Genomic DNA, 288,358 nt, shown 5'->3' on the forward strand with positions numbered 1-288,358 from the left:
TTCCTGGCTATTGAGGGACACCTCTAGAGTCCATGGTTTTCCTTCCACAGGTGCCAGCCCTATAGCGTCAGCTCTAGTAAGGGCCTCCGGCATTACGCACACTCGCGCCACCTCTTGTCGGGGCAACAACTGTAAACTGGTGCCACTTAAATTGATGCAGCGCACGGGTACTCGACCGTGCCGCACGGTGGCCAGAGTTCGAGCAATCAGGAGTCCAGAGGGCGCTTCTTCTCCCTCCATTGGTTCAACTTGAATGTCCACGCCCTCTAAGGACACATGTGCCAGCACCGGCAAAGTGAGTACAGTCTGTCCCACCGGCAGTGTCATTGTGGCTTCGGGCGGTATCGATACCTTACCAAGGTACTGGGAGGTAGTGGGCAACTTTTGAATCTGACTGACCCGCACGAGGTGCTGGAACACTCTCTTGTTAGCTGGGTCTCGAGTGGCGCGGGTCCAGTTGTTTTTGCTACAGCCCTCAGCCAGGAACTGTCCGACTTCTTTCAGCACATTCATGCCCAGGGTTACAATGGGCCCATCGCCTCCGGGCCCGGTGGTCAGTACAATCCCTTTTCGACTGAGGTCCTTTCCACATGCCCGCATGGACATCCATACTACTCCTGCTACTGGGATAGGTAGTTGATTAGCCGCCACCAGTTTGACAGTGGGTTCCCGGCAGGAACGAGCGACTTCAGGAAAGTGACTTTGGAAGTACGTCTCAGGCATATTGGTCACTTGAGACCCGGTGTCCATGAAACAGCGGATACGCTGCCCATTGAATTCAGCCCAGATAATGGGCCTCTCGGAGACAATGTCTTCAGAGCTCCCTCTTCTACTCTCTGAAGCTCGAGACCCCACGGTATGCTCCACAACCGTGGGGCATTTTAGTTTAACGGCTGTCCCCTCCTCCTCCTTTCTCGGTTGGGACAGTCTTTGGAGATATGCCCCCTACCTCCGCAGGTCCAGCACTCCGGTCCTCGTTCTGCCGATAGGTCGGGTACATGTCGTGCTGGGGCCGGATAGGAACGTCTTTCTCGTTCTGGTCTCCGTCCGCGTTGAGCAGTACGGTCCGTCGGCAAGAGGGCAGTAGGAGTCTTCCTAATAGAATTCAGCTCACCCCGAATGTCTCGAATTTCCTGACGTATTTCCCGTACCCAATCAGGCTCTTGGTTGGTGAATCCAGGAGCAATTGCCTCATGACTTCTAACTGTGGCTTTGAGAACAGGAACTTCTCTCTCCAGGACTCTAGCTTCAGCCCCTACCTCCAGGAAGCCCATATCAGGGCTCAATCGCAGCCACTCCTTCAGGATCTGCCTCAGGGAAGGGTCTTTCAAGCCAGAAATCAGTTGGTCACGCAACACCTCATCCAATGGTCCCAGTCCTTAGTTCCCATCTCGAGTGTTCTTAGTGATATGGGCCGTCACTTCCTGTAATGCATTAACATACTGATTTACTGTCTCATTTTCCCCTTGGACCCGCTGAAACAACCGTAAGCGCAAGTGTCCCAAATCTGTAGTGTCACCGTGCATGTCCTCTAGAATTTTTATCACTTTATCCACGGTGTCACGGTCCCCAGGTGGGCGGTACATCACAGTCTGTCGGGCCTCTCCATCAAGGGTTAGGAGGGCCAGCTCCGCCTGGGCTAGAGGGTCAAGGGGATACATACGTAGCATACTTCTCAGTCTTTCTGCCCAGTCCCAAAGTGACATGCCATCCCCTGTAAACTTGGGAAGATGGCTGAGCATAGCCCCCAGGGGTATATGGCTCCGGCCGGACCCAGCCACAGACTGATCCGCCATCTCTGCATCTGAATGTTGCATCCTGCCGACTACGCCAAATGTAATGCAGGTACCGGAATGCAACGCACAGAGACACAAGGCGAGAACAGTCAGAGATGTTTGTAAACAGTTTTATACAACAGGTATACTGAAACAAGGGATTAGCAACAAGGGTAATGAACAGTGGTTTGAAATATCAGAAAAATACGAAAATACTCAAAGTAAGGCGCAGTCTCTTAAAATAAGGCGCAGTCTCTTAAAGTAAGGTGATGCCCTCAAGCATGAGAAGCACCACACAAGTTCTTTAACCATGAATTTGGCCCTAGCGGGGGTCACCGGTTATTCCCACTAGGTCATGAGTCTCTTTCCGGATGAATTCAATTAAATTACGTTGTGCTACTTTAGCCCCAACCGTCCCCCTCCCAACCTGAGTACTTAAACCCAATTGTCCCCGGTACCGTGGGTGAGCAGTGGAAGTGATGGCCCTGCTCACGTATGCAGCTCCTCTCTGCTTGGCTGTTGGGGGCAGTCTCTCGAGCCTTGGATAGGGGGGTCCAGGCCTCGTCTGTCGGCGGCCGACGTCGGGTTCCGCGAACTCACTCAGCACCGCGATCAGGTTCCTAGTGTCCTCAGCAGGCACAGCACTCGAGTCACAACTGTGAGGGATCCGGAGCTCTTTTACCGGTGCCCGGCTGGAGCACCTCTCAGGCCTCTGGATTTGGCCTGTCACGCGGGGTTTCTCAGGACGCAGGGAGCACGTCTTCTCCTCTCTGCTGCTTGGCGCCAAAGACCCCTCAGGTTTGGCACGCTGGCCTCTTATCTCTCTCAACTCCTTCCTGGAAGTCACCTGATCGGGTCCAGCCTCTGAATCTGCCCTCCCTGCAACTTTCTTTGTATATTTTGGTTCCGCTTTACTGTCTCTGGCCAGTAGATGGCAGTCTCGCTCCATCCTTGAAACGTTATGTTGAAGTTCTTTTACAAGCTTTTTTGCTCGTTCTACATAGGGACGTTAGGGGGAGACAGGGTGACGCTAGTCCAGATTAGGAGATCACCTCTTCCCCCTTTCCCTAGTGTCTGGGCTCCCTTTCCCTTTCCCCTATGTGTTGCACTCACACCTGGCGTGACATAAACACTTGAAATAGATCACTCTGTTTGTAATGACTCTTTGTAATATATGAGTTTCACTTTTTGTATTAAAGAACTGAAATAAATTAACTTTTTGATGATATTCTAATTTAGTGAGATGCACCTGTACATACTGAGGTGTTACTCCCTGGCTGCGCTTGTATTAATAAAACACAGTAAAGGGGGACATTTATTAAAACTGGTGAAAGTAAGAGTGAAGCAGTGACCCATAGTAATCAGGAATCAGCCCTGACGAGTACCTGCACTTTACACCTTTGTCTACAAGAATTGGTATTGCTGCACCTACAGAATAACAACCTGAACTATCAAATTTACACATTATTTCTCCTGCACAAATAATTCTTCAAAAACTCAAAAAGTGTACCAAAGAGGCATTTCTTTCTTCATCCCGTCCTTCAAAAACAGAGTTAACAAACTTATACAGATTAAAAATGAACCAAAAAGTCTGATGTGTCCCAAAATGGTACCAATGAAAAGTACATAAAATGTATCCACACATTACATGTACCCTGTGCTCTTAAGGAGTTAAAGGTAAAATACTTATCCATTCAGATATAAAATAAATCTACTACTAGCACATGATGGTGAATGGTCCTGTTTATTGCTGGTAAATGTCCTCTTAGGTTCCTCTCGGCCACTAGTGGTTGGTGTGAGCTCCGCCGAGGGCAGAATACGACAAGCTGCCATTCTCTTGTTGTGTTTATCCATTGGCACTCAGGAGAGGAAAAACCCCCTGTGGGGGAAACCTCTAGGGAACCATGGCCTAAGGATAAGTGCCCTTCCCTGGGAGCACTAGGCAGCATGTCGTCTAGAAGCGCTGGTCCACGGTCATTTTATTGACTCCTGGTAGGATTTTCTTGGTCTCCAGCTTCTTCTTGTATTCGGACACTGCAGATCGCCATAATCCAGCAAAACCCCCAGCCCGGATTACAGCAGGGAGGAGGAATGGGTATGGCTGCACGTTACACTGCAAGTCACGACCCTCAGGATACTCCTAGTGGTGATGGTGGAATATCAACCAGTGAACAGTGGTTTTCAGAGCTGTTTACTTCCAGCGTTTTATTCTCCTCCAGAGATTGTGGAAAGCGTTCTTCACAATACTGCCAAATGTTCTGCCAGGAGAGATAATAGGTTAGAAACAATTCTTATATCCCAATAAGACATATAAAATGGGGTTATCCCAATAGGAAAACGCCTCCAGGTTTTTCCTGTGGGCCCATCAGCAGTCTGTAAGCAGCAGTCAGTAAGAGGTTTCCCACACTACACTCTGCTGACAGATTCAAAGGATAAGAGAGTAACCTTAAAAAGCTCCCTAATTCCTGTCCCATTTACACTGACTCACCTACGAAGGGGTATTACTGGTTTTGGTATCTGTTTTATGACCTTCCATCCGTCACTGGCAAATGTGAATCCACAGAACAGTTTTTGATCTGTTTCGGCCATTGGTGGTTTCATGGCTTTACTGAAGGATAGGACATCTTTCATTATATCTGATGTCATCACTGGTGGCTGCGGAAAGAAAATACAAGAACCAATGGTCATAAAGAAGACACACAATAGAGATGTACAGCTGCCACCATCTTCTCTGGGTGATATACGTACAGGTGGTAGTTGGAATGGTGGACACGATCCAGCCCCCTCTATATCTGTCCAGTTGATCTCCATGAAGAAGGGATGATCCCTGATGTTGTCCACAGCTACTTGCCGACTCTCTGGTGACTTATCCAAGAGCTGGAAACAAATAATGAAGAATTCAGTCTCCAGTTGATTTCCATTTGCATTGTTGTGTTTTTCGTTATATTTACCCCTTTTATTACTTAGATGTGTATTTATACTCACCCCCTCTATGATGGCTTTGATATGGGGGTCTAGTCCTTTTGGAAAGGCAGGATCATCATTGATCAGTGCTTTTATGGTGGTGTCATACACTACACCTATATAAAATGGATATCTGCCAGTAGCCATCTCATATATCACCACACCAGCAGAGAACCAGTCCACTGTCGTGTTGTAGGGCTTCTCTAGAAGAATCTGTGAAGACATGAAGACAATAAGAACTTTGTCCAGACAGCAGAAGACATGGAGATGTCCAGCCTTGTACTCAATGATAAGCCAGGGATGTGTAGATGCTTCCTTACCTCAGGAGCCATGTATAAAAGACTCCCAACCTGATCTGAAGCCTTCGCATCGCCAAAGATGTTCCTCACGGCCAGACCGAAATCAGCAATCTTCAAGTGACCGGTGCTGTCGAGTAAGATGTTCTCTGGTTTTATGTCTCTGATAGAGGAAAGAGTTTATAAAATATCATAATTATTAGATTAGCCGGGATGAGGACCCAATGATGGCCTGAGATACTAAGTGTCTACAGGGAGCATGAGGATAGGGGTATGGGAGGATTTATATCAGGTTTACACAGAATAAGACTGCACTTACCTGTGTATGATGCCTCTGGAGTGGAGAAACTGCAGCCCACAGATTATCTCAGCTGCAATAAATCTGATGGGAAAAAAATAGAAAATCATCAACAACCTACATTTCATCCACTAAACTAAGAGACTAATAACTTAAAGCCAGATGTTCCTGACAACCATCATCTTCATCTAATACATCCATATTCTGTCTTACCTGGTGGTTGGAATGGTAAATGGGGCATTTGTTGCCATGAGGTCTCTAAGGTCTCCTCCACTGAGATATTCCATGACATAGAAGACGTAGTCCTGTGATAAAACAGAGGCGATAATAGGGGTTATTGCCATATTCTAGATATGCGGCACTGGTTATAATCTTACAATACATGTAATACTATGGTAGTGACCTAGAACATTGCACACAGATTGGCACATAGACTGACATTCATAGAACACATAGAAGACTCAGAGCTGTTGGATTATGACCTTCTTACCTGGGACTGGAAGGTGGCAAAAGCCCGAGTAATGAATGGACTATTCCTAGTCATCTCCAGGACCTGTCGCTCTATCAGAACGTTGTCTCTTAAGTTCTCAAGTAGGAGCCTCTTCTTCACCATCTTCACTGCCAGTTGTTGTTGGCAGGCCTGATGTGTGGCCAACATGACCTGTAGGATAGAGAACATTACAAATAGAGGAAAGGCCTGTCCTGCCACGAGACGCGATGAGAAGATGAGGCAGTGATGTTCCTAGAGACATATTACATATATGATGATGACGTCACCGCAATTCCGAATACTTACTTTACCATATCCACCCTCTCCAATCATTTTATGGAAGGTGAAGCTCTCCAGTCCAGTCACAATGATGGAGGATTCAGCTGGGGTTGTCCCTGGTAGAGAGAGGAGAAATAAGATGTAACATTCCTATATAGTGCAATGTGGCCTCCAATAAGAATTACAACACATAGGGGTAGAACAATATTAGAGGGTATCAAATAGAAAAGGCACCAAAATCATAATAAGCGGGATCTTCCAAATGTGGACAATCCTGGCAATGGCTACTTTGGGGAATATTGGCTTTCGGTGTCTTAGATCTGAACTCACCTGACAGCTGCTCAGTGGATCCATCGTCAGTTTTGTCCCCCATTGCTACTCCCCTTTTCCTCTTGTTTATGATACTCTCCTGTATTGGGCTTCCAGGTCTTTTTGAAGCCTTGATAATGCTTTGGTTGGCGCCATTTTTTTCACTCTCAGGTGTTTCTGCTCTCCTCTTTTTTGGCACCTCATCTATTCTCTCTCCCTTTCTCTTCCTCCAAATCTCCATATTCGGCTCCGTAGATGTCTGTTTGGGCTGAAGAAGGTCCTGTTCACCACCGTAGCGCTCCAGGATGGCCCTTGGAACTGCTCCTCTAACAAGCCTTCTATTATACGGTCTTATATTTTATACAAAACCAAAATTTGCCAAGCGCAAGTAAAAGTTGCCTTCACCCACCAAGTGATGAAGACATGTGAACAATATTCAGGCTGCAGTGACATTTTGATGACTATTCCATGACATCACAAAGTCAATTGTGACATCATCATACTCTAAAGGTCACAAGACATGACAGAGGGACCAAAGCCAAAGGTCATGTGACATCACAGAGGGACCAGTGACATCATCAGCCTAGCTGAGAGACATGTGCTCTTCAACTGTTATAAAGTCTCTGTCATTTATCAGTGTCTGTTGAAGCTATTGTAAAAAAAATAAACTTTTTCTATACACGAAATTTATTTGATTTTTTTTTATTGTTTCTTTTTTTGCTCCATTTATCAATCACATTAAATAATCTAAATGATTTGAAGACTTGATTAATACAGTAAAACATCTGTAACGGAAGCTCTTTGTTGCTCATATCAACCAATCATGGAGCAGCTGTAATTTTAGCAGCGCAATTGAAAGTGTAACTGTTATTTCAGTAGAACTTGCAGCAGAATGTCTTTGTCTACTTTTAGCTCCTCCTCTGTCTCCATAGAACTATGTGAGCACCAACTGTCATCTCCTATCTTAGTAATGTGAAAATCTGTACACACTGGACCCTGGTTTATCAAGAACTTTTTGCCAGAATGTCACAAATTTTTAGTGCAACTCAGAGTTGCACAAATGTTTTGCAACTTAAGGGCGTTTTACACCTGGACTACATTTCTGGAGGAGGCGCAGAGCAATTGTAAGATGCGCAAATTCATTAAGATGAATTTTTTTTTTACAAATTCAATGTTTATTGAAATATTTTAATATTTTTATCACAAGCCTAAAATGAATATCAAAGGAAGACATGCATTATTAAAAAAGAAATAATATAACAAATATAATACAATAGGGATATAGGAAAGATATTACATCAACATCAACATTTTGATGAGCTGCTCAATCTTCTAAGTGGGTGAGATTGGACCAGAGCGACTTATAGGTAAATGAAATATGAATATGTCCCGGATTACAACACAAAATAAATCAATTTGGGGCAAGACAGTATGCATCTGATTCTTGGAATTCATTCCAATCTCTCCATTTCGCACAATATTTGTCAACATTGGCAGGTGATTGAGCAACTAAATGTTCCATCATATCAAGAAGCGAAATCTCAGAGAACCACTCCTCCAGGGTGGATCAGGATCTGCTCTTCCAGTGGCAAGGGATAACATTTTTGGCTGCCTGTATAATGTGACCTATCACAGATCTTTTATATTTGGAGAAGTTTATTGATAACATTAGAAGAAATAGTGCCTCAGATGAATTAGGGACGGTTAGGCCAGTTATCCTCTTGAGAAGAAGGACCACTTGTATCCAAAAATTCTTTATTGTTGGACACTCCCACCAAATGTGCGTCATCGTCCCCTCTCCCACTCCACACCTCCAACATCTGGCGACAATGAATGAAATACCGAGCATGCCAAAATATTCGGCGAGCATCCGAGCGTGCTCGCCAAAAGGGTTAATGAGGCATGTGTTAGAACCTTGCTCTTAGGTTTTTTCCTTTGCTGGTCACATGACCTTGTTGGCCTATTTAATCCTGCTCCGCCCTTCTGGCTTTGCTGGACTTCATTGTATAACTACTTTCTAGCTAGCCTGTGCTCTGTATCTAACTCTGTTAGTTTGCTTGGTCTACGGACCTCAGTGTTCTATATATTTTGTTTGTTTGTCTGTCTGCTACTATTTCTGTTAGGAGGTGTCCCATTTTCCTCCCAGTCCTTAGTACTTGTAGGGATTCCTTCCCCACATCTATAGGTCTCCGTACAGACTAGCTTAGGACTTTAGCAGGTCTGATCGCAGAATCAGGTCCCCTGTTACATCGTAGGGATAAAGCTGAGTTCTATCGTAGGGACAGATCTCCTCTCTTTCCTTAGCTCTGGTAGCAGAACATAACAGTAAGTCCAGCCTGCAAATTCTCTAAGGAAAGATTTTTCTGTTCCACCATGGTGTCGGTTCAGGATTTGGCTCATCGCCTGCAGGGACTCTCTCTGGAGGTGGCCGAGCTCCGTCAGCACGTGAGTAACTGTCCTGGAGCACATTTCTTGGAGCCTAAGGTATGTTTGCCGGATTTATTTTTTGGTGAACACCGAGAATTTTTTTCATTTAAAAATGCTTGCTTATTGTATTTTCGTTTGAGACCCAAGTCCTCTGGGGATGAATCCCAGCGCATAGGGTTCATAATGTCACTTTTGCGCAAAGAGCCTCAGGAGTGGGCCTTTTCTTTGCAACCTAGTGATACATGCTTCAGATCAGTGGATAGTTTTTTTTCTGCTTTGGGGCTATTATATGATGATCCTGACCGTGTCGCATCAGCTGAGACTGAGTTAAGACGTTTGAGACAGGGATCAGGTAATGTGGAAAAATATTGTACTCATTTCCGTCGATGGTCTACTCAAACAGGGTGGAACGATTCTGCTCTGAAAAGTCTATTTCTTGCTGGGCTCAATGAAAGGGTTAAAGACCTGCTAATTGCTTATCCTACACCTGAAGATTTGCAACAGGCTATGCAATTAGCTATACGGGTGGATAGGAGACTGCGTGCAAGGGTTAATGAGAGCAAATCCTCTGCTATGTCAGTTTCTGGTTATGAGAATGTGTGTACTAACAGTGGTGAATCGATGGAGATTGGATCGGTGGCACCTCGCTCTCAAGAAAAAGACCGTAGATTTTTTGAAGGCTTGTGTTTCTATTGCGGAAAATCTGGTCATTTGATTAAAGGCTGTGAGCTTCGTATGAAGAAAGAAAAAAAAATGGTCAGTCATGCCCGTATTGCCTGTTTAAATTCCAAGGGTGTATTTTTAGCTGCTTCCACGATTGCTCAGGAAAAATTAATGGAATTTCGGGTGTTTGTCGATTGTGGGTCTACTCTGAATGTAATTGATGGGGGATTCTTGGAAAGACTCAATTTAAAACCCGAACCTTTATCATCCCCCATTGCTGTGGTTTCTGTGGATGGTTCCCCTTTGAAGAATATTACTCTCAAGGTCTGTGAATTTCCTCTCACTATTAATGGTGTTCACCATGAGAAATTGGATTTGGTAGTTTTGAATAACTTGCCTTCTCCAGTAATATTGGGATTGCCCTGGTTAAAATTGCACAATCCTGTACTGGATTGGTCTACCAGTGAAATTAAATCCTGGAGCCATAAATGTTATGACAAGTGTTGTAACGGGCGTATTGCAGCTTTGGATAGGGGAGAATTGCCTGTTCCTATTCAGGATTTTTGGAGAGTTTTTTCTGAGAAGGAATCGCAGGTTTTGCCTCTCCATAGAGACTATGATTGTTCTATTGAATTTGTCCCTGGAGCGACTCTTCCTAAAAGTCGTTTATTTAACCTTACTATTCCTGAGAGGAAGGCTTTGGAGGAATACATACAGACAAGTTTGGCCGCCGGTCACATTAGGCCTTCTAAGTCTCCTGTGGCGGTTGGATTTTTTTTTGTAAAAAAAAAGGACGGCGGTTTACGTCCTTGTCTGGATTTTCGTGAGATTAACAAAATTACTGTACGCAATCCTTACCCACTGCCATTGATTCCTGATTTATTTAACCAGTTAATGGGGGCCAAGTGGTTCTCTAAAATTGACCTTAAGGGGGCATACAATCTGTTGCGCATGAAGGAGGGTGACGAATGGAAGACTGCTTTTAACACTCCTGTGGGTCATTTTGAGAATCTGGTTATGCCTTTTGGTCTTACTAATGCTCCTGCATTTTTTCAGAATCTTATTAATGACATCCTTAGACCTTTGATCGGCTAAAATGTGGTTGTGTATTTGGATGACATTTTGATTTATTCGCCGGATCTGGAGTCTCATTGGCGGAGCGTACGTGAGGTATTACAGTTGTTAATGGACAATTCGCTTTTTGCTAAGCTGGAGAAATGTGAGTTCGCTGTACAGAGAATTAGTTTTTTGGGTTACATTATCTCCAGCGAAGGTTTTGAGATGGACCCGGTTAAAGTTCAAGCTGTACAGGAATGGCCTAGGCCTATTGGTTTGAAATCGATACAGAGGTTTTTAGGTTTCGCCAATTATTACAGAAAATTCATAAAAAATTTTTCTAGTATTGTCAAACCTCTGACCGATCTCACCAGGAAAGGTGCTGATGCGGTTCAGTGGTCTTCTGAGGCTATTGAAGCTTTTGTGTATCTCAAGGAGAGGTTCACCTCTGCTCCCATCCTTATGCAGCCTGATGTGACTAAGCCGTTTTTGGTTGAGGTTGATGCTTCCTCTGTGGGGGTTGGCGCAGTATTGTCTCAGGATAACGGGGATGGATTACATCCCTGTGCCTTTTTTTCAAAAAAATTTTCGGAGACTGAACTGAATTACGATATTGGTAATCGGGAATTATTGGCTATTAAACTCGCATTTGAACACTGGCGCCACTTCTTGGAAGGTGCAGAATTTCCCGTTCAGGTTCTTACGGATCATAAAAATCTGATATATCTTGATGCTGCCAAGCGCCTGAATGCCCGTCAGGCTAGGTGGGCACTGTTTTTCTCGCGGTTTAATTTCTCCGTTACTTACATCCCTGGTACTAAGAATGTTAAGGCGGATGCCTTGTCTCGCAGTTTTTCTCCCATAGTCGGTGCTGAGAAAGAGGAGAACATTTTACAAGAAGGTGTTGTGATAGCTGCTTTGGACTCCGTTTTGGAAGATGAGATTCTTAAAGCACAGGAGAATGCCCCATCTAACACTCCTCATGGGAGGTTGTTTGTGCCTGGGACCTTTAGGAGAGATTTGTTTGTTGAGTGTCACGAATCTCGGTTGGCAGGTCATCCCGGAATCTCTGAGACCAAGAGACTGGTGGGTCGCAGTTTTTGGTGGCCTGGATGGCAGAAGGAAGTCATTAAGTGGGTGCGTCAATGTACTATATGTGCTAGATCTAAGTCCTCACATACTCCTGCTGCGGGGTTGCTTTGTCCTTTGGAGGTTCCCAGTGCTCCTTGGACACATTTGGCTATGGACTTTATAACTGACCTTCCCCCCTCTGAGGGTTTTACTGTCATCTGGGTGGTCGTAGACCGTTTTAGCAAGATGTGTCACTTGGTTCCCTTCGTCAAACTGCCCTGCGCTAAAACTCTCGCTAAGGCCTTTGTCAAGGAAATTGTCAGACTTCATGGCGTTCCTACTGACATTGTTTCTGATAGGGGTCCTCAGTTCGTGGCTCGTTTTTGGCGTGCCTTTTGTGACAGGTTGGGAGTTCATTTATCGTTCTCGTCCGGATATCATCCTGAATCTAATGGCCAGACAGAAAGGAAAAACCAGGATGTTGAGCAGTTCTTGCGTTGTTTTGTGGCAGACAATCAAGAGGGGTGGTCTGAGTTTCTGCCACTTGCTGAATTTGCTCTGAACAATCATACATCTTCTTCTGCTGGTTGTTCGCCTTTTTTTTGTTGTTCTGGGAGACATCCGTCGTTTGGGTCATTCTCCAAGTTGGGATCTGCCGTGCCTGAGGAGGAGAATTTTTCCGGTGATTTGGAGAGAGTTTGGACGGATGTGCGTGGTAATCTTCAGGAGGCCAACAGAAAATCTAAAGACTACTTTGATAGGAAACGACAGGAGGTTTTGTTCGCTGTTGGTGACATGGTTTGGTTGTCCTCTAGGAATCTGCGGTTGAGGATTCCTTCTAAAAAATTGGGTCCCAAGTTTGTAGGGCCCTTTAAGGTGCTTCAAGTTGTCAACCAATCTGCTGTTAGGTTGGAGGTTCCTACCTCCTGGAGAATTAATCCGGTATTTCATGTCTCTCTGTTAAAAAAAGCTGTTGTGTCGGATGGTGACGCCTCTGCCTCTGTTCCTCCGGTGGTGGAGGACGGGGAATATGAAATTTCTCGCATCCTTAACTCTAGACGGTATAGAGGTAGTTTGCAGTATCTTGTGGCCTGGAAAGGTTTCGGACCCGAGGATAACTCTTGGGTGAGGTCAGATGATGTTTCCGCGTCCAGACTTATCAGAGCGTTTCACAGGAGATTTCCTGATAAGCCTGGTCCTAGGGGATCCGGAGGATCCTCTTAGAAGGGGGGGTACTGTTAGAACCTTGCTCTTAGGTTTTTTTCTTTGCTGGTCACATGACCTTGTTGGCCTATTTAATCCTGCTCCGCCCTTCTGGCTTTGCTGGACTTCATTGTATAACTACTTTCTAGCTAGCCTGTGCTCTGTATCTAACTCTGTTAGTTTGCTTGGTCTACGGACCTCAGTGTTCTATATATTTTGTTTGTTTGTCTGTCTGCTACTATTTCTGTTAGGAGGTGTCCCATTTTCCTCCCAGTCCTTAGTACTTGTAGGGATTCCTTCCCCACATCTATAGGTCTCCGTACAGACTAGCTTAGGACTTTAGCAGGTCTGATCGCAGGATCAGGTCCCCTGTTACATAGTAGGGATAAAGCTGAGTTCTATCGTAGGGACAGATCTCCTCTCTTTCCTTAGCTCTGGTAGCAGAACATAACAGCATGCTCGCTCATCACTAATCTCTATTGATTTTTTCCAGTAGGGGTTTAAAGTTGAGCTTGAATTATTGGGAGAGATCTCTATGAATTTGAATTCCCAGATATTTTATTCTCTGAGTTGGCCAGGCAAAGGAAAAATTAGATTGGATAAACGCCTGTGTATCTTTGGAAAAGGAAACGTTTACGCTTCAGATTTGGATGTATTGACCATAAAATTCGACCAGGTGCCAAAGTGATCTATTTCAGCCATAACTGAGGGAATGGATGTGTGCGGTTGAGTAATATATAGCAGAACATCGTCCGCGAACGCCTTGCATTTGTATTCTGTCTGCCCTATGGTGATTCCTTTAATATCAGGGTTTTCATGGATTGATGATAATAGATGATCCATCACAAAAATGTATAAGAGGGGGGAAAAGGGAGCATCCCTGTCTTGTTCCATTAGTCATTACGGGTGGCGACGATATAGTTCCATTTATTTTTAATCTGGCAGATTGGTTACAGTAGAGGGCCAATATCTTAGCTATAATAAGATTTCCAATGTTAATTTTTTTTAAGAGAGTTATATATGGCATGCCAAGATACCCTGACAAACGCTTTTCAGTGTCTAGTGAAAGTATTAATAAGGGGGTGTTCTGAGTCTGGGCGTAAGGAATAATGTTGATAGTCTTTAAAGTTTTGTCGTGAACCTCCCTTCCAGGAAGTAACCACACCTGATCCAAGTGTATATTTTTAGCTAGCAGAGCCTGTAACCTATTCACCAGCATTTTCTGGGAACCGGCCTTTTGGACTAGTTACCTGAGCAGCATGGTCCCTGGATGGCTTTTAAATTTATTGTATATTTCCTCTAAAACACTGCAGCGTTTTAGATGAAAACATACCTGGCTAAAATGATGAAACCAACAACATCTGCAAAGGAGTTTGTATGTTCTCTCCATGTTTGTGTGGGTTTCCTCCGGACACTATGGTTTCTTTCCACACTCCAAAGAAATAGTGAAAGCCAATTTAAATTGTGACTCTCAATGGGAACAGTGATGGGGATGTCTGTAAAGTGCTGTGGAATTAATGGCACCATATAAGTGAGTAAAATAGACTGATTCATATTGCCTGTGGTTTGGGGCAGCATGAATCAGCTGTCAGGTTCACTTTAAGGCTAATTGATGTATTGTTGCTGCCCTTAACATCAAGCATGGTGAGTCTGCTGGGTGACGTCAGTCCCTTTGTGTGTTTCTCACTGTGGCTATATGTCATGAGATGGTATCAGAGCCCACATATACAGTTAGGACCATATATATTTGGACAGAGACAACATTTTTCTAATTTTGGTTCTAGACATTACCACAATGAATTTTAAACAAAACAATTCAGATGCAGTTGAAGTTCAGACTTTCAGCTTTCATTTGAGGGTATCCACATTAAAATTGGATGAAGGGTTTAGGAGTTTCAGCTCCTTAACATGTGCCACCCTGTTTTTAAAGGGACCAAAAGTAATTGGACATATTAAATAATTGTAAATAATATGTTCATTTCTAGTACTTGGTTGAAAACCCTTTGTTGGCAATGACTGCCTGAAGTCTTGAACTCATGGACATCACCAGACACTGTGTTTCCTCCTTTTGATGCTCTGCCAGGCCTTCACTGCGGTGGTTTTCAGTTGCTGTTTGTTTGTGGGCCTTTCTGTCTGAAGTTTAGTCTTTAACAAGTGAAATGCATGCTCAATTGGGTTGAGATCAGGTGACTGACTTGGCCATTCAAGAATATTCCACTTCTTTGCTTTAATAAACTCCTGGGTTGCTTTGGCTTTATGTTTTGGGTCATTGTCCATCTGTAGAATGAAACGACGACCAATCAGTTTGGCTGCATTTGGCTGGATCTGAGCACACAGTATGGCTCTGAATACATCAGAATTCATTTGGCTGCTTCTGTCCTGGTCACATCATCAATAAACACTAGTGACCCAGTGCCACTGACAGCCATGCATGCCCAAGCCATCACACTGCCTCCGCCGTGTTTTACAGATGATGTGGTATGCTTTGGATCATGAGCTGTACCACGCCTTCACCATACTTTTCTCTTTCTATCATTCTGGTAGAGGTTGATCTTGGTTTCTTCTGTCCAAAGAATGTTCTTCCAGAACTGTGCTGGCTTTTTTAGATGTTTTTTAGCAAAGTCCAGTCTAGCCTTTTTCTTCTTGATGCTTATGAGTGTCTTGCACCGTGCAGTGAACCCTCCGTATTTACTTTCATGCAGTCTTCTCTTTATGGTAGATTTGGATATTGATACGCCTACCTCCTGGAGAGTGTTGTTCACTTGGTTGGCTGTTGTTAAGGGGTTTCTCTTCACCATGGAGATGATTCTGCGATCATCCACCACTGTTGTCTTCCATGGGCGCCCAGGTCTTTTTGCATTGATGAGTTCACCAGTGCTTTCTTTCTTTCTCAGGATGTACCAAACTGTAGATTTTGCCACTCCTAATATTGTAGCAATTTCTCGGAGGTTTTTTTTCTGTTTTTGCAGCTTAAGGATAGCTTGTTTCACCTGCATGGAGAGCTCCTTTGACCGCATGTTTACTTCTCAGCAAAACCTTCCAAATGCTCCATGGTCCCATACCCTGCAGCTCTCCCATGGTCACATACCCTGCAACCCCCCCATGGTCACATACCGTGCTTCCCCCCATGGTCCCATACCTTGCTGCCCTCCCCCCATGGTCCAATACCCTGCAGTCCTCCCTTGGTCATATACCCTGCAGCCCCCCCCATGATCCCATACCCTGCAGCCCTCCCTTGGTCACATACCCTGCTGCCCCCCATGGTCCCATACCCTGCTGCCCCCCATGGTCACATACCCTGCAGCCCCCCCATGGTCACATACCCTGTGGCCCCCCATGGTCACATACCTTGTGTCCCCCCCACATGGTCACATACTCTGCAGCCCCCCCATGGTCACCTACCCTGCAGCCCCCCATGGTCACATACCATGCAGGCCCCCCATGGTCACATACCCTGCAGCTCTCCCATGGTCATATACCATGCTGCCCCCTCATAGTCACATAACTTGCGCCTCCCCCCATGGTCATATGTCTTATGGTCCCCCCCATGGTCACATACCCTGCAGCCCACAGGGTGACATGCCCAATTCACTCTCACAGAACAGGAAGCAGTTATTTGTTTCTTACTGTCACCAGGAGCTGCCAGCAGGAGGAAACAGGAAGAAAGGCAGCACTAAGCACAAGAGGAACAGGGGGTGGAGCCCGCACCACAGGGGAATCCCAGGGTCTCCGTGTGTGAGTACAGCAAACGTGGGCACGCAGAGTATGCTGCATGTTCGTGTCTGCTGCATTGTCCTGTGGGCGGCACACCTAATATTATAATGAGGCAGTCTGGCCATGGGCCCCCTCGGAGTTCCGGACCCCGGGCGGTAGCCCAGATTGCCCTCATTATAATCCGCCTATGCATAGAACATATCAGTCCACTTTATGAGCATGAGGTGAACTTTAGTGTTGTATTTGTTCAAACATATGTACAATAGATAGCAGGTACACAATGCATCATTCACATCTACATTTAGCAGAGGCAGAGGCTTTATGATTACAAGTGTTATGGTTAATTTTTTATATCTAGATTCATTATTTATTTAGGAAAACAATCTATTCTATATACAGTAGTGGCCAAAAGTATTGGCACCCCTGCAATTCTGCCAGATAATACTCAGTTTCTTCCTGAACATGATTGCAATTACAAATTCTTTGGTATTATTATCTTCATTTAATTTGTCTTCAATGAAAAAACACAAAAATAATTGTCCTAAAGCCAAATTGGATACAATTCCACACCAAACCACCTAAAAAAGGGGGTGGACAAAAGTATTGGCACTGTTTGAAAAATCATGTGATGCGTCTCTAATTCGTGTAATTAACAGCACCTGTAACTTACCTGTGGCACCTAACAGGTGTTGGCAATAACTAAATCACACTAGCAGCCAGTTATCATGGATTAAAGTTGACTCAACCTCTGTCCTGTGTCCTTGTGTGTACCACATTGAGCATGGAAAAAAGAAAGAAGACCAAAGAACTGTCTGAGGACTTGAGAAACCAAATTGTGAGGAAGCATGAGCAATCTCAAGGCTACAAGTCCATCTCCAAAGACCTGAATGTTCCTGTGTCTTCCGTGCGCAGTGTCATCAAGAAGTTTAAAGCCCATGGCACTGTGGCTAACCTCCCTAGATGTGGATGGAAAAGAAAAATTGACGAGAGATTTCAACGCAAGATTGTGCGGATGGTGGATAAAGAACCTCAACTAACATCCAAACAAGTTCAAGCTGCCCTGCAGTCCGAGGGTACAACAGTGTCAACCCGTACTATCCGTCGGTGTCTGAATGAAAAGGGACTGTATGGTAGGATACCCAGGAAGACCCTACTTCTTTCCCTCGTGAAAAAAAAAAAGCCAGGCTGGAGTTTGCCAAAACTTACCTGAGAAAGCCTAAAACGTTTTGGAAGAATGTTCTCTGGTCAGATGAGACAAAAGTAGAGCTTTTTGGCAAAAAGCATCAACATAGAGTGTACAGGAAAAAAAAAGAGACATTCAAAGAAAAGAACACGGTTCCTACAATCAAACATGGCGGAGGTTCCCTGATGTTTTGGGGTTGCTTTGCTGTCTCTGGCACTGGACTGCTTGACTGTGTGCATGGCATTATGAAGTCTGAAGACAACCAAGAAATTTTGCAGCATAATGTAGGGCCCAGTGTGAGAAAGCTGGGTCTCCCTCAGAGGTCATGGGTCTTCCAGCAGGACAATGACCCAAAACACACTTCCAAAAGCACTATAAAATGGTTTGAGAGAAAGCACTGGAGACTTCTAAGGTGGCCAGCAATGAGTCCAGACCTGAATCCCATAGAACACCTGTGGAGAGATCTCAAAATGGCAGTTTGGAGAAGGCACCCTTCAAATATCAGGGACCTGGAGCAGTTTGCCAAAGAAGAATGGTCTACAATTCCAGCAGAGCATTGTAAGAAACTCATTGATGGTTACCGGAAGCGGTTGTTCTCAGTTATTTTTGCTAAAGCTTGTGCAACCAAGTATTAGGCTGAGGGTGCCAATACTTTTGTCTAGCCCATTTTTGGAGTTTTGTGTGAAATGATCAATGATTTGATTTTTACTTCATTCTCTTTTGTGTTTTTTCCTTGCAAGCAAATGAAATGAAGATAATAATAAAAAAGAATTTGTGATTGCAATCATTTTCAGGAAGAAACTGAGTATTACCTGACAGAATTGCAGGGGTGCCAATACTTTTGGCCAGCACTGTAGTCTCTGCTTAAGACTTGCATCATGGAATGTCTGACTAAGATACTGGTTTGCTGTGAATTCCCTGACAAGAAGGTTTTACGTTGGGCCAAGGGAAGCGTGTTATCACTGATTGTCTATTTTGGTTTCCTGTTCAGTTGTATGCAAGAATTGTAGTTTCCTTTTTGTCTAGCTAATAAATGTGGTGAGTCTTAGTTGCCACACAGAAGACTCTACCTGCTGACAATGCATGTCGCATGTATTTTGTCTCTCTCCCTTCATCGATGAAGTATTTTAATTTGAATCTCACTGGCAATGTGAAGACCCTTTGCTGTCTATTCCAAAGTTCTCCTTAATAACAAAGAGGGTCTCCATAACACAAGTTACGTCAATAAGCTTGCAAGGCATCGTTCCTTAAAGGGAACCTGTCATGTCATTTGTATAATTTAAACTGTCCCCAGGTCACAGTTAGTGATACAATGTGCATCACTAACATGCTTTTTCCATGAAAATCTCTGCTGTACTCATTTGCCCAAACCACTTTATATACTTATAACTTACTTGCTCATTCAGTCATAGGGGTGTTCTTTCCTGTATTCAGTCATGGTAGTCGCCGCCAACTCAAATTTGCATTCTGTCCGAGTGTTTGCGGCGGCTTTCAAATTCCACGCTTGCGCAGTTTTCAGTATTATCCAGCTTGTGTTGTGTGTGTGTGTGTGACATCCGCGCTTGCACAATGTGCAGGTTTAAGCCGCGCTTGCGCATTGTCCAGGGGGTCAAGTACAGCCCAGCATCCACCGCTCGCTTTCCCAATGAATGCAGAGCAGAGGGAAAGCGCGCGGTGGATGCTGGGATTTGACGTGCTGTGAAACCCTGCCCAGAGCCCATCAATCAGCGGGGAGCGCGTCACTGAGTTACGCCCGGCTGCAGCCATTACTAGACATGACATCAGCGGATGCCAGAGCCAGCTGAAGCCGAGTCATGTGATGCCTGGTGAGCGGTCAGCAATAGCGCCACTCACAGGCAAGACGCACAGCAGAAGGTATTTACAAAAAAACTTATTTCTACTGTTTAAATATATTGGAGTATTCTCCATAGTAGTGGATAACCTCTTTAATTAAAACTCCCATGTCCGGTCTGCATGTTGCCTCTTCAGCCCACTTTTCTAGCTGTCCAGGTTACATCTTGTAATATTTTACCTTTAGGGAATAATAATAATCTTTGTTTTTATATAGTACCAACATATTCTGCAGCGCTTTACATACATTAACATCACTGTCCCCATTGGGGCTCACAATCTAAATTCCCTATCAGTATGTCCCCACGAAAACACGGGGAGAACATACAAACTCCTTGCAGATGCCATCTTTGCTTTATTGATAACATTAGAAGAAATAGTGCCTCAGGTGAATTAGGGACGGTTAGGCCAGTTATCCTCTTGAGAAGAAGGACCACTTGTATCCAAAAATTCTTTATTGTAGGACACTCTCACCAAATGTGCGTCATCGTCCCCTCTCCCACTCCACACCTCCAACATCTGGCGACAATGAATGAAATACCGAGCACGCCAAAATACAGCACGCCGAAAGGGTTAATGAGGCATACTCGCTCATCACTAATCTCTACTGATTTTTTCCAGTAGGGGTTTAAAGTTGAGCTTGAATTATTGGGAGAGATCTCTATGAATTTGAATTCCCAGATATTTTATTCCCTGAGTTGGCCAGGCAAAGGAAAAATTAGATTGGATAAACGCCTGTGTATCACTGGAAAAGGAAATGTTTACGCTTCAGATTTGGATGTATTGACCATAAAATTCGACCAGGTGCCAAAGTGATCTATTTCAGCCATAACTGAGGGAATGGATGTGGGTTGGGTAATATATAGCAGAACATCGTCCGCGAACGCCATGCATTTGTATTCTGTCTGCCCTATGGTGATTCCTTTAATATCAGGGCTTTCATGGAGTAACCACACCTGATGCAAGTATATATTTTTAGCTAGCAGAGCCTGTAACCTATTCACCAGCATTTTAGCATATATTTGCAACAGCAAATTTAGAGGGAGCTTCTGTATGCCAATTCTATTAGTTTGTTAGCTTCTTGTTGAGCTGCTACTAGATCTCAAAGTATTGCCGAGGAACGGGCACGTTGGGCCAGCTCAAGGAATTCTACTTTATGGAGAGCGAGGTTAGGATCATGTGACCTATCGAAGTCGATCTCAGCATTTCGGGTGCAAGGGGAGGTGAACGCAATACTCACCTCCTCTCCCGGCCTCCAGCGCTGTCTGCCGCTGCTTCCCGGATGTTGCCATGACAACCCGATGTCGTCATGACAACATCCGAGTCACCAGACAGCAGGAAGATATTTTGATCATGCGCAGTGCATGACCAAAGTATCTTCTGCATCTGCAGTGCTGACAGCCTGTATAGCACAGGGATGGTGCTCCATCCCTATGCTATGTAGGCGATCAGAATTAAAAAGTGAAAGTCCCATAGTGGGACAAAGTATAAAAGTAAAAAAAGTATCAGAAAGTGAAAAAAAAAATAAAAAATTGTAAAAATATAAAAAAATAAAATAAAAAAAATAATCCACCAAATAAAATATAATGTACCCATCAGTAAATATTATTATGAAAAAACAAAACAAAACAATAAAAGTACACATATTTGGTATCGCCGCGTCCTGAACGACCTGACCTATAAAATTGTCCCACTAGTTAGCCCTTTCAGTGAACATGGTAAAAAAATAAATAAAAAACAAAGCAAAAAACAATGCTTTATCACCATACAAAAAATGGAATAACACGCGATCAAAACAACTAATATAAATAAAAATGGTACCGCTGAAAACGTCATCTTGTCCTGCAAAAAACAAGCTGCCATATAGCTCCATCAGCCAAAAAATAAAAAAAGTTCTAGCTCTCAGAATAAAGCTATGCAAAAAAATATTTTTTCTATAAAATAGCTTTTATTGTGTAAAAGCGCCTAAACATAGAAAAATGATATAAATGTGGTATCGCTGTAAACGTACTGACCCGAAAAATTAAGCTACCTTACCAATTTTACCACATGCGGAACAGCATAAAAATTTAAAAAGAAAAAACAGTTCCTGCCTACCAAAATCGGAATAGAAAGCGATCAAAAAATGTCACATGCCTGAAAATGGCACCAATAAAAACGTCAACTCATCCCGCAAAAAACAAGCCATCACATAACTCTGTCGGCCAAAATATGGAAAAATTATAGCGCTCAAAATATGGCGATGCAAAAACTAGATTTTACAAAAAAATGCGTCTTTTAGTGTGTGACAGCTGTCAATCATAAAAACCCCATATGATTCTAGTATCACTGTAATCGCACCGACCCAAAGAATAAAGTCGTCTAATCACTCATACCACACAAGGAACGGTGTAAAAAATAAACTCTAGGGTTAGGGTTGTGCTACGGTTAGGGTTGGGGTTAGGGTTGGGCTAGGGTTAGGGTTGGGGTTAGGGTTGGGGTTAGGGTTGGGCTAGGGTTAGGGTTGGGCTAGAGTTGCACTAGGGTTAAGGTTGGGCTATGGTTAGGGTTGGGCTAGGGTTAGGGTTGGGATTTTTTTCAAAAGTTAAAAAAGAAAAGATGACAATATGGCGACTAGTGTTGAGCGCAAGTGCTTGCTACTTGAGTTTGCATCGGGTGCTCGGGTATGCACTGAGTATTGCGGGTGCTCGAGTGACATGCTCGAGTCTCCACCCCATATGCTTCGTGGCCAAAAAAAACTCGCGGGAATTGCCCACGATGCACGAGCGATCACCGCATGTTTTTTTTGGGTGTCTAATATCCGTGAAACATGCGGCCGGGTACTGGAACAGGTCACTCGAGCACCCGTAATACATGGTGCATACCTGAGTACCCTATGCAAACTCAAGTAGTGAGCACTTGCGCTCAAGACTAATGACAACTTATTCAATGTGATGACCTAATGTTATCAAATTCTGTGTCATACCTCTGGGTTCAAAATGTTCACTACACCCCTTGATAAAATCCTTGAGGGGTGTAGTTTCCAAAATGGGTCACTTGTGTGGGGTTTCCACTATTTAGGCACATCAGGGGCTCTCCAAACGTGACATGGCGTCCGCTCTCGATACCAGCCAATTTTGCGTTCAAAAAGTCACACAGTGCTCCTTCCCTTCTGAACTCTGCCGTGCGCCCAAACACTGTATTTTCCCCACATATGGGATATTGGCGTACTCAGGAGACATTACACAAAAGTTTTTGATTTCCATTTTCTCCTCTTACCCTTGTGAAAATAAAAAATTGGGGCTAAAACATAATTTTTGTGGAAAAAGTTAGATTTTTTTATTTTCATGGCTCCATGTTTTAAAACTCTGTGAACCACCTGGGGGTTAAGGGTGCTCACTACACATCTAGATAAGTTCCCTGTCTAGTTTCCAAAATGGTGTCACTTGTGGGGGGTTTCCACTGTTTAGGCACATCAGAGGCTCATCCGCTAATTATTCAAGCAAATTTTACATTCAAAAAGTCAAATGGGGCTCCTTCCCTTCCGAACCCTGCCGTATGCCCAAGCAGTGTTTTTCCCCCACATATGGGGTATCTGTTTACTCAGGAGAAATTGCACAACAAACTGCGTGGTGCAATTTGTCCTGTTACCATTATGAAAATGCAAAATTGGGGGCTGAAAAACATTTTTGTGGGAAAAATGTGAAAATTTTATTTTTACGGCTCAATGTTATAAACTTCTGTGAAGCACCTGGGGGTTCAAGGTGCTCACCACACATCTAGATAAGTTCCCTGAGGGGTCTAGTTTCCAAGATGGTGTCACTTGTGGGGGGCTTCCACTGTTTAGGCACATCAGGGCTCTCCAAACGCAACATGGCGTCCGCTAATTATTCAAGCAAATTTTACATTCAAAAAGTCAAATGGCGCTTCTTCCTTTCCGAACCCTGCCGTGCGCCCAAACAGTGTTTTTTCCCCACATATGGGGTATCTGTGTGCTCAGGGGAAATTGCACAACAAATTTTGGGGTCCATTTTTTCCTGTTACCCCTGCAAAAATAATGAAAATTGGGTCTAAAATAACATTTTTGTGAAAAAAGTTAAATGTTAATTTTTTTCTTCCACATTCCAAAAATTCCTGTGAAGCACCTGAAGGGTTAATAAAGTTCTTGAATGTGGTTTTGAGCATCTTGAGGGGTGCACTTTTTAGAATGGTGTCACTTTTGGGTATTTTCTGTCATAAAGACCTCTCAAAGTGACTGCAAATGTGATGTGGTCCCTAAAAAAATGGTTTTGTAAATTTTGTTGGAAAAATGAGAAATCGCTGGTCAACTTTTAACCCTTATAGCTCCCTAATAAAAAAAAAAAATTGGTTCCAAGATTGTACTGATATAAAGTAGACATGTGGGAAATGTTATTTATTAACTATTTTGTGTGACATATCTCTTTGATTTAAGGGCATAAAAATTCAAATTTTGAAAATTGAAAAATTTTTGCCAAATTTCTGTTTTTTTCACAAATAAACGCAAGTGATATCGAAGAAATTTTACCACAACCATGAAGTACAATATGTCACGAAAAAACATTCTCAGAATCAGGGGGATCCGTTGAAGCATTCCAGAGTAATCACCTCATAAAATGACAGTGGTCAGAATTGTAAAAATTGGCCTGGTCATTAACGTGCAAACCACCTTGGGTTGTAAAGGGGTTAATATCCCCCCATATAACTATTAAATGCTGTAATGTTCTAAATCCAGCTACATGACTACCAGTGGATATAGAAAAGGGAGGAGAATATCAGGGTGGAGGAGAGGGAGGGACTGATCCAAAACCTGCCCCTTTAAACTAGTAGATGAGGAAGTTCAGTTTGACACTGACACATGATCATGACTGTCCGGCATTGATGGAGGCAGAAACATAGGGCTTGTTAAATATCACTGTTGTACCACTCACTAACCCCTCTACTGAGTATTTTGTAGATGATTCCAGAGCTTGGAACAACGATCAAGGACGGTTCATCACAGGGTATGCAGCAGTCCACAATGGTAAGGCAGTAATACATGAACCACTCTCCTCCAGCTTCTCTACACCAGAGGCTGAGCTGAAGGTACCCACTGCAGCATGCAATCTGGAAAAAGAGATTAATGCATTTTCAGACTCGAGATATGTTTAAAAGCGTTGCACATGACTTTGGCGCCATTTGGCGGAGCTGTAATTTTCTGGCCTCTGCTGGCTAACCTATGAGGCAGTAGAACAGCTACTCACAGCACTCACCCTTCCCTGAAGGGCATCTATCAGCACACACACTGAACAAACTCCCTTTGCAGTAGGGATTGCCTTTGTCAACCAGGCAGCTAAGGAAGCAGCACGACTACCTTTGACTTGAATATTGGCCATAGCAGACACGGCCCTGCTCGGGAACTCAGTGACCAAAAGTGTGGAAAGCACCCTTTTAACAAAGGAGACTGTCACCGCACCAGCCCCAGTGGCCGTTGATCGTGAACTACTGCAGGTCTTTCAGACCCAGGCTCCCCCACACGAACAGAACGCATGGGCCAAAGCGGGTGCTCTACAGTCAGAGTCAGGGGTATGGCAGGTAAACACCTTGATTTGCCTCCCACGCTGCCTGTTCCCCATGATGGCTGCCCTAGCACATTCCCCCTGTGAACAACTCAAAGGGTGTTATGTGTGCAGTGGTGCTACAAAACTGGTGCTCCCCAAGGTTCCCGAATGCGCCTACAAAGTATGTCTCGTTTGTGCGAACCATAACCCCGGTAGACCTATTTGAGTCCCACAAAATGCACACCAAAAGCAGATTACCCGTTTCAGACACTGCAGGTGGACTACATACAGCTACCTAAGGTGGGTACTTATGAATACATCCTGGTATGCATCAATCTCTTCTCTTGGTTACCTGAAGCTTTGGCCGTGACCAAAACGAACACAAAAGAAAAAATGATAAGTGAGGTGGTTTGTAGATATGGGGTGCCCAAACCATAGAGAGTGACAGAGGCACGCACTTCACTGCAGAACTGATGAAACAGATCATGGCCACTCTGGGGATAAAACAGGTTTTCCATGTTCCCTATCACTCACAAAGTAGTGGGAAGGTGGAACGCCTTAATGGCACTCTGAAATTAAAAATCTAGAAGTGCATGGAGGAAGCACACTTGTCCTGGGTAGATTATATGCCCATTGCATTATATTCAGTGAGGACCACCCCAAGGGGTAGAGAGAAGCTGTCACTGTTTGAAATACTAAGACAGGGTTGTATTTCCCTCAGCGGCTGCAGGCCTCCTACAGTTCCCTCACTGAATATGTCTTGGAGTTGCACAAACATTTGACTGTTACTCATAAACGTGTTCTTTCCTCTATCCCAGACCCCAACTGTATAACCGGCACAAACACACATTGGTACCAGGAGACTGGGTCATGGTCAAGAGACATATATGAGGAGACCACTGGAACCCAGATACAGTGAGCCATTTCACATACTACTGACCCCTGCCACTTCTGTCAAGCTCCAAGGCAAAGATGCTTGGATCAACGCCATCCAGTGAAAAAGGTCCTGATCCCCGGCAGCAGCAAAGATGATGACCCTGCCCCTTTGGACCATGCTGATGGCAATTGCATCCCTTGCCCTAACTCTCAATGAAGTACTAAAAGAGGACTGGGACAACAAACTGATAAGTATCACCAAGTCCTGCTGCGAGATATGGACTCTAAAGACTGTCCTAAGAACTGCTGAATATGCACCCATAGCCCAATATCCTGTAATACTATGTCATATCTCGCAGTGACCCTAACCCCATATGAGGCTTTCAACTATAGCTGTTTCCATGAAGAGACTTTTGATACTTCCGGTTACGCTGGAGGAAACCTCACTAGCAGCCATGTGGTATTGGCCAAGATTGTGAGGTGGGTGGAGAGTCCATGGTTACAGATAAATCTTATGGGTAGCTTAAAACATTGATATGAGCTGGACCTAGTACAAGGTAAATTTATAACACACAGGGTTAAGAAGTTTCCAGTAGGTGAGATTCCAGTAAAGCCTGCGATGCCCACACTCCGAGGACTAGGAAAGGTGTGAGAGCACTTCTATGATTCATGATGATAGACTTTTTCAGAAAAATAACCATGGAGTTTTGGACAATAGTGAGTTCTGGCTTACAGATTCTGCCCAGACTTGTGAACGACTTGACCCATTTAATTACCCTTCTGAGTCTAAGACATGCTGAAGGAATGAGGTTGGTTTTCCAAACAACCGAACTTGGTGTGCCAAACCTCCGATGCAAGGACTTTTGACTTATATACATTGTCTTGGGAGACCAATTGATATCATACCCTGCATATTCCCTAAGGATTTATATCTAGTATGTGGTCACCAGGCCTATAAATGGCTTTTCTCAGGTGCAGAGGGAACCCGCACCTTAGCATGCCTTATGCCTGCTGCATTCATACTTCTGCATGGTGACCTAGATATAAATGCTGTCCCCAAATATTCTCTATACAAATGAACTGCAGACAACCACCCCAGACGTAATGGTAGACCTCATATAGTGGAAATGGGGATAGGGAATAAGAGTATATTTATTTACCCTTTCATTACATAAATGTTGGTACTGCTAATGAATATAACAGCTAGATCTGGTATATTTGTTATGACATCACTATATAGAGAGATGTGCAAGATAAGACATCATAGCCCGTCAGTTAACACTTCAGCAAAATATCACAGTGCTCCTCCAGTAAACACATATGATGACATTTAAACAGGGTATCCGTCGGTGAACGGGATCTGTCCCCTCCAGGTTCACATAGCATGGGGAAGTAGCTGATGGATAAATTGTCTGTAAATAATAAAAAGGAAGGAATTGTTATGGTAAATATTTATACCTTAATTTGATTATTATTTTAAACAATTAAATCTACCTATATATATTTGATAATTTAATATTTTAATATTAGCTTTATAAGTGTTATTCATAAAAGCATTAACACGGGGCATTGTATGTTATATAGAGCTGTCTTTCTGTTACAGCTTTCCTCTGTTTTTTTTTTCCATTGTATAGTTAATTGGACAGAGCTAGTTTAATTCAAGGACATCTGCATCAGTTTCCAGAATTTACGACATAGTGATTTCCAATTAAAATACTTTCTGTGTTAGGAAAGGCACGTAGTCATCCCCTTTCTTCTGAGGGTGTAATAAAATACTTGTTGCTTGGGATCTGAGGGCAGACAAGAATTGTACACTCAGACAGTGGCTGTGTGTTATTTTCTTTTCTCCGATGCATCGTATTTATTTTATTTTATTATTTAATTTGTACCAAAGATGGCAGATTTGGAGATAATTTGTATCTCAATCCAAATTAGCTCTTCTTGTAAGGGGCTACCACGACTTTACCTTTGACAGTCGGGTGCGTGAGACGCCATACATAACAGAATTGTAACTGAAGAAAAGCACGTTTTTCTTTTTTGTTAGTTGAGTGGCATAGGGATGCTTTACCTGATAAGTTATCTAAGGTGAGGTCTAATGTTAAATTGAGATCTCCACATAGAATCACTGTACCCTAGACTATGGGAAGTGCTTTGTCTATTAGGTCAAGTAAGAATTGGGCTTGACTTTGATTATCAGCATATGCATTAATAATTGTGAAGAGCCTGTTTTCAATTCTTAACATTAGATCTCAGTGGGTCCAGTGGCCCCTTGTAGAAGGGGGGTACAGTCATGTGTGGCGCCCCTGATGGTTCAGTCGCCACAGAGGTACTGCATCTCACCCAGAGGTGTGGTATCCCACTCTCAGGTAAGGATAGAGTGCTGCCCGGGACCCTAACACCTGCATCCAACACATCCACTTCAGTAGGGCAGGGCGAGATTGCTCCTAAGGGAGAGCACAGTCCCGGGTCCCTGGCTGGACTGGAGGGGAACCAAGTGAGGGGGAACCATGTAGTGGGTGTGGGTGGAGGAAGAAGTTCAGGGGAGCACTTGTTAGGAAGATATAAAAGAGGGAACCATCTTGGAAAGTGAGGAGAGTCCGAGAAGCCAGTCTGAGAAGGAGGAGTAGAGGGAGCAGGGGCTCTGCACGAGCTCTGCACCAGTGCGGGCCTAGCCAGGGAGGCCCAAGACTGAGGAGAGGAAGAAAGAGAGAGGAGCAGGAAGGAAGGCTCCAGGAGGAACGAGGGGATTCTAGGGGTACGGGCAGTGCTGGAGGCCACCCGTACGCCCGAATCTACCTGGTGTGGAAGGATCAAGCCGCAGAGGGGACCGGCTCCTAAACTAGTGGAGAACTACAAGGCTCAGCTAGAAACCGGAGGCTGCTGTACTTGAAAGGTGCAGTGGCCACAACCACAATTACATCGCCGAAAAGGTGGCCACAGAGGGTCCAGGGGACTGCAGGTCGCCCGACAAGACCCGAGGCTACCGGATTGGGACACTGATTGTGAGACGTAGGGCAGGAGGGCGAGAGCCAGCGCAGAAAGATGACTGAGGAAGGCACATAGAAAGGGGTCCTGTCAGGCACTCTTGAACCACCTGAGGGATTTCTGAACCCCATACCTGGTGAACGCAGCGCGACGTGGGAAGTTACACCGGTACCTGTAACTTGGATTGCAACAACTGTGAGTAAAACCTGAAGACTGCACTCCATTGTCTCCATGAATTACTGCTGCACCATCACCCCCTGCACTACACAGCACTACAACGCCCAGAAACATCCATAACATCTCAGTACAGCCCTGGAGCTAAGCTCTACCTGTGGAGAGCTAAACCAACTCTGCTGCATTTACACCAGCTCCAGAGGACCTGCTCCGCAGCGGTGGCTCCATATAGCCGCATACCACAGGTGGCGTCACGAATAATATTGAGCGAGCACTAAAATGCTCGGGTGCTCGAAGCTCGGGCCAAGCTCACCGTGACACTCGGGTGCTCGACCCGAGCAACGAGCCCAATGTTAGTCTATGGGAGACCCGAGCATTTTTGCGGCAGCACCACCCGGCAATCTGTAGAAAGCCTAAAAAGTGCCCAAGACAATAGTGACAGTGCTCAAATGACATGGGGACAGCATGGGGATCGCCCCAGGAAGCATTTCTGACCCCCAGGTCACTGTTGTCAACAACATGGTCAGAGGTATTAAGCCACTTTTACGGGCTCACAATAAAACGTTCAAAAACTAAACTGAAACTGCTTTCCTGTGAAATATGTTAAGGAAGTTCCTTTCCAGGGTAAAGACTTGTGTATAAGGTAAAATAAATAGCCAAAAACAAAAATACTCCTCCACACCTTGGGCTATGTTCACAAGTAGCATTTTTTATGCATTTTTGCACTTTTGTATTGCTTTCAACCGTGACAAATGCATTCACCAGGAAATGTCATTTTAACATTTTACAACCTTATCTGGCCATGTGCTGTGTGACACATGCATACAGTGCTGAAAAGACATGAGAACAGCATGGGGAAGACCCCTGGAAGCATCTCCGACACCCAGGTCACTGCCTAAAAGTGTGCCCATCAAAAGTGATTCTTGCCGCATCAGAAGATGCAGACTTGCAACTATCCCCGTGCAAGTCCTTGTCCCAGGGTAGTGTTCAATTGTACCTCCCCCATTCTCTGCCACCCACCCCCAGGCTGCAATACCATACTGCTTGCTTGCTTGCACTTGAAATTGGGCCTTTTAGGCATGTGGAGGCGGAATCTGGCCACCACGTCATGGCTGCGTTGGCGGCCTGGTATCCATACTCAGTCCCCAGCCGCCTGGCGGCCGGGTGTCCACGCTTGGTCTCCAGCCGCCAGGGGGCGGCCGGGTGTCCATACTTGGTCCCCAGCCGCTCTGCGGCGGGTGCCCACACATGGTCCCCAGCCGCCTGGGGGCGGCCAGGTGTCCATAAGCGGTCCCCAGCCGCCCCTATTTGAAGGACAGCCTAACCACAAACACGTGGACAAGTGAATGTGGCCAGGGATGGTCCATCTCACTGACGCCTTCACACTGGGTTAATATTGTGGAAGCCAGGACACAGTTGGACAATGAGATGCAACACGTCCTTCAGAAATAGAGGATTGCGGGTCCTGGGTCACTCAGGCTTAAACACAAAGTTCAGAAGGTTGACAGCAGCAGTAGTGGGCCTTCTACACAACGAGTAAATTATTCATGATCATGAGGCCATCCATCTCCTTAGCTTTCTGTTCCTTGGAATGCAAGCGCATGTATGTAGTAGCTTCTAGGCCTGAGGTGGTCAGCGTTTTGGCGCATATCCTACCTCCTCCGAGGATTGCTGGATGTTTTCCTGCTACTATCCCAGTTCTATGACTCCCGTTAAAACAAAGCTTCAGGTGATGAATGATGGATGAGGTGGTGGCAAAGAAGAAAGAGCAGGATGAACCCGGACCATTCACATCAATATCAGGCCAGTCAACCACACATGTCTTGTAGGATATGGTTCTGTACCAAAAGGAGCAGTTCGCCTACACAGTTATAGGGCATACAGTGAGTGCAATGCCTACCAAAAATTTCGAGGCACTCCAATGCCCCTTGGAAGTGACATGGAGGTCAGAGGGCCTTAAATAAACCATTTTTTCCATTTATAGCAACTGGGTCTCCTGTACACTGTTGGCCTAAGCAGTGAATGGAAGGCTTTCCAAAAATTATGTGAAACTGTTATGCCCCTTGAAACAGACGCGGATTACAGCGTACTAAAAACCTTCTACCCATTATTGGGGAGTGGGTCTCCCTTAGTGTTCACCTATGCATTGAAAAGCAAAAGCTGACTAAAATTAGGAGGAAATGCATTGCCCGTTGGAAGAGTCGTGGAGGTTAGAGTTAATTAAAAACAACATTTCAATGCTCCTTGGAAGAGCTGTGGAGTTCAGAGTGGTTTAACAAGACGATTTTAATGCCCCTTGGAAGAGACGTGGAGGTCACAGTAGCTTAACAAGACGGTTTTAATGCCCCTTGGAAGAGTGGTGGAGGTTACAATGGAATAAAAAGACAATATCAATGCCCATTGGAAGAGTGGTGGAAGTCGCAGTAGCTTAACAAGACTGTTTTAATGCCCCTTGGAAGAGTGGTGGAGGTCGCAGTGGAATAAAAAGACAATATCAATGATCCTTGGAAGAGTGGTGGAGGTCGCAGTGGAATAAAAAGACAATATCAATGCCCCATGGTAGAGACGTGGAGGTCACAGTAGCTTAACAAGACGGTTTTAATGCCCTTTGGAAGAGACGTGGAGGTCACAGTAGCTTAACAAGACGGTTTTAATGCCCCTTGGAAGAAAGGTGGACGTCACAGTAGCTTAACAAGACGGTTTTAATGCCCTTTGGAAGAGACGTGGAGGTCACAGTAGCTTAACAAGACGGTTTTAATGCCCCTTGGAAGAGTGGTGAAGATCGCAGTGGAATAAAAAGACAATATAATGCCCCATGGAAGAGACGTGGAGGTCTCAGTAGCTTAACAAGACGGTTTTAATGCCCCTTGGAAGAAACATGGAGGTCACAGTAACTTAACAAGACGGTTTTAATGCACTTTGGAAGAGACGTGGAGGTCACAGTAGCTTAACAAGACGGTTTTAATGCCCCTTGGAAGAGTGGTGGAGGTCGCACTGGAATAAAAAGACAATATCAAGGCCCCATGGAAGAGACGTGGAGGTCACAGTAGCTTAACAAGACGGTTTTAATGCCCCTTGGAAGAGACGTGGAGGTCACAGTAGCTTAACAAGACGGTTTTAATGCCCCTTGGAAGAGTGGTGGAGGTCGCAGTGGAATAAAAAGACAATATCAATGCCCCATGGAAGAGACGTGGAGGTCACAGTAGCTTAAGAAGACGGTTTTAATGCCCCTTGGAAGAGACGTGGAGGTCACAGTAGCTTAACAAGATGGTTTTAATTCCCCTTACAAGAGCCATGCAGTACAGGATATTAAAAACATTATTTCCATTATTGGGGAGTGGGTCTCCCACAGTCTATGCCTATGGCTTCCAAACAAAAGCTGCCAAAAATTAGGACAGAGGAACCTGCAATGCTGGCAACACGGACCACAGTCACCCTGGTTGTATAGTGGTCGTGTACGCTGGGGATAAGGAGAAGAGCAAAAAACAGGCGAAATGAGGAAGCGTATACCCATGTGTGGGTGTGAAGCGGTGCATGGGAATACACCTCCTGAAACAACACAGTGGATTTGACTTTATGTTACTCTGCTGTCATTTGGTGGTGATGAAAAGTCTGGCCAATCCAGCCCTTGTTCATTTTGATAAGGGTCAGCTTGTCAGCATTGTCATTTGACAGGCTTATCAGTTATAATTCCCCCAGCGGCACTAAAAACACGCTCCGATAACATAGGCAGGGCAGGCCAGGACCTCCAAGGTGTACAGAGCGAGTTCATTCCAAGTGTCCAGCTTGGATACCCAATAATTAAAAGGCACAGAGGAATCACGGAGGACGCTGGTACGGTCGGCAAGGTACTCCCTCACCATCTTTTGAAACTTTCCACTCCTTGTGAGAGTATCCCGTACCTCAGGGCCTGTAAGATGGGCGGTTCTCAGAAAACTGTCCCAGAACATTGACAGTGTTCCCCTGCCTCTGCTGGATTGGAGTTGCGTCTCTCTCGCCTGTACGCCTTGGTTGGTCAATGAACTGTGACCTCTGCCGCTAGCGTGTTCAGATGGGAATTTTTTTAACAGTTCTGCAGCAAGGGCCTTCTGGTACTGCCCCATTTTTGTAGACCTCTCCACCTCAGGAATAAGAGAGTGAAAGTTCCCCGTGTAGCGGGGGTCTAAAAGTGTCACCAACCAGTAATGACTGTCACCCAACATTTTGACAACGCGAGGGTCATGGTTAAGGCAGCGTAACATAAAGTCAGCCATGCGTGCCAGACTGGTAACGGCCAAGACTTTCGTGTCCTCACCAAGATGACGGCTGACCATGCTCTCCTCCTCCTCCTCCCCCCTGTCCTCAGGCCACCCACGTTGAACCGACGGTATGACAGTTGTACAGGTACTACCGTCTACAGCGCATGATACCAGCTCCTGTTCTTCCTCCTCCTCCTCTCCCTCATTGTCCCCCAATGCACGTTGGGATGAGATGAGGCTGGGCTGTGTGTAATCGCCTGCTATGGGTTCTTGATCCATCTCATCATACTCTGGCTGCAATGCCTCCTCTTTAATTCTCTGCAGAGAGCGTTGCACAAGACAGACAAGTGGGATGCTGACGCTAATGATGGAGTCATCGCCACTCTCCATCTTGGTGGACTCCTCAAAGTTTGTCAGGATGGTACATATGTCAGACATCCAGGTCCACTCCTGAGGGCTTATATGTGGAGTCTGACCTGAATATTGACGGCCTTGTTGCAGCTGGTACTCCACAACTGCTCTCTTCTGCTCACAAATTCTTTGCAACATGTGGAGGGTAGAGTTCCAATGTGTGGGAACATCACACACCAGTCGGTGTGCCGGAAGCTGCAAACGCTGCTGTAACACAGCAAGGGCAGTGGAAGCTGTAGCCGACTTCCAAAAATGAGCTGACAGGCGGCGTACTTTGACGAGCAGATTTGGCAACTCGGGGTACGATTTAAGAAACCGCTGAACCACAAGATTAAGCACATGAGCCAGGCATGGTACGTGTGTGATCTCACCTCGCCTCAGAGCCGCCACCAGGTTACGGCCATTGTACCACACTACCATGCCTGCATGTAGGTTCAGCGGTCTCAGCCACAGATCTGCCTGCTCTTTCACAGCTGTCCACATCTCACAAGCAGTGTGAGGTTTATCACCTAAGCTTATGAGTTTCAGCACAGCCTGTTGCCGCTTGGTTGAGGCAGTACTGCAGTGCTTCCAGCTTGTTGATGATGTGGTGATATCTGAGATGGAGGCTGAACATGAGGAGGAGGAGGATTATATACAGTAGCTGTACACTGTGGGGGAACTCTGACTGACATAGGGCCAGCAATCCTCGGTGTGGGGAGGATGTGTTCCGTCCCAAGATCCAACTGGGTCCTGGCTTCCACTATGTTTACCCAGTGTGCCGTCACGGAGATGTACCGTCCCTGGCCACAAACACCTGTCCACGTGTCCGTTGTCAGGTGGACTCTCCAAGTAACTGCATTGTTGAGGGCGCGGCAGATGTTTTGGGACACGTGCTTGTGTAGTGCGGGGATGGCACACCGGGCAAAATAGTGTCGGCTCGGGACCGAGTACCAAGGGATGGCCACCGCCATAAGGTTGCGGAAGGATTCCGTTTCCACCAGCCTAAAAGGCAGCATTTCCAACGCAAGCAGTCGTGAAATGTGCGAATTTAGGACTGTGGCCTGTGGGGCGTTGGCTGCGAATTTGCACTTTCGTTCAAAGCTCTGGGATAAGGACAATTGAACGCTGCGGTGGGATGTGGACGTGGATGTTGATGCTGTTTCTTGAGAAACTGCCATAACAAGTGAAGACTGAGAGGAGGGGGCATTTTTGCATGCTGAATGGACAGGGGATAGCCTTGCACGCACAACAGGGGGTTCTCTTACAGGCACAACAGCGGAAGAAGCAATGGTGACACCCGCTGACACTGGTCGTGGACCCTGGGGTTCGCCCCACAAAGTCGAGTGCTTTGCTGCCATATGCCTGATCATGCTGGTGGTGGTTAGGCTGATAGTTTTGTCACCCCTGCTGATGCTGGCCTGGCAGGTGGTACTGTAGCGCCCCGAGGGTTCGGCCGCTACAGGGGTATAGCACCTCTGCCAGAGGTGTGGTATTCCACTCCCAGGTAAGGATGGAGTATGGACCCGGTCTCAGTTAGCTGCATATAGCACACTCACCCCATTTCCGAGGGACAGCTCAACGGTACTCCCATTAGACAGAAATGCAGGTACGACAGACCATGTCCCTGGCTGGAGTGGGGAGGGGGGAGGAATACCCAGTGATGTAGGAGCAGATAGGGGTTGGTTCCTGAGCGTAGGTAGGAGCCCATTGGTTGCTGGTCACCTGGGCTCATGGCTAGAGGGAGGTATATAAGGTGGGCACCATCTTAGATCAGGGTTCAGTTCAGTCTGTGCGGAGAGAGGAGAAGACAGGGAGTAGAGGCTCTGTAGGAGCTCTACTCCAGAGTGGGCCTAGTGAGAGGCTGAGGAGGAGAGTGGAGAGAGAGAGGAGGTGAAGGGGAGCTGGGGTTACGTCTCAGCCCAGCTCCACGAGAAAGGAGAAGAAGGAGAAACAGAAAAGAGGAGGAAGAGACAGAGGAACAGAGGGGCTCAGGAACAAGAAGGTGGAAGGGACCCTAAGAACCCACGAGAATACAGGCTGAAGGGTCAGACAGATTAAGGGTGCCGGATCCCAAGTTGGTGGAGGAGAAACTACCCTCAGCCAAAGACCGGACGTCGTGATCATTTATTGGTGCGACACCTCATTAAACCTGCTAGGAAGGCACCATATAGAACAGCAGGGAACGGGATCCACGTTTACCCGCACAAGTTTTCGGCAGCTGGACAAAAGTGGGTCACTGGTGAGGCAGGCTAGAGGAAGGATTGAAGGGGGTCCTGAGCCATACTTCTGAGCTGCCTGGGAGTTGACTGAGCCCCTCACCTGGTGGACGCAGCACGGCTTGGGCAGTCATTGCCAGCTGAAGTGACTTGGATATTAACCGTGAGTAAAGACCCTGGACTGCAGTACGTTGTCTGTGTGCTTTTTCGCTCCTCCGGCACTACCGGTACTGGGACTCTCACCACCATCACCCCCACCATCCACTACACTGCCCTGGGGCCGCACTCTTCCCGTGGGGAGTCACACCATCCCAGCTGCATACATCATCAGCCCCAGCGGACTGCCTTGCAGCGGCAGTTCCTAATAACCGCAATCCACGGGTGGCGTAGTCGGACATTATCAACAGCACATAGCAGACTACCATTGGTCTGACCACCCTGAGCCACGGAGCCGGGTTGCCACTACTACCCCCATCGTCTCCCTATTGCCCGGATCCGAGTGCCCCACGGCCCAGGGGGCGAGTCAGTACAAATGGCCTTTTTGGGGTTATCAGCAGAGTCTTTAAAAAACTCCAGACTCTGGAAGACCTACCGGTTGTACTGGCAACGTCCCTCGTGTTGGTGTTACGGGGAACAGTTGCCCGCCTTCTGTCTGCGGCCACCACACTGCTTCTTCCTGCCTGTTGGGGTACTCTGCCTCCCTCCCCCTGTGTGCTGCTGGCCTCGCTCTGCGTGTCCTCCTGCCACTTCGGGTCAGTTACTAGATCATCCACCACCTCCTCCTCTTCCACTTCCGCACCACGGTCCTCCTCCTCATTTCGTGGCAATTGTGTCTCGTCATCGTCCACCTCTTGTGACAAATTACCAGCGTCGTCTTTCTGTGGCTGTGGCTGTTCAAATATTTGGCCATCGCTACATGAGATCTCCTCTTCCACCACTTCAAGCGGAGCAGGCGAGGGGCACAAATATGGAAATGGACCAGTGAACAGCTCTTCAGACTGTCCAACTGTGGGATCAGTTGCTGTCTGACGACAGGGAGGAAGGAGCATCAGGGTGAGGAGGAGTATGCAGTCGAGACTCACGGCTACTAAGAATTGACCGTGTGGAAGACAGACCGGAGGTGGTGGTGCCCAGGTAACTGGAAGTATTCTGCTATCCAATTAATATCCTGTTCACACTGATCAGTTCGCAATAGTGGTGCTGTTGTGTGCTTCCCTAGTAATTCGGTCAAGAACTGGGAGCGAGAAGATGTGGCTGTTGGTTGTGGCACATTTTCACCTTGGCCACGGCCCCATCCTCTGCACGCACCATCACCAGAACGTCCAGTTCCACGTCCCTTGCCATGCACCTTGCCCATTGTAAATGAAGTAAAATAGCTTACACTCGCACTATCAATGGCAAAAGGGTCATAAAAAGGAGATTTGAACCGTGGAAGAGGAAAACCACAGTTCTAGTTCTCTGGCCTTACACCAGACTCTTTTAAACAGATATATTGGTGTCTGAATAGTCAGCGAGACACTGAAAATGTTTTTTTTATGCAAAAAAGTGGAGAATACAGAGATTTGAACCGTGGAACTGCAAAACCACAGTTATAATTTCCTGGTGTATACCAGACTTGTTAAAATAGATATATTTGTGTCTGAACAGTCAGCGACACACTCAAACTGTTTTTTTTTTATGGAAAAAAAGGCAAGCAGGTTGATAACACCCAGATTTGAACCGTGGAAGAGGAAAAACACAGTTCTATTTCTCTGGCCTACACCAGACTCTTTTAAACAGATATATTGGTGTCTAAACAGTCAGCGAGACACTGAAAATGGTTTTTTTTTATGCAAAAAAAAGACAAAAAAGGGTAGAATACAGAGATTTGAACCGTGGAACTGCAAAACCACAGTTATAATTTCCTGGTGTATACCAGACTTGTTAAAATAGATATGTGGCACCCCAGAGGGTCTGGTTGCCACAGTGGTAGTAATACCATGTCTGGGAGCAAAACAGGAGTTTCTTGGTCAGGGAACACACTATATGCAACACCTCCTGCTCCAGACCAGAAAAGGGGAGGATCCTGCCCTATATAACTGGATCTGGAGGTGGGGTTGAGTCTGAGTCTGTTCAGTGTGAGGAGTCAAGCAGGACACTAAGGAGCAAGTGACGCGCCCCCTGGGCTGTGTGTGTTTTGGGATACCCGGAACCGGACCCATTGTGGATGCTGGGGGGTTGTAGTCCTTGCGTGGCGAGGACCCGGTCCCGTGGCTCAGGGTAGTCAACTCCAATGGTCAATTGGCAGCTTACCAGGTCTTGCTCTCATTAGGTAAGCCGGGGTGCAGTTGGTAGAACCCACTGGGATATGGTTATACAAGTCCATCAGAACCGGCAGTTTCTCAGGCCACAGGCTGCGTTCCTCCAGGGGCAACGTCTTGAGCAGGTCCAGTACTACCTGGTTCATTTTCTCACACATCCCGTTGGTTTGGGGGTGGTAAGTCGTTGTCCTTTTCTTCCTGCAGCCATACAGGTTGCAGAATTCCTGGAAGACTTCAGCCTCGAACGCTGGACCTTGATCAGTCAACACTTGCTCTGGATATCCGTGCGGGCGGCAGAAATGCTGCTGAAAGGCTCTGGTGGCCGTCTGAGCGGTTAAGTCTTTGACAGGGACCACCACTAGGAACCGGGAGTAGTGATCTACGATTGTGAGGGCGTAGACGTATCCCGAACTGCTTGGAGCCAGCTTTACGTGGTCCAGGGCCACCAGCTCAAGGGGTTGCTTTGTGATGATGGGCTGCAGTGGAGTCTTCTGGCTGGCGCGGTCCTTCCTCCTTAGGTTGCACGGGCCACAGTCTCTGCACCATCTCTCTATAGCCCCTCTCATGCCTACCCAGAAGAACCGCTCACGCAACAGGAACTCCAGCTTCTTCCATCCAAATTGCCCTGCTCCGTCATGGTATGCTTCTAGGACCATAGCCGCATCCCGCCTTGGGACCACTACCTGCCAGATCAGCTCATGTGTTCTAGAGTTGATGGTTCTGCGGAACAGCCTCCTCTCGTAGAGAAACAGCTTGCTCCTCTCTTTCCACAGCTGATTGGCCTCTTCTGGAGCATCCGGATCAAGGTGGGCATCAGCCTGGGTCAGCATCTCTTTTACCAGGCGGACTGCGGGGTCACTATCTTGTGTCTCTGCCCAGCCGTGGTGGGGTAAGGGATTTAACGTAGTGGTGGCAGAGCACCTCTCCTTTACGCAGTGGGAACACTGGGTGATCCCATGATGGTGGAATGCAGGGAGTTCAATTTCTTCCAGTTCTTCTGGATCCTCTCCCCCGTCCTGCAAGTGAGGCATTCTGGACAATGCATCTGCGTTGGCATTTGCACGCCCTGTCCGGTATTTGATGGTAAATTCATAATTGGACAGCCGGGCCATCCATCTCTGCTCTAGGGCACCAAGTCTTGCAGTGTCCAGGTGTGTCAACGGGTTGTTGTCCGTGTACACCGTGAACTTAGAAGAAGCCAGGTAATGCTTGAAGCGTTCGGTGACTGCCCACACCACTGCCAGGAACTCTAGCTTGAAGGAGCTATAATTCTCAGGGTTTCTCTCTATGGGTCTCAGCTTTCTGCTAGCATAAGCAATTACCCATTCTCTGCCCTGCTGGATCTGGGACAGTACGGCTCCTAGCCCCACATTACTGGCGTCGGTGTAGAGGATAAAAGGCTGGCCGTAATCAGGGTAGGCCAGGATCTAATCCCCCGTGAGGGCCATCTTCAGCTGGCGGAAAGACTCCTCCTCCAGCTTGTCCCACTTAAAGGGCGGCTTCTGACTTTTAGTCTTTGACTGACCTAACAGGAGGTCCTGCATAGGGCTGCCATTTTGGTGAACCCAGAGATGAATCTTCTGTAGTAGCCTACCAACCCGAGGAACTGCCGCACTTCCTTTATGCTGGAGGGTCTTGGCCAGTCCTTAATCACCGTGATCTTGTCAGGGTCTGGGGCTACTCTGTCAGCACTCACCACGTGTCCCAGGTACTGCACTTTTGGCTTCAGTAGATGACACTTGGAGGGTTTCACTTTTAGGCCGAAGCCTGCCAGGGCATCGAACACCTCTGCCAGGTGCTTTAGATGGTCCTCATAGGTCTTGGAATACACGATGATATCGTCCAGGTAGAGTAGGACCATCTCGAAATTTCTGTGCCCCAGACAGCACTCCATCAGCCTCTGGAAGGTCCCTGGTGCGTTGCAGAGTCCGAATGGCATACAGTTGAATTCACTGAGACCCATCGGGGTGGTGAAGGCGGTCTTCTCCTTGTCCGACTCTGCTACAGGAACCTGCCAGTACCCGCTTGTGAGATCCAAAGTAGAGAAGAAGTTAGCAGATTTTAATGCAGCCAAAGACTCCTCTATCCTAGGTAACGGGTACGCATCTTTGTGTGTTATTCTGTTGACCTTTCTATAATCTACAAACATCCTCATCGTGTCATCCTTCTTTTTTACAAGAACTAGAGGAGCTGCCCTGGTGCTACAGCTATCCCTGATCACCCCAGCCTCCTTCATTTCTCGCAACATACCCTTGGCATTCTTATAGTGTGCAGGGCGTACAGGCCGGTATCTTTCTTTTATGGGTGGATGGTCTCCTGTGGGGATTTGGTGTTCTACCACCTTTACTTGCCCAAAGTCTAGCGGGTGTTTACTAAAGACTCTTTCGTACTCCTGAACCACCAGGTAGACTCCCTGTTTTGCTGTGAGGGAGTGGAGTCGGTGCCCACATGCAGTTTCTGACACCAGTCCTCCATTTGTTTCTTGGAGCCGTTACCCTCCTCTGGTTGAGATGGAGGCAAGGGTTCCACGGCCTTTACAGAGTTCTGGTTAATGGTGAACAATTTGGCTAGAGTGGCATACCGGGACAAGTGTACTTCTCTTTCCCCAATATTTAGGATGCGGACTGGTACCCTCCCATGGCGGACATCAACCACCCCCCATGCTGTCAAAATGGTGGGCCTACTGTCTGAGTAAACGGGTTCTACCATAGCTTGGTAGTCTGGCACCAGATCATCATTTCACTTTTTGGGGGCATGGTGATAGGGAATGGGTCACTCATCCTAACGCTACCAATCTCACCACCAGACAGGTCCACCTGTTGCCGCTTCATCAGGGCTCTGATCTCCTTTTGTAAGACACGCTGCTGGCTGGAGCTGGCATTCATTGCAACCTGCTGTAATATAACAATTATCTCTGAAAGACAATTTTCAATTACGTTAGTACCCAAGGTTATTTTAGGGTGACTTTCACGACGGTCAATGTCCACAATAATCAGTCCTTGCGCCGGCAGTTCAACTTTACCAATTTTGATGGTCACCTCCTTGAACCCCACCTGCGGCACGGGCTGACCATTGCTGGCGATGATGCTCAAGTCATTATCTGGGTAGCGGGTAATATCCGTGTCATCCCAGTACCGCTTGAAAAGCACATAGGGGATGGTGGTTACCTGTGACCCGGTGTCCAACAGTGCACTCATGGGAATGCCATCCAGTACCACAGGCAAGACCGGTCGTACCCCCACATACTTGTCACGCCAGTTCGACGGACCTGATGATCTTACACCTGGTGGTTGGCCCTCTGCCCCAGGTTTCGCCCGTTTAAATTACAGTACCTCGCAATATGTCCTGGCTGGCTGCAGCGGCGGCAGATGGGTTGTCCATCCTGGTCGTAGCGGTCCGTTGGCTTCCCTCTAGACGGCGGGATCCTCTTCTGTCGGCGCCACGGGACGTCCTCCGGACTGGTAGCCAGCTGGATCTTTCCTGGAGAGGATACCTGTAACGACTGCACAGTCCTGGTTAGTGCGGCAACGCTTTTAGTCAGTTCTTGGACCTGATGGTGCAGGTCTGTAGACGGGGTACTATTCTGTGCGTTGGCTCCTGCAGATTCTGTAGACTGGGGCGCCTCCTCTTGGTGATAAGTGATAGCAGGGCGCCTGGAGGCCGCAACACCACCGGGTACGGGTTCTCGGAGTACCCGGATGGCTCTGTCCTTAAACTGTGCAAAGTCTAACCCAGGGTTCTGCAGGGCCATCAGGCGTAATTGAGTTCTGTGGGTGCTGGACAGCAGACCCTCAATGAATTGTTCAGTCAGCAGTTCATCTGCATTCCTCACACTATCAGGGTCTGCCTGCTTGATGGCTCTCAGGGCCTCTTGCAAGTTCAAAGCATAGTCCCTTATACTGTCTTGGGCCCGCTGCTTGCACCCATAAAATCTCATTTTGATCTCTGCTGAGGTGCGGGTATCAAAAGTGTCCTTTAGACGGGCTAAAATCTCCTTCACGGTCCCCTTGTCCCTGACTGACCAGGACTTTACTTCTCGTTGGGCCGCGCCGGTTAACTGGCCTATCAGTATGGTCACTTTTTGTTCCTCCGTCAGGGGGTACACCTTGAATAGGCTCTCCTTAAAGTCGCTCAGGGTATGCGACTCCCCTGAGTACTGGGGCAACCAGGCCGCTCCGGGGATATAAGGCATCGTGAACGGCATTACTGCGGCAGCGGCCGCGCTGGCGGTGACAGTTCCCTCCGCTTCCGTCATCCTCTTCCCCCCTAGTCAACCATGGCCTACGTTCCGTTGCTTTTCTTCTGTAGGCCGCGGCTCCGCAGGGGATCGTCGGGGTTGAGGACCTTGCGCAGCGTCCTGGTGACATCAGGGTCCGCTCGGCTCCTTTCAGGACCTTGCGCAGCGTCCGTGCGTAAGGCGGGGCTCCAGTTCTCGCGCGCCTTCGTCGTCCACGCCCCTCTTCTTCCCGCGCAGCGTCCCAGAGATGGCGCCTGATGGCGAGAAAATGGCCGCGGATGGCGGGAAACTCCACCAAAGTAAGTTTTACAGTCTTTCTTCAGGCACGCAGTACCCGTTGGTGGCGGGCACGAAATCCTGCCGACTACGCCAAAAGTTGACACGCCCCCTGGGCCGTGTGTGTGTGGGGATACCCGGAACCGGACCCGTTGCGGATGCTGGGTGTTGTAGTCCTTGCGTGGCGGGGACCCGGTCCCGTGGCTCAGGGTAGTCAACTCAAATGGTGGTCTATTTGTGTGGTTTTATGATATTTAAATGTCCGACTACGCCACCCGTGGATTGCGGTCAGAGAGTACCGCCGCTGCAGGGCAGACCGCTGAGGCTGATATTGGAAATGCAGCAGAGAATAGTATAACTCCCCACAGGAGGAGTATAGCCTCAGGGCAGAAAGTAGGGATGTTGGTGGTGATGGTGCGCGGGAGCAGCAGTAACCACACGGAGTCTGTCATGCAAGTCAGGGTCTTTACTGTTGGTGGTATTAAAGGACCCATCCGGAATACAGGTTAACAATGGAGGCCTGGTCAGTCTGAGAGCAACTGGGAAATCCCGCTGGTCAGGGGGAGTTTGTAGGCCTACCGTGCTGACTTCACTCTTTCTTGGCTATCCTGCTGTAGTGTAGTCCCTGAGTGTACCGTGTTGTTCTCACCCGTATGACTGGCGACTCGGGCCTTCCGTGCTTCTCACCCCTCCAGGGCAGTAATGGTCCCTCTCGTGTGGCTGAGCCTCCGGGCTTCCTTGGGCCAGAGGACTTGAAGTCCCCTGCGTGGTGGTTTTCTGCTGCTGGGCTTATAACCCTCACAGCCTCGGACTCCAGTGTCCGGCTTAGTAAGTCTCTGGTCAGGACGAACTCTGCTAGTTCCCCTCCTGGCCTCGTGTTCCTCCTCTGCCTACAGGGACTCCTCAGCCTGCTGCTGACCTGTCCCTGTCTCTGGAACTAGACTCTGGCTGGTCTCTGGCTTCACTGACTAACCCCGCCCCAGATCCAGTTTATAAAGGGCCGGTTTCTCTCCTCCCTGGACTGAGGCAGGAGGTGCTGCATGCTAATTGTCCCTAACCAGGGAACCTCCCACCTGCTCTCAGACATGACATTGCTGCCACTGTGGCGACCAGACCTGGGGTGCCACACAAGGAGCTGAGGACTGGAGCTGGCAGAGCTCATCCTGGCCAGTGTACACCGAGAATCGGACACCGGAGTCCAAGGCTGTGGGATCCTTCAAGCCCAGGAGCAGATACCGCAAGGCTGGAGATTGCAGGTCTCCTGGACCCCAGAAGCCCGGAGGCTCAGCCACACGAAAGGACCAGTACCGCCACAGAGGAGCGAAGAATACACGGGATTTGAGTCGCCAGTAGTGTTGAGCGATACCTTCCGATATCAGGAAATATCGTATCGGATTGGATCGGACCGATACCCAAAAAGTATCGGATATCGCCGATTCCGATACCGGAAACCAATGCAAGTCAATGGGACACAAATATCAGAATGAAAATAAACCCTTTCTTTCCTTGTAGGTTAATTCTACATGAAGGAAAACAACTAAGAATAATGTAGAATGTATTACCCGAAAAGCCGACAATTCATCAGCGGCATACACCGGTACCCGACAATTTACAACAGAAAGAATGGAGCTTCACACATAGATTAGATAGATAGAAACATGTCAGTCACATATATATGAAGTACAGTGACAGTGTTGCTTACTGTACTTGTCATTTAGTGTAAAGGATTTATTTAAAAAAATAAGTGTTTTCATGCACCGTCTCTTTAAAAAAGCCGGCCGGCAATTCAGCAGCGGTACCCGACAATTTACAACAGAAAGAATAGAGCATCACACATAGATTAGATAGATAGAAACATGTCAGTCACATATATATCAAGTACAGTGACAGTGTTGATTACTGTACTTGTCATTTAGTGTAAAGGATTTATAAAAAAAAATAATAGTGTTTTCATGCACCGTCTCTTTAAAAAAGCCGGCCGGCAATTCAACAGCGGTACCCGACAATTTAGAATAGAAGGAATAGAGAATCACACATAGATTAGATAGATAGAAACATGCCAGTCACATATATATGAAGTACAGTGACAGTGTTAATTACTGTACTTGTCATTTAGTGTTAAAATAAAGGATTTAAATAAAAAAAAATTGGCGTGGGGGTCCCCGTAATTTTAGGCTCTAGCGGAGGTTAAGCAAACAGCTAGGGCAGATGTTTGAAGCCTGGGAATGGGGTTATTCCCATGGAGCTTCCCAGGCTACTAATATCAGCCCCCAGCTGAATACCTAGCCTTTACTAGCTATTAAAATGGGGGAACCCCCCAAAAAACTGACGTGGGGTCCACCCTAATTTAATAGCTAGCAAAGGCTAGGCAGACAGCTGGGGGCTGATATTAATAGCCCAGGAAGGGTGCCATGAATATTGCCCCCCTCCCAGGCTAGAAACACCAGCCGTCAGCCGCCCCAGAAATGGCGCATCCATAGGATGCGCCAATTCTGGCACTTAGCCTCGCTCTTCCCACTGCCCTGTAGGGGTGGCAGTGGGGTAATAGGGCTGGGGTTGATGTCAGCTTATAATGCCAGCTGACATCAAGCCCAGGTTAGTAATGGAGAGGCGTCTATAAGACACCCCCATTACTAACCCCATAGCCAAAGTTAAAAAAAACACAAACACCCAGAAAAAAGTCCTTTAATTGAAATAAACACACAATTCTTTATTGTTCTAAATTAAACCATACTTACCATTACGCCCATTCCAGCTGAAGCCAACGATCTCCTGCAATAAAAGAAAAATAATAAAGCAACATCATCCTTACCTTTCCATGGTTCCCACGACAGCTTCAGCTCTGCTACATCGAGATGACAGGCTGGACCGCTGCAGAACGCTGCCATCCAGCCTGTCATCCCGCAGACACTGAGAAGCGCAGGCATGCTTGCACTCCTCAGTGTCTCGCTGTGAAGGCATAAAGATGAGCCGAGGTCATGTCCAATGAACTCGGCTCACCTCATGCACGTCACTGACAGCGTGGGAAAATTCTCCTGCACTCAGCGCTTCAGCGTGAGAATTCTCCCACGCTGTCAGTGACGTGCATGAGGTGAGCTGAGATCATTGGACATGACCTCACCTCATGCACGTCACTGACAGCGTGGGAAAATTCTCCTGCACTCAGCGCTTCAGCGTGAGAATTTTCCCACGCTGTCAGTGACGTGCATGAGGTGAGGTCATGTCCAATGATCCCAGCTCACCTCATGCACGTCACTGACAGCGTGGGAGAATTCTCACGCTGAAGCTCTGAGTGCAGGAGAATTTTCCCACGCTGTCAGTGACGTGCATGAGGTGAGCCGAGTTCATTGGACATGACCTCGGTTCATCTTTATGCAGTCACAGCGAGACACTGAGGAGCGCAAGCATGCCTGCTCTTCTCAGTGTCTGCGGGATGACAGGCTGGATGGCAGCGTTCTGCAGCGGTCCAGCCTGTCATCTCGATGTAGCAGAGCTGAAGCTGTCGTGGGAACCATGGAAAGGTAAGGATGAGGTTGCTTTATTATTTTTCTTTTATTGCAGGAGATCGTTGGCTTCAGCTGGAATGGGCATGATGGTAAGTATGGTTTAATTTAGAACAATAAAGAATTGTGTGTTTATTTCAATTAAAGGACTTTATTCTGGGTGTTTGTGTTTTTTTTAAATACTTTACTAGAAATTCATGGTGGTCATGTCTAATATTGGCGTGACCCCATGAATTTCGGGCTTAGGGTCAGCTGATAATGCCAAGCTGGCCCTAACCCCTTTATTACCCAGTGAGCCACCACACCAGGGCCCTGGATGAGTTGGGTACAGCGCCAGAAGATGACGCTTCTATGAAAGCGCCATTTTCCAGGGTGGCTGCGGACTGCAAATTGCAGCGGGGGTGGCCCAGAAAGCTTGGGCCTCCCAGCGCTGCGGATTCCAGCCCCCAGCTGCCTAGTTGTACCTGGCTGGACACAAAAACAGGGCGAAGCCCCACTTCAATTTTTTTTTAATTATTTCATGAAATAATTTTAAAAAAAAGGGCTTCCCTATATTGTTGTGTCCGGCCAGGTACAAATAGGCAGCTGGTGGTTGTAGGCAGCCCGTTCCTGCCTGCTGTACCTGGCTGGACACAAATATAGGGCGAAGCCCCACGTCAATTTTTTTTTAATTATTTCATGAAATAATTTTAAAAAAAAAGGGCTTCCCTATATTGTTGTGTCCGGCCAGGTACAAATAGGCAGCTGGGAGTTGGGGGCAGCCCGTTCCTGGATGCTGTACCTGGCTGGCATACAAAAATATGGCAAAGCCCACGTCAAAATTTTTGGGAAAAATTAATTAAAAAATAAATAATAATTTAGGGACTGCATCTTTATTAACCCCTCAAGTGTCATTTAGTGTTAAAATAAAGGATTTATTAAAAATTAAATTGGCGTGGGATCCTCCATAATTTTAGTCTCTAGCAGAGGTTAAGCAGACGGCTGGGGCAGATGTTTGAAGCCTGGGAAGGGGGTAATACCCACGGAGCTTCCCAGGCTACTAATATCAGCCCCCGGCTGAATACCTAGCCTTTACTAGCTATTAAAATGGGAGACCCCCCAAAAAAATGACGTGGGGTCCCCCCTATTTTAATAGCTAGCAAAGGCTAGGCAGACAGCTGGGAGCTGATATTAATAGCACAGGAAGGGTGCCATGAATATTGGCCCCCTCCCAGGCTAGAAACACCAGCCGTCAGCCGCCCCAGAAATGGCGCATCCATAGGATGTGCCAATTCTGGCACTTAGCCTCGCTCTTCCACGCTGCCCTGGTGCGGTGGCAGGGGGTAATAGTGGTGGGGTTCATGTCAGCGCCAGCTGCCATGAAGCCCAGGTTAGTAATGATGGGCATCTATAAGACACCCCCATTACTAACCTACAAAGTGTTAAAAATAAAAAACACACACTACACCCAGAAAAAAAAAATTTATTTGAAATAAAACACACCATTTTATTTAATTCTTAGTTTACTAAAAAAAAAATAGTTACCTGTCCACGTTCCTGCGCTGATCTCCCATGCACAGCTGTCACATCTGGAGATGTGACAGCTGTCATTGCTGCTGTAAGCTCACGCTGCCGGGAACACGTCCTCTCCCGGCAGCGTGAGCCCTGACTGAGGTCACCGGAGTGCATTCAGTCAGCGCAGCTCCGGAGACCTCCTTTACGGCACTGCTGTACCGTGGGAATTTCTCACGGTACAGCGTGGCCGTAAAGCAGCTAACCGGAGCAGCGCTGCCTGAACTCCGGCGAACCCGCGAGGCTGCTTTACGACCCCATCATTCTAGCCGTGGCGGCGGTTCAGAGCGGTCACATTCTATGTGGCTGCTCTAAACTGGAGATCTTCGTGGGACACTCGTGGACTACTACGAGGGGTAAGGATAAGGTTGTGGTTTATTATTTTATATTTTATTACAGGAGATCGATGGCTTCGGGGAATTAGGTGTCTAGGTGAGTATAGGTGTATTTTTTTATTTTTTATTTTATTTTAGATGACGATCGGCGGGGACAGGTAATGTATGAACTAATTTATTTTAGGTAACCACTCGCCACCAATGACATGCATTTAAAATTTATTGGGGACCAAAAACAAAAAAAAAATATGGGGGCCTAAAAAAATAAAACATGTATAGGGGCAAAAATATAAACCTATGGGGGCCATAATAACATATGGGGCAGTTTAAATAGCAGGATCAGGCTGATGGGAACTACTGCTCCCATCAAGCTGATCCTGCTGGCACGAGTGGACGGGGGACAGACATAGGCCGATGGGAGTAGTAGTGTCACATCGGCCTATGTTTGCCTGCACGCACACACCCGCAGACATCGCACGGACACCGCGCACACCCGCACACACCCGCAGACATCGCACAGACACCGCACACACACACCGTACACATCGCACAGACACCCACACACACCAATCATGACGGGTCTGGGAGGTGAGGCTGACCTGTGCGGCCGTGGGAAAGTTCATGTGAGTTCATGCAATGCAGTCAAGCATGAACTCACATGAACCCTCCGAGGGCACCGCGGCGACTTCAAATGAACAGCTGATCGGCATCACCTGATACCTCAGCTGTTCATTTGAAATAACCGGCGGGAAAGCGCAGCACAGAACGGGAAAGCCGGCGGTGAAGTCTTTTCACTGCCGGCTTCCCCGCCCTGGTTCTTCGCTCCCCGCTTCTTGGTGCTGTGCTCCCCGCCCGGTCCTAACTTATGATCGGGATGGGAGGTGGCGAGGGGAGCGGAGGATCGGGGTGGGAGGCTGCTGGGAAGCAGTATGGGGCTGTGTGATTGTTTAAAAGCCGGCGGCTTTTTACCGCCCGGCGGCTTTTAAACAATCAGGAGAATTCTCTCACGCTGGGATGGGATTCTGATGACAGGCTGGATCGCAGCTGAGCGCTGCCATCCAGCTTGTCATCCTTGAGAGACACTGCAGAGCGCAGGCATTATGGGAACTTCCGATTCCGGTATTCGATATTCTAAAAGTATCGGAATTAAGTATCGGAATTCCGATACCGCGAATATCGGCCGATACCCGATATTTCAGTATCGGAATGCTCAACACTAGTCGCCAGCCATACGGGTGAGCACAGCACGTCACACTCAGGGACGTGGGCTACAACACGACTATAAGTGGGATAGCCAACAGAGTACAGTCAGAACGGCAGGCCTACAACTCCACCTGGCCAGGGGAATTCTAGGATTGCTCCCAGACTGACCAGGCCCTCATCCCTAGCAAGTACTCCCATTGGGGCCTATATAATTACCACCAGTAAAGACCCTAGGACTGCACTGCAACGACTCCGTGTTATCTTTACTGATCCCGGCACTATCACCACCATCATCCATTCATGCTGCCCTGAAGCTACACTCTTTCTGTGGGGAGTCACATCACCTTGCTGCACACACCATCAGCTTCAGTGGACTGCTCCGCAGCAGCGGTTCCCAATAACCGCATTCCACAGGTGGTGTAGTCGGACTATTTAAACCAGATACACATAGACTACCCTGGTTTGACCGCCCTGGGTCACGGACCGGGTCGCCGCCACGGTGACTACTACCCCCAGCATCTACAAGGCCCGGCTCCGGGTATCCCCATGGCCCAGGGGGCGCGTCAGATATATTTGTGTCTGAACAGTCAGCGACACACTCAAACTGTTTTTTGTTTATGGAAAAAAGGCAAGCAGGTTGATAACACCCAGATTTGAACCGTGGAAGAGGAAAACCACAGTTCTAGTTCTCTGGCCTACACCAGACTCTTTTAAACAGATATATTGGTGTCTGAACAGTCAGCGAGACACTGAAAATGTTTTTTTTTTATGTAAAAAAGTGGAGAATACAGAGATTTGAACCGTGGAACTGCAAAACCACAGTTATAATTTCCTGGTGTTTACCAGACTTGTTAAAATAGATATATTTGTGTCTGAACAGTCAGCGACACACTCAAACTGTTTTTGTTTTTTTTTATGGGAAAAAGGCAAGCAGGTTGATAACACCCAGATTTGAACCGTGGAAGAGGAAAAACACAGTTCCAGTTCTATGGCCTACACGAGACTCTTTTAAACAGATATATTGGTGTCTGAACAGTCAGCGAGACACTGAAAATGTTTTTTTTATGCAAAAAAGACAAAAAAGTGGAGAATACAGAGATTTGATCCGTGGAGCTGCAAAACCACAGTTATAATTTCCTGGTGTATACCAGACTTGTTAAAATAGATATATTTGTGTCTGAACAGTCAGCGACACACTCAAACTGTTTTTTTTATGGAAAAAAGGCAAGCAGGTTGATAACACCCAGATTTGAACTGTGGAAGAGGAAAAACACAGTGTTAGTTCTCTGGCCTACACCAGACTCTTTTAAACAGATATATTGGTGTCTGAACAGTCAGCAAGACACTCAATTTTTTTTTTTTTTTGGGGGGGGGGAATACCAAAAGATTAATAAGACAGGCATTTGTACAGTCTGACTGAGGAAAAAAAACAAACAGGATTTAGATGAAAAAAAAAGGATTTTTCCTGGCCCCTGAGACCTGGGGTTAAGTCTAGCAATTTGACCAGCAGGAGCACACAGGACTGTAATGCAGTGTTTGTTGGTATAACCACTGTGTAACCTATACAGCCTGCCTGTCTGATATCTGGGATGGATATTAGTCCTGAGAAGGACTGTTTGTTTGATTTAGCAGGCTTTAGAGACCCTACACTAACTATTTTGCAGTATAAATCTCTCCCTAGCTCTGCAGCACTGACCCTACACTGTCTGATCCGGAGCGACACTAGTCACGAACTGTATGTAAAAACTATAGATCCCCTGTAAATAATCCCCCTTTTGATTGACCGCCCTGGGTCACGGACCGGGTCACCACCACTGTGACATCACCCCTAGCAACGACCGGCCCGGCACCGAGTACCCCACGGCCCAGGGGGCGCGTCACATGCGTCTAGGTTCAAACCCTTGAGCCTGTGCTTTATTGTTAGTTTCTCTGTCCACCAAGCTACAGCAGTTACACCTTTTCTCTGTCTGTTTAGTTTCTGTTATCCTTGCTTCAGTGTTTTTAGGATAACAGGTGTTTTCTTTTACTCATTTGTCTGCCCTATCACCTTTCGGGTGTAGCTTTATATACTTTCCCCCTACTGGTATTTCCTGCTGGTGATAGTCTCATTTGGATGTCTAGCCATACTGCTGTAGTTTTAGCCAGCCAGTGAAAGACCAGCTAGGGTTTATCTCTTTGCTGTTTATGTTCTTTATCCTGCACATATCTTCTGTTTTCTTTTTAGGAAGTAGGCAGCATAATTTCTAACAGTACGTAGTTAATCCTTTATTTTTTATTTCGTGGTTGTTTTACTCCCTTTGGGATCTCTTTCCATTTCAGCACACTTTCCCTTCTATTGTTAATATACATACTACTCTGCCTTCCGGTTCTTTAGGAGTTGTGTGAAGCGCTCAATGACCTTTCAGGCAACCTAGGTCTGAATTTTCATCATCTAGTCTGTGGTTATGGATATCTCAGCTCACATAGTAACCACTAGGGACTGCTGGGTCAGGATCTTCAGTCTGTACAGGAACCGGCAAGGTCAGTTGCAATTTTGAGTGTGTTACCTATTTTCCCGAGTGAGTTGCTACACCATCATAACAAGGAGCAGGGGGACACATGTGAGCCCCCGGACAGTCATGTGGGTGGTGGGCACCGCGGCTGTCTATGTGAGCTACAGGATAAGCTCTATTATTAGTCACATACATTTTTGTGGGGCTGTGACCAAGTGATGTTTTGTTTTTGCGCTTTTATTTCCACTCCCCCTTCTTCCAAGAACTGCAATTTTTTTTATTTTTCCATCTAAATAGCCATATATAGGATTGTTATTTGCATGACAAGTTGTAGTTTTGAATGACATCATTAATTTTACCATATAACAAACTGATCAGTGGGATACAAATCAGCACTAGTCACAAGTCTGCCATTACTTTTTGGGCTTCATTTTTACAGCGTTCATTGTTCAGATAAAATTATCTGATAACTTCTTGGTCTACTGAGGCTGTTGATGCTTTTGCTGCACTCACGACAGCTTTCTCTAAAGTTCCTATCCTCAGTCAAGCCGATGTTGATTTCTCTTTGACATAGCTCCCTGGTACTTAGAACAAGGAGTATGAGTGGGAGCTGTTGTTGGGTTCCAGACGTGTCAGACGTCGACGACAACATCACGTTAAATGGAAAGGTTTTGGCCCGGAGAATATTGCTGGGGTTGATGCAAGAGATTTGCATGCTGGCCGCCTAGTGAGGGAGTTCTGTCTGCAGCATCAGCGGTTGGGGATCTCTTCGGGTCCAATGGAACCTCGTAGAAGGGGGGTACTGTCATACTCCTGGATTTGATCCCTTGAGTTTGTGTTCTGTGGTCGGCTCTATTTTCTGCAGAGCCACAGGAGACACACCTTTTCACTGGGTGTTTAGGTTCTGCTATTCTGGCTGCAGTCTGTTTAGCTTAACACGGATGTTTTCATTTCTCTGCCTATCACCTGTTGGGTGCAGCTTTATATTCTGTCCTCCTACTAGCGTTTTCTGCTGGTGATAGTGACGCGCCCCCTGGGCCGTGGGGTACTCGGCGCAGGGCCGGTCGTTGCTAGGGGAGATGTAACAGTGGCGGTGACCCGGTCCGTGACCCAGGGTGGTCAGTAAAAAGGGGATTATTACAGGGGATTTATATATATAGTTTGTGACACCACCTGTGGTATGCGGCTAAAGGGAGCCGCCGCTGTGGAGCAGGTCCTCTGCAGCGGATGTTAGTGCAGCAAAGCTCAGGTTGCACTGTCCAGCTTACAGCCTCCCTCGTCGTGCTGCGTTCACCAAGCAGGGTTCAGCAATCCCTCAGGTAGTTCAAGAGTGCCTGACAGGACCCCTTTCTATATGCCTTCCTCAGTCGTCTTCCTGCGCTGGCTCTCACCCTCCTGCCCTGCGCCTCACAATCAGTGTCCCAATCCGGTAGACTCAGGTCTTGTCGGGCGACCTGCAGTCCCCTGGACCCTCTGTGGCCACCTTTTCGGCGATGTAATTGTGGTTGTGGCCACTGCACCTTGCAAGTACAGCAGCCTCCGGTTCCTAGCTGAGCCTTGTAATTCTCCACAAGTTTAGGGGCCGGTCCCCTCTGCGGCTTGATCCCTCCACACCAGGTAGATTCGGGCGTAAGGATGGCCTCCAGCACTGCCCGTACCCCTAGGATCCCTTCATTCCTCTTGGAACCTTCCTTCCTGCTCCTCTCCTCAGTCTTGGGCCTCTCTGCTAGGCCCACTCTGGGGCAGAGCTCGTGCAGAGCCCCTGCTCCCCTCACTTTCCTCCTCCAACCAACCTGTCTTTTCAAGTTGGTTCCCTCTTTTATATCACTTCCTTTCCTGTGCTCCTCTCATCTACGTCCTCCACCCACACCCACTACATGGTTCCCTCTCACTTGGTTCCCCTCCACTCCAGCCAGGGACCAGGGACTGTGCTCTCCCTTAGGAGCAATCTCGCCCTGCCCTACTGAAGTGGATGTGTTGGATGCAGGTGTTAGGGTCCCGGGCAGCACTCTATCCTTACCTGAGAGTGGGATACCACACCTCTGGATGAAATGCAGTACCTCTGTGGTGACTCAACCCTTAGGGGCGCCACAATAGATTCTGGTGATCTGACATTCTATTGATGTTTGAGCCAGTCTGTGAGGTTTCAGCTAAGGATTTTCACTTTGTTATACTTTGCACCTATCTTTTGTTTATCTTTAGGAAGTAGACAGTGTATTTGTTAACAGTACTTGCTGTACTCTTTGTTTGGTAATTCATTATTTACTTTACTCACTCCGGGATCTTTCGTTTGTTCAGCACACTTCTCTTGTAGGTAATTCACACTCTGCTCTGTCCTCCATTTCTTTAGGAGGAACCTGAAGTTTAGGAGTTGCCATCTCCTAGTATGTGGTTAGGGTTATCACTGTACCCGCAGGCACCACTAGGGACCGCGGAGTCAGGATATCTAGTGTGTACAGGAACCGCCAGAGTCAGTTGCAGTTTTTTAGTATGTAACCTATTTTCCAGAGTGAGTTGCTACACAGGCATAACAGTAGGAGCACTATAATATACCCTTGTGTATGTGGCTCATTCCAGTTAATGAAAGTTTTTTGGTACACTAAGTTTTTTGTCTGGATATTTGAACATACCATCCTGTGACAGGGTCTGATAGGGCCAGTCAGAGAGAGCCGATGCTGAGTGGGGCCGCCATTTGCGTACTGCGTAGGGTACCAACCTCTGTGGCAAGGCAGGGACACTATAGCTATTTATTAGGGTTGTTATAGCCTTTATGAATTTATCTATTGGGAGCTTCCAGACAAATATATTCGTATTGGCCAGATTTATTTGTTTTTAATTCACTTTAGGAGTTTTTAGAGGTTTAAAATAAAAGTGATGTTTTATCATGACTATTTGACCATAGTGTGTAAGTCGGTGAATATGTTAGAATTGTTCTTGCACTGGTTTGACTATAATTCGGTGAATACTAAATACTGTATTACCCAGTGTGAAATAAAAATAGCATGTACTGAACTCCGTTCCAGCAATGTTGGCGCCGGGTCTCCCAAGGTTTGAATGACATTGTTATGCCATGTGAGTGCTGCAGCCAATCAGCAGCTGCTACTTCGCTCTTACTCCCCTTGCACGAAACTTGCATGTGCAAGTGAAGTGAGAGAATTGTAGCCCTTTAGCAACCTCTGATTGACTGCAGCTTTCATGTGGCATAACAATGTCACGTAAGTCCTGGGAGACCTGGCGCCAAAATCGCTGAAAGGGTGCCAATGAGGGAAGTAACTGTTATTTTTATTTTACATTGAAAAATAAAGTATTTAAGAAGTGGTTGTCCAAGTAGTGCGCAACCCCTTTAATTAGTGCTATAAAATCTTGTCTCCAAGACATTTGTTAAAGTAAAATTGACAACCACTTTCACAGTATAAAAAGAGATTTAAAGATATTGGGTGTGGGGAGGGGGTGAGGAATTAGTATGCCCAAATTCTTATATTTATTATGCGTTTTAGTCATGATCTGTGGCTCGTACTACTAAGGACGTACCTTTGTGTGACTCAGTATACAATACTGTGCACCAAAAAATGCACCATCATTTTTACTCAAATGTCGGACAAAAATTAAGCCTACTAATGGGTGGAGTTAACTTTCAGTAGACAGTCTAGATATGCGCCAATTTCATCAAACAACATGAACCACTGTGATAAATATGTAATAAAGTTTTAAAGGGGGATTTATAATGATGAGCATTTGTGTGCGGGTTATGAACTAACCGCACGCTGCAGTAAGGGGGCAGAAATTAAAAAAGGAAAATGAGAGGTACAGCAGCTACAAGCTTTCACCTATTTCAGCTACAATGAATGACATTTTTCTGGTGTACATTGTAGTATATTTGTCTTGTGGCGGCTGATCCTTTTCCAGTTTTGCTAGCCCCGCTTACATTTTTTTTTTAAAAGGGTCAAAGCTGTTGCAAATATTGCAAAATTTTGAGGCAAAGGCCCCTTGCACTAAATTTGGTAACTTTTTGATGCAAGAAAACTAGCACAAAGGGAATGATAAATTCCCCCACACTGTCTAAAAATAGTTTTAGTAAATTGGCTAAATGATTACTGTTATGGTTAATATTTTATAGCTTGATTTGATCATAAATTAAACAATTTATATATATACAGTACAGACCAAAAGTTTGGACACACCTTCTCATTTAAAGATTTTTTCTGTATTTTCATGACTATGAAAATTGTACATTCACACTGAAGGCATCAAAACTATGAATTAACACATGTGGAATTATATACTTAACAAAAAAGTGTGAAACAACTGAAAATATGTCTTATATTCTAGGTTCTTCAAAGTAGCCACCTTTTGATTTGATGACTGCTGTGCACAGTCTTGGCATTCATAGTTTTGATGCCTTCAGTGTGAATGTACAATCTTCATAGTCATGAAAATTCAGAAAAATCTTTAAATGAGAAAGTGTGTCCAAAGTTTTGGTCTGCACTATATATATATATATATATATATATATATATATATATATATATATGTAGATCTAACCCCCCTAGCTTTGTTTTCACCTTCCTGACGAGGCCACATTTTACAATTCTGACCAGTGTCATTTTATGAGGCAATAACTCTGAAACATTTCAATGTATAACAGTAATTCTGAGAGTTAGTGGTAATTTTAGGCCAATATTTTTTGCGTTTGTTTGTGAAAATATCAGAATCTGGGCGAAAATATTGAAAAGTTTGCAATTTTTAAACTTTTAATTTATATGCCCTTAAACCAGATAGTTATATCAGACAACATAGTTAATAAATAACATTTACCACATGTCTACTTTACATCAGCATCATTTTTAAAATTACATTTTACAACAAAATTTACAAAAACAATTTTTTTTAGGGACAACATCACATTTGAAGTGACTTTGAGAGGCCTATGTGATAGAAATACCCCAAAGTGACACTATTTTTAATAACTGCAACCCTCAAAGTGCTCAAAACCACATTCAATAAGTTTATTAACCCTTCAAATGCTTCACAGGAATTAAAGCAATGTAAAATAAATACATTTAAATTTAAATTTTTCCCACAAAATTTTTGATTTAGCCCCAAATTTTGCATTTTTCAAGTGTTACAGGAGAAAATGGACCATACAATTTCTTCTGAGTGTGCCGATACCCCATATGTGGTGAAAAACTACTTTTTCGGGGCATGGCAGGACTCGGAAGGGAAGGATCATCATTTGACTTCTGGAACGCAAAATTGACTTGAATCGATAGCAGACACGATGTTGTGTTTGCACAGCCTCTGATGTGCCTAAACAGTGAAACCACCCCACAAGTGGCCCCATTTTAAAAACCATATTCCTTGAGGAACTTATCTAGAGGTGTGGTGAGCACCTTAAACCCAGAGGTGCTTCACAGAATTTTATAATGTTGAGCCATGAAAAGGAAAAAAATAATTGTTTCCCTCAAAAATGTTGGTTTTGCTCCAAATTTTTAATTTTCACAAGGTTAACAGGAAAAAATGGACCATACCATTTCTTGTGCAATTTCTTCTGAGTACACTGATACCCCATATGTGGTGGAAAACTACTATTTGGGTGCACGGCAGAGCTCGGAAGGTAAAAGAGCTCCGTATGACTTTTAGAGCGCAAAATTGGCTGGAATCGAGAGCGGATGCCATGTCGCATTTGCAGTGCCCCTGATGTGCCTAAACAATGGAAACCCCACACAAGTGACTCCATTTTTGAGACTACACCCCTCAAGGAACTTACGTAGAGGTGTGATGCGCACCTTGAATCCACAAGTGCTTTAAAGAATTTTATAACATTGAGTTGTGAAAATGAAAAAAATACATGTTTCAAGCAAAAATGTTGGTTTTGCCCCAAATTTTTAATTTTCACAAGGGTAACTGGAGAAAATGGACTGTACAATCTTTTGTACAATTTCTCTTTAGGACATAGATACCCCATATGCGGTGGAAAACTACTGTTTGGGTACATGGCAGGGCTCAGGAGGGAAGGAACGCCAACTGAATACTGGTGCTCAATTTTTGCTGGATACCATGTGACATTTGAAGAGCCCCTAACATGCCAAGACAGCAGACAACCCCAAAAGTGACCCCAATTTAGAAACTACCCCTCTACACATCTAGGGGTGTAGTGAGCATTTTTCACCTTCAGTAGATTCAAAGAATTATATAACATTCGGCTGAATAAATGGAAAATTACCATTTTTTCCACTAAAATGTTGCTTTGCCACCAAGTTTTTAATTTTCCAAAAGGAGAAATAGGAAAAAATGAATGGTACAATTTGTTATGCAATTTCTCCTGAGTACGCCAATACCGCATATGCGGTCAAAAACTTCACAATTGGGCGGTGAAGAATATATAATTGCATTTTTAATTTTTGTAAAGGCTAATAGGAAACATGGACATCACAATTTGTTGTGCAATTTCTCCTGAGTGAGCCAATACCCTACATGTAATCGGGAACTACTTTTTAGGCACAGTGGAAAGCTCAGAAAGGAAGGAGTGCCATATTAACCCCTTAACAACATTAGATGGACTAATACGTGTCTGTGCCCTGGGACTTAAGAGCCAGACCCGTATTAGTACGTCATATCTTTAATGCGGCACCGCGACTTAAGTCGCGGTGACAGCATTAAAGTTACGGTGCCATCTTACCTCTGGGTAGATGGCGTCATCATCCGGGGGGTGTCGCCGCCCCCCCCGCACCAGCGATCGCTGTGATTGGCTGTTCAAATCTGAACAGCCAATCACAGCATTTCTCACTGTTTCTGGCAATGTGATTGCCGGAAACAGTGATCTGCAGCCTAGGATCGGTGCTCCTAAGAGCACCGATCCTAGGCTGTTGCTAGGACACCCCAGCCCTGGCCCCAGACTGCTATGATCGGTGCGATCGCCGATCACATCGATCGCACCGATCGTAGCGCGACCGTGCGGTGACAGGGCGGTCATGGGGCGGTGACCGGCTTGTGACCTGCCTGTCACCGCCCTATGACCCCCTGTAATGTGATTCAAGCCCCCAGACTGCTGTGATTGGAGCGATCGATGATGACATCGATCGCTCCAATCAGAGTACCTGAATACAGGTGACCGGCGATCACAGGGATGTGTCACCTCTCTGTGACCCCCTGTGGTGCGTGCTCTGCTCCAGCTATGTCTGATTGGTGCAATCAGTGTCACCAATCAGATGGCTGGGGCACAGCATGCACCACAGGGGGTCACAGAGAGGTGATACCTCCCTGTGACCGCCTGGTCACCTGTATTCAGGAACTCTGATTGGAGCAATCAATGTCATCAATGATTGCTCCAATCAGATTACCTCCACCTGTCACCACCCCATCATCACCCTGTGACCGCCCTGCAGACCCTCACACTTGGTGAGGATTTCTAAAGAGCGGTCACATCTGATGTGTCTGTGCTGGGCCTTGTAGTGCCGCAGAATATTCTGTGACACCACAAGACCATCTTCTCACCCATTCCAGTCGCTGCTGCTGCTGCCGCTGCTCCTGGATCTTCTGCTCCAGCGTCCTGGATCTTCTGCTCCAGCGTCCTGGATCTTCTGCTCCTGACCTGTTGTGGTTCCTGCTCCAGAGCCTGCTGCTGATCCTGCAGAGAAGACTTTGGTAAGTCTGTTCTCCCCTCATCCACCCCAATCCCCCCTCCCCCCTCTTTTTACCCCCCTTTACCTTTTTTTCTGCTTCCTGCAGCAGTCTCAAGCTCTGGTCCGAGTCTCCAGCTCCGCTCCCGGTCACCAGCTTCGGGTTCCTGGTCACCAGCGCCGGGCTCCCGGTCTCCTGCTCTGGGCTCCCGGCCTCCTGCTCTGGGTCTTCTGTTCCAGTCCTGCTGACCCTTTGGTAAGTCCATCTCTGATCTCCCCTCATCCACCCCAATCCCCCTCTTCCCACTCCCCTGTCTTTTACCCCTCTTCCCACTCCCCTGTCTTTTTACCCCCCTTCCCACCCCAATCCGCCTCACCCCAGTGTCCCTGTTAATTCTTTTGGTTCTGATCTCCAGCTCCAGTACCGGTTTCCTGCTCCGGGCTCCTGGTCTCCTGCTCTGGGCTCCTGGTCTCCTGCTCCGGGCTCCCGGTCTCCTGCTCCGGGCTCCTGCTCCGGGCTCCTGCTCCGGGCTCCTGGTCTCCTGCTCCGGGCTCCTGCTCCGGGCTCCTGGTCTCCTGCTCCGGGCTCCTGCTCCGGGCTCCCGGTCTCCTGTTCCGGGCTCCCGGGCTCCTGCTCCGGGCTCCCGGTCACCAGCGCCGGGCTCCTGCTCCAGGCTCCCGGTCCTGAAAGAAGAACAGAGAGGACTTTGGTAAGTAATCTCTGATCTCCCCTCATCCAACCCAATTCCCCTCTTCCCAATCCCCACACATCTGTGCGCACATCCAGCAGCCGCCGAGTATTGATCGGTGACATAGTTCACCAATCCACACTCGTGCTCGCTGTTTGCACCACATACAGTATTTCCTTTTTCCCCACACTCTAAATAAAGTACTGACACACACACACACTCTCAATAAAGTATTGACACACATGCACCACATACATAACTAACAATGTCCTGCTCATCCCAAACTCGGTATTCAGCGGAGGAGGCATACGCTATTCTTGCCTCCGACACTGACAGCGAGGGTGAGGATCCCACATTTCTTTGTTTTTCCGACTCCTCGTCATCTTCCTCCTTCTCTTCTTCCTCCTCTTCTTCAGGTTCTGCTGGCCCGCCCCGCCGTCGTCGCAGGAGAGATGTTCCAGCGCCCCCCACTACTGAGCCTATATGGACTTCGCCCCCCGAAAATTATGAGCCGCTGATTCCTGATTTCGTGGCGGAATCAGGAATCAAGTTTGACACCACCGGCCTCACAGAAATAGACTTTTTCAAAGTATTTTTCTCTGAGGATTTTATAAACCTCATGGTGGGCCAAACTAATTTATATGCTCATCAATTTTTAGAACAAAACCCCTCTTCATCATTTTCTAACTGGTCTCCTGTAGACGCAGTAGAAATGATGAAGTTTTGGGGCCTGGTCCTTCTTATGGGGATCTTGAAGAAGCCCGAGCTTCGGCAATACTGGAGTGTTGACGTTTTGTATAACACTCCAGTGTTCCGAATGGTCATGCCCCGGACAATCTTTCAGGCCATCTACAAGTTCTTGCATTACCAAGATAATGCAAGGTGTCCTGCACACGATGACCCGAACTTTGATCGTCTTTTCAAAGTTCGGCCGGTCATCGAACACTTCAACAACAAGTTTGGTGAAGTATACGTGCCCCAAAGGGACATCTGTGTGGATGAGTCCTTAATTTCTTTTAAGGGGCGGCTTGGATTCCGGCAGTACCTGCCCAGTAAGAGGGCAAGGTACGGGATCAAGCTGTATAAACTTTGTGAGAGTACCTCAGGATACACTCACAAGTTTAGAGTTTATGAAGGGAAGGACTCCCGGATTGAACCCCCTGAATGCCCCCCTGTTCTGGGAGTGAGTGGGAAAATTGTGTGGGACTTGGTGCACCCACTGCTTGATACAGGTTATCACCTCTACGTGGATAACTTTTATACAAGTATCCTGCTCTTCAAGTCCCTCTCTGCGCGACGTACCGCAGCCTGCGGTACTGTCCGCAAAAATCAGAAAGGCCTCCCAAAGACGCTAATTGGGCAGCTGCTCAGAAGGGGTGAGAGCAGAGCCCAATGTAGCGACCACCTGTTGATGGTCAAGTACAAGGACAAAAGGGATGTCCTTTTCTTGACCACCATACATGGTGATGGCAGCACCCTCAGCACTGTACGAGGTTCCACTACACAGGTCGCCAAACCTGACTGTCTAGTGGGGTACAACAAGTACATGGGGGGAGTTGATCTCTCTGATCAAGTCCTCCAGCCGTACAGTGCTTTGAGAAAGGCCAGAGTGTGGTACAAGAAGCTGGCCGTGTACATTGTACAGATGGCAATGCACAACGCTTTCCTTCTGTCACAATGTGCAGGCCAGACTTCTGCGTCGTATCTTCAGTTTCAGGAAACAGTAATCAAGGCCCTGATATTTGGCAGCGGTGACAGAACAGGCCCCAGTACTTCTGGAATTGAAGGACCGAGAATTGTACCAGGCCAGCATTTCCCAGGGCAGATCCCTCACAGCGGAAAAAAAGGAAAGTCACAAAAGAGGTGCCGAGTGTGTTATAAAAGTGGAATACGCAAGGTCATCATTTATCAATGTAACACCTGCCCTGACAAACCTGGCCAGTGTATGAAAGACTGCTTCAAAAGGTACCATACTTCGATGGACTATTAAATTAATTTCTGACGTATGACAACCTGACGAACACTACACAGCTGACGTACTGTTCGTCAGGTTGTCATACGTCAGTTGTGTAGTGTTCGTCAGGTTGGCCTATACAACTGATGTATAACACTACATTACAAAATTCAAAAATCAACTACCACTACCAAAAAGGGGGCACTTGTTGGGCATTTCACTGTTTAGGCACATCAGGGCTCTGAGAACATGACATGACGCCCGCAGACCATTCCATCAAAGTCTGCGTTCAAAAGCATCACTCCTTCCCTTCCGAGCCCTTACATGCACCCAAACAGTAGTTTTTTCCAACACATGGGGTGTATGCGTACTCAGGAGAAATTGCACAACAACTTATAGGGTGCAATTTCTCCTGGTACCCTTGTGAAAATATTTTTTTTTGCATTTTTGTGGAAAAAATGTTTTTTTTATTTTCACAAGTCAACATTATGATTTTCTGTGAAGCACCTGGGGGTTCAATGGGCTCACCAAACATCTATATAAGTTCCCTGGGGGGTCTAGTTTCCAAAATGGGGTCACTTGTGGGGGAGATCCAATGTTTAGACACACAGGGGCTCTCCAAACGTGACATGGTTCCAATTTGTTAGGGGACACCATGTTGCGTTTGGAGAGCCCCTGTGTGCCCAAACATTGGAGCTCCCCAACAAGTGACCCCATTTTGGAAACTAGACCCCCCAAGGCACCTATCTAGATGCATAATGAGCACTTGGAACCCCCAGGTGCTTCATAAATTGATTCATAAAAATGAAAAAGTGTTTTTTTTTTCACTTTCTCATTTTTACGAATCAATTTGTGAAGCACCTGGGGGTTCCAAGTACTCACTATGCATCTAGATAGGTGCCCTGTGGGGTCTAGTTTCCAAAATGGGGTCACTTGTGGGGGAACTCCAATGTTTGGGCACACAGGGACTCTCCAAATGCAACATTGTGTCCGCTAACAAATTGAATGGAAAATCGGCTCAAATTGTTAGCGGACACCTTTCCCACGATGCAGAAATTGTCCGGATTTTTTCCTCAATGTTTCTGCATCTCCCTGGCAGAAAAAACGCATGCGGATTTTACATGCGTTTTTCCTGCCAGGGACAAGCAGAAGTGAAGCGTTCTTCACATGCATTTCCGCATGCAGGTTGTCAAGCGCTTTCCAAGCGATTTTAGCATCAATTGGAAAGTGCTTGACAACTTGGTCACACTATATAAATCCATGCAAACGGCATGGATTTATATAGTGTGACCGTAAAAGAATGGTAAAATATAAAAAATAAATATTATACTTACCTTCTGATGGCCCCCGGTGTCCTTATCCGATCTGTCCTGGCTTGCCAGCAGCTTGCGGTAGTCTAAAAGGACCTGCCATGACGTCATTTAGTCATGTGACGGGTCACACAACCGCCGACGTCAGCGGTCGCGTGACCCGTCACATGACGAAATGATGTGATGGCAGGACCTTTTAGACGATCGCGAGCTGCCGGCAAGCCAGGACACATCGCTATGGAGACCGGGGGCCATTGACTCGCCCCCTGGGCCGAGCGGCACCCGGAACCGGGCTTCTGGGGTTGTAGTCTCCGTGGCGGCGATCCTGTCCCATGGCTCAGGGTGGTCAGGCCAATGGCGGTCTTTGTGGGGGTTTTAGGGGTTAGTGTCCGACTATGCCACCCGTGGATTGCGGTCAGGGTGTAACGCCGCTGCGAGGCAGTCCGCTGAGGCTGGTGTGGTGTGCGCAGCAAAAGATGGGATAACTCCCCACGGGAAGAGTATAGCCTCAGGGCAGGGAATGTGGATGATGGGAGTGATGGTGCACGGGCGTCCCAGTACTAGTAGTGCTGTATGCGGTGAGAAAGCAGGAACGACTCAGAGTCTTTGCAGTGCAGTTCAGGGTCTTTACTGGTGACAATAAGGCAGACCCTCCCGGGAGTACTGGCTAGCATAAGGGGCCTGGTCAGTCTGTGAGCAAGCAGGAGTTCCCCTGGCCAGGTGGAGTTGTAGGCCTCCCCGTCTATCTGCACTCTTCCTGGCTACCTTGCTGTAAGCGAGTGGAAGTAGCCCACGTTCCTGAGTATACCGTGTGGTGCTCACCCGTATGGCTGGTGACTTGGGGCCTTCTGATAGCCTCCACTCCTCGATGGCGGTGCTGGTCCCTTCCTTGTGACTGAGCCTCCGGGCTTCTATGGCCAGAGGACCTGGAATCCCCTGCCGGCTGGTTTCTTCTGCTGGGTGAATATACGTCCCCACAGCCTCGGACTCCGTTGTCCGGTAGTAGTCTCTTCAGCCAGGACGAGCAATATCTCTGCTTCCAGTCCCTGGCACTCAGCTCCTGCTCCTACAGAGCTCCTGCTGTTTCTCTCCCTGTGTCTGCTTGTTCTCCCTAACCCCGCCCCAGACCCAGTTTATAAGGGCAGATACCTCCCCTCCCAGGACTGGGCAGGAATTGTTGCATGCTTAAGGGCTCCTGACCAGGAAACCTCCCACTTGCTCTCAGACGTAATATTTCTATTACTGTGGCAACCAGACCCCTGGGGTGCCACATTCCCCCCTAGTAAATTTTAGTACTCCGGGACTAAACACATTTTTAAAACATAATAACAGGGTATAAACAATAATACAATAACACATATACAATAAGTTTTCGTTTTTAGAGGTCACGGCGCGTCCGTGACCGGGTGTCCATGTCACCCAACACGGTGAAGTTTTGGCACAGAGTAGGGGACCTGTCCAAAGCAAACCCCAAACGTTGGCCCTGGGCGTGGCTGCAAGGCGAAGCGGACTACTTTGGACCACATGGGGCCATGCCAGACAGCTTTTTCTTCCATGGTCGTCTCCGCAAGAGGCACAAGGTGCAACTATTTTACAATTTAGTTCCGGTTACTCAGCGTCCATAACCTGTCAGTCCAAATAAACCTGCAGGGTAACTAGAGAAACATAATCAGTAAACAGGCAACCAAAACATCAATTTACAGGTAAATTCACTTTACATTTTAGATTCTCCAGCGTGCGGGCATCTGTCCTCTAGTGCTCCTGGTGTACCTACGTAACCCACTATCTGGTTCTGCACTACAGGGTGTAGAAGGTGTTGCGGGCAGGCCTGGCAGCTTTCTGTGTACTCTTTGGCTTACTAGGGGCATGACAGGCTCACTACTAGCAGAGGGTTGATTCTCCTGGGCTGCTGGTATGGATTCTTCTGCCTCCTGGGCCGGCTGCTCTTCTGACACTCCCTGTTCTTCTGTAGGCCCTTGAGTGGCTGGCTGGAGAAAGGTGAGGACGGGTACCACGACTGCATTGTTGATTTGAGTCCAGGACCGGGGAAAGTCTCCGAGTACAGTACTGATCATTTCTTCCCTCTCCTCTGCGGGTTGAGGGTTCTCTTGATCTTCGTCAGGGCTTTGCAGCTGCTCGGGACACTTTTTCAGGTGGTCTCTGGAGACAATGGCTGTGGTCTCTCCTCCATCCTTATTGATGACACCTACTTTTGGGTTCTCATGGCTTGAGGGCAGTATGGTGTATGGGTCCTTCTCCCACTGGTCGTCCAACTTGTGGAGCCGCCTCTTTCTCTTCAAGACCTGCTCTCTAGGTACCAGGGGAACAGCGGGAGCATACTGGTTATAAGCCTTCTCTTGCCTTTCTCTTGCTTGAGACAGACTTCGCTCGACGCTCTCCTGTACTTTCTGATACTGCTGCTGCCGTTCTGTATCCCAGTCTGCCTCTGGCGAGGTGTCCTCAGGTGTCAGGACTCCCATATCCAGGTCAATGGGCAGCTTACCAGGTCTTGCTCTCATTAGGTAAGCCGGGGTACAGTTGGTGGAACCTACGGGGATGTGATTGTACAAGTCCACCAAATCAGGCAGTTTTTCAGGCCACAGATTGCGTTCCTCCAGGGGCAACGATTTTAGCAAGTCTATCACCACCTGGTTCATTTTCTCACATAGTAAGTTGGTCTGAGGGTGATAGGGCGTTGTTCTTATCTTCCTGCAGCCATACAGATTGCAGAACTCTTGGAAGACCTCCGCTTCGAAGGCTGGTCCTTGGTCCATCAGCACTTGCTCCGGATACCCGTGTGGACGGCAGAAGTGCAGCTAGAAGGCTCTGGCTGCTGTCTGAGCCGTTAAGTCTTTGACAGGGACCACCACCAGGAACCGGGAGTATTGATCTATGATGGTGAGGGCGTAGATGTACCCAGATTTGCTTGGAGCCAGTTTCACATGGTCCAGGGATACCAGTTCCAGTGGCTGCCTGGTGATGATGGGCTGCAGGGGAGTCTTCTGGCTGACACGGTCTCTTCTTCTTAGGCTGCACGGGCCACAGTCTCTGCACCACCTCTCGATGGCTCCTCTCATGCCTACCCAGTAGAACCGTTCACGCAACAAGAACCACAGTTTTTTCCATCCGAAGTGTCCTGCTCCGTCGTGGTATGCCTCCAGAACCATAGCCGCGTCTCGTCTTGGGACCACTACCTTCCAGGTCAGCTCATGTGTTCTAGAGTTGACCATTCTCCGGCACAGCTTCTCCTTGTAAAGGAACAGCTTACTTTTCTCCTTCCACAGTTGCTTGGTCTCCTCCGGAGCGTCTGGATCAAGACGGGCATCAGCCTGTGTCAGCATTCCCTTCACCAGACGGACTGCGGGATCACTGTCTTGTGTTTCTGCCCAGCTGTAGTGGGGTAGGGGATTGAACGTAGCAGAGCGCCTGTCCCTCACACGGTGGGAATACAGGGTAATCCCATGACGGTGGAACGCAGGGAGTTCGACTTCTTCTAGTTCTTCTGGATCTACCCCTACGTTCGGTAGGTTTGGCATCCTGGACAGGGCATCCGCGTTGGCATTTGAGCGTCCCGCCCGGTATTTGATGGTGAATTCATAGTTGGACAGGCGGGCCATCCATCTCTGCTCCAGGGCACCTAGTTTTGCAGTGTTCAGGTGTGTCAACGGGTTGTTATCCGTGTACACGGTGAACTTGGAAGAGGCAAGGTAATGCTTGAAACGTTCGGTCACTGCCCACACCACCACCAGAAACTCTACCTTGAATGAGCTATAATTCTCAGGGTTTCTCTCTGTGGGCCGTAGTTTTCGGCTGGCGTAAGCGATTACCCGTTCTTTTCCCTGCTGGATCTGGGACAGTACGGATCCTAGCCCGATGTTGCTCGAGTCCGTGTGGAGGATAAAGGGCTGGCCGTAGTCAGGGTACGCCAGGATTTCATCCCCCGTGAGGGCCATCTTCAGCTGGCGGAAGGACTCCTCTTCCAGCTTTTCCCACCTGAAGGGCAGCTTCTGGTTTTTGGCCTTCCTGGATTGAGCTATCAGGAGGTCCTGCATAGGGGCTGCCATTTTAGTGAAACCGGGAATAAATCTTCGGTAGTAGCCTACCAACCCGAGGAACTGCCGCACTTCCTTTATGCTGGAGGGTCTTGGCCAGTCCTTAATCACGGTGATCTTATCGGGGTCGGGAGCCACTCCGTCAGCACTCACCACGTGTCCCAGGTACTGCACCTTTGGTTTCAGGAGGTGACACTTGGAGGGTTTCACCTTTAGGCCGTAGCTTGCCAGGGCGTCAAACACTTCTGCCAGGTGTTTCAGGTGGTCCTCATAGGTTTTGGAATAAACGATGACATCGTCCAGGTATAACAGGACCGTCTCGAAATTCCGGTGTCCCAGACAGCATTCCATCAACCGCTGGAAGGTTCCTGGTGCGTTGCAGAGCCCGAACGGCATACAGTTGAACTCGCTGAGACCCATCGGGGTGGTGAATGCAGTCTTCTCCTTGTCTGCCTCTGCTACAGGAACCTGCCAGTACTCGCTAGTAAGATCCAAAGTGGAGAAGAAGTTAGCAGATTTGAATGCAGCTAAAGATTCTTCTATTCTAGGTAACGGGTACGCATCTTTGTGTGTGATACGGTTGACCTTTCTGTAGTCTACACACATTCTCATTGTGTTGTCCTTCTTTTTCACTAGAACTAGTGGAGCTGCCCAGGGGCTACAGCAGTCCCTGATTACCCCAGCCTCCTTCATGTCCCGCAACATCCCCTTTGCATGCTGATAGTGTGCAGAGGGTACAGGTCGGTATCTTTCCTTTATGGGTGGATGGTCTCCTGTGGGGATGTGATGTTCTACCCCCTTTACTCGCCCGAAGTCTAGCGGGTGTTTACTAAAGACTCTTTCGTACTCCTGAACCACCCGGTAGACTCCCTGTTTTTGGTGTGAGGGGGTGGAGTCAGTACCCAAATGCAGTTGCTGACACCAGTCCTCCATTTGTTTCTTAGAGCCGTTACCTTCCTCTGGTTGAGATGGAGGCAAGGGTTCCACGGCCCTTACAGAATTTTGGTTTATGGTGAACAATTAGGCTAGCATGGCATACCGGGGCAGGTATACTTCTCTCTCCCCAATATTTATGATGCGGACAGGCACCCTCCCATGGCGTACATCGACCACCCCCCGTGCTGTCAAAATGGTGGGCCTACTGTCTGAGTAAACGGGTTCCACCATTGCTTGGTAGTCTCTACCTCTCAGACCAATAGCTGCCCGGCACCAGATCATCATCTCACTTTTCGAGGGCATGGCAATAGGGAACGGGTCACACATTCTCACGCTACCTATCTCACCACCGGATTTTTCCACTTGTTGCCGCTTCATCAGTGCCCGGATCTCTTTTTGGAGAACACGCTGCTGGCTGGAACTGGCGTTCTTGGCAACCTGCTGTAAAATGAGAATCACCTCTGCAAGACAATTTTCAATCACGTTAGTCCCCAAGGTGATTTTAGGGTGACTCTAATGACGGTCTATGTCCACAATAATTAGTCCTTGTGCCGCCAGTTCGACTTTACCGATCTTAATGGTAACCTCTTTGAATCCCACCTGCGGCACGGGCTGACCATTGCTGGCGATGATACTCAGGTCGTCATCTGGGTAGCGGGTTATGTCCGAGTCATTCCAGTACCGCTTAAAGAGCACGTAGGGGATGGTAGTCACCTGTGACCCAGTGTCCAATAGGGCACTCATAGGAATGCCATCCAGTACCACAGGCAAGACCGGACGTCCCCCTACGTATTTATCACGCCAGTTCGATGGGCCTGATGATCTTATACCTGGGGGTTGGCCTTCTACCCCAGGTTGTGCCCGTTTAAATGACAGTACCTTGCCATGTGTCCGGGTTGATTGCAGCGGCGGCAGATGGGTTGTCCATCCTCGTTGTATCTGTCGCTGGGTCTTCCTCTGGACGTTGGGATCCTCCTCTGTCGGCGCCACGGGACGTCCTCCGGTCCGGATGCCAGCTGGATCTTTCCTGGAGGAGAGACCTGTAAAGACTGCACAGTTCTGGTTAGCGCGGCTACGATTTTGGTTAACTCTTGGACCTGATGGTGCAGGTCTGTAGCCGGGTTGTTATCCAAAGCCTGTGCACCAGCTCCTACAGACTCTGTAGACAAGGGCGCCGCCTCCTGGTGATAGGTAATAGCAGGGCGCCGGTGGGTTACAGCGCTACCCGGTGCCGGTTCTCGGAGCACCCGGATGGCCCTGTCTTTGAACTTTGCAAAGTCTAAACCAGGGTTCTGCAAGGCCATTGCACGTAACTGGGTTCGGTGGGCGTTGGACAGCAGGCCCTCAATGAATTGTTCAGTTAACAGTTCATCTGCATTCCGCACACTGTCAGGGTCTGCCTGTTTAATGGCTCCCAGGGCCTCTTGCAAATTCAAAGCATAGTCTCTTATACTGTCTTGGTCCCGCTGCTTGCACCCATAAAATTTCATTTTGATCTCTGCTGAGGTGCGGGTATCAAAAGTGTCCCTCAGACGGGCTAAGATCTCCTTCACGGTCTCCTTGTCCCTGACTGACCAGGACTTTACTTCACGTTGGGCTGCCCCGGTTAGCTGGCCTACCAATATGCTCACTTTTTGTCCCTCTGTCAGGGGGTGTACTTTAAACAGGCTGTACAGTCTCTCTTTAAAGTCGCTTAGGGAATATAGGGCATCATGAATGGCATTACTGCGGCAGCGGCCGCGCTGGTGGTAGAGGGTCCCTCCATGTCTGTCATCTTCCTCCCCCCTAGTTAAGTGTGGCCTACCTTCTGTTGCTTCTTCTCCGTAGGCCGTGGCTCCGCAGACGATCGTCAGGGTGGAGGACCTTGCGTCGCGCTCTGGTGACGTCAATGTCGCTCCCTCTCCCTTCCAGGACCTTGCGCAGCGTCGGTGCGTAGGGTGGAGCTTCAGGTCTCGCGCGCTTTCGGTGTCCACGCCCCTCTTCTTCCCGCGCAGCGTCCTGAAGATGGCTTCCGATGGCGGGAAAACGACTGCAGATGGCGGGAAAACGGCTGAAGATGGCGGGAACCGACTGAAGATGGCGGGAACCGACTGAAGATGGCGGGGAACGGCTCCGGATGGCGGGGACCTTCACCACGGCAGGTATGACAGTCTTTTGAAGGCGCGCAGTACCCGGTGGTTGCGGGCACGAAATCCTTCTGACTACGCCAAAGCTGACTCGCCCCCTGGGCCGAGGGGCACCCGGAACCGGGCTTCTGGGGTTGTAGTCTCCGTGGCGGCGACCCGGTCCCGTGGCTCAGGGTGGTCAGGCCAATGGCGGTCTTTTGTGGGGGTTTTAGGGGTTAGTGTCCGACTACGCCACCCGTGGATTGCGGTCAGGGTGTAGCGCCGCTGCGAGGCAGTCCGCTGGTGCTGGTGTGGTGTGCGCAGCAAAAGATGGGATAACTCCCCACAGGAAGAGTATAGCCTCAGGGCAGGGAATGTGGATGATGGGAGTGATGGTGCACGGGCGTTCCAGTACTAGTAGTGCTGTATGCGGTGAGAAAGCAGGAACGACTCAGAGTCTTTGCAGTGCAGTTCAGGGTCTTTACTGGTGACGATAAGGCAGACCCTCCCGGGAGTACTGGCTAGCATAAGGGGCCTGGTCAGTCTGTGAACAAACAGGAGTTCCCCTTTCCAGGTGGTGTTGTAGGCCTCCCCGTCTATCTGCACTCTTCCTGGCTACCTTGCTGTAAGCAAGTGGAAGTAGCCCACGTCCCTGAGTATACCGTGTGGTGCTCACCCGTATGGCTGGTGACTTGGGGCCTTCTGATAGCCTCCGCTCCTCGATGGCGGTGCTGGTCCCTTCCTTGTGACTGAGCCTCCGGGCTTCTATGGCCAGAGGACAAGGAATCCCCTGCCGGCTGGTTTCTGCTGCTGGATGAATATACGTCCCCACAGCCTCGGACTCCGTTGTCCGGTAGTAGTCTCTTCAGCCAGGACGAGCAATATCTCTGCTTCCAGTCCCTGGCACTCAGCTCCTGCTCCTACAGAGCTCCTGCTGTTTCTCTCCCTGTGTCTGCTTGTTCTCCCTAACCCCGCCCCAGACCCAGTTTATAAGGGCAGATTCCTCCCCTCCCAGGACTGGGCAGGAGGTGTTGCATGCTTAAGTGCATTACTGTGGCAACCAGACCCCTGGGGTGTCACACCATCAGAAGGTGAGTATAATGTATATTTTTTACTTTATTCTTTTTTTTTACAGGTACTATAGTACCCGGGTTTGGATGAGAGTCTCCTCTTCTCCAAACCCGGGTACCATCCGCACATTGAACCGCTTGAAATCCGCAAGTGCTCATGTAGTGAGGCGGAAGTCATACGGTCCAATGCAAGTCAATGGCGGCGAAAACGCCGCGATTCTGAAAAATAATTGGTAGTGCTGCGTATTTTTCCACAATGATAATCCGCAGCGGAAATTTCCGCAGCATGTGCATAGCACATGCGGATTATCATTGCGGAACATTGCAGACCTTCTACCAAGCATTTTTTATGCATTTCCACAGTGGAATTGACCCTGTGGAAACGCTTAAAAAACGCATCGTGGGCACACAGCCTTAGACACACTGTGGGGCTCAGGAGGGAGGGAGGCATTTGGATTTGGGAGTGGAGAATTCGCTGGATTTCTTTTGGGTGGGGGCGAGGAGCCAATTTGCTTTTCCAGAGCCTTTGTGCTACCAGTAACGTGGAAGTCCCTATATTTCTGTTAACAGATGATGGACCTGAGTGGGGACTTGCTTTTCTTGTGGACTAAGTTGAAGCTTTTATTGGGAACATTTTACATAGCATTTTGGATCACATTTATCCTGTGCTCTATTCTGAACACTTACATTGGGGTTTTCATCTAAATGGCCGAATTGCGTGATTCAGATGAAACCCGCCAGGGATCCATTCACTATAATGAGGCAGCAGAGTTACTCTGGACTCAATCTGGCCTTTGTTCAGCAGTGTCCTGCTTTTCAGAGGTGCTCAAAACTTTGGCCGACCGCCCTTTTATGCACGCTTAAAAAGACGGACACCCCCGGATCATAGGACAGACGGCGTCCACGGTGCCTTCATCTGCCTCATTATAGGGAATCTTCCGTCGTGGGTTCCACCTGAATCACGTCCTTACTGCGATCTTTGGGAGGCAGAATGAACACATGAACATCAGATCAAGACTTGCTTTTTTAAATTTTTTACGCCGTTGCTCGTGCGGTTTAAGATTACACGACTTTATTCTTCGAGTCGGTGCAATTACAGGGATACCAGATTTATGTCAGGTTTTTATGTTAGTCTGCTATCATATACTAAAAGACACTTTTTTGCAAAAAAATGTTTTTGCATCGCCATATTTTGAGACCTATAATTTTTCTATATTTCTGCTGACAGAATCATGTGAGGGCTTGTTTTTTGAGAAGAAGTTGACGTTTTTATAGATACTATTTATACTGAGCTCTCGGCAGCGATCGTATAGGCACTAGAGATGAGCGAATATTTCAATGTTCGGTTCAGATTACAATATTTGCAATATTCACCGAACACCATTGGATTCAATGGGAGGCAAAACCAAACGCATACACAACACCTTCAAACGGGCCTAAAAACTGCCAAAACAGATCAAATTAGGGGCAGACACCAGGAAAGTGGCATCAATTGACCCAGAGTACAAGTAGTATAATTATTATTATTTATTATTTTAGCGCCATTTATTCCATGGCACTTTACATGTGAAAAGGAGTCACCGACTGGTACAAGAAGAGACAGGACCCTGCCCACGAGGGCGTAAAAACAATCTACATGAGATGGGTGAGGATACAGTAGGTGAGGGTACAGCTGGTCGTGCAGCAGTATGGTGTGTTATGCACACGCCCGGACTGACTGGCGTGTGCGGGTGTTGTGGTTCCACTGGACCATGGACCGGAGAATGCCTGGAGGGGCGTGACTAAGTATCTGGCCGATCCGACCAAGGTGGCACGACGGCATACGACGCCAGTGCACCAGGGAGAAACCGGGCAGAGGGACCAGGTGCTACTCCAGGTCAAACTCCGGACACGGGGGTTGACCCACACTGGGATTACTGGAACAGGCAGGTTAGGCTGGCACAGACTGGTGGATGTAAGCAAACACGGCAGGTATGCAGATGGGTGGATACAGGCGAGTATGCAGGCAGGGAGGTACTGGCCGAAAGGACGGGCTGGAGCACAGAGAGGTTAAGACCCAGTACAGACTGGGTCACAGAACCGCAGATGCGGTAGACAACCACAGCAGAGAGGGAACGCCCGAAGCGGTGGGCAAGAACAGAGCAGGACGGGGCTGCAGGAGCAGCGAGCACAAGCAGGGCAGGGCGGAAACCGCAGAAGCAGTAAGCAAGATAAGAGCAGAGCAGAAACCGCAGGAGCGGCAAGCAAGGCAAGAGCAGAGTGAAAACCGCAAGAGCGGCAAGCTAAGCAGGAGCAGAGCGGACACCGCAGAGCGGTAAACAAGGCAGGAGCAGAGTAGAAACCGCAAGAGCGGCAAGCTAAGCAGGAGCAGAGCGGACACCGCAGAGCGGTAAACAAGGCAGGAGCAGAGCGGAAACCGCAAGAGCGGCAAGCTAAGCAGGAGCAGAGCGGACACCGCAGAGCGGTAAACAAGGCAAGGGGATAGGACTCTGTTCACAAAGAACAGACGGAGAAGGAAAGGCAGAACCAGAAGCACGCACAGTACTTACATAGAAGTAGCGAGCGTACACTAAATTCACAACAGAGGTACAGAGACGACGAGAAGGAATTTAGGAGCGGGTTCAGACTCTGCAGAAAGACGCAGAAAACAGACATAGAGGGAAAAGGGAGACAAGGTTAAAGTAGAAACGAGGCACAGACAACAGGGAACAGAGGAACGGGAAGAGAGACAGCAAGGCAGGAACACAAACAGGACTCTGTTCAGACGGGAACAGATACCGCAAGGCAGGAACACAAACAGGACTCTGTTCAGACGGGAACAGATACCGCAAGGCAGAGACACAAACAGGACTCTGTTCAGACGGGAACAGATACCGAAAGGCAGGAACACAAACAGGACTCTGTTCAGACGGGAACAGATACCGCAAGGCAGAGACACAAACAGGACTCTGTTCAGACGGGAACAGATACCGAAAGGCAGGAACACAAACAGGACTCTGTTCAGACGGGAACAGATACCGCAAGGCAGAGACACAAACAGGACTCTGTTCAGACGGGAACAGATACCGCAAGGCACAGACAGGCAGATCTAGGAATACGGCCCCTAGAAGGCGAAAGAACAGGCAAGAAGCGTGTTCACAAGAACAGACCACAGTTCAGACACAGAACTGGAAAACAGGCAGGAAAACAGGATAGGACCTGGCATGTCAGAGACAAAAAGCCAACTGACAAGAAACAATGCTCAGGCGCCAACTTGAGGAAGAAGGTGGTATAAATACCCAAAGATGGACAGCAATAGGCTGAAGGTGCAACAGGGGCACGTCCGCAGCAGGTACAAGAAACAGGAAGTTCAGCGGGCGTCGCCCTATGCAGCCAAAGTGGAGCAGAGCAGAGCACAAGGAAAGAAGCCAGACCAGGAAGCTGGGCGGGAGATGAAGTTTGCGATCTTGCATGATGAGAGATGGAACACCATGCAAGAACGCCGCCAGGTATGCTACAGTACCCCCCCCTTACGCCCCCTCTTCTTCAGGCCTGCAAGGATCTTCCGCAGGGAATTTGGGGGCCAATCCCTCTCTTCAAGGAGATTACTTCTATTGTCCACAGGAGGAGACAAAACTGGTCTCATAATCTGGATGGCTAGGATGCGACTTCCCATCCAGCCATCTTCAGCAACAGATGAAACGGGTGAAGTACCAGAAACAGCACACAAAAAAGTCTCTCTACATTTATTTTTAGGCAGCACCCCAAAAAGTTCAGGAGACAACTGGAGGTCTTCTGCCGGGTTGGAGGGGTGCAGAGACTCGGGGGTAGCCTCTGCTTCGGGGTACATCTTGTCAAGCTCACAGGATGAAATGGGCAAAGTATCAGGTACAAGGTGTAGAGAAGATACTGCCTCTTTGTTATGTGGTGGTACCCCGGAGGATTCAGGAAACAACTGGGGGTCCTCCGCCAGGTTGGAGGGATACCGAGACTCGAGGGTAACCTCTGCTTCGGAGTACACAAGGTCAGACTCACTGGAAGAAGCGGGCGAGGTATCAGGTACCGAGTAAAGGAGAGTCTCTGTCCATTCGCTATCAGGTAGCACCCCGGAGGGTTCAGGAGACGACTGGAGGTCCTCCGCCTGGTCGGAGGGGTGTAGAAACTCGGGGGTAACCTCTGCTTCGGAGTACACTAGGTAGGACTCACTGGAAGAAGCGGGCGAGGTATCAGGTACCGAGTAAAGGAGAATCTCAGTCCATTCGCTATCAGGTAGCACCCCGAAGGGTTCAGGAGACGACTGGAGGTCCTCTGCCTGGTCGGAGGGGTGTAGAGACTCGGGAGTAACTACCACTTTGAGGCACCCATTGTCAGGCCCACAGGACTGAGCGGACGAAGTATCGGGTACCGGGTTTAGGGAAGTCTCTCTCCAATTGTCATCGAGTGGTATCCCGGAGGATTCAGGAGGCAACAAGGGGTCCTCCGCCAGGTAGTAGAGGTATACAGACTCGGAGGTAAACACAGCTTCGGAGCATCCTTGGACATGCACACTGGTTAAAGTGGGTGTAGAATCTGATGCCAGGTGCAGGAAGCTCTCCTGTGTGGACTCTGGATGGGTAGCAGTCTCTTCTGGCTGGAGAACTGGTGCACCACCCACGCACATCACCCGCTGGGGCTTCTCCGGGATACAGGAAGATGAAGCTTCAGTAGGGACTTCAAGGTTGGGGTCAGGGGGTCTCAGGGAGGACAGACCCTGGCGTGACGGCTTGCCTCTGCGTCTAGCACGTCTGGACTGCCTCTTGAGGTTGGGAGCAGTATTCCGGAGAGTGTAGTCATCCTGAGTGGATTCAGGGCAAGCAACAGTCTTTTCGGGCAGGAGAACTTGTGCGCTACCTATGCACATTACCCGTCGGGGCTGCTCCGGGATACAGGGAAGTGAAGCTTCAGCAGGGGCTTCAGGGTTAGGATCATCGAAAGCCAAAAGGAAGGCCACCAGGAAGGCCTGTAGGTCAAGAACGATAGGATCCTGTGCTTCCCATAGGGGGTTGATCCATTCCAAGGCATCACCCGCTAGGTTGGACATTATAAATCCCACCTTAACCCGATCAGAAGAATAAGCATTAGCATAGAACCGGAACTGCAGCAAGCATTGCCACACAAACGCACGGCATTGTTTTGGATCCCCGTAGTACCATGGTGGATCCGCGGGAGCAGGTGCAGCTTCAGCAGGGACTCCAGGGTTGGGGTCATCGAAGACCATTAGGAAGGCCACCAGGAAGGCCTGCAGGTCAAGGACGATAGGATCCCAAGCTTCCCATAGGGGGGGTGACCCACTTCAAGGCATCCCCCGCTAGGTAGTCAATTATAAATGCCACTTTAGACCAATCAGAAGGAAAAGAAAGAGGGTAGAACTTGAAGTGCAGCATGCATTGCTCCATAAATGCACGACTTTGTTTTGGATCCCCATAGTACTGGGGCGGATCCGCAGGAACGGGTGCAGAAAGCTCCATCTGGACGGGTGCGAAATTAGCCTGGAACTCAGCTAGAGAAAAAAAAAATTTATTTATTTATTTTTAATGCACGTATTAGCTGGAAAACGTCTCAGAGAGCGAAGGCCGTGGGGCTCAACGGGAACCATGGCCTGAGCATGCTGTTATGCACACGCCCGGACTGACTGGCGTGTGCGGGTGTTGTGGTTCCACTGGACCATGGACCGGAGAGTGCCTGGAGGGGCGTGACTAAGTATCTGGCCGATCCGACCAAGGTGGCACGACGGCATACGACGCCAGTGCACCAGGGAGAAACCGGGCAGAGGGACCAGGTGCTACTCCAGGTCAAACTCCGGACACGGGGGTTGACCCACACTGGGATTACTGGAACAGGCAGGTTAGGCTGGCACAGACTGGTGGATGTAAGCAAACACAGCAGGTATGCATATGGGTGGATACAGGCGAGTATGCAGGCAGGGAGGTACTGGCCGAAAGGATGGGCTGGAGCACAGAGAGGTTAAGACCCAGTACAGACTGGGTCACAGAACCGCAGATGCGGTAGACAACCACAGCAGAGAGGGAACGCCCGAAGCGGTGGGCAAGAACAGAGCAGGACGGGGCTGCAGGAGCAGCGAGCACAAGCAGGGCAGGGCGGAAACCGCAGAAGCAGTAAGCAAGATAAGAGCAGAGCAGAAACCGCAGGAGCGGCAAGCAAGGCAAGAGCAGAGTGAAAACCGCAAGAGCGGCAAGCTAAGCAGGAGCAGAGCGGACACCGCAGAGCGGTAAACAAGGCAGGAGCAGAGCAGAAACCGCAGGAGCGGCAAGCAAGGCAAGAGCAGAGTGAAAACCGCAAAAGCGGCAAGCTAAGCAGGAGCAGAGCGGACACCGCAGAGCGGTAAACAAGGCAGGAGCAGAGCAGAAACCGCAAGAGCGGCAAGCTAAGCAGGAGCAGAGCGGACACCGCAGAGCGGTAAACAAGGCAGGAGCAGAGTAGAAACCGCAAGAGCGGCAAGCTAAGCAGGAGCAGAGCAGACACCGCAGAGCGGTAAACAAGGCAGGAGCAGAGCGGAAACCGCAAGAGCGGCAAGCTAAGCAGGAGCAGAGCGGACACCGCAGAGCGGTAAACAAGGCAGGAGCAGAGCAGAAACCGCAAGAGCGGCAAGCTAAGCAGGAGCAGAGCGGACACCGCAGAGCGGTAAACAAGGCAAGGGGATAGGACTCTGTTCACAAAGAACAGACGGAGAAGGAAAGGCAGAACCAGAAGCACGCACAGTACTTACATAGAAGTAGCGAGCGTACACTAAATTCACAACAGAGGTACAGAGACGACGAGAAGGAATTTAGGAGCGGGTTCAGACTCTGCAGAAAGACGCAGAAAACAGACATAGAGGGAAAAGGGAGACAAGGTTAAAGTAGAAACGAGGCACAGACAACAGGGAACAGAGGAACGGGAACAGAGACAGCAAGGCAGGAACACAAACAGGACTCTGTTCAGACGGGAACAGATACCGCAAGGCAGGAACACAAACAGGACTCTGTTCAGACGGGAACAGATACCGCAAGGCAGAGACACAAACAGGACTCTGTTCAGACGGGAACAGATACCGAAAGGCAGGAACACAAACAGGACTCTGTTCAGACGGGAACAGATACCGCAAGGCAGAGACACAAACAGGACTCTGTTCAGACGGGAACAGATACCGAAAGGCAGGAACACAAACAGGACTCTGTTCAGACGGGAACAGATACCGCAAGGCAGAGACACAAACGGGACTCTGTTCAGACGGAAACAGATACCGCAAGGCACAGACAGGCAGATCTAGGAATACGGCCCCTAGAAGGCGAAAGAACAGGCAAGAAGCGTGTTCACAAGAACAGACCACAGTTCAGACACAGAACTGGAAAACAGGCAGGAAAACAGGATAGGACCTGGCATGTCAGAGACAAAAAGCCAACTGACAAGAAACAATGCTCAGGCGCCATCTTGAGGAAGAAGGTGGTATAAATACCCAAAGATGGACAGCAATAGGCTGAAGGTGCAACAGGGGCGCGTCCGCAGCAGGTACAAGAAACAGGAAGTTCAGCGGGCGTCGCCCTATGCAGCCAAAGTGGAGCAGAGCAGAGCACAAGGAAAGAAGCCAGACCAGGAAGCTGGGCGGGAGATGAAGTTTGCGATCTTGCATGATGAGAGATGGAACACCATGCAAGAACGCCGCCAGGTATGCTACATGGTGGAGCAAGGGTTACTGCAGGTTGTACGTTTGTCGGAAGAAGTGGGTGCTCAGCTTCCTTTTGAAGGTTTCCACAGTAGGTGAGAGTCTGATATGTTGGGGTAGAGTGTTCCATAGTAGGGGAGATGCACAGGATAAATCTTGTAAGCGATTGTGGCAAGAAGAGATAAGAGGGAAGTAGAGAATTAGATCTTGTAAGGATGTGAGGTTGTGCGCAGGTAAGAACAGGCAGACTAAGTTACAGATGTATGGAGGAGGCAGGTTTTTGATGGCTTTGTATGCCAAAGTTAGGCTTTTCAAATATAGTCTCTGGGCAACGGGGAGTCAGCGCAGGGATTGACAGAGGGGAGACGCCAGGAAATAGTGGGGTGACAGATAAGTTAGTCCACCGGCAGAGTTTAGGATAGATTGGCAGGAGTGGTAGAAAGGAGGCCACAGAAAAGGAGGTTGCAGTAGTCGAGGCGGGAGATAATGATGGCATGCACTGGTGGTTTTGTAGATTCATGGTTGAGGAATGTGTGGATCCCGTAGATATTTTGGAGTTGGAGTCGAGAGCAAGTGGAAAGGGCTTGGATCTGTGATTTGAAAGAGAAATCAGAGTCAAGCTTGCGGGACTAGGGAGAGTAGGCAGCCATTGACTTTGATGGATAGTTCAGTTGGGGGGATGAATAAGATCAGGGCCGCCATCAGGGCATTACTGCCCTTACTGTTGTATGGGGCCCGGTGAACAGCAGTAAAGAGCAGGGCCCGGTCCGGGGCCCCCTTGCTCTTGGGCTTCTGCTAACCAGGCCCGGGGGTATCGTGTGCCATTGCTGTGTGCTTGCATGCCGCCGCCGTCTCCTCCACGCAGGGAACCTTGGAGCTGCACGGCTGTCAAAACTGAACGGCCGTGCAGCTCCAGGGGAGTCCCTCCTCCCCTTCAGTGACACACTGCAGATGGCCGTACGCAATGACGTCATCGCGTACTCTCCGGCATTCAGCGCAAGGATGCTGCCAGCTCAGAAGTGGAGCTACAGAGATCGTATAACACTTAAGTATGAAAACTTTATTTTTTTTATAGAACTAAATGGTCTTGGGGGACAGTACATGATGAACTGGGAGTGAGGGAGAGCTAATGATGAACTGAGAGTGTTAGCTAATGATGAACTGGAAGTGGAGGAGGGGAGCTAATGATGAACTGGGAGTGGGGGGTGGGGAGAGCACATGAGAAACTGGGATTGGTGGATGGTGAGAGCTTATGATGAACTGGGAGTGGGGGTGGGGAGAGCACATGATGAACTGGGAGTGGGGGGTGGGGAGAACAAATGAATAGGGGGTGGGGAGAGCAAATGACGAATTGGGAGTGGGGGTAGTGAGAGCTAATAATGAATTGGGAGTGGGGGTAGTGAGAGCTAATAATGAATTGGGAGTCGGGGTAGGGAAAGCTAATGATGAATTGACAGTGGGGGTGGGGAGAGCACATGATGAACTGAGAGTGGAGGTGGGGAGAGCTAATGATGGATTGGGAGTGGAGGGTGGAAAGAGCAAATGGCGAAGTGGGGGTGGGGAGAGCAAATAATGAATTCTGGGTGGGGGAGCTCAAATAATGATAACTTGGGGGTGGTAGACTTGGGACAGCAAATTATGAATTGAAGGTGTGGGTGGGAAGAGCAAATGATGACTTGACGGTTTAGGGGGAGAGCAAATAATAATGAATTGAGGGTGGGGGCAACAAATGCTGATGAATTGGGGGTGAGGAGAATAAATAATGATGAACTGGGGGTGGGAGAGAGAGAGAGGACATGAAAAAATGAATTAGGGTGGAGGGGGGCATGTAAATATAGTGAATCGGGAGAATGGGGAACGTTAAGGATGCAGGAGTGTGACTGGTAATGAATTGAGTGAAAGAGTACAGGTTCTAATTAATTTATATATCTATTAGGTGGGGAAAGTGGCTTTTTACAGTTAGTGGGGGCACAGTGGTGGATTACAATTTATATTTGGAATGGTGTGTTGTATAATAAATATATATTAATGGTGGGTGCATGTCTGTATTCACCTGTGTAGTGTAGAAGTTGGGGAATGTACTCTAGATAACTGTGTGTTATTTAATGCAGAGATGAGTTCTGGTTGGAAGAAGTGATCGCGGTCTGTGCTGGATGAAGGAGAAAAGCGAAGATGAAGGACTTCAACTAGAGACGTCACTGGTAAGTCACTAATTAATTTATATATTTATTAGTTGGGGAAAGTGGCTTTTTACAGTTAGTGGGGGCACAGTGGTGGATTACAATTTATATTTGGAATGGTGTGTTGTATAATAACTATATATTAATGGTGGGTGCATGTCTGTATTCACCTGTGTAGTGTAGAAGTTGGGGAATGTGCTCTAGATAAATGTGTGTTATTTTATGCAGAGATGAGTTCTGGTTGGAAGAAGTGATTGCGGTCTGTGCTGGATGAAGGAGAAAAGCGAAGATGAAGGACTTCAACTAGAGACGTCACTGGTAAGTCAATGTGTTATCTGTACACTGACACTATACACTATATACTATGTACAGAGCTCCTTTGTATAATGTCACTGGTGATCACTGTATTACCTGTACACAAACACTATATATAGAGCTCCTGGGTATAATATCACTGATGATCTCTGTATTATCTGTACACTGACACTATATACAGAGCCCCTGTGTATGTCATCATTGGTGATCACTGTATTACCTGTACACTGACACTATACACTGGATACTATGTACAGAGCTCCTGTGAATAATGGCACTCATGGTAATATTAGTATTTTGTTCTTTTTTATTAATGTTCGGTATTGTAGTATTCGGCCACTATGTGGTGGCAATATGTGGTCTGGTCACGGTGAGGAGGTATTTGTTTCTTTTATGTGGTATCATTCAGTCACTGTGGTGGTAATATGTGGTCTAGTCCTTTATTCCTTGTATGTGGTATTATTCGGTCACTATATGGTGGCAATATGTGGTCTGGTCATGGTGTGACGGCATTTGTTCCTTGTATGTGGTATTATTCGGTCACTATATGGTGGCAATATGTGGTCTGGTCATGGTGTGATGGCATTTGTTCCTTGTATGTGGTAATATTCGGTCACTATATGGTGGCAATATGTGGTCTGGTCATGGTGTGATGGTATTTGTTCCTTGTATGTGGTAATATTCGGTCACTATGTGGTGGTAATATGTGGTCTGGCCATGGTGTGACGGTATTTGTCCCTTGTATGTGATATTATTGGTCATTTTAAAAAATGTATGTGACACATTCCTTTAAAGAAAAATAAATAAAAATATACCTAAAGAAAGTACTAAATATTTTAAAAAATGTTTAATATGTTAGAGTAGAGTAGGGCCCAGCCAGAACAGTCTCCTTGTTGTGATGGCAGCTTAAAAAATCTTTTAGCCAAAACAAAAGCTGCTGGCTATGTATGTGATATGGTGTTCAATGTGAACTGTTAATGTGTGATTGGTGAGGACATGGTGCAGAAGTGGAGTTTTCCAAGAGTGGGCGGTGGGACTATGGAAGGTTCAAGAATTGGGGGCGGAGCTGGTGTGGAGCCTGGGCGGAGTCTCAAGGGGGCCCAAAAATTTTGCCAGTATGGGGCCCTGAAATTTCTAGTGGCAGCCTTGAATGAGATGGTGGAAAGATGATGAATTCATTTTTATTTGATTTGATTTATCCATGTTAAGTTTTAGAAATCTAGCAGAGAAGAAAGATGAAATAGCGGACACACATTGTGGGATTCTGGTTAGTAGGGAGGTTATATCAGGTTCAGAGAGGTCAATCTGTGTGTCCTCAGCATAGAGGTGATACTGAAAACCGTGAGACTCTATGAGCTGTCTCTGGCCGAAGGTGTAGATGGAGAAGAGTAGGGGTCCTAGAACTGAACCTTGGGGGACACCGACACATAGGGGGCGAGATGAGGAGGTGGTGTGTGAGTGTGAGATACTGAATGTCCTGTCTGTTAGGTACGAGGAGATCCAACAAAGGGCCAAGTCTGTTATGCCAAGAGATCAAAAAGTCTGTAGTAAGAGGGAAAGGTCCACTGTGTCGAAGGCAGATGCCAGGTCCAGGAGGAGGAGGACAAACTAGCATCGCTTGGATTTGGCGGTAAGTAGATCGTTGGTGACTATAGTCAGGGCAGTTTCAGTCGAATGGTGCGGTCGGAAGCCAGATTTTAAGCGGTCAAAGAGGGAGCAGGAGGAGAGGTGGGAGGACAATTAAAAATGGATGTGTTGTTCCAGTAGTTTGGAGGCATAGGGGAGAAGTGAGATGGGGTGATAGCGAGACACAGAGGATGGGTCAAGGGAGGGCTTTTTGAGGATGGGTGTGATCGAGGTATGTTTGAATCATGAGGGGAAGACACAAGTTGTCAGTGACAGGTTGAAGAGGTGGTTTAGGCTTGGGATGAAGACTGTGGTAAGGTTTGGAATGAGGTGGGACAGTATTGGGTCAAGTTCACAGGCAGTGAGATGTGATTTGGAGAGTAAGGCCACGGCCTCACTATCAGTATTTGGTCAGTATTCATTCAATATTTTTTCTCAGGAGTGGGAGCCTATACCACGTGAGGAACAATCAGAGAAAAAGTATAATAGAAACAAGTGCAACAATTCTGTATTTATCACCCCCTCCTGGTTTCGTCTCCCACTCTTGTGACAAAATACTGACTGAATACTGACCAAATACTGATAGTGGGGCTGTGCCCTAAAGATGATCTTCCGTGACAGCGGAGAAGCTGGTTTTGGAGGAGGAGAGTTGAGTAGTTATTGTTACGGATCAGGGTGGTGGAACCTCTGTGCCGCGGTGCAAGGAGGGACCCAGAGGGGCGTGACTAAGTATCAACTCAGACCGACCCTGGTCGTACGGCGGCTAACGACTCCGTGACCAGGGAGGGACCGAGCAGAGGGACCAGGTGCTACTCTGGGGACGACCTTGTAAGAGAGCAGGTGACTCCCACGGGTCAGCAGACTGGGACTGACTGGTATAGCGGATAGACACAACAGGCAGGCAGAAGTCTCTGGATAGTTGACGGGTGGTCACGGCAAGTGACGGCAGGAGTCTCTAGATGGTCTCGGCAAGTGCTCCCAGGTGGGCGGGCTGGCAGGCACGGCAGGTAACAGGCAAGTGCTCCCAGGTTAGCGAGCTGGCAGGCACGGCAGGTAACAGGCAGGTAACAGGCAAGTGCTCCCAGGTGAACGGGCTGGCAGGCACGGCAGGTAACAGGCAAGTGCTCCCAGGTGAGTGGGCTGGCTGGCACAGCAGGTAACAGGCAGGTAACAGGCAGGAAACAGGCAGGAAACAGGCAGGAAACAGGCAGGAAACAGGCAGGAAACAGGCAGGAAACAGGCTGGTGGGCAAGACTGGTAGTCAGGCTAGCAGCGGGACCTGAGGGCTGAAGCTGAGGTCAGAAACACTGTGCAACAACTTTCGTTTGGGCACCTCCATTTTGGAGGAGGTGCCTTATATATGGGAGGACCCTCGGCTGTTGGCCGGGGAGTCCTTAGGACGGCGCGTGCGGCCCCTTTAAGAGAGAGGGAGCGCGCGCCCTAAGCACACTGCCGGGGAAACTGTGCGAGCTGGCAGCAGCAAGAAGAGGAGCGCAGGAGGACGCCACGCGGGGAGGTGAGAAGGACGGCGTCTCTGCCTGGCAGGGGGCAGAGACGCCGATGCTACAGTACCCCCCCCCCCCTTTACGCCCCCTCTTTTTTAGGCCAGAAAGAAATTTTTCAATGAGAAGTGGGGCATGGATGTTCTCCCTGGGTTCCCAAGTTCTCTCCTCTGGGCCAAACCCCTTCCAATCCACCAGAAAAAAGGTTTTTCCTCTTACCCTCTTGGTGGCCAGAATATTCTCTACCTCAAACACGTCCTCAGCAGAAACCGGAGCAGGGGAAGAACCTGGATTATTGGAAAAAGAGTTAAAGACAACTGGTTTGAGGAGAGATACGTGGAAGCAGTGGGGAATCCGTAAGGTGGCTGGGAGTTTTAACTTGTAGGCCACTGGATTGATTTGCCTAAGGACTTCAAATGGACCAATGAACCGGGGGCCCAACTTGTAGGAGGGTATTTTGAGCCGAACATGTTTGGAGGAGAGCCAAACCTTGTTTCCCGGACGGAATTGAGGCGGATCCAGATGTCTCTTGTCAGCATGTCTCTTCATCCGCTCGGAGGACTGAAGAAGTGCGGACCTAGTACTCTCCCAAATGGTGGAAAATTCGCTGACCAGAGACTCTGCGGCAGGGTTGTCCACAGAAGCGGAGACGGGAAACGGAATCCGGGGATGTTGACCATAAACTATAAAGAACGGAGACTTGGAAGATGATTCGCTCTCATGGTTGTTGTAGGAGAATTCGGCCCATGGCAGGAGATCCACCCAATCAGTATGGTGAGCATTAACATAGTGCCGGAGGTAGCTGGTAAGGATCTGGTTGATCCGCTCCACTTGACCATTGGACTGTGGATGATAAGCGGAGGAGAAATCCAGGGTGACATCCAGCAGCTTACACGTAGCTCGCCAGAAACGAGAGGTGAACTGAACCCCTCGATCCGACACGATGTGGAGGGGTAGGCCATGGAGACGGAAGATGTGCAGGAAGAAGTCCTTAGCTAGCACTGATGCAGACAGGAGACTAGGCAGAGGGATGAAGTGAGCCATTTTTGAAAAGCGGTCGGCGACCACCCAAATGACTGTATAACCGGCAGAGACAGGGAGATCTGTGATAAAGTCCATAGCAATGTGTTGCCACGTAGCATCAGGTACGGGAAGAGGCAGGAGATGACCGGCTGGTAGATGTCTGGGAACTTTGTTGCGGGCACAGGACGAACAGGCTGAGACGAAGTCTACCACATCCTTGCGCAGGGTAGGCAACCAGTAATGCCGGGCGATGAGCAAGAAGGTCTTCTTTTAGCCGGCATGGCCGGCTAGTTTAGATGAATGACCCCAGCGAAGAACCTTCACATGATCCGGTACTGTTACAAATGTCTTACCGGGTGGAAGACGAGTCAGATCCAAGGGGGCCACATTCATCACTTTGGAGGAGTCGATGATGTGCATATGCTCCTCCTCTTGATCGGAGGACAAGAAGGAACGGGACAAGGCGTCGGCTTTGACATTATTGTCCGCCGGGCGGAAGTGTAGGACGAAGTCGAAGCGGGCGAAGAACAAAGACCACCGGGCCTGGCGCGGGTTGAGTCTTTGGGCATTCTGGAGATATGCCAGGTTTTTGTGATCCGTATAGATGATCACCGGGTATAGAGCCCCTTCAAGGAGGTAACGCCACTCCTCCAGCGCCAATTTAACGGCTAACAGTTCTCGGTCTCCTATAGAGTAGTTGCGCTCCGAGGAGTAGAGTTTGGAGAAGAAGCCGCAGGTTACCATTCTCCCGGAAGAAGACTTTTGGGTGAGCACCGCTCCGGCTCCAGAGGAGGAAGCATCAACCTCCAGGTAGAACTGTTTGTTGCAATCTGGGCGGTGCAGCACTGGGGCCAAGGAGAAGGCTTGCTTTAAGAAAAGGAAGGCCTCCTCAGCTTCAGGTGACCATTCGTTGGGATTTTCTCCCTTATGGGTGAGCGCAGATATGGGAGCTGTCCGAGAAGAGAAGTGCGGGATGAAGAGACGATAGTAGTTGGCGAAGCTCAGGAATCGCTGAATCGCCTTCAACCCCTCTGGACTGGGCCACTTTAGGACAGCAGAGAGCTTCTCAGGATCCATTCATAGGCCTGTCTGGGAGATAACGTAGCCCAGTAATGGAAGAGAGGTCTGCTTGAAGAGGCACTTCTCGTATTTTGCATAGAGATGGTTCTGCCTGAGCCTAAGCAGGACCTGACGAACATCCCTCCAGTGTGTGGGAAGATCCGGAGAGAAGACCAAGATATCGTCCAGGTATGCCACCATGCAAGAGTAAAGAAGATCACGGAAGATGTCGTTGACCAATTCTTGGAAGACAGCGGGAGCATTGCAGAGACCGAAGGGCATCACACGGGACTCATAGTGACCGTCCCGGGTATTGAATGCTGTCTTCCACTCATCTCCTTGACAGATTCGGGCCAGGTTATACGCTCCACGTAGATCCAGCTTGAAAAGATCCTGGTGCTCTTAAGGCGATCAAACAACTCGGAGATGAGCGGCAGGGGATATTTGTTTTTTACCGTGATCTGATTGAGTCCTCTATAATCAATACAGGGGCATAGCGCACCATCCTTCTTTTTGACAAAGAAGAATCTGGCTCCAGCCGGGGAGGTAGATTTCTGGATGAATCCCCTAGCCAGATTCTCCTCAATGTACTCAGACATGGCCCGGGTTTCGGCCGCCGACAACGGGTAAATACGCCCACGGGGTGGAGTGGCGCCAGGTACCAGGTCGATCGGGCAATCATATGGCCTATGAGGTGGCAGTGTCTCTGCTTCCTTTTTATCGAAGACATGCTGGATGGTCACCGGAAGGAGTCTTCCATCAACGGAGGCGACGGACAATGGTTCAGCCAGAGGTTTGGTGGGAATTCGGTATCTCTCTACCAAGGACTGGGAAATGAGCTTTCCAGCAGCTCCAGAATCCAGAAGAGCAATTTCAAAGAGACGGTTCTCTCCCCAGGAGATAGAGACAGACAAAGTCAGGGATGGAGAGGGCTTACTTTTGCCTAGGACGACCTCTCCGAGCGGTCCTAGACACTGAAGTTTCCCGGCCTCTCCGGGCAGGAACGGATCAGGTGCTCGTTACTGCCACAATAGAAACAGCTCCCCTCAGCTTGACGTGACGCTTGGCGAGATTTGACCATCTTGGTCTGGTCGATCTGCATGGGTTCGGGCGAGTGCGCCCGGGGAGTGACTGGTTGAGAGGCGGGTCTCTGGAAAGTAGGAGCAACGCGGAGGAATTTTCCCTCCCGGGTGGTCTCTTTGGTGCGTTCTTGGAACCGGATGTCAATCCGGGTAGCGAGTGACACCAGGTCATCCAGGGTGGTAGGAATGTCCCGACCGGCTAGCTCATCCTTAATCCGGCCGGAAAGGCCCTCCCAGAAGACGGACACCAGAGCCTCGTTATCCCAGGCAAGCTCAGAAGCGAGGGTACGAAACCGTATGGCATATTGGCCCACGGTGAGACTCTCTTGGCGGAGACGCAGCAGAGAGGAGGCTGAAGAGGATTTTCGTCCTGGTTCATCGAAGACTTTCCGGAAAGCAGCGAGGAAAGACGATAGGTCGGACACCAGGGGATCCCCTCTCTCCCACAGGGGATTTAGCCATGCCAGTGCTTCCCCAGTGAGATGGGACATGATGAATGCCACCTTGGCCCGGTCGGAGATGAACTGATGTGCCAAGAGTTCAAAGTGCAGGGTGCACTGGTTTATGAAACCCCGAGCTAAGGCGGGGTTGCCAGAAAAACGTGGAGGTGCCGAGAGCCGGGGTCCATAGCAGGACGCCGTACTAGGAGTAGTTGGTGGTGCCGCGGAAGTAGGCGCTGCCTGACCAGAGAAGGACACAGACGGATCGGATAATGCACCTAGGCGAGAGTTAACAGACCGCAGGTAGGACAGGACCGACTCCTGTTGAGCCCTCTGACGTAAGACCTCCTGTTGCAGGTCGGATATTGTGGGGTTCTGGGGGCCACCGGGTTCCATGGCCCGAGCAAACTGTTACTGAACCGGGTGGTGGAACCTCTGGGCCGTGGTGCAAGGAGGGACCCAGAGGGGCGTGGCTAAGTATCAACTCAGACCGACCCTGGTCGTACGGCGGCTAACGACTCCGTGACCAGGGAGGGACCGAGCAGAGGGACCAGGTGCTACTCTGGGGACGACCTTGTAAGAGAGCAGGTGACTCCCACGGGTCAGCAGACTGGGACTGACCGGTACAGCGGATGGACACAACAGGCAGGCAGAAATCTCTGGATAGTTGACGGGTGGTCACGGCAAGTGACGGCAGGAGTCTCTAGATGGTCACGGCAAGTGCTCCCAGGTGAGCGGGCTGGCAGGCACGGCAGGTAACAGGCAGGTAACAGGCAAGTGCTCCCAGGTGGGCGGGCTGGCAGGCACGGCAGGTAACAGGCAGGTAACAGGCAAGTGCTCCCAGGTGAACAGGCTGGCAGGCGCCGCAGGTAACAGGCAGGTAACAGGCAAGTGCTTCCAGGTGAGCGGGCTGGCTGGCACGGCAGGTAACTGGCAGGTAACAGGCAAGTGCTCCCAGGTGAGCGGGCTGGCAGGCACGGCAGGTAACAGGCAGGTAACAGGCAAGTGCTCCCAGGTGAACGGGCTGGCAGGCACCGCAGGTAACAGGCAGGTAACAGGCAAGTGCTCCCAGGTGAGCGGGCTGGCTGGCACGGCAGGTAACAGGCAGGTAACAGGCAGGAAACAGGCAGGAAACAGGCTGGCGAGCAAGACTGGTAGTCAGGCTAGCAGCGGGACCTGAGGGCTGAAGCAGAGGTCAGAAACACTGTACAACAACTTTTGCTCGGGCACCTCCATTTTGGAGGAGGCGCCTTATATATGGGAGGACCTTCGGCTATTGGCCGGGGAGTCCTTAGGACGGCGCGCGGCTGTTATGAACTGCTACAAGCACTAAGGAAAGATAGGAAAACTGTCCCTACAATAGGACTAAGCTGATTCCCTATGATGCAGCGGGGGACCTGTTCATTGTGAACAGACCCACCTAAGTCCTCGGCTAGTCTGAACGCAGACCTCTAGATATAAGGGAGGGGTCCCTACAAGAACTAACGACTGGGATATAGTTGGACACCTCCTAGCAGAAATTGTAGCAGAGCAAAGACAAACAAACAAAAAGTACTAGTGGTCAAAAGACCAAGCAAACTACAGAGTAAGGTACAAGGCACCTGACTAGCTTAAGAGTAAATGTAACACTGAAGTCCAGCAAGGCCAGGAGGGCGGAGCTGAATTATATAGGCAAAAAGTCATGTGACCAGCAAAACAGAAAAAAAACTAACAGGAGGGTTTTAACAGTACCCTCTCTTCTATGAGGATCCTCCGGATCCTCCAAGCCCAGGTCTATCAGGAAACCTCCTGTGAAACGCTCCGACAAGTCTAGGAGCAGAGACATCATCCGCCCTTACCCAGGAGTTATCCTCGGTACCGAAACCTTTCCAAGCGACGAGATACTGAAATATCCCTCTATGCCATCTAGAATTAAGAATGCGAGAAATTTCATATTCACCGTCTTCCTCCATCGGAGGAACAGAGACAGTGGCGTCCCTATCAGAAACATCAGCTTTTTTCAATAAGGAAACATGTAACACCGGATTAATCTTCCAGGAGGTAGGAACCTTCAACCTAACAGCAGATTGGTTAACTACCTGAAGCACCTTAAACGGACCTACAGACTTCGGGCCCAATTTCTTAGAAGGAATCCTCAACCGCAGATTCCTAGAGGACAACCAGACCATGTCACCAACAGTAAACAAAACCTCTTGACGTTTCCTGTCAAAGTACCTCTTGAATTTTTTGTTAGCCTCTTGAAGGTTGCGACGTGCATCAGTCCAAACTCTCTCCAAATCACCGGAAAAATTCTCCTCCTCCGGCACAGCTGATACCAATTTGGAGAATGACCCAAACAACGGATGTCTCCCAGTACAACAAAAAAAAGGAGAACACTCAGCAGAAGAGGATGTATGGTTGTTAAGAGAAAATTCCGCCAGTGGCAGAAACTCAGACCACCCCTCTTGATTGTCAGCCACAAAACAACGCAAAAACTGTTCAACATCCGGGTTCTTTCTTTCTGTCTGTCCATTAGACTCAGGATGATAACCAGATGAAAATGACAAATGGACTCCCAACCTGTCACAAAAGGCACGCCAAAAACGAGCCACGAACTGAGGTCCCCTATCGGAAACAATGTCGGTAGGAACGCCATGGAGCCTGACAATATCCTTAACAAAAGCCTTAGCGAGTGTCTTGACGCAGGGCAGTTTGATGAAGGGAATCAAGTGACACATCTTGCTAAAACGGTCCACGACCACCTAGATGACAGTGAAACCCTCAGAGGAAGGAAGGTCAGTAATAAAATCCATAGCAAGATGCGTCCAAGGTGCACTAGGAACCTCCAGAGGGCAAAGCAACCCCGCAGCAGGAGCATGTGAAGACTTAGATCTAGCACACACAGTACATTGACGCACCCACTTAATGACTTCTTTCTGCCACCCAGGCTACCAAAAACTGCGACCTACAAGTCTCTTAGTCTCCGAAATTCCTGGATGACCTGCCAACCGAGACTCATGACACTCCACAAACAAATCTCTCCTAAAGTTCCTAGGCACAAACAACCTCCCATGGGGAGTGTTAGATGGGGCATCCTCCTGGGCTTTCAGAATCCCATCTTCCAAAACGGAGTCCAATGCTGCTATCACAACACCTTCCTGTAAAATGCTCTCCTCCTCCTCGGTACCAACCATGGGAGAAAAACTGCGAGATAAAGCATCAGCTTTTACATTCTTGGTACCCGGGATGTAAGTAACAGAAACATTAAACCGCGAAAAAAAAAGTGCCCACCTAGCCTGACGGGCATTCAATTGTTTGGCAGCATCAAGATAGATCAGATTCTTATGATCAGTGAAAACCTGAATGGGAAATCTAGCACCTTCCAAGAAATGACACCAATGTTCAAACGCGAGTTTAATCGCCAGCAATTCCCGATTACCGACATCGTAATTAAGTTCGGTCTCAGAAAATTTTTTTGAAAAAAAAGCACAGGGATGTACTCCATCCTTGTTTTCCTGAGACAAAACAGCACCGACGCCTTCCGAAGAAGCATCAACCTCGACCAAAAAAGGCTTGGTCTCATCAGGCTGCATAAGGATGGAGGCAGAGCTAAACCTCTCCTTGAGATACACAAAAGCTTCAATGGCCTCAGTAGTCCACTGGACCGTATTCGCACCTTTCCTGGTGAGATCAGTCAGCGGCTTAACAATTATAGAAAAATTCTTAATGAATTTTCTGTAATAATTGGCGAAACCCAAAAATCTCTGTATCGATTTCAAACCAATAGGCCTAGGCCATTCCTGCACAGCCTGAATCTTCACCGGGTCCATCTCAAAGCCTTCGCTGGAGACAATGTAGCCTAAAAACTAATTCTCTGCACAGCGAACTCACATTTCTCCAGCTTAGCAAAAAGTGAATTGTCACTTAACAACTGCAATACCTCACGTACGCTCTGCCAATGAGACTCCAGATCCGGCGAATAAATCAAAATGTTATCCAAATACACCACCACATTCTTACCGATCAGCGGTCTTAGGATGTCATTAATAAGGTTCTGAAAAAACGCTGGTGCGTTGGTAAGACCAAAGGGCATAACCAGATTTTCAAAATGACCCACCGGAGTGTTAAAAGCAGTTTTCCACTCATCACCTTCCTTCATACGTGACAAATTGTATGCCCCCCGGAGATCTATCTTAGAGAACCACTTGGCCCCCACTAACTGGTTGAACAAGTCAGGAATTAATGGCAGTGGGTAGGAATTACGTACTGTAATTTGTTCGCGAAAGTCCAGACATGGACTTAAACCGCCGTCCTTTTTTTTTACAAAAAAAATCCAACAGCCACTGGTGACTTAGAAGGTCTAATGTGACCAGCGGCCAAGCTTGTCTGTGTGTATTCCTCCAAGGCCTTTCTCTCAGGGATAGTAAGATTAAATAAGCGACTCTTGGGAAGAGTTGCTCCAGGGACAAACTCAATAGTACAATCATAGTCCCTATGAGGAGGCAAAACTTGCGACTCCTCCTCAGAAAAAAACTTCCAAAAATCCTGAATATGTACAGGTAATTCCCCTCTTTCCACAGCAGCAATGCGACCGTTACAACATCTATCATAACACTTAGGACTCCAAGACTTAATTTCATTGGTAGACCAGTCCAGTACAGGATTGTGCAATTTTAACCAAGGTAACCCCAAAACCACTGGAGCAGGCAAATTATTTAATACCGCCAAATCCAAATTCTCTTGGTGGATACCATTAATGGTGAGGGGAAATTTAAAAACCTTGTGAGTAATACATTTCAAGGGAGAGCCATCAACAGCAACCACAGAAATAGGAGATGACAAAAGTTTGGATTCTAATTTAATTTTTTCCAAAAAACCCTCATCAATCACATTGAGTGTAGAACCACAATCCACCAATACCCGAAATTCAATCAACTCCTCCTGGAATGAGGTACTTCCAGAAAGAAATACTCATTTTGAGTTTAAACAAGCTATGCGGGCGTAACTGACCTCCTTTTTTTTTTCTTTGCTCAAGCGAAGAACACAGTTCTTAATAAAGTGGTCAGATTTACCGCAATAAAAACACAATCCTTTAGCAAACCTGCGGTCTTTTTCCTGAGAGTGGGGTGACATCGCCCCAATCTCCATCGGTTCTCCACCCTCCGAGCAGACCCTCTGAAAACTAGGAGCTGCCATAGCAGTAGATTTCTCTTCATTAATCCTAGCACGCAGTCTCCTGTCCACACGTATGGCTAATTGCATTGCCTCCTGCAAGGTCCCAGGTTTTGGGAAGGCAATCAGCAGATCCTTAACCCTTTCACCTAGACCAGCAAGAAACAAACATTTTAATGCTGAGTCTTTCCATTCCACTTCAGCCGACCATCTTCTGAAGTATGTACAATAATTTTCCACATCACCTGATCCCTGCTTCAAACGTCTTAATTCAGTTTCAGCAGATGAGACTCGATCAGGATCATCATACAACAACCCCATAGCAGAAAAAAAATCTTCCACAGATCTAAAACACGGATTATTAGGTTGTAGAGAAAAGGCCCATCCCTGTGGTTCTTTGCGCAAAAGTGACAATATAAACCCAATGCGCTGTGATTCATTCCCCGAGGATCTGGGTCTTAAACGAAAATATAATAAACAAGCGTTTTTAAAGGAAAAAAAATCTTGCCGTTTACCATAAAAAAAATCTGGCAGTCCTACCTTTGGTTTGACAAAATGCGCTCCAGGACAGCTACTCACGTGTTGCTGGAGCTCGGCCACCTTCAAAGACAGTCCCTGCAGGCGTTGAGCCAACTCCTGAACCGACACCATGCTGAAATCTGGATTTCTTTCCTTAGAGTGTTTTATTTTTGGGCTGGACTTACTGTTATGAACTGCTACAAGCACTAAGGAAAGATAGGAAAACTGTCCCTACAATAGGACTAAGCTGATTCCCTACGATGCAGTGGGGGACCTGTTCCTTGTGAACAGACCCACCTAAGTCCTCGGCTAGTCTGAACGCAGACCTATAGGTATAAGGGAGGGGTCCCTACAAGAACTAAGGACTGGGATATAGTTGGACACCTCCTAGCAGAAATTGTAGCAGAGCAAAGACAAGCAAACAAAAAGTACTAGTGGTCAAAAGACCAAGCAAACTACAGAGTAAGGTACAAGGCACCTGGCTAGCTTAAGAGTAAATGTAACACTGAAGTCCAGTAAGGCCAGGAGGGCGGAGCTGGATTATATAGGCAAAAAGTCATGTGACCAGCAAAATAGAAAAAAAACTAACAGGAGGGTTCTAACAGCGGCCCCTTTAAGAGAGAGGGAGCGCACGCGCGCCCTAAGCACAGTGCCCAGGAAGCTGCACGCGCCGGCAGCAGCAGGAAGAGGAGCGCAGGAGGATGCCGCGCGGGGAGTGGGGAGGTGAGAAGGATGGCGTCTCTGCCTGGCAGGGGGCAGAGACACCGATGCTACAGTTATGAGGCGCTGTGGGGACTTTAAGCAAAAGTTTTGCCTTACATTGTCAATTTTCTGCTTGAAGAATGAGGCAAAGTCTTCAGCTGAGATGGGAGGAGAGGGAGGGGGAGCTGGTGGATGGAGGAGCAATTGAAAGTACTGAATAGCTGTTTAGGGTTGTGAGACAGGTATGATTTGAGAGATGAGAAGTAGGTTTGTTTTGCTGTAGTGAGCAATTGTGCAGCATTTTGACAACTTCTGTTACTGGACGGGCTACTCCACTCCCTTTCTTTGGCAGCCGTACGCTTTGTAGATGAGGGCCAGAAAGAACATGTTCTTCAGTAGATGGCAAGCGCTGTATCAAGTGGCCTCTGCTTCTCTTCCTCCACCTTAACATCACACACAGTACAGTCTTCAGATGTGGCACCCCAATTACCCTTGTTTTCCCCCGCGTCACAACTCTCCAACCGCCCAACTGACTGTGGAGAATCACAGATGGGCGAGTCTGCAGAGCTGTTCACACATTCTACTCCGGAACATCAGAGGTCTGATCCAAAGCTTCACAGACTCAAGATGGGGAAAGCATGTGCAGCGATGCCTAACATTTTTTTCAGTTTGATCCAGGGCTGGATGAAGTAGGGTCCGAGCAGAATCCAAACCCTCGTCACCAGACGTTAACCCCTGGGGGTGGAGGTGATCCTGATGAGACTCAGATACTTAAGGCACACGCGGACTTTTCTGTGCTGTCAGGGCAGGGAGAGGAGGAGGGTGACTCTCAGGGCGAGGAGTGGGAGAACAGAGAGGATGATGATGAGGTTGTAGATCTCACTTGGTGTAAACCCAGAGGCATGCAGCTGAGTATCTCAGCACAGAAGGTGGAGGAAGACGAGGAGGTTATGTTGCAGCTTCCAGCACAGACACAGAGTTATGCAACCACGACAAGCACTGCATCCTCAGCCCCAACTCTGTCCGTGGCCAGCAGCGTTCGCGGGTCTGCACTTGACTACTCTGGGTCTTTTTTGAGACCGCAAAAATTTATACAACTCATGTTATCTGCCAACTTTCTTAAAAACTACAGAGTAGAGTAAAAAAAGCAATAATTTGACTACTACATGCATGAACTGGCACATGCTCGATCAACATATGTTTATCTGGGAATCTCACTGTTCTATAATGCAGACTAGCGGGTCTCGTCAACCACCCGCCACCCCATCAACCGCATCTTCTGCTTCTTCCTCCGCCGTCACCGTGGCCAGTGTTCTCACACAGATCTCCGGCCACAGAACCTACACTTGTTTACCCGCAACAGTTGGAGTGAGTGAGAACCCGTCAGCAGTTATGGAAGTAGACATGAAGGAAGCAAAAAGTGGCAATAATAAAATATAGTGGGTTTAGGAGGCGCTATCGGCTAGTCACTAGCAAAGCAGCGAATTAGTGGACAGGGAACCACCGGTGTCCAAGTTGAGGTAGGGTTAAAATAATTTGTGTAAATTCGCGCTAATGGTAGTGGGTTTGGAGAAAGAAAACCAGAGGTGGATAACTTGATTTGCTTAGAGCTTTTATTGAGAAGATATAAAATATCAAATATAAAATATATGAGGGTGGGGGAAAAAATATATTTTTAAAAGGGTGATATGTATCACCCGGATTAATGTACAAATTTCTTTAAAATGCACCAGGCTAATTTTATAAAAACATAAAAAATAATATATAATATATAAAGAAATTTAATGATTGGAATTAATCTTCCTTCTCAGATACGACGGGTAGGTTAGATCGGCTGGGCCTGTTGATGGGTACTTGTAGAATGTGGATAGGGACTCTCGTAGTGCCTATAGCAAGAGAAGGGGAGAGAGGGTAGTAGTTTAGTGGGTATAGTTGTCTCGTAGTGTCCCACTGAGTCAACAGTTATAAAATTATAAAATTATAAAATTACCTGCTATTGATGCGGCAATCAGCAGGTAGTAGAGGGTACGCAGGGTATCCAATTGGGTTGTTTCTGGAAGTGGATCTAGGAGGAACAATAAAGGAGATGTCTGAATTGAAGAATAATGGGTGATGCACGATTATCTGGTCGGTCTAGTAGGGGTACCTGTGGAGGTGGAGTAGGAGGTAGACTTCGTAGTTATTGTTGCAGGTGGGACAAACCTCCTTGGGTAGTGGTGCCAGTAGGATAGAAATGAATCTAGATCGTTCTGAAGGAAAAAGGATAATATTAGGAATATAGTAACGATAGTACAGGCTATTGCCTGGGTTAAATAGAGTAGGTACCTGTAATGCCGGAAATTGGCAGGAAGTGTACAAAGAATCTCCCAGAGGGAATTCAGAAAAAGTTAGGGTTTATTTTAATAATATTGTCCCCTTAGATGGGTTCAGTAACTGGTTTTGGTTGCACCAGGAGGCTCTGGATGGGCCAGACAGGTCAGTGTCTAGTAGACTACCATATAGCAGGAGGCTCTGGTTCTAAAAATAAGTTAGCGATAAGTTAGTGATTAGTAGTGTCAGTCTTGGCAGTTTTACCAAGTTTATCACAGTGGATGCTTTATATTATGATATAAAGTTTTAATTACCTGCCAGGTAGCTGGTATAGAATATGGTGACTGGTCTGAGTGATGTCTCAAGTAGGTCGAGGTTTCTGATACTGTTAGCCTGAGATAGGTAAAGTACGGGGCTACAGCTGCATCAGGTGGCTCTGGCTGACCTAGAGATGGTCGGCGTCTAGCGGACTAAATAAGATCAACAAAAAGGTAAATAGAGCTGACAGGTTGGTCACTAGTCACTATTGTATATTTTTAGTACCTAGAATATGGTCTGGATGGCAGCAGGGTGGTTCAGCAGGAGGCTGTGGCTGATAGTACTTTGCCAGGTTGCTAGAGGGTACGGAGTGTATAGTGGAACTGCAGGTGCTGCTGGGAGGAGATGGATTATAGTCACGGTAAGGCTGTGGTGTGCGGTGGGGCCGTGGCCCGATTCTACTTACAGTACATTGTCCCGCGATGTCAGGTGGTGTCAGTGGTCCGGGGCGAAAGCGGAGTCCCGGCCGGTGACTGCCGCGTATTCGCCTGTTCCGGGTAGCAGATGTTCTGATTTGTAGGAATATAGATAGGGAAATCCCTATACTGGTCTAAGAAAAAAACAAACCTATTGTTTGCCTCATCTTCTGCAAATTCTCAGTGCTACATTAATTTTAATATTGGTATCATTCCTTGTGTGTAATAGACTGTATAAGCATTACAGTATTCAAACAATTGTCATATGTTATATTCTTATATTATTACCAGCTATTGAACCCGTTATACGCCCGGGTGGCGAGCATTTTTATTGGTACATTTTTAATTTTATTAATGGCGCAGGAGTCAGCACGTGCGCATTTGTTTTAAAGACTTCTGCGAATTCGCATATACAGTGTCTTCAATAAAATGTCGCTGCAGTGTGGTATGCATAAGTGCTGACTCCGGTGCCTCACTGCGCTGGCGCCACCCATCCCGTCCAGCATATATAAGATGTACTGAGAATACAGGGGGTGTACTCACTTATGCTGAGCACTGTATATATAATGTACTGAGAATACAGGGGGTGTACTCTCGCTGAGTACTGTATATATAATGTGCTGAGAATATAGAGGATGTACTCACTTATGCTGAGCGCTGTATATATAACAGTGAGAATACAGGGGGGTGTACTCACTTACGCTGAATGCTGTATATATAACGTACTGAGAATACAGAGGTGTACTCACTTATGCTGAACGCTGTATATATAACATACTGAGAGTACAGAGGGGTGTACTTACTTATGCTGAACGCTGCATATATAACGTGCTGAGAATACAGGGGGTGTACTTACTTATGCTGAACGCTGCATATATAACATGCTGAGAATACAGGGGGGTGTACTTACTTATGCTGAACGCTGTATGTATAAAGTACTGAGAATACAGGGGGTGTACTGACTTATGCTGAACGCTGTATGTATAAAGTACTGAGAATACAGGGGGTGTACTGACTTATGCTGAACGCTGTATATATAACGTACTGAGAATACAGGGGGGTGTACTGACTTATGCTGAACGCTGTATATATAACGTACTGAGAATACAGGGGGTGTACTCACTCGTGCTGAACGCTGTATATATAATGTACTGAGAGTACAGGGGGGTGTACTTACTTATGCTGAACGCTGTATGTATAAAGTACTGAGAATAAAGGGGGTGTACTGACTTATTCTGAACGCTGCATATATAACGTGCTGAGAATACAGGGGGGTGTACTTACTTATGCTGAACGCTGTATGTATAATGTGCTGAGAATACAGGGGGGTGTACTTACTTATGCTGAACGCTGTATATATAACGTACTGAGAGTACAGGGGGGTGTACTCACTTATGCTGAACGCTGTATATATAACGTACTGTGAATACAGGGGGGTGTACTTACTTATGCTGAGCGCTGTATATATAACATACTGAGAGTACAGGGGGGTGTACTTACTTATGATGAACGCTGTATATATAACGTACTGAGAATACAAGGGGTGTACTCACTTATGCTGAACGCTGTATATATAACGTACTGTGAATACAGGGGGCTGTACTTACTTATGCTGAGCGCTGTATATATAACATACTGAGAGTACAGGGGGTGTACTTACTTATGCTGAACACTGTGTGTATAATGTACTGAGAATACAGGAGGGTGTACTTACTTATGCTGAACGCTGTATGTATAACGTACTGAGAATACAGGGGGTGTACTCACTCGTGCTGAACGCTGTATATATAACGTACTGAGAGTACAGGTGGGTGTACTTACTTATGCTGAACGCTGTATGTATAAAGTACTGAGAATACAGGGGGTGTACTGACTTATGCTGAACGCTGCATATATAACTTGCTGAGAATACAGGGGGGTGTACTTACTTATGCTGAACGCTGTATGTATAAAGTACTGAGAATACAGGGGGGTGTACTTACTTATGCTGAACGCTGTATGTATAACGTACTGAGAATACAGGGGGGTGTACTCACTTATGTTGAATGCTGTATATATAACGTACTGAGAATACAGGGGGGTGTACTCACTTATGCTGAACGCTGTATATATAACGTACTGAGAGTACAGGTGGGTGTACTTGCTTATGCTGAACGCTGTATGTATAAAGTACTGAGAATACAGGGGGTGTACTGACTTATGCTGAACGCTGCATATATAACTTGCTGAGAATACAGGGGGGTGTACTTACTTATGCTGAACGCTGTATGTATAAAGTACTGAGAATACAGGAGGGTGTACTTACTTATGCTGAACGCTGTATGTATAACGTACTGAGAATACAGGGGGGTGTACTGACTTATGTTGAATGCTGTATATAAAACGTACTGAGAGTACAGGGGGGTGTACTGACTTATGCTGAATGCTGTATATATAATGCAGGGGCGGACACAGACTGTAGTGGGCCCCTGTGCAAGAAATTTTGGGGGGCCCCCCCTGCCCTTCATAAGGCAACAAAGTTATGTAAACATAACCCCCCATGTGCATCTCTCACCCCCCCATGTGCATCTCTCATCCCACCCATGTGCAGCTCTCACCCCCCGTGCATCTCTCATCCCCCCCATGTGCATCTCTCATCCCCCCCATGTGCATCTCTCACCCCCCATGTGCATCTCTCACCCCCCCATGTGCATCTCTCACCCCCCATGTGCATCTCTCACCCCCCCCATGTGCATCTCTCACCCCCCCATGTGCATCTCTCACCCCCCCATGTGCATCTCTCACCCCCCCATGTGCATCTCTCACCCCCCCATGTGCATCTCTCACCCCCCATGTGCATCTCTCACCCCCCCATGTGCATCTCTCACCCCCCCCATGCATCTCTGATTCCCCCCACTCCTAGTTAATTAATTGTATTTAAAAAAAATAAAACTTGTTATACTTACCCCCATGCAATCCCTGCAGAATCCTGGCGCTCGTCCACGTCGCTGCCACCAGGTTCTCCTGACGTTCGGCCATGTGACGGCGCCACATACATAGCCATCAGCTTTTGTTTTGGCCAAAAGATTTTTAAAGCCGCCACCACGATAAGGTAGACTCTTCTGGGCGGGCCCTACTCTAACCTATTAAAATTTTCTTAAAATATCCAATACTCTTTTTAGATATATTTTTATTTAGTTTTCTTTAAGGGAATGTGTCATATACATTTTTTTTTAAATGACCAATAATACCACATACAGGGAATACCGCCACACCATGACCAGACCACATATTACCACAACATAGTGACCGAATAATACCACACAGAAGGGAGAAAAACTGCCACACCATGACCAGACCACATATTACCACTACATTACTAATATTACCACCACATTACTAATATTACCATAAGTGTCATTATACACGGGAGCTCTATACATGGTATGTATAACGTAAGTGTCCAGGTAATCTAGTGATCACCAGTGAAATTATACACAGGAGCTCTGTATATAGTGTCAGTGTACAGGTAATACAGTGATCACCAGTGACATTATACACAGGAGCTCTGTATATAGTGTACAGGTAATACAGTGATCATCAGTGACATTATACACAGGAGCTCTGTATATAGTGTCAGTGTACAGGTAATACAGGGATCACCAGTGACATTATACACAGGAGCTCTGTATATAGTGTCAGTGTACAGGTAATACAGTGATCACCAGTGAAATTATACACAGGAGCTCTGTATATAGTGTCAGTGTACAGGTAATACAGTGATCACCAGTGACATTATACACAGGAGCTCTGTATATAGTGTCAGTGTACAGGTAATACAGTGATCACCAGTGACATTATACACAGTGTACATGTAATAGACTGACTCACCGGTGACGTCTCTAGGTGAAGTCCTTCATCTTCGCTTTTCTCCTTCATCCAGCACAGACCGCCATCACGTCTTCCAGCCAGGACTCGTCTCTGCATAAAATAACACAGTTATCTAGAGCACATTCCCCAACTTCTACATTATGCAGCTGAATACAGACGTGCATCCACCATCAATATATGGTTAGTTATTATGCAACCTACCATTCCAAATATAAATTGTAATCCACCACTGTGCCCCCATTAACTGTAAATAGGCACTTAATATATAATTTAATTAGAACCTCTACTCTTTCCGCCAATTTGTTACCAGTCACACTCCTGCATCCGCAACGCCCCCTACTCTATACTTCCTGCTCCCCGCATTCAATATTTACATGCACCCCCTGCCCCAATTCATTATATCATGTCCGTGCTCTCCCCACCCCATCATCATTTATCATTTACTCTCCCCCACCCCACATTCGTTATGTGCAGCTCATTATCCCCCTACTCCCAATTCCCCCATGTGCAGCTCTCACCCCCCCCCATGTGCACATCTCTCACCCCCTCCCCCACATGTGCCCCTCTCTCACCCCCCTCCCCCACATGTGCCCCTCTCGCCCCCCCTCCCCCACATGTGCCCCTCTCGCCCCCCCCCCACATGTGCCCCTCTCGCCCCCCCCCCACATGTGCCCCTCTCATCCCCCTCCCCCACATGTGCCCCTCTCTCATCCCCCTCCACCACATGTGCACCTCTCTCATCCCCCTCCACCACATGTGCACCTCTCTCATCCCCCTCCACCACATGTGCACCTCTCTCATCCCCCTCCACCACATGTGCATCTCCCATCTCCCCCCCACACATGTGCATCTCCCATCTCCCCCCCACCACATGTGCATCTCCCATCCCCCCCACACATGTGCATCTCCCATCTCCCCCCCCCACACATGTGCATCTCCCATCTCCCCCCCACACATGTGCATCTCCCTTCCCCCCCACACACATGTGCATCTCCCATCTCCCCCCCCCCACACATGTGCATCTCCCATCTCCCCCCCCACACAAATGTGCATCTCCCATCTCCCCCCCCACACACATGTGCATCTCCCATCTCCCCCCCACACACATGTGCATCTCCCATCTCCCCCCCCACACACACACATGTGCATCTTTCCCCCCCCCACACACACACACATGTGCATCTCCCATCTCCCCCCCCCACACACATGTGCATCTCCCATCTCCCCCCCCCACAAACACACACACACACACACATGTGCATCTCCCATCTCTCCACTCCTAGTTAATTGTATTTTAAAAAAAAATAAAACTTGTTATACTTACCCCCATGCGATCCATGCAGAATCCTGGCGCTCGTCCAAATCGCTGACAGCAGGTTCTCCTGACTTCCGGTCATGTGACGGCACCGTCACATGACCGGAAGTCAGGGGAATCATGAAGGCGCTGCTGCAACAGCGCAGCTCAGCGCTGAAATGTCCCGGACCCGGCGCATAGCATGGGGCCGGGGGCCCCATGAGGAGAGAGACGCACAAGAGGGGGGCCCCCGAGGGGGCCCCTACCGGCCGGGCCCCATACTGGAGTCAGGGCAGTCATGCCCTGATGGCGGCCCTGCTGGAGGCTGGAGGGGCCCCCTCTCCCTCGGGGCCCCTGTTCAATGAACCGGCTGCACGGGCGGTAGTTCCGCCCCTGATATAATGTACTGAGAGTACAGGGGGGTGTACTCACTTATGCTGAACGCTGTATATATAACGTACTGTGAATACAGGGGGTGTACTTACTTATGCTGAGCGCTGTATATATAACATACTGAGAGTGCAGGGGGTGTACTTACTTATGCTGAACGCTGTATATATAATGTACTGAGAATATAGGGGGGTGTACTCACTTATGCTGAACGCTATATATATAATGTACTGTGAATGCAGGGGGGTGTACTTACTTATGCTGAGCGCTGTATATATAACGTACTGAGAGTACAGGGGGGTGTACTTACTTATGCTGAACGCTGTAAGTATAAAGTACTGAGAATACAGGGGGTGTACTTACTTATGCTGAACGCTGTATATATAACGTACTGAGAATACAGGGGCGTGTACTTACTTATGCTGAACGCTGTATGTATAACTTACTGAGAATACAGGGGGATGTACTTACTTATGCTGAACGCTGTATGTATAACGTACTGAGAGTACAGGGGGATGTACTTACTTATGCTGAACGCTGTATATATAACGTACTGAGAATACAGCGGGTGTACTTACTTATGCTGAATGCTGTATATATAACGTACTGAGAGTACAGGGGGGTGTACTCACTTATGCAGAACGCTGTATATATAACGTACTGTGAATACAGGGGGGTGTACTTGTGTCACCCTGGCCTGGATGCCACAAATATATTAAAGCTGTGTCTGAGAGCAAGTGGGAGTTTCTCTAGTCAGGGGACCATTAGCATGCAATGCCTCCTGTCTCAGGCCAGTAGGGGGAGCTGGCTGCCCCTATAAAAGCTGGTACTGGGGGCAGGGTTAGAGAGAACTGGATGACCTGTCTCAGCACTGAGACGTGTCCCGGAGCAGAGCAGGGACAGAAAGTTGTATTGCACCTAAGAGGAAGTGTGGCAGGAGGAGAGCCACAAGCCAGAGACAAGAGGCGAAGTGAGCCTGTCTTGGCAGATAAAGGACTTAATTTACCAGACTTTGGTGTCTGAGGCTGGGAGGATTCCACATTCTCCAGCAGATAACCAGTCCGCAGGGGACTGTATATTCCTTGGCCTAAGAAGCCTGAAGGCCCTGCCACAACAGAAGGGACCAGGAAAGCCGTACCAGGCCGGGAGCAGAAAGGAACCCACGTTGCAGGCCATACAGGCGAGAGTACACGGAGAGCTCGGAAACGTGGGCTGTTACCCTATAAGGAGGAGATAGCCAGAGGGAGCGCAGAAAGCACGGTAGGCCTACACCCTCACCCTGACCAGGGCCAATCTCCCAATTGCTCTCAGACATCCAGGTCCCCTCCTAGCCGGGACTGTTTATGGGTCAGTTCACCTGTTTTAGTAAAGACCCTGGACTGCAACCTGTTGTCTGTGTGCTCCTTCGCGCCTCCAGCACTACCGGTACTGGGACTCTCACCACCATCACTCCCACCATCCATTATACTGCCCTGTGGCTGCACTCTTCCCGTGGGGAGTCACACTACCCTAGCTGCACACCTCGTCAGCCCCAGCGGTCTGCATGCAGCGGCGGCACCTAATAACCGCAATCCACGGGTGGCGTAGTCGGACATTATCAACAGCACATAACGGACTACCACTGGCCTGACCACCCTGAGCCACGGACCGGGTCGCCACTACTACTCCCATCGTCTCCCTGTTGCCCGGTTCCGAGTGCCCCACGGCCCAGGGGGCGAGTCAGCTTTGGCGTAGTCGGCAGGATTGTAACCAACCCGCCACAAACGGGTATTGCGTGCCTAGAAAAGACTTTGCACTTACCTGAAAAGAGGTTTCCCGCCATCCGGAGCCGTTTCCCGCCATTTCCAGCCGTCTCCCACCATCTTCCATCGGTTCCCGCCATCTTCAGCCGTTTTCCCGCCATCGGACGCCATCTTCAGGACGCCGCGCGGGAAGGAGAGGGGCGTGGAGGTCCAAACCACACGAGACCCGAAGCTCCGCACCACGCACCGACGCTGCGCAAGGTCCTGGAAGGGAGAGAGAGCGACGCTGACGTCATCATGACGCGACGCAAGGTCCTCGTCCAGAGCAGCAGCAGCGGAGCCGCGGCCTACAGAAGAGGATCGTCGGAAGGTAGGCCACGCTTAACTAGGGGTGAGGAAGATGTCGGACACAGAGGCGCCCACTACCACCAACACAGCTGCAGCAGCGTTGATGCCCTTTTCACTGCCCTACATCCCTGGAGCGGCCTGGCTGCCAAGTACTCAGGGGAGCCCCATGCCCTAACTGACTTTAAGGAAAGGCTGTACAGTTTGTTCCAAGTCTACCCCCTGACAGAGGAACAGAAGGTCAGCATACTAACAGGGCAGTTAACTGGTGCAGCCCAAAGGGAGGTAAAATCATGGCCCACTGAGGAGAAAAGGACTGTGAAGGGTATTCTGGCCCGGCTGCGGGGTACCTTTGACACACGTACCTCTGCTGAGATTAAAATGAGGTTCTATGGATGTAAGCAGCGGGCACAGGACAGCATCAGAGACTATGCCCTAAATCTGCAGGAAGCCTTGAGGGCTATTCAACAAACTGACCCTGGCAGTGTGTGTAGCACCCTGAGGATTCGGCTGCTACAGGGGTATTGCACCTCAACCCAGAGGTGTGATATTCCACTCCCGGGTAAGGAAGGAGTGTGGATCTGAGCTCGGTAGGCTGCATGCACTACACACATCCCATTTCCGAGGAGCAGACCGACGGTACTCCCACTTAGAAATGTGCAGGTACGACCGAGTCTGTTCCTGGCTGGAGTGGGAGGGGGGTGGTACATCCCAAGTAGTGTAGGGGCAGATAGGGGGAGCAGCCTGAGTAAAGATAGGAGCTCATTGGGTGCTGGTCACCTGAGCTCACACATAGAGGGTGTATATAAGGTGGGCACCAACTAAGAACAGGGTCAGTTGCAGAGAGAAAGTCAGGAGCAGAGGAGAAGAGAGACCCAGAGTGAGAGAGGAGAGAGAGAGAGACTCAGAGGCACAGAAGAAAAGGACTCTAAGACCCCAAACTAAATCCCCGGGTGAAGAGTCGGCATCAGGGTACCGGAACCCAAGCTGGTGGGGGTAAAAACATTCCCCAGCCAGAGACCGGAGACCGTGGGCAGCGTTTGCCACGGTCACCCACCACATCCACCACGAAGGCATACCACGAGGAGGGTCAGGGAACCCAAGGCCAAGGGTGTCCCAACAGAAGGCCCGAGGGAGCTGGACCTGGGTGGATCAATAGTGGGGACGGCCAGAGAAAGGACTGAAGGAGAGCTCAGGGTCACGCTCCGGACTTATTTGGGAGTTGGCCGGATCCAGAACCTGGTGGACGCAGCACGGCTCGGGAGGTCACTCGAAGCTGGAGTGACCAGAACATCAGCAGTGAGTAAAACATCCTAAACTGCATAACCCGACTCTGTCTCTGATTGCCGTCTACACTGTACCACCACAACTCCCATCCTCTGCACCTGATCCCCTGAGGCTATACCCCACCCGTTGGGGGTTATATCACCAAAGCTGCACCTACACCAACAGCCTCAGCGGACCCTGCTGCAGCGGCGGCCACAGTGACCGCAACACAACGGGTGGCGTAGTCGACAATAAAGAACTTTATAACATCTGTAGGACTGCCACATACAACTCAGTTTGACACCCTGGGCACGGACCGGGTCACAGCCACTCGGAAGACTACAACCCCCATCTGATCCGGCTCCGGATATTCCCACTAACGAATATGGCCCAGGGGGCGCGTCAACTTTGGCGTAGTCGGCAGGATTACGTGCCCACAACAACCGGGTACTGCGTGCCTGAAGAAAAGTGCAAGTTTACCTCAAAAAGAAGTCTCCTGCCGGTTCCGGAGGGTCCCCGCCATCGGACCCCATCACCAGTCGATCCCCGCCGGTTGTCCGCCATTAACAGCGTTTTCCCGCCATCTGCAGAGTTTCCCGCCACTGGGAAGCGATTCCCGCCATTTCCAAAGGTTTCCCGCCTTGGAAGAGCGGACGCCATTATGGGCGTGCCAGAGGGTGGCGAGAGGCCACCTCCCATCGTGGGCCAGGACCGAAAATGGCGCCAAAAGTGGAAACCGCCCCCACCAACAGAGACTGTGATGCTTGAGGTGTCTGTCAGCGTGAAAGAACCGCCCCTGGAGCTGACAGTCACCCAGTGGCCCCGGGACCGCCCTCAAAGTGGGAGGAGACGAGAGAAAAGAACGAAGATGGGTGCCGCCTGGAGCAGTCTGGAGCGAGCGCACCCGGAGGCAGGAAGCCTGGAGAGGAGTAGCAGAGAATCTCACCCGGAGATGGCGAGAGAGCAGAGCAGCACCGGCCCGCTGGCCAGGAGCCTGCTGGAAGAAGAGCAGAGCAGCACCGACCCGTTGGTCAGGAGCCTGCTGGAAACCGCGACCCCACTAGGCCTAGTGGAGGTCCTTGCACAGCTCCCCCGAGACCGGGAGTGTGCACAGACTGCCCTGGAGGGCCTCGCAAGGAGGATGGCCCGGGTACAGCGAGAGACATTGGCGGAGTGGAGCCGTGAGATGGCCCAGCAAACCAAGACCCGGAGCACGCCAGCCAAGATGAGGAAGCAGACCGCCTCTGAGGATGGCGCGGGAGGACCCAAGGTCGGAGACGGCGCCGAGAAGGGAGCCGAACGCATGGAGGCAGGTAAAGAGGACGTCTATACCCCAAGCCGGGACACCGCTTACCTGCCCCAGCTCCCCGTCGCAGAGCCCGAAAGTCCCCCTGTTGTGCCCGAAAACGCCATGTCACCGACGCAGACTAGGCCCCAACCGGAAGCCGCCGCCGCGACCCCTGTGACGTCACACGCCTCGACCCCGAGCGTGGCCAAGCAGGAAGTATCACCAGCCTGGTCGCAGGGCCTAGAATTCCCGGGCGTCGCATCACCAACAGCGCCCCCTACCTCCGCGGAGCCTCCGGCCTGGCCGCAAGGCCAGGTAGCCCAGGGCGCCGCCGTCCTAACGGTGCCCTTCACCTTCCAGGTGCCCCAGGCCTGGCCGCAAGGCCTGGGCAACCCGGGCGCCACCACCACTGCGCCCGCACCCGTAAAACCAAGGGTGCCGCGTCTGGGAGAGGACTTGTTTGCCCAGCACACGTGGCCGGACGGGCAGCCTTTCATCTGGCCCCAGGAATATTACGAACTGGAGCACCAGAGGAGGGTTGGGGCCATGTGTGCACCCCTGATTCCGGCTCCGAAGCCCGTAATAAGGATCTCGCCCCCGCTAGCGGAAGCACAGTTTGAGTGGGACCCCACCGGAGAAGATCTAATGGGGTTCACTCAAGAAACCAGGGCAGCTGCAGCGGAGCGTGCTGAGTGCTGCCGCCAACAGCTCGAGGAGTTTGCGAGGGAGCGGAGAGAGAGGCGGGTCCGGGAACAGCAAGCTCAAGTAAGGAGCGCGGAGCAGAAGAGCCGGGCCAGGAGAGACCCCCGTGCAGCGCACAGTCCCCGCACCACCGGGACTGTAATTAAGTTCAATATGCAGCATGGGTGGGGTTTCGTCAGAGACCACAACACCCCCGGCGACGTCTTTGTCACGCGCAGAGATGTGGAGTCCCATCTGCCGGAGGGGCACAGAGGTCGTGACCTTTATATCGGGGACGAGGTCACCTTTACCCGGCACAAGTGTGCCAAAGGACCTTACGCCCTCCATGTGCATCGCCTGACAGAAGAGGAGCTGCGATGTGAGGAGGAAGAGCAAGAGGATCCGGACGGGTCTGAAGCTGAGATCCCCAAAGCAAGAGCAGGAGGACGCCGTCGTTGAGGACAGCGAAGCAGAAGCTGTAAATAAGTTACCCGATCGGGGTATAAAGAAACTGTTACTGCTGCTAATATAGTCCCCGTTGGGACCAGCTGAGTGAACTGTTCACCCGTTTAACCCCTAAATCCCACAGGCTGAGGACTGTGAGCAGCCATTCCCTTTCCCTCCTTACCTGGCCGAGGACTGAGAGCGGCCAAACCCTGTAAATAGTTGCGCGTCCTAAAGCGCCCCCTACCGGTTTTATAGGAAAACCAGTTTTCCAGAGAGACTGTCGCACTTTACCCGGTCACACGTTGCACAGTGTCCGGAGGAGGAGGAGCCTGAGACGACGAGAAAGTTTTATCTGCTAAGATATGTTATTTATATAATGTTTTATATGTTTTATATGTTTATAAAAATTTGTAAGTTTTGGTGTTTATGTCTTACAGCCCGAGGACGTGCTGTGATTTACCAGGGGGGAATGTAGCACCCTGAGGATTCGGCTGCTACAGGGGTATTGCACCTCAACCCAGAGGTGTGATATTCCACTCCCGGGTAAGGAAGGAGTGTGGATCTGAGCTCGGTAGGCTGCATGCACTACACACATCCCATTTCCGAGGAGCAGACCGACGGTACTCCCACTTAGAAATGTGCAGGTACGACCGAGTCTGTTCCTGGCTGGAGTGGGAGGGGGGTGGTACATCCCAAGTAGTGTAGGGGCAGATAGGGGGAGCAGCCTGAGTAAAGATAGGAGCTCATTGGGTGCTGGTCACCTGAGCTCACACATAGAGGGTGTATATAAGGTGGGCACCAACTAAGAACAGGGTCAGTTGCAGAGAGAAAGTCAGGAGCAGAGGAGAAGAGAGACCCAGAGTGAGAGAGGAGAGAGAGAGAGACTCAGAGGCACAGAAGAAAAGGACTCTAAGACCCCAAACTAAATCCCCGGGTGAAGAGTCGGCATCAGGGTACCGGAACCCAAGCTGGTGGGGGTAAAAACATTCCCCAGCCAGAGACCGGAGACCGTGGGCAGCGTTTGCCACGGTCACCCACCACATCCACCACGAAGGCATACCACGAGGAGGGTCAGGGAACCCAAGGCCAAGGGTGTCCCAACAGAAGGCCCGAGGGAGCTGGACCTGGGTGGATCAATAGTGGGGACGGCCAGAGAAAGGACTGAAGGAGAGCTCAGGGTCACGCTCCGGACTTATTTGGGAGTTGGCCGGATCCAGAACCTGGTGGACGCAGCACGGCTCGGGAGGTCACTCGAAGCTGGAGTGACCAGAACATCAGCAGTGAGTAAAACATCCTAAACTGCATAACCCGACTCTGTCTCTGATTGCCGTCTACACTGTACCACCACAACTCCCATCCTCTGCACCTGATCCCCTGAGGCTATACCCCACCCGTTGGGGGTTATATCACCAAAGCTGCACCTACACCAACAGCCTCAGCGGACCCTGCTGCAGCGGCGGCCACAGTGACCGCAACACAACGGGTGGCGTAGTCGACAATAAAGAACTTTATAACATCTGTAGGACTGCCACATACAACTCAGTTTGACACCCTGGGCACGGACCGGGTCACAGCCACTCGGAAGACTACAACCCCCATCTGATCCGGCTCCGGATATTCCCACTAACGAATATGGCCCAGGGGGCGCGTCATGTGCAGGAAACGGATAAGCTGCTAACAGAACAATTCATAGAAGGTCTGCTATCTAGCGCCCACAGGGCCCAACTGCGCCTCATGTTCTTTCAGAACCCCGACCTGACCTTTGCCCAATTTAAGGACAGGGCCATAAGGGTGCTCCGTGATTCTGCAACCAGTGGCGCTATAAACCCCCGGCGCCCTGCTCTCACCTACCACCAGGCGGCGGCGCCCTCCTCTATGGACCCCGTGGGGCTGATGCACAGACCCTGAATCAAGCCCCGTCGAAATACCTGCACCACCAAGTCCAGGAGCTGACCAGGAGCGTCGCGGCGTTGACCAGGACCGTCCAGGTGTTGCAAGTGGACCCGTCAAGACCCATCGAGTTGGCTTCAAGTCCGTAGAATGTCCCGTGGCGTCGACAGAGGAGGATCCCGTCATTCCGAGGGAGGCCCACAGACCGCTACGCAGAGGATGGACTGCCCATTTGCCGTCGATGCAACCAGCCTGGACACATTTCCAGGTACTGTAATTTAAACGGGTCCAACCTGGGGCAGAGTGCCAACCCCCAGGCATAAGATCACCAGGCCCTTATAATTGGCGTGATAAGTACGTTGGGGGGCGCCCGGTTTTACCTGTGGTGCTGGACGGTATCCCCATGAGCGCCTTGCTGGATACTGGGTCGCAAGTAACCACTATCCCTTATGTACTTTTTAAGCAGTATTGGACTGATGCTGATATCACACAGTATCCAGACAGTAACTTGAGCATCATCGCCAGTAATGGCTTGCCCGTGCCGCAGATGGGGTTCAAGGAGATGACCATTAAAATTGGTAAAGTTGAACTACCGGCACAGGGAGTAATTATTGTGGACATTGACCGTCGTGAAAGTCACCCTAAAATAACTGTGGGTACTAACGTGATTGAAATTGTCTTTCAGAGGTAATTGTAATTCTACAACAGGTGGCGGTGAATGCTAGTTCCAGCCAACAGAGAGTCCTCAACAAGGAGATAAAAGCCCTGATGAGACGGCAGCAGGTAGAACTGTCTGGTGGTGAGATCGGTAGCGTAAGACTGAGTGACCCATTCCCCATTTCCATGCCTCCCAAAAGTGAAATGATGATCTGGTGTCGGACTGCAATCATGTTGAGAGGTAGAGACTACCAAGTCATGGTAGAACCCGTGTACTCAGACAGCAGGCCCACCATTTTGACAGCCCGGGGGGTGGTTGATGAGTGGAACAGGCTGCCACGAGAAGTGGTGAGTTCCCCTTCAATGGACGTCTTCAAACAGAGGCTGGACAGACATCTGTCTGAGATGATCTAGTGAATCCTGCTTTGAGCAGGGGGTTGGACCAGATGACCCAGGAGGTCCCTTCCAACTCTACCATTCTATGATTCTATGATTCTATGATTCTATGATCATGGGAGGGTGCCCGTCCGCATCCTCAACATTGGGGAGAGGGAGGTACACTTACCCAGGTAGGCTACACTCGCCAAACTGTTTGTTGTCGAACACAAAGCTATCAGGGCCATGGAACCCTTGCCTCCATCTCCACAGGTGGAGGGTAATGGCTCCCAGAAACAAAAGGAGGACTGGTGCCAGAAACTCCACGTGGGTGCTGACTCCACTCCCCTGCACCAAAAACAAGGAGTCTACCGGGTGGTACAGGAGTACGAGAGAGTCTTTAGTAAGCACCCGCTAGACTTCGGCAGAGTAAAAGGGATAGAACACCACATCCCCACAGGGAGCCACCCACCGATAAAAAAAAGACACCGACCTGTACCCCCTGCACATTATCAGAACGCAAAGGGCATGCTAAGAGAAATGAAGGAAGCTGGGGTCATTAGAGATAGCTGTAGCCCCTGGGCAGCCCCCTTGGTTCTGGTGAAAAAGAAGGACGGCACCATGAGAATGTGCGTGGACTATAGACAAATCAACCGTATCACCCACAAATACGCATATCCGTTGCCTAGAATAGAGGAGTCTTTAGCCACACTAAAATCAGCTAACTTCTTTTCTACTTTGGACCTTACTAGCGGGTACTGGCAGGTTCCTGTGGCAGAGGCTGACAAGGAGAAGACCGCCTTCACCACCCCGATGGGACTGAGCGAATTCAACTGCATGCCTTTCGGGCTCTGCAACGCACCAGGGACCTTCCAGCGGCTGATGGAATGCTGTCTAGGGCACCGAAACTTCGAGACGGTCCTCCTTTACCTGGATGACGTGATCGTCTATTCAAAGACCTACGAGGACCACCTAAAGCACCTGGCCGAGGTGTTCGAAGCCCTGGCAGGCTATGGCCTGAAGGTGAAACCATCGAAGTGTCACCTGCTGAAACCAAAGGTCCAGTACCTAGGGCACGTGGTAAGTGCGGAAGGAGTAGCCCCCGACCTTGACAAGGTCACGGCAATCAAGAGCTGGCCCAGCCCCTCGAACATCAAAGAGGTGAGACAGTTTCTCGGGTTGGTAGGCTACTACCGAAGGTTCATCCCCGGGTTCACTAAGATGGCAGCTCCTATGCAGGACCTCCTGATCGGACAGTCTAAGTCCAGGAGTCAAAAGCCACCCTTCAAGTGGGATAAACCGGAAGAGGAGTCCTTCCGCCAGCTAAAGATGGCCCTCACGGGGGATGAGATCCTGGCCTACCCTGTGTTATGTTCTGCTACCAGAGCTAAGGAAAGAGAGGAGATCTGTCCCTACGATAGAACTCAGCTTAATCCCTACGATGTAACAGGGGACCTGATCCTGCGATCAGACCTGCTAAAGTCCTAAGCTAGTCTGTACGGAGACCTATAGATGTGGGGAAGGAATCCCTACAAGTACTAAGGACTGGGAGGAATATGGGACACCTCCTAACAGAAATAGTAGCAGACAGACGAACAAACAAAATATATAGAACATTGAGGTCAGTAGACCAAGCAAACTAACAGAGCAAGACACAGAGCACAGGCTAGCTAGAAAGTAGATATACAATGAAGTCCAGCAAAGCCAGAAGGGCGGAGCAGGATTAAATAGGCCAACAAGGTCATGTGACCAGCAAAGGAAAAAAAACCTAAGAGCAAGGTTCTAACAGTACCCCCCCTTCTAAGAGGATCCTCCGGATCCCCTAGGACCAGGCTTATCAGGAAATCTCCTGTGAAACGCTCTGATAAGTCTGGACGCGGAAACATCATCCGACCTCACCCAAGAGTTATCCTCGGGACCGAAACCTTTCCAGGCCACAAGATACTGCAAACTACCTCTATACCGTCTAGAGTTAAGGATGCGAGAAATTTCATATTCCCCGTCCTCCACCACCGGAGGAACAGAGGCAGAGGCGTCACAATCCGATACAACAGCTTTTTTCAACAGAGAGACATGAAATACCGGATTAATTTTCCAGGAGGTAGGAACCTCCAACCTAACAGCAGATTGGTTGACAACCTGAAGCACCTTAAAGGGCCCTACAAACTTGGGACCCAATTTCTTAGAAGGAATCCTCAACCGCAGATTCCTAGAGGACAACCAAACCATGTCACCAACAGTGAACAAAACCTCCTGTCGTTTCCTATCAAAGTAGTCTTTAGATTTTCTGTTGGCCTCCTGAAGATTACCACGCACATCCGTCCAAACTCTCTCCAAATCACCGGAAAAATTCTCCTCCTCAGGCACGGAATATCCCAACTTGGAGAACGACCCAAACGACGGATGTCTCCCAGAACAACAAAAAAAAGGCGAACAACCAGCAGAAGAAGATGTATGATTGTTCAGAGCAAATTCAGCAAGTGGCAGAAACTCAGACCACCCCTCTTGATTGTCTGCCACAAAACAACGCAAGAACTGCTCAACATCCTGGTTTTTCCTTTCTGTCTGGCCATTAGATTCAGGATGATATCCGGACGAGAACGACAAATGAACTCCCAACCTATCACAAAAGGCACGCCAAAAACGAGCCACGAACTGAGGACCCCTATCAGAAACAATGTCAGTAGGAACGCCATGAAGTCTGACAATTTCCTTGACAAAGGCCTTAGCGAGAGTTTTAGCGCAGGGCAGTTTGACGAAAGGAACCAAGTGACACATCTTGCTAAAACGGTCCACGACCACCCAGATGACAGTAAAACCCTCAGAGGGGGGAAGGTCAGTTATAAAGTCCATAGCCAAATGTGTCCAAGGAGCACTGGGAACCTCCAAAGGACAAAGCAACCCCGCAGCAGGAGTATGTGAGGACTTAGATCTAGCACATATAGTACATTGACGCACCCACTTAATGACTTCCTTCTGCCATCCAGGCCACCAAAAACTGCGACCCACCAGTCTCTTGGTCTCAGAGATTCCGGGATGACCTGCCAACCGAGATTCGTGACACTCAACAAACAAATCTCTCCTAAACGTCCCAGGCACAAACAACCTCCCATGAGGAGTGTTAGAAGGGGCATTCTCCTGTGCTTTAAGAATCTCATTTTCCAAAACGGAGTCCAAAGCAGCTATCACAACACCTTCTTGTAAAATGTTCTCCTCTTTCTCAGCACCGACTATGGGAGAAAAACTGCGAGACAAGGCATCCGCCTTAACATTCTTAGTACCAGGGATGTAAGTAACGGAGAAATTAAACCGCGAGAAAAACAGTGCCCACCTAGCCTGACGGGCATTCAGGCGCTTGGCAGCATCAAGATATATCAGATTTTTATGATCCGTAAGAACCTGAACGGGAAATTCCGCACCTTCCAAGAAGTGTCGCCAGTGTTCAAATGCGAGTTTAATAGCCAATAATTCCCGATTACCAATATCGTAATTCAGTTCAGTCTCCGAAAAATTTTTTGAAAAAAAGGCACAGGGATGTAATCCATCCCCGTTATCCTGAGACAATACTGCGCCAACCCCCACAGAGGAAGCATCAACCTCAACCAAAAACGGCCTAGTCACATCAGGCTGCATAAGGATGGGAGCAGAGGTGAACCTCTCCTTGAGATACACAAAAGCTTCAATGGCCTCAGAAGACCACTGAACCGCATCAGCACCTTTCCTGGTGAGATCAGTCAGAGGTTTGACAATACTAGAAAAATTTTTTATGAATTTTCTGTAGTAATTGGCGAAACCCCAAAACCTCTGTATCGATTTCAAACCAATAGGCCTAGGCCATTCCTGCACAGCCTGAACCTTAACCGGATCCATCTCAAAACCTTTGCTGGAGATAATGTAGCCCCAAAAACTAATTCTCTGTACAGCGAACTCACATTTCTCCAGCTTAGCAAAAAGCTAATTGTCCATTAATAACTGTAATACCTCACGCACGCTCCGCCAATGAGACTCCAGATCCGGCGAATAAATCAAAATGTCATCCAAATACACAACCACATTTTTGCCGATCAAAGGTCTAAGGATGTCATTAATCAGATTCTGAAAAAATGCAGGAGCATTAGTAAGACCAAAAGGCATAACCAGATTCTCAAAATGACCCACAGGAGTGTTAAAAGCAGTCTTCCATTCGTCACCCTCCTTCATGCGCAACAGATTGTATGCCCCCTTAAGGTCAATTTTAGAGAACCACTTGGCCCCCATTAACTGGTTAAACAGATCAGGAATCAATGGCAGTGGGTAAGGACTGCGTACAGTAATTTTGTTAATCTCACGAAAATCCAGACAAGGACGTAAACCGCCGTCCTTTTTTTTTACAAAAAAAAATCCAACCGCCACAGGAGACTTAGAGGGCCTAATGTGACCGGCGGCCAAACTTGTCTGTATGTATTCCTCCAAAGCCTTCCTCTCAGGAATAGTAAGGTTAAATAAACGACTTTTAGGAAGAGTCGCTCCAGGGACAAATTCAATAGAACAATCATAGTCTCTATGGGGAGGCAAAACCTGCGATTCCTTCTCAGAAAAAACTCTCCAAAAATCCTGAATAGGAACAGGCAATTCTCCCCTATCCAAAGCTGCAATACGCCCGTTACAACACTTGTCATAACATTTATGGCTCCAGGATTTAATTTCACTGGTAGACCAATCCAGTACAGGATTGTGAAATTTTAACCAGGGCAATCCCAATATTACTGGAGAAGGCAAGTTATTCAACACTACCAAATCCAATTTCTCATGGTGAACACCATTAATAGTGAGAGGAAATTCACAGACCTTGAGAGTAATATTCTTCAAAGGGGAACCATCCACAGAAACCACAGCAATGGGGGATGATAAAGGTTCAGGTTCTAAATTGAGTCTTTCCACGAATCCCCCATCAATTACATTCAGAGTAGACCCGCAATCAACAAACACCCGAAATTCCATTAATTTTTTCTGAGCAATCGTGGAAGCAGCTAAAAATATACCCTTGGAATTTAAACAGGCAATACGGGCGTGACTGACCATTTTTTTTTCTTTCTTCATACGAAGCTCACAGCCTTTAATCAAATGACCAGATTTTCCGCAATAGAAACACAAGCCTTCAGAAAATCGACGGTCTTTTTCTTGAGAGCGAGGTGCCACCGATCCAATCTCCATCGGTTCACCACTGTTAGTACACACATTCTCATAACCAGAAACTGACATAGCAGAGGATTTGCTCTCATTAACCCTAGCACGCAGTCTCCTATCCACCCGTATAGCTAATTGCATAGCCTGTTGCAAATCTTCAGGTGTAGGATAAGCAATTAGCAGGTCTTTAACCCTTTCACTGAGCCCAGCAAGAAATAGACTTTTCAGAGCAGAATCGTTCCACCCTGTTTGAGTAGACCAACGACGGAAATGAGTACAATATTTTTCCACATTACCTGATCCCTGTTTTAAACGTCTCAACTCAGTCTCAGCTGATGCGACACGGTCAGGATCATCATATAATAGTCCCAAAGCAGAAAAAAAACTATCCACTGATCTGAAGCATGTATCACTAGGTTGCAAAGAAAAGGCCCACTCCTGAGGCTCTTTGCGCAAAAGTGACATTATGAACCCTACGCGCTGGGATTCATCCCCAGAGGACTTAGGTCTCAAACAAAAATACAATAAGCAAGCATTTTTGAATGAAAAAAATTCTCGGTGTTCACCAAAAAATAAATCCGGCAAACATACCTTAGGCTCCAAGAAATGTGCTCCAGGACAGTTACTCACGTGCTGACGGAGCTCGGCCACCTCCAGAGAGAGTCCCTGCAGGCGATGAACCAAATCCTGAACCGACACCATGATGGAACAGAAAAATCTTTCCTTAGAGAATTTGCTGGCTGGACTTACTGTTATGTTCTGCTACCAGAGCTAAGGAAAGAGAGGAGATCTGTCCCTACGATAGAACTCAGCTTAATCCCTACGATGTAACAGGGGACCTGATCCTGCGATCAGACCTGCTAAAGTCCTAAGCTAGTCTGTACGGAGACCTATAGATGTGGGGAAGGAATCCCTACAAGTACTAAGGACTGGGAGGAATATGGGACACCTCCTAACAGAAATAGTAGCAGACAGACGAACAAACAAAATATATAGAACATTGAGGTCAGTAGACCAAGCAAACTAACAGAGCAAGACACAGAGCACAGGCTAGCTAGAAAGTAGATATACAATGAAGTCCAGCAAAGCCAGAAGGGCGGAGCAGGATTAAATAGGCCAACAAGGTCATGTGACCAGCAAAGGAAAAAAAAACCTAAGAGCAAGGTTCTAACACCCTGATTATGGCCAGCCTTTCATTCTCCACACAGACGCCAGTAATGTGGGACTGGGAGCCGTACTGTCCCAAAACCAACAGGGCAGAGAACGGGTGATCGCATACGCCAGCCGGAAGCTGAGGCCCACCGAGAGGAACCCGGAGAATTACAGCTCCTTCAAGCTAGAATTCTTGGCGGTGGTGTGGGCCGTGACGGAACGCTTCAAGCATTACCTGGCCTACGCGAAGTTCACCGTGTACACGGACAACAACCCGTTGACACACCTGGACAATGCAAGACTGGGTGCCCTGGAACAGCGGTGGATGGCCCGTCTCTCCAGCTATGACTTCGTGATCAAGTACCGGGCAGGCAAAACCAATGCCAACGCGGACGCCCTATCAAGAATGCCTCACTTACCTGAAGATGACGAAGACCCAGAAGAGCTGGAGGAGGTAGAACTCCCCGCGTTCCACCGGTATGGAGCCGCTCAATACTCCCACCGCGTGAAGGAGGAGGATCTAACAGCCGTGATGATCAATCCCCTACCTCACCACAGCTGGGCCGAGACCCAAGATAGTGACCCTGCAGTCTGCCTGGTGAAAGATCTGCTGACCCGGGAAGACGCCCGCTTAGATCCGGACGCCCCAGAGGAAGCCAAGCAGCTATGGAAAGAGAAGAGCAAGCTGTTCCTCTACGAAGGCAAGTTGTGCAGAAGGATTGTCAACCACCGGACGCACGAGCTGACCTGGCAAGTCGTTGTCCCAAGGCGGGATGCAGCTATGGTCCTGGGGGCTTACCATGACAGAGCGGGGCACTTCGGTTGGAAGAAACTGGAGTTCCTGCTAAGGGGAAGGTTCTTTTGGGTCGGCATGAGTGGAGCTGTAGAAAAATGGTGCAGAGACTGTGGCCCTTGTCACCTAAGGAGGAAGGACCGTGCCAGCCAGAAGACACCCTTGAGGCCCATCGTCACCACGCAGCCTCTTGAGCTGGTAGCTCTGGACCATGACAAATTGGCTCCCCGCCGGTCAGGATACATCTATGCCCTGACAATCGTGGACCACTATTCCCGTTTTCTAGTGGTGGTCCCGGTAAAGGACTTGACAGCCCAAACAGCGGCCAGAGCCTTCCAGCAATACTTCTGCCGTCCACACGGGTATCCGGAACAGGTCCTGACAGACCAGGGTCCAGCGTTCGAGGCTGAAATCTTCCAGGAGTTCTGCAACCTCTATGGCTGTAAGAAAATTCGTACAACGCCTTACCACCCACAAACCAACGGGATGTGTGAGAAGATGAACAATATAGTCATTGATCTCCTGAAGACGTTGCCCCTGGAGGAACGCAGCCTGTGGCCAGAAAAACTGCTGGACCCGATAGAATTATACAATCATATCCCGGTGAACGCTACCAACTGCACCCCGGCTTATCTGATGCGAGCCAGACCAGGTAAGCTGCCCGTAGACCTGGAGATGGGAGTCCTAACACCTGAGGACACCTCCCCGGATGCGGACTGGGATACGGAAAGGCAACTGCAGTACAAGAAGGTACAGGAGAGTGTGGAGAGGAGCCTGGCCCAGGTGAGAGAAAGGCAAGAAAGACTCTTCAACCAACACGCCCCTGCTGGTCCCCTAGAACCTGGTGAGCAAGTCCTAAAGCGAAAAAGAAGACTACATAAGTTGGACGACCAGTGGGAAAGGGAACCCTACACCGTACTGCAGTCTGACCACGACAACCCGAAGGTGTGCGTGATCACCAAGGACGGAGGAGAAACCACTAGTACCGTCTCCAGAGACCACCTCAAAAGGTGCCCCGAGCAACTCCGTAGTGCAGAAGAGGATCAGAGTGACCTTGAACCCGCAGAGGACAAGGAAGAAATGATCAGCACCGTTCTCGGAGAGTTCCCTCAGTTCTGGACTTGCATAAATGATGCCATAGTGGTTCCCGTCCTGCATTTCCTGCAACCGGCACAGCAACAACCAACACCAGAGTCGGAAGGTGAAGAAGAGCAAGCGGTTCCAGAGGCAGAAGAGCCTGTACCAACAGCCCAGGAGAGTCAACCCTCTGCTGACAGCGAGCCTGCCATGCCTGTGGTAAGCCAAAGGACCCGCAGACAGCTGCCTGCCCTACCTGTACACCCAGCTGGTAGCTGTACCCCTAACGCTAGTGGGGAAAGCCAGGTCAGTCCACCACCAGACAGTGGGTTAAGGAGGTCAACCAGGAGCACAAAGGGGCAGATACCCGCTCGCTGGAAAATATAGGGCGTACTAAAATTGTAAATAACCCTGTTGCCAAATGTTGAATTGTTTGCCAAGTTACATGCGAGATTAGTAATTGTGTGTTTCAGTTCCTTACAGTTGCCGTACAGACTCGAAGGTTATGGACTTTTAATAACCGGGACCTTGTATGGACTGCGTTCGGAGCCTAACCCAGGAATGAACTAAGACAGTAAAGGACTTGGGGTAGGACAGACCCCCACCTGGTTAAGGCTCCCTGTTGTGTTGGTGATATGGACACCCGGTCACAGACCACACTGTGACCTTAAGAACTCAATCTGTGCGTCGTCTGTCTGTTAATGTTTTATGGTCTTGTATATTATCTTTGTTTACTGTTTAGTCCCGGAGTACTAAATTCGACTAGGGGGGAATGTGTCACCCTGGCCTGGATGCCACAAATATATTAAAGCTGTGTCTGAGAGCAAGGGGGAGGTTCTCTAGTCAGGGGAACATTAGCATGCAATGCCTCCTGTCTCAGGCCAGTAGGGGGAGCTGTCTGCCTCTATTAAAGCTGGTACTGGGGGCAGGGTTAGAGAGAACTGGATGACCTGTCTCAGCACTGAGACATGTCCCGGACCAGTGCAGGGACAGAAAGTTGTATTGCACCTAAGAGGAAGTGTGGCAGGAGGAGAGCCACAAGCCAGAGACAAGAGGCGAAGTGAGCCTGTCTTGGCAGATAAAGGACTTAATTTACCAGACTTTGGTGTCTGAGGCTGGGAGGATTCCACATTCTCCAGCAGATAACCAGTCCGCAGGGGACTGTATATTCCTTGGCCTAAGAAGCCTGAAGGCCCTGCCACAACAGAAGGGACCAGGAAAGCCGTACCAGGCCGGGAGCAGAAAGGAACCCACGTTGCAGGCCATACAGGCGAGAGTACACGGAGAGCTCGGAAACGTGGGCTGTTACCCTATAAGGAGGAGATAGCCAGAAGGAGCGCAGAAAGCACGGTAGGCCTACACCCTCACCCTGACCAGGGCCAATCTCCCAATTGCTCTCAGACATCCAGGTCCCCTCCTAGCCGGGACTGTTTATGGGTCAGTTTACCTGTTTTAGTAAAGACCCTGGACTGCAACCTGTTGTCTGTGTGCTCCTTCGCGCCTCCAGCACTACCGGTACTGGGACTCTCACCACCATCACTCCCACCATCCATTATACTGCCCTGGGGCTGCACTCTTCCCGTGGGGAGTCACACTACCCTAGCTGCACACCTCATCAGCCCCAGCGGTCTGCATGCAGCGGCGGCACCAAATAACCGCAATTCACGGGTGGCGTAGTCGGACATTATCAACAGCACATAACGGACTACCACTGGCCTGACCACCCTAAGCCACGGACCGGGTCGCCACTACTACTCCCATCGTCTCCCTGTTGCCCGGTTCCGAGTGCCCCACGGCCCAGGGGGCGAGTCATACTTACTTATGCTGAGCGCTGTATATATAACGTACTGAGAGTACAGGGAGGTGTACTTACTTCTGCTGAACGCTGTATATATAACTTACTGAGAATACAGGGGGTGTACTTACTTATGCTGAACGCTGTACATATAACGTACTGAGAGTACAGGGGGGTTGTACTTACTTCTGCTGAACGCTGTATATATAATGTACAGTGAATACAAGGGGGTGTGCTTACTTACGCTGAGAGCTGCATGTATAATGTACTGAGAGTACAGGGGGTGTACTTACTTATGCTGAACGCTGTATGTATAAAGTACTGAGAGTACAGGGGGGTGTACTTACTTATGCTGAACGCTGTATATATAACGTACTGAGAATACAGGGGGTGTACTTACTTATGCTGAACGCTGTATATATAACGTACTGAGAGTACAGGGGGGTGTACTTACTTATGCTGAACGCTGTATGTATAAAGTACTGAGAATACAGGGGGTGTACTTACTTATGCTGAACGCTGTATATATAACGTACTGAGAATACAGGGGGGTGCACTTACTTATGCTGAACGCTGTATATATAACGTACTGAGAATGCAGGGGAGTGTACTTACTTATGCTGAACGCTGTATATAAAACGTACTGAGAGTACAGGGAGGTGTACTTACTTCTGCTGAACGCTGTATATATAACTTACTGAGAATACAGGGGGTGTACTTACTTATGCTGAACGCTGTACATATAAAGTACTGAGAGTACAGGGGGGGTGTACTTACTTCTGCTGAACGCTGTATATATAATGTACTGTGAATACAAGGGGGTGTACTTACTTACGCTGAGAGCTGTATGTATAATGTACTGAGAGTACAGGGGGTGTACTTACTTATGCTGAACGCTGTATGTATAAAGTACTGAGAATACAGGGGGGTGTACTTACTTATGCTGAATGCTGTATATATAACGTACTGAGAATACAGGGGCGTGTAATTATGCTGAACGCTGTATATATAACGTACTGAGAGTACAGGGGGGGTGTACTTACTTATGCTGAATGCTGTATATATAACGTACTGAGAGTACAGGGGGTGTACTTACTTATGCTGAACACTGTATGTATAATGTACTGAGAATACAGGGGGTGTACTTACTTATGATGAATGCTGTATATATAACGTACTGAGAGTACAGGGGGGTGTACTTACTTATGCTGAACGCTGTATATATAACGTACTGAGAATACTGGGGGGTGCACTTACTTATGCTGAACGCTGTATATATAACGTACTGAGAATACAGGGGGTGTACTTACTTATGATGAACGCTGTATATATAACGTACTGAGAGTACAGGGGGGTGTACTTACTTATGCTGAACGCTGTATGTATAAAGTACTGAGAATACAGGGGGTGTACTTACTTATGCTGAACGCTGTATATATAACGTACTGAGAATACAGGGGGGTGCACTTACTTATGCTGAACGCTGTATATATAACGTACTGAGAGTACAGGGGGGTGTACTTACTTATGCTGTACGCTGTATATGCAATGTACTGAGAGTACAGGGGGTGTACTTACTTATGCTGAACGCTGTATATATAACGTACTGAGAATACAGGGGGGTGTACTTACTTATACTAAATGCTGTATATATAACGTACTGAGAATACAGGGGGGTGTAATTACTTATGCTGAACGCTGTATATATAATGTACTGAGAGTACAGGGGGGTGTACTTACTTATGCTGAACTCTGTATGTATAACGTACTGAGAATACAGGGGGGTGTACTCACTTATGCTGAGCGCTGTATATATAACGTACTGTGAATACAGGGGGGTGTACTTACTTATGCTGAACGCTGTATGTATAACGTACTGAGAGTACAGTGGGGTGTACTTACTTATGCTGAACGCTGTATATATAACGTACTGAGAATACAGGGGGGTGCACTTACTTATGCTGAACGCTGTATATATAACGTACTGAGAATACAGGGGGTGTACTTACTTATGATGAACGCTGTATATATAACGTACTGAGAGTACAGGGGGGTGTACTTACTTATGCTGAGCGCTGTATGTATAAAGTACTGAGAATACAGGGGGTGTACTTATGCTGAACGCTGTATATATAACGTACTGAGAGTACAGGGGGGTGTACTTACTTATGCTGAACGCTGTATATATAACGTACTGTGAATACAGGGGGGTGTACTTACTTATGCTGAGCGCTGTATATATAACGTACTGAGAGTACAGGGGAGTGTACTTACTTATGCTGAATGCTGTATATATAACGTACTGAGAGTACAGGGGGGTGTACTTACTTATGCTGAGCGCTGTATATATAACGTACTGAGAGTACAGGGGGTGTACTTACTTATGCTGAACGCTGTATGTATAAAGTACTGAGAGTACAGGGGGGTGTACTCACTTATGCTGAGCGCTGTATATATAATGTACAGTGAATACAAGGGGGTGTACTTACTTACGCTGAGAGCTGTATGTATAATGTACTGAGAGTACAGGGGGTGTACTTACTTATGCTGAACGCTGTATGTATAAAGTACTGAGAGTACAGGGGGGTGTACTTACTTATGCTGAACGCTGTATATATAAAGTACTGAGAGTACAGGGGGGTGTACTTACTTATGCTGAACGCTGTATATATAAAGTACTGAGAATACAGGGGTTGTACTTACTTATGCTGAACGCTGTATATATAACATACTGAGAGTACAGGGGGGTGTACTTACTTATGCTGAACGCTGTATGTATAAAGTACTGAGAATACAGGGGGTGTACTTACTTATGCTGAACGCTGTATATATAACGTACTGAAAATACAGGGGGGTGTACTTATTTATGCTGAACGCTGTATATATAACGTACTGAGAGTACAGGGGGGTGTACTTACTTATGCTGAACGCTGTATATATAACGTACTGAGAGTAGAGGGGGTGTACTTACTTATGCTGAACACTGTATGTATAATGTACTGAGAATACAGGGGGTGTACTCACTTATGCTGAACGCTGTATATATAACGTACTGAGAATACAGGGTGTGTACTCACTTATGCTGAACGCTGTATATATAACGTACTGAGAATACAGTGGGGTGTACTGACTTATGCTGAACGCTGTATGTATAATGTACTGAGAGTACAGAGGGGTGTTCTGACTTATGCTGAACGCTGTATATATAACATGCTGAGAATACAGGGGGGTGTACTTACTTATGCTGAATGCTCTATATATAACGTACTGAGTGTACAGGGGGGTGTACTTACTTATGCTGAACGCTGTATATACAATGCACTGAGAGTACAGGGGGGTGTACTTACTTATGCTGAACGCTGTATATATAACGTACTGAGAGTACAGGGGGGTGTACTTACTTATGCTGAACGCTGTATATATAACGTACTAAGAATACTGGGGGTGTACTTACTTATGCTGAACGCTGTATATATAACGTACTGAGAGTCCGGGGGGGTGTACTTACTTATGCTGAACGCTGTATATATAACGTACTGTGAATACAGGGGGGTGTACTTACTTATGCTGAGCGCTGTATATATAACGTACTGAGAGTACAGGGGGGTGTACTTACTTATGCTGAACGCTGTATATATAACGTACTGAGAGTATAGGGGGGTGTACTTACTTATGCTGAACGTTGTATGTATAAAGTACTGAGAATACAGGGGGTGTACTTACTTATGCTGAACGCTGTATATATAACATACTGAGAGTACAGGGGGGTGTACTTACTTATGCTGAACGCTGTATATATAACGTACTGAGAATACAGGGGGGTGTACTGACTTATGCTGAACGCTGTATGTATAATGTACTGAGAGTACAGGGGGGTGTTCTGACTTATGCTGAACGCTGTATATATAACATGCTGAGAATACAGGGGGGTGTACTTACTTATGCTGAATGCTCTATATATAACGTACTGAGTGTACAGGGGGGTGTACTTACTTATGCTGAACGCTGTATATACAATGCACTGAGAGTACAGGGGGGTGTACTTACTTATGCTGAACGCTGTATATATAACGTACTGAGAGTACAGGGGGGTGTACTTACTTATGCTGAACGCTGTATATATAACGTACTAAGAATACTGGGGGTGTACTTACTTATGCTGAACGCTGTATATATAACGTACTGAGAGTCCGGGGGGGTGTACTTACTTATGCTGAACGCTGTATATATAACGTACTGTGAATACCGGGGGGTGTACTTACTTATGCTGAGCGCTGTATATATAACGTACTGAGAGTACAGGGGGGTGTACTTACTTATGCTGAACGCTGTATATATAACGTACTGAGAGTACAGGGGGGTGTACTTACTTATGCTGAACGTTGTATGTATAAAGTACTGAGAATACAGGGGGTGTACTTACTTATGCTGAACGCTGTATATATAACATACTGAGAGTACAGGGGGGTGTACTTACTTATGCTGAACGCTGTATATATAACGTACTGAGAATACAGGGGGGTGTACTTATGCTGAAAGCTGTATATATAACGTACTGAGAGTACAGGGGGGTGGACTTACTTATGCTGAACGCTGTATATATAACGTACTGAGAGTACAGGGGGGTGTACTGACTTATGCTGAACGCTGTATATACAATGTACTGAGAATACAGGGGGTGTACTTACTTATGCTGAACGCTGTATGTATAATGTACTGAGAATACAGGGGGTGTACTCACTTATGCTGAACGCTGTATGTATAATGTACTGAGAGTACAGGGGGGTGTACTGACTTATGCTGAACGCTGTATATATAACGTACTGAGAGTACAGGGGGGTGTACTGACTTATGCTGAACGCTGTATATATAACGTACTGAGAGTACAGGGGGGTTTACTTACTTATGCTGAACACTGTATGTATAATGTACTGAAAATACAGGGGGTGTACTGACTTATGCTGAACGCTGTATGTATAATGTACTGAGAGTACAGGGGGGTGTACTGACTTATGCTGAACGCTGTATATATAACGTGCTGAGAATACAGGGGGGTGTACTTACTTATGCTGAACGCTCTATATATAACGTACTGAGAGTACAGGGGGGTGTACTTACTTATGCTGAACGCTGTATATACAATGTACTGAGAACACAGGGGGTGTACTTACTTATGCTGAACGCTGTATATATAACGTACTGAGAATACAGGGGGGTGTACTTACTTATGCTAAATACTGTATATATAACGTACTGAGAGTACAGGGGGGTGTACTTACTTATGCTGAACGCTGTATATATAACGTACTGAGAATACAGTGGGGTGTACTTACTTATGCTAAATGCTGTATATATAACGTACTGAGAATACAGGGGGGTGTACTTACTTATGCTGAACGCTTTATATATAACGTACTATGAATACAGGGGGGTGTACTTACTTATGCTAAATGCTGTATATATAACGTACTGAGAATACAGGGGGTGTACTTACTTATGCTGAACGCTGTATATACAATGTACTGAGAATACAGGGGGTGTACTTACTTATGCTAAATGCTGTATATATAACGTACTGAGAATACAGTGGGGTGTACTTACTTATGCTAAATGCTGTATATATAACGTACTGAGAGTACAGGGGGGTGTACTTACTTATGCTGAACGCTGTATATATAACGTACTGAGAATACAGTGGGGTGTACTTACTTATGCTAAATGCTGTATATATAACGTACTGAGAATACAGGGGGTGTACTTACTTATGCTGAACGCTTTATATATAACGTACTATGAATACAGGGGGGTGTACTTACTTATGCTGAACGCTGTATATATAACGTACTGAGAGTACAGGGGGGTGTACTTGCTTATGCTGAGCGCTGTATATATAACGTACTGTGAATACAGGGGGGTGTACTTACTTACGCTGAGAGCTGTATGTATAATGTACTGAGAGTACAGGGGGTGTACTTACTTATGCTGAACGCTGTATGTATAAAGTACTGAGAGTACATGGGGGTGCACTTACTTATGCTGAACGCTGTATATATAGCGTACCGAGAATACAGGGGGTGTACTTACTTATGCTGAACGCTGTATATAAAACGTACTGAGAGTACAGGGGGGTTTACTTACTTATACTGAACGCTGTATATACAATGTACTGAGAGTACAGGGGGGTGTACTGACTTATGCTGAACGCTGTATATATAACTTGCTGAGAATACAGGGGGGTGTACTTACTTATTCTGAACGCTGTATATATAACGTAATGAGAATACAGGGGGGTGTACTTACTTATGCTGAACGCTGTATATATAACGTACTGAGAGTACAGGGGGGTGTACTTACTTATGCTGAACGCTGTATGTATAATGTACTGAGAGTACAGGGGGTGTACTTACTTCTGCTGAACGCTGTATATATAACGTACTGAGAATACAGTGGGGTGTACTTACTTATGCTAAATGCTGTATATATAACGTACTGAGAATACAGGGGGTGTACTTACTTATGTTGAATGCTGTATATATAACTTACTGAGAGTACAGGGGGGTGTACTTACTTATGCTGAACGCTGTATATATAACGTACTGAGAATACAGGGGGTGTACTTACTTATGCTGAACGCTGTATATATAACGTACTGAGAGTACAGGGGGGTGTACTTACTTATGCTGAACGCTGTATATATAACGTACTGAGAATACAGGGGGTGTACTTACTTATGCTAAATGCTGTATATATAACGTACTGAGAATGCAGGGGGGTGTACTTACTTATGCTGAACGCTGTATATAAAACGTACTGAGAGTACAGGGGGGTTTACTTCCTTATGTTGAACGCTGTATATATAACGTACTGAGAGTACAGGGGGGTGTACTTACTTATGCTAAATGCTGTATATATAACGTACTGAGAATACAGGGAGGGTGTACTGACTTATGCTGAACGCTGTATATATAACCTGCTGAGAATACAGGGGGGTGTACTTACTTATGCTGAACGCTGTATATATAACGTACTGTGAATACAGGGTGGTGTACTTACTTACGCTGAGAGCTGTATGTATAATGTACTGAGAGTACAGGGGGGTGTACTTAGTTATGCTGAACGCTGTATGTATAAAGTACTGAGAGTACAGGGGGGTGTACTTACTTATGCTAAATGCTGTATATATAACGTACTGAGAATACAGGGAGGGTGTACTGACTTATGCTGAACGCTGTATATATAACCTGCTGAGAATACAGGGGGGTGTACTTACTTATGCTGAACGCTGTATATATAACGTACTGTGAATACAGGGTGGTGTACTTACTTACGCTGAGAGCTGTATGTATAATGTACTGAGAGTACAGGGGGGTGTACTTAGTTATGCTGAACGCTGTATGTATAAAGTACTGAGAGTACAGGGGGGTGTACTTACTTATGCTGAACGCTGTATATATAGCGTACCGAGATTACAGGGGGTGTACTTACTTATGCTGAACGCTGTATATATAACGTACTGAGAGTACAGGGGGGTGTACTTACATATGCTGAACGCCGTATATATAACATACTGTGAATACAGGGGGGTGTACTTACTTATGCAGAGCGCTGTATATATAACGTACTGAGAGTACAGGGGGGTGTACTTACTTTTACTGAACGCTGTATATATAACGTACTGAGAGTACAGGGGGGTGTACTTACTTATGCTGAACGCTGTATGTATAAAGTACTGAGAATATAGGGGGTGTACTTACTTATGCTGAACGCTGTATATATAACGTACTGAGAATACAGAGGGGTGTACTTACTTATGCTGAACGCTGTATATATAACGTACTGAGAATACAGGGGGTGTACTTACTTATGCTGAACACTGTATATATAACGTACTGAGAGTACAGGGGGGGTACTTACTTATGCTGAGCGCTGTATATATAACGTACTGAGAGTACAGGGGGGGTGTACTTACTTATGCTGAACACTGTATGTTTAATGTACTGAGAATACAGGGGGGTGTACTTACTTATGCTGAACGCTGTATATATAACGTACTGAGAGTACAGGGGGGTGTACTTACTTATGCTGAACGCTGTATATATAATGTACTGAGAGTAAAGGGGGGTGTACTTACTTATGCTGAGCGCTGTATATATAACGTACTGAGAGTACAGGGGGGTGTACTTACTTATGCTGAACGCTGTATATATAATGTACTGAGAGTACAGGGGGGTGTACTGACTTATGCTGAACGCTGTATATATAATGTACTGAGAGTACAGGGGGGTGTACTGACTTATGCTGAACGCTGTATATATAACATACTGAGAGTACGGGGGGTGTAGTGACTTATGCTGAGCGCTGTATATATAACGTACTGAGAGTACAGGGGGGTGTACTTACTTATGCTGAACGCTGTATATATAACGTACTGAGAATACAGGGGAGTGTACTTACTTATGCTAAATGCTGTATATATAACGCACTGAGAATACAGGGGGTGTACTTACTTATGCTAAACGCTGTATATATAACGTACTGAGAATACAGGGGGGTGTACTTACTTATGCTGAACGCTGTATGTATAACGTACTGAGAATACAGGGGGGTGTACTTACTTATGCTAAATGCTGTATATATAACATACTGAGAATACAGGGGGTGTACTTACTTATGCTGAACGCTGTATATATAACGTACTGAGAGTACAGGGGGGTGTAGTGACTTATGCTGAGCGCTGTATATATAACGTACTGAGAGTACAGGGGGGTGTACTTACTTATGCTGAACGCTGTATATACAATGTACTGAGAGTACAGGGGGTGTACTTATGCTGAACGCTGTATATATAACGTACTGAGAATACAGGGGGGTGTACTTACTTATGCTAAATGCTGTATATATAACGCACTGAGAATACAGGGGGTGTACTTACTTATGCTAAACGCTGTATATATAACGTCCTGAGAATACAGGGGGGTGTACTTACTTATGCTGAACGCTGTATGTATAACGTACTGAGAATACAGGGGGGTGTACTTACTTATGCTAAATGCTGTATATATAACATACTGAGAATACAGGGGGTGTACTTACTTATGCTGAACGCTGTATATATAACGTACTGAGAGTACAGGGGGGTGTACTTACTTATGCTGAACGCTGTATATACAATGTACTGAAAGTACAGGGGGGTGTACTTACTTATGCTGAACGCTGTATATATAACGTACTGTGAATACAGGGGGGTGTACTTACTTACGCTGAGAGCTGTATGTATAATGTACTGAGAGTACAGGGGGTGTACTTACTTATGTTGAACGCTGTATATATAAAGTACTGAGAGTACAGGGGGGTGTACTTACTTATGCTGAACGCTGTATATATAAACTACTGAGAATACAGGGGGTGTTCTTACTTATGCTGAACGCTGTATATATAACGTACTGAGAGTACAGGGGGGCGTACTTATGCTGAACGCTGTATATATAACGTGCTGAGAGTACAGGGGGGTGTACTTACTTATGCTGAACGCTGTATGTATAAAGTACTGAGAATACAGGGGGTGTACTTACTTATGCTGAACGCTGTATATATAACGTACTGTGAATACAGGGGGGTGTACTTACTTACGCTGAGAGCTGTATGTATAATGTACTGAGAGTACAGGGGGTGTACTTACTTATGTTGAACGCTGTATATATAAAGTACTGAGAGTACAGGGGGGTGTACTCACTTATGCTGAACGCTGTATATATAACGTACTGAGAGTACAGGGGGGTTTACTTACTTATGCTGAACGCTGTATATATAACGTACTGAGAGTACAGGGGGGTGTACTTACTTATGCTGAACGCTGTATATATAACGTACTGTGAATACAGGGGGGTGTACTTACTTATGCTGAACGCTGTATATATAACGTGCTGAGAATACAGGGGGGTGTACTTACTTATGCTAAATGCTGTATATATAACGTACTGAGAATACAGGGGGGTGTACTTACTTATGCTGAACGCTGTATATATAACGTAGAGAGTACAGGGGGGTGTACTGACTTATGCTGAACGCTGTATATACAATGTTCTGAGAGTACAGGGGGTGTACTTACTTATGCTGAACGCTGTATATATAACGTACTGAGAATACAGGGGGTGTACTTACTTATGCTGAACCCTGTATATATAACGTACTGAGAATACAGGGGGTGTACTTACTTATACTGAACTCTGTATGTATAACGTACTGAGACTACAGGGGGGTGTACTTACTTATGCTAAATGCTGTATATATAACGTACTGAGAATACAGGGGGGTGTACTTACTTATGCTGAACGCTGTATATATAACGTACGAGAATACAGGGGGTGTACTTACTTATACTGAACGCTGTATATACAATGTACTGAGAGTACAGAGGGGTGTACTTACTTATGCTGAACGCTGTATACATAACGTACTGAGAATACAGGGGGGTGTACTTACTTATGCTAAATGCTGTATATATAACGTACTGAGAATACAGGGGGGTGTACTTACTTATGCTGAACGCTGTATATATAACGTACTGAGAGTACAGGGGGGTGTACTTATTTATGCTGAACACTGTATGTTTAATTTACTGAGAATACAGGGGGGTGTACTCACTGATGCTGAACGCTGTATATATAACGTACTGAGGGAACCGGGGGGTCTACTTACTTATGCTGAACGCTGTATATACAATGTACTGAGAGTACAGGGGGGTGTACTTACTTATGCTAAATGCTGTATATATAACGTGCTGAGAATACAGGGGGGTGTACTTACTTATGCTAAATGCTGTATATATAACGTACTGAGAATACAGGGGGGTGTACTTACTTATGCTGAACGCTGTATATATAACGTAGAGAGTACAGGGGGGTGTACTGACTTATGCTGAACGCTGTATATACAATGTTCTGAGAGTACAGGGGGTGTACTTACTTATGCTGAACGCTGTATATATAACGTACTGAGAATACAGGGGGTGTACTTACTTATGCTGAACGCTGTATATATAACATACTGAGAATACAGGGGGTGTACTTACTTATACTGAACGCTGTATGTATAACGTACTGAGACTACAGGGGGTGTACTTACTTATGCTAAATGCTGTATATATAACGTACTGAGAATACAGGGGGTGTACTTACTTATGCTGAACGCTGTATATATAACGTACGAGAATACAGGGGGTGTACTTACTTATACTGAACGCTGTATATACAATGTACTGAGAGTACAGAGGGGTGTACTTACTTATGCTGAACGCTGTATACATAACGTACTGAGAATACAGGGGGGTGTACTTACTTATGCTAAATGCTGTATATATAACGTACTGAGAATACAGGGGGGTGTACTTACTTATGCTGAACGCTGTATATATAACGTACTGAGAGTACAGGGGGGTGTACTTATTTATGCTGAACACTGTATGTTTAATGTACTGAGAATACAGCGGGGTGTACTCACTTATGCTGAACGCTGTATATATAACGTACTGAGAGAACCGGGGGGTCTACTTACTTATGCTGAACACTGTATATACAATGTACTGAGAGTACAGGGGGGTGTACTTACTTATGCTAAATGCTGTATATATAACGTACTGAGAATACAGGGGGGTGTACTTACTTATGCTAAATGCTGTATATATAACGTACTGAGAATACAGGGGGGTGTACTTACTTATGCTAAATGCTGTATATATAACGTACTGAGAATACAGGGGGGTGTACTTACTTATGCTGAACGCTGTATATATAACGTACTGAGAGTACAAGGGGGTGTACTTACTTATGCTAAATGCTGTATATATAACGTACTGAGAATACAGGGGGGTGTACTTACTTATGCTGAACGCTGTATGTATAACGTACTGAGAGAACAGGGGGTGTACTTACTTATGCTGAACGCTGTATGTATAATGTACTAAGAATACAGGGGGGTGTGCTTACTTATGCTAAATGCTGCATATATAACGTACTGAGAATACAGGGGGGTGTACTTACTTATGCTGAGCGCTGTATATATAACGTACTGAGAGTACAGGGGGGTGTACTTACTTATTCTGAACGCTGTATATATAACGTACTGAGAGTACAGGGGGTGTACTTACTTATGCTGAACGCTGTATGTATAATGTACTGAGAGTACAGGGGGGTGTACTTACTTATGGTGAACGCTGTATGTATAATGTACTGTGAATACAGGGGGTGTACTTACTTATGCTGAACGCTGTATATATAACGTACTGTGAATACAGGGGGTGTACTTACTTATGCTGAACGCTGTATATATAACGTACTGTGAATACAGGGGGGTGTACTTACTTATGCTGAACGCTGTATGTATAAAGTACTGAGAATACAGGGGGGTGTACTTACTTATGCTGAACGCTGTATATATAACGTACTGTGAATACAGGGGGTGTACTTACTTATGCTGAGCGCTGTATGTATAACGTACTGTGAATACAGGGGGTGGACTTACTTATGCTGAACGCTGTATATATAACGTACTGTGAATACAGGGGGGTGTACTTACTTATGCTGATCGCTGTATATATAACGTACTGTGAATACAGGGGGGTGTACTTACTTATGCTGAACGCTGTATATATAACTTACTGTGAATACAGGGGGGTGTACTTACTTATGCTGAACGCTGTATGTATAACGTTCTGTGAATACAGGGGGGTGTACTTACTTATGCTGAACGCTGTATAAATAACGTACTGTGAATACTCGGGGGTGTACTTACTTATGCTGAACGCTGTATATATAACGTACTGTGAATACAGGGGGTGTACTTACTTATGCTGAATGCTGTATGTATAACGTTCTGTGAATACAGGGGGGTGTAACGACTTATGCTGAGCGCTGTATGTATAATGTACTGTGAATACAGGGGGGTGTACTTACTTATGCTGAACGCTGTATGTATAATGTACTGTGAATACAGGGGGGTGTACTTACTTATGCTGAACGCTGTGTATATAACGTACTGAGAATACAGGGGGGTGTACTGACTGATGCTGAACGCTGTATGTATAACGTACTGTGAATACAGGGGGGTGTACTTACTTATGCTGAACGCTGTATATATAACGTACTGTGAATATAGGGGGGTGTACTTACTTATGCTGAACGCTGTATATATAACGTACTGTGAATAAAGGGGGGTGTACTTACTTATGCAGAGCGCTGTATATATAATGTACTGAGAGTACAGGGGGGTGTACTTACTTTTGCTTAACGCTGTATATATAACGTACTGAGAGTACAGGGGGTGTACTTACTTATGCTGAACGCTGTATGTATAAAGTACTGAGAATATAAGGGGTGTACTTACTTATGCTGAATGCTGTATATATAACGTACTGAGAATACAGAGGGGTGTACTTACTTATGCTGAACGCTGTATATATAACGTACTGAGAATACAGGGGGTGTACTTACTTATGCTGAACACTGTATATATAACGTACTGAGAGTACAGGGGGGGTACTTACTTATGCTGAGCGCTGTATATATAACGTACTTAGAGTACAGGGGGGGGTGTACTTACTTATGCTGAACACTGTATGTTTAATGTACTGAGAATACAGGGGGGTGTACTTACTTATGCTGAACGCTGTATATATAACGTACTGAGAGTACAGGGGGGGTGTACTTACTTATGCTGAGCGCTGTATATATAACGTACTTAGAGTACAGGGGGGTGTACTTACTTATGCTGAACGCTGTATATATAATGTACTGAGAGTACAGGGGGGGTGTACTTACTTATGCTGAGCGCTGTATATATAACGTACTGAGAGTACAGGGGGGTGTACTTACTTATGCTGAACGCTGTATATATAATGTACTGAGAGTACAGGGGGGTGTACTGACTTATGCTGAACGCTGTATATATAACGTACTGAGAGTACAGGGGGGTGTAGTGACTTATGCTGAGCGCTGTATATATAACGTACTGAGAGTACAGGGGGGTGTACTTACTTATGCTGAACGCTGTATATACAATGTACTGAGAAAACAGGGGGGTGTACTTACTTATGCTAAATGCTGTATATATAACGTACTGAGAATACAGGGGGGTGTACTTACTTATGCTGAACGCTGTATATATAACGTACTGAGAATACAGGGGGGTGTACTTACTTATGCTAAATGCTGGCAATGTGAACTGAGGTCTAAGATGGTAGACATGCAAGAAATAGGAGCATGTTCACACTAGCAAAAAATAAACAAAACCTACAAAAGACAAAAATATATCTCATACCCTACCATCATTATATATAAATGTAAAGCAAAGTTGCATAATAAATATAGGGTACTTAGTGAACTATTTTTGATCAAAAAAAGTATACAAGCCGTCCCACCAGCGGCAAGGTGACCCTAAATTGGGACGGTACCTATACTGCCTATATTAAAAACCTTACTGTATATCAAAGTTGAAGCAATGCATATAAAAGGGTAGACAAATAGGACCGGGTCCCAACTCCAGACCACGCAGGCCCGTGGTAAGCTACATACATACCAGTCAGCTCAACAAAGGGGATGCCACACCCTTAAATTGCACAGAATGCAAACAAGACAAAAAAACAGGCAATGTGAACTGAGGTCTAAGATGGTAGACATGCAAGAAATAGGAGCATGTTCACACTAGCAAAAAAGAAACAAAACCTACAAAAGACAAAAATATATCTCATACCCTACCATCATTATATATAAATGTAAAGCAAAGTTGCATAATAAATATAGGGTACTAGTGAACTATTTTTGATCAAAAAAAGTATACAAGCCGTCCCACCAGCGGCAAGGTGACCCTAAATTGGGACGGTACCTATACTGGTATGTATGTAGCTTACCACGGGCCTGCGTGGTCTGGAGTTGGGACCCGGTCCTATTTGTCTACCCTTTTATATGCATTGCTTCAACTTTGATATACAGTAAGGTTTTTAATATAGGCAGTATAGGTACCGTCCCAATTTAGGGTCACCTTGCCGCTGGTGGGACGGCTTGTATACTTTTTTTGATCAAAAATAGTTCACTAAGTACCCTATATTTATTATGCAACTTTGCTTTACATTTATATATAATGATGGTAGGGTATGAGATATATTTTTGTCTTTTGTAGTTTTTTTTTATGCTAAATGCTGTATATATAACGCACTGAGAATACAGGGGGGTGTACTTACTTATGCTAAACGCTGTATATATAACGTACTGAGAATACAGGGGGGTGTACTTACTTATGCTGAACGCTATATGTATAACGTACTGAGAATACAGGGGGGTGTACTTACTTATGCTAAATGCTGTATATATAACATATTGAGAATACAGGGGGTGTACTTACTTATGCTGAACACTGTATATATAACGTACTGAGAGTACAGGGGGGTGTACTTATGCTGAACGCTGTATATACAATGTACTGAGAGTACAGGGGGGTGTACTTACTTATGCTGAACGCTGTATATACAATGTACTGAGAGTACAGGGGTGTGTACTTACTTATGCTGAACGCTGTATATATAACGTACTGAGAATAAAGGGGGGTGTACTTATGCTGAACGCTGTATATATAACGTACTGAGAATACAGGGGGGTGTACTTACTTATGCTGAACGCTGTATATACAATGTACTGAGAGTACAGGGGGGTGTACTTACTTATGCTGAACGCTGTATATATAACGTACTGTGAATACAGGGGGGTGTACTTACTTACGCTGAGAGCTGTATGTATAATGTACTGAAAGTACAGGGGGGTGTACTTACTTATGCTGAACGCTGTATATATAAACTACTGAGAATTCAGGGGGTGTTCTTACTTATGCTGAACGCTGTATATATAACGTACTGAGAGTAAAGGGGGGGTGTACTTATGCTGAACGCTGTATATATAACGTACTGTGAATACAGGGGGGTGTACTTACTTATGCTGAGCGCTGTATATATAACGTACTGAGAGTACAGGGGGGCGTACTTATGCTGAGCGCTGTATATATAACGTGCTGAGAGTACAGGGGGGTGTACTTACTTATGCTGAACGCTGTATGTATAAAGTACTGAGAATACAGCGGGTGTACTGACTTATGCTGAACGCTGTATATATAACGTACTGAGAATACAGAGGGGTGTACTTACTTATGCTGAACGCTGTATATATAACGTACTGACAATACAGGGGGGTGTACTTATGCTGAACGCTGTATATATAACGTACTGAGAGTAAAGGGTGGGTGTACTTACTCATGCTGATCGCTGTATATATAACGTACTGAGAGTACAGGGGGGTGTACTTACTTATGCTGAATACTGTATGTTTAATGTACTGAGAATACAGGGGGTGTACTCACTTATGCTGAACGCTGTATATAAAACGTACTGCGAATACAGGGGGGTGTACTTACTTATGCTGAACGCTGTATATATAACGTACTGAGAATACAGGGGGGTGTACTTACTTATGCTGAACGCTGTATATATAACGTACTGAGAATACAGGGGGGTGTACTTATGCTGAACGCTGTATATATAACGTACTGAGAATACAGGGGGGTGTACTTACTTATGCTGAACGCTGTATATATAACGTACTGAGAATACAGGGGGGTGTACTTACTTATGCTAAATGCTGTATATATAACGTACTGAGAATACAGGGGGGTGTACTTATGCTGAACGCTGTATATATAACGTCGAGAGTACAGGGGGGTGTACTGACTTATGCTGAACGCTGTATATACAATGTTCTGAGAGTACAGGGGGTGTACTTACTTATGCTGAACGCTGTATATATAACGTACTGAGAATACAGGGGGTGTACTTACTTATGCTGAACGCTGTATATATAACGTACTGAGAATACAGGGGGTGTACTTACTTATACTGAACGCTGTATGTATAACGTACTGAGACTACAGGGGGGTGTACTTACTTATGCTAAATGCTGTATATATAACGTACTGAGAATACAGGGGGGTGTACTTACTTATGCTGAACGCTGTATATATAACGTACGAGAATACAGGGGGTGTACTTATACTGAACGCTGTATATACAATGTACTGAGAGTACAGAGGGGTGTACTTACCTATGCTGAACGCTGTATACATAACGTACTGAGAATACAGGGGGGTGTACTTACTTATGCTAAATGCTGTATATATAACGTACTGAGAATACAGGGGGGTGTACTTACTTATGCTGAACGCTGTATATATAACGTACTGAGAGAACAGGGGGGTGTACTTATTTATGCTGAACACTGTATGTTTAATGTACTGAGAATACAGGGGGGTGTACTCACTTATGCTGAACGCTGTATATATAACGTACTGAGAGAACCGGGGGGTCTACTTACTTATGCTGAACGCTGTATATACAATGTACTGAGAGTACAGGGTGGTGTACTTACTTATGCTAAATGCTGTATATATAACGTGCTGAGAATACAGGGGGGTGTACTTACTTATGCTAAATGCTGTATATATAACGTACTGAGAATACAGGGGGGTGTACTTACTTATGCTGAACGCTGTATATATAACGTACTGAGAATACAGGGGGGTGTACTTACTTATGCTGAACGCTGTATATATAACGTAGAGAGTACAGGGGGGTGTACTGACTTATGCTGAACGCTGTATATACAATGTTCTGAGAGTACAGGGGGTGGACTTACTTATGCTGAACGCTGTATATATAACGTACTGAGAATACAGGGGGTGTACTTACTTATGCTGAACGCTGTATATACAATGTACTGAGAGTACAGGGTGGTGTACTTACTTATGCTAAATGCTGTATATATAACGTGCTGAGAATACAGGGGGGTGTACTTACTTATGCTAAATGCTGTATATATAACGTACTGAGAATACAGGGGGGTTTACTTATGCTGAACGCTGTATATATAACGTAGAGAGTACAGGGGGGTGTACTGAGTTATGCTGAACGCTGTATATACAATGTTCTGAGAGTACAGGGGGTGTACTTACTTATGCTGAGCGCTGTATATATAACGTACTGAGAATACAGGGGGTGTGCTTACTTATGCTGAACCCTGTATATATAATGTACTGAGAATACAGGGGGTGTACTTACTTATACTGAACGCTGTATGTATAACGTACTGAGACTACAGGGGGGTGTACTTACTTATGCTAAATGCTGTATATATAACGTACTGAGAATACAGGGGGGTGTGCTTACTTATGCTGAACGCTGTATATATAACGTACTGAGAGTACAGGGGGTGTACTTATTTATGCTGAACACTGTATGTTTAATGTACTGAGAATACAGGGGGGTGTACTCACTTATGCTGAACGCTGTATATATAACGTACTGAGAGAACCGGGGGGTCTACTTACTTATGCTGAACGCTGTATATACAATGTACTGAGAGTACAGGGGGGTGTACTTACTTATGCTAAATGCTGTATATATAACGTACTGAGAATACAGGGGGGTATACTTACTTATGCTGAACGCTGCATATATAACGTACTGAGAATACAGTGGGGTGTACTTACTTATGCTAAATGCTGTATATATAACGTACTGTGAATACAGGGGGGTGTACTTACTTATGCTGAACGCTGTATGTATAACGTTCTGTGAATACAGGGGGGTGTACTTACTTATGCTGAACGCTGTATAAATAACGTACTGTGAATACAGGGGGGTGTACTTACTTATGCTGAACGCTGTATATATAACGTACTGTGAATACAGGGGGTGTACTTACTTATGCTGAATGCTGTATGTATAACGTTCTGTGAATACAGGGGGGTGTACTGACTTATGCTGAGCGCTGTATGTAGAATGTACTGTGAATACAGGGGGGTGTACTTACTTATGCTGAACGCTGTATGTATAATGTACTGTGAATACAGGGGGGTGTACTTACTTATGATGAACGCTGTATATATAACGTACTGTGAATACAGTAGGTGTACTTACTTATGCTGAACGCTGTATGTATAATGTACTGTGAATACAGGGGGGTGTACTTACTTATGCTGAACGCTGTATATATAACGTACTGTGAATACAGGGGGGTGTACTTACTTATGCTGAACGCTGTATATATAACGTACTGTGAATACAGGGGGTGTACTTACTTATGCTGAACGCTGTATATATAACGTACTGTGAATACAGGGGGGTGTACTTACTTATGCTGATCGCTGTATATATAACGTACTGTGAATACAGGTGGGTGTACTTACTTATGCTGAACGCTGTATATATAACGTACTGTGAATACAGGGGGGTGTACTTATGCTGAACGCTGTATGTATAACGTTCTGTGAATACAGGGGGGTGTACTTACTAATGCTGAACGCTGTATAAATAACGTACTGTGAATACAGGGGGGTGTACTTACTTATGCTGAACGCTGTATATATAACGTACTGTGAATACAGGGGGTGTACTTACTTATGCTGAATGCTGTATGTATAACGTTCTGTGAATACAGGGGGGTGTACTGACTTATGCTGAGCGCTGTATGTAGAATGTACTGTGAATACAGGGGGGTGTACTTACTTATGCTGAACGCTGTATATATAACGTACTGTGAATACAGGGGGTGTACTTACTTATGCTGAGCGCTGTATGTATAATGTACTGTGAATACAGGGGGGTGTACTTATGCTGAACGCTGTATATATAACGTACTGTGAATACAGGGGGTGTACTTACTTATGCTGAGCGCTGTATGTATAATGTACTGTGAATACAGGGGGGTGTACTTATGCTGAACGCTGTATAAATAACGTACTGTGAATACAGGGGGGTGTACTTACTTATGCTGAACGCTGTATATATAACGTACTGTGAATACAGGGGGTGTACTTACTTATGCTGAATGCTGTATGTATAACGTTCTGTGAATACAGGGGGGTGTACTGACTTATGCTGAGCGCTGTATGTAGAATGTACTGTGAATACAGGGGGGTGTACTTACTTATGCTGAACGCTGTATATAAAACGTACTGTGAATACAGGGGGTGTACTTACTTATGCTGAACGCTGTATGTATAATGTACTGTGAATACAGGGGGGTGTACTTACTTATGCTGAACGCTGTATATATAACGTACTGTGAATACAGGGGGGTGTACTTACTTTTGCTGAACTCTGTATATATAACGTACTGTGAATACAGGGGGTGTACTTACTTATGCTGAATGCTGTATGTATAACGTTCTGTGAATACAGGGGGGTGTACTGACTTATGCTGAGCGCTGTATGTAGAATGTACTGTGAATAAAGGGGGGTGTACTTACTTATGCTGAACGCTGTATATATAACGTACTGTGAATACAGGGGGTGTACTTACTTATGCTGAGCGCTGTATGTATAATGTACTGTGAATACAGGGGGGTGTACTTATGCTGAACGCTGTATATATAACGTACTGTGAATACAGGGGGTGTACTTACTTATGCTGAGCGCTGTATGTATAATGTACTGTGAATACAGGGGGGTGTACTTATGCTGAACGCTGTATAAATAACGTACTGTGAATACAGGGGGGTGTACTTACTTATGCTGAATGCTGTATGTATAACGTTCTGTGAATACAGGGGGGTGTACTGACTTATGCTGAGCGCTGTATGTAGAATGTACTGTGAATACAGGGGGGTGTACTTACTTATGCTGAACGCTGTATATATAACGTACTGTGAATACAGGGGGTGTACTTACTTATGCTGAACGCTGTATGTATAATGTACTGTGAATACAGGGGGTGTACTTACTTATGCTGAACGCTGTATATATAACGTACTGTGCATACAGGGGGGTGTACTTACTTATGCTGAACGCTGTATATATAACGTACTGTGAATACAGGGGGGTGTACTTACTTATGCTAAATGCTGTATATATAACGTACTGTGAATGCAGGGGGTGTACTTACTTATGCTGAACGCTGTATATATAACGTACTGTGAATACAGGGGGGTGTGCTTACTTATGCTGAACGCTGTATATATAACGTACTGTGAATACAGGGGGTGTACTTACTTATGCTGAACGCTGTATATATAACGTACTGTGAATACAGGGGGGTGTACTTATGCTAAACGCTGTATATATAACGTACTGTGAATACAGGGGGGTGTACTTACTTATGCTGAACGCTGTATATATAACGTACTGTGAATACAGGGGGGTGTACTTACTTATGCTGAACGCTGTATATATAACGTACTGTGAATACAGGGGGTGTACTTATGCTGAACGCTGTATGTATAACGTACTGTGAATACAGGGGGTGTTCTTACTTATGCTGAACGCTGTATGTATAAGGTTCTGTGAATACAGGGGGTGTACTTACTTATGCTGAACGCTGTATGAATAACGTACTGTGAATACAGGGGGTGTACTGACTTATGCTGAGCGCTGTATGTATAACGTCCTGTGAATACAGGGGGTGTACTGACTTATGCTGAGCGCTGTATGTATAACGTCCTGTGAATACAGGGGGGTGTACTGCGTTATTCTGAGCGCTGTATGTATAACGTTCTGTGAATACAGGGGGTGTACTGACTTATGCTGAGCGCTGTATGTATAACGTACTGAGAATACAGGGGGTGTACTGACTTATGCTGAACGCTGTATATATAACGTACTGTGAATACAGGGGGTGTACTGACTTATGCTGAGCGCTGTATGTATAACGTCCTGTGAATACAGGAGGGTGTAGTGACTTATGCTGAACGCTGTATGTATAACGTACTGTGAATACAGGGGGTGTACTGACTTATGCTGAGCGCTGTATGTATAACGTTCTGTGAATACAGGGGGGTGTACTGACTTATGCTGAGCGCTGTATGTATAACGTACTGAGAATACAGGGGGTGTACTGACTTATGCTGAACGCTGTATATATAACGTACTGTGAATACAGGGGGTGTACTGACTAATGCTGAGCGCTGTATGTATAACGTACTGTGAATATGTGGCACCCCAGGGGTCTGGTCGCCACAGTAATAGCAATGTTATGTCTGAGAGCAGGTGGGAGGTCTCTTGGTCAGGAATCCTATGCATGCCACACCTCCTGCCCAGTCCTGGGAGGGGAAGAACTTCCCCTATATAAAACTGGGGCTGAGGCAGGGTTAGAGAGAAGAGAAGAGAAGAGTTGAGAAGAAGAGAAGCAGCATAGGAAAGAAAGATCAGGAGCTCTGTGGGAGCAGGCTAAAAGGAATCAGGGGCTGGCAGCTGAAGAGCTCGCCCTGATTGAAGAGTTACTACCGGACCCGGAGTCCGAGGCTGTGGGGATTAACCCAGACCCAGCAGCAGAAACCGCCCGGCAGGGGATTTCAGGTCCTCTGGCCAAGAAACCCGAAGGCACGGTCACACGCAAGGGACCAGCACCGCCGTCGTAGAACGGAAGCCACTAGAAGGCCCCGAGTCACCGGCCATACGGGTGAGCACCACACGGTACACTCAGGGACGTGGGCTACTTTTACCCGCCTCTAGCAAGGTAGCCAGAAGAGTACGATTAGTTGGGGAGGCCTACAACTCCGCCTGGCCAAGGGGGATCCCATCTGCTCAAGGACTGACCAGGCCCCGACCGCTAGCCAGTACTCCGGGAGGGTCTATCTTTGTCACCAGTAAAGACCCTGAACTACACCGCATCGTCTCTGAGTGGTTCCTGCTACCCCCATCATCCACGTCGGCTGCCCTGAGGCCATACCCCTCCCGTTGGGGGTTATACCATCTACGCTGCACTATCCTACCACCGGCCTCAGCGGTCTGCCCTGCAGCGGCAGCTCCATAGCTGCATTCAACGGGTGGCGTAGTCGTCCTACAACTACTGCTAATATACCGCCACTTAGTCTGACTCCCTGGGCACGGACCGGGTCTCCGCCACAAGACTACTACCCCCAACAGGCCCGGCTCCGGGTAGTCCCCGCGTGCGCAACGCTACACCAAGTAGGCCCAGGGGTGCGTCAGTTTTTGGCGTAGTCGGCAGGATTTCGTGCCCGCAACCACCGGGTACTGCGTGCCTGAAAAAGACTGTTCAAACTTACCAGTGGTGAAGATTCCCGCCATCCGGCGCCATTTTCAGCCTTCTTCCCGCCTTCCGTGGAGTTTTCCCGCCGTTGGACGCCATCTTGAAGACGCCGCGCGGGAAGAAGAGGGGCGTGGACTCCAAAAGCGCGCGAGAACTGAAGCCCCGCCTCACGTCCAGACGTCGCGTAAGGTCCTGGAAGGAGCCCAGCAGACGCTGACGTCACAGGAGCGCGACGGAAGGTCCTCAACCCTGACGATCCACTGCGGAGCCGCGGCCTACGGAAGAGGATCATCGCAAGGTAGGCCACGGTCCACTAGGGGGGAGAAAGATGTCGGATACGGAGGAGAGCTTCACTGCCTCAACCCCCGCCAGCGCCACCGCTGCTGCAGTCATGCCTTTCACCATGCCCTATATCCCGGGAGCAGCCTGGCTACCCCAGTACTCAGGGGAGTCACATACCCTGAATGACTTTAAAGAAAAGCTGGATAGCCTCTTCCAGGTGTACCCCCTCACAGAGGAGCAAAAAGTGAGCATCCTGGTGGCCCAACTAACCGGGGCAGCCCAAAGGGAGGTAAAGTCCTGGCCACCTGGGAGGAAGACTGTCGCGGGGATACTAACCCGGCTGAGGGACACCTTTGATACCCGCACCTCAGCCGAGATTAAGCTTAGATTCTATGGGTGCAAGCAGCGAGCACATGAGAGTATAAGGGACTATGCACTAAACCTACAAGAGGCCCTGAGAGCCATTAAGCAGGCCGACCCTGACGGCGTGGGAAACGAGGACAGGCTGTTGACCGAACAATTTATAGAGGGACTATATTGCAATGCCCACCGAACCCAGTTGCGGGCAATGGCCTTACAGGATCCTCATCTGGACTTTGCACAGTTCAAAGACAGAGCCATCCGGGTGCTCCGAGAACCGGCACCGGGTGGCGTTGTGACCCACAGGCGCCCAGCTATCACTTACCACCAGGAGGCGGCGCCCTTGTCGGCAGGGCCTGTGGGGGCTGATGCGCAGGCTTTGAACAATGACCCGGCTCCAGACCTGCACCATCAGGTCCAAGAGCTAGCTAAAAGCGTTGCTGCGCTAACCCGAACTGTGCAGTCTTTACAGGTTTCCACTCCAGGGAAGATCCAGCTGGCATCCGGACCGGAGGACATCCCGTGGCGTCGACCAAGGAGGACCCCACCGGCCAGAGGAAGACCCAGCGACCGATACAACGAGGACGGACGACCCATCTGCCGCCGCTGCAATCAACCCGGACATATGGCAAGGTACTGTCCTTTAAACTGGCACAACCTGGGGTAGAGGGCCAACCCCCAGGAAAAAGATCACCAGGCCCATCGAGCTGGCGCGACAAATATGTGGGAGGACGTCCAGTCTTGCCTGTGGTACTGGATGGCATCCCTATGAGTGCCCTACTGGACACCGGGTCACAGGTCACCACCATCCCGTACGTGCTCTTCAAGCAGTACTGGAATGACTCGGATATAACCCGCTATCCAGACGACGACTTGAGTATCATCGCCAGTAATGGTCAGCCCGTGCCACAGATCGGATTTAAAGAAATGACCATTAAAATCGGTAGAGTCGAACTGGCAGCACAGGGACTGATCATTGTAGACATTGACAAGCGCGAGAGTCACCCAAAGATAACTCTAGGAACTAATGTGATTGAAAATTGTCTTGCAGAGGTGATTTTCATTTTACAGCAGGTTGCCAAGAACGCCAGCTCCGGCCAGCAGCGAGTGCTCCAGAAAGAGATCCGGGCACTGATGCGACCGCAACAAGTGGAACTCTCCGGCGGTGAGATTGGTAGCGTAAGAATGTGTGACCCTTTCCCTATTGCCATACCCCCGAAAAGTGAAATGATGATTTGGTGCCGGGCAGCTATTGGTCTGAGAGGTAGAGATTACCAGGCCATGGTAGAGCCAGTCTACTCAGACAGTAGGCCCACCATTTTGACAGCCCGGGGGGTAGTTGATGTACGTCATGGGAGGGTACCCGTTCGCATAATAAATATCGGGAAAAGGGAAGTATACCTGCCCCGGTATGCTACGCTAGCCAAATTATATACTATCAACCAAAATTCTATACAGTCTGTGGAACCCTTGCCTCCATCTCACCCGGAGGAAGGTAACGGCTCTACGAAAATAATGGAGGATTGGTGTCAGCAACTACATTTGGGTACTGACTCCACTCCCTCCCACCAGAAACAGGGAGTCTACCGGGTGGTTCAAGAGAGTGTTTAGTAAACACCCGTTAGACTTCGGGCGAGTCAAGGGGGTAGAACACCACATCCCCACGGGAGACCATCCTCCCATAAAAGAGAGGTATCGACCCGTACCCCCTGCACACTACCAACACGCCAAGGGGATGCTTAGAGACATGAAGGAGGCTGGGGTAATCAGGGATAGCTGTAGCCCCTGGGCAGCTCCACTAGTCTTAGTCAAAAAGAAATACAACACCATGAGAATGTGTGTAGATTACCGGAAAATTAACCGTATCACACACAAAGATGCGTACCCCTTACCAAGAATAGAGGAGTCTTTGGCTGCTTTAAAATCTGCTAACTTCTTCTCCACCTTGGATCTCACTAGTGGGTACTGGCAGGTTCCTATAGCAGAGGCGGACCGGGAGAAGACCGCATTCACCACCCCGATGGGACTTAGCGAGTTTACCTGCTAAGTTTGGACTCTGCAACGCACCAGGAACCTTCCAGCGACTGATGGAGTGCTGTCTGGGACACCGGAACTTTGAGACGGTCCTGTTATACCTGGACGATGTTATTGTCTACTCCAAGACCTAAGAGGACCACCTGAAACACCTGGCGGAAGTGTTCGAAGCTCTGGCAAGTTACGGCCTAAAGGTGAAACCCTCCAAGTGTCACCTCCTGAAGCCAAAGGTGCAGTACCTGGGATACGTGGTGAGTGCTGACGGAGTGGCTCCCGACCCTGATAAGATCACCACAATTAAGGAATGGCCAAGCCCCTCCAGCGTAAAGGAAGTGAGGCAGTTCCTCGGGTTGGTAGGCTACTACCGAAGGTTCATACCCGGTTTCACCAAGAAGGCAGCTCCTATGCAGGACCTCCTGATAGGCCAGTCCAGGAAGGCCAAGAACCAGAAGCCACCCTTCAGATGGGAGAAGCTGGAAGAAGAGTCCTTCTGCCAGCTGAAGATGGCCCTCACGGGGGATGAAATCCTGGCGTACCCGGATTACAGCCAGCCCTTTATCCTCTACACCGACGCCAGTAACATCGGGCTAGGAGCCGTACTGTCCCAGATCCAGCAGGGGAAAGAACGGGTAATTGCTTACGCCAGCCGAAAACTGCGACCCACCGAAAGAAACCCTGAGAATTACAGCTCATTTAAGCTAGAGTTCCTGGCAGTGGTGTGGGCAGTCACCGAACGCTTTAAGCACTACCTTGCTGCTTCCCGGTTCACCGTGTACACGGATAACAACCCGTTGACACACCTGGACACTGCAAGACTCGGTGCCCTAGAGCAGAGATGGATGGCCCGCTTGTCCAACTATGAGTTTACAATCAAATACCGGGCAGGACGCTCCAATACCAACGCGGACGCCCTGTCCAGGATGCCGAACCTACCGGACGTAGGGGAAGATTCAGAGGAACTGGAAGAAGTTGAACTCCCCGCGTTCCACCGTCATGGGACTATCCAGTATTCCCACCGTGTAAGGAGTAAGCAATCCGCTACGTTCAACCCGTTACCTCATTACAACTGGGCGGAGACGCAAGACAGTGACCCTGCCGTCCGACTGGTAAAGGAGATGCTGACTCGGCCAGATGCACGCCTTGACCCAGACGCTCCGGAGGAAGCCAAGCAACTGTGGGCTGAGAAGAGTCGACTGTTCCTTTACAAGGGGAAGTTGTGCCGCAGAATGGTTAACTCCCGGACGCATGAACTAATCTGGCAAGTAGTGGTGCCAAGAAGAGACGCAGCTATGGTGATGGAGGCATACCACGACGGAGCTGGGCACTTCGGATGGAAGAAGCTGGAGTTTCTGCTGCGCGGGCGGTTCCATTGGGTAGGCATGAGAGGGACCATCGAGAGGTGGTGCAGAGACTGTGGCCCATGCAACTTAAGAAGGAGGGACCGTGCCAGCCAGAAGACTCCCCTGCGATCCATCATCACCAGACAGCCGTTGGAACTGGTAGCCTTGGATCATGTAAAGCTGACCCCAAGCAGAAGTGGCTACGTCTACGCATTAACCATCGTGGATCACTACTCCCGGTTCTTGGTTGTCGTCCCCGTCAAGGATTTAACGGCTCACACAGCAGCTAGAGCCTTCCAGCAGCACTTCTGCCATCCGCATGGATACCCGGAGCAGGTGCTGACGGACCAGGGGCCTGCCTTTGAAGCGGAGGTCTTCCAGGAGTTCTGCACCCTGTATGGATGCCGGAAGATTAGAACAACACCCTATCACCCGCAAACTAATGGACTTTGTGAGAAAATGAACCAGGTGGTGATAGATCTCCTGAAAACATTGCCCCTGGAGGAACGCAGTCTGTGGCCTGAAAAGCTGCCCGACCTGGTGGACCTATACAACCACATCCCTGTAGGTTCCACCAACTGTACCCCGGCTTACCTAATGAGGGCAAGACCTGGTAAGCTTCCTGTTGATCTGGAGATGGGAGTCCTGACACCCGAGGACACTTCACCAGAAGCAGACTGGGACACAGAGAGGCAGCAGCAGTACCGGAAAGTACAGGAGAGCGTGGAGCGAAGTCTCTGTCAAGCTAGGGAAAGACAAGAGAAAACTTACAACCAGTATGCTCCCGCTGTTCCCCTGGTGCCCGGAGAGCAGGTCTTGAAGAGGAAAAGACGGCTCCACAAGTTGGACGACCAGTGGGAGAAGGACCCGTACACCGTACTGCCCTCAAGCCACGACAACCCGAAGATCTGTACAATCAGTAAAGACGGAGGGGAAACCACAGCCATTGTATCCCGGGATCACCTGAAGAAGTGTCCCGAACAGCTACGGAACCCTGAAGAGGAACAAGAGGACCCTCGACCCGTAGAGGAAAGGGAAGATATGGTTAGTACTGTGCTCGGAGACTTCCCTCGGTCTTGGACTCAAGTCAATGGTGCTGTTGTGGTACCCGTCCTCACGTTCCTCCAACCAGCATCCCAAGTGCCTATGGAGACACAGGTAGAACTGGAAGAACAGCCGGTCCAGGAGGCAGAAGACCCTACACAAGCAGACCCGGAGAATCAACCCTCTGCTTATAGTGAGCCTGCCATACCCCTAGTGAGCCAAAGAGTCCGTAGACGGCTGCCCAGTTTACCCTTGACAGCTCCTATACCCTGTAGCTCAGGACCAGTGAGTCAGCTCCGTAGGTCCACTAGGGTCACTAGAGGCCAGTTGCCCATACGTTGGAGGATCTAAGTGTTTAGATTGTTTATTAATGTTTATCTGTCTATTGTTGCTTGTATATAATTATGTGTTTCTAGTTATTTATAGGAGTCATTGGTGGATTTACCGGGAATCCTTTGTGTACATATGTTGGAGCGTAACCAGGAATGGACTAAAGACTGTTAAGGACTCGGGGTAGGGCAGACCCCTACCTGGTTACGGCTCCCGGTCTCTTGGTGAAATGGACACCTTTGTTTTCTTCAAAGACTGCACCCGGTTGCGGACACGCCGTGACCATCATAATGTGTTTTTCTTTGTTATGCTGTTTTTGTTTATAACTTGTTATGTTTTTCTAAAAATATGTTTAGTCCCGGAGTACTAAATTTCACTAGGGGGGAATGTGGCACCACAGGGGTCTGGTCTCCACAGTAATAGCAATGTTATGTCTGAGAGCAGGTGGGAGGTCTCTTGGTCAGGAATCCTATGCATGCCACACCTCCTGCCCAGTCATGGGAGGGGAAGAACTTCCCCTATATAAAACTGGGGCTGAGGCAGGGTTAGAGAGAAGAGAAGAGTTGAGAAGAAGAGAAGCAGCATAGGAAAGAAAGATCAGGAGCTCTGTGGGAGCAGGCTAAAAGGAATCAGGGGCTGGCAGCTGAAGAGCTCGCCCTGATTGAAGAGTTACTACCGGACCCGGAGTCCGAGGCTGTGGGGATTAACCCAGACCCAGCAGCAGAAACCGCCCGGCAGGGGATTTCAGGTCCTCTGGCCAAGAAACCCGAAGGCACGGTCACACGCAAGGGACCAGCACCGCCGTCGTGGAGCGGAAGCCACTAGAAGGCCCCGAGTCACCGGCCATACGGGTGAGCACCACACGGTACACTCAGGGACGTGGGCTACTTTTACCCGCCTCTAGCAAGGTAGCCAGAAGAGTACGATTAGTTGGGGAGGCCTACAACTCCGCCTGGCCAAGGGGGATCCCATCTGCTCAAGGACTGACCAGGCCCCGACCGCTAGCCAGTACTCCGGGAGGGTCTATCTTTGTCACCAGTAAAGACCCTGAACTACACCGCATCGTCTCTGAGTGGTTCCTGCTACCCCCATCATCCACGTCGGCTGCCCTGAGGCCATACCCCTCCCGTTGGGGGTTATACCATCTACGCTGCACTATCCTACCACCGGCCTCAGCGGTCTGCCCTGCAGCGGCAGCTCCATAGCTGCATTCAACGGGTGGCGTAGTCGTCCTACATCTACTGCTAATATACCGCCACTTAGTCTGACTCCCTGGGCACGGACCGGGTCTCCGCCACGAGACTACTACCCCCAACAGGCCCGGCTCCGGGTAGTCCCCACGTGCGCAACGCTACACCAAGTAGGCCCAGGGGTGCGTCAAATACAGGGGGTGTACTGACTTATGCTGAACGCTGTATGTATAACGTCCTGTGAATACAGGGGGTGTACTGACTTATGCTGAGCGCTGTATGTATAACGTCCTGTGAATACAGGGGGTGTACTGACTTATGCTGAACGCTGTATGTATAACGTCCTGTGAATACAGGGGGTGTACTGACTTATGCTGAACGCTGTATGTATAACGTCCTGTGAATACAGGGGGTGTACTGACTTATGCTGAGCGCTGTATGTATAATGTACTGATAATATAGGAGTGTACTAGTGAATGTGTCTCTCTCTTGCTCTCTCTCTTGTCCTGGACATCTTGTCGTCATGGCGCCACACTGAGCATGCTCAGTCTATCGAGGCTTCGGACCGAAACACACATCCCTTGGTTATATTATTATTTCATTTGGTGTCATAACATTAGTACATTTCTAGAAACAATTATTCCTTAATAATGTTTGCAGCCGCCCAGATCGTCTTCGAGATATAGCTGATCGATTTGGTGTGGATCATGATGCAATGCTCGACAATGTGTTATATGCCCGAGCTTATACAAGTAAGAGACAAAACATGTTTAACCCCTTCACCCCCCAACCCAGTTTTCACCTTCATGACCAGGCCAAATTTTATAATTCTGACCAGTGTCACTTTATATGGTAATAACTCTGGAACGCTTCAATATATCACAGTGATTCTGATATACACTGCTCAAAAAAATAAAGGGAGCACTCAAATAACACATCCTAGATCTGAATGAATGAAATATTCTCATTGAATACTTTGTTCTGTACAAAGTTGAATGTGCTGACAACAAAATCACACAAAAATCATCAATGGAAATCAAATGTATTAACCAATGGAGGCCTGGGTTTGGAGTCACCCCCAAAATAAATTAAAGTGGAAAAACACACTACAGGCTGATCCAACTTTGATGTAATGTCCTTAAAACCAGTCAAAATGAGGCTTAGTATTGTGTGCAACCTCCACGTGCCTGTATGACCTCCCTACAACGCCTGGGCATGCTCCTGATGAGGTATTGGATGGTCTCCTGTGGGATCTCCTCCAAACCTGGACTAAAGCATCCGCCAACTCCTGCACAGTCTGTGGTGCAACGTGACGTTGGTGGATGGAGTGAGACATGATGTCCCAGATGTGCTCAATCGGATTCAGGTCTGGGGAACGGGCGGGCCAGTCCATAGCTTCAATGCCTTCATCTTGCAGGACCTGCTGACACACTCCGGCCTCATGAGGTCTGGCATTGTCCTGCATTAGGAGGAACCCAGGGCCAACCGCACCAGCATATGGTCTCACAAGAGGTCTGAGGATCTCAACTCAGTACCTAACGGCAGTCAGGCTTCCTCTGGCGAGCACATGGAGGGCTGTCACGTCTGTCACATGTGCTCAGTGTAAACCTGCTTTCATCTGTGAAGAGCACAGGGCGCCAGTGGCGACTTTGCCCATCCTGGTGTTCTGTGGCAAATGCAAAGCGTCCTGCACGGTGTTGGGCTGTGAGCACAACCCCCATCTGTGGACGTCAGGCCCTCATACTGACGCGCCCCTGGGCCTGCTGTGTCGTGCGGCATCGCGCGCACGGGGGCTTACCCGGAGCCGGATCAGATGGGGGTAGTAGTCTCGTGGCGGTGACCCGGTCCGTGCCCAGGGAGTCAAACTGAGCGGCAGTCTTTAGCAGTAGATGTTAGAATGTTCGACTACGCCACCCGTTGAATGCGGCTATGAAGCCGCCGCTGCAGGGCAGACCGCTGAGGCCGGTGGTAAGGTTGTGCAGCGTAGCTGGTAGAACCCCCAACGGGAGGGGTATGACCTCAGGGCAGCAGATGTAGAAGATAGTGGTAGTGAGGGTGCAGCAAGGAAGTTCAGAGACGTGTGGTGCAGTTTCAAGGCTTTTACTCACAGGTGTTGCTCCGGTCACTTCGGCCAAGAGTGACCACCCGAGCCGTGCTGCGTCCACCAGGTGCGGGACTCGGCCAACTCCCAGGCAGTTCCAGGGCGTGGTCCCAAGCTCCCCTCTATTCCTTCCTACGGGCCATCCTCACCAGGGACCCACCTTTGTCCGGCTCCCTCGGGTCTTTTGGTGGCGAAACCTTTCCCGGCTTCCCTGACCCTATGCGTGGTTTGCCTTCCTGGTGGATATGGTGAGGGGTCGCGCCAAAACTTGTCCACGACCTCCGGTTCCTGGCTAAGGATGTTTAGCCTCTACCAGTTTGGGATCCGGTACCCTCTTCTGCCAACCCTTCACCCGTTAACTTGTTCTCTTGTGGGATCTCAGGGTTCCCTCTATTCTTATGTCTCTGGGCCTTTCTTGGTGTTTCTGTTCCTCCTCTCTGTGCTTCAGGCCTGGCTCTGGAGCTGGGCCCAGACGGAGCCACAGCTCCCCCTCAGCCCTCTCTGGCTGAGCTCCTCTCCGAACAGACCCTCCTCTGAACAGGACCCTGTCTAAAGATGGTGCCCACCTCTTATACTCCCTCTGACACCCGAGCCCAGGTGACTAGCACCCAATGGGCTCCTTCCTATGCCCAGAGTCCCTCCCCTGACTGCTCCTACACTACTGGGATGTTCCTCCCCCCCTCCCACTCCAGCCAGGGACAGACGCTGTCGTACCTGCACATCTATCTGGTGGGAGTACCGTTGTTCTGTCCCCCGGAAATGGGATGAGTGTAGTGCATGCAACTAACTGAGCTCGGTCCCACACTCCATCCTTACCCGGGAGTGGAATACCACACCTCTGGTTTGAGGTGCAATACCCCTGTAGCAGCCGAGTCCTCGGGGTGCTACATTCCCCCCTGGTAAATCACAGCACGTCCTCGGGCTGTAAAAGAACAAAACAAAACATACAAAATTTTTTTAAAGTACACACTAACATATAAAACATTATAAAAAAACATTATCAGAAAATATAACGTTACAGGTAACTTCTTATATTATCATTTTTGCAGTATAAACTTTCAATATAAAACTCTTTTATATAAAACGTTCTTGTTCTTCCGGCCACGGTGCAACTTGTGACCGGGTAAAGTGCAACAGTCACTAGAGAAAAACAGTTCCCCATAAAACCAGAAGGGGGCGCTTTAAGAAGCGCAACTATTTACAGGGTATGGCCGCTCTCAGTCCTCGGCCAGTGGGAATAGGGGAATGGCTGCTCACAGTCCTCAGCCTGGTAAGGGATAGGGGCACACAGGAAACAGTTCCTTTAAACAGTTCCACACTAGTCCCAACGGGGACCACACTTCTCTTAGCAGCATGTCAAATACCCATACGGGTAACTTATTTACATTACTTGGTTTATGCTACTTCCCTTCAGTAGCGGTGTCCTCTCCTTGTCTCCTCCTGAGGGTAGTCTTCAGACCCGTCCGGGTCCTCTTGATCTTCCCCATACTGCAACTCCTCCTCCGTCAACCGGTGCACGTGAAGGGCGTATGGTCCTTTGGCACACTGGTGCCGGGTGAAGGTAACCTCATCACCCGGGTAGAGGTCACGTCCTCGGTGTCCCTCCGGCAGGTGGCTCTCAACATCCCTGCGGGTAACAAAGACATCGCCGGGGGTTCTGTGATCCCGGATAAAGCCCCAGCCGTGCTCCATTTGAAACTTTATTACAGTCCCGGTGGCGCGGGGACCGTGGGCCGCACGGCGGTTTCGTCGGGTCCGGCTTTTCTGCTCCGCGCTTTGGACCTGCAGCCGTTCCTCGCGGATCCGCCTCTCTCGCCGTTCCCTCTGAAAGACTTCCAGTTGTTGTCGGCAACACTCCTCACGTTGGGCTGCGGCCGCCCGTGTCTCTTGGGTGAACCCCATGAGGTTTTCACCGGTGGGGTCCCATGCAAATTGGGCCTCCTCCAGCGGGAGCGGAACAATTTTGGCGGGTGCCGGAGCCGGGATCAGAGGCTCACACAGAGGCCATTCCTTTCGGAGTCGGGGGTTAACGTACTCCGGTGGCCAAACGAAAGGCAGCCCGTCCGGGCTAGTATGCTGCGCAAACAGATCTTCGCCCAGGGGCAGCATTGTGGAAGTTGAGGGCACTGGAGGGGCAGCGGCGCCCGGATTCACCAGGCCTTGCGACCAGGCCGGTGGCACTCTGAAGGTGAAAGGTACTGTGGAGACGGCGGCGCCCTGGGGTACTCGGCCCTGCGACCAGGCCGGGGGCACTTCCTCTTTTGCCGCGCTCAGGGTCAAGGGGCGTGGCGTAACAGAGGGCGCGACCGCGGCTCCTGCCGCTTGAGGCCTAGTTGGAAGCAGCGGCGGTGCGGCAACGGGCGCGGTAAGTGGAACTTCGGGCTCTGCGACGGGGAGCTGGGGCAGGCTTGCGGCTACGGGGCACGGGGTGATGACGTCCCCATTACCTGCTTCCATCTCTGCGGCTCCCTCCGCGGCGTCGTCTCCGGCCTCCGTTCCTCCTGCACCATCCTCAGGGGCAGACACGCTCCACGTTGCGGGTGGCATCCTCTGCTGGCGGGTTCCAGCCTGCTGGACCATCTCTCTCCTCCACTCGGCCAGCGCTTCTTGCTGTACCCGGGCCATCTTCCGGGCCAAGGCCTCCAGCGCGGTCTGTGCACGCTCCCGATTTCTGGGGAGCTGTGCCAGGATCTCCACCAGGCCTTCTGGGGTGGCAGCCTGCAACAGGTTCCGGACCACAGGGTCGGTGCTGATTGACTCTTCCTCCATCTCCGGGTGCGATCTGTCCAGACTCCTCCAGGCCGCACCCATCTTCTTGGTTTTGTTCTGTATCCGCCCCCATTGAGGGTGGTCCCGGGGCAACTTAGTGATTGTCAGTTCCAGGGGCAGCCCTCTCACACTGATGGACATTTCTATCATTGCAGTCTCTGCTGGTGGGGGCGGTTTCCGCTTTTGGAGCCATTCCTGGACCTGGCCCACGATGGGAGGTGGCCTCTTGCCACCCTCTGGCACGCCCATAATGGAGTCCGCTCTGCCAGGGCGGGAAATCGTCTCAGATGGCGGGAATCGTCTCCTTATGGCGGGAAACTCCGTGGATGGCGGGAAAAGGCTGAGGATGGCGGGCAAACGGCGGGAAACGATCCGAGATGGCGTCCGATGGCGGGGACCCTCCGGAATTGGCGGGAGACTCCTTTTTACGGTAAATGTGAACTTTTCTTCAGGCACGCAGTACCCGTCGGTTGCGGGCACGTAATCCTGCCGACTACGCCAAAGTTGACGCGCCCCTGGGCCTGCTGTGTCGTGCGGCATCGCGTGCACGGGGGCTTACCCGGAGCCGGATCAGATGGGGGTAGTAGTCTCGTGGCGGTGACCCGGTCCGTGCCCAGGGAGTCAAACTGAGCGGCAGTCTTTAGCAGTAGATGTTAGAATGTTCGACTACGCCACCCGTTGAATGCGGCTATGAAGCCGCCGCTGCAGGGCAGACCGCTGAGGCCGGTGGTAAGGTTGTGCAGCGTAGCTGGTAGAACCCCCAACGGGAGGGGTATGACCTCAGGGCAGCAGATGTAGAAGATAGTGGTAGTGAGGGTGCAGCAAGGAAGTTCAGAGACGTGTGGTGCAGTTTCAAGGCTTTTACTCACAGGTGTTGCTCCGGTCACTTCGGCCAAGAGTGACCACCCGAGCCGTGCTGCGTCCACCAGGTGCGGGACTCGGCCAACTCCCAGGCAGTTCCAGAGCGTGGTCCCAAGCTCCCCTCTATTCCTTCCTACGGGCCGTCCTCACCAGGGACCCACCTTTGTCCGGCTCCCTCGGGTCTTTTGGTGGCGAAACCTTTCCCGGCTTCCCTGACCCTATGCGTGGTTTGCCTTCCTGGTGGATATGGTGAGGGGTCACGCCAAAACTTGTCCACGACCTCCGGTTCCTGGCTAAGGATGTTTAGCCTCTACCAGTTTGGGATCCGGTACCCTCTTCTGCCAACCCTTCACCCGTTAACTTGTTCTCTTGTGGGATCTCAGGGTTCCCTCTATTCTTATGTCTCTGGGCCTTTCTTGGTGTTTCTGTTCCTCCTCTCTGTGCTTCAGGCCTGGCTCTGGAGCTGGGCCCAGACGGAGCCACAGCTCCCCCTCAGCCCTCTCTGGCTGAGCTCCTCTCCGAACAGACCCTCCTCTGAACAGGACCCTGTCTAAAGATGGTGCCCACCTCTTATACTCCCTCTGACACCCGAGCCCAGGTGACTAGCATCCAATGGGCTCCTTCCTATGCCCAGAGTCCCTCCCCTGACTGCTCCTACACTACTGGGATGTTCCTCCCCCCCTCCCACTCCAGCCAGGGACAGACGCTGTCGTACCTGCACATCTATCTGGTGGGAGTACCGTTGTTCTGTCCCCCGGAAATGGGATGAGTGTAGTGCATGCAACTAACTGAGCTCGGTCCCACACTCCATCCTTACCCGGGAGTGGAATACCACACCTCTGGTTTGAGGTGCAATACCCCTGTAGCAGCCGAGTACCACCCTCATGGAGTCGGTTTTTAACAGTTTGTGCAGACACATGCACATTTCTGGCCTGCTGGAGGTCATTTTGCAGGGCTCTGGCAGTGCTCCTCCTGTTCCTCCTTGCACAAAGGCAGAGGTAGCGGTCCTGCTGCTGGGTTTTTGCCCTCCTACGGCCCCCTCCACGTCTCCTGGTGTACTAGCCTGTCTCCTGGTAGCGCCTCCAGCCTCTGGACACTACGCTGACAGACACAGCAAACCTTCTTGCCACAGCTCGCATTGATGTGCCATCCTGGATGAGCGGCACTACCTGAGCAACTACTGTGGGTTGTTGAGTCTGTCTCATGCTACCATAGGTGTGAAAGCTCATCCAACATTCAAAGGTGACCAAAACATCAGCCAGAAAGCATTGGTACTGAGATGTGGTCTGTGGTCCCCACCTGCAGAACCACTCCTTTATTGAGGAGTGGTTCTGCAGGTGATAATTGCCAATAATTTCCATCTATTGTCTGTTCCATTTGCACAACAGCATGTGAAATTGATTGTCAATCAGTTTTGCTTCCTAAGTGGACAGTTTGATTTCACAGAAGTTTGATTTACTTGGAGTTATATTCTGTTGTTTAAGTGTTCCCTTTATTTTTTTGAGCAGTGTATATGCTAGTTTTCTCGTGACAGTGTACTTCGTGATAGTGGTAAAATTTGTTCAATATGACTTGCGTTTATTTTTGAAAATATTGGAAATTTGGCGAAAATGCTGAAAATGTAGCAATTTTCAAACTTTTAATTCTTATGCCCTTAAACCAGAGTTATGTCACACAAAATAGTTAATAAATAACATTTACCACATGTCTACTTTACGTATGCATCATTTTTTAAACATAATTTTTTTGTTAAGAAGTTAGAAGGGTTAAAAGTTGATCTGCAATTTCTCATTTTTCCAACAAAATTTACAAAACCATTTTTTAGGGACCACATTTGAAGTGACATTAGGGGGCCTATATGACAGAAAATATCCAAAAGTGACACTATTCTAAAAACGGCAACCCTCAAAGTCCTCAAACCACATTCAAGAAGTTTATTAACCCTACAGGTGCTTCACAGGAATTAATGCAACGTGGAAGGAAAAAAAAAATGAACATTTTACTTTTTTTTCACAAAAATTTTCCTTTATCCTCATTTTTTTTTATTTTCACAATGGTAGTAGGAGAAAGTGAACTCCAAAATTTGTTCAATTTCTCCTGAGTACGCATATACCCCATATGGGGAGGAAAACTACTGTTTGGATGCATGGCAGGGCTCGGAAGGGGAGGAGTTCCGTTTGACTTTTTGAATGCAAAAATGGCTGGTATCAGCAGTGGACGCCATCTTGCGTTTGGAGAGCCCCCAATGTGCCTAAACAGTGGAAACCTCTCACAAGTGACCCCATTTAGGAAACTAGACCCCTCAGGGAATTTATCTAGATGGGCAGTGAGTGCCTTGAACCCCGAGGTGCTTCACAAAAGTTTATAACGTTGAGCCGAGAAAATGAAAACTCATATTTTTCCCACAAAAACTTTTTTTAGCCTCAATTTTTTGATTTTCGCAAGGGTAATAGGAGAAATTGCACCAATTTGTTGAACAATTTCTCCTGAGTACGTTGATACCCCATATGTGTTGGAAAATTACTGTTTGGGTGCACGGCAGGGCTCGGAAGGGAAGGAGCACTGTTTAACTGTCACGCCAGGTATGAGTGCAACACAGAATCACTCCAGGTGTGAGTGCAACACAAGGGCGAAAGGGAGCCCAAACACTAGGGAAAGGGAGAAGTGGTGACCTCCTAAACTGTACTAGCGTCACCCTGACTTCCCCTAATGTCCCTATATAGCCTCTTTAGCTGTCGCCGATCACGTGCCTTGCCCTACTATCTCTGGCGTAAGGCTATAGCTGGGGAAGGAAGGAGATGAGCACTAGTCAACCTCTGCTAGCACTCTAAAGACAAAAGGGGAAGACAACACAGGGGAATTACAATAGCTTTAGAAGAAACTCCAACAGGGCACACGGCCTCAAGACTCCAAAGAGGACGTGATGCTACTTCAGCCAAGTTCCAAGTAGGAATGAGTATAACTGCCCACCTGGAGAGACCAGATATATATATATATATATATATATATATATAATATAATATATATACACACACACCCAGGCCAGAGGGAGGTAGTCGCTGGGTCTGCAATGCAAAACGTGGAGACCTCCTACAAGCCACTTCAGGACGACTGTCTATCACCTCTGACACACCCGTGACAGTACCCCCCCATCTACGTGTGGCTTCTGGACACTCAGGTTCGGGGTTCCCAGGAAAAGAGGTGTGAAAAGAGCAAACCAATTTGGGAGCGTTCACCTCTGACGCTGAAACCCACGTCCTCTCCACTAGACCATAGCCTTTTCAGTGCACCAAGTATTGCAGAGAACGATGTTGGAGACGAGAATCTGCTATCCTTAATCTCGAGCTCCAAATTACCATCAACCATTACTGGGGGCGGTGATAGAGGTGAGGGCTCAAGGGGCTCTACGTACCTTTTGAGTAAGGACCTGTCGAACACATTGTGAATCTTAAAGGCCCGAGGAAGTTCAAGACGAAACGCTGCTGGGTTAATGACGGCGGTAATTTTATAGGGACCAATAAACCTAGGTCCCAGCTTCCAGGAAGGAACTTTCAATCTTATATTCTACACAAAGTCATTCCATTTGGAATCTGTTGCCCATCTACAGAATTCCGAACTGTATGTTTCCAATGACCGAATCCCCTGCTGAAGGTGACGTAGCTTAGACTCAGCCAAGGCGACTCGGTCAGGGTCATCAGAGATAAGGGCAAGAGCTCCAAAAAAAACCTCCACAGATTGGAGACAAACTGTCCTGCGGTAATGAAAACGCCCATGACTGAGGATCGCCCTGCAGTAGAGAGATCACAATATCAACCCGTTGCTCCTCATTACCGGAGGAGTAGGGACGAAGTTTTAAGTACAATTTGCATGCCTCCTTAAACACAAAAAACTTGTCCCTACCTCCTGAAAATCTGTCCGGGAGGGCAATCTTGGTTTCAGACTGGACAGGTCTACCAGCAGAAACCCCTACATTGGCGGCCTGTAACCGGTGATACTGCTGCTGAACCTCATGTGCAGCAGGCCTTCATGGTGGTAAAATAGCTGCTAGGAAACCACTGCTAAGGACAGGCAACAAGCAGAAGAGACTTGTTTGGGCTAAAGAACACAAGGAATGGACATTAGACCAGTGGAAATCTGTGCTTTGGTCTGATGAGTCCAAATTTGAGATCTTTGGTTCCAACCACCGTGTCTATTTGCGACGCAGAAAAGGTGAACGGATGGACTCTACATGCCTGGTTCCCACCGTGAAGCATGGAGGAGGAGGTGTGATGGTGTGGGGGTGCTTTGCTGGTGACACTGTTGGGGATTTATTCAAAATTGAAGGCATACTGAACCCGCATGGTTACCACAGCATCTTGCAGCGGCATGCTATTGCATCCGGTTGGCATTTAGTTGGACCATCATTTATTTTTCAACAGGACAATGACCCCAAACACACCTCCAGGCTATGTAAGGGCTATTTGACCAAGAAGGAGTGGTTTGGGGTGAGCTGGACCGCAGAATGAAGGCAAAAGGTATTGGCACTGTTTGAAAAATCATGTGATGTTTTTCTAATTCGTGTAATTAACAGCACCTGTAACTTACCTGTGGCACTTAACAGGTGTTGGCAATAATTAAATCACACTTGCAGCCAGTTATCATGGATTAAAGTTGACTCAACCTCTGTTCTGTGTCCTTGTGTGTACCACATTGAGCATGAAAAAAGAAAGAAGACCAAAGAACTGTCTGAGGACTTGAGAAACCAAATTATGAGGAAGCATGAGCAATCTCAAGGCTACAAGTCCATCTCCAAAGACCTGAATGTTCCTGTGTCTTCCGTGCGCAGTGTCATCAAGAAGTTTAAAGCCCATGGCACTGTGGCTAACCTCCCTAGACGTTGAGGTAAAAGAAAAATTTACGAGAGATTTCAACGCAAGATTGTGCGGATGGTGGATAAAGAACCTCGACTAACATCCAAACAAGTTCAAGCTGCCCTGCAGTCCGAGGGTACAACAGTGTCAACCCGTACTATCCGTCAGCGTCTGAATGAAAAGGGACTGTATGGTAGGATACCCAGGAAGACCTCACTTCTTACCCTGAGAAATAAAAAAGCCAGGCTGGAGTTTGCCAAAACTTACCTGAGAAAGCCTAAAACGTTTTGGAAGAATGTTCTCTGGTCAGATGAGACAAAAGTAGAGCTTTTTGGCAAAAAGCATCAACATAGAGTGTACAGGAAAAAAAAAGAGGCATTCAAAGAAAAGAACACGGTCCTTACAGTCAAACATGGCGGAGGTTCCTTGATGTTTTGGGGTTGCTTTGCTGCCTCTGGCACTGGACTGCTTGGCCGTGTGCATGGCATTATGAAGTCTGAAGACCACCAACAAATTTTGCAGCATAATGTAGGGCCCAGTGTGAGAAAGCTGAGTCTCCCTCAGAGGTCATAGGTCTTCCAGCAGGACAATGACCCAAAACACACTTCCAAAAGCACTATAAAATGGTTTGAGAGAAAGCACTGGAGACTTCTAAGGTGGCCAGCAATGAGTCCAGACCTGAATCCCATAGAACACCTGTGGAGAGATCTCAAAATGGTAGTTTGGAGAAGGCACCCTTCAAATATCAGGGACCTGGAGCAGTTTGCCAAAGAAGAATGGTCTACAATTCCAGCAGAGCATTGTAAGAAACTCATTGATGGTTACCGGAAGCGGTTGTTCGCAGTTATTTTGGCTAAAGGTTGTGCAACCAAGTATTAGGCTGAGGGTGCCAATACTTTTGTCTGGCCCATTTTTGGAGTTTTGTGTGAAATGATCAATGATTTGATTTTTGCTTCATTCTCTTTTGTGTTTTTTCCTTGCAAGCAAATTAAATGAAGATAATAATACCAAAGAATTTGTGATTGCAATCATTTTCAGGAAGAAACTGAGTATTATCTGACAGAATTGCAGGGGTGCCAATACTTTTGGCCACCACTGTAAGACATATTTTCAGTTATTTCACACTTTTTTGTTAAGTATATAATTCCATATGTGTTAATTCATAGTTTTGATGCCTTCAGTGTGAATGTACAATTTTCATAGTCAAGAAAATACAGAAAAATCTTTAAATGAGAAGGTGTGTCCAAACTTTTGGTCTGTACTGTATATAAAAAAAATGAAAAAGTAATCCAATAAAATAAAAATACTGTACCCATAAATAAATATTATAAAAAAAAACCCAAAACAATAAAAGTACACATATTTGGTATCACCACGTCCATAACGACCTGACCTATAAAACTGTCCCACTAGTTAACCTATTTAGTGAACATGGTAAAGAAAAAAGGAAGCAAAAAACGATGCTTTATCATACTGCCAAACAAAAAATGGAATAAAATGTAATCAAAAATACGAATGTAAATAAAAATGGTACCCCTGAAAACGTCATCTTATCCCGCAAAAAACAAGCTGCCATATAGCTCCATCAGCCAAAAAGTAAAAGTTATAGCTCTCAGAATAAAGCAATGCAAAAAATTATTTTTTCTATAATATAGTTTTTATTGTATAAAAGCGTCAAAACATAAAAAAACTATATAAATATGGTACCACTGTAAACTTACTGACCCGAAGAATAATGCTGCCTCATCAATTTTACCACACACGGAACGGCATCACGGTTGTGCTAGGGTTAGGGTTGTGCTAGGGTTAGGGTTGTGCTAAGGTTGTGTTGGGGTTAGGATTTTTTCAAATGTAAAGAAAAAAATGACAATATGGCGACTAGTGTTGAGTGCAAGTGCTCACTACTTGAGTTTGCATCGGGTGCTCGGGTATGCACTGAGTATCGCAGATGCTCGAGTGACATGCTCGAGTCTCCGCCCCATATGTTTCGTGGCTGTTATACAACCATAAAAAGATGCGGGGATTGCCTGCCATGCATGGGAAATCCCCGCATGTTGTTTTTTTTTGGGTGTCTAACAACCGTGAAACATGCAGGGCGGAAACTCGAGCATGTCACTCCAGCACCCGCAATACTTGGTGCATACCCGAGTACCCGATGCAAGCTCAAGTAGCGAGTATTTGCTTTCATTCATTTTATTCAATATGATGACCTAATGTTATCAAATTCTGTGTCGTACCTCTGGGTTTAAAATGTTCATTATACCCCTTGATAAAATCCTTGAGAGGTCTAGTTTCCAAAATGGGGTCACTTGTGGGGGGTTTGCACTGTTTAGGCGCATCGGGGGCTCTCCAGATGCAACGTGTCGTCCGCTCTCAATTCCAGCCAATTTTGTGTTCAAAAAGTCAGTGCTCCTTCCCTTCTGAACCCTGCCGTGCGCTTAAACAATAGTTTTTCCCCACATATTGGGTATTGGCGTACTCAGGAGAAATTGCACAATAAATTATATGGTGCAATTTCTCCTGTTACCCCTATGAAAATGCAAAATTGGGGACTGAAAAACATTTTTGTGGGAAAAATGTGAAAATTTTATTATTTTTTTTACGGCTGAATGTGAAGCACCTGGGGGTTCAAGGAGCTCACTACCATCTAGATAAGTTCTCTGAGGGGTCTAGTTTCCAAAATGGTGTCACTTGTGTGGGGTTTCCACTGTTTAAGCACATCAGGTGCTCCCCAAACGCGACTTGGCGTCGGCTAATTATTCAATCAAATTTTACATTCAAAAAGTCAAATGGCGCTCTTTCCGAACTCTGCCGTGCGCCCAAACAGTGGTTTTCTCCCACATGTGGGGTATCGGCTTCCTCAGGAGATATTGCTCAACAAATTTGGGGTCCATTTTTTTCCTGTTACCCTTGCAAAAGTAAAAAAATTGGGTCAAAAATAACATTTTTTTGTGAAAATTTTTTCTCCTTCCCCCATGATGGCACCATGGAAAGAAAGGGAATCCGCCCTTAAAGAACAGTAAACCTACAGATAAAAAGGGCGGTACCTCTCTCCCTCATCAGTTGGTTTCCTGTCCTTGACGGGGACCTACAGCTTTCTAAGAAGAAAGAAGAATCATGAAATGACATACCAGCCCCAGCCAGTCTGGCTCAGGCAGCGGGGGTTCCCTGCCTCAGCTGGCACGGTGTCCTGAAGCGCCACCACTGAGGTCAGTGGGCCTCCAGGGTGGCAGGGAGACGCGGCGCAGAAGAAGGCTGAAGCCGCTGCGTTCTCTGGTGGTGTTGGGTGCCCAGGGCGGTGAGTAGGCCTGGGACTTCTGGGTCCCATTACGCAGAAGCGCGCTCGCCGAGCGCCTCCCCGTGACGCGTGCCCTGATGCACCACTGGGGAGTTGGCGTGACTGGGCGCGCGCTTGCTGGGCGCCTCCCCCTGACACTAGCCGCAAGGCTGGGTGCGCACACCGGACGTGCCGCGTGCCGCGGTGCATCTCTGGGAGCGGCGCATCTGAACGCAGGCACGGGATCCCTGGACACATTGCACCCACCGCCCAACCTGGAGAATAGCAGCAGGGGGGCGTCCCCCATACTGGAGAGGTGCGCGCCCATATCCCCCAGGGGGAGGGTGCAGCACACAAAGGCCCCACGGCTGGCTGATGGGAAATTCAAGCCAGGTGAGGAGGGGTGGAGCCCTATAGGGGTTTAAATACTGGGGTTAAGCACTGGGAAAGTTCTTCCTTAACACACTCTGGCACTAGCTATGAGCGAGCAGGAGCTAGAGGAGGTGCAGTCCCTGCATCCCCACTCACCTCCACCACCGCAACAAGGGAAGCGTGCCAAAGGAACCCCCAGTGACCCTTCACTCCAGCACGGCCAAGGTAACAGCGGAAGCGGGCGTTCCGGCAGGTCTTCGCAACGCGGCAAGGACTCCAGTGGGGCATCAACCTCGAGGAAAAACCCATCTACAGGAACGAGTTCCTCTCCAAATCCGGCACTCCCTCTTACAGCAGGATGGTAAGTGATCTTTGTGAAAGCTCACTTTACAATTTGGGCCCCTTCTTTTTCCTCTCTCATCAGGGCAGGAAGAGTACGGGCAAGTCCAAACACACATGGGAGAAGAGACTATACAGCTCTTGTAATGAACAGACAATTTGCGAGGAGACCCCTAAGTTCGCCTCAGAGCTCAGATCCTTGATTAAATCCCAGGTAGAAAATACTTTCAAGTCCCTGCAGAAGGGGGGGGGGTGGGAAACAGGAGAAAACCCGCAATCTGTCCCCGGTATCAGGATCTAGCAGTTTGGATGGAGAGGGGGTAGACACAGATTCGTCCTTCTTATCTTTATCCTCATCATCTTCCGGGGGTGGAGGGGGACGTAGCTGTTTTCCTATAGAGGGTACAGGCAATTTAATTAAAGCAGTTAGGTCCACCATGGGGTTGGTAGATCCTCGCCCCAAGAGATCGGTCCAGGACATGATGTTCAGTGGCCTTGAACAAAAGAAAAGAAGATCTTTCCCTCTCAATGATAAAGTCCACTCCCTGATTAAAAGAGAATGGAAAAAGACGGAAAGAAAGGGCCTGTTGTCCCCAAAGAGGAAATACCCTTTTGAGGACCCGCTATGTTCATTCTGGGGAAAAGCAGCAAAATTAGATGTGGCAAAAGCTAAAGCCTCTAAAAAATTTTCCCTGCCGTTTGAGGACATGGGGGTACTAAAAGACCCAATGGATAAGGAGGTCGCAGGGGGAGGGTTAAAACCCGCAGTTGCAGACACATATACAGCCAGATCATTAATGGTCTGGCTAGACCAACTAGAGGCACAACTTAAAAACAAAACATCCAGGGATAACTTATTAGGCTCCATCCCAGTAATGAAGGGCGCAGCAGCATTTTTGGCTGATGCGTCAGCTGACTCTGTTAGGCTGGCAGCCAGAGCAGCGGGCTTCTCTAATGCAGCCAGATGGGCCCGATGGCTTAAATGCCACCAAACAAAATTAAAGCTGTGTTCCATTCCTTGCGAGGGTGAGTTCCTATTTGGACCTACTCCCTACTCTTGATGATATTCTCAACAAGGCTGGGGATAACAAGAAACGTTTCCCTGTCCTCTCCAGTACTTCATACAGGGAAGCCCTTTCGGAGCAGAAAATTTATACGCTGGAAACCCCCCAAAGACCAGGATAGGTAGGAGGATAGGAAGAAAAAAACTAAAGGATTTATGTTTAACAGACCTCCCCCCCTTCCCCCCAGTGACAACACAGAAAACCCACCCAATAAGGATCAGCCCCAGGTGTGGGGGAGACTTCTTCTTTTCCTCCCAGACTGGGAAAAGATATCAAACAGCTCTTGGATTTTAGACCTGATAAAAACAGGTCTAAAATTTCAGTTTCACTCCATTCCCAGACCAAACTTTGTCATAACCCCCAAGAGGTCATCAGAAGTAGAAAAATCAGCACTAGAACAAGAAATCCTAGGTCTAATAGAAAGAGCCGTCCTTCAAGAAGTCTCTGCCCAGGAGAAAGGCGAAGAATTCTACTCCCCTCTGTTCCTAAGGAAAAAACTGGACGGGACTTTCAGAACAATTGTAAACCTGAAGAAATTGAACACATTTCTGAAGGTTCAAACCTTCAAGATGGAGTCAAAATCGTCAGTAAAACTGTTATTCCCAGGCTGTTTTATGGCTATCCTGGATCTGAAGGACGCCTATTATCACGTCCCCATGCACAGAAATTACCTGAAATTCCTAAGGGTAGCAATATCGATAAAGGGAATAGTCAAACACTACCAGTATACGGCCCTCCCATTCGGTCTAGCTATAGCCCCAAGGGTTTTCACAAAAATAGTGGCGGAGGTAATGGCCCATCTAAGGGAGCAAAACATTCTGATTACCCCTTACCTGGATGATTTGCTGAGGCAACTCTTTCAATCATTGCAAGGACCAACTGGCAAGGGTCATAGATTCCTTGACGAATTTAGGCTGGCTTCTCAACCTAAAAAAGTCCAAGTTGGAGCTGGACCAAGTACAAGAGTATCTAGGCATTTTATTAGATTCGAGGAATCAGGAGTGCCGTCTCCCGGCAGGGAATATTCAGAAAATGATAGCTCGGATATCTCAAGTAAAGGACCACCCCTCTATGACTCTGCGAAAAGCAATGTCCCTTCTAGGTTCCATGACAGCCTGTATTCCGGGGGTCCGTTGGGCCCAGGTACCTACCAGGGACTTACAGTGGGAAATCTTGGGGGCAGAGAAATCGCTAAAAGGGCACTTAGAAGGTCAGCTAACTTTGTCATCAATAACCTTAGTCTCCCTAAGATGGTGGGTGGAGGTGGACAATTTAACCCAAGGCGTTCCATGGACAATCTCAGTCTCGCAGGTTCTGACTACAGATGCAAGCCCCAGGGGGTGGGGGGCTCACCTAAACGACCAAATAGCTCAAGGGGTCAGGACAAAGGGCTTAAAAGGTGTATCCTCCAACATGAAGGAACTTCTAGCAGTAAAATTCACCCTCTCAAAATTTCTAAACACTCTACAGGGACACCATGTAAGAGTGTTCTCGGACAACAGGGTAGTAGTAGTTGTAAATCACCAGGAGGGGACCCAGTCCCATTCTCTACTACAAGTAACAAAATCCATCCTCCAGTTAGCCGAGAACAATTTGGGGTCTCTGTCTGCACTCCACATAAAAGGAACAGAAAATCTCACAGCAGACTTCCTGAGCTGAACCCAGCTGAAACAGGGCAAATGGGAGCTGAATCAGTTAGTGTTCAACTAACTCACGAAAATGTGTGGATACCCTTTCATAGACCTATTCGCCAACTGGCAGAACAAAAAAGTAGACATATTCTGCTCAATAAACACCAAGGGGATCCCAGCAGCACTAGATGCATTTACAATCCCATGGAAGCACCAGCTAGCCTATGCCTTTCCCCTGATCGCACTTATTCCGGAAGTTCTGAGGAAAGTCAGGGAAGACAGGGCAAACGTAATTTTGATAGCCCCCTTCTGGCCAAAGAGGCCCTGGTTTTCCTGGCTGAGGATAATGTCCACCTCCGACCACTGGGTTCTTCCGGAAATCCCGGATCTCCTTTTCTAGGGACCGGTCCTCTATCCTCAGGTAGCAAATCTACACATGACAGCCTGGATTTTGAGAGGGCGCTCTTAAGAGATAGAGGTTTTTCCCCAAATTTGATCTCCACTCTACCACAGAGTAGGAAACCCGTAACTACCAGACTTTACGGTAAAACCAGGAAAAAATTCCTCTTATATTCAGGTTCTAAGGTACAAGGGGAAGTCCCCATTACTTCCATCTTAGAGTTCCTACAAAGGGGGTTAGAACGGGGTCTGGCCACAAGCACACTCAAAGTTCAAGTTGCGGAATTAGGAGCCCTATACAACTGCGACCTGGCCAGAAATAGGTGGATATCTAGATTCATCAAGGCTTCATCCAGTTCTAGGCCCATCCCCTCCCGGAATACTCCTCCTTGGGACTTAAACTTAGTCCTTACAACCCTAACCAAACATCCCTTCAAACCTTTAGCGGATGCATCTCTAAAAACCCTATCTCTTAAGACGTCACTCTTAGTAGCTTTCACATCGGCACGAAGAGTTAGCGACATACAAGTTCATCAGCATGGCTCCCCTTCATGCAAATCCCAGAGGACAGGGTGACACTTAGGACTGACCCAGCATACCTTCCTAAGGTGGAATCACACTTTCATAGATCGCACGGGAGAGTAGGAAGGATAAGGCTCTCTTTTGTGTGCTTCCAGGGACCTCTGAAGGGACAAAAAGCTTCCAAGGGAACACTGGCAAGATGGATAAGAGACGCCATCTCCCTGGCATACTCGTCAAGCGGGGAAACCGGGCCGGAGAATCTAAAAGCTCACTCGACAAGGGCAGTAGCAGCCTCCTGGGTGGGAAAAGCCGGTGCTTCAATAGAACAGATATGTGGAGCTGCAACCTGGTCTTCCCCCTCTACATTCTTCCAAAGGCGGTGAAGGTAGAGATATACGTCCACGCCGCTGAAAAATCCTCAAATCAGGAACATATAATAAAATCCTTGTTTATTGGTAAATGCCTACGCGTTTCTGGGTGTTCCACACCCCTTCATCAGGGCACCAACAGATATATCAATGCATGCACTGAAACACTCCATTTATATACAGACATAAAGTGAAAAAAAAAAAAAGTTGTGTTCAAAAAGGAAGAGCAGAAAAAAAACAAAAAAAACAACAACATAACCTTTGCACCTGAGGCCGTGTGCAAAAACCTTCAACAAAACTTTATCAATGAGTGTCACCAATATAAAAAGTGAGTATAAAAAACATGTATTAAGACACGTATTACAAATAATGTAGTGTAGAGATGTATAAATAATCAATATACAGAATAGTCAAATGTATCAGTCAAATGGAGTAAATACATGAAAGGAATATTACTTACTAATAAGTAAGCGTTCACATTAGGTAAGAACAATATAAATATATATATATAACATTAAAATCTCTAATGAGAATACACCCATCAGCTGTCGTTCCATAAAGGGAGATGGAAAACGAAGGAACAAAATAAAAATAAATATAAAAAGTACCCCCATGTAGAAAATAGCCCGTAATAACCTCTGTCAACGGAGGTAGTGAATCACCTGACGTGCGGTGGCGTAGAAGGAGTGAGGTGTGTCTACCTGTTTGTGTATCTCCTTTATCTGTGCCACAGCCTGTGCACTACATCGCGGTGTTTTCTTTAGGTCCTATTACTACACATTAGTCTCTATGTCACTACATGATATATGTCAGATAACCTGTTCCTTGTACCATTCCTCCGTTGTCGGAGGTTATTACGGGCTATTTTCTACATGGGGGTACTTTTTATATTTATTTTTATTTTGTTCCTTCGTTTTCCATCTCCCTTTATGGAACGACAGCTGATGGGTGTATTCTCATTAGAGATTTTAATGTTATATATATATTTATATTGTTCTTACCTAATGTGAACGCTTACTTATTAGTAAGTAATATTCCTTTCATGTATTTACTCCATTTGACTGATACATTTGACTATTCTGTATATTGATTATTTATACATCTCTACACTACATTATTTGTAATACGTGTCTTAATACATGTTTTTTGTACTCACTTTTTATATTGGTGACACTCATTGATAAAGTTTTGTTGAAGGTTTTTGCACACGGCCTCAGGTGCAAAGGTTATGTTGTTTTTTTTTTGTTTTTTTTCTGCTCTTCCTTTTTGAACACAACTTTTTTTTTTCACTTTATGTCTGTATATAAATGGAGTGTTTCAGTGCATGCATTGATATATCTGTTGGTGCCCTGATGAAGGGGTGTGGAACACCCAGAAACGCGTAGGCATTTACCAATAGACAAGGATTTTATTATATGTTCCTGATTTGAGGATTTTTCAGCGGCGCGGATGTATATCTCTACCTTCACCGCCTTTGGATTTATTCTGGTCCTGTGGGACACCTATTGGAGATCCGCTGCAGCTGCCTTTTATATGTTATGGTAGTTGTGTCCTCACACAACCTAACCAGGTGAGAACCACCTTTTTACTATTATTCCCTATGTCTACAGGTGTAACCCTATTGGGCTTGCGCTCTCTCTCTCTTTGTATTCCCTCTACATTCTTTAAACACTACCAGCTGGATCTAACACCTTCTTCAGACCTTACTTTTGGTAGAAGGGTTCTGGAAGTGGTGATGCCTCCCTAAACGACACCTCTCTGCAATTCTCTCTATGGTGCCCTCATGGGGGAAGGAGAAAGACGTAGTTACTTACCGGTAATGGGATTTCTCGTACATTCCCTCCCTTCATGCATGGGTGTACACACTTATCTGTTACTTATATGTAGTCAGAGGTGTGCCTGGTAAACTCCTTAAAAATTTTACATTTTGTTACTAACCTGGGGTCCTCTCTGTGCTCTGTAAACAACTGATGAGGGAGAGAGGTACCGCCCTTTTAATCTGTAGGTTTCCTGTCCTTGAAGGGCAGATCCCATCTCTCTCCGTGGTGCCGTCATGGGCTCTGAGAAATGCCGTTATCGGTAAGTGACTACGTATTATTTTTTTTCCACATTACAAAAATTCCTGTGAAGCACCTGAAGGGTTAATAAACTTCTCGATTGTGGTATGAGCACCTTGAGGGGTGCAGTTTTTAGAATGGTGTCACTTTTGGGTATTTTCTGTCTTAAAGGCCCCTCAAAGTCTCTTCAAATGTGACGTGGTCCCTAAAAAAATGAGAAATCGCTAGTCAACTTTTAACCCTTATAACTTACTAACAATAAAAACTTTTGGTTCCAAAAATGTGCTGATGTAACGTAAACCTGTGGGAAATGTTATTTATTAACTATTTTGTGTGACATATCTCTAATTTAACGACATGAAAATTGCAAAATTTTCACAATTTTCACCAAATTGCCGTTTTTTTTTCACAAATAAACACAAGTCATATCGAAGAAAGTTTACCACTATCGTGAAGTACAATATGTCACAAAAAAGCAATCTCAGAATCAGTGGGATCCGTTGAAGCGTTCCAGAGTTATTACTTCATAAAGTGACAGTGGTCAGAATTGTAAGAATTGGCCTGGTCATTAATGTGCAAACCACCCTCGGGGGTAAAGGGGTTAAGCCCATGTTGATTATATAACTGCATCTTGAATATCTTTTTGTAACCAACTGAAATGCCAAGACTTGTGTCACTGTCCAAATAATTCTGGACCTAACTGAATGTACACTATGATGGCAATAAAACACTAAATTGCTAAGAGCTAAGCAACAGCTGGTATATTTTCTTAAATCATTGTTTTTATCATAGGTGAACATCAGATGGAGTTTATGGATTATGTGGCTGCTAAATTTCATGAAGAAGCTGGTATTTTTAAGCTTTTGGTAAACAAAAAGATTACAAATAAGTATCTGTCTAATCTATTTATCTATGAAATCTATCTGTCTGGTAGGGTCCCAAAAATAGGTTGCCACGCAGTCGAAAGGTGGCTGTTTCCATTAATAGTTTAAAAATTCACTAAAAACTTATTGTTATGGCCACATGTTATACTGAGTCATTTTTGTAGTGCAAATGATTGATTTCTATCTACTACTTAGCTCGCAACAGCTTCAGTAAAAAAGCATACATTGATTTATCAATGTTGAACACAACTCAATGATTAGCAGCATTAGAAACCCCTTAGGGTATGGGCCCAAGATCAGGCTGTATCAGCATTTTGGATGCATCGTATTTTCGCTGCGTCCGATCGCGCAGATAAATCCGCATGTGTTCATTGAACACATGCGGAGTTACCTTATCCTGTACATTCTATTGTGGAAATTTCTGTTGCTGAGACTAGCATTTCCACAACAGAAATTGACATGCTGTGGCTTGTAAATCCACGCCGCGGGTGAGTTAACGCGGCATCAAATAGAAGCACTGTGGGCACGGGATTTATAGAAATCCCATCCACTGTGCTTCTACTCTAGAACGCAGCATTTTGGACGCAGCGCAGGTGAGCTGCATCCAAAACGCTGCTATTACGGATCCTGGGTGCGCAGCCTTATTCACACATTGCAATAGAAAAAAATGTAACCCCTTTTTGACTAAACTCATTTTTGATTTTGTGCTTTTCTTTGAGGTAGGGAATGTGTAAAATTAGATAAATGATGATGCTGCAAACATATCAGAGGTGGTAGATGAACAGGATTCAAGAGGGTTGAACCTTTTAGAAAGTGACAAACTCTGTTACCTCAGAGCCAAAAAGTTGGGTCCCTTCTACTCGGGATGGAAATCCCAGAGTGGGGATTGAATATCATTTTTACTGTCTGAACCTGTGAGGCTTTGTCATTCTATAATGTTGAGTGTTTCTTTAAGGTTGAGGTCAGATGGCCGTTAGGGTTATCCAAGAGAATCAGGCCATTTATGCAAATGACACTTGGTGATCAGAGTGTCAGCATTGTGTGATCCGATACGAGAGAGAATCGGAGCAATCTGTGAGGAGAAGTGACGTGCCCCCTGGGCCGTGTGTGCACGCATTGGGGTTACCCGGAGCCGGGTCTCTGGGGGTTGTAGTCTCCGTGGCGGCGACCCGGTCCCGTGGCTCAGGGTGGTCAAACCAGTGGCAGTCTTTTATATGTTTTAGGTTAATGTCCGACTACGCCACCCGTGGATTGCGGTCAGGGTGTACCGCCGCTGCGAGGCAGACCGCTGAGGCTGGTGTTGTGTGCGCAGCAGAGAATGGGACAACTCAGTATAGTATAGCCTCAGCGCAGTGAGTGTGGATGATGAGAGTGATGGTGCACGGGTGTAGCGTCTGTCTGCACTCTTCCTGGCTACCTTGCTGTAAGCGAGTGGAAGTAGCCCACGTCCCTGAGCATACCGTGTAGTGCTCACCCGTATGGCTGGTGACTTGGGGCCTTCTGATAGCCTCTGCTCCTCGATGGCGGTGCTGGTCCCATGCTCGTGACTGAGCCTCCGGGCTTCTATGGCCAGAGGACCTGGAATCCCCTGCCGACTGGTTTCTGCTGCTGGACTTAGAGATCCTCACAGCCTCGGACTCCGTTGTCCGGTAGTAGTGTCTTCATCCAGGACGAGCTATATCTGCTTCCAGTCCCTGGCACTCAGCTCCTGCTCCTACAGAGTTCCTAGCTGTTGCTTTCCCTGTGTCTGCAACTTCACTCTCTACTCTCTCTGGAGCTTCACTTTCTCCTCTAACCCCGCCCGAGATCCAGTTTATATAGGGCAGGTTCCTCCCCTATCTGGTCTGGGACAGGAGGTGTTGCATGTTCAAGGGCTCCTGACCAGGGAACCTCCCACTTGCTCTCAGATGTGATATTTCTATCACTGTGGCAACCAGACCCCTCTGGTGCCACATTCCCCCCTAGTGAAATTTAGTACTCTGGGACTAAACACATTTTTGAAACATAATATAACAGGGTATAAACAATAATACAACAACATATGTACAAGAAGTTTAGTCTTTAGAGGTCACGGCGCGTCCGTGACCGGGTGTCCATGTCACCCAACGAGGTGAAGTCTTGCACGGTTCGGGGACCTGTCCAAAGCAAACCCCAAATGTTGGCCCTGGGCGTGGCTGCAAGGTGAAGCGAACTACTTTGGACCACATGGGGCCACGCCAGACAGGTTTTTCTTCCGTGGCCATCTTCGCAAGAGGCACCAAGTGCAACTATTTACAATGTAGTTCCGGTTATTCAGCGTCCATAACCTGACAGTCCAAATAAACCTGCAGGGTAACTAGAGGAACATAATTAATAAACAGGCAACAAAAACATAAACCATTTTCAGCATTTGCAATTTACAGGTTAATCCACATTCTAGATTCTCCAGCGAGCGGGCATCTGTCCTCTAGTGCTCCTGGTGGACCTACGTAACCCACTATCTGGCTCTGCACTACAGGGTGTAGGAGGTGTTGCGGGTAGGCCTGGCAGCTTCCTGCGTACTCTTTGGCTTACTAGGGGCACGACAGGCTCACTACTAGCAGAGGGTTGATTCTCCTGAGCTGCTGGTATGGATTCTTCTGCCTCCTGGGCCGGCTGCTCTTCCGACACTCCCTGTTCTTCTGTAGGCCCTTGAGGGGCTGGCTGGAGAAAGGTGAGGACAGGTACCACGACTGAGCTGTTGATCTGAGTCCAGGATCGGGGAAAGTCTCAGAGTACGGTACTGATCATTTCTTCCCTTTCCTCTGCGGGTTGAGAGTTCTCTTAATCTTCGTCAGTGCTTTGCAACTGCTCGGGACACTTTTTCAGGTGGTCTCTGGAGACAATGGCCGTGGTTTCTCCTCCATCCTTACTGATTATACAGATTTTTTGATTCTCATGGCGTGAAGGCAGTACGGTGTACGGTTCTTTCTCCCACTGATCATCCAACTTATGGAGCCGCCTCTTTCTCTTCAAGACCTGCTCTCCAGGTACCAGGGGAACAGCGGGAGCATGCTGGTTATAAGTCTTCTCTTGCCTTTCTCTTGCTTGATACAGACTTCGCTCGACGCTCTCTTGAACTTTCCGGTACTACTGCTGCCGTTCTGTATCCCAGTCTGCCTCTGGCGAGGTGTCCTCTGGTGTCAGGACTCCCATATCCAGGTCAATAGGCAGCTTACCAGGTCTTGCTCTCATTAGGTAAGCCAGGGTACAGTTGGTGGAACTTACTGGGATGTGGTTATACAGGTCCACCAGATCAGGCAGTTTCCCAGGCCACAGATTACGTTCTTCCAGGGGCAACGTTTTTAGCAAGTCTATCACCACCTGGTTCATTTTTTCACATAGTCCGTTGATCTGAGGGTGATAGGGCGTTGTTCTTATCTTCCTGCAGCCATACCAGTTGCAGAACTCCTGGAAGACCTCCGCTTCGAAGGCTGGTCCTTGGTCCGTCAACACTTGCTCCGGATACCCGTGTGGATGGCAGAAGTGCAGCTGGAAGGCTCTGGCTGCTGTTTGAGCTGTCAAGTCTTTGACAGGGACCACCACCAGGAACCGGGAGTAGTGATCTACGATGGTGAGGGCGTAGATGTACCCAGATCTGCTCGGAGCCAGTTTCACATGGTCCAGAGCTACCAGCTCCAGTGGCTGCCTGGTGATGTTGGGCTGCAGAGGAGTCTTCTGGCTGGCACAGTCCTTCCTTTTTAGGTTGCACGGGCCACAGTCTCTGCACCATCTCTCGATGGCTCCTCTCATGCCTACCTAGAAGAACCGTCCACGCAACAGGAACTCCAGCTTCTTCCATCCGAAGTGCCCTGCCCCGTCGTGGTATGCCTCCAGAACCATAGCCGCGTCTCGTCTCGGGACAACTACCTGCTAGGTCAGCTCATGTGTTCGGGAGTTGACCACTCTCCGGCACAGCTTCTCTTTGTAAAGAAACAGCTTACTTTTCTCTTTCCACAGTTGCTTGGTCTCCTCCGGAGCGTCTGGGTCAAGGCGGGCATCAGCCTGTGTCAGCATTTCCTTCACCAGACGGACTGCGGGGTCACTGTCTTGCATCTCCGCCCAGCCATAGTGGGGTAAGGGATTGAACGTAGCAGAGTGCCTGTCCCTTACACGGTGGGAATACTGGGTAATCCCATGACGGTGGAACGCCGGGAGTTCGATCTCTTCTAGTTCTTCTAGATCTTCTCCTCTGTCCAGTAAGTTTGGCATCCTGGACAGGGCATCCGCGTTGGCATTTGAGCGTCCCGCCCGGTATTTGATGGTGAATTCATAGTTGGACAGGCGGGCCATCCATCTCTGCTCCAGGGCACCTAGTTTTGCAGTGTTCAGGTGTGTCAACGGGTTGTTATCCGTGTACACGGTGAACTTGGAAGAGGCAAGGTAATGCTTGAAACGTTCGGTCACTGCCCACACCACTGCCAGGAACTCTAGCTTGAAGGAGCTATAATTCTCAGGGTTCCTTTCTGTGGGCCTTAGTTTCCAGCTGGCGTAAGCGATTACCCGTTCTCTCCCCTGCTGAATCTGGGACAGTATGGCTCCTAGCCCGATGTTGCTTGCGTCCATGTGGAGGATAAAGGGCTGGCCGTAGTCAGGGTACGCCAGGACTTCATCCCCCGTGAGGGCCATCTTCAGCTGGCGGAAGGACTCCTCTTCCAGCTTTTCCCACCTGAAGGGTGGCTTCTGGGTTTTGGCCTTCCTGGACTGGCCTATCAGGAGGTCCTGCATAGGAGCTGCCATTCTGGTGAAACCGGGAATGAATCTTCGGTAGTAGCCTACCAACCCGAGGAACTGCCGTACTTCCTTTACGCTGGAGGGTCTTGGCCAGTCCTTAATCACGGTGATCTTATCGGGGTCGGGAGCCACTCCGTCAGCACTCACCACGTGTCCCAGATACTGTACTTTTGGTTTCAGTAGATGAGACTTGTAGGGTTTCACCTTTAGGCCGTAGCTTGCCAGGACGTCAAACACTTCTGCCAGGTGTTTCAGATGGTCCTCGTAGGTCTTGGAATAAACGATGACATCGTCCAGGTATAACAGGACCGTCTCGAAATTCCGGTGTCCCAGACAGCATTCCATCAACCGCTGGAAGGTCCCCGGTGCGTTGGAGAGCCCGAACGGCATACAGTTGAATTCACTGAGACCCATCGGGGTGGTAAACGCGGTCTTCTCCTTGTCCGCCTCTGCTACAGGAACCTGCCAGTACCCGCTAGTAAGATCCAAAGTGGAGAAGAAGCTAGCAGATTTTAATGCAGCTAAAGATTCTTCTATCCTAGGTAACGGGTACGCATCTTTGTGTGTGATTCGGTTGACCTTTCTGTAGTCTACACACATTCTCATGGTGTTGTCTTTCTTTTTCACTAGAACTAGTGGAGCTGCCCATGGGCTACAGCTGTCCCTGATTACCCCAGCCTCCTTCATGTCTCGCAACATCCCCTTTGCATGCTGATAGTGTGCAGGGGGTACAGGTCGGTATCTTTCTTTTATGGGTGGATGGTCTCCTGTGGGGATGTGATGTTCTACCCCCTTTACTCGCCCGAAGTCTAGCAGGTGTTTACTAAAGACTCTTTCGTACTCCTGAACCACCCGGTAGACTCCCTGTTTTTGGTGTGATGGAGTGGAGTCAGTACCCAAATGCAGCTGCTGACACCAGTCCTCCATATGTTTCTTAGAGCCGTTACCTTCCTCTGATTGAGACGGAGGTAAGAGTTCTACGGCCTTTACAGAATTTTGGTTTATGGTGAACAATTTGGCTAGCATGGCATACCGGGGCAGGTATACTTCTCTCTCCCCGATATTTAAGATGCGGACAGGCACCCTCCCATGGCGTACATCGACCACCCCCCGTGCTGTCAAAATGGTGGGCCTACTGTCCAAGTAGACGGGTTCGACCATTGCTTGGTAGTCTCTGCCTCTTAGACCAATAGCTGCCCGGCACCATATCATCATCTCACTTTTCGGGGGCATGGCAATAAGGAACGGGTCACACATTCTCATGCTACCAATCTCACCACCAGATAGTTCCACCTGTTGCCGTTTCATCAACGCCCGGATCTCCTTTTGTAGGACACGCTGCTGGCTGGAACTGGCGTTCATGGCAACCTGCTGTAAAATGAGAATTATCTCTGCAAGACAATTTTCAATCACGTTAGTACCCAAGCTTATTTTAGGGTGACTCTCACGACGGTCAATGTCCACAATAATCAGTCCTTGTGCCGCCAGTTCAACTTTACCGATTTTAATGGTCACCTCTTTGAATCCCACCTGCAGCACGGGCTGACCATTGCTGGCGATGATACTCAGGTCGTCATCTGGGTAGCGGGTTATGTCCGAGTCATTCCAGTACCGCTTAAAGAGCACATAAGGGATGGTAGTCACCTGTGACCCGGTGTCTAGTAGGGCAATCATAAGAATGCCATCCAGTACCACAGGCAAGACTGGACGTCCCCCTACGTATTTATCACGCCAGTTCGATGGGCCTGATGATCTTATACATGGGGGTTGGCCCTCTGCCCCAGGTTGTGCCCGTTTAAATGACCTTGCCATATGTCCTGGTTGATTGCAGCGGCGGCTGATGGGTTGCCCGTCCTCGTTGTATTGGTCGCTGGGTCTTCCTCTGGGCGATGGGATCCTCCTCTGTCGGCACCACGGGACGTCCTCCGGTCCGGATGCCAGCTGGATCTTTCCTGGAGGAGAGACCTGTAAAGACTGCACAGTTCTGGTTAGCGCGGCAACGCTTTTGGTTAGCTCTTGGACCTGATGGTGCAGGTCTGTAGCCGGGTTGTTGTCCAAAGCCTGCGCATCAGCTCCCACAGGCCCTGCAGACAAGGGCGCTGCCTCCTTGGGATAAGTGATAGCGGGGCGCCTTTGGGTTACAGTGCCACCCGGTGCCGGTTCTCGGAGCACCCGGATGGCTCTGTCCTTGAACTGTGCAAAATCTAAATCAGGGTCCTGTAGGGCCATTGCCCGCAACTGGGTTTGGTGGGCATTGGACAGTAGACCCTCTATGAATTGTTCAGTCAACAGCTTATCTTCATTCCGCACGCTGTCAGGGTCTGCCTGCTTAATGGCTCTCAGGGCCTCCTGAAAGTTCAAAGCATAGTCCCTTATACTTTCTTGTGCCCGTTGCTTGCACCCGTAAAATCTTAGTTTAAACTCTGCTGAGGTGCGGGTATCAAAAGTGTCCTTTAGACGGGCCAGTATTTCTCTGACAGTCCCCTTCTCCCGTGGTGGCCAGGACTTAACCTCCCTTTGGGCTGCTCCGATTAACTGGCCCACCAAGATGCTCACTTTTTGCTCTTCTGTCAGGGGGTATACTTGGAAGAGGCTGTTTAGCCTTTCCTTAAAGTCACTTAGGGTGTGTGACTCCCCTGAGTACTGGGGTAGCCATGCCGCTCCGGGGATATATGGCATCGTGAACGGCATCACTGCGGCAGCAGCCGCGCTGGCGGTGGGAGCTCCCTCCATTCCTGGTATCTTCCGCCCCCCTAGTTAACCGTGGCCTACCTCTTGTTGCTCTTCCTCCGTCGGCCGCGGCTCCGCAAGTGATCGTCGGGGTTGAGGACCTTGCGTCGCGTGCTGATGACGTCGGCGTCCGCTGTGCTCCTTCCAGGACCTTGCGCAGCGTCCGTGCGTAAGGCGGGGCTTCAGCTGTCGCGCGCTTTCGTTGTCCACGCCCCTCTTCTTCCCGCGCGGCGTCCCGAAGATGGCGCCTAATGGCGGGAAAACGACTGCGGATGGCGGGAAAACGGCTGCGGATGGCGGGAAACTTCACCACGGCAGGTATGACAGTCTTTTGAAGGCACGCAGTACCCGGTGGTTGCGGGCACAAAATCGTGCCGACTACGCCAAAGTTGACGCGCCCCCTGGGCCGTGTGTGCACGCATGGGGGTTACTCGGAGCTGGGTCTCTAGGGGTTGTAGTCTCCGTGGCGGCGACCCGGTCAAACCAGTGGCAGTCTTTTATATGTTTTAGGTTAATGTCCGACTACGCCACCCGTGGATTGCGGTCAGGGTGTACCGCCGCTGCGAGGCAGACCGCTGAGGCTGGTGTTGTGTGTGCAGCAGAGAATGGGACAACTCCCCACGGGAGGAGTATAGCCTCAGGGCAGTGAGTGTGGATGACGGGAGTGATGGTGCACCGGTGTAGCTGGAACGACTCAGAGTCTTTGCAGTGCAGTACAGGGTCTTTACTGATGATGATAAGGCGGACCCTCCCGGGAGTACTGGCTAGCATAAGAGGCCGGGTCAGTCTGTGAACAAACAGGAGTTCCCCTGGCCAGGTGGAGTTGTAGGCCTCCCCGTCTGTCTGCACTCTTCCTGGCTACCTTGCTGTAAGCGTGTGGAAGTAGCCCACGTCCCTGAGCGTACCGTGTAGTGCTCACCCGTATGGCTGGTGACTTGGGGCCTTCTGATATCCTCCGCTCCTCGATGGTGGTGCTGGTCCCTTGCTCGTGACTGAGCCTCCGGGCTTCTATGGCCAGAGGACCTGGAATCCCCTGCAGCTGGTTTCTGCTGCTGGACTTAGAGATCCTCACAGCCTCGGACTCCGTTGTCCGGTAGTAGTGTCTTCAGCCAGGGCGAGCTATATCTGCTTCCAGTCCCTGGCACTCAGCTCCTGCTCCTACAGAGTTCCTAGCTGTTGCTTTCCCTGTGTCTGCAACTTCACTCTCTACTCTCTCTGGAGCTTCACTTTCTCCTCTAACCCCGCCCCAGATCCAGTTTATATATGGCAGATTCCTCCCCTATCTGGTCTGGGACAGGAGGTGTTGCATGTTCAAGGGCTCCTGACCAGGGAACCTCCCACTTGCTCTCAGACGTGATATTTCTATCACTGTGGCAACCAGACCCCTGGGGTGCCACAGAAGATGGAGAACAAAATTTCTCCATCCTCTCCATTATCAGTGCTCGGAAATCGGACTGCATCCATAACAAGGAAAGGTAGAGGGCACCACCATAAATAAAGTCGGGATCTACTTATCACATACCCAGTGCAGAACATGGAAAAAGCAAAGAAAAAGAAGGTATGCGAAGACAAGGAACACCTGACTAAAATATATATTTATTTATTAAATGACACCCAAGGCCAAAACAAAGAAATATTAAAAACACTTAAAAAGTAAAAATGGCCATAACAGTATAACAAAGCAAAAAACAACACCTGTTCACACCTATTTCTTGTTTTGGAAGTGCCGTCAGTTTTTTCTGTTTCTATGTATAAACTTTGACTGAGCACTCCGCTTCTATGTCACAGGCGATTTTAATTGCAGCAGGATCTTATTATCCTGCACACAAGCAGACATAGTCACTTAGAGATGAGTTTACATTGATAGGGTCCTGGTATTTTTGAGAAACGCCTTACCGTGGCTACCAGGTACACATGAATTGGCCAATTTATGCACTAAGATTTCTCACTTATTTCTATTTTCCCAAAGCAGTAATGCTATTCATATTTCTTATATTTCATGTTTGTATACTTAGCTTCCCAGTGTGCTGCTTTGTTTGTTAATTAATAACAGTATAACGGACCACAACACTATAGTGTTGAAGTCTAATCCACCCGTCTGTAAGATGGTACATAAGGTACCAATAATCAGTAAGCCAAATGTTATGGCCATTTGTGCTTTTTTTTAAGTATTTTTAATATGTCTTTGTTCTGGCTTGTGTGTCATTTAATAAATAAATATATATTTTAGTCAGGTTATCCTTGTCTTTGTACACCTTCTTTTTGCTTGTTTTTTCCATAATCGGACTGCATCCGAATCAGATATCATTTCAGTGTAGTCTGATGGTTTCCATGCACTCATTGCCTTGCAGCGCCAAGTGTGATCCAAATATCGCTTCAAACTTGGACATGCTGCAATTTTTTTCCTCGGACCAAGCAAAAAATTGGACCTGTGTGCGGCCTCATAGACTAACATTGGTCCGAGTGCAACCTGATGTTTTGTTGGATCGCGCTCAGACAGTGGTGTCAGCGATCCCTAAGCCATTCATGCAGAGATTAAAGTATGCTGTTGGTTGAACTGTTGTTTAACAAACTGTTGTAATACCGACAGTGCCATATACATCTTAGTCCATATTGCCCATTCAACTTGGCCATATATATATATGTTCAGTGACAATGGGCACAAAACAAAAATTATTTCTGAAAATATTCTTTCAACAAAAGGTCTTTTATGAATGATTGATCTTTCATTGAACAAAAGATCTTCTTCCAACTTTCAGCCTAAGGCTATTTGGTCAGTATTCGGTCAGTATTTTTTCTCAGGAGTGGGAGCCGAAACCAGGAGTGGGTGATAAATGCGGAATTGGTGACTTGTTTCTGTCATACCTTTTCTCTGATTGTTCCTCACCTGGTTTTGGCTCCCACTCCTGAGAAAAAAATACTGACCAAATACTGATAGTGGGGCCGTGGGCTAATAAACAGAACTGACTTCATTTCAAATGATGATACTCTTTGTTTGTTTGGTTAAAACAATAGTTCGTTCTTCCGTATTTTCCTGAGGAATGATCGTTTTGGTTGAAAGAATTAATTTTCATTGACTTTAAAGCGAATATGTCACCAGATTTTTGACACCACACGTGAGAGCAGCAAAACGTACAATAGAGCGAGCCAAAGACCGTTTCCAGCGATGTGTCCCTTACATGGCTGCTTGCCGTAGTTTTGATAATCTTCTACAGATAACAGTGATTTTATCACTAGAGGACTAGTAAACTTGCTGTCATGTAGTCCGCCATATTCAGGATCTCTGTATAACCCCGCCCTACCACTGATTGCTAGCTTTCTGCCTATGCACAGTTTACACGGAAAGCTGCCAATCAGTGGTGTGAGCGGATTATACAGAGCTCAGCATTCAGGTAACTGGTAGATCTGCAGCAGATAAAACTGTGATTTTAGCAAAATTGCACCATGCAACCCAATAAGTGACGCATCGTTACAATCAGGGTCTCTGCCTCTACATCATGCTGCTCTGACAGATTCCCGTTAAAGCGAATATGGCAGCAGGATTTACCCCTATTTACTGATTACAGAGCTGCATTTGTCATTTCACACTAATTTCTAGCGACCCCAATGTTTAGGCAAGTTCATAGCACAATCAGAAAATCACTTTATTATTATTGTGGTGCTAGATATTATAATTAGCTGGACTAGTCTAAGAAGCATGCACTTAGGCCCCTATTCATCATTGTTAAAGGGAATCTGTCACCCCCTGGGACCTATCGGACCTCTAATATGGGCATACAGGTGATAGAAATGTAAATCTATTGTCACGCCAGGTGTGGGAAAGACTTAGTGCAACACTGAGGGAAGAGGGAAAGGGAGCCCAGACACTAGGGAAAGGGGGAAGTGGAGACCTCCTAGTCTAGTCTAGTGTCACCTTGTCTCAACTACCATCCCTATATTGCCTCTACAGCAATTGCTGCACACATGCCTCGCCCTGTCTTTCCCTGGCTTATGGCTAAGGCTAGGGATGGGAGGAGATGAGCACTAGTCGATCTCAGCTAAACACTATAGAAAACAAGGGTAGACAAACAGTGGGGATTGCTTAGCTTTATACGACTCCAAATGTGCACACGGACTCAAGCTTCAGAGAGGACGAAGCACTGCTCCTGCCAAAACCTCACAAGTAGAAATGAATATAGCCGACACCTCCCTCTCAGACACACCAGGTATATATACACCCAGGCCAGGAGCTAATTAGCAAGAGGGAGGTACTGCAACTGCACGGCGACTGTCTATCACCTCTGATACACCTGTGACATCTATACATACCTGTATGGCCCATATTAGAGGTCTGCTTGTTTTGAAATATCCTTTTATGAAATTTGTTTTCCTATGCTTGGCATCCGGGGGACGCCAAGAATTCCCTGCATACTTACTTGGAGACGCCAAGAAATCCCCACCTACCTACTTAATTTACATATCCCCCCCTCCTCTGCCATCCCGTGCATGTCACAGGGCCCTGTGATGTGCAGTCTAAGTCTGCATATCCCCCGCATGCGCAATGCGCCTATAACGTAAGGCGTATTTTTTTTTCTCTCGGCCCTATTTTACACTGCTGGGCTCTAGTGCACAGTTTACTTACAATGGTAAAGTATACACTAAAAAGGTAAAAGACAGAATTTAACTGAATCCTTCAACAGATTGAATGCTCATAATGCAAAATAAATGGCAACGAATTTTCAGCCATGTCAGACTATTAAGCAATTTCTATATCCACCGCTCACATTTTCACCATTTTTCTGTTACAATATATATCAATTTGAGACCATGCATTGCCATTTTTTACAGTATGCATTTTTTTTTTGACACTTCACAGACTGTAGAAGTGAAATCCTATGTTTTGAATATTTAACTTCTAGTTTTTGAAAATAAAAAGAAGTTATTTTTAACTTATTTAAAGGCTATGCTAACTTTGTCAGTAATGTTCAGGCTATGATCAATTTCTGATCTTGATTTCAGATTATTGATTCAATAATGGCTCTCTTCCGAGTGGATTTTAGTGGGCGTGGAGAGTTGGCTGAAGACAGCAGAAACTAGCTCAGATGCTGTCTAGGCTTCAGAAAATTTCAGAAGGTGAGTTTCCTAAATTAATAACATTTTGTTATTTTAAAAGACAGCAATCACTTCAACAAGCACCGTGCCAAATACTGTCTGCTTTTGTATACAGGATTTATAAGCAAATACTCATACATATGGTGGTATCATGTCACAAGGCAAAATTGATAACTATGTGGCTTGGTGAACAAAACATTGAAATTTTGGATAATTGACCAGGAAACTTCCCAGATCTCAATCACGTTGAGTTGGGCTGTGGTCAAGCAAAAAATGGGTGGACAAACAAAAACACCAAAATCGTGATAAAGCACTGATTAGACAAAAATGGGCTGTCATCAGTCAGGATTTGGCCCAGAAAATGATATCCAGCTACCAGAGTGAAGGGCAGATATCTTTAAAAATAACGATCAACCCTGTAAATTTTATGCGTTTGCATAAACTTGATGTATTTGTCAATAAAAGTTAAAAATGTATAAAATGCTGATAATTGTACGTCAGTAACCATAGAAATATCCAACTAAAAGATCTAAAAACACCAGAATTTGTCAGTCTTAAACATTTGGCCGCAACTTTATTTTCATGTGGCACCTGTAACAGCTTATTCTGCAGCCCATTCTTTAAAGCGATTCTGTCAGCACCGAATGACTGTTCAAACCAAGTACAGGCTCTCAGTGCTTCACGGCGGGGCCAATCATTTAAATACACCTTCTCACCTGTTTGGTTTTCATCTATAGGCTGGTCTTCTTTGGCTCTATGAAGACTGAGCTGTCAATCAAAGAAGAGGGGGACATACAGGGGCAGATACAGGGAAAAACAAGCAGATGGAAGGTGTACAAGTATTTAAATGATTAGCCCCGCCGTAATGCACCGAGCGGCGGGACTTAGTTTGAACAGTCATTCTGTGCTGTCCGTTCAAGGTCTCATGCAGACAAGAATATTATATAAACATGTGCTATCCAAGCTAAAATTGCCACATGTATATAAAAAACGGACACAGAGAGGGCATATGGATGACAATATGGATGAAAATTGGACGATTTTTCCTATGCTTTTTTAAACTCTGGTTAAGGGCTCGCTCACATGAACGTATAACACGGCCGAGTGCTAGCCGATGTTTTATTACTTGGACCAATGTTATACTGTGGGGCAGTGCACTCAGATGTCATCCGAGTACAGTCCTACATCCATGGACACAAACAATGGAGAGGATGGAGAAATTACGTTCTCCATCTTCTCCACCCCTGTGATCCGATTCTCGCATGGGAGATAATCGCATTACACTTAGATTACACTCTCCTGAGTACACCGATACCTCATATGTGGAGGAAAACTACTTTTGAGGCACAGTGCAAAGCCCAGAAGGGAAGAAGCGCCATGTTGGAGTTCAGATTTTGCTGGAATGGTTTGAGGGTGCCATGTCACATTGACTGAGCCCCTGAGGTGTCAGAACAGCGGAAACACTCCATAATTGATGTCATTTTACAAACTACATCTCTCAATGAATTCATCTAGGGGGTGCAGTGAGCATGTTGACACCACATGTGCCTCACAGAAATTTATATCATTGGGTGGTGAAGGATGAAAAATTACATTTTTACCGCTGAACTGTTTTAGCCCCAAATTTTTAATTTTTATAAGGGCTAATAGGAAAAAATGGACATCTCAGTTTGTTGTGCAATTTCTCCTGAGTATGCGAATACCTTACATGTAATCGGGAATTTGAGGCACAGTACAAAACTAAGAAGGGAATGAGTGCCATAATTTAGTGCAGATTTTACTGCCATGATTTTTAGGTGCCATGACCCACTGGGAAAGTGGACTTTGAGGGGGCCTACATATTGGAAATTCCCCAAAAGTGATACCATTTTAAAAACCGCACCCCTCAAATACTTTAAAACTGTTGTTAGGAAATTTTTTAACCCTTCAATTGCTACACAGAAATTAATGCAAAGTGAAAAAAAAAATTCAATTAAATTTTACCACTAAAATCTTGCTTTAGCCCCAAATTTCTCACTTTTGCAAGAGGTAACACCAAAAAGTAGACCCTACAATTTGTTACCCACTTTCTTACAAATGCGTCGATTCCACACATGTAGTCAAAAAGTTCTGTTTGGACAAACGGCAGAGCTCGGAGTGGAAGGAGCAATATTTGAATTTTGGAACACAAATTTGGCTGAAAGTGATGGTGGGCACCATGTCGAATTTGCAGGGCTCCTACGGTGCCTAAACAGCAGAAATCCCCAGATAACTGATCCCATTTTGGAAACTACACCCTCAAGCATTTTATCTAGGGGTATAGTGAGAATTTTTAACCTACAGGTACGACACAGAATTTGATAACATTAGGTGATCATATTGAAAAAGTTAATTTTTTTCACAACAATCTTGCTTTAGCCCAAAATTTCTCACTTTTGCAAGAGGTAACACCAAAAAATGGACCCTACAGTTAGTTACCCATTTTCTTATGAGCGTGGCGATACCCCATATGTACAGGTGCATCTCACTAAATTAGAATATCGTCAAAAAGTTAATTTATTTCAGTTCTTCAATACAAAAAGTGAAACTCATATTATATAGTCATTACAAACAGAGTGATCTATTTCAAGTGTTCATTTGTATTAATGTTGATGATTATGGCTTACAGCCAATGAAAACACAAAAGTCATTATCTCAGTAAATTAGAATACTTTATAACAGTTTGAAAAATGTTTTTAAAATCTGAAATGTTGGCCTACTGAAATGTATGTTCAGTAAATGCACTCAATACTTGGTCAGGGCTCCTTTTGCATCAATTACTGCAGCAATGCGGCGTGGCATGGAGGCGATCAGCCTGTGGCACTGCTGAGGTGTTATGGAAGCCCGGGTTGCTTTCATAGCAGCCTTCAGCTCGTCTGCATTGTTGGGTCTGGTGTCTCTCATCTTCTTCTTGACAATACCCCATAGACTCTCTATGGGGTTAAGGTCAGGCAAGTTTGCTGGCCAATCAAGCACAGTGATACTGTTGTTTTTAAACCAGGTATTGGTACTTTTGGCAGTGTGGACAGGTGCCAAGTCTTGCTGGAGAATGACATTTCCATCTCCAAAAGCTTGTCGGCAGGGAGAAGCATGAAGTGCTCTAAAATTTCCTGGTAGACGGCTGCACCGACTCTGGTCTTGATAAAACACAGTGGACCTACACCAGCAGATGACATGGCTCCCCAAAACATCACTGATTGTGGAAACTTCACACTAGACCTCAAGCAGCTTTGATTGTGGCCTCTCCACTCTTCCTCCAGACTCTGGGACCTTGATTTCCAAATGAAATGCAAAATTTACTTTGCATTTACTTAGTGTCAATGACTGCCTTCTGGACATCTGTCAAGTCAGCAGTCTTCTCCATGATTGTGGAGCCTATTGAAACAGACTAAGGGACCTTTTTAAATGCTTAGGAAGCCTTTGCAGGTGTTTTTTGTTAATCTAATTTACTGAGTTAATGACTTTTGTGTTTTCATTGGCTGTAAGCCATAATCATCAACATTAACACAAATGAACACTTGAAATAGATCACTCTGTTTGTAATAACTCTATATAATATATGAGTTTCACTTTTTGTATTGAAGAACTGAAATAAATTAACTTTTTGATGATGTTCTAATTTAGTGAGATGCACCTGCAGTCAAAAAGTTATGTTTAGACAAACAGTAGGGCTCAGATCGGAAGGAGCAATATTTGAATTTTGGAGCACAAATTAGCTGAAATAAATTGCGGGTGACATGTCACATTTGCAGGGCCTCTGAGGCGCCCAAACAGCAGAAGCCTCCCACAATTGACCCTATTTTGGAAACTGCACCCACAAGGATAGGGTCCATCACAGTGATCAAATGGAACCAATAGGTAAAATTCCTCCTGTTGCCATGTGACGGCCGACAGGTATCGTCATCTTTTTTCTGGAAAAGGAGACGGAGGGCCAGGGGATGGATCAGCAGGACCCAGGGAATGGCGGAGGTAGCGGGGAGGGGTTTGGGGACATCATTTCTCTCTCCTCTGACATGTATATCATGTCAGAAGAGAGAGAAATTATTTTAATAGCTGGCACACTTTTTTTTTTTTACTTGATCGCCGTTTTTCATTGAATAACAGCGATCACGTGATCGGGGACTGGAAAATATGGCCCTGATCATGTTCTCCCCAGGTAGCTGAGACCCTGGAGATTTTTGGACTCTGGGGGGCGCTATAGACCTATTCCCGATTGCCGTTTTAAAACGGCAATGAGGGAATAAGGCCCCTAAGCGGCCGCTGTTTTAATGTGTATCGGCGGTCGTTAAGGGGTTAAAGCACTGCTTTACAGCTTCCGTGCATATATTTTGTTATGTACATGAGAACAAATCCAATTTGATTCTACAATGAAATAACTTTTCTAATTGTGCCATTTATTTCTTTAGAGTACAATGTTGCTGTATTTATTACAAATCAGATGACTGCTGATCCAGGGGCCACAATGATGTAAGTTACAAATCAAGTTTGAATGGTAGAAATCACAAATTTTACGGTCACATCACTTTGATATGATCTATATCACATCATGTCACATTCAGGGAGAAAAATAAAATGGAGACACCAATATTGGTTTCCAAAAATGATGAAGAAAGGAATGCAGTAGGCAATGTGGTTTGTCCTGATGAAGAAGTCTGTGAACTTTGAAATGCGTTGATAATTAAAAAACACAATTCTCTACACGTTGCCTCTTGGATTCCTTTCTTCATCATTTTTGGAAACCAATATTGGTGTCTTCGGAGCAGAAAAGATCTATTCTCCTTTTTATCCTTCTCTCTGAATGCTTCCTTGGATCTGCAGCAGTAGTTTTCTGAACTTTTTATGGTGTTGTGGACCCACAACCTTCCTTGGTGAGCACATCTCTGCATCTACTGTTCTCCCATTCTCTATCCTTGTAAGACCCTATTTTGCGCTATTGTCGTCCAGCTTTCCTATTGGACATCATATCACATGGCATTCCCACTGATCAGCTGTTATTTGCTCTAGTGGCCACATGAATTAAACACATGTAATAATGCTGCTGGACATATTCATCAAGATTAAGAGTCCACTGCCAGGTATTGCAGAGGAGGTTCTATTCAAAAGACCCAGCATCAGCTGCTACACATTGATTGGAGCTGCACTTTGTTGCTCTGTTCCATGTGCTTACATCTGGCAGCCAACACAGCAAATAACCTATCGGTGGGAGCCCCAGGTATCAGCCACCACCGATATCATATTTATGACCTATCCTTCCGATAGGTCATCAATATGATATAACCAGACAACACCTTTACACCTGTCATGTCCAAGGATTTCAGATATGGCAAAAAAGGCAATGTTTTTTAAATCATCTTTGCGTGTGGCTGTTTATCCTTTATTTGCACCAAATTTGCTCTTTCTCCAATTTTTACTCAATTCCTCCACTTGAGTGAGAATTGCAACTTTTTAAAAACTTCTCCATCCACAAATCAAAAGTGGAAAGAGCAGCATAAAATATATAATTATAACCTCAATTTGACTGAAAAGACTCAATGTCAGGGTATTTACCATCATCAGTGCAAAATAGGAGTACTGGTTGGCTAGGCAAAAGGGCTTTGTCAGGGAGTCCAAGAAGTATAATTTCTGTTTGTGAAGAGAGCCAAATTGGTGAATGTAAACCCGTAAGACATGCATATTGGATGGATGTAACCCTAATTATCATAAACCTATAAATATACTGAACATTATGAAGTTACTACATAGTGTGTTCCAATCTGAAAACAGAAAAAAGCATGCAGGGTATATATACAGTACATCTGTATAATACCATATGGGGACCAGTATTTTATACGTATCGCCACAGCAACAGGGGTAATTTTGTTGCAATTGTGGCATCCTATTAAAGTACTATCGAGTTCAAGTGAGGGCTTTAGGATGACCCATTATTTCACAAATATTTGTAAGGCCTCACTCAGATATTCATAAATCACGTCTTGTGTTCTATCTGTGTTTCATACCTTTCAAAAGCCATGGTGTGGTTCAGAGTTGGGCTAATTTTTTTGAGTGGAATTGAGTTCTACTTGAATTTTACAAAAATCCGTATTTTCCAGAATGTGGATTTTTTGTAATTCCCTCTTTGCAAACTAAGCAAAATTCAGTCTGATGACCGCCATTTTACTGAACTGGAGTGGGCTGGAATAAGGTTACAAACAATAAATTAAACAATGCTCACCTTGCCGGCCACCTCTACTACTTGCTCATACCCGTATGGTCCTTGGTGCATTTTCTTACCACCGATGTGTGCTGAAACCCCAGGCATCTTCACGCTAGGCCGAGATTTCTGGTTTTGACAAGGCCTGGTATGACACTGCGCATGCGTGAGGATGTCCTTGACCTAGTCGCAGCCAGAAGTCCCTGTCCAGAGTGCAAGTCGTAATGTCACGACGTACACTGCGACTTTAGGACCTGCATTCTAAACCGTGACTTCCAGCCCCGACTAGGCAAAGCAGATATCTGCACACGCATGTTATAAGGTTATGATGTGCAACATCTACATCTTACGTTTACTATGCCCTGGGGATCTCTCCAGACCCTAAAGCATAATAAGAGACATTCAATTAATGCAGAATACAGCATGCAAAAACAATCGTAGCATGCTGCTATTGCATCCGTGAATCGGATCACACACACCCATTAAGCCTATGGATGCATGTGAAACATCGCACTGCACTTAGATATCACCCGAGTGCAGTGCGATTCCTGCAGACGCCGGCAATGGAGGAGGTGGAGAAATTAATTTCTCGGTCTCCTCCGCAGCTGTGCTGCGATCTTCTCATGCGAGAGGATTGAAGCACCGAGCACGGACTGTCGGATCCCACTTGCAGCCGAGCAGGAGCATATCCCGCTTGCGTCTCCGGCCTAAGAAATAATCTAGTGCATGCTGTGATTTTTTTCATGTACAAATTTTGTCAGTGAAAAAAAAACGCTCATCTGAGCAGCCAATTGAATAACATTTGGCCATAGTGCTATCCATGTACCGTTCATTTTAACACAGACAGTACTCAGACCGAAAATACGCTCATGTGAACCTACCCTGACAATGACCAAACACTGATGAAACTCAAACTGCTTTGCAAACTAGAAAAAGCACTGATGTTTGAAAGAGGCCTAAAGAAACTTGTGACAATGGGACTGAATGAAAACCCTGAATTTATTATTTAAGAGGTGTGTTCCAATACTTTTGCCTATATAGTATATTTCAGCACAATAAACTGTGCAAGTATGTAAACATTTTTGGGGGTATTTATCATAAGTTTTTTTTTAAGTTAGTATTGTTTATGGCTGCATTTGAACAAAATGTATCAATGTCATACTATGTTTTATGAATGTGGAACATCTTAAGATATTAAAACTTTTGTCTACAAATGTCACTCCTGTGTTTATGCCACCCCATTACTGGAGTGAGTTTGACACTTTTCTTTTAAAATTTTTAGAAAATCACAATTCATACATTTGGCTAAGCTCTCATTTGCATAGATATTTTTAACGTGCTGAAGGGCGGCAGCTGTGGGCAGAGCACTTGTCTGTGGCACCCTGGCACATTACATGAAAGTGGAGGTCCTGGCGGGGTGTGTGGACTTGTGCTGTGTGGACATTACTTCCGTTCAGGCCGCATGTGACCTATGTTGCTGGTTTACCAGGACAAGATGTTTCACAATTCAGTGAGGGAGACCACCATTAAAAAATAAACTGTTTACTGAGCAACAACTTGATGATGATTATATACAAGGGACAGCAGGTACAAAGCCTTATGAACGTTTCCTTTGCAACTTGAAGCATTTTCCACAGTTTACTTCCTCAGTATCTCTATGTCGACTGTTTTTCCCTACTTCACAACTCAGCTTCGACACTACAGTCCTGATCAACAAGTGTCATCTACTTGTTCTGCGGTTCCGCATCCTCTTTCCACTACTGGTGCCCTGAAACTCCTGCTGGGAACCCTTCACTAGTCCCACATACTAAGTCCTGCTTAGGCCCGTTACCTTCCAGCATTATAAGCTCGGGGTCTCGTGGCTAGGCTTCCACTCCTAGGAATCGTCTCTGGAAGGCTACTCTGTCTCTTAGTCTCTTGTCATTCGGATCTCGCTATCCCTTCTCTTCAGTCTCCTCTCATTTAGGGTCACCCCTGAATGCGGCTCTGTTCACTCCAGGCCCTATCTAACTCTCTGTTAGGAAGTTCTCCACTGTCTTCCCAGATAGTCCCTCCCATTCTGGGTTAGTCACAAACATTAACTCTAACTGTTCCGATTGTCAAACTACAAATATCTAACACACATCATAATTCACATTACTTATCATTAATACTTATTACATTTTACATGACATCTCACATTACACCATATAAGACATTTCACAACATTGAAACTTCAAGGGGAAAAGTGGGCAGCATGTCCATATACTTAAATAACCACACTCACTTTGAATAGTGGTGGGAGCATTGTAAAATGAGATAAAGTTGCAATTTTTTTGTGCAAAAATTTGGTGTAAAACGCTTCATAAATTTTCCACATTGTATATATTCCTCCAGATACTCATAACTATTTGCAAATGTATGAGATGCATACATTACATTATGGGCTGTGCCCATTACATCAAATGCAATGAACAAATTCTCTGATTGTCCATCAGTTGTATGTGTAAAAGATAAAGTGGCTGTTCCAGGAAAAATAATGAGATACATGGAGGGGCGTAATGACTGCGGTCGCCGCTGCGACCGGGCCTGGCAGGTGAGGGCCAAGGCCCGCAAACGCCAGCAAAAGCTTCAGCTGGATGTGCGTCCTATACTACTATGGATGTCTATGTGGGTGCATTATACTACTATGGATGTCTGTGGGGGTGCATTATACTACTATGAATGTCTATGGGGTGCATTATACTACTATGTATGTATATGGGGGTGCATTATACTACTATAGATGTCTATGGGGTGCATTATACTACTATGGATGTCTATGGGGTGCATTATACTACTATGGATGTGTATAGGGTGCATTATAGTACTATGGATGTCTATGTGGGTGCATTATACTACTATGAATGTCTGTGGGGGTGCATTATACTACTATGAATGTCTATGGGGTGCATTATACTACTATGTATGTATATGGGGGTGCATTATACTACTATAGATGTCTATGGGGTGCATTATACTACTATGGATGTCTATGGGGTGCATTATACTACTATGGATGTGTATAGGGTGCATTATACTACTATGGATGTCTATGTGGGTGCATTATACTACTATGGATGTCTGTGGGGGTGCATTATACTACTATGGATGTCTATGGGATTGCATTATAAAACTATAGATGTTTATGGGGTACATTATACTAATATTGATGTCTATGGGGGTGCATTATACTACAGTTGATGCCTATGGGATGCATTATACTACTATAGATGTCTGTGGAGTGCATTAGACTACTATGGATGTCTATGGGGGTGCATTATGCTGCTATAGATGTCTATGGGGTGCATTATACTACAGTCGATGCCTATGGGATGCATTATACTACTATGGATGTCTATGGGGTGCATTAGACTACTATGGATCTATATGGGGGTGCATTATACTGCTAAAGATGTCTATGGGGTGCATTATACTACTATGGATGTCTCTGGGGGTGTGTTATACTACTATGCATGTCTATGTGGTGCATTATACTACTATGGATGTCTGTGGGGTGCATTATACTACTATGGATGTGTCTATGGGGTGCATTATACTACCATGGATGTGTCTATGGGGTGCATTATACTACTATGGATGTCTATGGGGGTGCATTATACTACTGCTGATGTCTATGGGGGTGCATTATACTACTATTGTTGACTATGGGGGTGCATTATACTTTATGGATGACTATGAGCTGTGCATTATACTTTATGGAGGACTATGACCTGTGCAGTATATTATATAGAGAACTATGGAGACTGCGTTTATACTTCTTCTATGGAGCCACATGACTTCTATGTACGCCCCTGGTGAGTACAGTATAATGGTTTATTTTCTTCTCTACATTAAAGAACAGCGGCAGAACGGGGAACATATGTACCAGGATGGGGGATATACAGTATATCATGATGGTGCCAAGGATAAGAGACATCTATACCAGGATGGGGGCAGGGGGCCGGTCCAAATTTTGCACCGGGGCCCATCAGACTATAGCTACGACACTGGATACATGCTTGATACATGGTCCAATGATTTCTTTGGAAAAGATGTCACTAGATTTTTAGTTTTGGTTCTTTATTCCTCTTAGATCTTTTGGAATCTTCTGCGTCTAATCCGTTGTCACCCCCATGCTATGTACAATATGTGCATGATATCCTATGAAATATTATACAAGTTGTCACTGGGTCCTACTCCGGTATCACACAATCAGCAGAGCCAGAGATGAGTGAACAGTGGCAAGAACCTTTATTACATGCAAACCGAAAGGGCCATGAACAATCCACCACACAGAGGGTAAAATACTCCAGGAACATGGATACAGTCCAGTAATGGGATAAATGCCCCGGGGGATAAGAGTCAAGCAATCCACCAGACGGAGGATGAAATAGTCTAGATACGTTTCCATATAGACTCCTCCAGCAGTATTTCCAGGGCAATCCGGGTTTCTCCAAGTCTCTCCGGAGTGCTGGCCTTCACATCAGCGTCCCACAAAGGACCTATCTTGCTGGTTTCTCTCCCCAGAAGGATAGAAAATTCCTCTTCATGCCCACATTTGTGTTTCAAGTCATCATCCACAGGTCAGGGGGGGAGATGGCAGGAGCTCACCTCTCATTGTTTGAATATTTAATCAACCTGCATAGTTTGTCCTCCTCTGCTCTGCAGGTCAACAAGCCACAGGGTCCCATACAATGGTCAATCAACATATCAAACATCGATTGTTCAATGATCCTACGTCCCTGTTTTGCAAAGATAGCAGACAATACCCTGTAGGAGCTGATATAAGATGCAAACAGCAGCCATTCAAAAGTATCAAGAGTAAACTTTTAAAACTCATAAGACGACAGTCTTTAGACGTCTGGATAATTAAGATTAAATGCTGTGTAGTCACCTTAGAGGGAATACACAGAATGATACAGAGCAACAAGACAACACTCCGAAATTCAATAAAAATATTAACATAGACAGAATGATACCCCACACACCATATCACACCATCACAAACACTATAAAGACCATGATCACGGTTTGAAATGGTAATATACATAATAATGGTTTAATATATAAGATGATTGTTTATATGTGCAGAGCTATAATGGGCAACAACACACACCCGCTTTATGAACTGTTTGCGAAACAGAAGAGCACATTCAGCAATCGCCTAATACAACTAAGGTGTAAAAAGGAAAAATACAGGAGATCGTTTGTTCCAACAGCTATGGGGGTGTTTAACAAATGTCTGAAAAGCAATGTCTAAAGTATTCCGAATGTTTTGTTATCATATGTGTCATGTTCGAGATCTGTGTTCTGCTGCTGTGATACCGCAATTTCCTCCGGGATAAATAAAGTATATCTTATCTTATCTTATATTTAGTTTTCAAAAACCTCTTTTTCTCTAGCTTTCAAGCAGATCCCAATAAGCCCATTGGAGGCCATATACTTGCACATGCTTCAACAACAAGAATCAGCTTAAGAAAAGGAAGAGGCGAGCTGCGTATTGGTAAAATTTATGACAGGTGATGACAAAGATGTCCACATTGCTTTTTTTCCATCTATGTGCTCTAATGGAGCATATGAATAGGGGTTGTCCAAGGGCTCATTTAGATGTCACGTTTTCTCATACGAGTGCTATATTTTTCATGTGCGGATTAAATGTGTTTTTACTGCGTTTCTACTGCAGAAATGCACTAAAAGCAAATATGCAATTTTTATCTGTGGATTTTCTGCATCTCATTCAACTTTACGGGTTAAAACAGCAGTTAAAACATATATTTACCGCAATTGAAATGAACATGCTACGGAATTCAAAAACACACCACAGGTTCATTTCTACAGTGTTAAATATCAGCACAGCGGGCATGAGATTTGCATAAAACACATCCACTTTGCTGTTTCTGTAATGTGCTGCATTTTTGTGTGTGAAAATAGCGCAACAAATTCTCACTGTGGGAAACTTAGCCTAAGCATCCACTCACATCTGATTACATATGGGAACCATATTCTCTGTCAGATCCTTTGTACAATTGGATACCACTGGTGCGTGGCAACCTTTTAAACAATAATGTCTTAAGCAGACAGTCTATTTAAACTAATCTGAAATTAGTAACATTTGGCAGATTCTATGAGATTCTGTACACCCCGGTCAGGAAAAAATGGCATGTTTCATCCCCCTCAAGATGAGAATATCTTTCACCATATAGAGCATATATGTTATTGCACATTGGACTCGCTGTATGCCCGAGGCATAGCCCATAAAGGTTGTTTCCAATATAACAAAAGTGATAGCTTATTGCTTTGATATGCCTTTGACGCGCCCCCTGGGCCAGTGCTGTAGTGCGGCGCGCGTGCGCGCGGGGAATACCCGGAGCCGGATCCGATGGGGGTAGTAGTCTTCGTGTGGCGGTGACCCGGTCCGTGCCCAGGGTGGTCAAACTAAGTGGCAGTTATTGGTATGATGGTATTAGTGTCCGACTACGCCACCCGTTGAATGCGGCTATGAAGCCGCCGCTGCAGGGCAGTCCGCTGAGGCCGGTGGTACGGATGTGCAGCGTGGATGGTATAACCCCCAACGGGAGGGGTATAGCCTCAGGGCAGCTGATGAAGCAGGAAAAGATGGTAGTAGTAGTGGTGGTGTGACAAGGAAGCTCAGAGACGTGCAATTGCAGTTTTCACAGCTTTACTCACAGTTCTTTATCAGGTCCCTTGTGTACAGCTAGGACCACCCGAGCCGTGCTGCGTCCACCAGGTCCGGGACTCGGCCAACTCCCAGGCAGTTCCAGAGCGTGGTCCTGAGCTCCCCTCTCTTCCTTTCTACTGGCCGTCCCCACCAGGGATCCACCTTTGTCCAGCTCCCTCGGGCCTTCTGGTGGTGAAACCTTTCCCGGTTTCCCTGACCCTATATGGTATGCCTTCCTGGTAGATATGGCGAGGGGTCGCGCCAAAACTTGTCCACGACCTCCGGTTCCTGGCTAAGGATAATTGGCCTCCACCAGTTTGGGATCCGGCACCCTGTTCTGCCAACCCTTCACCCGTTATTTCGTGGGATCTCAGGGTTCCCTCTCTCTTGCGTCTCTGGGCCTTTCCTGGTGTTTCTGTTCCTTCTTCCTCTGACTTCTCTCTCTCTCCCTCTCTCAGCTTCAGGCCTCCACTCCAGGCCTGACTCTGGAGCTGGGCCCAGACTGAGCCACAGCTCCCTATCAGCCCTCTCTGGCTGAGCTCCTCTCTGCACAGAACAGACCCTGTCCTAAGATGGTGCCCACCTTATATACTCCCTCTGACACCCGAGCCCAGGTGACGAGCAACCAATGGGCTCCTACCTCTGCCCAGAGTCCCTCCCCTCTCTGCTCCTACACCACTAGGATGTTCCTCCCCCCTCCCCACTCCAGCCAGGGACAGAAGCTGTCGTACCTGCACATCTATCTGGTGGGAGTACCGTTGATCTGTCCCCCGGAAATGGGGTGAGTGTGGTGCATGCAGCTAACTGAGCCCAGTTCCACACTCCATCCTTACCCGGGAGTGGAATACCACACCTCTGGTCTGAGGTGCAATACCCCTGTAGCAGCCGAGTCCTCGGGGTGCTACACCTTCACTTTGTAACACCTAAATAACACCTAAAAGTAAGGTCCAATAACATAATCTATTACCACTGGAAATCAGTCTCATATTGTTCATATGAGTTTCTATATTTTAGATCCAGCTTCGATAAATTAGCATAATGCTGCTCTAAAACCTAACTTTTGTCAATTTAAAACATTAAAAGTGTGCATTCTCCTTTCAGTGATATATACAAATGCATATTCAATATTTGGTAACCCTCTTTTAATATGTCAACCACACACTGTATCATCTCTCATTGGAAAGGTGATAAATTGGCTTGATGGAGAATGTTTCTTTACATTTTTGAGATATCTATTGAGCATACTGTCTTAATCAATATAGATCTCAGCGTCTGATAAGCCTGTAACTAATATTAAAGTGGTTGTCCACTACTAGTGACGGCACCGTTTCAGCAGTTTTGGCACTGGCTCTCCAAGGGGCTCATGTGACATTGCTGTCACGCAATCCTTGTGGCCATTCAGCGCTGGCTTCACTCTCCTTCTCCTACGGACGTAATTGACATCCTGAGGAAGTGAGAGCTGCGACTGGTCTCTCACTTCCTCCGGATGTCTTGATTTGTGTACTTAATTAGTTGTGTACTTAATTAGTAGCATGACTCTTAAGGGAATACTGTATATTTAGGAATATGCCCATTAATTTTATTACACAATATAACCATATTTTAGAAGTGATTACCATATCTACAGTTAATACACTACATAGATGACATTACTGATTCTGCCAGTCTAACGGAATCCTGAAAGCTGAGGTCGATCAATGGTCACTGATTGGTCACGTGAAATAACTGTCATGGTACAGTCAGCAAATGCAGCGATTGCAGCTATCCCAGGAACTGAGCAGTTGCAGGAGATAAGTAATATTTTCATTTTATGATCGGCTGTGCAGCTATTATAAAGGGATTATCTCTGTGCTTAGTTGCAGGAGGCAGTTCGCTGCTGTAGATTGACAGATTGTCTATCTGTTGCCTCTGGTCTGAATTGAGCATCCTCTCATGCAGCTATCACAAGCAGTTTTGTCTTTGCAACATGGGAAAAGAGCAAGTTCACTGAGCCTGGTTGGATCCAGCGAAACGGTCATTTTCATAGCTGCACGAGGAGGCTATAAAGCATACATATATGTGTGCTTCTTACCTAGGTAACAGGCCACACCAAGACTGCAGGGTAGTCAGGAACCTAGGCAATGAGCTGTACACGATAGAAAAAAAATCTCTGCGTTCTTGAGAACAGAAAATAATTGTAATAAAAAGTAAATAGCAATATTGCTTGTTTTTACTACCACATTGCAATTGTAGCCACATACAGTAAAAACGTGAGACAACCTCTTTAAGAATGCGTTGTCCAGTAGTGGACAACCCTTTTAAGAAAGTGTGCACAACAGTCATCCCAAAAATTTAAAGAGACATTCCCCAATATTGAAAGGAGGAAGTATACGATCTACCAAACAAATTGATCACCTTCTTAATTAAAAATAATGTTTAACTTGTATAGCCGGCATAAGCCGCTGAGCCCAGTGAATGGCTATAGCAGCTACATGCGCTTGTACTCACGCCACCGCTACAGTCTGTAAACAATCACTGGGAGCAGCGTCTGAGAGCCATCACTAGAGCAGGGGCCAGTAAGTGGACCTCATTGAAGCCTAATGGATAAAAAATATTAACAGAAAACCCATTTTACTTTGACAAGTATGTTAAATCCTAAAATGAAAAATTAGAAGATATCAGTAAAAAATATTTCCTTTTTTTTGTTGACAGCCCTGAAATGCCAGAAAATGAAGCCACATTTGCAATCACTGCTGGTGGTATTAACGATGCAAAGGAGTGATACCTGATTTATACAAACTATTTAAAAAGGTTTAATATCTACTTGCAGTTTTCTAGTAATTTGATTATATAACTACTGCAGAAATGTTTTAACATATTTTTATTAATTGGTTCAATGGTTTAATTTACAAAAAAGGTTGGTCGTTTAAAGTAATTGTTTTATGTGTGTATTTATGCATATTTATTTATATGCTGACCATAGAAGTATTGTACCTTATAGTTAAACAATCTCTGTAGGATAACACAGGTTTCTTATATATGCAGAAGATATGGTGGTGCTCTGCATCAAATTGCTGTTTCAAGAAAAGATAAAAACCAAGATGGCTCTTGGCAAAAGTAAAATCTCTTTCTTAATACAAAAGGCTTAAAATAGCAGTACTTGCTGTTTAGAGATTTTTAAGCATTGTGGATTAATAAATAAGAAAATATTTTATTTTTGACAAGTGACACATCTTTTGTTATCTCTTGTTGGATTATTAATGTGTAGGTTTGCCTGTATAGATGACTTCTATAGACTCAAAACAGTGATAATATTCAAGAATTAAACAATTGAAAAAATGTTATTTTCATGCTTGATTGCTGTTCATCTTCAAAGAAATAAATAAGCCAAGTTTTACAGGCAGAAGATGCTTCAGGGAATTCTGGTTTCTTTTTTCACCAAGCGTCTTGCGTGTAGTTTTTTCAGTCATTTCCTGTGCATTTTTTTCTGATGGTTCTGGCCACTGACATGTTTTCCCATGGTTTTTGTGACATCTTTTGTACTGTCGTTTTCCGGTTGTTTTTTTCACTCCATTGAATAATGAAGAAACCGCTAGTGTTTTTTTAAAGCAAAAACAATGTCAAAATGCTTCAAAAAATGTCCGGGCATCGCTTTACTTTTTACATTGATTTGTGTTGTATAGTACAGTGTGGCTTCCGAACAGAAAAAGGCAGAAGAATGGACATGTCACTTAATTGCTTGGCAGTTTTAGAAACCTGAAACAGTTAAAACATGAACATATGCATGTGGCACCCCAGGGGTCTGGTTTCCCACAGTAATGTAATGTTATGTCTGAGAGCAGGTGGGAGGTCCTTTGGTCAGGGATCCTGTGCATGCCACACCTTCTGCCCAGTCTTGGGAGGGGAAGACCTTCCCCTATATAAACCCGGGGCTGAAGCAGGGTTAGTCAGTCAAGGAGAGTAGAGACAAGAAACAGTCACAGGAAGAAACAGCAGAAGCTCAGTGGGAGCAATACTACTACAAGTCAGGGGCTGGCAGCTGCAGAGCTCGCCCTGACTGAGAAGCTTTCTTACCGGACCCGGCGTCCGAGGCTGTGGGGACTAACTCTTACCCAGCAGCAGAAGCCGACCGGCAGGGGATTTCAGGTCCTCAGGCCCAGAAACCCGAAGGCACGGTCACACGCGTGGGACCAGCGCCACCATCGTGGAGCGGAAGCCATTAGAAGGCCCCGAGTCACCGGCCATACGGGTGAGCACCACACGGTACACTCAGGGACGTGGGCTACTTATATCCGCTTCTAGCAAGGTAGCCAGAAGAGTACAGTCAGTTTGGGAGGCCTACAACTCCGCCTGGCCAGGGGAGATCCCATCTGCTCAAGGACTGACCAGGCCCCGTTCGCTAGCAAGTACTCCGGGAGGGTCTATCGTTGTTACCAGTAAAGACCCTGAATTACACCGCACCGTCTCTGAGTGGTTCCTGCTACCCTCATCTTCCACGTCGGCTGCCCTGAGGCCATACCCCTCCCGTTGGGGGTTATACTATCACGCTGCACAATTCTACACCGGCCTCAGCGGTCTGCCCTGCAGCGGCAGCTCCATAGCTGCAAATCAACGGGTGGCGTAGTCGACACTCAAATAACATCTATCAAGACTGCCACACACTGAGTTGACTCCCTGGGCACGGACCGGGTCCCCGCCACTCGGAGACTACAACCCTCATCTGATCCGGTTCCGGGTAAGCCCCCGTGCGCGAGACGCTGCGCGACACAGCAGGCCCAGGAGCGCGTCATGCACAGCAAGTTCTTTTCAAACACATATGTTCATTGTTTTGAGTATTTTGTGACATGTTTTTCAGGCAGTCGATTGCAGTGTAATAAATTCTGATTTCAATGTTCAAACACTATGAGAGAGAGAGAGCGGTTGCCATGATCATATCGAAACCCCAATTTTAAGATATAACTTTTATTGATCATGTTAAAAAAAGGTCTCAAGACCATAAAAAGACACACAAAACAGTATACACAAAACCACAATAATTTGTGATGACAAAACCTAATTCTTACTGATGTCCTACACTTCCCCTGGACTCTCCCTGCGTACCAGCGGAGGTTGGCACCCTAAGGGGGGAACGTTGTGGCGCCCCTGCTCCTCGGCGGTTCACCCTGTGGTCCCTCACCAAGTCCCTATCTATATATACCGTGAGGAAACCTAGCACTATACAGAGTCCAATCTCAAATACTAAGGGAAAGTGCAGGTACGATAAGGTTAGATCACAAAATATAAACAAGGATATATAAAGATGTATGGGTAACTCCAACAAAGATCACATGTCTCTGGACAAGGTTTATTTTTTGAAAAAAAACTCTTAGCCCAATAAAAAATACAAAATAGGCCAAATCTTAGTAAAGTGCAGTGTGTTTATATAGACATCTGTTAGTACAAATTAGCGCACATAGGACCTACACCCATATGATTTAGGTGCTGAGATTTAATATGCAACACATGATAGTATTCTTGATAAATAAAAGGAATTGTACTTATCCAAAGAGATTGTGTCCCTGGTCATAGATATTCCCCTATCACCTCATTGCCTCGACGCGTTTCGCCAAACACTGGCTTATCAGGAGGACCAAAAGATAATGGATGTGTGGATATCAGAAAGAGCGGTTGCCACCTCTCACCACTGCTCTGGATGTAGCAGAGTCGGGGATAGTTGTGGAACCTCCTTATTATGGATTTACGGTGGACCCTTGTAGATTACTTTTATTTTTGCTAATAAATGGGTAAAGGAGGGTAATTGTGCTTTTTACAATTAAAGGACTGTTCTCTGTGTTCGTGTTTATTTCTTTTTCTGACTGATACCTCTCAATTATTAGCCCCTGGGCTTGAGGTCAGCTGACATTACACAGCTGAAATCAACCCCAAAACCATTACCCTGATTGCCCACGCACCAGGGCAATTGGGAAAAGCCGAGGCTAAGCGCCAGAATTGGTGCGTCTAATGGATGCGCCATTTCTGGGGTGGCTGAGGGCTGGTGCTATGAGTCTGGGAAAGGGCCAATATCCATGGGCTCTTCCCAGCCTATTAATATCAGCCCGCAGCTGTCTGCTTAGCCTTTGCTGGTTATTAAAAATAGGGGGAACCCCACATTTTTTTTCTTTTATTTATTCTCTGCTAAATAGAAGTACAGAAACCTATGCACGCAAAACACCGATTATATATCTCACTGACATATATTTATCCTATCTATCCATTCACACTGATATGTACTTGCCACACAGACCTCACTGGTACTGGTTTTTCCTGTACCAGAATCACCAGGACGTGTGAATGGGGCCTAACTCTGTTTACTCATTATACCATACTACAGGAGACTGGTAAGGCTTAGAACCCACATACAGAAACTCACCATGTCTGTGCTAGATTTTTAGAACCCACAATAGAGTGCAATCTAAGCTCCACACTCTAATTTTCTGATACACTTTGGCCATGCTCTTTTCCTATAACTATATATCTGCTCCTTTCTTGCAAAACCAAACTCCCAGAATCCTGAAGAAGTTTGGTTTCATAGTAAATGGGAAGGGAATAGAGGAAGACAAGTGCCACTTCCTAAAGAGTATAGCCTCTGACTATAGTTGACCTATGCTTGTGAAGCCCAGAAGAATCCTTTGCAGGTATGGACAAGTGCACGCACCAAATGGCGTTTAGTGCAGAATACAATTATGTATCTCATGTACAGTGATCACATGACATTCTGGTGTTTTGATATGATGAGCCCTTTGATCTATTCATTCTTAAAATGACCAGATTTTTAGCCATTAACCTGTACTGTAATAAAAATCTAAAGATACAATAGGTTAAACTAAGAATAAGTAGCTTCCAAGAGCGATGGGGTTAGTAATGGGGGTGTCTGACTTACACCTCTCGATTACTAACCCCTGGGCTTGATGTTGGCAGACATTACACAGCTGACATCAGCCCCAAAACCATTAACCCGATTGCCAAAGCACCAGGGCAATCTGGAAGAGCCTAGGCTAAGAGGAAGAATTCTTTATTTACAAATTGCCATAAGGCAAATAAGCCCTAACTAAAGGTTCTGTGATTATTTAAAAGGTAATCTTTATTATTTATTTATCACATGATCAACTTATGTGCAATATTAAAAAACAAGTTTGTGTTGGTCCTTGAAACAATTTCCAAATACTGAGTTAGAGCTTTAGATAATACTTCCAATACCAGTGAAATGGGGAGACTCACAGCCAGAGAGCGAGAGAGATATTGTTGGTGTGGGATAACTCCTAATGGACAAATGTCTCACAGAGATTTGGCTCTAGGCTGTTTCTAGTAGTTGGTCTATCCCTCAATAGCAATCTCATTCATACTGACTTTTGATCTTATACAGTTCCTCAACCAGTACAAAGTAGCTAGTGACATAAATAATCTGGCCAAGTAACAACTGGCTGGTCATTAGTTTCCCCTATTCTATGTAGCTCACTGTGATTATGGTAACACAAAGCAACTCAGTAAATGGTGTGGCCACGGACCAACGCCTCATTGAATAGTATGGACCAACTCTCAAACATTGCTAATAAAAATTATCAGCTGCCTCCCCAACTAGTTTAGCCATCACTGGCTTCATCAGGGAGTTGAGGCTACAATGAAAAGTGGGTGGAACCCTAGGGTTTATAAAACATAGGTTAGTGATGTCATACAGGTCCTGTGAAGGAAATCATCCTTAAATCTAATAACATTGGTAGACCCACATGTCAATCACTAAACAGAACCTAATAGGTTCTCCAAAGTTATAAGGAGGTTACTGACCTGTCCAAGGCCTTTGTCAGTTCACCATCAGCACCAATGGTTAAAATCTTCCAGGTCAAGCTTGTCAATAATAGTTTATTCATCCTTTTGGCGCCAAAATTATCAGGGCCAATGGTAGAGCCCTTCCAAGTTGAACAGCGTGGTGTTTAAGGACCTTCCCGGTCACATGGTATTAATCGCACATGCGCATTTGCGCTCTGATCACAAAGTCTCAGAAAGTACCTGCCATTTACTAGCCACAGTCATATTGCACAATTGTGAAGGACCTGCAGTGTCACATGATCGTATTCGCCGCACCTTATTGGCAGATAGATATTACATCACAAAAGGAACTTTTGGTCACCATTATCTATGCTATAGTGATATAGGCACCCACAGGCCTCCGTACTGAGTGCACGCCGCTTACCACGTGACAGCGCATCACTCTGCCACTCTCGCGCACTTTCAAGCGAAAGCGCGCCTTCTCCCCCTCTCTCTCTCTCCCACTCTGCCTACCCGGAAGTACGCGAGTTGCGGCGGTCACCGGCCGGGACTCCGCTCTCGCTCCGGGCCCCATCACCTCCTGACATCACCGCGGGACTGCAGACTGTAAGTAACCTCGGGCCTCGGCCCCCACCGCCTGCTACCACACGAAACTGCCTGGAATAGATACCCTAACCTCCGCTATTCTATCCTTGGCAGACTCACAGACTACGCGGTCTGCCCTATACTCACCTTGCAACCATAGCCTCCTGCTACATCACAGCATCGTGATAGCATTATCTGACTACCCAGCCAGAGACCCCTGCTATATCAACCCTGCAACCAGAACCTTCTGCTGCACCAGAACACTTTATGGCAGGACCCATCACTGCCTGACCGACTGACCACCCAGTCAGAGCCTCTTACTGTACCCATTTGGCATCCAGGACCAGAGCCTCCTACTATAGAACTATTGCTGCATAAATAATTCATCCAGAGCCTCCTGCTGCACCTTCCGTACGACCGGAACACCTGATGCACCTGTCCTCTTATGCCAGCAATATATGAAATAAGGTAAATAACAAGGTTAACAAACATAGAAGCTGCAGACTAATCCTACTATACCTCAAACCCTAACCCTCCCTAAATTTTCAAACAGGACAAAGGGTACAACATAGACACCACGTCGCCAGTACCCCCAGAAGCACCTTGCTGCTCCTCTCCTACAGGGACAGGGACAAGCCAGAGCCACCTGCTGCATCTCTAAAAAGGACAACTATAATTATTAAACCTAAAATACAATAAGTCTACCTTAGGGTAAGTCCTAACCCTATCGTATCACCCGAGAACCGAGTACCTACAACATTAAACCTATTACTTCTACGACCCTAGGACCTCGAGCCCTTTTTCAAAAAACCATCCCGGACCAGTCCACCTCCATAGTTGGCTCCCTGTGGATCACGGTCCAAGAAACACATCCGCACGTCTCTGTTCTTGTTACCCACTGATTGCCACAACAACAGCAGGTAAAGTACAACTCCCACTAGTAACCTTTAGTCAATTACTCCTCAGGTATCTACCATCATCTCCTACTGACACTAGAGTCCATCGTTGAAAGGCCTTCAAGGTTGCCACACGGAGATACAGGCCGATCATAACAGGTAACCCATACCAAAACCAACCTACCAAGAATCGATACCCTAAGTACCGTATTACCATACGGTACTACTATACCCTAACACGGTTCCTCTTCCACCTGGTCCACCCTTCTGCCTCCCAAGTATCGACTACCTCAAGACCCAATGGGAAGCCGTTTTATCAATTAATCTAGAACCATATTTATTTATTTATATTTATTTACTCATTTTTACCAATTCCTTATATTGTCTGTTTTAGCCTTTTAGAAAAAATCTTTTTAAGCACCTGTATCAATAAAGTACATTTTAGTTATTTATTCTCCCGAAGTCCTTCATTCACTACCGCTAGCGTGAATTTTAAACCATAGGTTATTTTATCTAGTATATCTACTACGGACACTTAGTGGTTCCCTGTCCAAAAATTCGCTGCCTTTGATAGTGAGTAGCCTAATAGCGCCTCCAACACCTACAACTCTTTAATCCTCATAAACTTCCCTACTATTTCTTATTTTTGTTAGTACTTTTATATTATTAACATCATTGAATGATTTAAACATTATCATAATGAATTTTAATTAATTTTAATTACAGTTAGAAATCGTCACACCCTGTCCATTTTATATATGAAAATCCAGCATTGTAGTTATCAAATAACAGGAACTAACCTTCACAATTACATTAATAAATTAATCATGATTAAATTATGGTCCCATAATTAATAATGCACGTTTTTTACTTTTAATATTTTTAATATATATTTAACGTACATTAAATTAGTCAGGTTCATAATTAGTAATAAGCGTATATCAACTTAATGGTGGTTCTTAAATAAAACAGAGAAATTTCCTCTACTTATCAATAAAGGCTGTATAAGAGAAGCCTTCATTAAGTCCAATGGTGCTTCTAGAATTTAGGCGAAATATACATTTAGATTCCTCTTGGAGGAGCAACCTATCCAAGTTGCTTCCTCGTGGACCCAGGGTCATTTGTCTAATTCGTCAGAAACATAAATTAAGGGGGTCTGTATGATGTTTGGATCTCATATGTAATGATAGAGGTGTGTCCACTTTTGTATTTATGGTACTAATATGTTTAGATATCCTTTGTCTAAACTCTTGGATCGCCTTGCCCACGTATAATTTTGAACAGGGGCATTTTGCTACATAAATTATTCCTCTCGATTTGCAATTAATCTTATCTTTAATAGCAATCTTCCGACCATCATATGGATTAACAAATTCATTAATGCTAGGTAAGTACTTGCAAAACGTACAGGAATTACATGGATAAGAGCCTGTTTGTGATTTATGGAGCCAATTGGACTTTGGTTGAGATTTAATATCTGGTGTAAAATGGCTATGCACTAGTTGTTCACGTAGATTTGGGCCTCTACGGTAAGTTACTGATGGTATTGTGCCAATAACCTCCTTCAAGTCTGTATCCGCTCTAAGAATCGGCCAGAATTTCTTAAGGATATTCACCGCTTCTGTCGCTTGCCTATCAAATGTGCCGATAAATCTAATTAACAGGTTCTCTTTTTCTCTCCTTGATCTAATAGGGTGTCTCTATCAGTTGCTTTTACTCTATTGAATGCTTTGTGTAACATTTTTTTAGGATATCCCCTTTCTGTAAAGCGCTTAAAGAGATTACAACATTCTCTACCGAAAATGTTGTTATCCGAACAGTTCCAGCGAGCTCTCAGATTCTGTCCTATTGATATCCCTGCCTTGAGGGGCAGGGGGTGCCAGCTATTCCAGTAAAGGAAACTGTTTGTGGTCGTGGGTTTCCTGAAAATTTCGGTATGGCTATAGATATCATCATTGTAGCCTCAACCCCCTGATGAAGCCATTGATGGCAAAACTAGTTGGGGAGGCAGCAATGTTTGAGAGTTTGTCCATAGCAACACAAACTTGTGTTTTTAATATTGCACATAAGTTGCTAAGGAGACAAATAAATAATAAAGATTACCTTTTAATAATCACAAAACCTTTAGTTAGGGCTTATTTGCCCTATGGCAATTTGTAAATAAAGAATCAATACCATACGCTGGTAACTAGTAATATTTAGTAAAGGCTAAGCAGATAGCTGTGAGCTGATATTAATAGTCTGGGGAGCTCCATGGTTATTGGCCCCTTCCTAGACTATTAAGACCAGCTCACAGCTGTGTTGTTTCTCTTAGCTGGTTATTAAAAATAAGGGGGACCTCAATCTATTTTTTTTTTCATTTCTTTTTATTTATTAGCTAAATACATGTACAATAAAATACACACACAAAGCACTGATTATACAGTAGGGAAAATAAGTATTTGATACACTGCCAATTTTGCAAGTTTTCCCACCTACATAGAATGGAGAGGTCTGTAATTTTTATCGTAGGTACATTTCAACTGTGAGAGACCTGTATTAATTGCACCTGTTTGAACCCGTTAACTGTATAAAAAACACCTGTCCACACAATCAATCACACAATCAAAGAGCTGTCTAAGGACACCAATGACAAAATTGTAGACCTGTACTGACTTATTGATGAAGTAATTGATGCAAAAGGAGCCCCGACCAAGTATTGAGTGCATTTACTGAACATACAGTACATTTCAGTAGGCCAACATTATGGATTTTAAAAACATTTTTCAATCTGTTGTTATAAAGTATTCTAATTTACTGAGATAATGACTTTTGTGTTTTCATTGGCTGTAAGCCATAATCATTGACATTATCAGAAATAAACTGTCACGGGTGTGTAAGAGGTGACAGACAGTCGCCCTGCAATGGTTTGCAGGAGATCTCCACGTTTGGCAATGCAGACAGCTGCCTAGATAGGAGGCTGTGTTTAGGACCCAGCGACAACCTCCCTTTAGTCTGGGTGTATATATACCTGGTGTGTCTAGGTGGGCGTCGCCGGTTATATTCATTTCTGCTTTGAACTTGGCTGAAGCAGCATCACGTCCTCTCTGGAGTCTTGAGGCCGTGTGTCCTGTTGAAGTTCTTCTAAAGCTGAGTTGTTGTTCCGCTATGTTATCTTTCCCTTTTCTCTTTAGAGTGCTAGTGGAGGTTGACTAGTGCTCATCTCCTTCCACCCCCAGCTATAGCCTTACGCCAGGGATAGTAGGGTGAGGCACGTGATCAGCGACAGCTGAGGAGGCTGTATAGGGACGTTAGGGGGAGACAGGGTGATGCTAGTCCAGATTAGGAGGTCACCTCTTCCCCCTTTCCCTAGTGTCTCGGCTCCCTTTCCCTTTCCCCTCTGTGTTGCACTCACACCTGGCGTGACTCTCTGTGTTGCACTCACACCTGGTGTGACATAAACACTTGAAATAGATCACTCTGTTTGTAATGACTCTTTGTAATATATGAGTTTCACTTTTTGTATTAAAGAACTGAAATAAATTAACTTTTTGATGATATTCTAATTTAGTGAGATGCACCTGTACATACTGAGGTGTTACTCCCTGGCTGCGCTTGTATTAATAAAACACAGTAAAGGGGGACATTTATTAATACTGGTGAAAGTAAGAGTGAAGCAGTGACCCATAGTAATCAGGAATCAGCCCTGACGAGTACCTGCACTTTACACCTTTGTCTACAAGAATTGGTATTGCTGCACCTACAGAATAACAACCTGAACAATCAAATTTACACATTATTTCTCCTGCACAAATAATTCTTCAAAAAACTCAAAAAGTGTACCAAAGAGGCATTTCTTTCTTCATCCCGTCCTTCAAAAACAGAGTTAACAAACTTATACAGATTAAAAATGAACCAAAAAGTCTGATGTGTCCCAAAATGCTACCAATGAAAAGTACATAAAATGTATCCACACATTACATGTACCCTGTGCTCTTAAGGAGTTAAAGGTAAATACTTATCCATTCAGATATAAAATAAATCTAGTACTAGCACATGATGGTGAATGGTCCTGTTTATTGCTGGTAAATGTCCTCTTAGGTTCCTCTCGGCCACTAGTGGTTGGTGTGAGCTCCGCCGAGGGCAGAATACGACAAGCTGCCATTCTCTTGTTGTGTTTATCCATTGGCACTCAGGAGAGGAAAAACCCCCTGTGGGGGAAACCTCTAGGGAACCATGGCCTAAGGATAAGTGCCCTTCCCTGGGAGCACTAGGCAGCATGTCATCTAGAAGCGCTGGTCCACGGTCATTTTATTGACTCCTGGTAGGATTTTCTTGGTCTCCAGCTTCTTCTTGTATTCGGACACTGCAGATCGCCATAATCCAGCAAACCCCCCAGCCCGGATTACAGCAGGGAGGAGGAATGGGTATGGCTGCACGTTACACTGCAAGTCACGGCCCTCAGGATACTCCTAGTGGTGATGGTGGAATATCAACCAGTGAACAGTGGTTTTCAGAGCTGTTCACTTCCAGCGTTTTATTCTCCTCCTGAGATTGTGGAAAGCGTTCTTCACAATACTGCCAAATGTTCTGCCAGGAGAGATAATAGGTTAGAAACAATTCTTATATCCCAATAAGACATATAAAATGAGGTTATCCCAATAGGAAAACGCCTCCAGGTTTTTCCTGTGGGCCAACGAGCAGACTGTAAGCAGCAGTCAGTAAGAGGTTTCCCACACTACACTCTGCTGACAGATTCAAAGGATAAGAGAGTAGCCTTGAAAAGCTCCCTAATTCCTGTCCCATTTACACTGACTCACCTGCGATGGGGTATTACAGGTTTTGGTATCTGTTTTATGACCTTCCATCCGTCACTGGCAAATGTGAATCCACAGAAGAGTTTTCGATCTGTTTCGGCCATTGGTGGTTTAATGGCTTCACTGAAGGACAGGACATCTTTCATTATATTTGATGTCATCACTGGTGGCTGCGGAAAGAAAATACAAGAACCAGTGGTCATAAAGAAGACACACAATAGAGATGTACAGCTGCCACCATCTTCTCTGGGTGATATACGTACAGGTGGTAGTTGGAATGGTGGACACGATCCAGCCCCCTCTATATCTGTCCAGTTGATCTCCATGAAGAAGGGATGATCCCTGATGTTGTCCACAGCTACTTGCCGACTCTCTGGTGACTTATCCAAAAGCTGGAAACAAATAATGAAGAATTCAGTCTCCAGTTGATTTCCATTTGCATTGTTGTGTTTTTCGTTATATTTACCCCTTTTATTACTTAGATGTGTATTTATACTCACCCCCTCTATGATGGCTTTGATATGGGGGTCTATTCCTTTTGGAAAGGCAGGATCATCATTGATCAGTGACTTTATGGTGGTGTCATACACTACACCTATATAAAATGGATATCTGCCAGTAGCCATCTCATATATCACCACACCAGCAGAGAACCAGTCCACTGCCGTGTTGTAGGGCTTCTCTAGAAGAATCTGTGAAGACATGAAGACAATAAGAACTTTGTCCAGACACCAAAAGACATGGAGATGTCCTGCCTTGTACTCAATGATAAGCCAGGGATGTGTAGATGCTTCCTTACCTCAGGAGCCATGTATAAAAGACTCCCGACCTGATCTGAAGCCTTCGCATTGCCAAAGATGTTCCTCACGGCCAGACCGAGATCAGCAATCTTCAAGTGACCGGTGCTGTCTAGTAAGATGTTCTCTGGTTTTATGTCTCTGATAGAGGAAAGAGTTTATAAAATATAATTATTAGATTAGCCGGGATGAGGACCCAATGATGGCCTGAGATACTAAGTGTCTACAGGGAGCATGAGGATAAGGGTATGGGAGGATTTATATCAGGTTTACACAGAATAAGACTACACTTACCTGTGTATGATGCCTCTGGAGTGGAGAAACTGCAGCCCACAGATTATCTCAGCTGAAATAAATCTGATGGGAAAAAAATAGAAAATCATCAACAACCAACATTTCATCCACTAAACTTAGAGACTAATGACTTAAAGCTAGATGTTCCTGACAACCATCATCTTCATCTAATACATCCATATTCTGTCTTACCTGGTGGTTGGAATGGTAAATGGGGCATTTGTTGCCATGAGGTCTCTAAGGTCTCCTCCACTGAGATATTCCATGACATAGAAGACGTAGTCCTGTGATAAAACAGAGGCGATAATAGGGGTTATTGCCATATTCTAGATATGCGGCACTGGTTATAATCTTACAATACATGTAATACTATGGTAGTGACCTAGAACATTGCACACAGATTGGCACATAGACTGACATTCATAGAACACATAGAAGACTCAGAGCTGTTGGATTATGACCTTCTTACCTGGGACTGGAAGGTGGCAAAAGCCCGAGTAATGAATGGACTATTCCTAGTCATCTCCAGGACCTGTCGCTCTATCAGAACGTTGTCTCCTAAGTTCTCAAGTAGGAGCCTCTTCTTCACCATCTTCACTGCCAGTTGTTGTTGGCAGGCCTGATGTGTTGCCAACATGACCTGTAGGATAGAGAACATTAGAAATAGAGGAAAGGCCTGTCCTGCCATGAGACGCGATGAGAAGATGAGGCAGTGATGTTCCTAGAGACATATTACATATATGATGATGACGTCACCGCAATTCCGAATACTTACTTTACCATATCCACCCTCTCCAATCATTTTATGGAAGGTGAAGCTCTCCAGTCCAGTCACAATGATGGAGGATTCAGCTGGGGTTGTCCCTGGTAGAGAGAGGAGAAATAAGATGTAACATTCCTATATATTGCAATGTGGCCTCCAATAAGAATTACAACATATAGGGGTAGAACAATATTAGAGGGTATCAAATAGAAAAGGCACCAAAATCATAATACGCGGGATCTTCCATATGTGGACAATCCTGGCAATGGCTACTTTGGGGAATATTGGCTTTCGGTGTCTTAGATCTGAACTCACCTGACAGCTGCTCAGTGTCAGTAATGGGGGACACACTGGATCCATCGTCAGTTTTGTCCCCCATTGCTACTCCCCTTTTCCTCTTGTTCATGATACTCTCCTGTATTGGGCTTCCAGGTCTTTTTGAAGCCTTGATAATGCTTTGGTTGGTGCCATTTTTTTCACTCTCATGTGTTTCTGCTCTCCTCTTTTTTGGCACCTCATCTATTCTCACTCCCTTTCTCTTCCTCCAAATCTCCATATTCAGCTCCATAGATGTCTGTTTGGGCTGAAGAAGGTCCTGTTCACCTCAGTAGCTCTCCAGGATGGCCCTTGGAACTGCTCCTCTAACAAGCCTTCTATTATACGGTCTTATATTTTATACAACACCAAAATTTGCCAAGCGCAAGTAAAAGTTGCCTTCACCCACCAAGTGATGAAGACATGTGAACAATATTCAGGCTGCAGTGACATTTTGCTGACTATTCCATGACATCACAAAGTCAATTGTGACATCATCATACTCTAAAGGTCATATGACATGACAGAGGGACCAAAGCCAAAGGTCATGTGACATCACAGAGGGACCAGTGACATCATCAGCCTAGCTGAGAGACATGTGCTCTTCAACAGTTATAAAGTCTCTGTCATTTATCAGTGTTTGTTGAAACTATTGTAAAAAAATAAACTTTTTCTATACATCAAATTTATTTGATATTTTTTTATTGTTTTTTTTATTGTTTATTTTTTTGCTCCATTTATCAATCACATTAAATAATCTAAATGATTTAAAGATTTGATTAATACAGTAAAACATCTGGAACGGAAGCTCTTTGTTGCCCATATCAACCAATCATGGAGCAGCTGTAATTTTAGCAGAGCAATTGAAAGTGTAACTGTTATTTCAGTAGAACTTGCAGCAGAATGTCTTTGTCTGCTTTTAGCTCCTCCTCTGTCTCCATAGAACTATGTGAGCACCAACTGTCATCTCCTATCTTAGTAATGTGAAAATCTGTACACACTGGACCCTGGTTTATCAAGAATTTTTTGCCAGAAATGTCACAAATTTTTAGTGCAACTCAGAGTTGCCCAAATGTTTTGCAACTTAAGGGCGTTTTACACCTGGACTACATTTCTGGAGGAGGCGCAGAGCAGTTGTAAGATGCACAAATTCATTAAGATGAATTTTTTTTTTTACAAATTCAATGTTTATTGAAATATTTTAATATTTTTATCACAAGCCTAAAATGAATATCAAAGGAAGTCATGCACTATTAAAAAAGAAATAATATAACAAATATAATACAATAGGGATATAGGAAAGATATTACATCAACATCAACATTTTGCTGAGCTGCTCATTCTTCTAAGTGGGTGAGATTGGACCAGAGCGACTTATAGGTAAATGAAATATGAATATGAATACGTCCCGGATTACAAGACAAGAGAAATCAATTTGGGGCAAGACAGTATGCATCTGATTCTTGGAATTCAATCCAATCTCTCCATTTCACAGAATATTTGTCAACATCGGTAGGTGATTGAGCAACTAGATGTTCCATCATATCAAGAAGCGAAATCTCAGAGAACCACTCCTCCAGGGTGGATCATGGTCTGCTCTTCCAGTGGCGAGGGATACAATTTTTGGCTGCCTGTATAATGTGACCTATCACAGATCTTTTATATTTGAAGTTTATTGATAACATTAGAAGAAATAGTGCCTCAGATGAATTAGGGACGGTTAGGCCAGTTATCCTCTTGATAACAAGGACCACTTGTATCCAAAAATTCTTTATTGTTGGACACTCCCACCAAATGTGCGTCATCGTCCCCTCTCCCACTCCACACCTCCAACATCTGGCGACAATGAATGAAATACCGAGCATGCCAAAATATTCGGCGAGCATCCGAGCGTGCTCGCCAAAAGGGTTAATGAGGCATGCTCGCTCATCACTAATCTCTACTGATTTTTTCCAGTAGGGGTTTAAAGTTGAGCTTGAATTATTGGGAGAGATCTCTATGAATTTGAATTCCCAGATATTTTATTCCCTGAGTTGGCCAGGCAAAGGAAAAATTAGATTGGATAAACGCCTGTGTATCTTTGGAAAAGGAAACGTTTACGCTTCAGATTTGGATGTATTGACCATAAAATTCGACCAGGTGCCAAAGTGATCTATTTCAGCCATAACTGAGGGAATGGATGTGTGCAGTTGAGTAATATATAGCAGAACATCGTCCGCGAACGCCTTGCATTTGTATTCTGTCTGCCCTATGGTGATTCCTTTAATATCAGGGTTTTCATGGATTGATGATAATAGATGATCCATCACAAAAATGTATAAGAGGGGGGAAAAGGGAGCATCCCTGTCTTGTTCCATTAGTCATTACGGGTGGCGACGATATAGTTCCATTTATTTTTAATCTGGCAGATTGGTTACAGTAGAGGGCCAATATCTTAGCTATAATAAGATCTCCAATGTTAATTTTTTTTAAGAGAGTAATATATGGCATGTCAAGATACCCTGACAAACGCTTTTCAGTGTCTAGTGAAAGTTTTAATAAGGGGGTGTTCTGAGTCTGGGCGTAAGGAATAATGTTGATAGTCTTTAAAGTTTTGTCGTGAACCTCCCTTCCAGGGAGTAACCACACCTGATCCAAGTGTATATTTTTAGCTAGCAGAGCCTGTAACCTATTCACCAGCATTTGCTGGGAACCGGCCTTTTGGACTAGTTACCTGAGCAGCATGGTCCCTGGATGGCTTTTAAATTTATTGTATATTTCCTCTAAAACACTGCAGCGTTTTAGATGAAAACATACCTGGCTAAAATGATGAAACCAACAACATCTGCAAAGGAGTTTGTATGTTCTCTCCATGTTTGCGTGGGTTTCCTCCGGACACTCTGGTTTCTTTCCACACTCCAAAGACATAGTGAAAGCCAATTTAAATTGTGACCCTCAATGGGAACAGTGATGGGGATGTCTGTAAAGTGCTGTGGAATTAATGGCACCATATAAGTGAGTAAAATAGACTGATTCATATTGCCTGTGGTTTGGGGCAGCATGAATCAACTGTCAAGTTCACTTTAAGGCTAATTGATGTATTGTTGCTGCCCTTAACATCAAGCATGGTGAGTCTGCTGGGTGACGTCAGTCCCTTTGTGTGTTTCTCACTGTGGCTATATGTCATGCGATGGTATCAGAGCCCAAATATACAGTTAGGACCATATATATTTGGACAGAGACAACATTTTTCTAATTTTGGTTCTAGACATTACCACAATGAATTTTAAACAAAACAATTCAGATGCAGTTGAAGTTCAGACTTTCAGCTTTCATTTGAGGGTATCCACATTAAAATTGGATGAAGGGTTTAGGAGTTTCAGCTCCTTAACATGTGCCACCCCGTTTTTAAAGGGACCAAAAGTAATTGGACAGATTAAATAATTGTAAATAATATGTTCATTTCTAATACTTGGTTGAAAACCCTTTGTTGGCAATGACTGCCTGAAGTATTGAACTCATGGACATCACCAGACGCTGTGTTTCCTCCCTTTGATGCTCTGCCAGGCCTTCACTGCGGTGGTTTTCAGTTGCTGTTTGTTTGTGGGCCTTTCTGTCTGAAGTTTAGTCTTTAACAAGTGAAATGCATGCTCAATTGGGTTGAGATCAGGTGACTGACTTGGCCATTCAAGAATATTCCACTTCTTTGCTTTAATAAACTCCTGGGTTGCTTTGGCTTTATGTTTTGGGTCATTGTCCATCTGTAGAATGAAACGACGACCAATCAGTTTGGCTGCATTTGGCTGGATCTGAGCACACAGTATGGCTCTGAATACATCAGAATTCATTTGGCTGCTTCTGTCCTGTGTCACATCATCAATAAACACTAGTGACCCAGTGCCACTGACAGCCATGCATGCCCAAGCCATCACACTGCCTCCGCCGTGTTTTACAGATGATGTGGTATGCTTTGGATCATGAGCTGTACCACGCCTTCGCCATACTTTTCTCTTTCCATCATTCTGGTAGAGGTTGATCTTGGTTTCATCTGTCCAAAGAATGTTCTTCCAGAACTGTGCTGGCTTTTTTAGATGTTTTTTAGCAAAGTCCAGTCTAGCCTTTTTCTTCTTAATGCTTATGAGTGTCTTGCACCGTGCAGTGAACCCTCCGTATTTACTTTCATGCAGTCTTCTCTTTATGGTAGATTTGGATATTGATACGCCTACCTCCTGGAGAGTGTTGTTCACTTGGTTGGCTGTTGTGAAGGGGTTTCTCTTCACCATGGAGATGATTCTGCGATCATCCACCACTGTTGTCTTCCGTGGGCGCCCAGGTCTTTTTGCATTGATGAGTTCACCAGTGCTTTCTTTCTTTCTCAGGATGTACCAAACTGTAGATTTTGCCACTCCTAATATTGTAGCAATTTCTCAGAGTTTTTTTTTCTGTTTTTGCAGCTTAAGGATGGCTTGTTTCACCTGCATGGAGAGCTCCTTTGACCGCATGTTTACTTCACAGCAAAACCTTCCAAATGCAAGCACCACATCTTAAATCAACTCCAGGCCTTTTATCTGCTTAATTGAGAATGACATAACGAAGGGATTGCCCATACCTGTCCATGAAATAGCCTTGGAGTCAATTGTCCAATTACTTTTGGTCCCTTTAAAAACAGGGTGGCACATGTTAAGGAGCTGAAACTCCTAATCCCTTAATCCAATTTTAATGTGGATACCCTCAAATGAAAGCTGAAAGTCTGAACTTCAACTGCATCTGAATTGTTTTGTTTAAAATTCATTGTGGTAATGTCTAGAACCAAATTAGAAAAATGTTGTCTCTGTCCAAATATATATGGACCTAACTGTATACTCATAGAAGCAGGGGTGGATTAAGAGTAGCCAGGGCCCCGGCAGTTTAAAAGGCGTGGGCCCCCCCCGCTGACAGAAATAGCAGTGAGTGTACCGCGGCGCACACATTTTCCCCTTATGAACAGTGACGCGCCCCTGGGCCTGCTGTGTCGTGCGGCATCGCGCGCACGGGGGCTTACCCGGAGCCGGATCAGATGGGGGTAGTAGTCTCGTGGCGGTGACCCGGTCCGTGCCCAGGGAGTCAAACTGAGCGGCAGTCTTTAGCAGTAGATGTTAGAATGTTCGACTACGCCACCCGTTGAATGCGGCTATGAAGCCGCCGCTGCAGGGCAGACCGCTGAGGCCGGTGGTAAGGTTGTGCAGCGTAGCTGGTAGAACCCCCAACGGGAGGGGTATGACCTCAGGGCAGCAGAAGTGGATGATAGTGGTAGTGATGGTGCAGCAAGGAAGCTCAGAGACGTGTGGTGCAGTTTCAAGGCTTTTACTCACAGGTGTTGCTCCGGTCACTTCGGCCAAGAGTGACCACCCGAGCCGTGCTGCGTCCACCAGGTGCGGGACTCGGCCAACTCCCAGGCAGTTCCAGAGCGTGGTCCAAAGCTCCCCTCTATTCCTTCCTACGGGCCGTCCTCACCAGGGACCCACCTTTGTCCCGCTCCCTCGGGTCTTTTGGTGGCGAAACCTTTCCCGGCTTCCCTGACCCTATGCGTGGTTTGCCTTCCTGGTGGATATGGTGAGGGGTCGCGCCAAAACTTGTCCACGACCTCCGGTTCCTGGCTAAGGATGTTTAGCCTCTACCAGTTTGGGATCCGGTACCCTCTTCTGCCAACCCTTCACCCGTTAACTTGTTCTCTTGTGGGATCTCAGGGTTCCCTCTATTCTTACGGCTCTGGGCCTTTCTTGGTGTTTCTGTTCCTCCTCTCTGTGCTTCAGGCCTGGCTCTGGAGCTGGGCCCAGACGGAGCCACAGCTCCCCCTCAGCCCTCTCTGGCTGAGCTCCTCTCTCCACTCCTCCAGGCTGAACAGACCCTCCTCTGAACAGGACCCTGTCTAAAGATGGTGCCCACCTCTTATACTCCCTCTGACACCCGAGCCCAGGTGACTAGCACCCAATGGGCTCCTTCCTATGCCCAGAGTCCCTCCCCTGACTGCTCCTACACTACTGGGATGTTCCTCCCCCCCTCCCACTCCAGCCAGGGACAGACGCTGTCGTACCTGCACATCTATCTGGTGGGAGTACCGTTGTTCTGTCCCCCGGAAATGGGATGAGTGTAGTGCATGCAACTAACTGAGCTCGGTCCCACACTCCATCCTTACCCGGGAGTGGAATACCACACCTCTGGTTTGAGGTGCAATACCCCTGTAGCAGCCGAGTCCTCGGGGTGCTACAACAGCATATGGTAAAAATATATAACATAGCGCCATACATAATAGGGCAGGGGTGGGAGATTAATTTTCAGAAGGGGCCACATGAGAGGCCGTGACTATTGTGGAGGTTGAACAATAGGCTGAAATTAATTCTGCTCAATATTAACATATTAATTATAATTATTTTTAATTTTATTTGTATCACTTAATATTGAGCAGAATTAATATGCTGACGTAACCTATATACAGTACGAGCCCCCACATAGTCCCCTCAATCAACAACCAAAGCAATCAACCTATGGGGCCTTCATACATGTAAACCATAACAAAACAAAAAACAACCTCTAAAAAAATTCTCTTTATTTTAAAAACTCAATTCATAAAGACAATAGTGATGAAAGAACGTGCTCAGATAACTTGTTATCCCTGCATGCTCGGGTGTTATCCGAGTATCTTGTAGTGCTCGGATAATATATTCGAGTCCCTGCGGCTGCATGTTTTGTTTTTGTCTGTTAGACAACCACAACACTTAACAAACAGGCAATCCCTGCATGTGTTGTATCTGTCTAACAGCAGATACAACACTATATGTATAGACCCTATAGGGCCTGAACAGTTGTGCACTTAGCTTAATGGCATCTTCTTTCGACGCTTTTTCTCCTCCTTTGGTCATTCAGGGATTCGTCAGGGAATTCCTTCAATCAGGACAAGAAAAGGAGACCATAAGCCGAACTGCAATGAGGATAACAGCTCACAGGTCCAGGCAATATGTCCCACATAGCCCCCTACATACAATATGAGCCCCCACACAGTCCTCCATATACAGTATGAACCCACACACAGCCCCTTACATACAATATGAGCCCCCACACAGCCCCTTACATACAATATGAGCCCCCACACAGCCCTCCATATACAGTATGAACCCACACACAGCCCCCTACATACAGTATGAGCCCCCACACAGCCCCTTACATACAATATGAGCCCCCACACAGCCCCCCCATATACAGTAGGAGCCCACACACAGCCGCCTACATACAGTATGAGCCCCCATAGCCCTGTACATACAGTAGGAGCCCACACACAGCCCCCTACATACAGTATAGGCCCCCCATAGCCCTGTACATATAGTAGGAGCTCACACACAGCCCGCTACATACAGTATGAGCCCCCCATAGCGCTTTACATACAGTATGAGTCCACACACAGCCCCTACATACAGTATGAGTCCACACACAGCCCTCTACATACAATATGAGCCCCCACACATCCCTCCATATACAGTATGAGCTCCCACATAACTCTCTTTATACAGTATAAATCCACACAAAGTCCCCTACATACAATGACACCACAGTCCCCCAATATACAGTATGAGCCTCCAACATAGCCCCCTACATACAGTATGAGCTCCTTACATACACTATGACACCACACAGTCCCCCAATATACAGTATGAGCCTCCACATAGCCTCCTACAGTCATATGAAAAAGTTTGGGCACCCCTATTAATCTTAAGCTTAATGTTTTATAAAAATTGGTGTTTTTGCAACAGCTATTTCAGTTTGATATATGTAATAACTGTTGGACACAGTAATGTTTCTGCCTTGAAATGAGGTTTATTGTGCTAACAGAAAATGTGCAATCTGCATTCAAACAAAATTTGACCGGTGCATAAGTATGGGCACCCTTATCATTTTCTTGTTTTAAATACTCCTGCCTACTTTTTACTGACTTACTAAAGCACTTTTTTTGGTTTTGTAACCTCATTGAGCTTTGAACTTTATAGCCAGGTGTATGCAATCATGAGAAAAGCTACTTAAAGTGGCCACTTGCAAGTTGTTCTCCTGTTTGAATCTCCTCTGAAGAGTGGCATCATGGGCTCCTCAAAACAACTGTCAAATGATCTGAAAACAAAGATTATTCAACATAGTTGTTCAGGGGAAGGATACAAAAAGCTGTCTCAGAGATTTAACCTGTCAGTTTCCACTGTGAGGAACATAGTAAAGAAATGGAAGAACATAGGGACAGTTCTTGTTAAGGCCAGAAGTGTCAGGACAAGAAAAACATCAGAAAGGCAGAGAAGAAGAATGGTGAGATCAGTCAAGGACAATCCTCAGACCACCTCCAGAGAGCTGCAGCATCAACTTGCTGCAGATGGTGTCACTGTGCATCGGTCAACTATACAACGCACTTTGCACAAGGAGAAGCTGTATGGGAGAGTGATGCGAAAGAAGCCGTTTCTGCAAGTACGCACAAACAGAGTCGGCTGAGGTATGCAAAAGCACATTTGAAGAAGCCTATTTCTTTTTGGAAGAAGGTCCTGTGGACTGATGAAACCAAGATTGAGTTGTTTGGTCATACAAAAAGGCGTTATGCATGGAGGCAAAAAAACACAGCATTGCAAGAAAAACACTTGCTACCCACAGTAAAATTTGGTGAAGGTTCCATCATGCTTTGGGGCTGTGTGGTTAATGCCGGCACTGGGAATCTTGTTAAAGTTGAGGGACGCATGGATTCCACTCAGTATCAGCAGATTCTTGGCAATAGTGTTCAAGAATCAGTGATAAAGTTGAAGTTACGCAGTGGATGGATCTTTCAGCAAGACAATGATCCAAAACACCGCTCCAAATCTACTCAGGCATTCATGCAGAGGAACAATTATAATGTTCTGGAATGGCCATCCCAGTCCCCAGACCTGAATATCATTGAACATCTGTGGGATCATTTGAAGAGGCTGTCCATGCTCAGCGACCATCAAACTTAACTGAACTGGAATTGTTTTGTAAAGAGGAATGGTCAAAAATACCTTCATCCAGGATCCAGGAACTCATTAAAAGCTACAGGAAGCGACTAGAGGCTGTTATTTTTGCAAAAGGAGGATCTACTAAATATTAATGTCACTTTTCTGGTGAGGTGCCCATACTTATGCACCTGTCAAATTTTGTTTGAATGCAGATTGCACATTTTCTGTTAGTACAATAAACCTCATTTCAAGGCAGAAACATTACTGTATCCAACAGTTATTACATATATCAAACTGAAATAGCTGTTGCAAAAACACCAATTTTTATAAAACATTAAGCTTAAGATTAATAGGGGTGCCCAAACTTTTTCATATGACTGTATATACAGTATGAGATTCCACACACAGCACCCAATATACAGTATGAGCCCTCACATAGCTAGCAATATGCAGTATGAGCCCCTACATAGCCACAGTAAGAACTCTTACACAGCCCCATAGATACAGTATGAGCGCACACATATCTCCCTTTACACAGTATGAAACCACACAAAGTCCCCTACATACAATGACACCACACAGTCCCCAAACATACAGTATGAGCCCCCAACATACAGTATGAGCCCCCTACGTACAACATGAACCCCCACACAGCCATATACATACAGTATGAGTCCTCACATAGCTCCCAATATATGGTATGAGCCCCCACATAGCTCTTTGCAGCCCCCAAACCCACAGGATAACATTAATCTGTAGCCCCCAAGATAATATACTATGCAGCCACTAGCAGCCCCCAAGGTCACATACCCTGTGCCCCTTCCCCCATGGTCACATACCATGCGGCCACCACCATGGTCACATACCCTGCAGCCCTCCCCCCATGGTCCCATACCCTGCTGCCCCCCATGGTCCCATACCCTGCAGCCCTCCCATGGTCATATACCCTGCTGCCCCCCATTGTTACATACCCTGTAACCCCCCCATGGTCACATACCCTGCTTCCCCCCATGGTCCCATACCCTGCTGCCCTCCCCCCATGGTCCTATACCCTGCAGTCCTCCCTTGGACACATACCCTGCAGCCCCCCCCATGATCCCATACCCTGCAGCCCTCCCTTGGTCACATACCCTGCTGCCCCCCATGGTCCCATACCCTGCTGCCCCCCAAGGTCACATACCCAGCAGCCCCCCCATGGTCACATCCCCTGCTGCCCCCCCCATGGTCACATACCTTGTGTCCCCCCCACATGGTCACATACCCTGCAGCCCCCCCATGGTTACCTACACTGCAGCCCCACCATGGTCACATACCCTGCAGGCCCCCCATGGTCACATACCCTGCAGCCCTCCCATGGTCATATACCATGCTGCCCCCTCATGGTCACATAACTTGCGCCTCCCCCCATGGTCACATACCCTGTAGCCCCCCCTATGGTCATATGTCTTATGGTCCCCCCCATGATCACATACCCTGCAGCCCACAGGGTGACATGCCCAATTCACTCTCACAGAACAGGAAGCATTATTTGCTTCTTACTGTCACCAGGAGCTGCCAGCAGGAGGAAACAGGAAGAAAGGCAGCACTGAACACAAGTGGAGCAGGGGGTAGAGCCAGCACCACAGGGGAATCCCAGGGGCTCTGTGCGTGAGTACAGCAAACGTGGGCACGCAGAGTGTGCTGCGTGTACGTGTCAGCTGCATTGTCCTGTAGGCGGCGCACCTAATATTATAATGAGGGCAGTCTGGCCATGGGCCCCATCGGAGCTCCGGGCCCCAGGCTGTAGCCCAGATTGCCCTCATTATAATCCGCCTATGCATAGAACATATCAGTCCACTTTATGAGCATGAGGTGAACTTTAGTGTTGTATTTGTTCAAACATATGTACAATAGATAGCAGGTACACAATGCATTATTCACATCTACATTTAGCAGAGGCAGAGGCTTTATGATTACAAGTGTTATGGTTAATTTTTTTATATGTAGATTCATTATTTATTTAGGAAAACAATCTATTCTATATGCAGTGGTGGCCAAAAGTATTGGCACCCCTGCAATTCTGCCAGATAATACTCAGTTTCTTCCTGAAAATGATTGCAATTACAAATTCTTTTGTATTATTATCTTCATTTAATTTGTCTTCAATGAAAAAACACAAAAAGAATTGTCCTAAAGCCAAATTGGATACAATTCCACACCAAACCTAAAAAAGGGGGTGGACAAAAGTATTGGCACTGTTTGAAAAATCATGTGATGCTTCTCTAATTCGTGTAATTAATAGCACCTGTAACTTACCTGTGGCACCTAACAGGTGTTGGCAATAACTAAATCACACTTGCAGCCAGTTATCATGGATTAAAGTTGACTCAACCTCTGTCCTGTGTCCTTGTGTGTACCACATTGAGCATGAAAAAAGAAAGAAGACCAAAGAACTGTCTGAGGACTTGAGAAACCAAATTGTGAGGAAGCATGAGCAATCTCAAGGCTACAAGTCCATCTTCAAAGACCTGAATGTTCCTGTGTCTTCCGTGCGCAGTGTCATCAAGAAGTTTAAAGCCCATGGCACTGTGGCTAACCTCCCTAGATGTGGACGGAAAAGAAAAATTGACGAGAGATTTCAACGCAAGATTGTGCTGATGGTGGATAAAGAACCTCGACTAACATCCAAACTAGTTCAAGCTGCCCTGCAGTCCAAGGGTACAACAGTGTCAACCCGTACTATCCGTCGGTGTCTGAATGAAAAGGGACTGTATGGTAGGATACCCAGGAAGACCCTACTTCTTACCCCGAGACATAAAAAAGCCAGGCTGGAGTTTGCCAAAACTTACCTGAGAAAGCCTAAAACGTTTTGGAAGAATGTTCTCTGGTCAGATGAGACAAAAGTAGAGCTTTTTGGCAAAAAGCATCGACATAGAGTGTACAGGAAAAAAAAAAGAGGCATTCAAACAAAAGAACACGGTTCCTATAGTCAAACATGGCGGAGGTTCCCTGATGTTTTGGGGTTGCTTTGCTGCCTCTGGCACTGGACTGCTTGACTGTGTGCATGGCATTATGAAATCTGAAGACTACCAAGAAATTTTGCAGCATAATGTAGGGCCCAGTGTGAGAAAGCTGGGTCTCCCTCAGAGGTCATGGGTCTTCCAGCAGGACAATGACCCAAAACACACTTCCAAAAGCACTATAAAATGGTTTGAGAGAAAGCACTGGAGACTTCTAAGGTGGCCAGCAATGAGTCCAGACCTGAATCCCATAGAACACCTGTGGAGAGATCTCAAAATGGCAGTTTGGAGAAGGCACCCTTCAAATATCAGGGACCTGGAGCAGTTTGCCAAAGAAGAATGGTCTACAATTCCAGCAGAGCATTGTAAGAAACTCATTGATGGTTACCGGAAGCGGTTGTTCGCAGTTATTTTGGCTAAAGGTTGTGCAACCAAGTATTAGGCTGAGGGTGCCAATACTTTTGTCTAGCCCATTTTTGGAGTTTTGTGTGAAATGATCAATGATTTGATTTTTGCTTCATTCTCTTTTGTGTTTTTTCCTTTCAAGCAAATTAAATGAAGATAATGATAAGAAAGAATTTGTGATTGCAATCATTTTCAGGAAGATACTGAGTATTATCTGATAGAATTGCAGGGGTGCCAAAACTTTTGGCCACCACTGTAGTCTTTGCTTAAGACTTGCATCATGGAATGTCTGACTAAGATACTGGTTTGCTGTGAATTCCCTAACAAGAAGGTTTTACGTTGGGCCAAGGGAAGCGTGTTATCACTGATTGTCTATTTTGGTTTCCTGTTCAGTTGTATGCAAGAATTGTAGTTTCCTTTTTGTCTAGCTAATAAATGTGGTGAGTCTTAGTTGCCACACAGAAGACTCTACCAGCTGACAATGCATGTCGCATGTATTTTGTCTCTCTCCCTTCATCGATGAAGTATTTTAATTTGAATCTCACTGGCAATGTGAAGACCCTTTGCTGTCTATTCCAAAGTTCTCCTTAATAGCAAAGAGGGTCTCCATAACACAAGTTACGTCAATAAGCTTGCAAGGCATCCTTCCCTAAAGGGAACCTGTCATGTCATTTGTATAATTTAAACTGTCCCAGGTCACAATTAGTGATGCAATGTGCATCACTAACATGCTTTTTCCATGAAAATCTCTGCTGTACTCATTTGCCAAAACCACTTTATATACTTATAACTTACTTGCTCAATCAGTCATAGGGGTGTTCTTTCCTGTATTCAGTCATGGTACGCCTACTCAAATTTGCATTCTATCCGAGTGTTTGCGGCGGCTTTCAAATTCCACGCTTGCGCAGTTTTCAGTATTATCCAGCTTGTGCAGTGTGTGTGTGTGTGACATCCGCGCTTGCACAATGTGCAGGTTTAAGCGGCGCTTGCGCGTTGTCCAGGGGGTCTAGTACAGCCCAGCATCCACCGCTCGCTTTCCCAATGAATGCAGAGGAGAGGGAAAGCGCGCGGTGGATGCTGGGATTTGACGTGCTGTGAAACCCTGCCCACAGCCCATCAATCAGCGGGGAGCGCGTCACTGAGTCACGCCCGGCTGCAGCCATTACTAGACATGACATCAGCGGATGCCAGAGCCAGCTGAAGCCGAGTCACGTGATGCCTGGTGAGCGGTCAGCAATAGTGCAGCTCACAGGCAAGACGCACAGCAGAAGGTATTTACAAAAAAAACGTATTTCTACTGTTTAAATATATTGGAGTATTCTCCATAGTAGTGGATAACCTCTTTAATTAAAACTCCCATGTCCGGTCTGCATGTTGCCTCTTCAGCCCACTTTTCTAGCTGTCTAGGTTACATCTTGTAATATTTTACCTTTAGGGAATAATAATAATCTTTGTTTTTATATAGTACCAACATATTCTGCAGCGCTTTACATACATTAACATCACTGTCCCCATTGGGGCTCACAATCTAAATTCCCTATCAGTATGTCTTTAGAGCATGGGAGGAAACCGGAGAACCTGGAGGAAAACAACGAAAACACGGGGAGAACATACAAACTCCTTGCAGATGCCATCCTTGCTTTATTGATAACTTTAGAAGAAATAATGCCTCAGATGAATTAGGGACGGTTAGGCCAGTTATCCTCTTGGGAAGAAGGACCACTTGTATCCAAAAATTCTTTATTGTAGGACACTCCCACCAAATGTGCGTCATCGTCCCCTCTCCCACTCCACACCTCCAACATCTGGCGACAATGAATGAAATACCGAGCATGCCAAAATACAGCACGCCGAAAGGGTTAATGAGGCATACTCGCCCATCACTAATCTCTATTGATTTTTTCCAGTAGGGGTTTAAAGTTGAGCTTGAATTATTGGGAGAGATCTCTATGAATTTGAATTCCCAGATATTTTATTCTGTGATTTGGCCAGGCAAAGGAAAAATTAGATTGGATTGTGTATCATTGGAAAAGGAAATGTTTACGCTTCGGATTTGGATGTATTGACCATAAAATTCGACCAGGTGCCAAAGTGATCTATTTCAGCCATAACTGAGGGAATGGATTTGGGTTGGGTAATATATAGCAGAACATCGTCCGCGAACACCATGCATTTGTATTCTGTCTGCCCTATGGTGATTCCTTTAATATCAGGGCTTTCATGGAGTAACCACACCTGATGCAAGTATATATTTTTAGCTAGCAGAGCCTGTAACCTATTCACCAGCATTTTAGCATATATTTGCAACAGCAAATTTAGAGGGAGCTTCTGTATGCCAATTCTATTAGTTTGTTAGCTTCTTGTTGAGCTGCTACTAGATCTCAAAGTATTGCCGAGGAACGGGCACGTTGGGCCAGCTCAAGGGATTCTACTTTACGGAGAGCGAGGTTAGGATCATGTGACCTATCGAAGTCGATCGCAGCATTGCGGGGGCAAGGGGAGGTGATCGCAATACTCACCTCCTCTCCCGGCCTCCAGCGCGGTCTGCCGCTGCTTCCCGGATGTTGCCATGACAACCCGATGTCGTCATGACAACATCCGGATCACCAGACAGCAGGAAGATATTTTGGTCATGCGCAGTGCATGACCAAAGTATCTTCTGCATCTGCAGCGCTGACAGCCTGTATAGCACAGGGATGGTGCTCCATCCCTATGCTATGCAGGCGATCAGAATAAAAAAGTGAAAGTCCCATAGTGGGACAAAGTATAAAAGTAAAAAAAGTATCAGAAAGTGAAAAAAAAAAAAAAAATGGAAAAATATAAAAAAATAAAATAAAAAAAATAATCCACCAAATAATGTACCCATCAATAAATATTATTATGAAGAAAAAAACAAAAAAAAAACAATAAAAGTACACATATTTGGTATCGCCGCGTCCTGAACGACCTGACCTATAAAATTGTCCCACTAGTTAGCCCCTTCAGTGAACACGGTAAAAAAATAAATAAAAAACAAAGCAAAAAACAATACTTTATCACCATACCACCAAACAAAAAAATGGAATAACACGCGATCAAAAAAACTAATATAAATAAAAATGGTACCGCTGAAAACGTCATCTTGTCCTGCAAAAAACAAGCTGTCATACAGCTCCATCAGCCAAAAAATAAAAAAGTTCTAGCTCTCAGAATAAAGCGATGCAAAAAAATATTTTTTCTATAAAATAGCTTTTATTGTGTAAAAGCGCCTAAACATAGAAAAATGATATAAATGTGGTATCGCTGTAAACGTACTGACCCGAAAAATGAAGCTACAGTGCCGGCAAAAAAAATCTTCACATTTGTGCAGTAAAAAAAAACTTTACGTGTAAAATCCGCATCATGATTTCACTTCTTAAAAGTGCACACAATGAAGGATATAATCAAAAACTATATAATAGCAAAACTTTCTTAGTAAAATGTAAATATCAATACTAATTAATTAAAATACTAATTGTAACGAAATAGCCACAATAAAACACTTGAACGTTAAGATTTTGTGGTTTAGTTGAATTTGTAAAGATTTTTTTTGCCGGCACTGTACCTTATCAATTTTACCACATGCGGAACAGCATAAAAATTTAAAAAAAAAAAACAATTCTTGAATTGTTGGTTTTTGTTTACTCTGCCTACCAAAAATCGGAATAGAAAGCGATCAAAAAATGTCACGTGCCTGAAAATGGCACCAATAAAAACGTCAACTTATCCCGCAAAAAACAAGCCATCAATTGCACCTGTTTGAACCCGTTAACTGTATAAAAGACACCTGTCCACACAATCAATCACACAATCAAAGAGCTGTCTAAGGACACCAACGACAAAATTGTAGACCTGTATATATAGTTACATAGTTAGTAAAGCCGAATAAAGACTTGCGTCCATCAAGTTCGACCTGTTAGTTCTGTAATTGCTAAAGTTGATCCAGAGGAGGGCAAAAACCCCAAATGATTTGGCCAATCTTCACCTGAGGAAAAATTCCCTCCCGACTCTGAAACCAGCAGTCAGAATAAATCCCTGTATCAACCTACTATTTTATTCTATTTTTAAGTATATGCTGAAATCTGCCTGGTATCTAGAAAAGCATCCAGTCCCCGCTTGAACTGGTGTAGTGAATCCGACATTACCGTCTCCTCACTCAGTGAATTCCATATTCTCACTGCTCTTACCGTAAAGAACCCCTTCCTATGCTGGTGCTGAAACCTTTTCTCTTCCAGTCTTAGTGAGTGCCCTCTTGTCACCGTAATATCCCTCCTTTTGAACAAATCCTGGGCAAGGTCTCTATACTGTCCCCTAACATATTTGTACACATTTATTATGTCCCCCCTCAACCTTCTCTTTTCCAGGCTGAATAGTCCTAGTTTTGCCAACCTCTCTGGGTATTGCAGTCCCTCCATTCCCCTTATTAATTTTGTTGCCCTCCTTTGTACCTTTTCAAGCTCATTTATATCCTTTCTATATATTGGGGCCCATAACTGAGCACAGTATTCCAAGTGTGGTCTGACCAGTGCTTTGTACAGTGGAAGAACAATGTTCTCATCCTTTGCAGCTATACCTCTTCTGATACATCCCATTACCCTGTTTGCCCTTACAGCAGCGGCCTGACTTTGGGCACTCCAATTTAGTTTGCTATCAATCAAGATGCCCAAGTCCTTCTCCATCTCTGAATTCCCCAATGATTTCCCATTCAGTGAGTACTGGTGACTTCCATTTTTCCTTCCCATATGTATGACCTTACATTTCTCCTCGTTAAACCTCATTTGCCATTTAATGCTCCACCTACCCAGCTTATCCAAATCCCTCTGTAGGTCTTCACTATCCTCTTTTGTATTAATTGTTTTACATAACTTTGTGTCATCTGCAAATATTGATATTTTACTATTTATCCCGTTGACTATGTCGTTAATAAAGATATTAAATAACATTGGGCCTAGTACAGACCCCTGTGGTACCCCACTAGTGACGCTTACCCAATCTGAGTATATTCCATTTATAACCACCCTCTGCCTTCTATCCTTTAGCCAGTTAGCTACCCACTTGCAGACATTTTCCCCCAGCCCCATCATTCTCATTTTGTATACCAACCTATTATGTGGCACGCTATCGAACGCTTTTGAGAAGTCGAGATACACGACATCCACTGGTTCCCCCTGATCTACTCGAGAGCTAACCTCCTCGTAGAAGTCAATCAGGTTTGTTTGGCAGGAGCGATTCCTCATGAATCCATGTTGGTTCGGGGTTAATAGATTATTAGCATCAAGATGCTCCATGATTGCCTCATTAATAAAGCCTTCAAAAATTTTGCCCACAACGGACGTCAGACTCACCGGCCAATAGTTTCCGGTGTTACTTTTCGCTCCCTTTTTGAATATTGGCACTACATTCGCCTGTCGCCAATCAAGTGGTACAGACCCAGTCTCAACAGAGTCCTTAAATATAAGATATAACGGTCTGTCTATCACATTACTTAGTTCCCTTAGTACCCGTGGGTGTATGCCATCAGGTCCTGGTGATTTGTTTATTTTAATGTTACTGAGGCGTTTCTGTACCCCAGCTTGGGTTAGATTTGTCATACTTAGTGGAGGATTAAGTTTGTCACTTCTCATTTCGCCTGTTAGTTTTTTTTCCTTTGTGAAAGTTGTCGAAAAAAAATTATTTAATAGATTAGCTTTATCCTCATCTTTCTCTATGATTTTGCCTTCATCACTTTTTATCGGTCCAATATTATTCGATTTAATCCTTTTACTATTTATATACGTAAAGAACAGTTTGGGATTTGATCTACTTTCCCTAGCAATAGGTCTCTCTGTTTCCTCCTTTGCTATTTTTATTTGTTTTTTGCAGGTTCTCGTTTTTTCCTTGTAACACATTAGTGCCTCCTTGCTGTTTTCCTGTTTTAATCTCTTGAATGCCTCTTTTTTGCTATTTAACGCCCTTTTTACGTTCTTATTCAACCATATTGGTTTCCTCTTATTTCGGGCCCTTTTATTCCCATACGGTATATACCTCTCGCACTGAGTATTCAGAATTCTTTTGAAGGTTTCCCATTTACTATTCGTATTTCCTTGATTAAGAACTTTGTCCCAGTCTATAAGTTGAAGGTTTTCTTTCAGCTGATCAAACTTCGCCCTCCTAAAGTTTAATGTTTTAGTTGTTCCCTTATTGATAACCCTACTGAAGGGCATTTTGAAATTGATAATATTATGATCGCTATTACCTAGGTGCCCCCCTATCTGTACCTCAGTTATTCTATCAGGCCTATTAGTCAATATTAAGTCCAACACTGCCTTCCCTCTCGTTGGTTCCTGCACTAGTTGGGAGAGATAATTATCCTTGATATTTGTCAAGAACCTTTTTCCTTTCTGCGATCTACAGGTTTCTGTTTCCCAGTCAATATCCGGGTAGTTGAAGTCCCCCATTACAATCACCTCATTATGTTTTGCTACTTTATCTATTTGTCCTAATAGCAGTTTCTCATTCTCCTCTGTTATATTAGGTGGCTTATAGCAGACCCCCAGTAATATTTTATTATTATTTTTTGCCCCCTCTATCTCTACCCACATGGACTCGACCCCCTCTTCTCCCTCTCCTATATCTTCCCTTAGTCTGGGCTTTAGACGTGACCTTACATATAAGCAGACTCCTCCGCCCTTCCCCTGTTTCCGGTCCCTTCTAAATAAACTATAATCTGTTAAATTTACCGCCCAGTCGTAGCTATCGTCTAGCCAAGTCTCTGTTATACCTACGATGTCATACCTCTCCTCCGATATAAGCGCCCGCAGCTCATCCGCCTTATTGGTCAGGCTTCTTGCGTTGGTCAGCATGCAAGATAAAACTTTGGAGTTATTTAGCATCCTATTCTTCTCTAACGATCTAACTGTACTATCCCCACCCCCCTCTCCACCCTCATTATATTCACTTCTCCCCTTCCCCCTTGCTTGCCTCACATCCCACCTATTTCCTTGGTTCCCCCCCCCCCCGTCTCTAGTTTAAAAACTCCTCCAACCTATTAGCCATCTTCTTCCCCAGCACCGCTGCACCCTCCCCATTGAGGTGCAGCCCGTCCCTACGGTAGAGCCTGTAGCCGACAGCGAAGTCGGCCCAGTTGTCCATGAACCCAAACCCTTCTGCCTTGCACCAACTCTTTAGCCACTTATTCACCTCCCTAACCTCCCATTGGCGCTCCTGTGTGGCTCGCGGGATTGGTAGTATTTCTGACTTATTGATGAAGTAATTGATGCAAAAGGAGCCCCGACCAAGTATTGAGTGCATTTACTGAACATACAGTACATTTCAGTAGGCCAACATTACGGATTTTAAAAACATTTTTCAATCTGTTGTTATAAAGTATTCTAATTTACTGAGATAATGACTTTTGTGCTTTCATTGGCTGTAAGCCATAATCATTGACATTATCAGAAATAAACTGTCACGGGTGTGTAAGAGGTGACAGACAGTCGCCCTGCAATGGTTTGCAAGAGATCTCCATGTTTGGCAATGCAGACAGCTGCCTAGATAGGAGGCTGTGTTTAGGACCCAGCGACAACCTCCCTTTAGTCTGGGTGTATATATACCTGATGTGTCTAGGTGGGCGTCGCCGGTTATATTCATTTCTGCTTTGAACTTGGCTGAAGCAGCATCACGTCCTCTCTGGAGTCTTGAGGCCGTGTGTCCTGTTGGAGTTCTTCTAAAGCTGAGTTGTTGTTCCGCTATGTTGTTTTCCCCTTTTCTCTTTAGAGTGCTAGTGGAGGTTGACTAGTGCTCATCTCCTTCCACCCCCAGCTATAGCCTTACGCCAGGGATAGTAGGGTGAGGCACGTGATCAGCGACAGCTGAGGAGGCTGTATAGGTGTAATGCAGGTACCGGAATGCAACGCACAGAGACAAAAGGCGAGAACAGTCAGAGATGTTTGTAAACAGTTTTATACAACAGGTATACTGAAACAAGGGATTAGCAACAAGGGTAATGAACAGTGGTTTGAAATATCAGAAAAATACGAAATTTCTCAAAGTAAGGCGCAGTCTCTTAAAATAAGGCGCAGTCTCTTAAAGTAAGGTGATGCCCTCAAGCATGAGAAGCACCACACAAGTTCTTTAACCGTGAATTTGGCCCTAGCGGGGGTCACCGGTTATTCCCGCTAGGCCGTGAGTCTCTTTCCGGATGAATTCAATTAAATCACGTTGTGCTACTTTAGCCCCAACCGTCCCCCTCCCAACCTGAGTACTTAAACCCAATTGTCCCCGGTACCGTGGGTGAGCAGTGGAAGTGACGGCCCTGCTCACGTATGCAGCTCCTCTCTGCTTGGCTGTTGGGGGCAGTCTCTCGAGCCTTGGATAGGGGGGTCCAGGCCTCGTCTGTCGGCGGCCGACGTCGGGTTCCGCGAACTCACTCAGCACCGCGATCAGGTTCCTAGTATCCTCAGCAGGCACAGCACTCGAGTCACAACTGTGAGGGATCCGGAGCTCTTTTACCGGTGCCCGGCTGGAGCACCTCTCAGGCCTCTGGATTTGGCCTGTCACGCGGGGTTTCTCAGGACGCAGGGAGCACGTCTGCTCCTCTCTGCTGCTTGGCGCCAAAGACCCCTCAGGTTTGGCGCGCTGGCCTCTTATCTCTCTCAACTCCTTCCTGGAAGTCACCTGATCGGGTCCAGCCTCTGAATCTGCCCTCCCTGCAACTTCATTTGTATATTTTGGTTCCGCTTTACTGTCTCTGGCCAGTAGATGGCAGTCTCGCTCCATCCTTGAAACGTCATGTTGAAGTTCTTTTACAAGCTTTTTTGCTCGTTCTACATTCCTCCCTCCTTTTTGCTCGCCAGTCCTCGGGCGAGTGGACTCCTCGCAGAATTGATGTCTCCTTCCAGGCAGTGCAAGCTCAGACAGGAGTTGGGCACACTCCTGCTTTTTCTGTTGGATTCAAGACCAGATAAACTCTTCCTGAGCATACCGGTTAGGAGGAATTCCGGCATTAGCCCGCTCAGTTCTGCGGGGCTCTTCTTGCGGAGGAGACTCCGGGAGATCCGAGGAATCAACTACTGGGGATTGCAAATCATTTCCTGACTCATTCTGACTTCCACTCGGGAGTGGCACCAACGGTTCTGACGGGCCCAACTGCATTGTAGCCCATCCTTCTTCATCCCCCAAGGTTCCTGTATGTGGCACTTCAGCCAACATGTCTGAGGGCCCAGCCCTGTTACAGACTTCTGCTTCAGAGGAGCAAGGTCGCAACATATTACGGTGCAACACCCTGGATGTCGCGGCGTCATCCCCTTCGGGCCTAACCTCGTAGACGGGGTTGTCTGGGTGAACCTTCTTCACCACCCGATATGGTATTGCCTCCCAACGATGGTCCAGCTTACTCCCAAATCGTTTAGCCCTCACCAGCACTCGGTCTCCTAGCTGAAGCGATCCACCTGTGGTCGGGGGCCGAACTGCATGCTCTACTTCCTGAAACTTCTGAGCAACCAGTCTTCTCACGGTATGGAGTCGACGCTGGTGTTCTCGAATCCAAGTACTTGGGCTACTGCCCGGACCGGGGTCTTCTGAGTCTAGCTCCAGTTCGGTGATTTCTCGGCCACTTCTTCCAAACAGCAACAAGTAGGGGGTGTAGCCGGTGGTTGCATGAACTCGATTATTATACACCCACACCAGCTCGGACACGAATTCGGGCCACTTCATCTTTTTGTCCGCTTCCAGTGTTCGCAACATTTGCAACAGGGTTCGGTTAAAGCACTCGCATGCACCGTTCCCTTGCGGGTGGTAGGGCGTTGTCTGGGAACGGTCGATCCCATAGATGCGGTATAGCTCATCCATCACTTGTCCTTGGAAGCAGGCCCCCTGGTCAGAATGTATTCGCTTCGGGCACCCATAAATCCGGATGAAATCTTGACAGATGGCCTTGGCTGCGGCTTCTGCCGTCTGATCTTTAGTGGGCGTCACTACTGCAAACTTGGTGAAGTGATCAGTCATGACTAAACAGTGTCCATAACCGTTGTATGAAGTTCCTACCATCAAGTAGTCAATCATCAAGACTTCCAAGGGGGCAGAAGTTCGGATGGTCTGAATGGGAGCTCTTTGCTCCGGGGGCTTGTTCAACTCACACTGGCGACATGTTCAGCAGACCCCCTCGACTTCTTGTTGCAGTTGAGGCCAATACACCAGCCGTTGCAACCACCGGAAGGTCTTTTCTACTCCGAAGTGAGCACCTCTTCTATGAGCTTCTTGGGCTAGCTGTGTTACTAGCGCTCCTGGAACTACCACTTGCCAGGTAACATCAAACTCTCGAGGCAGCTGGATTCTTCGGCATAGCAAGCCGTCCTTCAGGAGGAGCCTCTCCCACTGGCCTAGGATTTGTAGGGTAGTTGGAAGTGAAGCGACTCTGGTTTCCTGGTCGGGTCTCTGATTAAGGGCGACCCATTCTCTCAACTTTGCTAGCTCCGGGTCGGATTGCTGCAGATGTATCCATTCGTCTCTTGAACGGCCCAGAATCTGAGTGGGCCTCGGCTCCCCTCTGGTCTCTTGGGCGTCGACCACAGCAGCGGCGAACTGGCTGAAATCCGGGATCTCGTCGCCTTCGAGCTCCTCATCTCTGTCCTTCTTCGGCCCCGCCTGAGTGACCTGGGACAGGGCATCTGCATGTGTGTTCAGGGCCTTGGACCGATAGGCGATTTTATACTGGAATTTGGACATCCTTGCGACCCACCGCTGTTCTAACGCGCCCAGTTTGGCGTTCTCCAAGTGGGCCAAAGGGTTGTTATCTGTCCGCACTTGCACTTCTGACCCTGACAGGTACTCAGCAAACTTCTCGGTCATGGCCCACACCAGTGCCAGTAGCTCCAGCTTAAACGAACTGTAGTTGTCCGGATTCTTCTCCGTATCTTGGAGTGACCTGCTGGCATACGTGATCACTCGCTCTTTCCCTGCGAAAAGTCAGCGTAGGCCAGAATCGGGGCATCTGTTAGGTCCATTTTCAATGCTCGGAATGCCTCTTCTTGTCGTGGGCCCCACTGAATGGGCTGCCGCTTGGCTCCCCCGGCTGTTCCTCTCAGCAATTCATTGAGCGGGTTCGCAATCTTAGCGAAGTCTTTAATGAATCTGCGGTAGTATCCAGCGAGCCCCAGGAATGCCCTTAGTTCCCTTAGATTGGCGGGCGTGGGCCACTTCTGCACGGTAGCTACTTTCTCCGCAGTGGGGTGCACCCCTGCACTGGACACAGTGTGCCCCAGATATTCAATTTCTCGTTTGAAGAGACGACACTTACGAGGCTTAATTTTCAGGCCATGCCTTTGTAGCCGTTCTAACACTTGTTCCAATCGACGGAGATGATCCTCAAATGTTGCGGAATAGATAATTATATCGTCCAGATATATTAAAGTGGCTTCAAAGTTGAGGTCCCCCAAGCATCTCTCCATCAGCCGTTGGAAGGTTCCTGGCGCATTTGTTAGTCCGAACGGCATTCGATTGAACTCAAACAGGCCCATAGGGAGAACAAAAGCTGTCTTCGGATGATCCTTCTCAGCTACTGGGACCTGCCAATAGCCACTGGCCAGGTCGAGGGAGGAGAAGAATTTGGCGCTCCCTAGTGCAGATAGAGACTCTTCGATTCGGGGGAGTGGATAGGAGTCCCGCACTGTACAGGCATTCAGCTTCCGATAGTCTACGCAGAATCTCAGGGTACCGTCCTTCTTTCGGACCAGCACGATCGGAGCCGCCCAGGGGCTCTGGCTTTCACGGATCACACCGTTCCGCAACATGTGGGCCAACAGCTCTTTCACCTCCTGGTACATTTGAGGCGGGATCTGCTGATATCTCTCTCGGATGGGAGCAGTATTTCCGGTGGGTATTTCGTGCTGAATGTCCCAAGTGCACCCGAAATCATCTTCATGCTGTGCAAACACTCCCTGATATCGCTGTAGAAGTTGTTCGATCTGCCTTACTTGTCCAGCAGAAAACTCAGTCAGGTTAGCTTCCATTTCTTCCAGGAGGTGGCGTCCAGCCAACGGTTCTCTTCCATGTTCCTGGCTATTGAGGGACACCTCTAGGGTCCATGGTTTTCCTTCCACAGGTGCCAGCCCTATAGCGTCAGCTCTAGTAAGGGCCTCCGGCATTATGCACACTCGCGCCACCTCTTGTCGGGGCAACAACTGTAAACTGGTGCCACTTAAATTGATGCAGCGCACGGGTACTCGACCGTGCCGCACGGTGGCCAGAGTTCGAGCAATCAGGAGTCCAGAGGGCGCTTCTTCTCCCTCCATTGGTTCAACTTGAATGTCCACGCCCTCTAAGGACACATGTGCCAGTGTAACGGGTCTGGGAGGCGGAACCTCTGAGCTACTATACAAGGGAGCGGTCCTTGTAAGGGAGCGGGTGGCGACCAGGTGACCGGGACAGTCTCTGAGTGAACGGGCTGGAGGTCACGGCAAGTGACCGGGGCAGTCTCTGGATGAACGGGCAGATGGTCACGGCAAGTGACCGGGGCAGTCTCTGAATGAACGGGCAGATGGTCACGGCAAGTGACCGGGGCAGTCTCTGGGTAAAGGGTTGGTACGACCTGTGGCGGCTGATGATAGACGTGAGCTCCCAGGTGAGCAGGCGAGAGTCTCTGGATGAACGGGTGGTCACAGCATGTGACGGCGGAGCCTCCAGGAAGACCAACAGACAGGCGGCAGATGAGCGCTCCCAGGTGAGCGGGCAGAAGTCTCTGGACAGGCGGGTGGTCACAGCACGTGACGGCAGAGCCTCCAGGTAGGCTAGCAGACAGGCAGCAGATGAGCGCTCCCAGGTGAGCGGGCAGGAGTCACTGGACAGGCAGGTGGTCACAGCACGTGACGGCGGAGCCTCCAGGTAGGCTAGCAGGCAGGTAGCAGATGTGTGCTCCCAGGTGAGCAGGCAAGCTGGTCCATAGACAGACTGACAGGAGTTGGAAGGCAGACCGTCGGACCTCAGGCAAGCAGGCAGATGGCTGAAGTGCGCTCCCAGGTGAGCGGACAGGCTGGTCCTTAGACAGACTGACAGGAGTAGTAAGGCAGACCGTCGGACCTCAGACTAGCAGGCAGGTAGCAGATAATCAGGCAGGAATAAGACAGCAAGCTGGCAGGAATCTGGCAGGTATCTGGCAGGTAACTGGCAACGGGACCTGAGGGCTGAAGCAGAGTAGTGAACAGTGCAACAACATTGCTCGGGCACCTCCATTTTGGAGGAGGTGCCTTATATATGGTGAAGTCCTCCGGCCATTGGCCGGGGACTCCTTAGGACGGCGCGCGCGGCCCCTTTAAGAGGGAGGGAGAGCGCGCGCGCGCGCCCTAAGCACAGTGGCCGGGAAGGAGCGCGCGCTGCCAGCAGAGCGGGAGGAGGACGCCGGGCACGGAGCAGAGAGGTGAGGGGAACAGCGTCCCTGCCTAGCAGAGGGCAGGGACGCCGGCGCTACAGTACCCCCCCCTTTAGGCCCCCCCTTTTTTAGGCCAGACAGAAATTTAGCTAGGATAAGAGGGGCATGGATGTTCTCCCGGGGCTCCCACGTTCTCTCCTCAGGACCAAACCCCTTCCAATCTACTAGAAAAAAGGTCTTTCCTCTTACCCTTTTGGTGGCAAGAATGTTCTCTACCTCAAACTTGTCCTCAGCAGAAACCGGAGCAGGAGGCGTACCTGTAGACTTGGAAAAAGAGTTAAGTACCACAGGTTTGAGGAGAGATACATGGAAGGAGTTAGGGATCCGTAAGTTGGCCGGGAGTTTCAATTTATAGGCCACCGGGTTGATCTGACTGATGACCTCCAGAGGACCGATGAACCGAGGCCCTAACTTGTAAGAAGGTATCTTGAGTCGGACATATTTAGATGAGAGCCAGACTTTATCTCCAGGACGAAATTGTGGAGGATCCAGGCGTTTTTTGTCAGCGTGTCTTTTCATCCGTTTGGACGACTGAAGGAGTGCGGATCGGGTACTCTCCCAAATGGAGGAAAATTTGCTAACGAGAGATTCCGCAGCCGGGTTGTCCACAGAGGTGGAGACAGGAAAAGGAATCCGAGGATGCTGACCGAAGACTACAAAAAACGGGGATTTGGAGGAGGATTCGCTCTCGTGATTGTTATAAGAGAACTCGGCCCATGGTAGGAGATCCACCCAGTCTGAATGATGGGCATTAACGAAGTGCCGGAGGTAACTGGTCAGGTTCTGATTGATCCGCTCCACTTGACCATTGGACTGTGGGTGGTAAGCGGAAGAGAAGTCCAGGGTGACGTCTAGCAGTTTACAAGTGGCTCTCCAGAAACGTGAGGTGAACTGTACCCCACGATCCGACACGATGTGGAGGGGCAGGCCATGAAGACGGAAGATGTGGCGGATAAAGTCTTTAGCCAGCTCGGGTGCAGACGGGAGGGCTGGCAGGGGAATAAAGTGAGCCATCTTGGAAAAGCGATCAGCGACCACCCAAATGACCGTACAACCGGCGGAGACGGGGAGATCAGTTATGAAGTCCATAGCAATATGCTGCCAGGGGGCAGCAGGCACAGGAAGCGGAAGGAGGCGACTGGCTGGCAGGTGTCTCGGGACTTTGTTGCGGGCGCAGGACACACAGGCAGAAACAAAGTCTATTACGTCCTTGTGCAGGGTAGGCCACCAGTAGTGCCGGGCAATAAGCTGGAGGGTCTTTTTCTGACCGGCGTGGCCAGCTAGTTTAGACGAATGGCCCCAGTGTAGGATCTTCTTCCGATCAGGTACTGAAACAAACGTCTTACCGGGAGGGAGACGATTTAGACTCACGGGAGCCACCTGCATTACTCTGGCGGGATCGATGATATGTTTAGGTTCTTCCTCGAGATCGGACACCAGAAAGGATCGGGACAAGGCGTCTGCTTTGACGTTTTTGTCAGCCGGGCGAAAATGAAGAACAAAATCAAAGCGAGCAAAAAACAAGGACCACCGGGCTTGGCACGGGTTAAGTCTCTGGGCATGCTGGAGGTAAGCCAAGCTCTTGTGGTCAGTGTAAATTATTACCGGGTGAAGAGCCCCCTCGAGTAGGTAACGCCACTCCTCCAACGCCAGCTTGATGGCCAATAACTCTCGGTCTCCTATGGAATAGTTGCGCTCAGAAGAGGAGAAGAGTTTGGAGAAGAAGCCACAAGTTACCATTCTCCCGGAAGATGATTTTTGAGTAAGTACCGCTCCGGCTCCAGAGGAGGAGGCGTCAACTTCCAGGAAGAACTGCTTGTTGCCGTCCGGGCGATGCAGCACCGGAGCGGAAGAGAAGGCCTGTTTTAGGGAAAGAAAGGCCTCCTCTGCTTCGGGCGGCCACTCTTTGGGATTAGTACCCTTACGGGTGAGCGCGGAAATTGGGGCAGTCCGGGAAGAGAAGTGTGGTATGAAGAGGCGGTAGTAGTTAGCGAAGCCCAGGAATCGCTGAATGGCCTTCAACCCCTCCGGTCGAGGCCATTTCTCGATGGCAGACAGTTTCTCTGGATCCATTCGTAGGCCGGTCTGAGAAATAATGTAGCCCAAAAACGGAAGCGAGGTCTGCTCAAAGAGGCACTTCTCGTATTTAGCGAAGAGGTGATTCTGCCTGAGCCTGAGCAGGACCTGACGAACGTCCCTCCGGTGAGTCTGGAGATCCGGAGAGAAGACCAAGATGTCGTCCAGGTACACCACTACGCAGGAGTAGAGAAGGTCCCGGAAGATGTCATTGACCAACTCTTGAAAGACGGCAGGAGCGTTACAGAGACCAAAGGGCATTACCAGATATTCATAGTGGCCGTCCCGGGTGTTGAATGCCGTCTTCCATTCATCCCCCTGACGGATACGAACCAGGTTGTACGCCCCACGGAGGTCCAGTTTGGTGAAGATTCTAGCCCCCCTCAGACGATCAAATAACTCCGTAATGAGCGGAAGGGGGTACTTATTCTTCACCGTGATCTGGTTAAGGCCTCTATAGTCTATACAGGGACGGAGAGAGCCGTCCTTCTTTTTGATGAAAAAGAAGCCTGCTCCCGCCGGGGAGGTAGATTTCCCGATGAATCCCCTGGCCAGATTCTCCTCAATATATTCGGACATCGACCGGGTCTCAGCAGCGGATAATGGATAAATACGCCCACGGGGAGGAGTAGTACCAGGTAACAGGTCGATAGGGCAGTCGTATGGTCTATGAGGGGGTAGTGTCTCTGCTTCCTTTTTATTAAAGACATCAGCATAAGACCAATAAGGAATCGGAAGTCCAGGTAGATTAGCTGGGGTAGGAGAAGGATGGACGGGATGGACGGGAACCAGACAGGTCTTATGGCAGTCCTGTCCCCAGCGAAGGACTTCTCCGGTCTGCCAGTCAAGCACGGGTGCATGTCTCTGGAGCCAAGGTAGGCCTAGCAAGAGGGCGTGGGAGAGTCCAGGCAGAACATGAAAGGAGATACTCTCAGAATGCAGCATTCCCACCTGCAGAGTAATGGATTCAGTGATGAGTTGGATGGGGCGTGGTAAGAGACCCCATCCACGGCAGCAACAGACAAGGGTACAGCCAGAGGTTTGGTGGGGATGCGGTATTTCTCTACCAGGGACTGTGAAATAAGATTCCCGGCTGCTCCAGAGTCAAGTTGGGCTAGTTCGAAATAACGGTTCTCCCCGCAGACGATTGAGACTGACAACAGCAGAGATGGAGAGGATTTATTCTTGTCTAGGTCGACCTCTCTGAGCGAACCTAGACACAGGTGTTTCCCGACCTCTCCGGGCAGGTACGGATCCGGTGCTCTTTACTGCCACAGTAGAAGCAGCTCCCCTCGGCACGGCGTAAGTCCTGACGGGTTTTGACCATCTTGGTCTGGTCGACCTGCATAGGCTCAGGAGAGTGTACCTGGGTAGAGACGGAGGGAGTGACGGGTTTCTGAAAAGTAGGAGCTAGACGTGGTAACCTCCTCTCACGGGTGACCTCTTTGGCACGCTCCTGGAACCGTAGGTCAATCCGGGTGGCAAGAGTTATTAGGTCATTGAGAGTGGTAGGGATGTCCCGACCGGCAAGTTCATCTTTAATACGGCCGGACAGACCCTCCCAGAAGACGGATACCAGAGCGTCGTTATCCCAGGCCAGCTCCGAGGCAAGGGTACGGAACCGTATGGCATATTGGCCCACGGTGAGACTTCCCTGACGGAGGCGTAGCAGTGATGATGCGGATGAGGTCTTCCATCCGGGTTCGTCGAAGACTTTCCGGAAAGCCGTGAGAAAAGCAGGCAAGTTGGACACCAGGGGGTCTCCTCTCTCCCATAGAGGATTTAGCCAGGCCAGGGCCTCCCCGGTGAGATGGGACATGATGAATGCAATTTTGGCTCGGTCGGAGTTAAACTGGTGGGACAATAGTTCAAAGTGCAGGGTGCACTGATTTATGAAGCCCCGAGCCTGGGCGGAGTCGCCTCCGAAGCGAGGAGGTGCAGAAAGCCGGGGTCCGGGGTAGGATACCATGGTATTAGTGGGCAGCGGAGCTGCCGGATTGCGAGACATGGCACTGGCGGAGGTTGCTGGTGGAGCAGTCAGAGTGTCCAGTCGAGTATTGACATTCCGCAGGTGACCCAGGATGGACTCCTGTTGGGACCTTTGACGGGACAGTTCATGACACAGGTCCGAGAGCGAGGGAGCTTGGGTGCCACCGGGTTCCATGACCCGAGCAAACTGTAACGGGTCTGGGAGGCGGAACCTCTGAGCTACTATACAAGGGAGCGGTCCTTGTAAGGGAGCGGGTGGCGACCAGGGAAGACGGGCAGGAAGTCACAGCAGGTGACCGGGACAGTCTCTGAGTGAACGGGCTGGAGGTCACGGCAAGTGACCGGGGCAGTCTCTGGATGAACGGGCAGATGGTCACGGCAAGTGACCGGGGCAGTCTCTGAATGAACGGGCAGATGGTCACGGCAAGTGACCGGGGCAGTCTCTGGGTAAAGGGTTGGTACGACCTGTGGCGGCTGATGATAGACGTGAGCTCCCAGGTGAGCAGGCGAGAGTCTCTGGATGAACGGGTGGTCACAGCATGTGACGGCGGAGCCTCCAGGAAGACCAACAGACAGGCGGCAGATGAGCGCTCCCAGGTGAGCGGGCAGAAGTCTCTGGACAGGCGGGTGGTCACAGCACGTGACGGCAGAGCCTCCAGGTAGGCTAGCAGACAGGCAGCAGATGAGCGCTCCCAGGTGAGCGGGCAGGAGTCACTGGACAGGCAGGTGGTCACAGCACGTGACGGCGGAGCCTCCAGGTAGGCTAGCAGGCAGGTAGCAGATGTGTGCTCCCAGGTGAGCAGGCAAGCTGGTCCATAGACAGACTGACAGGAGTTGGAAGGCAGACCGTCGGACCTCAGGCAAGCAGGCAGGTGGCTGAAGTGCGCTCCCAGGTGAGCGGACAGGCTGGTCCTTAGACAGACTGACAGGAGTAGTAAGGCAGACCGTCGGACCTCAGACTAGCAGGCAGGTAGCAGATAATCAGGCAGGAATAAGACAGCAAGCTGGCAGGAATCTGGCAGGTATCTGGCAGGTAACTGGCAACGGGACCTGAGGGCTGAAGCAGAGTAGTGAACAGTGCAACAACATTGCTCGGGCACCTCCATTTTGGAGGAGGTGCCTTATATATGGTGAAGTCCTCCGGCCATTGGCCGGGGACTCCTTAGGACGGCGCGCGCGGCCCCTTTAAGAGGGAGGGAGAGCGCGCGCGCGCGCCCTAAGCACAGTGGCCTGGAAGCAACAGCGTCCCTGCCTAGCAGAGGGCAGGGACGCCGGCGCTACAGCCAGCATCGGCAAAGTGAGTACAGTCTGTCCCACCGGCAGTGTCATTGTGGCTTCGGGCGGTATCGATACCTTACCAAGGTACTGGGAGGTAGTGGGCAACTTTTGAATCTGACTGACCCGCACGAGGTGCTGGAACACTCTCTTGTTAGCTGGGTCTCGAGTGGCGCGGGTCCAGTTGTTTTTGCTACAGCCCTCAGCCAGGAACTGTCCGACTTCTTTCAGCACATTCATGCCCAGGGTTACAATGGGCCCATCGCCTCCGGGCCCGGTGGTCAGTACAATCCCTTTCCGACCGAGGTCCTTTCCACATGCCCGCACGGACATCCATAATACTCCCGCTACTGGGATAGGTAGTTGATTAGCCGCCACCAGTTTGACAGTGGGTTCCCGGCAGGAACGAGCGACTTCAGGAAAGTGACTTTGGAAGTACGTCTCAGGCATATTGGTCACTTGAGACCCGGTGTCCATCAAACAGCGGATCCGCTGCCCATTGAATTCAGCCCAGATAATGGGCCTCTCGGAGACAATGTCTTCAGAGCTCCCTCTTCTACTCTCTGAAGCTCGAGACCCCACGGTATGCTCCACAACCGTGGGGCATTTTAGTTTAACGGCTGTCCCCTCCTCCTCCTTTCTCGGTTGGGACAGTCTTTGGAGATATGCCCCCTACCTCCGCAGGTCCAGCACTCCGGTCCTCGTTCTGCCGATAGGTCGGGTACATGTCGTGCTGGGGCCGGATAGGAACGTCTTTCTCGTTCTGGTCTCCGTCCGCGTTGAACAGTACGGTCCATCGGCAAGGGGGCAGTAGGAGTCTTCCTAATAGAATTCAGCTCACCCCGAATGTCTCGAATTTCCTGACGTATTTCCCGTACCCAATCAGGCTCTTGGTTGGTGAATCCAGGAGCAATTGCCTCATGACTTCTAACTGTGGCTTTGAGAACAGGAACTTCTCTCTCCAGGACTCTAGCTTCAGCCCCTACCTCCAGGAAGCCCATATCAGGGCTCAATCGCAGCCACTCCTTCAGGATCTGCCTCAGGGAAGGGTCTTTCAAGCCAGAAATCAGTTGGTCACGCAACACCTCATCCAATGGTCCCAGTCCTTGGTTCCCATCTCGAGTTTTCTTAGTGATATGGGCCGTCACTTCCTGTAATGCATTAACATACTGATTTACTGTCTCATTTTCCCCTTGGACCCGCTGAAACAACCGTAAGCGCAAGTGTCCAAAATCTGTAGTGTCACCGTGCATGTCCTCTAGAATTTTTATCTCTTTATCCACGGTGTCACGGTCCCCTGGTGGGCGGTACATCACAGTCTGTCGGGCCTCTCCATCAAGGGTTAGGAGGGCCAGCTCCGCCTGGGCTAGAGGGTCAAGGGGATACATACGTAGCATACTTCTCAGTCTTTCTGCCCAGTCCCAAAGTGACATGCCATCCCCTGTAAACTTGGGAAGATGGCTGAGCATAGCCCCCAGGGGTATATGGCTCCGGCCGGACCCAGCCACAGACTGATCCGCCATCTCTGCATCTGAATGTTGCATCCTGCCGACTACGCCAAATGTAATGCAGGTACCGGAATGCAACGCACAGAGACACAAGGCGAGAACAGTCAGAGATGTTTGTAAACAGTTTTATACAACAGGTATACTGAAACAAGGGATTAACAACAAGGGTAATGAACAGTGGTTTGAAATATCAGAAAAATACGAAATTTCTCAAAGTAAGGCGCAGTCTCTTAAAATAAGGCGCAGTCTCTTAAAGTAAGGTGATGCCCTCAAGCATGAGAAGCACCACACAAGTTCTTTAACCGTGAATTTGGCCCAGGGGTATATGGCTCCGGCCGGACCCAGCCACAGACTGATCCGCCATCTCTGCATCTGAATGTTGCATCCTGCCGACTACGCCAAATGTAATGCAGGTACCGGAATGCAACGCACAGAGACACAAGGCGAGAACAGTCAGAGATGTTTGTAAACAGTTTTATACAACAGGTATACTGAAACAAGGGATTAGCAACAAGGGTAATGAACAGTGGTTTGAAATATCAGAAAAATACGAAATTTCTCAAAGTAAGGCGCAGTCTCTTAAAATAAGGCGCAGTCTCTTAAAGTAAGGTGATGCCCTCAAGCATGAGAAGCACCACACAAGTTATTTAACCGTGAATTTGGCCCTAGCGGGGGTCACCGGTTATTCCCGCTAGGCCGTGAGTCTCTTTCCGGATGAATTCAATTAAATCACGTTGTGCTACTTTAGCCCCAACCGTCCCCCTCCCAACCTGAGTACTTAAACCCAATTGTCCCCGGTACCGTGGGTGAGCAGTGGAAGTGACGGCCCTGCTCACGTATGCAGCTTCTCTCTGCTTGGCTACTGGGGACAGTCTCTCGAGCCTTGGATAGGGGGGTCCAGGCCTCGTCTGTCGGCGGCCGACGTCGGGTTCCGCGAACTCACTCAGCACCGCGATCAGGTTCATAGTATCCTCAGCAGGCACAGCACTCGAGTCACAACTGTGAGGGATCCGGAGCTCTTTTACTGGTGCCCGGCTGGAGCACCTCTCAGGCCTCTGGATTTGGCCTGTCACGCGGGGTTTCTCAGGACGCAGGGAGCACGTCTTCTCCTCTCTGCTGCTTGGCGCCAAAGACCCCTCAGGTTTGGCGCGCTGGCCTCTTATCTCTCTCAACTCCTTCCTGGAAGTCACCTGATCGGGTCCAGCCTCTGAATCTGCCCTCCCTGCAACTTCCTTTGTATATTTTGGTTCCGCTTTACGGTCTCTGGCCAGTAGATGGCAGTCTCGCTCCATCCTTGAAACGTCATGTTAAAGTTCTTTTACAAGCTTTTTTGCTCGTTCTACATAGGGACGTTAGGGGGAGACAGGGTGACGCTAGTCCAGATTAGGAGGTCACCTCTTCCCCCTTTCCCTAGTGTCTGGGCTCCCTTTCCCTTTCCCCTATGTGTTGCACTCACACCTGGCGTGACATAAACACTTGAAATAGATCACTCTGTTTGTAATGACTCTTTGTAATATATGAGTTTCACTTTTTGTATTAAAGAACTGAAATAAATTAACTTTTTGATGATATTCTAATTTAGTGAGATGCACCTGTACATACTGAGGTGTTACTCCCTGGCTGCGCTTGTATTAATATAACATAGTAAAGGGGGACATTTATTAAAACTGGTGAAAGTAAGAGTGAAGCAGTGACCCATAGTAATCAGGAATCAGCCCTGACGAGTACCTGCACTTTACACCTTTGTCTACAAGAATTGGTATTGCTGCACCTACAGAATAACAACCTGAACTATCAAATTTACAGATTATTTCTCCTGCACAAATAATTCTTCAAAAACTCAAAAAGTGTACCAAAGAGGCATTTCTTTCTTCATCCCGTCCTTCAAAAACAGAGTTAACAAACTTATACAGATTAAAAATGAACCAAAAAGTCTGATGTGTCCCAAAATGGTACCAATGAAAAGTACATAAAATGTATCCACACATTACATGTACCCTGTGCTCTTAAGGAGTTAAAGGTAAAATACTTATCCATTCAGATATAAAATAAATCTACTACTAGCACATGATGGTGAATGGTCCTGTTTATTGCTGGTAAATGTCCTCTTAGGTTCCTCTCGGCCACTAGTGGTTGGTGTGAGCTCCGCCGAGGGCAGAATACGACAAGCTGCCATTCTCTTGTTGTGTTTATCCGTTGGCACTCAGGAGAGGAAAAACCCCCTGTGGGGGAAACCTCTAGGGAACCATGGCCTAAGGATAAGTGCCCTTCCCTGGGAGCACTAGGCAGCATGTCGTCTAGAAGCGCTGGTCCACGGTCATTTTATTGACTCCTGGTAGGATTTTCTTGGTCTCCAGCTTCTTCTTGTATTCGGACACTGCAGATCACCATAATCCAGCAAAACCTCCAGCCCGGATTACAGCAGGGAGGAGGAATGGGTATGGCTGCACGTTACACTGCAAGTCACGGCCCTCAGGATACTCCTAGTGGTGATGGTGGAATATCAACCAGTGAACAGTGGTTTTCAGAGCTGTTCACTTCCAGCGTTTTATTCTCCTCCAGAGATTGTGGAAAGCGTTCTTCACAATACTGCCAAATGTTCTGCCAGGAGACATAATAGGTTAGAAACAATTCTTATATCCCAATAAGACATATAAAATGGGGTTATCCCAATAGGAAAACGCCTCCAGGTTTTTCCTGTGGGCCCATCAGCAGACTGTAAGCAGCAGTCAGTAAGAGGTTTCCCACACTACACTCTGCTGACAGATTCAAAGGATAAGAGAGTAACCTTAAAAAGCTCCCTAATTCCTGTCCCATTTACACTGACTCACCTACGATGGGGTATTACTGGTTTTGGTATCTGTTTTATGACCTTCCATCCGTCACTGGCAAATGTGAATCCACAGAAGAGTTTTTGATCTGTTTCGGCCATTGGTGGTTTCATGGCTTTACTGAAGGATAGGACATCTTTCATTATATCTGATGTCATCACTGGTGGCTGCGGAAAGAAAATACAAGAACCAGTGGTCATAAAGAAGACACACAATAGAGATGTACTGCTGCCACCATCTTCTCTGGGTGATATACGTACAGGTGGTAGTTGGAATGGTGGACACGATCCAGCCCCCTCTATATCTGTCCAGTTGATCTCCATGAAGAAGGGATGATCCCTGATGTTGTCCACAGCTACTTGCCGACTCTCTGGTGACTTATCCAAGAGCTGGAAACAAATAATGAAGAATTCAGTCTCCAGTTGATTTCCATTTGCATTGTTGTGTTTTTCGTTATATTTACCCCTTTTATTACTTAGATGTGTATTTATACTCACCCCCTCTATGATGGCTTTGATATGGGGGTCTAGTCCTTTTGGAAAGGCAGGATCATCATTGATCAGTGCTTTTATGGTGGTGTCATACACTACACCTATATAAAATGGATATCTGCCAGTAGCCATCTCATATATCACCACACCAGCAGAGAACCAGTCCACTGCCATGTTGTAGGGCTTCCCTAGAAGAATCTGTGAAGACATGAAGACAATAAGAACTTTGTCCAGACAGCAGAAGACATGGAGATGTCCAGCCTTGTACTCAATGATAAGCCAGGGATGTGTAGATGCTTCCTTACCTCAGGAGCCATGTATAAAAGACTCCCAACCTGATCTGAAGCCTTCGCATCGCCAAAGATGTTCCTCACGGCCAGACCGAAATCAGCAATCTTCAAGTGACCGGTGCTGTCTAGTAAGATGTTCTCTGGTTTTATGTCTCTGATAGAGGAAAGAGTTTATAAAATATCATAATTATTAGATTAGCCGGGATGAGGACCCAATGATGGCCTGAGATACTAAGTGTCTACAGGGAGCATGAGGATAGGGGTATGGGAGGATTTATATCAGGTTTACACAGAATAAGACTGCACTTACCTGTGTATGATGCCTCTGGAGTGGAGAAACTGCAGCCCACATATTATCTCAGCTGCAATAAATCTGATGGGAAAAAAATAGAAAATCATCAACAACCAACATTTCATCCACTAAACTAAGAGACTAATGACTTAAAGCCAGATGTTCCTGACAACCATCATCTTCATCTAATACATCCATATTCTGTTTTACCTGGTGGTTGGAATGGTAAATGGGGCATTTGTTGCCATGAGGTCTCTAAGGTCTCCTCCACTGAGATATTCCATGACATAGAAGACGTAGTCCTGTGATAAAACAGAGGCGATAATAGGGGTTATTGCCATATTCTAGATATGCGGCACTGGTTATAATCTTACAATACATGTAATACTATGGTAGTGACCTAGAACATTGCACACAGATTGGCACATAGACTGGCATTCATAGAACACATAGAAGACTCAGAGCTGTTGGATTATGACCTTCTTACCTGGGACTGGAAGGTGGCAAAAGCCCGAGTAATGAATGGACTATTCCTAGTCATCTCCAGGACCTGTCGCTCTATCAGAACGTTGTCTCCTAAGTTCTCAAGTAGGAGCCTCTTCTTCACCATCTTCACTGCCAGTTGTTGTTGGCAGGCCTGATGTGTTGCCAACATGACCTGTAGGATAGAGAACATTAGAAATAGAGGAAAGGCCTGTCCTGCCACGAGACGCGATGAGAAGATGAGGCAGTGATGTTCCTAGAGACATATTACATATATGATGATGACGTCACCGCAATTTCGAATACTTACTTTACCATATCCACCCTCTCCAATCATTTTATGGAAGGTGAAGCTCTCCAGTCCAGTCACAATGATGGAGGATTCGGCTGGGGTTGTCCCTGGTAGAGAGAGGAGAAAAACGATGTAACATTCCTATATAGTGCAATGTGGCCTCCAATAAGAATTACAACATATAGGGGTAGAACAATATTAGAGGGTATCAAATAGAAAAGGCACCAAAATCATAATAAGCGGGATCTTCCAAATGTGGACAATCCTGGCAATGGCTACTTTGGGGAATATTGGCTTTCGGTGTCTTAGATCTGAACTCACCTGACAGCTGCTCAGTGTCAGTAATGGGGGACACACTGGATCCATCATCAGTTTTGTCCCCCATTGCTACTCCCCTTTTCCTCTTGTTCATGATACTCTCCTGTATTGGGCTTCCAGGTCTTTTTGAAGCCTTGATAATGCTTTGGTTGGTGCCATTTTTTTCACTCTCATGTGTTTCTGCTCTCCTCTTTTTTGGCACCTCATCTATTCTCACTCCCTTTCTCTTCCTCCAAATCTCCATATTCAGCACCATAGATGTCTGTTTGGGCTGAAAAAGGTCCTGTTCACCTCCGTAGTGCTCCAGGATGGCCCTTGGAACTGCTCCTCTAACAAGCCTTCTATTATACGGTCTTATATTTTATACAAAACCAAAATTTGCCAAGCGCAAGTAAAAGTTGCCTTCACCCACCAAGTGATGAAGACATGTGAACAATATTCAGGCTGCAGTGACATTTTGATGACTATTCCATGACATCACAAAGTCAATTGTGACATCATCATACTCTAAAGGTCACAAGACATGACAGAGGGACCAAAGCCAAAGGTCATGTGACATCACAGAGGGACCAGTGACATCATCAGCCTAGCTGAGAGACATGTGCTCTTCAACAGTTATAAAGTCTCTGTCATTTATCAGTGTCTGTTGAAGCTATTGTAAAAAAAATTAACTTTTTCTATACATGAAATTTATTTGATTTTTTTTTATTGTTTATTTTTTTGCTCCATTTATCAATCACATTAAATAATCTAAATGATTTAAAGACTTGATTAATACAGTAAAACATCTGTAACGGAAGCTCTTTGTTGCCCATATCAACCAATCATGGAGCAGCTGTAATTTTTGCAGAGCAATTGAAAGTGTAACTGTTATTTCAGTAGAACTTGCAGCAGAATGTCTTTGTCTGCTTTTAGCTCCTCCTCTTTCTCCATAGAACTATGTGAGCACCAACTGTCATCTCCTATCTTAGTAATGTGAAAATCTGTACACACTGGACTCTGGTTTATCAAGAACTTTTTGCCAGAAATGTCACAAGTTTTTAGTGCAACTCAGAGTTGCACAAATGTTTTGCAACTTAAGGGCGTTTTACACCTGGACTACTTTTCTGGAGGAGGTGCAGAGCAATTGTAAGATGTGCAAATTCATTAAGATGAATTTTTTTTTTACAAATTCAATGTTTATTGAAATATTTTAATATTTTTATCACAAGCCTAAAATGAATATCAAAGGAAGACATGCACTATTAAAAAATAAATAATATAACAAATATAATACAATAGGGATATAGGAAAGATATTACATCAACATCAACATTTTGATGAGCTGCTCAATCTTCTAAGTGGGTGAGATTGGACCAGAGCGACTTATAGGTAAATGAAATATGAATATGTCCCGGATTACAACACAAGAGAAATCAATTTGGGGCAAGACAGTATGCATCTGATTCTTGGAATTCATTCCAATCTCTCCATTTCGCACAATATTTGTCAACATCGGCAGGTGATTGAGCAACTAGACGTTCCATCATATCAAGAAGCAAAATCTCAGAGAACCACTCCTCCAGGGTGGATCATGGTCTGCTCTTCCAGTGGCGAGGGATAACATTTTTGGCTGCCTGTATAATGTGACCTATCACAGATCTTTTATATTTGGAGAAGTTTATTGATAACATTAGAAGAAATAGTGCCTCAGATGAATTAGGGACGGTTAGGCCAGTTATCCTCTTGATAACAAGGACCACTTGTATCCAAAAATTCTTTATTGTTGGACACTCCCACCAAATGTGCGTCATCGTCCCCTCTCCCACTCCACACCTCCAACATCTGGCGACAATGAATGAAATACCGAGCATGCCAAAATATTCGGCGAGCATCCGAGCGTGCTCGCCAAAAGGGTTAATGAGGCATGCTCGCTCATCACTAATCTCTATTGATTTTTTCCAGTAGGGGTTTAAAGTTGAGCTTGAATTATTGGGAGAGATCTCTATGAATTTGAATTCCCAGATATTTTATTCCCTGAGTTGGCCAGGCAAATGAAAAATTAGATTGGATAAACGCCTGTGTATCTTTGGAAAAGGAAACGTTTACGCTTCAGATTTGGATGTATTGACCATAAAATTCGACCAGGTGCCAAAGTGATCTATTTCAGCCATAACTGAGGGAATGGATGTGTGCGGTTGAGTAATATATAGCAGAACATCGTCCGCGAACGCCTTGCATTTGTATTCTGTCTGCCCTATGGTGATTCCTTTAATATCAGGGTTTTCATGGATTGATGATAATAGATGATCCATCACAAAAATGTATAAGAGGGGGGAAAAGGGAGCATCCCTGTCTTGTTCCATTAGTCATTACGGGTGGCGACGATATAGTTCCATTTATTTTTAATCTGGCAGATTGGTTACAGTAGAGGGCCAATATCTTAGCTATAATACAGTTATATGAAAAAGTTTGGGCACCACTATTAATCTTAAGCTTAATGTTTTAAAAAAATTGGTGTTTTTGCAACAGCTATTTCAGTTTGATATATGTAATAACTGTTGGACACAGTAATGTTTCTGCCTTGAAATGAGGTTTATTGTACTAACAGAAAATGTGCAATCTTCATTCAAACAAAATTTGACAGGTGCATAAGTATGGGCACCTCACCAGAAAAGTGACATTAATATTTAGTAGATCCTCCTTTTGCAAAAATAACAACCTCTAGTCACTTCCTGTAGCTTTTAATGATTTCCTGGATCCTGGATGAAGGTATTTTTGACCATTCCTCTTTACAAAACAATTCCAGTTCAGTTAAGTTTGATGGTCGCCGGGCTTGGACAGCCCTCTTCAAATTATCCCACAGATGTTCGATGATATTCAGGTCTGGGGACTGGGATGGCCATTCCAGAACATTGTAATTGTTCCTCTGCATGATTGCCTGAGTAGATTTGGAGCGGTGTTTTAGATCATTGTCTTGCTTAAAGATCCATCCCCTGCGTATCTTCAACTTTGTCACTGATTCTTGAACATTATTGTCAAGAATCTGCTGATACTGAGTGGAATCCATGCGTCCCTCAACTTTAACAAGATTCCCGGTGCCGGCATTGGCCACACAGCCCCAAAGCATGATGGAACCTCCACCAAATTTTACTGTGGGTAGCAAGTGTTTTTCTTGGAATGCTGTGTTGTTTTTTTTTGTCGCCATGCATAACGCCTTTTATGCATAACCAAACAACCAAACAACTCAATCTTGATTTCATCAGTCCACAGGACCTTCTTCCAAAAAGAAATTGGCTTCTCCAAATGCGCTTTTGCATACCTCAGCCGACTCTGTTTGTGGCGTGCTTGCAGAAACGGCTTCTTTCGCATCACTCTCCCATACAGCTTCTCCTTGTGCAAAGTGCGTTGTATAGTTGACCGATGCACAGTGACACTATCTGCAGCAAGTTGATGCTGCAGCTCTCTGGAGGTGGTCTGAGGATTGTCCTTGACTGATCTCACCATTCTTCTTCTCTGCCTTTCTGCTGTTTTTCTTGGCCTGCCACTTCTGGCCTTAACAAGAACTGTCCCTGTGTTCTTCCATTTCCTTAATATGTTCCTCACAGTGGAAGCTGACAGGTTAAATCTCTGAGACAGCTTTTTGTATCCTTCCCCTGAACAACTATGTTGAATAATCTTTGTTTTCAGATCATTTGACAGTTGTTTTGAGGAGCCCATGATGCCACTCTTCAGAGGAGATTCAAACAGGAGAGCAACTTGCAAGTGGCCACTTTAAGTAGCTTTTCTCATGATTGCATACACCTGGCTATGAAGTTCAAAGCTCAATGAGGTTACAAAACCAAAAAAAGTGCTTTAGTAAGTCAGTAAAAAGTAGGTAGGAGTATTTAAAACAAGAAAATGATAAGGGTGCCCATACTCATGCACCTGTCAAATTTTGTTTCAATGCAGATTGCACATTTTCTGTTAGTACAATAAACCTCATTTCAAGGCAGAAACATTACTGTGTCCAACAGTTATTACATATATCAAACTGAAATAGCTGTTGCAAAAACACCAATTTTTATAAAACATTAAGCTTAAGATTAATAGGGGTGCCCAAACTTTTTCATATAACTGTAGGAGGCTATGTAAGAGAGTAATATATGGCATGCCAGGATACCCTGACATGCTTTTTCAGTGTCTAGTGAAAGTATTAATAAGGGGGTGTTCTGAGTCTGGGCTTAAGGAATAATGTTGATAGTCTTTAAAGTTTTGTCGTGAACCTCTCTACCAGGGAGAAACCACACCTGATCCAAGTGTATATTTTTAGCTAGCAGAGCCTGTAACCTATTCACCAGCATTTGCTGGGAACCGGCCTTTTGGACTAGTTACCTGAGCAGCATGGTCCCTGGATGGCTTTTAAATTTATTGTATATTTCCTCTAAAACACTGCAGCGTTTTAGATGAAAACATACCTGGCTAAAATGATGAAACCAACAACATCTGCAAAGGAGTTTGTATGTTCTCTCCATGTTTGCGTGGGTTTCCTCCGGGCTCTCTGGTTTCTTTCCACACTCCAAAGAAATAGTGAAAGCCAATTTAGATTGTGACTCTCAATGGGAACAGTGATGGGGATGTCTGTAAAGTGCTGTGGAATTAATGGCACCATATAAGTGAGTAAAATAGACTGATTCATATTGCCTGTAGTTTGGGGCAGCATGAATCAACTGTCAGGTTCACTTTAAGGCTAATTGATGTATTGTTGCTGCCCTTAACATCAAGCATGGTGAGTCTGCTGGGTGACGTCAGTCCCTTTGTGTGTTTCTCACTGTGGCTATATGTCATGAGATGGTATCAGAGCCCAAATATACAGTTAGGACCATATATATTTGGACAGAGACAACATTTTTCTAATTTTGGTTCTAGACATTACCACAATGAATTTTAAACAAAACAATTCAGATGCAGTTGAAGTTCAGAGTTTCAGCTTTCATTTGAGGGTATCCACATTAAAATTGGATGAAGGGTTTAGGAGTTTCAGCTCCTTAACATGTGCCACCCTGTTTTTAAAGGGACCAAAAGTAATTGGACATATTAAATAATTGTAAATAATATGTTCATTTCTAGTACTTGGTTGAAAACCCTTTGTTGGCAATGACTGCCTGAAGTCATGAACTCATGGACATCACCAGACACTGTGTTTCCTCCTTTTGATGCTCTGCCAGGCCTTCACTGTGGTGGTTTTCAGTTGCTGTTTGTTTGTGGGCCTTTCTGTCTGAAGTTTAGTCTTTAACAAGTGAAATGCATGCTTAATTGGGTTGAGATCAGGTGACTGACTTGGCCATTCAAGAATATTCCACTTCTTTGCTTTAATAAACTCCTGGGTTGCTTTGGCTTTATGTTTTGGGTCATTGTCCATCTGTAGAATGAAACGACGACCAATCAGTTTGGCTGCATTTGGCTGGATCTGAGCACACAGTATGGCTCTGAATACATCAGAATTCATTTGGCTGCTTCTGTCCTGTGTCACATCATCAATAAACACTAGTGACCCAGTGCCACTAACAGCCATGCATGCCCAAGCCATCACACTGCCTCCGCCGTGTTTTACAGATGATGTGGTATGCTTTGGATCATGAGCTGTACTACGCCTTCGCCATACTTTTCTCTTTCCATCATTCTGGTAGAGGTTGATCTTGGTTTCATCTGTCCCAAGAATGTTCTTCCAGAACTGTGCTGGCTTTTTTAGATGTTTTTTAGCAAAGTCCAGTCTAGCCTTTTTCTTCTTGATGCTTATGAGTGTCTTGCACCGTGCAGTGAACCCTCCGTATTTACTTTCATGCAGTCTTCTCTTTATGGTAGATTTGGATATTGATACGTCTACCTCCTGGAGAGTGTTGTTCACTTGGTTGGCTGTTGTTAAGGGGTTTCTCTTCACCATGGAGATGATTCTGCGATCATCCACCACTGTTGTCTTCCGTGGGCGCCCAGGTCTTTTTGCATTGATGAGTTCACCAGTGCTTTCTTTCTTTCTCAGGATGTACCAAACTGTAGATTTTGCCACTCCTAATATTGTAGCAATTTCTCAGAGGTTTTTTTTCTGTTTTTGCAGCTTAAGGATGGCTTGTTTCACCTGCATGGAGAGCTCCTTTGACCGCATGTTTACTTCACAGCAAAACCTTCCAAATGTAAGCACCACATCTCAAATCAACTCCAGGCCTTTTATCTGCTTAATTGAGAATGACATAGCGAAGGGATTGCCCATACCTGTCCATGAAATAGCCTTGGAGTCAATTGTCCAATTACTTTTGGTCCCTTTAAAAACAGGGTGGCACATGTTAAGGAGCTGAAACTCCCAAACCCTTCATCCAATTTTAATGTGGATACCCTCAAATGAAAGCTGAAAGTCTGAACTTCAACTGCATCTGAATTGTTTTGTTTAAAATTCATTGTGGTAATGTCTAGAACCAAAATTAGAAAAATGTTGTCTCTGTCCAAATATATATGGACCTAACTGTATACTCATAGAAGCAGGGGTGGATTAAGAGTAGCCAGGGCCCCGGCAGTTTAAAAGGCGTGGGCCCCCCCGCTGACAGAAATAGCAGTGAGTGTACCGCGGCGCACACATTTTCCCCTTATGAACAGCATATGGTAAAAATATATAACATAGCGCCATACATAATAAGGCAGGGGTGGGAGATTAATTTTCAGAAGGGGCCACATGAGAGGCCGTGACTATTGTGGAGGCCGAACAATAGGCTGAAATTAATTCTGCTCAATATTAACATATTAATTATAATTATTTTTAATTTTATTTGTATCACTTAATATTGAGCAGAATTAATATGCTGACGTAACCTATATACAGTACGAGCCCCCACATAGTCCCCTCAATCAACAACCAAAGCAATCAACCTATGGGGCCTTCATACATGTAAACCTTAACAAAACAAAAAAAACCCTAAAAAAATTCTCTTTATTTTAAAAACTCAATTCATAAAGACAATAGTGATGAGCGAACGTGCTCAGATAACTTGTTATCCCTGCACGCTCGGGTGTTATCCGAGTATCTTGTAGTGCTCGGATAATATATTCGAGTCCCTGCGGCTGCATGTTTTGTTTTTGTCTGTTAGACAACCACAACACTTCACAAACAGGCAATCCCGCATGTGTTGTATCTGTCTAACAGCAGATACAACACTATATGTATAGACCCTATAGGGCCTGAACAGTTGTGCACTTAGCTTAATGGCATCTTCTTTCGACGCTTTTTCTCCTCCTTTGGTCATTCAGGGATTCGTCAGGGAATTCCTTCAATCAGGACATGAAAAGGAGACCATAAGCCGAACTGCAATGAGGATAACAGCTCACAGGTCCAGGCAATATGCCCCACATAGCCCCCTACATACAATATGAGCCTCCACACACCCCTCCATATACAGTATGAACCCACACACAGCCCCCTACATACAGTATGAGCCCCCACACAGCCCCTTACATATAATATGAGCCCACACACAGCCCCCCCCATATACAGTAGGAGCCCACACACAGCCCCCTACATACAGTATGAGCCCCCATAGCCCTGTACATACAGTAGGAGCCCACACACAGCCCCCTACATACAGTATAGGCCCCCCATAGCCCTGTACATTTAGTAGGAGCCCACACACAGCCCGCTACATACAGTATGAGCCCCCATAGCGCTTTTCATACAGTATGAGTCCACACACAGCCCCTACATACAGTATGAGTCCACACACAGCCCCTTACATACAATATGAGCCCCCACACATCCCTCCATATACAGTATGAGCTCCCACATAACTCTCTTTATACAGTATAAATCCACACAAAGTCCCCTACATTCAATGACACCACAGTCCCCCAATACACAGTATGAGCGTCTAACATAGCCCCCTGCATACAGTATGAGCTCCTTACATACACTATGACACCACACAGTCCCCCAATATACAGTATGAGCCTCCACATAGCCTCCTATATACAGTATGAGATTCCACACACAGCACCCAATATACAGTATGAGCCCTCACATAGCTAGCAATATGCAGTTTGAGCCCCTACATAGCCACAGTATGAACTCTTACACAGCTCCATAGATACAGTATGAGCGCACACATATCTCCCTTTATACAGTATGAAACCACACAAAGTCCCCTACATACAATAACACCATATAGTCCCCAAACATACAGTATGAGCCCCCAACATACAGTATGAGCCCCCTACATACAACATGAACCCAACACAGCCATACACATACAGTTTGAGTCCTCACATAGCTCCCAATATATGGTATGAGCCCCCACATATCTCCTTGCAGCCCCCAAGCCCACAGGATAACATTAATCTGTAGCCCCCAAGATAATATACTATGCAGCCACCAGCAGCCCCCAAGGTCACATACCCTGTGCCCCTTCCCCCATGGTCACATACCATGCGGCCGCTACCATGGTCACATACGCTGCTGCCCCCCATGGTCCCATACCCTGCAGCCCTCCCCCCATGGTCCCATACCCTGCTGCCCCCCATGGTCCCATACCCTGCAGCTCTCCCATGGTCATATACCCTGCTGCCCCCCATTGTCACATACCCTGCAACCCCCCATGGTCACATACCGTGCTTCCCCCCATGGTCCCATACCCTGCTGCCCTCCCCCCATGGTCCAATACCCTGCAGTCCTCCCTTGGTCACATATCCAGCATCCCCCCCCATGATCCCATACCCTGCAGCCCTCCCTTGGTCACATACCCTGCTGCCCCCCATGGTCCCATACCCTGTTGCCCCCCATGGTCACATACCCTGCAGACCCCCCATGGTCACATACCCTGCAGCCCCCCCATGGTCACATACCCTGTGGCCCCCCATGGTCACATACCTTGTGTCCCCCCCACATGGTCACATACCCTGCAGCCCCACCATGGTCACCTACCCTGCAGCCCCACCATGGTCACATACCCTGCAGGCCCCCCATGGTCACATACCCTGCAACCCTCCCATGGTCATATACCATGCTGCCCCCTCATGGTCACATAACTTGCGCCTCCCCCCATGGTTATATGTCTTATGGTCCCCACCATGGTCACATACCCTGCAGCCCACCGGGTGACATGCCCAATTCACTCTCACAGAACAGGAAGCAGTTATTTGCTTCTTACTGTCACCAGGAGCTGCCAGCAGGAGGAAACAGGAAGAAAGGCAACACAGAGCACAAGAGGAACAGGGGGTGGAGCCCGCACCGCAGGGGAATCCCAGCGGCTCCGTGTGTGAGTACAGCAAACGTGGGCACGCAGAGTATGCTGCATGTTCGTGTCTGCTGCATTGTCCTGTGGGCAGCGCACCTAATATTATAATGAGGGCAGTCTGGCCATGGGCCCCCTCGGAGCTCCGGACCCCGGGCGGTAGCCCAGATTGCCCTCATTATAATCCGCCTATGCATAGAACATATCAGTCCACTTTATGAGCATGAGGTGAACTTTAGTGTTGTATTTGTTCAAACATATGTACAATAGATAGCAGGTACACAATGCATCACTCACATCTACATTTAGCAGAGGCAGAGACTTTATGATTACAAGTGTTATGGTTAATTTTTTATATCTAGATTCATTATTTATTTAGGAAAACAATCTATTCTATATACAGTGGTGGCCCAAAGTATTGGCACCCCTGCAATTCTGCCAGATAATACTCAGCTTCTTCCTGAACATGATTGCAATTACAAATTCTTTGGTATTATTATCTTCATTTAATTTGTCTTCAATGAAAAAACACAAAAATAATTGTCCTAAAGCCAAATTGGATACAATTCCACACCAAACCACCTAAAAAAGGGGGTGGACAAAAGTATTGGCACTGTTTGAAAAATCATGTGATGCGTCTCTAATTCGTGTAATTAACAGCACCTGTAACTTACCTGTGGCACCTAACAGGTGTTGGCAATAACTAAATCACACTAGCAGCCAGTTATCATGGATTAAAGTTGACTCAACCTCTGTCCTGTGTCCTTGTGTGTACCACATTGAGCATGAAAAAAGAAAGAAGACCAAAGAACTGTCTGAGGACTTGAGAAACCAAATTGTGAGGAAGCATGAGCAATCTCAAGGCTACAAGTCCATCTCCAAAGACCTGAATGTTCCTGTGTCTTCCGTGCGCAGTGTCATCAAGAAGTTTAAAGCCCATGGCACTGTGGCTAACCTCCCTAGATGTGGACAGAAAAGAAAAATTGACGAGAGATTTCAACGCAAGATTGTGCGGATGGTGGATAAAGAACCTCAACTAACATCCAAACAAGTTCAAGCTGCCCTGCAGTCCAAGGGTACGACAGTGTCAACCCGTACTATCCGTCGGTGTCTGAATGAAAAGGGACTGTATGGTAGGATACCCAGGAAGACCCTATTTCTTACCCCGAGACATAAAAAAACCAGGCTGGAGTTTGCCAAAACTTACCTGAGAAAGCCTAAAACGTTTTGGAAGAATGTTCTCTGGTCAGATGAGACAAAAGTAGAGCTTTTTGGCAAAAAGCACCAACATAGAGTGTACAGGTAAAAAAAGAGACATTCAAAGAAAAGAACACGGTCCCTACAATCAAACATGGCGGAGGTTCCCTGATGTTTTGGGGTTGCTTTGCTGCCTCTGGCACTGGACTGCTTGACTGTGTGCATGGTATTATGAAGTCTGAAGACAACCAAGAAATTTTGCAGCATAATGTAGGGCCCAGTGTGAGAAAGCTGGGTCTCCCTCAGAGGTCATGGGTCTTCCAGCAGGACAATGACCCAAAACACACTTCCAAAAGCACTATAAAATGGTTTGAGAGAAAGCACTGGAGACTTCTAAGGTGGCCAGCAATGAGTCCAGACCTGAATCCCATAGAACACCTGTGGAGAGATCTCAAAATGGCAGTTTGGAGAAGGCACCCTTCAAATATCAGGGACCTGGAGCAGTTTGCCAAAGAAGAATGGTCTACAATTCCAGCAGAGCATTGTAAGAAACTCATTGATGGTTACCGGAAGCGGTTGTTCGCAGTTATTTTGGCTAAAGCTTGTGCAACCAAGTATTAGGCTGAGGGTGCCAATACTTTTGTCTAGCCCATTTTTGGAGTTTTGTGTGAAATGATCAATGATTTGATTTTTACTTCATTCTCTTTTGTGTTTTTTCCTTGCAAGCAAATGAAATGAAGATAATAATAAGAAAGAATTTGTGATTGCAATCATTTTCAGGAAGAAACTGAATATTACCTGACAGAATTGCAGGGGTGCCAATACTTTTGGCCAGCACTGTAGTCTCTGCTTAAGACTTGCATCATGGAATGTCTGACTAAGATACTGGTCTGCTGTGAATTCCCTAACAAGAAGGTTTTACGTTGGGCCAAGGGAAGCGTGTTATCACTGATTGTCTATTTTGGTTTCCTGTTCAGTTGTATGCAAGAATTGTAGTTTCCTTTTTGTCTAGCTAATAAATGTGGTGAGTCTTAGTTGCCACACAGAAGACTCTACCTGCTGACAATGCATGTCTCATGTATTTTGTCTCTCTCCCTTCATCGATGAAGTATTTTAATTTGAATCTCACTGGCAATGTGAAGACCCTTTGCTGTCTATTCCAAAGTTCTCCTTAATAACAAAGAGGGTCTCCATAACACAAGTTACGTCAATAAGCTTGCAAGGCATCGTTCCTTAAAGGGAACCTGTCATGTCATTTGTATAATTTAAACTGTCCCCAGGTCACAGTTAGTGATACAATGTGCATCACTAACATGCTTTTTCCATGAAAATCTCTGCTGTACTCATTTGCCCAAACCACTTTATATACTTATAACTTACTTGCTCATTCAGTCATAGGGGTGTTCTTTCCTGTATTTAGTCATGGTAGTCGCCGCCTACTCAAATTTGCATTCTGTCTGAGTGTTTGCGGCGGCTTTCAAATTCCACACTTGCGCAGTTTTCAGTATTATCCAGCTTGTGTTCTGTGTGTGTGTGTGTGACATCCGCGCTTGCACAATGTGCAGGTTTAAGCCGCGCTTGCGCATTGTCCAGGGGGTCCAGTACAGCCCAGCATCCACCGCTCGCTTTCCCAATGAATGCAGAGGAGAGGGAAAGCGCGCGGTGGATGCTGGGATTTGACGTGCTGTGAAACCCTGCCCAGAGCCCATCAATCAGCGGGGAGCGCGTCACTGAGTCACGCCCGGCTGCAGCCATTACTAGACATGACATCAGCGGATGCCAGAGCCAGCTGAAGCCGAGTCATGTGATGCCTGGTGAGCGGTCAGCAATAGTGCAGCTCACAGGCAAGACGCACAGCAGAAGGTATTTACAAAAAAACTTATTTCTACTGTTTAAATATATTGGAGTATTCTCCATAGTAGTGGATAACCTCTTTAATTAAAACTCCCATGTCCGGTCTGCATGTTGCCTCTTCAGCCCACTTTTCTAGCTGTCCAGGTTACATCTTGTAATATTTTACCTTTAGGGAATAATAATAATCTTTGTTTTTATATAGTACCAACATATTCTGCAGCGCTTTACATACATTAACATCACTGTCCCCATTGGGGCTCACAATCTAAATTCCCTATCAGTATGTCTTTAGAGCATGGGAGGAAACCGGAGAACCTGGAGGAAAACAACGAAAACACGGGGAGAACATACAAACTCCTTGCAGATGCCATCCTTACTTTATTGATAACATTAGAAGAAATAGTGCCTCAGGTGAATTAGGGACGGTTAGGCCAGTTATCCTCTTGAGAAGAAGGACCACTTGTATCCAAAAATTCTTTATTGTAGGACACTCCCACCCAATGTGCGTCATCGTCCCCTCTCCCACTCCACACCTCCAACATCTGGCGACAATGAATGAAATACCTTGCACGCCAAAATACAGCACGCCGAAAGGGTTAATGAGGCATACTCGCTCATCACTAATCTCTATTGATTTTTTCCAGTAGGGGTTTAAAGTTGAGCTTGAATTATTGGGAGAGATCTCTATGAACTTGAATTCCCAGATATTTTATTCCCTGATTTGGCCAGGCAAAGGAAAAATTAGATTGGATAAACGCCTGTGTATCATTGGAAAAGGAAACGTTTACGCTTCAGATTTGGATGTATTGACCATAAAATTCGACCAGGTGCCAAAGTGATCTATTTCAGCCATAACTGAGGGAATGGATGTGGATTGGGTAATATATAGCAGAACATCGTCCGCGAACGCCATGCATTTGTATTCTGTCTGCCCTATGGTGATTCCTTTAATATCAGGGCTTTCATGGAGTAACCACACCTGATGCAAGTATATATTTTTAGCTAGCAGAGCCTGTAACCTATTCACCAGCATTTTAGCATATATTTGCAACAGCAAATTTAGAGGGAGCTTCTGTATGCCAATTCTATTAGTTTGTTAGCTTCTTGTTGAGCTGCTACTAGATCTCAAAGTATTGCCGAGGAACGGGCACGTTGGGCCAGCTCAAGGGATTCTACTTTATGGAGAGCGAGGTTAGGATCATGTGACCTATCGAAGTCGATCGCAGCATTTCGGGGGCAAGGGGAGGTGAACGCAATACTCACCTCCTCTCCCGGCCTCCAGCGCTGTCTGCCGCTGCTTCCCGGATGTTTCCATGACAACCCGATGTCGTCATGACAACATCCGAGTCACCAGACAGCAGGAAGATATTTTGATCATGCGCAGTGCATGACCAAAGTATCTTCTGCATCTGCAGTGCTGACAGCCTGTATAGCACATAGATGGTGCTCCATCCCTATGCTATGTAGGCGATCAGAATTAAAAAGTGAAAGTCCCATAGTGGGACAAAGTATAAAAGTAAAAAAAGTATCAGAAAGTGAAAAAAAAAAAAAAAAAAATTGCAAAAATATAAAAAAATAAAATAAAAAAAATAATCCACCAAATAAAATATAATGTACCCATCAGTAAATATTATTATGAAAAAACAAAACAAAACAATAAAAGTACACATATTTGGCATTGCCGCGTCCTGAATGACCTGACCTATAAAATTGTCCCACTAGTTAGCCCTTTCAGTGAACATGGTAAAAAAATAAATAAAAAACAAAGCAAAAAACAATGCTTTATCACCATACAAAAAATGGAATAACACGCGATCAAAACAACTAATATAAATAAAAATGGTACCGCTGAAAACGTCATCTTGTCCTGCAAAAAACAAGCTGCCATACAGCTCCATCAGCCAAAAAATAAAAAAGTTCTAGCTCTCAGAATAAAGCTATGCAAAAAAATATTTTTTCTATAAAATAGCTTTTATTGTGTAAAAGCGCCTAAACATAGAAAAATGATATAAATGTGGTATCGCTGTAAACGTACTGACCCGAAAAATTAAGCTACCTTATCAATTTTACCACATGCGCAACAGCATAAAAATTAAAAAAAACAAACAGTTCCTGCCTACCAAAAATCGGAATAGAAAGCGATCAAAAAATGTCACATGCCTGAAAATGGCACCAATAAAAACGTCAACTCATCCCGCAAAAAACAAGCCATCACATAACTCTGTCGGCCAAAATATGGAAAAATTATAACGCTCAAAATATGGCGATGCAAAAACTAGATTTTACAAAAAAATGCGTCTTTTAGTGTGTGACAGCTGTCAATCATAAAAACCCCATATGATTCTAGTATCACTGTAATCGCACCGACCCAAAGAATAAAGTCGTCTAATCACTCATACCACACAAGGAACGGTGTAAAAAATAAACTCTAGGGTTAGGGTTGTGCTACGGTTAGGGTTGGGGTTAGGGTTGGGCTAGGGTTAGGGTTGGGGTTAGGGTTGGGGTTAGGGTTGGGCTAGGGTTAGGGTTGGGCTAGGGTTGCACTAGGGTTAAGGTTGGGCTATGGTTAGGGTTGGGCTAGGGTTAGGGTTGGGATTTTTTTCAAAAGTTAAAAAAGAAAAGATGACGATATGGCGACTAGTGTTGAGCGCAAGTGCTCGCTACTTGAGTTTGCATCGGGTGCTCGGGTATGCACTGAGTATTGCGGGTGCTCGAGTGACATGCTCGAGTCTGCACCCCATATGCTTCGTGGCCAAAAAAAACTCGCGGGAATTGCCCACGATGCACGAGCGATCACCGCATGTTTTTTTTGGGTGTCTAATATCCGTGAAACATGCGGCCGGGTACTGGAACAGGTCACTTGAGCACCCGTAATACATGGTGCATACCTGAGTACCCTATGCAAACTCAAGTAGTGAGCACTTGCGCTCAAGACTAATGACAACTTATTCAATGTGATGACCTAATGTTATCAAATTCTGTGTCATACCTCTGGGTTCAAAATGTTCACTACACCCCTTGATAAAATCCTTGAGGGGTGTAGTTTCCAAAATGGGTCACTTGTGGGGGGTTTCCACTATTTAGGCACATCAGGGGCTCTCCAAACGTGACATGGCGTCCGCTCTCGATACCAGCCAATTTTGCGTTCAAAAAGTCACACAGTGCTCCTTCCCTTCTGAACTCTGCCGTGCGCCCAAACACTGTATTTTCCCCACATATGGGATATTGGCGTACTCAGGGGACATTACACAAAAGTTTTTGATTTCTATTTTCTCCTCTTACCCTTGTGAAAATAAAAAATTGGGGCTAAAACATAATTTTTGTGGAAAAAGTTAGATTTTTTTATTTTCATGGCTCCATGTTTTAAAACTCTGTGAACCACCTGGGGGTTAAGGGTGCTCACTACACATCTAGATAAGTTCCCTGTCTAGTTTCCAAAATGGTGTCACTTGTGGGGGGTTTCCACTGTTTAGGCACATCAGGGGCTCATCCGCTAATTATTCAAGCAAATTTTACATTCAAAAAGTCAAATGGGGCTCCTTCCCTTCCGAACCCTGCCGTATGCCCAAGCAGTGTTTTTCCCCCACATATGGGGTATCTGCTTACTCAGGAGAAATTGCACAACAAACTGCGTGGTGCAATTTCTCCTGTTACCATTATGAAAATGCAAAATTGGGGGCTGAAAAACATTTTTGTGGGGAAAAATGTGAAAATTTTATTTTTACGGCTCAATGTTATAAACTTCTGTGAAGCACCTGGGGGTTCAAGGTGCTCACCACACATCTAGATAAGTTCTCTGAGGGGTCTAGTTTCCAAGATGGTGTCACTTGTGGGGGGCTTCCACTGTTTAGGCACATCAGGGGCTCTCCAAACGCAACATGGCGTCCGCTAATTATTCAAGCAAATTTTACATTTAAAAAGTCAAATGGCGCTTCTTCCCTTCCAAATCCTGCCGTGCACCCAAACAGTGTTTTTTCCCCACATATGGGGTATCTGTGTGCTCAGGGGAAATTGCACAACAAATTTTGGGGTCCATTTTTTCCTGTTACCCCTGCAAAAATAATGAAAATTGGGTCTAAAATAACATTTTTGTGAAAAAAGTTAAATGTTAATTTTTTTCTTCCACATTCCAAAAATTCCTGTGAAGCACCTGAAGGGTTAATAAAGTTCTTGAATGTGGTTTTGAGCATCTTGAGGGGTGCACTTTTTAGAATGGTGTCACTTTTGGGTATTTTCTGTCATAAAGACCTCTCAAAGTGACTTCAAATGTGATGTGGTCCCTAAAAAAATGGTTTTGTAAATTTTGTTGGAAAAATGAGAAATCGCTGGTCAACTTTTAACCCTTATAGCTCCCTAATAAAAAAAAAAAATTGGTTCCAAAATTGTACTGATATAAAGTAGACATGTGGGAAATGTTATTTATTAACTATTTTGTGTGACATATCTCTTTGATTTAAGGGCATAAAAATTCAAATTTTGAAAATTGAAAAATTTTTGCCAAATTTCCGTTTTTTTCACAAATAAACGCAAGTGATATCGAAGAAATTTTACCACAATCATGAAGTACAATATGTCACGAAAAAACATTCTCAGAATTAGGGGGATCCGTTGAAGCATTCCAGAGTAATCACCTCATAAAATGACAGTGGTCAGAATTTTAAAAATTGGCCTGGTCATTAACGTGCAAACCACCTTGGGTTGTAAAGGGGTTAATATCCCCCCATATAACTATTAAATGCTGTAATGTTCTAAATCCAGCTACATGACTACCAGTGGATATAGAAAAGGGAGGAGAATATCAGGGTGGAGGAGAGGGAGGGACTGATCCAAAACCTGCCCCTTTAAACTAGTAGATGAGGAAGTTCAGTTTGACACTGACACATGATCATGACTGTCCGGCATTGATGGAGGCAGAAACATAGGGCTTGTTAAATATCACTGTTGTACCACTCACTAACCCCTCTACTGAGTATTTTGTAGATGATTCCAGAGCTTGGAACAACGATCAAGGACGGTTCATCACAGGGTATGCAGCAGTCCACAATGGTAAGGCAGTAATACATGAACCACTCTCCTCCAGCTGCTCTACACCAGAGGCTGAGCTGAAGGTACCCACTGCAGCATGCAATCTGGGAAAAGAGATTAATGCATTTTCAGACTCGAGATATGTTTAAAAGCGTTGCACATGACTTTGGCGCCATTTGGCGGAGCTGTAATTTTCTGGCCTCTGCTGGCTAACCTATGAGGCAGTAGAACAGCTACTCACAGCACTCACCCTTCCCCGAAGGGCATCTATCAGCACACACACTGAACAAACTCCCTTTGCAGTAGGGATTGCCTTTGTCAACCAGGCAGCTAAGGAAGCAGCACGACTACCTTTGACTTGAATATTGGCCATAGCAGACACGGCCCTGCTCGGGAACTCAGTAACCAAAAGTGTGGAAAGCCCCCTTTTAACAAAGGAGACTGCCACTGCACCAGCCCCAGTGGCCGTTGATCGTGAACTACTGCAGGTCTTTCAGACCCAGGCTCCCCCACACGAACAGAACGCATGGGCCAAAGCGGGTGCTCTACAGTCAGAGTCAGGGGTATGGCAGGTAAACACCTTGATTTGCCTCCCACGCTGCCTGTTCCCCATGATGGTTGTGTAGCACCCTGAGGATTCGGCTGCTACAGGGGTATTACACCTCAAGCCAGAGGTGTGGTATTCCACTCCCGGGTAAGGATGGAGTGTGGAACTGAGCTCAGTAGGCTGCATGCACTACATACATCCCATTTCCGGGGGACAGACCAATGGTACTCCCACTAGAGAAATGTGCAGGTACGACAGCGTCTGTCCCTGGCTGGAGTGGGAGGGGGGTGGAACATCCCAGTAGTGTAGGGGCAGATAGGGGGAGCAGTCTGGGTAATGCTAGGAGCTCATTGGGTGCTGGTCACCTGAGCTCACACATAGAGGGAGTATATAAGGTGGGAACCATCTTAGAACAGGGTCTTTTGTAGAGGTTTGGTCAGACAAGCAGAGCAGCTCAGCCAGCTCCAAGGCCAAGAGAGTGAGAGAGAGGAGAAAAGAAGGACCCAGAGGGGGAGAAGAGGGAACTCCAAGAACCCAAAATTAGACCAGAGGGTGAAGAGTTGGCACAAGGGTACCGGATCCCAAACTGGTGGAGGGCACTAATCCTTAGCCAGAGACCGGAGGTCGTGGGCAGGATCTGCCACGACCACCCACTAAATCCACCCGGAAGGCAAACCAAGAATAGGGTCAGGGAACCCAGAGACAAGGGTTTTACCAACAAGAGGCCCGAGGGAGCCGGACTTAGGTGGATCCCTGGTGGGGAAGGCCAGAGAGAAGGACAAGTCAGAAAGGGAGCTCAGGAACACGCTCCAGAATCACCTGGGGGTTGGCCGAGTCCAGGACCTGGTGGACGCAGCACGGCTCGGGTGGTCACTCAAGGCCGGAGTGACCAACACAAAAGCAGTAAGTAAAAACCCTGAACTGCACAGCCCGACTCTGAGTTTCATTACCATCCTCACTGCACCTCCACAACCACCATCCTCTGCAACTGACCCCCTGAGGCTATGCCCCTCCCGTTGGGGGTTATACTACCTGAGCTGCACACACACCACCAGCCTCAGCGGACCCTGCTGCAGCGGCGGCCGTAGTGACCGCAAATCAACGGGTGGCGTAGTCGACACTAAAGAACATCCAGTAACATCTGTAGGACTGCCACACACTGAGCTTGACACCCTGGGCACGGACCGGGTCACCGCCACTCGGAGACTACAACCCCCATCTGATCCGGCTCCGGGTATCCCCCAAACAACACTGGCCCAGGGGGCGCGTCAGTTGCCCTAGCACATTCCCCCTGTGAACAACTCAAAGGGTGTTATGTGTGCAGTGGTGCTACAAAACTGGTGCTCCCCAGGGTTCCCGAATGCGCCTACAAAGTATGTCTCGTTTGTGCGAAACATAACCCCGGTAGACCTATTTGAGTCCCACAAAATGCACACCAAAAGCAGATTACCCTTTCAGACACTGCAGGTGGACTACATACAGCTACCTAAGGCGGGTACTTATGAATACATCCTGGTATGCATCAATCTCTTCTCTTGGTTGCCTGAAGCTTTGGCCGTGACCAAAACGAACACTAAAGAAAAAATGATAAGTGAGGTGGTTTGTAGATATGGGGTGCCCACACCATAGAGAGTGACAGAGGCATGCACTTCACTGCAGAACTGATGAAACAGATCATGGCCACTCTGGGGATAAAACAGGTTTTCCATGTTCCCTATCACTCACAAAGTAGTGGGAAGGTGGAACGCCTTAATGGCACTCTGAAGTTAAAAATCTAGAAGTGCATGGAGGAAGCACACTTGTCCTGGGTAGATTATATGCCCATTGCATTATATTCAGTGAGGACCACCCCAAGGGGTAGAGAGAAGCTGTCACTGTTTGAAATACTAAGACAGGGTTGTATTTCCCACAGCGGCTGCAGGCCTCCTACAGTTCCCTCGCTGAATATGTCTTGGAGTTGCACAAACATTTGACTGTTACTCATAAACGTGTTCTTTCCTCTATCCCAGACCCCAACTGTATAACCGGCACAAACACACATTGGTACCAGGAGACTGGGTCGTGGTCAAGAGACATATATGAGGAGACCACTGGAACCCAGATACAGTGAGCCATTTTACATACTACTGACCCCTGCCACTTCTGTCAAGCTCCAAGGCAAAGATGCTTGGATCAACGCCATCCAGTGAAAAAGGTCCTGATCCCCGGCAGCAGCAAAGATGATGACCCTGCCCCTTTGGACCATGCTGATGGCAATTGCATCCCTTGCCCTAACTCTCAATGAAGTACTAAAAGAGGACTGGGACAACAAACTGAAAAGTATCACCAAGTCCTGCTGCGAGATATGGACTCTAAAGACTGTCCTAAGAACTGCTGGATATGCACCCATAGCCCAATATCCTGTAATACTATGTCATATCTCGCAGTGACCCTAACCCCATATGAGGCTTTCAACTATAGCTGTTTCCATGAAGAGACTTTTGATACTTCCGGTTACGCTGGAGGAAACCTCACTAGCAGCCATGTGGTATTGGCCAAGATTGTGGGGTGGGTGGAGAGTCCATGGTTACAGATAAATCTTATGGGTAGCTTAAAACATTGGTATGAGCTGGACCTAGTACATGGTAAATTTATAACACACAGGGCTAAGAAGTTTCCAGTAGGTGAGATTCCAGTAAAGCCTGCAATGCCCACACTCCGAGGACTAGGAAAGGTGTGAGAGCACTTCTATGATTCATGATGATAGACTTTTTCAGAAAAATAACCATGGAGTTTTGGACAATAGTGAGTTGTGGCTTACAGATTCTGCCCAGACTTGTGAATGACTTGACCCATTTAATTACCCTTCTGAGTCTAAGACATGCTGAAGGAATGAGGTTGGCTTTCCAAACAACCGAACTTGGTGTGCCAAACCTCCGATGCAAGGACTTTTGACTTATATACATTGTCTTGGGAGACCAATTGATATCATACTCTGCATATTCCCTAAGGATTTATATCTAGTATGTGGTCACCAGGCCTATAAATGGCTTTTCTCAGGTGCAGAGGGAACCCGCACCTTAGCATGCCTTATGCCTGCTGCATTCATACTTCTGCATGGTGACCTAGATATAAATGCTGTCCCCAAATATTCTCTATACAAATGAGCTGCAGACAACCACCCCAGACGTAATGGTAGACCTCATATAGTGGAAATGGGGATAGGGAATAAGAGTATATTTATTTACCCTTTCATTACATAAATGTTGGTACTACTAATGTATATAACAGCTACATCTGGTATATTTGTTATGACATCACTATATAGAGAGATGTGCAAGATAAGACATCATAGCCCGTCAGTTAACACTTCAGCAAAATATCACAGTGCTCCTCCAGTAAACACATATGATGACATTTAAACAGGGTATCCGTCGGTGAACGAGATCTGTCCCCTCCAGGTTCACATAGCATGGGGAAGTAGCTGATGGATAAATTGTCTGTAAATAATAAAAAGGAAGGAATTGTTATGGTAAATATTTATACCTTGCTTTGATTATTATTTTAGACAATTAAATCTACCTATATATATTTGATAATTTAATATTAGCTTTATAAGTGTTATTCATAAAAGCATTAACACGGGGCATTGTATGTTATATAGAGCTGTCTTTCTGTTACAGCTTTCCTCTGTTTTTTTTTTCCATTGTATAGTTAATTGGACAGAGCTAGTTTAATTCAAGGACATCTGCATCAGTTTCCAGAATTTACGACATAGTGATTTCCAATTAAAATACTTTCTGTGTTAGGAAAGGCACGTAGTCATCCCCTTTCTTCTGAGGGTGTAATAAAATACTTGTTGCTTGGGATCTGAGGGCAGACAAGAATTGTACACTCAGACAGTGGCTGTGTGTTATTTTCTTTTCTCCGATGCATCGTATTTATTTTATTTTATTATTTAATTTGTACCAAAGATGGCAGATTTGGAGATAATTTGTATCTCAATCCAAATTAGCTCTTCTTGTAAGGGGCTACCACGACTTTACCTTTGACAGTCGGGTGCGTGAGACGCCATACATAACAGAATTGTAACTGAAGAAAAGCACGTTTTTCTTTTTTGTTAGTTGAGTGGCATAGGGATGCTTTACCTGATAAGTTATCTAAGGTGAGGTCTAATGTTAAATTGAGATCTCCACATAGAATCACTGTACCCTAGACTATGGGAAGTGCTTTGTCTATTAGGTCAAGTAAGAATTGGGCTTGACTTTGATTATCAGCATATGCATTAATAATTGTGAAGAGCCTGTTTTCAATTCTTAACATTAGATCTCAGTGGGTCCAGTGGCCCCTTGTAGAAGGGGGGTACAGTCATGTGTGGCGCCCCTGATGGTTCAGTCGCCACAGAGGTACTGCATCTCACCCAGAGGTGTGGTATCCCACTCTCAGGTAAGGATAGAGTGCTGCCCGGGACCCTAACACCTGCATCCAACACATCCACTTCAGTAGGGCAGGGCGAGATTGCTCCTAAGGGAGAGCACAGTCCCGGGTCCCTGGCTGGACTGGAGGGGAACCAAGTGAGGGGGAACCATGTAGTGGGTGTGGGTGGTGTAAGAAGTTCAGGGGAGCACTTGTTAGGAAGATATAAAAGAGGGAACCATCTTGGAAAGTGAGGAGAGTCCGAGAAGCCAGTCTGAGAAGGAGGAGTAGAGGGAGCAGGGGCTCTGCACGAGCTCTGCACCAGTGCGGGCCTAGCCAGGGAGGCCCAAGACTGAGGAGAGGAAGAAAGAGAGAGGAGCAGGAAGGAAGGCTCCAGGAGGAACGAGGGGATTCTAGGGGTACGGGCAGTGCTGGAGGCCACCCGTACGCCCGAATCTACCTGGTGTGGAAGGATCAAGCCGCAGAGGGGACCGGCTCCTAAACTAGTGGAGAACTACAAGGCTCAGCTAGAAACCGGAGGCTGCTGTACTTGAAAGGTGCAGTGGCCACAACCACAATTACATCGCCGAAAAGGTGGCCACAGAGGGTCCAGGGGACTGCAGGTCGCCCGACAAGACCCGAGGCTACCGGATTGGGACACTGATTGTGAGACGTAGGGCAGGAGGGCGAGAGCCAGCGCAGAAAGATGACTGAGGAAGGCACATAGAAAGGGGTCCTGTCAGGCACTCTTGAACCACCTGAGGGATTGCTGAACCCCATACCTGGTGAACGCAGCGCGACGTGGGAAGTTACACCGGTACCTGTAACTTGGATTGCAACAACTGTGAGTAAAACCTGAAGACTGCACTCCATTGTCTCCATGAATTACTGCTGCACCATCACCCCCTGCACTACACAGCACTACAACGCCCAGAAACATCCATAACATCTCAGTACAGCCCTGGAGCTAAGCTCTACCTGTGGAGAGCTAAACCAACTCTGCTGCATTTACACCAGCTCCAGAGGACCTGCTCCGCAGCGGTGGCTCCATATAGCCGCATACCACAGGTGGCGTCACGAATAATATTGAGCGAGCACTAAAATGCTCGGGTGCTCGAAGCTCGGGCCAAGCTCACCGTGACACTCGGGTGCTCGACCCGAGCAACGAGCCCAATGTTAGTCTATGGGAGACCCGAGCATTTTTGCGGCAGCACCACCCGGCAATCTGTAGAAAGCCTAAAAAGTGCCCAAGACAATAGTGACAGTGCTCAAATGACATGGGGACAGCATGGGGATCGCCCCAGGAAGCATTTCTGACCCCCAGGTCACTGTTGTCAACAACATGGTCAGAGGTATTAAGCCACTTTTACGGGCTCACAATAAAACGTTCAAAAACTAAACTGAAACTGCTTTCCTGTGAAATATGTTAAGGAAGTTCCTTTCCAGGGTAAAGACTTGTGTATAAGGTAAAATAAATAGCCAAAAACAAAAATACTCCTCCACACCTTGGGCTATGTTCACAAGTAGCATTTTTTATGCATTTTTGCACTTTTGTATTGCTTTCAACCGTGACAAATGCATTCACCAGGAAATGTCATTTTAACATTTTACAACCTTATCTGGCCATGTGCTGTGTGACACATGCATACAGTGCTGAAAAGACATGAGAACAGCATGGGGAAGACCCCTGGAAGCATCTCCGACACCCAGGTCACTGCCTAAAAGTGTGCCCATCAAAAGTGATCCTTGCCGCATCAGAAGATGCAGACTTGCAACTATCCCCGTGCAAGTCCTTGTCCCAGGGTAGTGTTCAATTGTACCTCCCCCATTCTCTGCCACCCACCCCCAGGCTGCAATACCATACTGCTTGCTTGCTTGCACTTGAAATTGGGCCTTTTAGGCATGTGGAGGCGGAATCTGGCCACCACGTCATGGCTGCGTCGGCGGCCTGGTATCCATACTCAGTCCCCAGCCGCCTGGCGGCCGGGTGTCCACGCTTGGTCTCCAGCCGCCAGGGGGCGGCCGGGTGTCCATACTTGGTCCCCAGCCGCTCTGCGGCCGGGTGCCCACACATGGTCCCCAGCCGCCTGGGGGCGGCCAGGTGTCCATAAGCGGTCCCCAGCCGCCCCTATTTGAAGGACAGCCTAACCACAAACACGTGGACAAGTGAATGTGGCCAGGGATGGTCCATCTCACTGACGCCTTCACACTGGGTTAATATTGTGGAAGCCAGGACACAGTTGGACAATGAGATGCAACACGTCCTTCAGAAATAGAGGATTGCGGGTCCTGGGTCACTCAGGCTTAAACACAAAGTTCAGAAGGTTGACAGCAGCAGTAGTGGGCCTTCTACACAACGAGTAAATTATTCATGATCATGAGGCCATCCATCTCCTTAGCTTTCTGTTCCTTGGAATGCAAGCGCATGTATGTAGTAGCTTCTAGGCCTGAGGTGGTCAGCGTTTTGGCGCATATCCTACCTCCTCCGAGGATTGCTGGATGTATTCCTGCTACTATCCCAGTTCTATGACTCCCGTTAAAACAAAGCTTCAGGTGATGAATGATGGATGAGGTGGTGGCAAAGAAGAAAGAGCAGGATGAACCCGGACCATTCACATCAATATCAGGCCAGTCAACCACACATGTCTTGTAGGATATGGTTCTGTACCAAAAGGAGCAGTTCGGCTACACAGTTATAGGGCATACAGTGAGTGCAATGCCTACCAAAAATTTCAAGGCACTCCAATGCCCCTTGGAAGTGACATGGAGGTCAGAGGGCCTTAAATAAACCATTTTTTCCATTTATAGCAACTGGGTCTCCTGTACACTGTTGGCCTAAGCAGTGAATGGAAGGCTTTCCAAAAATTATGTGAAACTGTTATGCCCCTTGAAACAGACGCGGATTACAGCGTACTAAAAACCTTCTACCCATTATTGGGGAGTGGGTCTCCCTTAGTGTTCACCTATGCATTGAAAAGCAAAAGCTGACTAAAATTAGGAGGAAATGCATTGCCCGTTGGAAGAGTCGTGGAGGTTAGAGTTAATTAAAAACAACATTTCAATGCTCCTTGGAAGAGCTGTGGAGTTCAGAGTGGTTTAACAAGACGATTTTAATGCCCCTTGGAAGAGACGTGGAGGTCACAGTAGCTTAACAAGACGGTTTTAATGCCCCTTGGAAGAGTGGTGGAGGTTACAATGGAATAAAAAGACAATATCAATGCCCATTGGAAGAGTGGTGGAGGTCGCAGTAGCTTAACAAGACTGTTTTAATGCCCCTTGGAAGAGTGGTGGAGGTCGCAGTGGAATAAAAAGACAATATCAATGATCCTTGGAAGAGTGGTGGAGGTCGCAGTGGAATAAAAAGACAATATCAATGCCCCATGGTAGAGACGTGGAGGTCACAGTAGCTTAACAAGACGGTTTTAATGCCCTTTGGAAGAGACGTGGAGGTCACAGTAGCTTAACAAGACGGTTTTAATGCCCCTTGGAAGAAAGGTGGACGTCACAGTAGCTTAACAAGACGGTTTTAATGCCCTTTGGAAGAGACGTGGAGGTCACAGTAGCTTAACAAGACGGTTTTAATGCCCCTTGGAAGAGTGGTGAAGATCGCAGTGGAATAAAAAGACAATATAATGCCCCATGGAAGAGACGTGGAGGTCTCAGTAGCTTAACAAGACGGTTTTAATGCCCCTTGGAAGAAACGTGGAGGTCACAGTAACTTAACAAGACGGTTTTAATGCACTTTGGAAGAGACGTGGAGGTCACAGTAGCTTAACAACACGGTTTTAATGCCCCTTGGAAGAGTGGTGAAGGTCGTAGTTGAATAAAAAGACAATATCAATGCCCCTTGGAAGAGTTGTGGAGGTTGCAGTAGCTTAACAAGACGGTTTTAATGCCCCTTGGAAGAGTGGTGGAAGTCGCAGTGGAATAAAAAGACAATATCAATGATCCTTGGAAGAGTGGTGGAGGTCGCAGTGGAATAAAAAGACAAAATCAATGCCCCATGGAAAAGACGTGGAGGTCACAGTAGCTTAACAAGACGGTTTTAATGCCCTTTGGAAGAGATGTGGAGGTCACAGTAGCTTAACAAGACAGTTTTAATGCCCCTTGGAAGAGACGTGGAGGTCACAGTAGCTTAACAAGACAGTGTTAATGCCCCTTGGAAGAGGGGTGGAGGTCGCAGTGGAATAAAAAGGCAATATCAATGCCCCTTGGAAGAGTGGTGGAGGTCGCAGTGGAATAAAAAGACAATATCAATGCCCCTTGGAAGAGTGGTGGAGGTCGTAGTGGAATAAAAAGACAATATCAATGCCCCGTGGAAGAGACGTGGAGGTCACAGTAGCTTACAAAATGCCCCTTGGAAGAGACGTGGAGGTCACAGTAGCTTAACAAGACAGTTTTAATGCCCCTTGGAAGAGACGTGGAGGTCACAGTAGCTTAACAAGACGGTTTTAATGCCCCTTGGAAGAGTGGTGGAGGTCACAGTGGAATAAAAAGACAATATCAATGCCCCTTGGAAGAGTGTTGGAGGTCGCAGTGGAATAAAAAGACAATATCAATGCCCCTTGGAAGAGTGGTGGAGGTTACAGTGGAATAAAAAGACAGTATCAATGCCCCTTGGAAGAGTGGTGGAGGTGGCAGCAGCTTAACAACACGGTTTTAATGCCCCTTGGAAGAGTGGTGGAGGTCGCAGTGGAATAAAAAGACAATATCAATGCCCCTTGGAAGAGTGGTGGAGGTCGCAGTGGAATAAAAAGACAATATCAATGCCCCCTGGAAGAATGGTGGAGGTCGCAGTGGAATAAAAAGACAATATCAATGCCCCGTGGAAGAGACGTGGAGGTCACAGTAGCTTAACAAGACGGTTTTAATGCCCCTTGGAAGAGACATGGAGGTCACAGTAGCTTAACAAGACAGTTTTAATGCCCCTTGGAAAAGACGTGGAGGTCACAGTAGCTTAACAAGACTGTTTTAATGCCCCTTGGAAAAGACGTGTAGGTCACAGTAGCTTAACAAGATGGTTTTAATGCCCCTTGGAAGAGTGGTGGAAGTCGCAGTGGAATAAAAAGACAATATCAATGCCCCTTGGAAGAGACGTGGAGGTCACAGTAGCTTAACAAGACAGTTTTAATGCCCCTTGGAAGAGACGTGGAGGTCACAGTAGCTTAACAAGACGGTTTTAATGCCCCTTGGAAGAGTGGTGGAGGTCACAGTGGAATAAAAAGACAATATCAATGCCCCTTGGAAGAGTGTTGGAGGTCGCAGTGGAATAAAAAGACAATATCAATGCCCCTTGGAAGAGTGGTGGAGGTTACAGTGGAATAAAAAGACAGTATCAATGCCCCTTGGAAGAGTGGTGGAGGTGGCAGCAGCTTAACAACACGGTTTTAATGCCCCTTGGAAGAGTGGTGGAGGTCGCAGTGGAATAAAAAGACAATATCAATGCCCCTTGGAAGAGTGGTGGAGGTCGCAGTGGAATAAAAAGACAATATCAATGCCCCCTGGAAGAATGGTGGAGGTCGCAGTGGAATAAAAAGACAATATCAATGCCCCGTGGAAGAGACGTGGAGGTCACAGTAGCTTAGCAAGACGGTTTTAATGCCCCTTGGAAGAGACATGGAGGTCACAGTAGCTTAACAAGACAGTTTTAATGCCCCTTGGAAAAGACGTGGAGGTCACAGTAGCTTAACAAGACTGTTTTAATGCCCCTTGGAAAAGACGTGTAGGTCACAGTAGCTTAACAAGATGGTTTTAATGCCCCTTGGAAGAGTGGTGGAAGTCGCAGTGGAATAAAAAGACAATATCAATGCCCCTTGGAAGAGACGTGGAGGTCACAGTAGCTTAACAAGACAGTTTTAATGCCCCTTGGAAAAGACGTGGAGGTCACAGTAGCTTAACAAGACGGTTTTAATGCCCCTTGGAAGAGTGGTGGAGGTCACAGTCGAATAAAAAGACAATATCAATGCCCCTTGGAAGAGTGGTGGAGGTCGCAGTGGAATAAAAAGATAATATTAATGCCCCTTGGAAGAGTGGTGGAGGTTACAGTGGAATAAAAAGACAATATCAATGCCCCTTGGAAGAGTGGTGGAGGTTGCAGTAGCTTAACAAGATGGTTTTAATGCCCCTTGGAAGAGTGGTGGAGGTCGCAGTGTAATAAAAAGACAATATCAATGCCCCTTGGACGAGTGGTGGAGGTCGCAGTGGAATAAAAAGACAATATCAATGCCCCTTGGAAGAGTGGTGGAGGTCGCAGTGGAATAAAAAGACAATATCAATGCCCCGTGGAAGAGACGTGGAGGTCACAATAGCTTAACAAGACGGTTTTAATGCCCCTTGGAAGAGACGTGGAGGTCACAGTAGCTTAGCAAGACAGTTTTAATGCCCCTTGGAAAAGACCTGGAGGTCACAGTAGCTTAACAAGATGGTTTTAATGCCCCTTGGAAAGACGTGGAGGTCACAGTAGCTTAACAAGACGGTTTTAATGCCCCTTGGAAGAGTGGTGGAAGTCGCAGTGGAATAAAAAGACAATATCAATGCCCCTTGGAATAGTGGTGGAGGTCGCAGTGGAATAAAAAGACAATATCAATGCCCCTTGGAAGAGACGTGTAGGTCACAGTAGCTTAACAAGACGGTTTAATGCCCCTTGGAAGAGTGATGGAGGTCGCACTGGAATAAAAAGACAATATCAATGCCCCTTGGAAGAGTGGTGGAGGTCGCAGTAGCTTAACAAGACGGTTTTAATGCCCCTTGGAAGAGTGGTGGAGGTCGCAGTGGAATAAAAAGACAATATCAAGGCCCCATGGAAGAGACGTGGAGGTCACAGTAGCTTAACAAGACGGTTTTAATGCCCCTTGGAAGAGACGTGGAGGTCACAGTAGCTTAACAAGACGGTTTTAATGCCCCTTGGAAGAGTGGTGGAGGTCGCAGTGGAATAAAAAGACAATATCAATGCCCCATGGAAGAGACGTGGAGGTCACAGTAGCTTAAGAAGACGGTTTTAATGCCCCTTGGAAGAGACGTGGAGGTCACAGTAGCTTAACAAGATGGTTTTAATTCCCCTTACAAGAGCCATGCAGTACAGGATATTAAAAACATTATTTCCATTATTGGGGAGTGGGTCTCCCACAGTCTATGCCTATGGCTTCCAAACAAAAGCTGCCAAAAATTAGGACAGAGGAACCTGCAATGCTGGCAACACGGACCACAGTCACCCTGGTTGTATAGTGGTCGTGTACGCTGGGGATAAGGAGAAGAGCAAAAAACAGGCGAAATGAGGAAGCGTATACCCATGTGTGGGTGTGAAGCGGTGCATGGGAATACACCTCCTGAATCAACACAGTGGATTTGACTTTATGTTACTCTGCTGTCATTTGGTGGTGATGAAAAGTCTGGCCAATCCAGCCCTTGTTCATTTTGATAAGGGTCAGCTTGTCAGCATTGTCATTTGACAGGCTTATCAGTTATAATTCCCCCAGCGGCACTAAAAACACGCTCCGATAACATAGGCAGGGCAGGCCAGGACCTCCAAGGTGTACAGAGCGAGTTCATTCCAAGTGTCCAGCTTGGATACCCAATAATTAAAAGGCACAGAGGAATCACGGAGGACGCTGGTACGGTCGGCAAGGTACTCCCTCACCATCTTTTGAAACTTTCCACTCCTTGTGAGAGTACCCCGTACCTCAGGGCCTGTAAGATGGGCGGGTCTCAGAAAACTGTCCCAGAACATTGACAGTGTTCCCCTGCCTCTGCTGGATTGGAGTTGCGTCTCTCTCGCCTGTACGCCTTGGTTGGTCAATGAACTGTGACCTCTGCCGCTAGCGTGTTCAGATGGGAATTTTTTTAACAGTTCTGCAGCAAGGGCCTTCTGGTACTGCCCCATTTTTGTAGACCTCTCCACCTCAGGAATAAGAGAGTGAAAGTTCCCCGTGTAGCGGGGGTCTAAAAGTGTCACCAACCAGTAATGACTGTCACCCAACATTTTGACAACGCGAGGGTCATGGTTAAGGCAGCGTAACATAAAGTCAGCCATGCGTGCCAGACTGGTAACGGCCAAGACTTTCGTGTCCTCACCAAGATGACGGCTGACCATGCTCTCCTCCTCCTCCTCCCCCCTGTCCTCAGGCCACCCACGTTGAACCGACGGTATGACAGTTGTACAGGTACTACCGTCTACAGCGCATGATACCAGCTCCTGTTCTTCCTCCTCCTCCTCTCCCTCATTGTCCCCCAATGCACGTTGGGATGAGATGAGGCTGGGCTGTGTGTAATCGCCTGCTATGGGTTCTTGATCCATCTCATCATACTCTGGCTGCAATGCCTCCTCTTTAATTCTCTGCAGAGAGCGTTGCACAAGACAGACAAGTGGGATGCTGACGCTAATGATGGAGTCATCGCCACTCACCATCTTGGTGGACTCCTCAAAGTTTGTCAGGATGGTACATATGTCAGACATCCAGGTCCACTCCTGAGGGCTTATATGTGGAGTCTGACCTGAATATTGACGGCCTTGTTGCAGCTGGTACTCCACAACTGCTCTCTCCTGCTCACAAATTCTTTGCAACATGTGGAGGGTAGAGTTCCAATGTGTGGGAACATCACACACCAGTCGGTGTGCCGGAAGCTGCAAACGCTGCTGTAACACAGCAAGGGCAGTGGAAGCTGTAGCCGACTTCCAAAAATGAGCTGACAGGCGGCGTACTTTGACGAGCAGATTTGGCAACTCGGGGTACGATTTAAGAAACCGCTGAACCACAAGATTAAGCACATGAGCCAGGCATGGTACGTGTGTGATCTCACCTCGCCTCAGAGCCGCCACCAGGTTACGGCCATTATACCACACTACCATGCCTGCATGTAGGTTCAGCGGTCTCAGCCACAGATCTGCCTGCTCTTTCACAGCTGTCCACATCTCACAAGCAGTGTGAGGTTTATCACCTAAGCTTATGAGTTTCAGCACAGCCTGTTGCCGCTTGGTTGAGGCAGTACTGCAGTGCTTCCAGCTTGTTGATGATGTGGTGATATCTGAGATGGAGGCTGAACATGAGGAGGAGGAGGATTATATACAGTAGCTGTACACTGTGGGGGAACTCTGACTGACATAGGGCCAGCAATCCTCGGTGTGGGGAGGATGTGTTCCGTCCCAAGATCCGACTGGGTCCTGGCTTCCACTATGTTTACCCAGTGTGCCGTCACGGAGATGTACCATCCCTGGCCACAAACACCTGTCCACGTGTCCGTTGTCAGGTGGACTCTCCAAGTAACTGCATTGTTGAGGGCGCGGCAGATGTTTTGGGACACGTGCTTGTGTAGTGCGGGGATGGCACACCGGGCAAAATAGTGTCGGCTCGGGACCGAGTACCGAGGGATGGCCACCGCCATAAGGTTGCGGAAGGATTCCGTTTCCACCAGCCTAAAAGGCAGCATTTCCAACGCAAGCAGTCGTGAAATGTGCGAATTTAGGACTGTGGCCTGTGGGGCGTTGGCTGCGAATTTGCACTTTCGTTCAAAGCTCTGGGATAAGGACAATTGAACGCTGCGGTGGGATGTGGACGTGGATGTTGATGCTGTTTCTTGAGAAACTGCCATAACAAGTGAAGACTGAGAGGAGGGGGCATTTTTGCATGCTGAATGGACAGGGGATAGCCTTGCACGCACAACAGGGGGTTCTCTTACAGGCACAACAGCGGAAGAAGCAATGGTGACACCCGCTGACACTGGTCGTGGACCCTGGGGTTCGCCCCACAAAGTCGAGTGCTTTGCTGCCATATGCCTGATCATGCTGGTGGTGGTTAGGCTGATAGTTTTGTGACCCCTGCTGATGCTGGCCTGGCAGGTGGTACTGTAGCGCCCCGAGGGTTCGGCCGCTACAGGGGTATAGCACCTCTGCCAGAGGTGTGGTATTCCACTCCCAGGTAAGGATGGAGTATGGACCCGGTCTCAGCTGCATATAGCACACTCACCCCATTTCCGAGGGACAGCTCAACGGTACTCCCATTAGACAGAAATGCAGGTACGACAGACCATGTCCCTGGCTGGAGTGGGGAGGGGGGAGGAATACCCAGTGATGTAGGAGCAGATAGGGGTTGGTTCCTGAGCGTAGGTAGGAGCCCATTGGTTGCTGGTCACCTGGGCTCATGGCTAGAGGGAGGTATATAAGGTGGGCACCATCTTAGATCAGGGTTCAGTTCAGTCTGTGCGGAGAGAGGAGAAGACAGGGAGTAGAGGCTCTGTAGGAGCTCTACTCCAGAGTGGGCCTAGTGAGAGGCTGAGGAGGAGAGTGGAGAGAGAGAGGAGGTGAAGGGGAGCTGGGGTTACGTCTCAGCCCAGCTCCACGAGAAAGGAGAAGAAGGAGAAACAGAAAAGAGGAGGAAGAGACAGAGGAACAGAGGGGCTCAGGAACAAGAAGGTGGAAGGGACCCTAAGAACCCACGAGAATACAGGCTGAAGGGTCAGACAGATTAAGGGTGCCGGATCCCAAGTTGGTGGAGGAGAAACTACCCTCAGCCAAAGACCGGACGTCGTGATCATTTATTGGTGCGACACCTCATTAAACCTGCTAGGAAGGCACCATATAGAACAGCGGGGAACGGGATCCACGTTTACCCGCACAAGTTCTCGGCAGCTGGACAAAAGTGGGTCACTGGTGAGGCAGGCTAGAGGAAGGATTGAAGGGGGTCCTGAGCCATACTTCTGAGCTGCCTGGGAGTTGACTGAGCCCCTCACCTGGTGGACGCAGCACGGCTTGGGCAGTCATTGCCAGCTGAAGTGACTTGGATATTAACCGTGAGTAAAGACCCTGGACTGCAGTACGTTGTCTGTGTGCTTTTTCGCTCCTCCGGCACTACCGGTACTGGGACTCTCACCACCATCACCCCCACCATCCACTACACTGCCCTGGGGCCGCACTCTTCCCGTGGGGAGTCACACCATCCCAGCTGCATACATCATCAGCCCCAGCGGACTGCCTTGCAGCGGCAGTTCCTAATAACCGCAATCCACGGGTGGCGTAGTCGGACATTATCAACAGCACATAGCAGACTACCATTGGTCTGACCACCCTGAGCCACGGAGCCGGGTTGCCACTACTACCCCCATCGTCTCCCTATTGCCCGGATCCAAGTGCCCCATGGCCCAGGGGGCGAGTCAGTACAAATGGCCTTTTTGGGGTTATCAGCAGAGTCTTTAAAAAACTCCAGACTCTGGAAGACCTACCGGTTGTACTGGCAACGTCCCTCGTGTTGGTGTTACGGGGAACAGTTGCCCGCCTTCTGTCTGCGGCCACCACACTGCTTCTTCCTGCCTGTTGGGGTACTCTGCCTCCCTCCCCCTGTGTGCTGCTGGCCTCGCTCTGCGTGTCCTCCTGCCACTTCGGGTCAGTTACTAGATCATCCACCACCTCCTCCTCTTCCACTTCCGCACCACGGTCCTCCTCCTCATTTCGTGGCAATTGTGTCTCGTCATCGTCCACCTCTTGTGACAAATTACCAGCGTCGTCTTTCTGTGGCTGTGGCTGTTCAAATATTTGGCCATCGCTACATGAGATCTCCTCTTCCACCACTTCAAGCGGAGCAGGCGAGGGGCACAAATATGGAAATGGACCAGTGAACAGCTCTTCAGACTGTCCAACTGTGGGATCAGTTGCTGTCTGACGACAGGGAGGAAGGAGCATCAGGGTGAGGAGGAGTATGCAGTCGAGACTCACGGCTACTAAGACTTGACCGTGTGGAACACAGACCGGAGGTGGTGGTGCCCAGGTAACTGGAAGTATTCTGCTATCCAATTAATATCCTGTTCACACTGATCAGTTCGCAATAGTGGTGCTGTTGTGTGCTTCCCTAGTAATTCGGTCAAGAACTGGGAGCGAGAAGATGTGGCTGTTGGTTGTGGCACATTTTCACCTTGGCCACGGCCCCATCCTCTGCACGCACCATCACCAGAACGTCCAGTTCCACGTCCCTTGCCATGCACCTTGCCCATTGTAAATGAAGTAAAATAGCTTACACTCGCACTATCAATGGCAAAAGGGTCATAAAAAGGAGATTTGAACCGTGGAAGAGGAAAACCACAGTTCTAGTTCTCTGGCCTTACACCAGACTCTTTTAAACAGATATATTGGTGTCTGAATAGTCAGCGAGACACTGAAAATGTTTTTTTTATGCAAAAAAGTGGAGAATACAGAGATTTGAACCGTGGAACTGCAAAACCACAGTTATAATTTCCTGGTGTATACCAGACTTGTTAAAATAGATATATTTGTGTCTGAACAGTCAGCGACACACTCAAACTGTTTTTTTTTAATGGAAAAAAAGGCAAGCAGGTTGATAACACCCAGATTTGAACCGTGGAAGAGGAAAAACACAGTTCTATTTCTCTGGCCTACACCAGACTCTTTTAAACAGATATATTGGTGTCTAAACAGTCAGCGAGACACTGAAAATGTTTTTTTTTTATGCAAAAAAAGACAAAAAAGGGTAGAATACAGAGATTTGAACCGTGGAACTGCAAAACCACAGTTATAATTTCCTGGTGTATACCAGACTTGTTAAAATAGATATGTGGCACCCCAGAGGGTCTGGTTGCCACAGTGGTAGTAATACCATGTCTGGGAGCAAAACAGGAGTTTCTTGGTCAGGGAACACACTATAGGCAACACCTCCTGCTCCAGACCAGAAAAGGGGAGGATCCTGCCCTATATAACTGGATCTGGAGGTGGGGTTGAGTCTGAGTCTGTTCAGTGTGAGGAGTCAAGCAGGACACTAAGGAGCAAGTGACGCGCCCCCTGGGCTGTGTGTGTTTTGGGATACCCGGAACCGGACCCATTGTGGATGCTGGGGGGTTGTAGTCCTTGCGTGGCGAGGACCCGGTCCCGTGGCTCAGGGTAGTCAACTCCAATGGTCAATTGGCAGCTTACCAGGTCTTGCTCTCATTAGGTAAGCCGGGGTGCAGTTGGTAGAACCCACTGGGATATGGTTATACAAGTCCATCAGAACCGGCAGTTTCTCAGGCCACAGGCTGCGTTCCTCCAGGGGCAACGTCTTGAGCAGGTCCAGTACTACCTGGTTCATTTTCTCACACATCCCGTTGGTTTGGGGGTGGTAAGTCGTTGTCCTTTTCTTCCTGCAGCCATACAGGTTGCAGAATTCCTGGAAGACTTCAGCCTCGAACGCTGGACCTTGATCAGTCAACACTTGCTCTGGATATCCGTGCGGGCGGCAGAAATGCTGCTGAAAGGCTCTGGTGGCCGTCTGAGCGGTTAAGTCTTTGACAGGGACCACCACTAGGAACCGGGAGTAGTGATCTACGATTGTGAGGGCGTAGACGTATCCCGAACTGCTTGGAGCCAGCTTTACGTGGTCCAGGGCCACCAGCTCAAGGGGTTGCTTTGTGATGATGGGCTGCAGTGGAGTCTTCTGGCTGGCGCGGTCCTTCCTCCTTAGGTTGCACGGGC

At 46.9% G+C, this 288,358-nt stretch overlaps 1 pseudogene; it reads left to right on the top strand.

Moving 5' to 3' along the window:
- Positions 1–26,691: 26,691 nt before the first annotated feature.
- Positions 26,692–201,886, top strand: LOC141156620 (meiotic recombination protein DMC1/LIM15 homolog; annotated as a pseudogene).
- Positions 201,887–288,358: the final 86,472 nt, after the last annotated feature.

This window comes from Phyllobates terribilis, unplaced genomic scaffold (assembly GCF_046119375.1).
Source record: "Phyllobates terribilis strain yellow unplaced genomic scaffold, ASM4611937v1 Scaffold_8__6_contigs__length_399053987, whole genome shotgun sequence".
NCBI classification, from domain to species: domain Eukaryota; kingdom Metazoa; phylum Chordata; class Amphibia; order Anura; family Dendrobatidae; genus Phyllobates; species Phyllobates terribilis.